Source organism: Neolamprologus brichardi, chromosome 7 (genome assembly GCF_056152115.1).
Source record: "Neolamprologus brichardi isolate AB-2024 chromosome 7, ASM5615211v1, whole genome shotgun sequence".
Classification (NCBI taxonomy): Eukaryota; Metazoa; Chordata; class Actinopteri; order Cichliformes; family Cichlidae; genus Neolamprologus; species Neolamprologus brichardi.
Genome location: NC_142110.1, coordinates 21,927,803 through 22,168,250, shown reverse-complemented (window position 1 = coordinate 22,168,250; position 240,448 = coordinate 21,927,803). Strand labels below are relative to the sequence as shown.

Genomic DNA, 240,448 nt, shown 5'->3' with positions numbered 1-240,448 from the left:
TATCATTGTTAAACAGTTTTATAATATGAGTAGTGTTGCTCTATCCAGTGTTGCACACTAACTCCGCCCTCGTCTGGGGTTGACCGAACGCCACGTACAGTTTGGCTCAACGCATCTTAAGCCAACGGGGGGCGGTTGTTGATACACTATGAGTGACAGGTGTATTGACCAATCGCCTCTCAACGCGACTGTTTTGTGAAAGAAAGTATACTTTCTCAGGCCAATAAGAGAAGCCAGAGGCGGTGCGTTGCCATGGTGAACACAACCTTTTTTTGTAGGTTGTAGCCAAGAGAGGCTTGTATTGGTGGTTAACAGATGACCGCTGTAAACAAGCTCCGGTGAAGCTCAGGCACTTTGAGGAACACTAAACCGTGAAAGCCAGGTGAAGAATAAAAAAGAGGAGAGCAAAATAAGCTCCACGTTACAAGTAAGTATTATTTCACGCGAGGTGACGTTTACTAAGGCTGTTCTCTCTGTCTGCTGAGGCTTAGTTTAGAGCATTTTCTACATCCATGTAGATAATGAATTAGCTGGCATCCTCACTGCATGATCCCTACTGAACAACATGTTCCTTAAACTACACACTCAGTCTGATTTTTTCACTGTGACTAACAGGTTCACAGCGTTCAACTTAGAAATCTCTAAGAAAATATTCTAAAGTAAGCCACCAAACACGTGTGCTGCATGGGCCCTTTCTTATGGGAATTGCTTTTCAGATTAAGAGTTATTTGCATAACCTTATCAGTGTTCTGTCTCTATTTGAAGTGTTGACTTGCACCACTTTTTAAAATTATATATATATAATAAAGATAAGGCAAGTGGTCATTTTGTTCTGACTGCAGAGCTTTCTAAAAGATGCACGATCTTCACCTAACCTGAAACTAAGTCCTATCTTTTTTTCTTATCTATTTTATGTATGCTTTGCCTGACCAGATGGTGAGGAGTAAAGCCTTGGCCCGCTGTGGCCTTGTTCTGCTCAGTCTGTGGCTGTGTATCCAGTCAGTGCCTATCAGTGTGGACAAGACCAAAGAAAAGGCTAAAGAGGAGGAACTGGGTCCACCCGAGAGTGCTGTGAGTCACACGGGCAGTGTGAAATAAAGGGATATCCTATTAAAATGGGGTCTTACAGCTAAGTAGATAAAGCTCAGGGTGATCCAGACATGAAGTCAGCTGTTTCAGACACTTTTCAGAAATGCTTACTGGCTAAAGATTGATTGAAAAACAAACAAGAGCAGTGTCTGTTAAATTAGGTGTAACTGTTCATTAGAAGAATTAATTGACTGGGAAAAAATACCCATAATCGGACTGAATAATGTTATGCATTAACCAGCTAAATGTGGTCTATTTCTCAGGACACTGGGCTGCACTACGACCGCTACCTCAGGGAGGTCATTGAGTATCTTGAGAAGGACCCCCACTTTAGAGAAAAGCTCAAAAATGCCAATATGGATGACATCAAGGTGCACACTTGCAGAAACAGCCCAATATTTTGTAAGCTGGTTGTTGACGTGGACATTTTTTATTGAACTATGGTATGTTGACTGTCTGCTTGCAGCAAGGCAAACTTTCCAAAGAGCTGAACTTTGTTCAGCACAATTTTCGGACCAAGCTGGATGAGCTTAAGAGGGAGGAGATGAACAGGCTGCGAATGCTCATAAAAGCTAAACACGACATCAAGGAAGGAAATGGTAAGTATCTTAAAGAAAGGGAAAAAAATGATGTGTCACTGAGAAACTTGAACTTGAAACTTCATAAGTTTGCACAACAACTTCTGCAGTTTAAGTCAGTCCATTAGTTGTGTCATTGAATGCAGAACTTAACTCTTGAAAGGAAATTATTATCCAAATGTAAATTTTGATCATTAATAGAGTAAGCTGTATAAATGTTCATACAGAATAGATTAACACAAGTGTAGGTAGGGAAAAGAAGTAAAGATAGAAGTCATAGGTCAATTTCTTAAAAAAACAAACAAAAACAAAAATGCGTTGATATTCATGTAATCCTTTGACGCTTTCTAGAATAAATGTATTAAGTTTTGGTACAAAATGTGTTTGTAAATCCCAGCGGAAAAGAATAACCATGACACAACTCCAAAAAAACCAAGTGTCTTTGTTTTACAGTTGAGTAAATCTAATCATTATTCCTTTTCTTGCAGGCCAAACAGTGGACCACCAGGCCCTGCTGAAACAGTTTGAGCACCTGAACCACAAGAATCCACACACTTTCGAGGTGGATGACCTGGACCGTCTCATCAAATCGGTACACATACACCTAGTCATTAGCGCAACTACTTGAAGGTTAATACTGACCCTGTTTCTCTGCACTGGTATGGCACAGTCACATTTATAATGACAGTTGCTCATGCAGAAATATTGCCATACTTAGCATAGCGTATAGGGAATTTCAGTGAGGGATGTTTAACTAGTCTGGCTTTTTTTTTAAATTTTAGATGTAATAAGTTGGAGGCATTCACAAGCTTTGTTCCCTTTGTTGGAGAGTGCTGACTCATTAGAGGTAAATGTGTAAGTTTTGCGAGACCAACATGTTTCCTGTGTGTGAAATGAGTATAAAAGAATATTAATGGGGAGGTCGGTTTAATGAGTTTGCATGCCTCTGTAGTTTTACAACAAAGCTTCCAGTCATGCAGATGTAAATCCTAAAAATATTTTATTTAAGTTTTACTTTTCTGTAGCATTTAGCTTTGCTCTATAATCATTCACCTACTATTTTGCCTTGGCACTGCTTGAGAAATGCAAAGAATGGTGATAAATGAGCATTTGCTTTGTTTTGTATTACCATAGCATTTTCATACACTTTATGCTGAGCAAGTCCTTGCAGGGTTCTAGAATAAAGAGCCACCCAGAGGTTCTAATAAAATCAGGCCAAAATAATAATTTTAAACTCACAGATCCAGATTTTGAACTATGACAACAGTGCATTTATAGTACTCAGCAAAAGGTACAGTCACTATCAGAAATCCATCCATCCCTACATCCATATATCCATACATCCCTTTTCTTCCACTTATTCATGGTTTTGAGGGGCTGAAGCATACCACAGTTGTCATAAGGAGAGCGATAGGGTCCACCTTGAACAGGTTGCCAGTCTGTTGGCTAACACATAGTAAACAAAGAGGTACCGGGAGAACTTCAAACAGAAACACCCTCATGCTGTGAGGTGGCAGTGCTAATGTGGGGCATTGTCTGTTATTAAGCCCTACCAATACAAAGAGCTTTTAGATTCTAGAAACACACACCAGAATACTTTTGCAATCAAACAATTTGTCCAAATTTGTTTTTTTATAAATCAACTTATTGTTACTGCAGCTCTGAGGTTTAGGAGGTCAGAGGTACTGTTTATTCATACCCAGTTAGCACTCACTAGTATTCACTAGTAAGCATGCTAGCACTAAATGGATGAATAAATTTCACCGCATGAGCTGAACACAAAAAGCATGCTATATCTGCCTGGGTTGTCTCTGCATTCAATGCTGAGTGATGCTAAGACTGTGACATGGCTAGTAATTATTCAGCTCAACAGTTTGCTTCATCCTCTATGGAACAACTCTGATCAGGCATCTGGATGTTGAATAGAGTCCATCTGTTTCAACGAGGTGCATAAATCTGCAGAATTAAGAGGTGAATTCCCCTTCCCAACTTTTTGTTTTTACGTCTAGGCGACTAATGACCTGGAGAACTTTGACAAGGACCGCCATGATGAGTTCAAGCAATACGAGATGATGAAAGAGCATGAGCGACGGCAACGCCTGAAGAACTTGAATGAGGAGGATCGCAAGAAGGAAGAGGAACACTACGAGGAAATGAAGAAGAAACACGCCAACCACCCTAAAGTCAACCACCCTGTAAGACGCCAGCTATAAAGCAGTTCATTACGAATGCTAAAATTATAGCCCATGCGGGGGAACAAATGACATTTAAGCTGAATGATATTATTTGGAAAACATGAATGATTTTTTTAAATGATAAGATTAACTAATTTAGTTGGGCCAATTGTATTTAGATTTATATGCAAGCGATAGAATAAAGATGCTAAATAGTGCTAAATACAAAACAAGAAAAAGGAGAAACCTTGTTGTGTACCTCTGTGTGTGCAGGGCAGTGAGGACCAGCTAAAAGAGGTGTGGCAGGAGGCAGATGGTTTAGACCCAGAAGATTTTGATCCAAAAACCTTCTTCAAAATGCACGGTAACCATAGACCATACACTGAAGGTCCTTTAAGAGCAAAGAATGAATATAGCATTCAGATGTTGTCTTATTTGCTAGTGTGCCAAAACTATGGATGGTTAAAATGAGACACAGATTTCCGTTGTTTGTTTTGTGTTGCAGACAGCAACGGAGACGGCTTCTTTGATGAGAGTGAGCTTGAAGCTCTCTTTACTAAAGAGGTATATGTTTTATGTCTAACTCTGGTTCTGCATAGTCTGGGATAATGTAATCTGCAAATGAACAAGTCTCTGAGGTAAACTTTGTGCATTTCATTAAGCTGGAGAAGGTTTACAACCCAGAAAATGAAGAGGATGACATGGTTGAGATGGAGGAAGAGAGACTGCGAATGAGAGAGCATGTTATGAACGAGGTGAGCCACCACAAAACCATAAAATGTACAGATCATTGTCATGTTTATTAGCATTTCTAAAGTATGGATTAGTATGTTATGAAGGCATTTGCTGTTGTCAGAATACAATCATAATGTATAATTCATAACAAACGTGTGGCATTGCTGCCTGAAATCTAATGAATGAATTTAAACATCTGTGTGTGGAGTAGCTATTTTAGCAAGGAGCTAAAGGTCAGGGCCTTTGGGACGTATCTGGTGAGTGATTTATCTCGATGACAGTTGTTGATCAAAATTGCTGTATTGACATTCAGGTGGACACCAATAAAGACAGGCTTGTATCACTGAGCGAGTTCATGGCAGCCACAAAGAAGGAAGAGTTCTATGAAAAAGACGAATGGGAGGTAAGAGCTAGTAAGGTTTGGCTTCCCTCCTGGCATTTTTGTGTACAGAGTAGTATTAAAAATTAATGTGAACCCAATGTTATGTTAGTGTATTAAAATTCAATTCAATTATTCATCAATATGAGCTATGAAACTATGAGCTTAGACTTGCGTAAGTGCAACACAATAAACAGCTGTTTTCAGAAATTGCCTACAAAGGGTGAGACTCCAAATCATTAAACTCCCCAAGAGATTTAACAGCTGATATTATATCATGAAATCAGAAATGTATATGATTTCTTATCACATCATTTATTTATGCGCCCTCTGCAGACTTTAGATCAGAACCCATTGTACACCGAAGAGGAGCTGAGAGAGTTTGAACAGCAACTGGCCAATGAGGAGAATGACATCAACAAGAAGTCAGCTGAGCTGCAGAAACAGAGAGAGGAACTTGAAAGGAAACAGGAAGAACTTGATGGTCAGAAGCTGGGGCTGAAACAGGTGAATTATCTGTCAACTATCCATAGCAGATGAAATACAATCTGAAATTAGGATTTTTCTATACAGTTGCTTGACCCTTTCTACAGATGTAAGAATCTGGCTTACAGTGTGAAACGTGTACGGCCTTGCTGAATTGCACTTAAATCTTGTTTTAGAGACTTGTAGAACTGAAACATGCAGGCAATAGCAAACAAAGTCTTAAACCATTTTTATGGTCTTAACATTTTTTTTGTCCTTCTCTCGCTGCTCAGGCAATGGAAGAAATGGAAAGGGTTAAATCCCAAAGCTTAAATGCTGATGTAAAACGTGAGTATGAAATTTATGATAAATAATGCTGGAAACAACAAATCACATGATGTTAAAGGTCTCTTAATTGCACTCTACTTCCATTTTAACATTTTTTAAAATCAAGTGAAAATTAACCACCCAGTCGAAAGCCTGCATCCAGATCCACAGAACAGTCAAAACAAGTTATTTACTTGTGCATCCCCAATCAAAGTACACTTAAAAAGATGCAGTGAGGGAAAAGCATTGTTATCCTTTTTAATAAGACAAGATTAAAAGCTTTTTATCATATCCTAATAATCATTTAAATACATCTCATGATTGTATGCACATATGAATCTTTGTTACAGAGCCTGCAGCTCCTCTAACTGCAGGTGAACATGCACCAGTTGTACCAGGAAACAGTCAGCCACCTCCGCCTGGTCACCAGCAGCAAGATGTACCCATGCCTGGACATTCTTAGCAGGCCTCGCCACCCTGTGTGCGATATGAGTGAGCATGCAAGTGTGCTTGTGTTTTCATGATTTCAATTTTGGGTTATTGTTTAGAATTTTCAAAACACACAGCAACACATAGGTGGGGAAAAAGATCTCTTAGTGCCAATGATTCCCTTCCTTCTGCTGGTTAAATCAACTGAATGAGCCAGCCTGGAAATGTGGAGCTGCTCCAGTTTTCTGTGTGGACAATCAACCCTTTTGTTTTTGTTTTTTTAATCTTGTATCACAAAAGGACTCTGTTCTCTATTGGAAGTTCTTTGGGGTGAAATGGGGAGGGCAGCTGGCCTGATAACTGAATGTTTAGTTTTGTTCACACTGTAGTTTCACTGCCACTTTTTCCTTAAGGAAATCCTTTCAAAATATTATTTATTTTTATGGTAAATTGTGAATTATTTTGGAAAAAATAAATGCCAGAAAAGTAAGATTAGAGCCGAAATGAAGTTTTATAGAAAAAGTGTTTCCTTCAATGTCTTTTCAAGCTGTTGTGACCTCTGGATCAGATTAGTGCAGAATAAGAGATGAAGTTAAATATATACAATATGTATTTAAATGTTATAATTTTTAATAATTGTGTTTGTGATTGTGGCAATTGTATGAATTATGAAGTGGTTGCCTGGATGTCAGTACTCAGGAGTGTCTGTGAATTTGTGTTTATTTATTCTCGGACCACTGTAAATGAAATGAATGCAGTAGGTTGAAATTTGCCTTGTAAAAATCAGAATTAAACTCCAGAAGGAAGCACAAGGTAAAAAACAAAAACTTATTTTTTTTCACTACAGACTAATAGCAAAGCAAAGATGGACACAAAATACTTTGAAGAGTTGAAGTCAAATACACTGGTTACTTTATTTTCAAACAACAACCTCTCTGCAACCTGGTATATGTGCTGAACAGTTTATGTTTATTTGACTTTTTAAAAAAGTACTTAAATGTCCAACCAATGTCCTGTGAAAAAAAAAATCATGAAAATTATGTACAAGGTTTGAATGTCTAAAATTAAGGTGAATGAGCTTGCAGATACAATGTTTCTGTCTCTTATTTTCATCACAAACCTCAAGTTCAACTCATCTTATGAACACAGTCACAAGTTAACATTCAGTTTTATAATTACTGTAGAATCTGAAGTGACATAATCATACTTCTGACAATAACTCACTGAACATGATTTAAAAAAAAAAAAAAAACTTTCTTAATCAAATGGTCAGAATGGTGAGTTCAAATTTAGCTTCTTCCATATGATTCACTGAATCGCTCAGTGAGATAGGCGCCTGCTGTAACTGGTGGATATTTGTTGGAGCCATCACAGCAGGTGATCAGAGCCTCGTCATCCGGCTGGACAAAGTAAGCCAGAGACTGCCGTGTGCTGGAGTCTCCGACAGGGGGCAGCAAAACCCTGTGGAGCTAAGAAACAACAATCAACACTAAACTATAATCCTAATGCCATGGCATATGCAAAAACTTTTTTGGGAAGCATTTTAACTCTGTTGGCTTCAAAAAAGATCATGGGTCACAAAAACATATCTAGAGTTAAAGTAGGTGAAACCTTTCTTATTTCCTATAAATGACCCAATCTGACATAGGTAGTCGCATTTACTTTTCTATTTACAGTGCATTTTCATAACCTTGTCATAAAACTTTGTGGCGAAAATATCCCCTTCACTCACCACAGAGACGAACTGATCGCTCGTCCAGCGCTGCATCAGGTCAGCGATATTGATGAGGATGGCTCCGGGGATACAGGGAACAGGGATGAATTCACCTGAGCGTGTACGCACCTGACGGTCAAAAAGTGTCAGGAGGATAACAGGATTATTTGATGCTTTGCTTGACTTTAACACATAATGTGTTACTAACTAAGCAAAACACATGACTGACAATTGAAGAAACAGTGATGACAGCTGTTTAAAGTGGCACACCACAGGAATTCCAGCTTAAGTGAGTTTGTAAATTAATCAGACCTTTTTTCAGTATGTTACCAAGCAACTTATGTGCTTGTGTGTCCCAGTGGTACAGGTGGATATAAGGTCTTACCTGCAGACCTTCTGAGCTCTGGAACAGCAGAGTAATGCTTCCATAGTCTGAATGCTCTCCACATCGCAGCTGGCCCTCCTTTGCTTTCTCACAATTCACTGGTGGGTAGTAGAGAGATCGCATCGTAGTGCCATTTTTGTCAGCTAGAGGAGACACAGCAGTGTTGTCAATGCAGTGTATCTCTTGTTTGTTTGTACCAATTTATGGACCAATCTTCCAAAACCGTAATCTGGTTTGCCTTGAGGTTACACTTTACAAAAAAGAAAGATTAGATTTTCAGTCATTTCCCTTGTTTGTTACTCGTATTTACATGTGTCTTGTATTTATATTCATTTTTCTTTTATTTTGTGCTGTACTTTTATGTTATTTTTTAATTTAGGAGAAGAGCTATATAAAGTACTAAGTGAATATAATATATAGTACATAAATTAAGCTAACATGTCTTGGTTGAACATTTTGCCCTTATTATTCTTCCTAATTTTGTAGAATTAGATACTGCCAGTTTGTGTGTGTGTGTGTGTGTGTGAATAAAACCTTCTCACAAGGTTCATACGATCTGGGATCAGTGACCGCCCCTCATGACATGTAGCTTGAACACTTAGTAAAACTGATCCTATGTCACTGTATGCTGGGTACAGTGTATGGGGTAAACATACTTCCTATTAAACGGTGTGCACGCAAGAAGACTTCTGGGTCGAGTCCCAGACTGTGGGCCATCACCCTCAACAACCGAAGACTCAGCTCTTTGCAGCGCAGAAAAAAGGATGTCTGGAACTCCTGAAAACTTTCCAAACTGCCTGACAATGGCCATTTCTACAACAGAAATCAACACAACCACATCAGAGTCTGTCTAATGATAATACTGATATTGATATCTTAAAGTACCCATAGTATGCTCATTGACCTACTTATAGCTTCAGTGGTATAATAGGATAGGTTTATGCTTTAATGTTCAATACATAAAAAAATTTGTTATCCTGTTATCCTGGACTTTACTGAACCAGCTTGTGTTGTTTTGTTATAATGTGTATTTAATGTAGAGAATGAGTCTGTAACCTTGCTGGTACTATTAAAAGTACATAGCAGCTGAAAACGGATTCCAATTCCGATGGCTTGTTTGTATTACTCTCAATGGGGTGTGTTTGTGTCACTATTTTAATGTTTGTTTTGCTGTCAAATAACAAAAAATGAAATATGTAAAAAGAACAAGTTTATCTGGAATTTTGTGATATTAAGATGCAGGACATGTCAGTGACATGATGTGGATTTTGGCTTTTAACTTCAAAATCCAAGAAACAAGAAGAAACAAGGACAGGGAAACAAGGGCCCAGATCCTGTAGCTGCAAAACAAGCCCAATTTATCACCTGTCCACCAGTGTGCTTGAGAGTTAGGATGAGGTATATGTGCTAATATGCTGTTTTTGGTCCCTGATAAACAAGGTGCTGTACACTGTAGCCAAACATCTCCACTTTGCTCACATTTGTCCAAAGAAGAGATTGAGGAGTCTTGGACAGAAGAGTCTTTGTGCTGGCAACCCTTATGAACAAGAAGCCATATTTGTTCAGTCTTTTCCTAACTGGAACTTCATGAACTTTAACATTTAACTTCTAACTGAGGCCTATGGAGATGTAACTTTATTTCACTAAGAACTGCATGCTCTGACCTTGGAGTGAACTTGTAGGAAGTCCATTCCAGGGATGACTGTGTAATTGTGTTAAGATTATGGAATTGCCTCTGGGGAAGGTCTCCTCCAGATCAGCAAACTGCCAAAACCTCTGCTCATATAGTTGGTTACACTTGCTGATTATCAGCTAATTATGTGCATTTGATGCAATCAAGTGTATTCAATAAGCAGCACCCCTGCTGCTACTTGCCCTCTTAATAGGGGTGTACATAGTTTTTCACAGTACTGCGCAGAGTTCAACATTTATTTTCCTGATTCCTCTCCAAACTTAACAGAGCTTTCTCTAAAGTAACAGATACTGAGTAACTTGTACTTTAACCCCCTGACTGATAACCTTGTGGCACCATGCAATTGTTGTGTCTGAGCCCAAACTCTTAAGGTTAATCATAAAATAAATAAAATGATGAAAACAAACAATCAAGGCTTTTGCCTCCGAGTTATTACTATATCAGGATGAAGGGAGGCAGTGTTGAAAGACTCCTTCAGGTCCCCAGGTCGACGTGGATTCAACCTATAAAGAAATTATCCGAATTTAAACTCTCTTCCGTAGATACACATTAAAGTATAAAACGTATGCTTCCTACCTCTCCGTCTCCAATGACACCCAACCGTGGTTAGGGTTGTTCACGAAACTTTTCCTGCTGAAGGGTTGCTTCAGTTCATCTGGCTGCAGGAAGAATTTCTTGGATATGTCCATAACACAGTCCACCTATCCAAACACACCAGAAGAAAAAGACGGATTCCAGTGTAAGTTCCTCGATAATAATTTGATTCTATCTAACTGGCCTCACCTCCTCCTGAGTAATCCCCGTGTTCCTCAGAAATGCAAAACCAACATCTCTAAATGCTGATTTCAACTCTGTGCTTAAACTCTGCAACTGCTCGTCAGCGACATCCTTCTCGCTCAGCCTGTAGGCGCCGAAATCCACAACTGGGATGTTCATTGTAAAAAAACCTAAAGTTTCTTCAGTAAAAACAGCGTCGGGTTAAAAGACAGCCTGAACTGAACGCAAACAGTAAAAATAAATCGCAAATGTCCACCACTAATATATCCTTCGGTCACATGACATTGTCTAGCCAATAGGAAAAATTCTCTTAATATTGCCAAATTGTGCAATAGCGGACTATCTTCTCACCTTTGGATGTCCTCAGGTGTGTTGTTGTAAATGTGGCAGCGGGCAATAACTGAGCTAAAAAAAAATTAGCTTCTGCTGTACATTTTCCTTCTCGTGTTGATCAGAACATTAATTATTTGAAGAAAGAGTGGAGCATCTCCTTTGCAGGATGCGGGTTCATGGGGATTTACTATGTTGGTGCCACCAGTTGTATCCTTGAACGGTTCCCTCGGTTCATAGAAGACGCCTCTAAAATCTATGGAGCCTCTGCAGGGGCTTTGACGGCTGCTGTTCTTACTTTGGGAATACCCCTAGGTGAGTTTTTAGCTTCTTCTATACCTTCACGACCTCCATTTATCTCCTATGTAGACAAAACATAGAATCTATTATCTAATAGGCAGATATAACAATAGTGAAGAAAGAGGCAATGCTGCTATCAGATTAATATATATATATAGTTTTTGCAAAACTGCAGTTAAGTCACAAATTACTTTTTTTTTATGATAAAATGTATTGCTGTTCCGATGGTGGAAAACTGAGCGCAAACAAACATTTGTGGGAAATTACAAAGTATTGCTAGAGCTAAATCAATTGCCTGAATCATAAAAAAAAACAACCTTTGCTGTTTAGTTATAAAAACTAACTACAAAATTTGTGTCCTATGTAAAAGATCCACTGTGATGGAAAAACTGAGATATGCAATGTACTTGTATTTGTCTGATATTATCAAAAAAGAGAAGAATTTATATGCAGATGTTGGCCCTTGAAGAAAAATGACTTTGGCACCCCTAAGTTATTGTTTTAATTCTCACAACGTTTTTCCTCTCTCCCATCTTTGATTGTCTGCACTTTGCCAGAGATGGTTCTAGTCCCCTCTGATGTTGCTGCATCTTATTTGATTTAAAGAAAAACACATACACAGGAAAAGTAAAGTACATTAGCCTAGTGAGCTTACTCAGTATCTCTGATTGTGACAAGGGAAAGGAAAACAACTTTAGTACAGTGACTGAAGAATTGGCTCTCTGAGTCTCTGTAACAGTTATCGGCTATGATTTTTCTAATATCTTGTTCTGTATTTTTTTTAAAAATCGGGTGATGTTTTGAATCTGGTGAGTCTATTTGATATTGGATTCACATCATTAAGACTTATCTAACTGTTCAGTGACCCCTAACACCCTCTGGATAGGGAATTGTCTAGCCAATAGGGTGAGGTCTTTTCCAAGCCTGGAAGACACTGCTCCCAACAAGCTATAAATGTTTAATCACAGGATAAAGGTAATCATTCAGAAAAACTTTGCATTCATTTACAGCAACCCTTATGTCTTAAGGCCCAAGTGGACCCAAGGATCAAGGGTTCAGATTTTTCCTTTAGCTAGATACAGAATCACTCATGTGTTACACAATCATAATAGGTCACTTTATCTCAAATCAGCCAATTCTTAAAATCTTTCCTGCTGGTACAAAGTTTCTTAACTTCACAATGAACCAGGCTCTGCAGTTTGAGACGGACATTAAAATGTGTGATAACTTGCTAGTTAAAATATGAAAAAAGTCCAGTGCTCCTGCAAAGTTCCATATTTGATCGCTCATTAATAAAAAAAATTAAAAAGGCAATTAGTGACAGTTTTTGAATGAATGTAGCTGAATTTTACAATACTGTTTAAAGTGGCACACCACAGGAATTCCAGCTTAAGTGAGTTTGTAAATTAATCAGACCTGTTTTCAGTATGTTACCAAGCAACTTATGTGCTTGTGTGTCCCAGTGGTACAGGTGGATATAAGGTCTTACCTGCAGACCTTCTGAGCTCTGGAACAGCAGAGTAATGCTGCCATAGTCTGAATGCTCTCCACATCGCAGCTGGCCCTCCTTTGCTTTCTCACAATTCACTGGTGGGTAGTAGAGAGATCGCAGTGTAGTGCCATTTTTGTCAGCTAGAGGAGACACAGCAGTGTTGTCAATGCAGTGTATCTCTTGTTTGTTTGTACCAATTTATGGACCAATCCTCCAGAACCTGGTTTGCCTTGAGGTTACACTTCACAAAAAAGAAAAAAAGAATTCTTTCTCAGGATTAATTTTTGTTAGATTTTCAGTCATTTACCTTGTTTGTTACTCGTATTTACATGTGTCTTGTATTTATATTCATTTTTCTTTTATTTTAATTTAGGAGAAGAGCTATATAAAGTACTAAATGAATATAATATATAGTACATAAATTAAGCTAACATGTCTTGGTTGAACATTTTGCCCTTACTAGTATTCTTCCTAATTTTGTAGAATTAGATACTGCCTATGTGTGTGTGTGTGTGTGTGTGTGTGTGTGTGTGTGTGTGTGTGTGTGTGTGTGTGTGTGTGTGTGTGTGTGTCACAGAGTAGTACTAGGAGTGCCTCCTGAAGCGCTGGTTTTACCACCTCCACTCCGTCGTCCTCACTCTGTTCAGCGTGGCTGTGGTTTGGTCCAAGTGCACCTTCTTCACCTTCTTCCGCACGCAGCCCGTCCTCTCGCTGATTGTCATCTTCATCCAGTTGGCTGAGAGAGGCTACAACTACCAGTACATCGAGGTAAGCCTGAGAGGGCAGACGCTAGTTTACACACAAACCGTCAGACACAGAGCTTCATATTTCTATACAGCCTCTAAAAGTGTTTAAAGCTGCTGTGTGACGGAGTGCTGCACAGCTGAGTCTTTGTTGTGTTACAATGAAGGAAACGTGACATGTGACGTGTGTTTCAGTGTTTGGTTGTTGAAACACAATCTCACTTCATTCAGACCGCTGAGCTCCCCTTCTTCAGCTCACTGCCTCGTGATGCTTGCTCTCTCCACCAGATGGCATGCTTCATCACAATCTTTTTCCTTTGCACCTGTATTTACTTAGACTTAGAGTTTTATTAGATATATTTATATATATATGTCATTTTATTGTCATTGTGTGGTTTCTTGCACAGCAAAACTGGGTAGCTGGACCATAAGGTGAAAAAGTAAAGAAGGGAAAACAATATACAATGAGGGGGAAACAAATAAATAAATAAGAAGCAATATATATGTATCCATATATGTGTGAGTGAACTATATACATCGTGTGTGCGTAGCAAACATTGTGTGGTTGTATACAAGGGCAGTTATATAATATAATAAATAATATAAGGGTGGAGGGGCTATGGTCATTTAGGGTGGGGGTGGTGATTCCAATTAGAACAGAATATTGCACATGAGCCAAAAATATTGCACAGAGCATGGAAAGACTGAGATATTGTACATAAGTGATCAATAGCAGCGTCAGAGTGGATGTGTCGGAGAAGTCTTTACACACTCTTTGTTTGCATTAAGAGTTCTGACAGCCCACGGGAAGAAGTTGTTCTTTAGTTTGTTGGTTTTGCACCTGATGGATCTGAACCTTTTTCCAGAGGGCAGGATGTTGAAGAGGTGGTGTTTAGGATGGAGGTGGTCCTTTATAATTGCCCTGGCTCTGGAGAGACATCTTGAGCTGGCAATTAAGTCCAGGGAGGAGAGTGGACAGCCGATCACCTTCTCTGCAGCACTGATGACCCTCTGTAGCCTCTTCTTGCCAGCTGTTGTGCAACCAGCGTACCACACGGGCAGGGCTCTGATGGGCTCTGATGCCTTATTTAAGGTCTGCTCTTGCTCTGCTGTACATGTCCTGGTCCCCAGATTTGTGTGTGGAGTTGCATGCCTTTAACAATGCCTTAACCTTACTTGTCATCCTGGGTTTACGTTTGGGGTAGACCCAGAAATGCTTTTCCGTGGAGACAGTGTCCATGCAGTGCTTAATATAACCTGCGGTTGTGTAAGTCTCTAGGTCATTATGTTCAAAGACACTTCACTGTGAGGGTACTTGAACGGGTGAGGAAATGCAGCCCTGTAAACCAGGAGAAGACACAAGTACACGTGTTTCTTTCGGGAATGTTCCTCCTCATATACAGGGCGAACATTTGTACTGTTTCAAAAGATCTTAAAGTCTCCTCTTTATCTTCTTAAAGCACACAAACTACAGAGAGTTGTGTAGTGAGTCAACGTGTTACTAAACAACATATCATGTGACCCAGAGATAATGGAGGAGTCAACTTGATGGAGGTTTTGTGACTTTGTGGTGTTTTCCTCCTGCAGGCTGTCCTGTCGTCTCACTCCTCCCCTTTTTGATCCACATGGACTCGGCCATCTCCCACCACAACAAGCTGCAGACTGCTCACACCTCTGTAAATACCCACACTGTGTAACACACCTGCTGTTACACCTTTTTGGTGCAACCCTTTAAATTTGGGGTACTCCTTTGGCCTCTCCCCTTTTCTACAATTCCTTGTAGGAGAGGAACTGGAGCGGGCAAGTTAATTACTTGGAGGTCTTTCATTCTTTTTACCTTTCATCGCAGGATTACAATGCAGGAACACAGCGGTTACATATACAGTAGTGTGACAAAGGTTTAGGCAGGTATGCAACAATGCTGTAAACAAAGAATGCGTTCAGAAAAATAAATATGTAAATAAAATTGTATTTATATAGCACCTTTTTAGACAAAGTCATAAAGTGCTTCACATAAGATAACAAGTCATAAAAAGGTAAAACAGACAATATAGAACAGGCAAAAATTAACCAAAAGCAGTTTTAAAAAGGTGAGTTTTGAGTTGTTGTCTTTTTTTTAAAACAACTACTGCATCCACAATTCTTAAGGTTTGGGGGAGAGAGTTCTACAGTCTAGGGGCCACAGTGGCAAAAGCTCTATCACCCTTAGTTCTGATCTTAGTCTGTTTTATGGCAAGTAAGCCCTGATCAGATGACCTGAGGCACCTGCTAGGGACGTAGGATGTAGGCTGGTGCCAACATCTCTGATCTAAAAGTCAAGAGCAGGATCTTAAAATGGACTCTGAATTCAACAGGAAGCCAGTGTAGCTGAGATAGCAACGGTGTCACATGCAGTGTTGGGTAAGTTACTTTAAAATAGTAACTTAGTTACATTACTAGTTACTTCTATCAAAAGTAACTCAGTTACTTCAAGTTACTCGTTACTTTCAAAGTAACTAGTTACTAGGGAAAGTAACTTTGGTTTTACTCAGAATTCTCTTGTTAATGTGTTGCTTCCATAACTTTGCCAGTCTTCTAGCTTGCTTACTTGCCACAAGTGCACTGTGCCACCTACCAATAGAAAGGAAAAGATAATGTGCATATTTCCACGAGACAAATCCCATGCCTGGACCGTCATTGACCGCTGCCATGATTCTAGCCTACGACACAGCGTCATGTGTGCCTTTTACATCCAACACAAAAACTGCAGTCGTGATGCTTTGATTGTACTCAACTTACTGTACTGTAACTCGGAAATTCTGCCTTCTGAATAGGAAGGTGTAGGTAACACCAGACTGCAGATGAGCTGCATACAGGGCTGGACGGAGACAAAAAATCGGCCCGGGTATTTTGACTAGAGACTGGCCCACCATTATAGGAAAAATCATAAAGCCTTTGAATGAAAACAAACGCTGTTGTGACAGTGATGTTCACTGTTTTGATGGTATATATGCATCAATCATTTGTTGTGAGATTGAGATAATTATTTTTTAAAAGCTAGACATTTTAAATGAGAATAAGAAAGAAAAGTATTTCTTTGTGCCCACCTCTCCCTGTTAATGCCCTACCTGGCCCCCCTGGCAAAACTTTGCTAGATCCGCACCTGCACAGTTACCAGCTGTCAACTACCTAAAAAGGATCCTGGGGTTATCTGTCTCTCAGAAACAGTTCATAACTTCCCTTCAACTCATTTATGTCACCTAAAAGGTAAACCTGTATCTCCATCACCTGTTCAGCTCTGATGATTCAGTAAGGACATCTCCTGGTTTCATCTTCATGTTTCCCTCTCACCAGATAACCAAACCGATATCATGACCAGCAGCTTTTTTGCAGCTGTGGCTCCAGCAAACATCAGCTGATACTAGAAATTAATATTAAATCAATTCTAACAACAGCTGATCAAGCTTAAAAGTGCTGCTGTTGTTTAGCGCGACATCGGCTGGTTTCCTATTTCTGGCACAAAGTGGGCGATAAACAAACAAGAGAGCCGATCAGCTGATCATTGATCAGTTTTCATGATTGAAGTAGAAACGGGAGAGGGAGGGGGGAGAATGAAAGAAGAAGAGGCAGCTGTGCAGCGTAAAGACAGAATAACTCCAGCTTTGTGCCTTTTTCATTGTAGCTGAATTACGGGACAAACTGTTCCTTTTCGCCTCAATAAGAAACGCGTAATATTTTCTCTGAATACCAGACGGGACGGTTGGCAACTCTAATAACTTATGAACAAAATAAAGTTCAACATCATTAACTTCATAGCACCCACCCAGCTGTATAGAAACTCCGTCATGCTAGCTAGTACGCAGTACGGAAAAAGTCAGAATAACGAAAATAAACTCCACCTAAACTTGGTTTATATCTGACCCAGATAGACTGCAGGTCACAACTTCTTACCTGAAGTTCAGTTCACACTTGGACCGGCGGCCGCCTCGGGTCTCTTTTCCTTCTGCGTCCCCTTTCCCTCATCCACCTGCTGGCCTCCACCACTTGCCAATGTTACAGAATCTGTGGAAGCTCCGCGATAGCCACCACACGAAGTAACGAGTAACGACCCTATCTAAATCCCAGTAACGACTAACGCGTTCCTGATTTTGGCATAATAACTAGTTACCGTGCTCGTTACCACAAAAATAACGTAGTTACTGTAACGCGTTACTTAATAACGCGTTAGTCCCAACACTGGTCACATGTGAATACAGATTTTGTCAAAACCCTAGCAGCAGCGTTTTGCACAACCTGCAGACGATCCAGAGAACCTTTGCTTAGATAGATCAACAGTGAGTTACAATAGTCCAAGTGTGAGGAAATAAATGTATGTATAGCAATCTCCAGTTCAATTCATTCCATTCAATTCAGTTCAGAATGATTGTTTATTAACCAAATGTATTCTACAGCAGGACAACAACCCCAAACACACAGCCAAAGTCATTAGGAACTATCTTCAGTACTGGAAGAATAAGAAGTAATGGAAGTGATGGTATGGCCCCCACAGAGCTCTGATCTCAACATCATCGAATGTGTCTGGGATTACATGAAGAGACAGAAGGGGTTGAGGAAGCCTATATCCACAGAAGATCTGTGGTTAGTTCTCCAAGATCTTTGGAACAACCGACCAGTTGAGTTCCTTCAAAATGTGACGTGATTTAGATTTCTCTTTTGTTCATTCACTGCATTTTGTTGATTGATGAAACCTTTGCACAGTACTGTATGTAATTCATCCATCCATCCATCCATCTTCATCCGCTTTATCCGAGGCCGGGTCGCAGGGGCAGCAGCCTAAGCAAAGAGGCCCAGAACTCCCTCTCCCCAGCCACCTCCTCCAGCTTATCCGGGGGAACACCAAGGCGTTCCCAGGCCAGCCGAGAGATATAATCTCTCCAGCGTGTCCTGGGTCTGCCCCGGGGCCTCCTCTCGGTGGGACATGCCTGGAACACCTCACCCAGGAGGCGCCCAGGGGGCATCCTTGTCAGATGCCCAAACCACCTCAGCTGGCTCCTTTCGATGTGGAGCAGCAGCGGCTCTACTCTGAGCCCCTCCTGGATGGCCGAACTTCTCACCCTATCTCTAAGGGAGAGGCCAGCCACCCTTCGGAGGAAGCTCATTTCCGCCGCTTGTATCCGCGATCTTGTTCTTTCGGTCACTACCCACAGCTCGTGGCCATAGGTGAGGGTAGGGACGTAGATCGACCGGTAAATTGAGAGCTTCGCTTTTACACTCAGCTCTCTCTTCACCACGACGGACCGGTGCAGCGTCTGCATTACTGCAGCTGCAGCCCCAATCCGTCTGTCGATCTCCGGCTCCCTTCTCCCATCACTCGCGAACAAGACCCCGAGATACTTGAACTCCTCCACTTGGGGCAGGAACTCATCCCCGACCCAGAGTGGGCACTCCACCCTTTTCCGGCTGAGAACCATGGCCTCAGATTTGGAGGTGCTGATCCTCATTCCTGCTGCTTCACACTTGGCTGCGAACCGCTCCAGTGCGAGCTGGAGGCCCTTACCCGATGAAGCCAACAGAACCACATCATCCGCATTAATCAGAGATGAGATTCTGAGGCCACCAAAGCGAAAGCCCTCCGCCACTTGGCTGCGCCTAGAAATCCTGTCCATAAAAATTATGAACAGAACCGGTGACAAAGGGCAGCCCTGGCGGAGCCCATCACCCACCGGGAACAAGTCCGACTTATTGCCGGCAATGCGAACCAAGCTCTTGCAACGGTTGTATAGGGATCGAATGGCCCGTAGCAATGGGCCAGACACCCCATACTCCCGCAACACCTCCCACAGGACACCCCGAGGGACACGGTCGAATGCCTTCTCCAAGTCCACAAAACACATGTAGACTGGTTGGGCAAACTCCCATGCACCCTCAAGTATCCTCGAAAGGATGAAGAGCTGGTCCAGTGTTCCGCGACCAGGACGAAAACCGCATTGTTCCTCCTGTATCCGAGGTTCCACTAGCGGACGAACTCTCCTTTCCAGCACCCTGGCATAGACTTTCCCGGGGAGGCTGAGGAGTGTGATCCCCCTGTAGTTGGAACACACCCTCCGGTCCCCCTTCTTAAAGATGGGGACCACCACCCCGGTCTGCCAGTCCAGGGGTACTGCCCCTGATCTCCAGGCGTGTCAACCAAGACAGCCCTACAACGTCCAGAGCCTTCAGGGACTCGGGGCGGACCTCATCAACACCAGGGGCTCTGCCACCAAGGAGTTGTTTAACTGCCTCAGTGACCTCGCCCCCGGAAATTGGCGGGTCATTCCCCTCATCCCCAGACTCTGCTTCCTCCTCAGAAGACGCGTCAGTGGGATTAAGGAGGTCCTCGAAGTATTCCTTCCACCGCCTGACAATTTTCTCAGTCGACGTCAGCAGCGCTCCGCCAGCACTATACACAGTGCAGGTAGAGCACCGCTTTTCCCTCCTGAGACGCCTGACGGTTTGCCAGAATCTCTTCGAGGCAGTCCGAAAGTCTTTTTCCATGGCCTCTCCGAACTCCTCCCACACCCGAGTTTTTGCTTCAGCCACTGCCCGAGCCGCATTCCGCTTGGCCTGTCGATACCTGTCGGCTGCCTCCGGAGTCCCACAGGCTAACCAAGCCCGATAGGACTCCTTCTTCAGCCTGGTGGCTCCCTTCACCTCTGGTGTCCACCATTTGGTTTGGGGATTACCACCACGGCAGGCACCAACCACCTTGCGGCCGCAGCTCAATGCAGCAGCTTCGGCAATGGCGACGCTGAACATGGTCCATTCGGACTCAATGTCCCCCGCCTCCCTCGGAATGCTGTTGAAGCTCTGCCGGAGGTGTGCGTTGAAGATCTCGCGGACTGGGGCCTCTGCTAGTCGTTCCCAGCACACCCTCACTACGCGTTTAGGTGCCCCAGGTCTGTCCAGCGTCCTCCCCCGCCACCTGATCCAACTCACCACCAGGTGGTGATCAGTTGACAGCTCAGCCCCTCTCTTTACCCGAGTGTCCAGAACATATGGTCGCAGGTCTGGTGATACGATTACAAAATCGATCATCGACCTACGGCCTAGAGCGTCCTGGTGCCACGTGCACTTATGGACACTCTTATGTTCGAACAAGGTGTTCGTTATGGCCAAACTGTGATTAGCACAGAAGTCCAATAACAAAGCACCGCTCGGGGAGGCCGTTCCTCCCAATCACGCCCCTCCAGGTCTCGCTGTCGTTACCCACGTGAGCATTGAAGTCTCCCAGCAGGACAACAGAGTCTCCAGGTGGAGCACCTTCCAGCACCCCCCCTCCCCCCCCCCCAGGGACTCTAAGAAGGCTGGGTACTCCGAACTGCCACTCGGCGCAGGACCTGTTCCCCGACCCTAAGGCGCAGGGAACAAACCCTCTCGTACATCGGGAAAAACCCCAACGTACCGGCAGCAAGCCGAGGGGATATTAGAATACCCACCCCAGCCCGCCGGCTCTCACCAGGGGCAACTCCAGACTGAGACAGAGTCCAGCCCCTCTCCAGGAGACTGGTTCCAGAGCCCAAGCCATGCGTAGAGGTGAGCCCGACTATATCTAGCCGGTACCTCTCAACCTCACGCACTAACTCAGGCTCCTTCCCCACCAGAGAGGTGACATTCCATGTCCCTATTGCCAGTCTTGGCAGCCGGGGGTCAGTCCGCCAGGGCCTCCGCTCCTGGTCGCCACCCGGCACACAATGCACCTGACCCCTATGACGCCTCCTGTGGGTGGTGGGCCTATATATACTCAAGACATATTACAACAAATCAATTTCTCTACTAACACTCTAAAATCAGCTTTATTAAATTATAGGGATTCTCCCCCTTCTTCTCCTGGTCTCTTCCTGTGACCTCAGATTAACCAGGAAGCTATAAATGCAGGAAGTAAAACAATATTTCCTCCTTTTGTTCCTAGAACACAGGTAGGTAAGGTGAGTTCAAACAAAACCAATTAACAGTTAACATGTATTTATTTTAACTTAACAAACTTGTAGGAATTGATTTAAACCAAGATGTTATGTTACATAATCTGTAAAAAAGCAAAACATAAACAAACCTGGGATAGTAGATGTTTGCCTATTGCAGACTGCATATGAAATATGGTTAAATCAAAACAAGAATGTTAACTAAGAATATGGACAAGTGGTGTTCTCACCCACTTTGTCACAATGTTCTCAAGTTTCTAGTCATGAAGAAGAATGTTACATCTTATCTGTCACGAGTAAGCAAAATGAACTCACTGCTTGATTAGTCCAACAGCATGGTTTTTCTTCATTACCTAAAAAGGAGATCCCAGTTTTTGATGGTGATCTACTTCAGTACCTGTCATGGTCTGGGTGTGTGTGTGTGCCAGTGTTTTTCCACAGAGCCGGCAGTTCCACTCTGGGAGGAGCCACAGTGTCCCTGCTCATTGCTCTCACCTGTGGGTAATAAAGCTGTCGAATTATAAGGCCAGCGCTCTCAACTTCTCTTCGCCAGATTCGCAGCTAACCACAGTTAATGCAGGCCACTGTTGTGTTTTGTAAACGTCATAGTAAATTACCTTGACCTTGTACCTGCGTGCCTCAACATCAGGAGTTTCGGATTTCTTACCACTCATCCGGATCACTCTCCCCTCCACGCTGCTGATCCACCTGCGACAAGGAAGCAGTTTACAGGAACTTTCAGAGCCAATATCTGCCAGCATTCTTCTGGGACCATACCTGAATGTGGTTACTCTTGTTGTTTCAGTGACTCTGACCCTTCCCCAGGACCCTGCCATCCAGTCTGACTCTCCCTTTGGCCCCAAAATCGCAGAACTGCAGTTTCCTTAATTGAAATCTCACTTATTGTTTGCTTAGCTCAGATTGCATAAGTGCTCCATAGTTTTGGCTTTGTTCATGGCACAAGTTTAAACTCGCTGCTTAGTTCAGTTGAATAGCCTTGTTGCATTCACTTGTTTTCTAAATAAACTTTGTCACTTAAACGTTCCCTGTGCTCCGTCTGCATCCTGCATTGGACTCCTTTTCTCTCGAGTCGGCTACGACTGTGACACTGCCAGACTTTTATTAAATGATTTGAAGACAACATTGAAAGCAGAAATAAAAACCCTAGAGGTTGTCTTTATTATTTGGAACAATACAAAAAAGGACAACCAAGAGAACCTGTGAGAAGTTGCCTACACATGACTTCAGAAGCAGGATTCAGAAAGACAAAGTCCTTGTTATGGTAGCATTTTGGCAACATCATTGGCTGGAAACAGTTCAAAGTGGCAAAGAAAAGTTTTATATTTATATTTTTAATCTCAAGAAGCAACAGTGAAATCACACAGGAGAAAGATCTGTATGTAAAACATGGGGAGAGTATTAGTTTCCTAGCAGCTGTGCTGGCGTGTCACAAGTGTTATGCATTGTGATGGTTCATTGAAAGAGCACCAGTGTGACGGTACCATAGACTTCAACCAAACTAAGGCACACAATGTGAAAGGCGATAAAGACATGACTCAATATCTTTGTAATCACTGCTGTCAGCTGAGCTTTGTTTGATGGTGGTTCAGGTAAACAGCAGAAGAAGAGGAGAAAAGAGAGTCCTCGTTCTACCACAGAGCAAAAAAGAAGAGGAAGATAATGACGAGGTGATGATGAGGTTTCTCTCTGTGCTCGTAGTTTCCTCTTCAGACTGCACTCAGCTGAAATCTTCTGTTTCCTGTGCACTCTTAAAGTACTGGTTTTCTCCTCAGGGGTTTTAAGGTAATAAGTCACCTGCTGTCACGCTCTCATGGATTGGTTAATGTTAGCAGTAACTTTGTGTTTTCATGCTCTCATGTCTGAACCCGTCATGTGCAGGTGATCTACACCGTGCTGAGACACAACAGGACTCGTGTGCAGTGGTAGATCCTCTTGCAGCACACCATCCACCAGGACAATGTGGCCAAGAAGGAGAACAGCTCCACCAATTCGTTCACAGCTTCTCGTTGTCAGAGCCAGCCGGCTGGCTCAGCAGATACATCTACATCCCGACTGTAGGTGGGTGTAATCAGATTCCTGCTGTGATCACCTGCACAGGTGTCCTGCTACAGTTTTCCTTTGGGTGCTAGTGGCAGTGACATCGAAGAGTAAACACTGCCCTGTGTGTGTGTGTGAGAATAAAACCTTCTCACAACGTCCATGCGATCTGGGATCAGTGACCGCCCCTCATGACATGTAGCTTGAACACTTAGTAAAACTGATTCTATGCCACTGTATGCTGGGTACAGTGTATGGTGTAAACATACTTCCTATTAAACGGTGTGCACGCAAGAAGACTTCTGGGTCGAGTCCCAGACTGTGGGCCATCACCCTCAGCAACCGAAGACTCAGCTCTTTGCAGCGCAGAAAAAAGGATGTCTGGAACTCCTGAAAACTTTTCAAACTGCCTGAACACATCAGAGTCTGTCTAATGATAATACTGATATTGATATCTTAAAGTACCCATAGTATGCTCATTGACCTACTTATAGCTTCAGTGGTATAATAGGATAGGTTTATGCTTTAATGTTCAATACATCAAAATTTTGGTATCCTGTTATCCTGGACTTTACTGAACCAGCTTGTGTTGTTTTGTTATAATGTGTATTTAATGTAGAGAATGAGTCTGTAACCTTGCTGGTACTATTAAAAGTGCATAGCAGCTGAAAACGGATTCCAATTCCGATGGCTTGTTTGTATTACTCTCAATGGGGTGTGTTTGTGTCACTATTTTAATGTTTGTTTTGCTGTCAAATAACAAAAAATGAAATATGTAAAAAGAACAAGTTTATCTGGAATTTTGTGATATTAAGATGCAGGACATGTCAGTGACATGATGTGGATTTTGGCTTTTAACTTCAAAATCCAAGAAACAAGAAGAAACAAGGACACTCCACCCATGTTTCAGCACCTTGTACGACCACCTGTGGTAGCAATATTTAAAATACTGCCTTCTGTGTCACTCTTTCAGATTGTGTTATTGTTCACACTCTTCATTATAATGTTGCTCCAGTTCATCGAGGTGTGTAGTTGTTTTGCTTATGCACAGTTCTGTTAATGTCCCACCACATAATTTCAGACAGGTTGAAGTCTGTACTTTGACCGTGCCGTTGCAACACTCTCATTCTCTTCTTTTTCATTCATTCAGTTGTAGATTACCTGGGATCTTTGTCCTTTTGCATGACCCTATTCTGGTCAACCTAGAGCTGTTGGACAGATGGCCTCACATTTGACTCTAAAATACTTTGGCATGCAGAGGAGTTCATGGCCAACCAGTGACTAAGGGCCCAGATCCTGTAGCTGCAAAACAAGCCCAATTTATCACCTGTCCACCAGTGTGCTTGAGAGTTAGGATGAGGTATATGTGCTAATATGCTGTTTTTGGTCCCTGATAAACAAGGTGCTGTACACTGTAGCCAAACATCTCCACTTTGCTCACATTTGTCCAAAGAAGAGATTGAGGAGTCTTGGACAGAAGAGTCTTTGTGCCGGCAACCCTTATGAACAAGAAGCCATATTTGTTCAGTCTTTTCCTAACTGGAACTTCATGAACATTAACATTTAACTTCCAACTGAGGCCTATGGAGATGTAACTTTATTTCACTAAGAACTGCATGCTCTGACCTTGGAGTGAACTTGTAGGAAGTCCATTCCAGGGATGACTGTGTAATTGTGTTAAGATTATGGAATTGCCTCTGGAGAAGGTCTCCCCCAGATCAGCAAACTGCCAAAACCTCTGCTCATATAGTTGGTTACACTTGCTGATTATCAGCTAATTATGTGCATTTGATGCAATCAAGTGTATTCAATAAGCAGCACCCCTGCTGCTACTTGCTCTCTTAATAGGGGTGTACATAGTTTTTCACAGTACTGCGCAGAGTTCAACATTTATTTTCTTGATTCCTCTCCAAACTTAACAGAGCTTTCTCTAAAGTAACAGATACTGAGTAACTTGTACTTTAACCCCCTGACTGATAACCTTGTGGCACCATGCAGTTGTTGTGTCTGAGCCCAAACTCTTAAGGTTAATCATAAAATAAATAAAATGATGAAAACAAACAATCAAGGCTTTTGCCTCCGAGTTATTACTATATCAGGATGAAGGGAGGCAGTGTTGAAAGACTCCTTCAGGTCCCCAGGTCGACGTGGATTCAACCTATAAAGAAATTATCCGAATTTAAACTCTCTTCCGTAGATACACATTAAAGTATAAAACGTATGCTTCCTACCTCTCCGTCTCCAATGACACCCAACCGTGGTTAGGGTTGTTCACGAAACTTTTCCTGCTGAAGGGTTGCTTCAGTTCATCTGGCTGCAGGAAGAATTTCTTGGATATGTCCATAACACAGTCCACCTATCCAAACACACCAGAAGAAAAAGACGGATTCCAGTGTAAGTTCCTCGATAATAATTTGATTCTATCTAACTGGCCTCACCTCCTCCTGAGTAATCCCCGTGTTCCTCAGAAATGCAAAACCAACATCTCTAAATGCTGATTTCAACTCTGTGCTTAAACTCTGCAACTGCTCGTCAGCGACATCCTTCTCGCTCAGCCTGTAGGCGCCGAAGTCCACAACTGGGATGTTCATTGTAAAAAAAACTAAAGTTTCTTCAGTAAAAACAGCGTCGGGTTAAAAGACAGCCTGAACTGAACGCGAACAGTAAAAATAAATCGCAAATGTCCACCACTAATATTGTCATGGTCCTGGGTCGGTGACCCAGCGCTTTGAGTTTGTTATTAGTATTTTCTAGTTTATTCTGTTTTGTATTGGTGGTTGGGGTTTGGTTGTGTTTATTTTCCCTACCTGCGTCTCCCTCGGTGCTCTGTTCATGTCCCCGTGTTGTTATGTAAAACAGTCTGTGTGTTTCCTGTTTTACTTTGTAGGGTTGTGTCTCGTTATGTCCATTAGTTCCAGCTGTGTCCCCGCCTGTCTGCCATTACCCGATTACCCTGTGTGTGTGTGTGTATATATAGTGGGTGTCGGTCTGTGTTCGTTGTCGGCTCGTCTGTGTTTCATGGTGTCTGTTCCTCGTCTGTGTCTCTCTGCCTCCCACCCCATTTGTATGATCCGGTTTGTTATTTAGCTCACCCAGTTTAGGTTTATGTTCTGTCATGCCCTCAGTTCTGTTATTTGTACACTGTAAATTAAACCCTCACTCTTATCATCATATCGGCTGTCTGCATTTTGGGTCCTCCGTTTCCTCCACACCACACGGCTCACCCCGCCAGCCGTGACAGTACGAGCCGACCACAAGATGGATCCAGCAGCTTTGTCTGGGGAGAGCGACCTCGCACGCATCCAACGCCTGATGGACTGGGTAACCCACACCACCAACGCAAGTGCGAAAGTGGTGTGGTTAAAAGCCATCGAGGCAATTCTGGAAGGGAATTCCTACCTCTGCCAGTTCGAGGGACTTTCGGACTTAATTCGCAACCTGCGTAAAGCCCGGGAGGTGGTGCAAGCTCGGGAATCCACAGACTTTGTCCAGCAGCAGCGGACTACGGCCGCCCCGGAACAGCCACGTCAGCTTCTCCCGCCGGAGGTTTTGCCCGGCCCGCCGGAGGTTTTGCCCGGCCCGCCGGAGGTTTTGCCCGGCCCGCCGGAGTCGTCCGCAGGGAGGAGGCGACGATCGCGCCGTCGGCGCGTCACCCCACAGCTGAATATTAGGACTATAGCACTGCAGGCTGTGAGAGACACACCAAACAATCCTGCAAACGTTCCTCAAGAGCTGACCAGTTCTGAGACTGAGACGCACTCCAGGGCCTCCCCAGAGGCTGGGTTTCAGCCCCCAGCAGACTCTGGACCCCTGGAGGTAAAGAAGCCAGCTGAGGACTGCACCCGGCTGTCGCTGCCTGAGCTGAGTCAATGCTCGGTGCAGCTGCAGTCAGCTTTGTGTTTGCCAGAGGCCACCGTGCCTGCTGGTTCTGATTTGTTCCTGCCAGAGGCCCGTGCGCCTGCTGGTTCTGATCCGTTCCTGCCAGAGGTCCCCGCGCCTGCTGGTTCTGATCCATCCCTGCCAGAGGTCCCCGCGCCTGCTGGTTCTGATCCATCCCTGCCAGAGGTCCCCACGCCTGCTGGTTCTGATCCGTCCCTGCCAGAGGTCCCCACGCCTGCTGGTTCTGATCCATCCCTGCCAGAGGTCTCCACGCCTGCTGGTTCTGTTCTGTGTGTGCCAGGGGCTCCAGTGCCCACTGGTTCTGAGACTGTTTTCGCTGGGGGGCCCGGGGAGCCCGTCCAGCCTCCTGTCTCGTCCGCTGGAGGGCCCGAGGAGCCCGTCCAGCCTTCTGTCTCGTCCGCTGGAGGGCCCGAGGAGCCCGTCCAGCCTCCTGTCTCGTCCGCTGGAGGGCCCGAGGAGCCCGTCCAGCCCCAAGACTCGTCAGCTGGAGGTTCAGGAGAACCCAGCCAGCTTCCTGCCTCGTCAGCTGGAGGGCCCGAGGAGCCCGTCCAGCCCCAAGACTCGTCCGCTGGAGGGCCCGAGGAGCCCGTCCAGCCCCAAGACTCGTCAGCTGGAGGTTCAGGAGAACCCAGCCAGCTTCCTGCCTCGTCAGCTGGAGGGCCCGAGGAGCCCGTCCAGCCGCCAGCTGCAGCCTCATCATCCTCGCCGGCTGCCGCTTCATCCACACCGCCAGCTGCAGCAGCAGCGGCTTCATCCTCGCCAGCTGCAGCAGCAGCGGCTTCACCCTCGCCAGCTGCAGCCTCCGTGTCTTCACCCTCGCCAGCTGCAGCCTCCGTGTCTTCACCCTCGCCAGCTGCAGCCTCCGTGTCTTCACCCTCATCGTCGCCTGGTCCAGCTCCGGCTTCAGCCTCGCCTGGTCCAGCCTCTGCATCAGCCTCGCCTGGTCCAGCCTCTGCATCCGCTTCGCCTGGTCCAGCCTCTGCATCCGCTTCGCCTGGTCCAGCCTCTGCATCAGCCTCGCCTGGTCCAGCCTCGTCTGGTGCTGCAGGGGCCACGCCACCTTCAGGTCCCAAACTGCCGCCTCGACGTCGGCGGTCATCTGCCAGGCCACTTGTTGGGCGTCATCGTCGATATGGACGACCTCCCACAGGCCGCCGCTACCTTCCGCGCGGCCGGCCTCCGGACTTGTGTCGTCGCCGCCGTTGCCGTCCGCACGGTCGGCCGCCTGAACTGTTTCCCCGTCGTCGCCGCTGCCGTGTGCATGGCCGGCCTCCTGACCTGTTTCCCCGTCGTCGCCGCTGCCGTGTGCATGGCCGGCCTCCTGAACTATGTTTTGGGACCCTGTTTGGGAACTCCAGTCTGTGTTGTGTTTTGGACAATCTGTTTGGCCCACTGGAGCTTGTTTTTTGTTTGGTTGTGGTCCCTCCGTCCTGGACCCCCCGCCGCCCGCCCTGGGTTGGTCGTCTGTTTTTGTTTTGGGCTGTCTGGAGCCAGCCCTTGGAGGGGGGGTACTGTCATGGTCCTGGGTCGGTGACCCAGCGCTTTGAGTTTGTTATTAGTATTTTCTAGTTTATTCTGTTTTGTATTGGTGGTTGGGGTTTGGTTGTGTTTATTTTCCCTACCTGCGTCTCCCTCGGTGCTCTGTTCATGTCCCCGTGTTGTTATGTAAAACAGTCTGTGTGTTTCCTGTTTTACTTTGTAGGGTTGTGTCTCGTTATGTCCATTAGTTCCAGCTGTGTCCCCGCCTGTCTGCCATTACCCGATTACCCTGTGTGTGTGTGTGTGTATATATAGTGGGTGTCGGTCTGTGTTCGTTGTCGGCTCGTCTGTGTTTCATGGTGTCTGTTCCTCGTCTGTGTCTCTCTGCCTCCCACCCCATTTGTATGATCCGGTTTGTTATTTAGCTCACCCAGTTTAGGTTTATGTTCTGTCATGCCCTCAGTTCTGTTATTTGTACACTGTAAATTAAACCCTCACTCTTATCATCATATCGGCTGTCTGCATTTTGGGTCCTCCGTTTCCTCCACACCACACGGCTCACCCCGCCAGCCGTGACAAATATATCCTATCTAGTATCTAGGCTTTCGGTCACATGACATTGTCTAGCCAATAGGAAAAATTCTCTTAATAATACCAAATTGTGCAATAGCGGACTATCTTCTCACCTTTGGATGTCCTCAGGTGTGTTGTTGTAAATGTGGCAGCGGGCAATAACTGAGCTAAAAAAGAAAGAAAGAAAGAAAAGAAAACAGCTTCTCCCGTAATTTTTCCTTCTCGTGTTGATCAGAACATTAATATCTCAAATGTTTGATTTGAAGAAAGAGTGGAGCATCTCCTTTGCAGGATGCGGGTTCATGGGGATTTACTATGTTGGTGCCACCAGTTGTATCCTTGAACGGTTCCCTCGGTTCATAGAAGACGCCTCTAAAATCTATGGAGCCTCTGCAGGGGCTTTGACGGCTGCTGTTCTTACTTTGGGAATACCCCTAGGTGAGTTTTTAGCTTCTTCTATACCTTCACGACCTCCATTTATCTTCTATGTAGACAAAACATAGAATCTATTATCTAATAGGCAGATATAACAATAGTGAAGAAAGAGGCAATGCCGCTATCAGCATAATATATATATAGTTTTTGCAAAACTGCAGTTAAGTCATAAATCACTTTTTTATGATAAAATGTATTGCTGTTCCGATGGTGGAAAACTGAGCGCAAACAAACATTTGTGGGAAATTACAAAGTATTGCTAGAGCTAAATCAATTGCCTGAATCATAAAAAAAAACAACCTTTGCTGTTTAGTTATAAAAACTAACTAAAAGATTTGTGTCCTATGTAAAAGATCCACTGTGATGGAAAAACTGAGATATGCAATGTACTTGTATTTGTCTGATATTATCAAAAAAGAGAAGAATTTATATGCAGATGTTGGCCCTTGAACAAAAATGACTTTGGCACCCCTAAGTTATTGTTTTAATTCTCACAACGTTTTTCCTCTCTCCCATCTTTGATTGTCTGCACTTTGCCAGAGATGGTTCTAGTCCCCTCTGATGTTGCTGCATCTTATTTGATTTAAAGAAAAACACATACACAGGAAAAGTAAAGTACATTGGCCTAGTGAGCTTACTCAGTATCTCTGATTGTGACAAGGGAAAGGAAAACAACTTTAGTACAGTGACTGAAGAATTGGCTCTCTGAGTCTCTGTAACAGTTATCGGCTATGATTTTTCTAATATCTTGTTCTGTATTTTTTTTTTTTTTTTTTAAATCTGGTGATGTTTTGAATCTGGTGAGTCTATTTGATATTGGATTCACATCATTAAGACTTATCTAACTGTTCAGTGACCCCTAACACCCTCTGGATAGGGAATTGTCTAGCCAATAGGGTGAGGTCTTTTCCAAGCCTGGAAGACACTGCTCCCAACAAGCTATAAATGTTTAATCACAGGATAAAGGTAATCATTCAGAAAAACTTTGCATTCATTTACAGCAACCCTTATGTCTTAAGGCCCAAGTGGACCCAAGGATCAAGGGTTCAGATTTTTTCTTTAGCTAGATACAGAATCACTCATGTGTTACACAATCATAATAGGTCACTTTATCTCAAATCAGCCAATTCTTAAAATCTTTCCTGCTGGTACAAAGTTTCTTAACTTCACAATGAACCAGGCTCTGCAGTTTGAGACGGACATTAAAATGTGTGATAACTTGCTAGTTAAAATATGAAAAAAGTCCAGTGCTCCTGCAAAGTTCCATATTTGATCGCTCATTAATAAAAAAAAATTAAAAAGGCAATTAGTGACAGTTTTTGAATGAATGTAGCTGAATTTTACAATACTGCAAAATAAAGTATGAAGACTTCTTTTTTGCCTGAGACTCTTAGCCACAATTATGAAAAAAAAAAACCCTTTTTATTCAGCTTTCATGCTGGATTGACCAAATGTGACAAGGTGTACCACAAAAAGAAAAATATCAGAAGATAGTTTCATCCAATTCAAACAAAAATCTGGAGTTTTCAGATAGTACTTTAATTTATTTTATTTTCAAGATTTTAAGTTACCCAATTGTAGAATATTTACTGTTAAACCTTCCCCAATTTGTATAAAAATGTTATCATTTATAGTGTGGATGTAGAAAGAAAAAAGTAAACTAAAAAAAAAGCAAATTATACAATACAATACAACTTTATTTATAGAGCACATTTAAAAACCAACGGTATGCCGAAGTGCTTCACATAAAAGACAGAAAATAAGACAAAAATATTATAAAAATTAAATATTATTAAATATTATAGGACCATAACCAAGTACCAATTATGCTAACAGGTCAGTGTCACTAATACACAGGAATAGCATAAAATGCTAAAAAATGTTAAAATGACAAAGCCATTAAAAATATGTATAAAAGGTAAAATAGACGAAGTCCAGGGATTAGATACAGGCATTAACTAGCAGGAAAGGCAAGGTTAAATAAATAGGTTTTTAACCGTGATTTAATGATTGGATAGAATCAGACGCGCGGATAGCAATAGGAAGGTTATTCCATAAATCTGGGGCAGCAAAGGCAATTGCACGGTCACCTCTAGACTTCAGACAAGATTTTGGCTGCACCAGGAGTAACCGAGTAGATGATCTCAGTGCTCGAGCGGGAATGTACAAACTAAGGAGCTTGATAAGGTAGCTCGGGGCTGCCTTGTTGACAATTTTAAAAATAAGCAGCAGTAGTTTAAATTGGATGCGGTATTTAATGGGTAGCCAGTGCAGGTCAGCTAGAACAGGGGTAATAGAGGTATACCTCCCAGTTCCCGTCAGAAGGCGTGCTGACACATTTTGAACAGTTTACAGTCTATGAAGAAGGGCAGAATGAAAACCGAAATAAAGGGAGTTGCAGTAATCCAGCCTAGAGGTCACAAAGGCGTGAATAAGCTTTTCCAGGTCTTTATAGAGAACATAATGCCTAGCCTTGGAAATGACACGCAGTTGGTAGAAACTAGATCTAACTACAGCGGACACTTGTTTATCAAATTTAAAAGAGCTATCCAGCAACACGCCCAAATTGCTAACAGTGTCAGAGAGGGAGTTGGCAAGGGAACCAAAGGCATCACGAAATTGTCTGTGAAGAATATTGCTATCAAATACCATGATTTCAGTTTTCTTATCATTTAAGATAAGAGAGTTTCCTAAGAGCCACTCTTTGACCTCACACATGCACTCTTGAAAGCAGTGCAGAGACGGAGCAGGATCATTAGCAAGTTCAAAGTAGATCTGTCAGCATAACAATGATAAGCGATATTGTATTTCTCAAAGATTGCGCCTATAGGGAGCATATACAGCGAGAATAGAATAGGGCCCAGCACAGATCCTTGAGGCACGCCACAGTAGACAGGTGCAGCGGAGGAAGAGCAGGTGCCCAGGTTGACCGAGAAGGACCTATTGAAGAAGTATGATTTAAACCAATCAAGGGCAACACCTCTAATGCCTACAGTATGCTCAAGCCTCGCTAACAAGATGCTGTGATCCACCATGTCAAAAGCCGAGGATAAATCCAATAGAATTAGGACCGCAGAGCGTCCAGTATCAGCAATTAGAAGAAGATCATTTAGGACTCTAAGCAAAGCTGTTTCAGTGCTGTGACGTGGTTTAAAGGCAGGCTGGAATTTATCAATAATATCATTTGCATCCAAATACGACTGGAGTTGTGAAAGAACTATCCTCTCGAGAATTTTAGACAGGAACAGGAGCTTAGAGATCGGTCTGTAATTAGCATAATCATTATAATCAAGGTTTCTTTTTTTTAAGACTGCGGCTGGACTACAGCATGTTTAAGAGCTGACAGGACACAGCCAGAGAGTAAAGAAGAATTCATTAAAGATAAAATACTGGATCCAATTACGTCGAAGCAGTCCTTGACTAAGGAGTGACACGGGCTCAAACTGATGGAAGGTTGATGAACAACCAGGAGTAGAAACAGGGCTCGACACTAAAGGAAGCGAGGACTTAAGAGAAGAAACTTTATCTAAGAAGTGAATTAAAAATTGTTCACAAAGAGCCGGAGAGCACACCAGCGGCATATCAGGACGGGGATTGACCACAGAATTACAAATTTTAAATAGCGTTCAAAGGTTGTGACCATGAGCCAGGATAATTTTTGATAAGAAAGCCACTTTGGCCATTTTAGCAGCAGTTTGAAATTTCGAGCGGCTGGCACGTAGGATTTCATAGGATACCTGGAGTTTATCTTTTTTCCACCTCCTCTCATCACGGCGGCAGACATTTAACCAGTATTGGGAAAAGGTTCTAGGGTGCTTCAATTTAATAGGTGCAACAACGTCAAAGATAGAGGAGCATATGGATACCTGTCACTCAGGTTCCAATATGGATCCGGGCGATGCGAGTAAGAGAATCGGAGATTTAGAAGTGTTTGTCTGTCGTAGGTTATTAGTGCACAACCACCTGCTGAGCATAAAACCAAAAAAAAATAAGGAGTACTATACCAAGGTCCAGTAAGAGGGGTAGGGAAGGTAAAAAGCAAAGGCACAGATGCCGACGAGGACGGCTTGCCATACACACTGGCGCCATCTTTGAAAAAGAAGTCCTGAGAGATTAATTAAACAAAAAACACCTTTTTTTTTAACAAATAACCATTCCAGTGCATGTGATATTGAGTTACTTTTGTTTATGCAGAGAAGTGCTGTGCCGACTTGATGTCAATAGCCAAAGAGGCTAGGAAGCACAAACTGGGACCCTTGCATCCATCTTTCAAACTGCTTCAGAGAGTGCAGGACACTCTGCTGAAGCATCTACCAGAAGATGCCCATGTTCGAGCCTCTGGGAAGCTCAGTGTGTCCCTGACCAGAGTGTCTGATGTGAAGAACGTACTAGTGTCAGAGTTTGACAGCAGAGAAGAACTCATTCAGGTATATTTTACAGCTTGGAGCCATTTTCATCCAGCAAAACTCTTCAAGGTTCAAGATACAATTTATTGTCAGGATTCCCAGCTTTATAAGTATACATAAAAAGGATCAGATATGATTATTGATTATACAGCTATCACTGTTTTCCTCATTGCTAAAATGGATTTAAAGGTACAGTGTGTAAAATCTCAACACTAGACGTCAGTAGATAGCAGTCACTCGAACTCTGTTTTATTACTCCTTTCCTGAATTTCTGTTTTCTATTTACACTGCAGGAAGCTATAAAACTTTGTTACAGAAGTCAGCTTGCTGCTGTTAGCTGCTGTTAATGAAACTTTCTTTAAAGTGGATCTAACATAGTTGGACTTGAACAATGAATAAACTCTCATATGATGTGAGAATGTAATCAAACTGTTTATTAGACGGAAAGTGTGATTTTTAGGATACTCGAAACTCACATTAGTTGGCATAATGTCAGCTTACAACCAGCTATTGTTGTTGTTTGGCCAACTCATTGTCAGCTGTGCACAGACAGGAGGGTCACATATTTAATCTTCTGACAATAAGTAACTGCAACTAGGAATAAATAAGCATGTTTATACATGTTTTCATGTGATAGAAACTTGACTTCAGTTCAGGAGATGAGGCCTGAGGTGAGAAGAAAGAGGCTGAGGTAGAAATGAGGGAGGAGAGAGCAGTGGTGGAGGAGGAGAAAGACATGATGGCAATATACATACTCATAAGGTATATATGTGCTTGATCTCTAGCTGCATCTATTAGGTGGATCAGTGACGTCCGTCTCAGCCACTGTATTCAAGATGGGAGAGCAACATGGCTCTTATTTATTTTTAAAGGATTTTAAAGGATAAATTCAAGTTCAAGAACGCATCAATTTGCTGGAAGATGTATTTACACAATAATTAATTTCTGTTTATGAGTACATTTTCTTCTGTTAAATAACCTAAAAAAAGTACCTACTGTACTGTTAAAGGCTGACCAGAAAGACAAGAGACAAGACAGGACAAGTAGAAGAGAATTTTTGAGAAACTAGGTAGAGGAATAATTCTGTTGCATGGATGAGTTTGTGTTTCTACATCCAACGTGACATAATATCTGACCTTTTCTAGGCCCTCATATGCAGCTGCTTCGTCCCTTTTTACTGTGGTGTCATTCCACCCAGATACCGTGGAGTGGTAAGTATATTAGAAAGGTTGAAATGACAACCCAGTTGACATTACAGCACATAAACAGAGTTACACTTAGTTGTGTAACAGTATTCTGGTTTCTATCTGTGCAGCTGGCAGCATATGGAGACATCTCAAAGCTCTGCTTGTGTCTTATCCTGATTTGTAAAACCAAGTTGAATTAAGGTTAAAGTAAATGTTATCTGGATGACATATATGCTAAAAGTGATTGAGCCTTCATCAGAAACGGTGTACAGTTTTTTCGGTGTTAAATAATCTGAATATCTGGTTCTATGTGGTTGTGACATGGACCAAGATTATACCTAATGACAAGCAGCTTACTTTTCCACTCAGCACTATGTGGACGGTGCCGTCACTGACAACCTGCCTGGTTGTCAACTGAAACAGACAATCACTTTCTCACCATATGCTGGCACGAGTGATATCTGCCCCCAGGCAAGCACACTAAACCTCCCTGAGGTACGCTTCAACAATGTCAGCATCCAGGTCAACTCAGAGAACCTCTACAGAGTGACCAGCACCTTCTTCCCTCCAGAGCCTGAGGTGTGTTACAGATTTGTGTAGATTTGTGTAGATTTGTGTAGATTTCTGTTATTTTCATCAGTTTGAATTTTTACAGGCAATGGCTGAAATTTGTCACAATGGCTACAGGGATGCTTTTCGTTTCCTACAAGTGAACAGTAAGGACGTTGATATTCATGAGAATAAACTGGCTCCAAAAGATTCAACTCAAAATAAAACAAAAGATACAAAATAGACCATTCCATAGAAGCGTTTGTCAGATTTGTTTTTCTTTACTCCTTATCACATTGGACTTCTTTGCTTATCACAGATCTGATCAGCAGTGAGTGTCCCATAAGAAATCTGGCGATCGATTCATTTAAATATGTCTGCTGTGAAGTGGTGAATGAGTCCAGCGTGAAGGCACAGCAGGATGGATTGAACACACTTCGGGAAGATCACTGGTGGTTGGATCCACACCTCGTAGAAAATCTCCCGATTGAAATTCAAAGGGGTAAGGACAGTTCGCCTGTGATGGTTTCAGCAGGGAAAATACAGCAGACAGATAATATACCATTGAGCCAGTGCAATCCTTTTTTTAATGCAGTCAAAGTAAATATGTTTTTTATTGTATTTGTGTCAGTGCTATGCGTGGCCTGCAGAGAGACACGTACTGCTGATGGTCTGTTCTCCTACATGACTGGGTACCTGCCAAAGAAAGTGACTTCTTACATACAGATCCCCTATTTTCTGCCTGTTGAGTTGGTCAGCTCTCTATCCCAGAGGTACTTACTTACTAGGGGTGCATCGATACACAAAATTCACGGTTCGGTTCGGTTCGGTTTGATACTTTGGTGTCACTTTTCGATATTTTTTCGATACAAAAAAAATGTTCATGCCTTTAATTTGTCATTTATTAAAATTATAAATATATATTTTAACTCAAACGTACAGCTTTTAAATGTAATGTTGCTGAAACAACAAAGTAATAAAATAATAAATCTGATTGAGGAATCACTCATCTTTGGAAAAGAGAGTTTATTACAGAGAAATGGCTCTTTCTAAAATAAAAGCTATACTATACGCTTCTTCTGGGCTATATTCTCAGCAGCATATTAAACATATCAGGTCCCCATAACAGGGCTCGCAAAATCGCTAGCCCGACGTCCCGGGGCTAGCGATTTTTCCAGTCGGGCTACCAAAATCTAACTCAGCCCTGCCCGTCGGGCTATCGTAGGAAGGAAAATATATGTCTATGCTTTTGCATTCTTTCGCCAATGTAGCTGAGTAATTATGTCATTGGCATCGATGAGCCACTGTCAATATGTGACATATTGAAATCGCGTTTGAATTTGCGCTTGTTTTTTGCTTTCACTTTCATTTTGCGATCGCGCGAACGGTGTGTAGAGAGCAGCAGCACTGATTGGTGAGTGACGATTAATTGCGCACCAATTCCTCTGACATCGTCTTATCACTCATTAGCTTACTATTCAAACGCGACAAGTGAAATCTCTCGCTGCAAGCTTAGACATGTGAGAGGTTGAGTGCGCAAAGAATCGCTGACCGTTCTGTAAGTGCCTGTGTTAAAGCAGCAGGATTTACGCTGGTATTTTAGTTCTGCTCAGCCAAATAAGACAGGTCAGGGTGAAGAAGGGGCAGCCAAAGAAAAGCCTACCACAAAACGGAAAAGTTATGACAAATCAGACTATGAGGCAAAAAGAAAGCGCAGGTTTTTTGGTTTCATGGACAAAAGAATTTCTGTGGCTGGAATATGACAAGCTAAATAACATGATGTTCTGCCAGGTGTGTTGTGAGTTTCATTTGATTTCTGAGTCGACAAGCACCTTTGTTACTGGGACCAGTAATTTTAAGAAAGACCCCATCAGAACCCATGAGAAATGCAAGAAATGCATTATTGCCCAGTCTGCAGCATCTTTCCCAGAACAAACAGCAATTGCAAAAAAACATACTAAAAATAAACCAAGCACAACAAGAACTCCTGAAAAAGCTGTTTAGAACAGCGTGCTATAAGAGTGAACTATATTGGCAAAATTTAGCAGTCTTTGCAAACTTCAAAAAGCAAATGGCCTAGATCTTGGTTCCACTTACCTCTTACCCGTGACTTCAGTGGAAATTTCAGATTTAGGATCTGACACAGACTGATTCTGTCCTACACAGTTCTTTCAGTTCATAGAAATTTCTGTTCAATTTGAACCAAGTATTTGAGTTGATGGTTGTAATTTTTATACAGTTGTTGTGATTTGTATTTTAACAATTTTTTTTGATAAATTTTTGTTTCCGTTACAATATTATACTTTAATGTATAATATTGTAAAGGAAACAAAACATTAAAAAATAGCTTTCTTTTTTATTCGGGCTACTTAAATTTATTTTGGGCTACCAAAAACTGAAGAATGCCTGCCCGAAGGGCTACCAGAGATTTTGAAATTTTGCGAGCCTTGCATAAGGAGAATCATGTGCTAACGGCTGTCTAAATGACTCGGGTAAAGTTTGTAGCATGCTGCTTGTTGTTTTTGTCTGTTTCCACTTGTCTTTGCACTAGGATGATGTCGGCGTAAATGTGCAGTCATATCCGCTGTGTTCCCACTAGTGCTGTCAGCTCTAATCTGAAATGACGTTAACGCCACAACACTGCAAATCTCCGTTAATGAGCTACCGCGGATTGCTCCATGCGTGGGGCTGGACAGCGTCAACACGTTAACGAGCTAACTGCGCTAACGCAGTAGTTCCCACCAATGTAATTGAGCATTGCTGTGCACATCCGACATACTGTTTTACTTTAGTCCATGACACGCTTACCTTCAGGGTCATACGTCACATGAAAACCAAAATAGTTCCAAACGCCAGATCTAAATTAAGGTGGGGGAGGTTCAATTTGCCATGTTGCAACGAGCTTAGCTTCTGTCTCGCTAGCTTGCGCTGTGCTCAGTGGATCTGCGCTCGACAGTGCAGCCTAGGTGGAGTAGTCGAGCGCAGATCCACTGAGCGCTCAACACAGACAGCATCGTCAGAAGAAAAGTTGATAAAATAAATTAAAAATTTTGTATTGTTCGATACACACGATACACGTACCGAACCGAAAGCACTGTATCGAACGGTTCAATATCGATACGAGTATCGTTGCACCCCTATTACTTACTATTCTTTATGTTGGATCCACCACATTCAAATGATTTATGCTTACACTGAGCGCTTTTCTTCCCTGTGATCTTAAAATCAAAAACTGTTCTTTTGTTGTTGATGCCAAAAATGTATTTTTCATTCTCAACTACTAAACCGGGCGAACATTATTTAGTTTTTACTGTCAGTTATTTTTGTCAGAAGTAAAAATTTAAAAGGGATTTTCATTCTGGACCAATATTTCGGTCTAACCTTTAATGTAGGATTTTATACAGTTTATTTCCCCTTTAGTGATAATGCCGATTTTACATCAAAGTGCCAAGTGCTTTGACCTTTCACAGCTATTATGGATTAATGTGTTTCTATTTCTTTGATTGCTTCTTTCAGATTAGTTTACTGGATTCCAGATCTACAGAGGGACATGAGCTGTCTTTATAGCATGGTTGGAGACATATACAAACAAGCATTGAAGGACAACAAGGAGGAGAGTGATAGGTAGGCAGTGAAATGATAAACTCTTGATAAATGAGCAGGTTGTAATGTGATTTCACTGGTGCAGACATGATATCATATCTCAAAGTACAAATGAGATAAATGTAGTCCTTAGTTTTATAGATGTCCTGAACCAAAGATTTGGATAACATGATTAAAATCTGGATAAGATAATTGTTGAAAAATCTATCATTAGATTTATTTCTTGGAACAATGGTCATGAGATGTTCTGACAGTGGATTCAGAAGATTTTCCACACACATATTAATTTCAATGTTTGTTTTTCCAGTGAACCACCTCTGCGCAGATCTAAAAGCCTGCCGTTAGGCCTGAACCTGTGCAGTGAAGGAGATATAAACAATTCCTCAGTGACCCCAGAAGCCACTTCTGCCTCTAGCCGTACCTTTACGTGCAACACACACAGTACATTGGCTCACATGCTTCTGATACCACCCACTGGCAGTGACACGTCTGGGTTTAATGAAACCACCCTAAAACCAAGTGCAGGTAGAGGCTGGGGTTTGGGCAGAGTTACGGGATGGCTGGGAAATTCAACCAAACAAACTTGAAATCTCAAGAAAAAAACCCCCATTAACAAGCAAAAACAACTGTGATTGTGTGTAGCCCAGTCTGAGAAACTGCAAGACATATTATCTTTTTGGCAGCAGCTGGCAACATCAGCTAATCAAAGAAAACAAATAAATAAACAAATAATGACTTACAATAATCTTTTTTGCTACTGTAATAGGATATAATGAAAAAGAAAATAATTTATTTGTGTCATCATGCCTAGATTACTTCAATGCCCTGTTTACAAACTTAGATAAATCATCTCTTTCTTGCCTACAAACTATGCAAAATGGCATGGCCGGATTACCATGTTCTAGTAAGCAAGCTCACATTGCTCATTTTTTAAATTTAAAAGTATTGTATTTACACTAAATAGAGAGGCTGTAGTATATTTACCCCATCTTCTCCTTAAACACACTGCTATTGGCTGTCTTTGATCACAGGCTCAGTCAGTTGTTCCTCACACATCACTGAACACTAAGGGTGGACAGAGCCCTTCAGACACTGGCACTAAGGGCTTGAGATGGTCTCCTACTACAACTATACATACCTGACTCTGTGGACTCCTTTAAAATGCATTTGCAAACTTGTCTTTCATATGTATATATTCCTGCTATTTTTTATTGTGATTCTTCCAAGTTTTATTTTGTTTATTCTGTAAACTTGTATGGCTCTTTGTGACTACATAGCTGTATAAGTGTTTTATCAATAAACTCCTAATATTTTACTTACATATGAGTATTTAATGTTTACTTGGCTTTCATTTGGATCCATTCTTCTCACACACAGCCATAATGCCCAAATTGGAGCTTTTGAGCATTAACAAAGAAATGCACAAACCAGTTTGATGTAAGGTTCAAGTGTCAAGTAAATAAATAGAAAGGTGTGTGTGTGTGAGCTGGGGTGTATTACTGGAGCTGTAAAAGTAAATATGTATCTCGTGGTATTTTTGGTTTTGATTTTGATGTTTTGTTTTTTAAATATCTATTATAGCTCTTGTAACCACATAAATATTTTTCAGATATAAACAATACAAATAAGCCAAATATTTGATTTGAACAAAGTCACACATTTAAGTTCAACATTGGGGCAAATAAATAGAATCATTTTGTTTATTTATTTTACCTAATACAATGCTCATTTGCTAATATGATATAACACACACGTGTTTCTTGGGTTTTTTGTATCTCATAAATTATAGCCCTTCACAAACACCTTACCAGTCAGAATGGTCATGGCGTTTTCCCACTTGTGCCTCCCATATTTTTGTACACAGTGCAGAGTTGTCTAACTAATGAAAACTGTATCACATGTCATACAGCGGGCCAAATTACAGTTAGTGAGCAACTCCAGCTTGTTTTCTATTTTGAAACGTTTGAGCCTAGTAAGTTGTGCAATACCACACCATAGCCAGCTAAAACACTCCCCGTTTACATCTGACTGTAGTGCAGATAACACAGGTCAATTCAACCCTGGGAGGCTCCTAAATGCACCAGCTGAACTCTGAGACACGACTGACAAAATGACAATATTATAGATATCGTTCTGAGTTTTAATTAATCTTACAGTCAATGGAGAAACCAGGTAAGATGTTTAACTGGGTCGAGGAGTGGAACATCTCTTTTGCAGGCTGTGGATTCAGGAGCATTTACTACGTGGGAGCTTTGAGCTGTATCCTGGAGCGGGCTCCACAGCTGGTTCATGGTGCTTCTAAAATTTGTGGATCTTCCTCTGGGTGTCTCGTGGCTGCCGCTCTCACTGTTGGCATTCCCATTGGTGAGTCACATTTAATGTACACTGCAGATTACAGTTTGTCCAGCTCTTCAACAGTTTGTTTCTTAAAGAGAAATTAAAGAGGAATTCATAAATAAAATGTAACTCTTGGCATCATTCTCATATATAACACAAAATTGACCAATAAAAATATGCAAGTTTATTCTATTTCTACATGCCTTGTTGAATATATGAAAATATTTTGTGTGATATAATTCATGTTTATTGCAATGCGTTGTATTTTTGTATGAATCTTTTGTCTTTTTTCATTTGCACTTAAAGTACCTGTCCATTCATGAAGTTCAGGCATATCTCAAAACACATGGTGTTGTATCTGACACTAGGTGGTGTATTTCATAAGTTCCTGACACACAAACAGCTGATACAACAGTGAGAGCAAATTCCAAAGGTCGCACAGAATTCAAGGTCAAGTGAGGGGACTGTAGGGAAAACAACTGCTGCACAATAAAAAAACAGACATGTGGATAATGCAATGATACATCATAATGTCACTGGTTCTCTACATCAGCCTGAACATTTGGTTCTTCTGCATTTTCTCCCTCAGAACAGTTGTGTGCTGATATTTTAACCACAGCAAAGGAGGCAAGAAAACACACCCTTGGAGTTTTCCACCCGACCTTCAGCCTGCTCCGGACAGTCAGGGACTCCCTGCTGGAAAAGCTTCCAGAAGATGCCCACCTCCGGGCTTCTGGAAGGCTCTGCGTGTCTCTCACCCGAATAGCTGATGGGAAAAATGTTTTGGTGTCCGAGTTTGCCAGCAGAGAGGAGCTCATTCAGGTTGATCAGATTGGTGACTTTACAGAAAAATTGTTGGGATCTTTTAGGCTTCTCTGGTCTAGTGATCTAACCTCTTTACCTTTGCAGGTTCTCATGTGCAGCTGTTTTTTCCCTGTTTACTGTGGTTTCATTCCACCTTCATACCATGGCATGGTCAGTCGAGCTTAACTTTTTTTTGTATGCTTTCTTTGCTTTTACTGGTCTTATTATTGAAATAAATGAGTAGAGATTTCTGTGCCATAGACCATAGAGAATGGGAAAGAAAAAAATATCTGTCCGCTTCAAAGCTACAGGAGCATTTTATTGCCAGATTTCAGAGGCAGGTAAATTTGGGAATCATAGAAGTGGAACGGGATATCATTCATATATCATATCAAATCCTTTCTCATCACGCCCTGTTGCAGTTGAGCAAAGACAACCATCTCAGCAGTCTCAGCAAGTTTCATAACATAACCTTACTAATCGGTCTGTGATGTTATGGTGGGCATGGCCATCTTATACAGTCCATGGCTTTCTTGGCTAAAAGACGCAATATCTGGAGGCTTTGTTACAGCCAAAGCTTTAAATTTTTTCTCTGCTCACACTTTAATTTACTACTACTACTAACTCGCTCTACCAAGCGTGTTCACATTACTCCCATCTTATATTCTTTACATTGGCTCCCGATAGAGTTTAGAATTCGCTTTAAAATTCTTGTTTTAACATACAGAGCACTAAATGGCCAGGCTCCAGATTACTTATCCAAGCTTCTTATAAAATACACTGCTGCTCGTCATCTCCGCTCACAGACTCAGAGTCTCTTAGTTGTTCCCCGTACACGACTGAAGACAAAAGGGGACAGAGCCTTTCAGTCTGTTGCACCAAGGCTGTGGAACAGTTTACCACTACAATTACGTTTGCTTGACTCTGTGGATTCTTTTAAAAAAACAGTTAAAAACTCTTCTGTTCAAACAAGCCTTTTGTTGATCTACATATTTTATATTTTTTACATTATTTACATTTGATCTTTTACATTGTATATAATGTTTATTGATTTTATTGTTTATTTTAATATTTGTGTACAGCGCTTTGTGTTGTCTGTCTGTGAAAAGCACTTAATAAATAAAGTTTACTTACTTTACTTACTTAATTTTAAACTTATTCAAGGTTTACATAAGGTAAGTGGCATAGAGCACACAGGTAAAGAGGCAAGCACACTGAAAATTATGATTGAGCATACAAACAGCACACGGCATACATGTGATCTTTATTTGAGAGTCATAATCCACCTTTACTTTATAAATGCTATGGCTGCTTTGTATATGAGGACAGTTCGCGACATGTTTTTGTCACACTAGATCTACTTCGTCATCTCAGCTTGCCATCAATTTTGATCAGTTTTTCTTTCTTCTAAGCGCTACGTGGATGGAGCACTGAGCAACATGATGCCGTTGTCCGAGCAGAGAAACACCATCACCATGGCCCCGTTCTCGGGAGAGAATGACATTTGCCCCAGAGAAGGGTCATATAATTTCTTTGAAGTCCACTACGGAAACATCAGCATTCAGGTCAACACAGGGAATGTATATCGAGTCTGTACATCCTTCCTCCCCCCCAGACTTGAGGTGGGTTCATGTTCAGAGCTCACGACTTTAAAGCAGTAGAGTGTACAGTAATGTTTAACTGTTTTTTTTTTTTTTGTGAGGCAGAAGCTGGCTGAGATATGCCACAACGGCTACATGGATGCTCTTTGTTTCCTGAGAGAGAAAGGTGAGATTTTTCCACCTTCATTTTCTTTAGCATTTCTGGTTTACACCATAAAGTTACATCAAAACATGTTATCAACCAACTGTCTCAGATCTGCTTACAGCACAAAATATTCACAGCAGTGCAGTGGTAGGAGCCAAATCTCCTTGCTGTGAGCAGACGAAGGAAGTGGGTCGAGCAGAAGAGAGGATGATGAAGTGTCACAAGGAAAACCATCTGGACCACAGAGTCATTGAGAACCTCCCAGTGGCTATCAAGAAAGGTAAGGAGGTCAAGTGAGACGAGCTGATCATCAGATGTACAGAAGTTTTTCAAAAGAGTTGTTGTAAGACTTTATTTTAATTGAAAAAAAATTGTCCTTGTAAGAGTGCTGGTTCAAATGGTAAAGAGGACACGGAAATGGAAGAGTGTAATGATTTGGCATGAACATAAAACAAAACAATCATCTTTATGTTCGACTTTCATGGCCATTGGTCCTGGATAAACCCCAGTAAAGGTGGTTGCATTGACTCACAAAACATCAGTTGTGGTGTACAAACCTAAACAAGGGGTCCTGAAAGCCTTTTCAAAGATTAACTTCGGACAGTTAATGACATTTAGATAGTTAAATCGATTATATGTTAATGCTAACAAATTGAAAAAGTATTACATTAGGAGGGCATTACTTGCATCCACCATCTTGATACTGCTGCATTCTTCAAGGTAAGAAGATAGAGGAATCTAATGTAGCTCATATTTAAATAATCATAAAATATTTCTTTACATTAACTGTTAATCAGATAAATAATCTAAAGATTAAAGATCAACTTTCAACTTACAAAATCCTCTGCTTTCAGTAAAATGGTAGGCTGTAACAGTCTTTCTGATCTATTCGGTGGATTTATATAGACTGCCAGGTCTGTCCACTGAGCAGCAGAATATGATGTAATCTTAAGATTTTAAACTAGTGATTTAAATTTCCCATTTTATGTAAAATGTATTAAATTGAAGTTTAAATGAATGAACAGTGTCATTTATACCACACACTAGGTCTCTCACAGGTAGCATGACACATAATTTTATGTAATTTCCACCCTTTGTGTGTCTGTGTTAGTGCTATGTGAGGCATGCAGGGATTGTCATGACAGTAGCAGCTGGAGGCCGCATTACAGGGACTTCCTGACAATGAATTTGTTTACCTATCTACTTACCTTCCTCATCTTACCTGTTGAGCTGACCATCTTTTTTACCAAAAGGTAAAGTGTGAACTGTTTGATCTGAGAGTTCCCTAATATCCCATTCTCTACTGGGCTTTGGAATGAACTTGAGTTAATAACAGCAATTAGTACTTCAATTTCTTTCTTTTTTCTGTGTTTTACTGTGACAGCATGGTGTCATTCAGCTGTACAGCACTTTGCAGGTTGTTACTGTGGTCTGCAGATTTCTACAGGCAGAAATGGAGTATTAGCAATGATAGCATCAACAGGTATGTGTAGATGAAAATTCACAATTTTACCTCTTTAAAAAAACTGATTTAACCTTAGGATTATTAACCCTTAAGGACCCACAGTGACACTGGTGTCACTGCCTCTTTACACTTAGAGACTTGGTTATATATGATTCATTTGATATAAGACCCCCGTAATTTTCATGAAAGTAGAAATAGGTCTGGGCTCTTAAGGGTTAAATCTCATTTTTGTCTTTCTTTACATATGCCGTGTCTTTGTCACTCCAACAAACTGTATCTGTTGCTAATATTATAAGGAGGTAACATTAATGAAAAGCTCATCTTTTGTGTGACGGTAATTTTTAGTTTTTTCCTCTTCATATTCTTCAGCGCATCTCAAGAGAATAACTGCATCTGCAGGTCATCTGGTTCAGACAGCAGGAATCAAAGAGGACGAGACATAAATACACAAACTCTGAAATCAAAGATGACCTCAAATTCTAAAATGAATCTCTGCTGGGACACCAATGGCAATATGGACCTTATTCCCCCTGTCTCAACTAGAACTGCATCTGGCCAGGTGATGTTAAACACACCAGGAAAGGGACGTGTAATCAACCATAAAGAAAGTGGAAAAAAGATTGATTAAAGGAAACCAACAAAGGAAAACAAAAAAAAAAATAAAAAAACTTCAGCATTTGCTGAACATGTTGACATCTTATCAACACCATGAGTCTAATTGTAATGTACAACAGGAAAATAAAAAGAACGCCTTTTTCTTCGCAAAGATTGAACAATAGTTACCATGTGATATTGAAACAAAGGTAAAACAAAAGTATAGAAAAAGCATCATCAGTAAATTTTAATGGACAAATGAGTCATTCCGTGTGACCGATATAATCATAAACATAACATAATTCTACAATTCCCAAAGCAAAATAAAAATAAAATAAAACCCATTATATGTTTCGTAACACATTTAAAGGCTGGTGAGATGATGCCTCTGCAGGACCTCTGACATCGAGTCATCACTTTGCATCTCATCAGTTCATAGCACCATGAATGTAACATTTTAATGCTAACCAAGTCCTCCCTGCAAACAGAGGATCACACAAGCTCACACTGATCAGTCAAGTTTATAAAATAAAATTTCTGGAACTTATCTGCTGTTTAAACAGCAGATGTGAAAGTTCTCATTTACTGCATTGCAGTGCAGTACAGTACAGTACAGTAAAAAGGCAAAACAAAGGTTTAAATGATGTGTGACTGTCTTTGAAAAGACAGTCACACATCATTAGCCACTTTCAGACAAGTATTAATTTGTATTCATCTTACAGCATCTTATCAATGGGCACTCCCGGTCATTCTGTTCTAAAAGTCAGAAGGGCAATCTTATTGGGCCAAACCTAGTAATATTTACGAATCACTTTAAGAAACAGACAGTATAAAAACTGGTGCTGAAGCGCCTTAAACCAAAGGCCAGCATAATGATTCATGTGGTTGTCAAAAAAAAAAATTCTCTGGAATGATGGTATGTGTGAAAAAAGCTCTGAGGAACATTACCATGACTTATGTCAGGACAGAGCACCATCGATGTTGAACGCACCATGTCTGAAAGAGGCTACTGTCAAGTCCCTGATTTCACATATTTAAAAAGACTGCAGTGAAGACGATCATGCTGTATATGTTTACAAGATCACAAAGAATTAAAAAGGTGCAGAAAATATATTCTGCAAATTTTCTAAAAAGTCCACTATGTTTTTTTTAAATATTCCACTCAGACACTAATTAAAAAGGAATTCTAAAACCTGACAAAAAAAGAGGTAAGAGCTAAGTTTGCTCAAGTCTCTGTGTGTAGCACCGGCAAGCCCTTTTCCTCATATGCTACCATCTTTTGGTCCGCTGCCTATGTCTGGAATCTGATCTGCAAAGGACTGGGTCATCCACTGTCCATCTGGGAGCTGGCCATCAGCTGTTTGTGATACAGTCGCCTCCTGTGCTCCTTCTGGGGGTGGAGAACACAGAAACAGAAGCATTTTTCTATGTAAGATGTGAACGAATGATGTCTGTAGCAAAGTTCATGCTCATGGTTACTCCAGCTCCTGGCCAGGATTGTGCCATCACTTTAAGACAAATTACACATGTCTGTGCAATTACATAACGCTACATTCACATCTGAGTAACAGACGGACTTATAAAAACTCAAATTTATACAAACTACACAGATTTACGCAAATTATACATACTCAAGTGTCTCAACAGGTGGAGAATACAACTACCTGAAACTAGGAACCATAAGCGCCGAGGACTGTAGATGAATGTTGGGTGCATCCGAGCTCGCCCTCAGGCTCACCTATCTGAATGACTTACCTGTATTTTCAGCAGATGAAAACGTGCAGTGACCGTTGCTCTGGCTTTCAGCTTGGCTTCCTTCAGGTCCTCTCTCGACATATGCTCCGCCATAGGCATCTTCATAACCAGGGTCGTATTGTTCTTCCTTTATTGCCAGCCTCTTGGCATCCTCTGTTGATATAAAAGGGAAAGAAATAACAAAATGCTTTAAAAAATTAATAAAATGGACAGGATATTAAATTAATGACTTCACTAATTTTAGTGGCTTTGAGGCATTTCTACAATATTAAAAGTAGGGAAAGTATCTATGGTAAATAATAGCGTAGTAGTTTTACTTTTTAAAAATTGAATTTTAATTAAAATTTCTAATTAAAGCCGCTGTAAAGGTACTTAGTGATGAAATTCAGGTTAGACAGCCAAGTTACACATTTTTTTAAAGAAAAAAACAAAACAAAACCCAAACACGCATACGCATGCACACACCCACCCACCCAGCCCTGGTCATGCTTACCCTTGGCCAGCTGAAGGTCAAACATGTAGTTGACCTCTTGGATCTCTGTGCTTCTTTGGACACCCTTCAGTTGGTCTCTGAGTTCTCTCAGTTTGATGTAGAAGTGGACTTTGTCCTGAGCACGAGGGAATTGGGCGCAACGAGCACTGGATGAAGGCATCAGAAACAAAGCCTGCAAAGAAGAAATAAACTCTTAAGTCAAGTCTTCAGAATGAAGTATCAGTTACTTTTAAGTATCACACTTGCAGTTTTTATTTTAAATTTCTTGCAGTTCTTAATTTTCTAGTTGTCTATATTGATTTCCTTTGATATCAATATGTTAATGATATCACTTCTATCACAAAATATAAAGACTTGCACATTCAATTTCGGGTCAGTTCCTATAATTACAAATTTAAGCCTTTATGAACAAAATACTAGAAAAATCCTACATTTTTGACATTTTATTCTTAATATTATTTTCACACTTTGAACATTGTCTATTAAATTTATTGAATAAATACAAATAACAGCTGAAAATATTTCTTAAATATTCTTGAAGAACAGTATGTATCTGTATCATTTCCACCAATATCTGAAGAAACCTTTAAAAACCTGACTGAAAACTGAGTTCTCACCACGTCACAGTCAGGGATCTTGTGTGGCTGCAAACCAAATTCGAGTTTTTGTGGTTTTTTACCAAACAGTTCTCTGCAGAACATTTCATAGATGCCTGTGGACAAAAGAAGATAACTATTAGCTTAAGCAAACTGTTTTATGGCAACTATTGCTCTTTGTTAGTAGGTGGGCTTACATTTTCCATTGAACACAGCAATAAGCGGCTTGTATTTTTTCAGCTTCTCCACAAGAATTTTGCCTCCTTCACGCAACTCTTTACTGGTGAGATGAAATGAAAGAAAAAGGTTTATGAAACCTATAAAATATTTTTTTTCTAATATGCTGACTGAAATCTTTTACAGTCATATACCTTGTAAGATCTTTGCTCCCTGGTGTTGCCCTGGCCACCATGTTGGTGAAGCCCATTTTATACTTAACAGGTAGGACGGTGTCATGCATGTGGTTGAGCTGCTCATCAGTAAATCCAGACAGAAACAAACACTTCCCTGAAATCAAAAAGTGACCAGGTGATTCAGCACCAAAGGCTAATAAATACCCAGAAGAATTCCATACAGGAAGAGAATTTACAAACTTCACAGAGAAAGGACCAGGACATGCTTTATTCTGTAAGGTAAAAATCTGCACCACTGTGTCAGCAAATCAATAACCTTTCTGAAGCCTAAGATCCATGTTTATGTTACCACAAGACAACTCAAAAATAATTACAGTATCATAACTTACAGAAATGATTTCCAGGACCTGGAAACCATCTTCCAATGAAAGCTGCCATCAGACCTGGATTGATACCAATCTGAAAGCAAACCGGTGAGGTTAGCCAAGCTTATGTTCACATTATGGTCTAGCAGTGAACTAGACATAATATATAATTATCCAACTAAAAAGTGAATCTTACAATGACATAGTCTAGGTTGTAGTCCAGCAGGTCTGGTAGAGTCTTTTTCATGACCTCCTCCTCTGACATGCCCTTGAAGCGGTCTACTTTCCTCTTTACCTTCTTGAAAGTTTCATCAATCTTCTCCTGTTTCCCATCAGCCTGAGCTGCCTTTTTGGGCTTTGGACCTGGTTTTGCTTTAGGTGCATTTGGGTCTTTTGGTGGCTTTCGTGCCTTTGGGACTTTTGGTGGTGTGGGTGCCCCTGGTTCCTTGGGTTGAGCTGGTCTGCCTCTCTTTTTAGCTGGAGCTATAAGAATTGAGAAAACAAAAATAAAAAAAGATAAGAGACCATGATGTAAGTACTGTTGGAAGTCATTTGCTCTTGTGTGGTGTTAAACTGCAGTTTTGGCAGACTATTTCTATATATCATCATGCCCTAATATACAGCAAATAAATGATATTAAAAAAACACCATATATAATGGTAGGACCTGTCACACTAAACTAACATTAGATGGCAGTAGATTTTTCTTTGTTAACAGGCTGCGGTCAGCTGCCCTAGCAAAGCTTCCTCCTTCCTCCAACTCATCAAAACATACTTTACACAACTGAGTTACTGACTACACAATATTCATGCTTTGGTTAATAAACTTACTTCCCTTGTCACTGTCTATGAGCAAAAGGAACTCTGAGCGACTGTAGGAAGGAGGAAGCCTTTAAAGCTGAGCACATCATGCTTAGGTGTAGCTCCAGCCAATTTACCTGCTCCTGCTAAACATCATGCAGCAGAAAACAAAACATAAAGGCCTAGTGCCCAGATAGGCAATTTAACTCATAATGTTTTGATGACCCCTATCAGACTAAATTACAGATTAACTGAACAAATATCATTCCAGCCCATTTTAAACCCTGATCCTAACTTATAACTAGGTGTTAACACAATAACTATATCAAAGTACGTTTTGTCAAGTTGGTGGGTTCCAGCTGATCCATCATGGGTTCCGGATTAACCATGTTTGCCATAGCTGGCTCTCCAGCTTGATGCTCTGTATAGTGAAACTGATGTTCAGGAATGACGTCTGAATATTGAGCCTGGAGAGCTTGAAACTGCTGGGCAGACCGAACCCTGAGGTGGAGGGAATTTAGAAAAACAAAACAAAAGCACAAAATGGGTAAGTATTTTTACAACAATCAAGTTGGCTGTGTGAGATGCACTGTGGAGTTAAAACAGATGTTAGCTGGATTACATAAACTATGTGCTTTTTGTTTAGGTCTTTTCGTATTTAGCTGAGTGGTGATAAAAGAGCAAACACATTGATTTTAATCATCTAATTACTAGAGATGGCACGATACCACTTTTTTATGTCTGATACCGATATCATAAATTTGGATATCTGCCGATACCGATATGAATCCGATATAGTGTGTTTTTAATCAATAAAACTATTTTTTTAATATATTGCTGCATTTTGTATAAGTTCATACTCAAGTTTAAATAAACAACAACACTAAAGCTATTCTGTTATACCTGTGTGTAAAAAATACACTGCACCCAAAAAATTTCATAGTTTAGCAACACTGATCAATCTAATAAACTTAAACCTACTCCATCCTCCCTATTCTGGTATTTTAAAGAGTACTTAGCAGAAATATTAAGCAACCTAACTAATAGGGTTGCAAACTCCCAGCAAAAAAAAAAAAAAATAGGGAACCACCCCCCACCCTCCACCTCATGATGCTTAATCGACATAATCAACTTTAATTTGATGCAGTGTGGAAAAAAAATGCACAGAAATAAATTATTTTTCAAGAATAATTAAATAGATTCAACATCTTTCTTCAACAGAATTGCAGACTGCACAGATGGTATCTTCCCAAAGGAAAAAGTACTATAGCTTACTAGGGTATATTAGACTTATCAGTTACTATATACAGTAATGGACTTCTATATATTTTACATAAGATTAAAACTTTGGGTGTAAGATTCAGATAATTATTTATTAAAAGCTAGACATTTTAAATGAGAATAAGAAAGAAAAGTATGTCTTTGTGCCCCCTTTTCCCTGTTCATGCCCTATCGGCCCCCCTGGCTAAACTTTGCTAGATCCGCCCCTGCACAGTTACCAGTCGTCAGCTATGTAGAAAAGGATCGTGGTCTAGAAAGTAATATTAAATAAATTCTAACAACATCTTATCAAGCTTAAACGTGCTGCTGTTGTTCAGCCGCTGGTTTCCTCTTTCTGGTGCGAAGTGGGACAAAAATAAACAAGAGAGACAGACTCGCGACAGAAAAGCCGATCAGCTGATCATTAAGCAGTTTCATGATTGAAGTAGCATCAGGAGAGGGAGGGAGAGAGAAGAGGCAGTCGCTCCATATATCGGTTGTTAAGCTTAACGTGGGAATGCTTTACAAACATTCAGAGATGAACTTACACACTTGCTATACTTCTCTCTGGGATAACTTCATCGGAGATGAAATGCCGGTTTGGTAGTGAGGCTACAAATACACACAGCCGCTCTATCACGTGATGCATACTGCTCCGACGTGCTACGGTTACGAGCCAAGTTACACCGTGTCGCAAGTTTTGTGAGGAGCTTTTTTTGATATTTAATGGATCGATTACATTTTTTATTTCTCTCCGATATCCAATCCAGTAATTTACATCAGTATTGGACCGATACCGATACGTAATATCAGATTGGTCCATCTCTACTAATTACAAGATCCCACATGTTTAATTTCAAGCATTTCTGACAGTAGTGCAACTTCATAAACTATTTAGTATAACACAAACAGATTAAATCTAATTAAAACTAAAGAAAAACATCAACAGCCTTAGTGGTTCTGCTATAAAGCAGGTTTACTGTGAATTAAATTACTTCTAAATATAGTAGGTAGAGCAGAAAAACTGGCACCTGACTCTATACTCTTTTCAAAACATTTAATATATATGTACGATTCAACTGAGCTTATGGTTTTTGCTTAAACTCCCCCCCCCAAAAAAACCTCTTGATTCTTGTGCCTGAAGAAAAGCAACAGCTTGAATATTAAAAAATCCTGTAAATGAACTGAAATTAGTTTGACATCTCTGGGTTAGCAAATCAAACACAACAACATTTTTTCCCCCAATTGTGTTCCACGTATCAGATCACATCATAAGAACACTGAGCTCTGATTAAACAAAATATACACCTTTATAACAATTGTTCATGATCCCAAATGGCATATTATTAAAATAATGATGTAAAAAACAAAACAAAATGTCAAACAGGCAACTATGTGCACATGCTTTCATTTCATAGTATCACACTTTGCCAGTTAGAGGGCTGCTGACATAATCTGGGTCCAGTCTGGCCACACTGTGGTGAGGAGGAAGACTCACCACTGTTGAAGGTACTCCGGAGATACAACAGGCAGTGATCCATTCAGCTTTTCTTCCATCTTTTGGGTGGTTTGACTTTATTAAATAAATCAATACGGATGTTGAAGAAACACAGCTAGGTGATGTACATGTGGTTTAACATATAAGAGTTTGGCAGTACATGAAATTGAACGCATGTGACAGCATACTTTAGTCAGGCTGTGGAGTTGTACAAGACATAAACCAAAACACAAACACCAACAAAAGATAACTTAAATGGCCGTGATACATTAAAGTAAAGTCAAATTACTAATAGCCGAATCAATTTAGTATTTATAAGAGTGGATATTTTAAATAGAGCATACAGTATACACCTGCTAAAATGTTTACCCTTTTCTTCCATGGCTATGCTAACTAACAAGCTAACATGAATTAAAACGGTTATACATTTCCTGTTTTAAAACAGGTTTAGAATACGATGCAATGAGGTAAAAGTTCGCGTTTGTGGCTATCAATTCAGATAATGATGACTATTTGTGGTAATATAAATGCTAAGATTTAATGCTATTCAGTAGCCGTGCCACAAGTACAGCTAATGTTAGCCAACAGCTAGCCGGGCAGTTAACTTAGCATGGATGAATGGCTTCGCTTCCACTAAGACTTCTCCCCATGAAATTGTAAACAATTTCTTAATATTATTACACGTAAAACATACCTGTTGAGGGCACTGATGAAACACTTCTTTTAAGGTAAGATGATTATTATTTTTCCATATATTCACACACTTCTATTCATAACATTTGAGGTGGAACAGATGCAACAAAGACATGACAATCCTGCTACTCAACTTTGACACCGGAACATCTTAAGGCTAAGATGTAGGGATGAATAGGAAAACTGTTCGTTATTGTAATAGGGAAAAAATAGCCCTATTGAATATTTTTGCATCATAAAATATTTTTGATATGTTATTTTTATAAGCATATCGGAGAATAGTGTTTTTAATGCAAATTCGACGGTATAAATCGTTAGAAATGAAAACGACACGCCCCTATTTTCGGATTGGTATGAGCTGCTCGGTTTAAACTCCGTGAGGTTGCTGTCTATTGGTTGACATCAGTCCCTAATTTTGCAAGTAGGTGCAGCATTTCTGTATTTAAATATTTTATTTACAACTAACATTACCACAGCTATGACAAAACAAGGAAAAATAAGAGGACAGTTTCATTGTTTTTACAGAATTAATTAGAAATGATAAGATGATTCATAACAATAAAGTAGTAACAGCTCAGCTACCACTATTGCAGCATCTTATTACATCTTACAGGCTTAAGGACTACATTGAGATACATTTCTTGTTTATTATTAGTTATTAATTATCTCCATTATTAAATTCATGCTGGATGCAAAAGTTATGCAAAAATCAGTAAATCTAGCCTGCTAAGACCTTGTTTTTAGGAGACTTGTATGCAAATTAACAGCGACTATCCCGCTTTTTAAAATGAGATTCATTATTCCCTTTAGAAGCCTAAACATTTTCACACTCAAGTATTTTTAAAGACCAGTGCAAAATAAAATGCACAATTCTCACAAAATCATGAATCAGGTATTTTGATGCAAGTATTTCATTCAAGGCTTTCAATAAGCATGAGAGAAACTCTAAATAATGAAATGCTCCTGTTCTCATCAAGCTTTGAAAATGTGTTTTAACTCAAAAATAAGCATTATTCAGTCTTTATGAATGCTTGACTGTGTTTCTTTTCTTATAGGTTATAACACATTTATAGCTTCTCATGATAACTCAAACAATCAGAGAATAGAAACACGCCAGCGTTAATTTACAGATTTAATAACTCTGCACTTACACATTAGAAATTCCAGAGTATACAGTCAATAAATCAAAAAAATACGAGTCTATGAAAATACAAAATAAGTCACTGGAAACATGTTTAATAAAAATTCAATAAATAGTATTTAAAAAACAATAACACCAAAAACATGCACATGTCTGAGTGCTGTGGGGGCTTTTCTGTTTTGTGCGTGACACTATGATGTCTGGGGAACAGAGGTCTTCTTCTCTCACAGTGTTACTTCTCATCCTTGGTGAGGCTACTAGGTCAGCTGGTATTTGGTATTTGTTGAGCAAATGTCCCGAGGTGTTACACATCATTATAAGCTGATGAGCATATAATGTGGATGGGCCTTTATGTGTGGGGTTTACATGTTTTCGCCATGCTCGCAATGGGTTCTCTTATGGTACTCCAGCTTCCTTTCACAGTCCAAACACAGACAAGGGTTAGGTTAAAAAAAAAACTCTTATTTGGCCCTAGGTGGGAATTTGAGCATGAAAGTTTGTCTGTCTCTAGCCCTGTGATTTACTGGCGACCTGTCCGAGGTGTACCCCGCCTTTTTCGCTGTGACTGGGATAGACTCCAGCCCCCTTCCAACCCTAAATTGGATAAGCAGAAAAAAAACAAAACAACCGATGGATGGATGGACACGTAAGCTACTTTTGATTGAATAAACACACAAATTAAACAATCTCAAGTTGTCAAGTTTCATGTGTTTTATGTCATTTTCTCCAAACTGTTTAATCCAGTGGTTCTCAAGCTGTGGGGCAGACCCCACTGATGGAGCACAGAGCTACTGCAGGTATGATGTGGTTCCAGAGTAAAACCGTGAAGGGAAACTACACTGTCATGAGTATTATTCTCTTTAGGTAAAAGAAACAAACAAAAGTTCACTAATGCTAATGTGCCAACCTTTATTTTACTAAAATTCACACTTGGATTTTTTTCTTTTTCTGAAAGGAAGTGCCAGAAGTAGTACATAAAAATCTCCTTAGATTTTTGTATAAAAGTTGTTTAGTTGTCCCATTTCATCAACTTCCGACTACATGATAACTACACTACCTGAGTGCTCCAGTAGGCAGGCTTGTTTTTTTCTCCTCCCCTGAATCTCTTTTAGTTCGAGGAGTTGTTGCTGTGCCTGGTTTCTTCATGCAGCACACTACAGCTTTCATACTCTGGATCCAGCTGCTCCTCTTTGATTGCAATCCTTTTAGCATCCTCTGCAGAACAAAAACATCAGCGGCGAGTTAATGATTTATTTAAGACAAATAAATCTGTGAAAATTGAAAAGACGCACATCTTTTTAAGCAGGTACCTTTCTGAATTTGACTGAGATAAAGACGGAATAGCAATCGAATGCCTCATGTTTCAGCTGTACTGTGCAGCTGTGATATTTACCTTTAGCTAGCTGCAGGTCAAAAGAGTACTCTGTCTCTTCCACCTCATGGCTCGGTGCCAGGCCTTTCATCTGGTCTCTCAGTTCCTTCAGCTTGATGTAAAAATGCACCTTATCTTGTGCACGAGGAAACTGAGCACAGCGGGGGCTCGATGACGGCATCAAGTAGCACACCTGAAAAGAACGTCAAATGCTATGAAGACTGTTGTTTGTATAGCTGAGCAGATTTATGTTGAAATCATTTCCTGTTTCCACCTACCGTTTCAGTTTCAGGAATTTTGTACGGCTGTAGTCCAAACTCAAGGTTCTTGGCCTTCACACCAAAGGTTTCTTTGCAGAAGATTTCATAAATGCCTGTAAAATGTACACAAAAATACCTTCAAAAAATAAACTAAATCAGCTAGTGCTAGTATCAAAACACTTCAACAAAAATGGAAAAAATAAAATTGTTTGCATCATTTTACCTTTTCCATTAAATGCTGCTATTAATGGCTTGTATTTTTGTAGCTTCTCAAGTAACTGTCGGCCTCCTTCACGGATCTCCTTACTAGGACCAAAAAAAAAAAAAAAAAAAAAAAAAGAGGACAAATTTTATTTTAAGTTACAAACTGTCTGTTTTGCATTTAGTTGTAGTCGCTTTAGTTAACTTTACCTGGAGAGATCCTTGCTGCCAGGTGTGGTCCTTTCTACCATGTTGGTGAAGCCGATGCTGTATTTCTCTGGCAGGCTCTGGTCATGCATGTAGTTAAGTTGCTGGTCAGTTAGACCCGACAGAAACAGACATTTCCCTGGACAGAAAAGAGGAGCTGAGTATAAAATCAACCAAGTGGCCATCTAGCACAACACTGGACTCAAACCAGCTTTTTTCCTCCTGATTAATCATGTTTTCCAGTTGTAGAAGCTCTAAATTTACAGAACTGTTATCAGCAGACATTGCTACTTTTTTTGTTTTTGTTTGTTTGTTTGTTTTTTTATACCATATGATCATAGCTGATCAACACTACTTTGTAAAGCAATAAGCCTGCAGAACAAGCATGGAGCTACTTCAGGTGAGATGCTGTTCCAGAGTAAAATATATTTATTTTAAAGCAATGATCCATGTTGATATTTTACATCCTAAAGTTGAAATAAGCAACAGAAAATTTTATAGCTAATATTTCTAAGTAACTACATCTAAATACGTCTTGATGCACGCTCAATCATCCAGGTAAATAAATCGCCAAAAGTTGATTCTGTTCATCTGGACGTAGCGTTTTCAGTTGGAGAAAGTGCATCCCAGTCACGGAAGCGTTGGATATAGTCTGTAAGAGATTACAGGATGCCCCCAGCCTCAGCAACAAAACCACTCTCGGCATCGATCAAGTGTGTTTGCTATTGGAACTTTGTCTTAATTCCACCTATTTTACATACAAGGGTCAGTTCTACTGGCAGAAACATGGATGTGCCATGGGCTCCCCAGTTACACCCATCGTGGCCAATTTGTACATGGAAGAAGAGGAAAAGAGGGCTTTGCTATCCTACCCTGGAACACCACCAAGTCATTGGTTCAGATATGTGGATGACACCTGGGTGAAAATCAAATCTCAGGACGTACCACAATTCACGGATCACATTAATTCAGTGGACCAACACATCAAATTCACCAGGGAGGATATGAAAAGTGGCAATTTTCTTCTTAGACTGTGAGACTGCATTTCGTTGCCTTGTACTTGTGACGTGTGCAATGAGAATAAAGTTGAATTCTATTCTATTCTATTTCCATCAGTAATGGGGGACATCTAAAAGCTGATGTGTACTGTAAACCTACGCACATGGATCAGTATTTAAGGTTTGACTCTCATCATCCACTGAAGCATAAACTGGGTGTCATCAGGACATTGCAACATAGAGCAAACACCATCCCCACTGACACAGCGGCCAGGGAAGCAGAAGAACATCACATCAAGAAGGCCCTGAGTAAATGTGGTTGTCCCAGCTGAACATTTGTCAAAGCTGAGAAGGCACCTAGAAAAAGCTCCAGTCGATCTAGGAGAGAAGGACAACCGCTGCCTAAGTGAAAACCTGTAGTGATCTCGTATGTGTCAGGAGTATCGGAACAGCTGAGACGCATTTTTTCTAAACACCACGTCTCTGTGGCTTTTAACCCCAAAACATGCTGCGCCAAAAATTGGTCCACCCCAAGGATCGGGTCCTCCGACACAAACAGAGTAACATAGTGTACGCTGTTAAGTGCCAGGAGGATTGCCAGGATTTATACATCAGGGAAACCAAACAACCTCTGGCGAAGTGGATAGCACAGCACAGAAGAGCTAACAGTTGTCAGGCCAGGACTCTGTAGTCTATTTACACCTACAGGCCAGTGGACGCTCTTTCAATGATGAGGATGCACACATTCTGAACAGGGAGGAACGCTGGTTTGAGCGCGGAGTCAAGGAGGCCATTTACGTGAAAGGGGAAAGACCCTCTCTGAATTGAGGAGGGGGCCTAAGGGTACATCTTTCGCCAATTTACAATGCTGTGATTGCAGCCATTCCCCAACTCTCTGTGAATGGTACTCATGACCATTGATCAGTGGGCTTTGATCACTGAGCTTTGATCAATGGTTGTTGATCAGTGGTCATGAGAATTTGCATATTAATGATCAAGGAACCAACCTCCCAGCTCATTGTTCATTCAGTGGTGCTAGTTTCAGTCATTATGCAAATGTACTTTTTATAAGATTGTGGAAACCTGCAGTCAGCTGAGACTGAAGAAGTCACCTAGATGAGTGGTAAAACGTCTCTTCCACTGAAAACGCAACATCCAGATGAATGTCCAGAATCAACTTTTGGGGATACAAAAAAACTTCAAGGACACTCCCTTATTCTGAAAAACCTACCTAGCAAATCCTCATACTCTATGGGGGATAAATCAGAAATAGTGTTGCATAAATGTTTTGCTGACTCTTTAAACATCAATATTCACCTTTTAAAAGCTCTTTAAAATTTGATGTATTCTGTTGCCTGCATTCAAACCTGACAAGTTACAACATTCAGCTGCATTTCATCATCATATTGGCATCTTGGCCACCTTTAAGGTCTCTTAGAACAAGTCTTAGCTATAAAACAATAGTGACAATGCACCCAGAGTGGGTCAAACAGGGTAGAACTGAAAATGAACACTGGCTCATATTTATTAGAGTCGGTAATGAAACTGAATTTAAACGTACAGAAATGGTTCCCTGGGTTTGGGTAATGATGTCCTTTGTAAGCTGACAATAGGCCTGGATTAATTCCAATCTGAGGAGAGACACAAAATAATTAAAGACCTAAAGACTGCAAGTTGGCCATGTCACAAACCTAAATCACAATTAGAACAAAAAACAAAAACACAGAGAACAAAACTGGACATACAAAATAACTCACTATCAAAATGTCGAGATTGTAGGTAATCACATCTGGCAGTGTTTTAGCCATAACTTCAGCCACTGACATGCCGTTGAAGCGGTTGAGAGCCCTCTTGGCTTTTTTGGCAGCCTCAACCTCGTCATCCTCCTCACGTGTCTCACCATCCTCCGCTTGCTGTTTCGGAGGTCGACCTCTCTTCTTCTTCACTGGTGTCACGTCTAAGAAAGAAGAGGAATTTATTGAGTACTGAATCAAAAACAAACAAATAAAAAAGACAATTAAAATACAGGCGACAGGATCTCAGAGAATGCATATTGAACAACCTATTGAGGAATTTTGATTTGTATTTTATGATGTCTTTTGTCTGGTTCATATGCAGCTCATTCCTTTAAACTGTAGTTAAATGTCTCCAAATTATTCTATGGGAAACAGAAGGCAAAAGTCGTTTTTTGTACAAATGGCAGCACACATATTTAAAATACATCAGATCTGAAACTTCTTGGGAAGAACTACTGTGATTGTAGCTTCTTCCATTACCTTTAGGTGGACCTGAAGGCTGGTGCTGAATACTTGGCCCGTGCTGCTGTGTATGCTGTGTGTGTTGAGCATGCTGTATGTGTTGTGTATGTTGATGCCGTGGGTGGTGCAGGAGTGCAAGATCTGGGTGCTGCTGGTGCTCTCTGATGTTCTGCTGAGACACCTGCTCCGGGTAATGATTTGGGGCTGGAAGGTAGCTCGGGTAAAAAGGTTCCTGATAAAAATTTGGATCCCGGTGGACAGATAGCTCGGCCATGACAGGCTCATCCACGGGACCTTCGGTGTAATGGTCCATGCTGGGATAGGGTGCCACATGCTGTACCTCAGGGTACTGCTGGCTGGACTGGTACCTAGTAGAGATGAGGGCGTGAAGAAGTTAAGCAAAAAAAGAAAAGAAAAAAAGAGGACATGAAACAGGATCCAGGTACATCAGGAAAATGTGGTGTGTGGAGAAGTGGGTGAATAAAACTTAAACACAGGACACAATACTTGCAAAAACACATGCGCTGACATCCACTAGTTCATATTTTCTGCATTTCATTTACTGTTTTTTTATGTAAATCAGGCACCCCAATTATTGTTCATTGCTTTTATCTAGTTTACTGATCATTTCTGATGATGCAACCTACAAAACTAACCTTTTTGCACCTCTAATTGTGTATTTTTACAATAATCACAAGGTTGACCAGAATGGAATGAAGATACTTTTGCAGAATATGACGATACAAAGACAAACAGAGGCCAAATATGTAAACTGTTCATTTTAACCTTGCGTGGACTGACGTGACTCTCTACAGGTGACAAAGTTTACAAGTGCAGTTAAAAAAAAGGCCTGTAGCAAACAAAGGTGTAATAAATGCTGGATAATGCACTGGCATGTTAAAAATGTATGAAACAATATTTAAAATTAGTCAGACAAACATAACAGAATATATCAATATATTCAAATTGTACAAGTATTGTTTTTCTTTTGCATGCCTAAATTTAAACCCAGAGTATTTCTGTTTCATATTATTCCTACATAATTACCCCTACTTCCCTTTAATCAGGAATCATGGATTACGGTAGTCAATTATCCTTCACAATTACACTTATCAGTTGCTACAATCCTAAATATAAAGTATACAAATGTGTAGGCTATGATGTCGAGTGTCAAATGACATTTATTTTCCTCCATCATGCATGAAAATGAAAACGAGTCGAGGAGATAACATGACAAGTTTCCCCAGACCTCCTGCCACCTCCAACACCAACTCACCACTGCTGAAAATAATCCGAGGGAACCGTCAGTGAAGTAAACTGGTTTTCTTCCATCTTAACTGTTGACTTATTTGAATACATTAACATTTATTCTGCTGCCAAACTCATGGATAAACATGAGAAATGTAAGCGGTAAAGCGCACACAGTAGCTTGTTGGCACAAAGGCAGATGCTACAGGAAGGTTTAGCTAACAGCAAACTGACGAGATTTCGAAGTTCTACAGTTGTTTTAAAAACGCAATTTAATATTAACAAACATAAATGTAAATGGGTAAAGTAACATACCTGTCATACATTTCTTTAGCTTTCAAATAAGGAAATAGGGACTGGGAGTCTTCCCAAAACAAAGACCATTTAAACGCTCAACATTTCGATTTGATCCGGTTGGCTGAAATGCTTACCGCCGCCTTGTGGTCACTGTGCGTACTGCAGGGATCGAATTTCGACGAGCATTTTAAACGCATCGGTGACGTCATATGATCGATAGAAAACTAAGAAGAACATTGCAGATCATTTAGAACTGTATTCGTGAAATCTGACACATAACACTTATTATAGAGCCTTGTACTAAAACTTTGCGAGATAACGCAAGCTACCGCTAAGCGGCGACAGACGGCACTTATCGCCGTGTATCAATATGAGTTTATGCTGTAGAAGAGTACTGCAACCGAAGATGGTTTATTTACGGAAAGTTCATTACTTCTCCATAAAATCAGAGGCGGATTCATCGTACAATTGAGAGGAAATAAGTCCATGGAAAAAAAAGACAGAGTGAGGACTCTTTATCAAAGAATTTCCAGTAGTTAGCTAAACGTCACGATCTGCTTCTGGTCCTCAATGACAGACACTTGACTTTAAGCTAGTAAGAATGAGCTTTAGACTGTGGACATTTACTTATTTGTGACGGGAACAATTAAAGTGTAGTTCTGTGTTAACAGTCTCCGTGTTTGGATGTTTTTAAACAGCGTGTTTTATGGCTAATCAGTAGCATCCTGTGAATGGATAGCGGCTGTGGATGTGTGAATTATTCATATACAGTGCATCTGTACAATATGTGCAGTCTGCCATACATTTGTAATATGAAAAGTACTTTGACAGTGCTGCATGCACAGCGTCCCGGTGTTGTATTGAGTTTTTAAACATGTTCAACTAAATGGCAGTGGTGCTAATTTTAGTAGACAGCTATAGTTTTATTTAAGAAGAAAAGGGGAAGCTTATATTTTTAGCACCAGATTGAAAAGGAGAGCTGAAAATGTATTGTTTATCTATACTAATTTCTATCTCTTCTTATATTGTGTGCTGTTTTTGACCTGTGTTTTGAACCTGGTCACTTATCTTTTCCTCCAGGTTGAGTCGGATCAGTTTGTGAAGATGCCAGCTGGGGTGTCTTGGGCTCGGTACATCCGGATGTTAGGAGCCAGTGTTTTGGCCATGTTTGCAGGAGCACAGGCTGTCCATCAATACTACCTGCCTGATCTGGTGAGGGACAAATTTAAGCCTTAGGTATCAACAAAAGTAAACAAAGGCCAAAACTGGAAGCTTCTATTTGCCAAATCGACCCAGGATTGTACTATACTGTCTAGTATGGGAAAACATTGTCAAACATTGGCCTGGTCGAACAAAGACTTCAGTCTATCCTATGCAGAGACCTTCATCAAGGATACCAAGATTTAAGTTTTCTGGTCACCAGAAAAGTGAAGCCAAAATTCCGGGAGTTGTTTTCTTTGGTCCTGAAATCCCTGAACTGGTGCATGACAATGAGTTCAAAAAGAAAGTGAGTAAGCAGCATTTGTGCAGGCTAACAGAGTTTTTTACATTCTCATCTCTCCTTTTTATCTGGAAATCTTGATGATGTCAGCAATGAACACGGGAAATGATTTTGTACAAATATTAAAGAAAACCAATAGCAGTGAAAATTTAATCTGAGCATAAACTGCTTGTTCTTGCAGAGAGAGACGGGTGTGCGGTCCAATCGTATAAGCAAGTGCCTTAAACCTTTTTGGAGCACACCGACTTCTTTTTATTTGGAATTTAATTAAAAGAAATTAACAGAAATAATCTTTAAAACAATTTTGGTGGGACATTCTTTAAATTCCAGACGTTTTATTATTATATTACACTGATATTGAAAAGTTTCAGAATGTCAGTGACGTGTATCTCAGAAATCTGATCAGTAAGCTTATATCGGATCGATAAAGGTCTGACGTTCTGAAGTTCTAAGTAGCAAACAAAAAATATTTTTTGTAGAGCAGTGTTATGGCCAGTTTTACAGCCTCCTTACTGACAAAGACATTACCATTGGCCCACCATACTATATGAAAGTACATCTTTATTGTTTCCTTTAATTTCAGACTGCAGCCTTTCTTTGTATTGATGTTGCCTTAATGTGGGAAAAAAAGATAATGTTGAAATAGCACTTATTTTTAAATGCATCTCAGTATGCTCATCTACAGTGGTTTATTAAATGTGAATATTTTTAAAATGTATTTAAACATGTTCAAAATGAAGTGGAACAATTTGGCAGTAATCTAGTTTTAGTGGTCCAGCCCACATAAGATCATATTTGTCTTTTATGCGGTCCACAAACCAAAATGAGTTTGGCACCAGTGATGTAGTGTTGCTGTGTACAGTCGAATATGTTTTTGTGTAGCTGACGTTTACATGCGCTATAGTGATGCCGCATTGTGGTTGTATTTCCAATTCAATTCAATTTTATTTATACAGCGCCAAATCACAACAGTCGCCTCAAGGCGCTTTATATTGTACAGTAGATCGTACAATAATAGATACAGAGAAAAACCCAACAATCACATGACCCCCTATGAGCAAGCACTTTGGCGACAGTGGGAAGGAAAAACTCCCTTTTAACAGGAAGAAACCTCTGGCAGAACCAGGCTCAGGGAGGGGCGGCCGTCTGCTGTGACCGGTTGGGGTGAGAGAAGTTTGTGTTTACTACCTGTTGTAGTGGTCACTCAAAATCCATTAACTCGGCCATTCTGCTGAGCATCACATCAAAAATGGCATCACTGCCAACCCAGACACCTCAAGCTGCTGTCACTGTTTTTCAGTTGGAAGTATGTTGATGTCCGATTCTTTGGTCAGAGTTGACATATTATGCAGGGAAATTGTGGTTGGAATTTGTGAGCAGTTTAATTACAGATGCATCCAACCAGCGAGCTTTCACCTGTCAGGCTGAGTTAAACGTGCTTGCTGTTCTCTTTCAGAGTATACCAGATGTCCCACCAAAGCCTGGTGAGCTTCGAACGGAGCTGCAGGGCTACAAAGTCAGAGAAGAAGCCTTAAAGAAGGTTAAATCTGAACAAGATACCGGCTGATGTGGATCTACATCCTCTGTGTGACAGACACTGAAAGAAGCAGATAGCACTAGCCCCACTATGTCATGTGTGGGATGTCTGCACATAAATATTTTCTGTGTTTTCTTCTAATGGGACAAACAGGAGAAGAATAAAGTACCATACCATTGGCTATCAGGGATCTTAAGGATCTTATCCAGATTATCTCCCCCCTGCTGTTATTGCATTTCTCCTTCCTTCTTGAATGTGTTTGCATTGTTGAAGTGCAAAATACTCTGAGGTTTTAATCATGAAAACATATAACGGGAGTTGGAGTCATGAAAGAGTTTATGGCCTCCACCATGGAGATAAAAATATGTTTTAAATTAAAAAAAGACATCAAACAAGAATTTTGGCAGCACTTTGTGGTACATGACAGTGATTTAAACTGAAATGCATACAATTTCCTTTTTTTGGAACAAAAAAATTTAATAGATATTTTTTTGGGCGGGGGAGTTGTTCCACTCATTGGATGACAACATGAGACTTATGATTTTTAATGTTGACTGTAATTGGCTAGGGAGGGGGATATGAAGTGTTCTTAGTATAGTGTGGCATGCAATGCATTAATTTGATCACATTTTTTGTTGTATTCAAGCTTGAAGTGCTTTTCATCAAAATAGCTTTTGACAGTCCTTTTTTTTAAAGATCACAAGTCTAAACTTCTACATGTTGGCAGGCGTAAGGTTTAAGTTAAGGTTAAATAACAATGGAAATAATGCCTTTGAAGTGATAAGTGCTACAGAGAAATGTAAAAGTAGAGTGTCAAATTATTTTTTACGAAGAGTACATGAGTAAAGTAATAAGACCCCAACACTGATTGTTTGAGGGAGCTCCTGTCTATCAATACAAACTGACATTATAACTGAGAAAGTTACACATAAGCCAAGATGGTGTTATAATTTCCAGAGGAGAATGTTTTTTTAAAAACTTTAATTTGGGCCTAGCTTTTACACATTTATTAATCGTGTTCAGTTGATAGTTATATAAATGCTGTTTAAATGGCTTTACCATGCAAGTATTGTAGATAATGCTTCAGGCAGCATATTTGATGGGAAGACTGGCTTCCCATCAAATATTATTGCCTTGCTCCTCTTCTGACCAGTTAATAAGCAAGTAAGGTTTATTTATGTAGCACTTTCCAAGAACAAACTCCACAATAAAGTACTTTACAAAGTGGTAAAAACCTGGTGGTCACAACAAAAGCACAGTCACCAGTACTTACATTGCTCAGCACTGTTGGATAAGAATATGGCTAAGACAGAAGGAATGTAACTTAGTACGTTTACTCAAGTACTTTACTGAAAAACAGTACTTCATTTACGTATTTCTGTGCTGTGCTACGTTCTGCCTCTGCTCCGCTATATGGATGCAGATGTCGTGCTTTGTACTCCATGCCGTACATTTTTAAATTGTAGATTCGATAGTTTATAGACAGATCATTTCTTCCCTGTTCATGGTTTCGGTGTGCCAACCCAGTGAAAACATCTTGGACACAGCCCTGACCCCGACCTGTGTATCATAGCAACAGGTTCAAACAAAAGGGGAAAAGATGGCGGCGCGGAGGGAAGAAGACGCAGCTGTTTATCTGGAGAAACACAAACTCATCGAGCTTATGGACAACCTGACTAGCATGCTCTTCTTTTACAGACCCGGTTAGAGCTTATTTGGTCTTTTCTTATACAAACACTGCATCCGGTTGTGCTAAAAACAAAAAACTACTGCAAAAGCTGGAAAGTTAGCTCGTATGTACTTACTGGGAAACTAAAGGACTAAAACACCTTTTTGTTTACCCAGAACAGTTTTTGAGCAGGGGATTATAATGAACTGAAATCCAGCTGTAAAATATCGGAGATATATTTACATATTTAGCCTTTGTTGCACTACAGACTTATTTTGTGCCAGATAAAATATTCATTGGTTAACTTCTCTTTCTCTTGAGAGAAATGTCTGTTTTGTGTTACTCTAACATGTTACTAACATTTTGCTTTTAATTTTCATCACCATATGTCCACCATGATTGTTTTGTTTTACATTGTTTCTTGTGTATTTTTCAGAGAAACCCAGAGAGTTTCTTATTGAAAAACTGGAGCAGCTAAAGCTGTCTCAACAGAGTGGTGTGATTGGGCCAAATCTGTTCGATGACTCTAACCTGGATGTAGTCTTTAGGATTATGGACCCTGATAATAAACAATACATCACTTTTGTCCAGTACAAACAAGGTGAGTGCTGAACTACAGGGACAGGAAGAGACACCTTAAATACTTGGGATGGAGCTGAATGAGACGTAAAATGAAGGAATCAACAATGAAGCACTGTTGCTTTACAACCTAAAGATACTGGGTTCAAATCTAGTCTGGGGCCTTTCTGTGACGAGTTTGAACGTCCTCCCCTTATTGTTTCTCTTCACAGACCTCAAAATTATGTAGCAAATGTATTCATTCTTTATATAGCAAAATGTTATTGTAATAATAATAACCATTCATCCCCACAGCTTTGACAATGATGGGCATAAAAGACATCAATGAATGTCCCGATGGTGTAAATGAAGATCGGATATCCCATGAGACGTTCAAAACAGAAGCGTGAGTAGAGCTTAGCAGTGGCACAAACACAGTGTTTACCAGAATTTTAATACTCAGCGTTTTGCGAGGGCGATTGTTAACTTATTTTTCTGTTACAGGACACAAGGTCTGGAGAGGTGCTCAGCAACTTATGTACAGCTGTGAAGTGTTGAAGCTACTGCCCAGCCCAGCTTTGAACTGTTTAGTTTGAAATGTTAAAATGTGTATCTTTATCTACCAATAAATTCAAACCAAAAAAGGCACAGCATTAATGGTTTGTTTTTGCCTTTGTTTGTATAGTCAATACAGCCTGTTGAAATGACCTCTGTCTGTCATTATCCACATCTATGTTCATGTTTAACATTATATTCACGATTGTTAGTACTTCTGCTAGCACTAGAACCGCAGTAAAACAGTATTTGTGGAATAACGACTGTATTTATTGCAGTTTGACTGCTTTCCCTTTATCCATCGTGGTTGTCTTGAACGCGCACCGGTAGAAGGCGTGGTCAGGAAGTGACATGTCCGCGTCCTTATACGGAGGACCCTCGCCTTTCTTCGGTGACTTGTAGGTTAAATTAGTTTATCTTTTTCGTCTCAAAGTTTCGTCAGTTTTTGCTGGGACAGCGCCCTGCGGAGCTCAGCATGGGTACCGTCCATGCCAGGGTAAGCAAAACTCCGCTAAACGTGCGAGCTGGGACTTTGACCTCCGTGTCTGTGTTTAAGTGAGTTATTTGACAGAGCGGCTGCTGGAGTGAGAGGCCCTCTGCACTGTAATTGAACACTATACAAACAAGGCTCAGGCATTCAGCTCACTGTACAGAGACTGGATTAATTCAGGCCACAAGTTGTAGTTTTTTATTAACCACGGTAAAATGCTAAGAAGCTATTCCAACTGTGTGTTTTAGACTCATAGCATGCTAGTGGTGTCTTTTCTTTTGCTGCAGTTTGAAAGGCTTTGGTGTGCTTAATGAACTTAAGTGAGGGTTGTTTTTTTTCCACTGCTGTACTTATTATGTTTATGTATTTATCTAGTACAGGGCTGTGGGTATGGGTTTATTAATAAATGGGTCATATGTGAATAGGATAACGAAGTGTCCCAGTTTGTGTGGGACTGCACAACAAAATTTTATCCCTTGTCACCCACATATTCAGGCCGTGTCTCACATGTTTTATCGATGATACCATATCTTTAAAACTGAGACTTCTTGTCAGCATTGGTAATGTGCCCCACACAAACATGCTGTTGTAAATTCTTTGCATTAACTATTTAAACTACTTATATCCAGTTTGGTTGTAAGTAGTTTAAATAGTTGTTTTGATTTTTTTCATCTGAATTTTGGAAATGATGGAGAACGTAAGTAAATTATTGTAACTCCCGTTATGAGACCTTAACCTTTTAGAAGTATTTCCACAGACCTGACCTCAATGTCCCCAACAGTATATAGAGCCCCAAGCCTGAATCACCCTGTAAAAATAAAATAGATTTTATGCACATATTCACATATATGCACAATTAATTTCACAGTCCTTTTTGTTTGTTCAGTAAAACACTCTGTGAAGTAATTATATATCCAATTATCCAATATATCCATTTTACTATGTCCTGCAGAGCCTAGACCCTCTGCCCATGCATGGGCCAGAGTTAGGAGTTCAAGCTGACGACATTGATGTTCCGGAGATGGACGAAGAGCCGAAACAAGAAGTTCTTGAAAATAAAGATGTAAGATTTATTCTTTGCCAGATTGTAAATGGGACGTACTCTGATTACCACTGTCACATTGCAATACCTATCTTTACACTATAATTACACTCTGCTTGATAACTCTTAAAAAAGGTGTTTTCTTGACAATATTGTTGTTTTAATATTATTTAGTATTATTTATATATATTTTAAAATTAGCCAATTTATCTAAATAATAACATTTATGTAAATACAAATATATAAATAAATGTATATTTTTTTCTCTTTGGGATCTTTACCATTTTTTTGTGCTTCTGTCTTCTCTGTTTTTCAGGTTGTGGTTCAACAAGTGCATATAGACGGGCTTGGAAGAACCAAAGAGGACCTGCTGACTTATGAAATCTCAGATATTTTCCAGGCAAAGAACTTGATTGATGTAGGTACATATTAATATGTGTGAAATAATTGTTTCCTGTTCAGCTTATGGTTGTGAGTAGTTGTAACACATGGTTCAAACTGTTGTGCAGGTTATGCGAAAGTCCCATGAAGCGCGACAGAAGCTTCTGCGTCTCGGGATCTTCAGAAAAGTTGAAGTTGTTATCGACACCTCACGAGGTACTGGCAGTCACCGTGTGGTCTTCAAAAATGACTTTGTTATGATTACATATCAGACATATTACAATTAAGTCTTTATCTCAAACGTATAAGAAGAAATGAAAGAAAGCCAACCTATTCACGTGATGAAAAATGTTGACCATGTCCTGCTTAAAAAGACATAGGAGGAAGCAAATGCTTGTTCATTCATACTTCTATTTAACTCATCATATTTCTTTTTGTTATAGAGTGTAATATATACATGCACACAAGCTTTAAATGTTAATAGTTATGACACTAAATTTTGACCATTGCAATCAAAATGTAGAGTTTAAGTATTTAACACCCTGTCTCATCTAAACTTCTACTTCTTTGTAAGTGTTTTTAATATATTCTTTCAATTGCAGGCTTATTCATGTGAGATATAGTGGCAAGAAAAAGTAACTGAACCTTTTTGAAATGTTGTATTTATGAATACAGTTGTCTTAAAATATGGCCAGCCAATTTTCTGAGTCACAGTAATGTATAAACACAAGTTAGTTTTGACTAATAGCCGACAATTGATCTTATTGTTCATACTGAATACATTATTCAAACTCACTTTTAGGTCATGGGCCATATACATGCCAATTTGCTCTCAAGTGGGCTGGAGAAATAAAACCAATGCATAATAACTACATAATTACAATGTTTTTCCTTCAGTTTTCACCTTTCTGTAAATGCAAAATAAGTTTATTCTTAGGACAGATAATCTCATCATATTTAAAGCAAAGTTAAAGACAGCTTAGTCCCCAAAATCTGTGCATTAGAGCTCTGTTTTTGTATGTTCATTTTCTGCTGTTACTAGATATACACACGAATTTACAGATCATATTGGAAAAGGCACAACTAACTTGTATGGAACTAGAAATACTTTTAATTCTACATACATTTTCATGTTTGTGTAGTAACAAACATGAAAACAGTGTTTTACCACCCTGCCACTTTCACAGTTTACATCCAGTGGCCCAAAGTTGACCTTGTCGCTTGTCTGGATTCAGAATAGGAATACCAAGACTACTGACATTTAAAGTGGAAACTAGAGTTAGCAAACCTTTAGTCCATGAAGTGAAACAACATTGATCTCAGGTTCAGGTCTCTAGATTCAGCTAAAGGTTTAAATGAGTTATAAGAGCTGGTTAATGTGCCAATGCGTGTCTCTACCATATGCAGGTTACCATGTTGACACACAACAGAAAAAGCTGTTTAAAAAAATTGTTGCACTTCTGCAGTTTGCTCACACACACTCCACATCAGTTTATACAAGTTTATAAACAAACCCGGGTAACTGGAAAGAACTCTACTACTTCCTGGTACTGCATTGATGTATTTGCTTCTGAGTAAATATATAGCAGTTACATATTTTGATTTTTTTTCTCTTCAGGGGAGGATGCTCTTCCTAATGGCCTTGATGTGACCTTTGAAGTCACAGAGCTGAGACGTATGACTGGCAGCTACAACACAATGGTTGGAAACAATGAAGGCAGTATGGTTAGTGCCAAAAAGAGCTTATGTCGTCTTCCACTCTCTGAAAGTAATGCAGTGTTGTACATTTTTCTCTGTGTGTGTTTATGCAGCTGTTTAGTTCAGTGTATTTTGAATATTATAAATATTAGGGAAATGCTGATCAGTTTCTTGATTCTCCTTCATTTCAGGTACTAGGCTTAAAATTACCCAATGTATTGGGTCGGGCAGAAAAACTGACATTCCAGTTCTCCTATGGTACCAAAGAGACATCATACGGTCTGTCTTTCTTCAAACCCCAACCAGGAAACTTTGAACGCAAGTAAGACATGAAAATGATGTGCACATAGGCATTACCTGTATTGAGTCACCCAATATCAATGTAGAAACAAGTTAAACAGTAGAATTTACATTTTTTCAGTCTAGAAAATTAAATATTTTAAAATGTATTAAATCATAATGTTATACGTGTTTCTCTACTTGCTGTAAGTACCCTCACTATGCTGTTGTTGACATTGAGGATTAAGTAGGTAAATGTTTGTGCACTCTTTGCCGTAACTTTCAGTGGGTGTATTTTGTAATTGCAAAGCATTATTGTACTGATGTTTTCCTCTTTTCATATCATTTTCAGTATCACTTTGAATGTCTACAAAGTCACAGGTCAGTTTCCATGGAGTTCACTGCGGGAGACGGATCGAGGCATATCTGCAGAACTGAGCGTAAATACCTGCCTATTTCTGTTTTGTATAACTAAACCTATTTAAACTGGAACATTTTTGAACATGGTTTTGATGAATTAACACATTTGAGTAATATTTTAAATTAGATGAGTTTAAGAAAAATACCAGAAAGTATAAGAATGTTTTAAGAGCTATAAAGTTCATTTCTGAGTTGCAATATTGCTCCAAAGACATAGTTTGGACTTTTCTTGCATAATCTAAAATAAATATGTATATATCTTGGATAATATGTTGTCTCTAGCATTTCATAGGCCTTTATTTAATCATTATTCTTTATTACTTGTAAGGAAACTGCTATATTATAAATGTAGACATATATAAAAAATAGTGCTGTCAAAATTAACGCGTTAACGTAGATTAAGCCGCCATCACGATTAACACGATAAAAAAATTTTTAACGCTATTAACGCATCTGGAGTATGGAGTGCAGAATGACTCAAAATCCCTGAAATATTTCTGTCCACACATTTCTAGCAGTTTGTCCAAGTAGTTAAGTTCGCACACGCGCAAATGGGCAGTAGATCTGGTAGTGACGGGCAGCTGAACCAATCACATTGTGCAAGAAGGAATTTTCTTTTCACCGAAGCACTTGCAGCTTAAAATATCACATTGACGCGAAGCATACGCTAGTCGGGGATGCTGCTAGGACTTTGGCTAACACGTCATCCAGCTTGCGACAAACCACTCACGGAGCATCGGGGGCTCAGTAAGTCTACCCCGGACATAATTGCAATTAATCACAATTAATTACAGAAAATTGTGAGATTAATTAGTTAATTTTTTAATCTATTGACAGCACTAATAAAAAATGAATGTAGCTTCTGGAAACTCTGGAAAGTCAAGCTAATTTTGAAGAGCCATAAACCTGATCACCAGTAGCAGGCGCCTCCTCTGCTTGCCAAAAGAAGTTTGATTGTGTAGAAGTGGAAAAAGGGCCATTTAGCTCACTCGGTAAACAATTTCCTGATAAATTCAAAGGCTCAGTCACATGTTTGAAGTCTTTATTTTAAACAACAAAACTTTCATTTTGTAAATTACAGCCCCTATTAACTGCTTTAGGGTGTGTCTCAGTCATCGCGTGATCGACAGTCGTTACCGTTTCAGACGTCATTGTTCTTTTGTTTCTCAATCAGATCCACCCATCGTTCATTTCATCCAGTTCCTAAACAATCAGGAATCAACACTGAAAATGCTTTCACAATGGGTTTTCATTAATCCATCGCTGATATCAAATTGGCCATCTTTTATGTATAGACTGTGGTTATACAGAATTGAATTCTATACAAACAACAGTTATTAAATGACATCTGATTATCAATACCCATAGTTTCCTGTGTGGAAGACCAGCCAAACTCTGAAGTGGGAAGGAGTATGGAGAGAGCTTGGCTGTCTGGCCCGCACTGCCTCTTTTCCTATACGGGAGGAGAGTGGCCATTCTCTGAAGTCCTCACTCTCGGTATTTGTCTGTTTGTTTTTTGTTTTTAAATTAAAATTTATTTGTTTTACAGTGAGGTTACAGTGAAGTTAAATGCTTATTTTGAAAAGTGGAAAAAGCCTGAATTTTCTCAAAGACTCCGTGGAAATAAACCTGCAAATATGATGTTTTGAATTGCAGCATGCTATGGTGATTGACACCAGAAACTCCTCCATCCTTCCCAGGAAGGGTGGTCTGTTGAAGATCCATCAGGTTTGTTGTTCACCACTAAATTAGATCAATTTTAAATGCTATGTAGAAAGTTAGTGACTATTATCATACACAAGTTTGACATTTTGTTTGGTGGTTGTGTAGGAACTTGCTGGTTACACTGGGGGAGATGCCAGTTTCTTAAAGGAAGACTTTGAGATTCAGCTCAACAAAACACTCTTCTGGGATTCAGTGAGATTTTTCATTTTACATTTCAGTCAGTTGCCACAAAATCTTCCCTAAAATTAGCCTGTTAAAAAGGCTGTTATGCTGATTAGATAGCTTTACTAGCCAATTCATTGACTATATATGGTTAATGATTATTGATGTGCAATAATAAAGTAATGAAAAAATGGCCTGTTAACAGCTGGCCTCTTTTTGCTGATTCAGCTTGACTAAACACTGAATTTTTCCCTCAGGTCCTTTCTGCCTCATTGTGGGGTGGTTTGCTTCTACCCATTGGTGATAAGCCGACAAGTATAGCAGACAGGTACAAACTCACAGCACACTGGCATTACTAACCAGAGGTTTGATGGTCCTAGAGCTTTGTAAATTAGGCTGTTGAAAGCGATGTTGCTGTCGAACATCTATAATGGTTAGCATTTAAATCTTTAAAAGACCACTTTTTATAATGGGAAACTTGGGCGGTGTCTAGTTACAAATAGGATCTTTTTCTACTAATTCAAAGCAGATTTATCTGCCTCCCTTAATGACTGTCTGACTCCGGTGTGGCTCAAAAATTTAAACGGTCTAGTCTTATCCCTAAAACCATCCATCAATCGTTTTCTTCCACTTATCCAGTTCAGGGTTGCGGGTGGGCTGGAGCCTGTTCCAATTGCTGTAGCAAAAGACATATAAAGTTCAGTTTTATTTAAATTTGTTGTGTGTTTTGTACTTTGTTGATATTCTAGGTTCTATCTTGGCGGCCCCACCAGTATCAGGGGTTTCAGTATGTACAGTATGGGCCCACAGAGTGAAGGTGAGGCATTACCTCAGATAAGCTGCTTGGTAACCAGAATGAAGTTTGATGATTAATTGAAAGGTTATGTACTGGCTTTACTGGTATGGCAGGTGACTACCTGGGGGGAGAAGCCTACTGGGCTGGAGGACTCCACCTCTACACCCCTCTACCCTTCAGACCAGGCATGGGAGGCTTTGGTGACCTCTTCCGAACCCACTTCTTCCTCAATGCCGGGAACCTTTGTAACCTCAACTATGGTGAGCTTTTAAAACAGATGAGCACATGCTAGGGCTTGGTCAGACCTTGAGATTTGTGACTGAACTTGTGAATTCAGTTTGACTCACTTTGAACTTGGTTAATGTGCAATAACACTATGTATAATTTTTCTTCTGACAACGTAGTGTTTTATTCTATTGTATATAGTATCTTATTCTTATTATCCTATCCTATTCCATTGTTTTTCTTAATTTTTGCTACTGTAACTTTGCACTGCCCACTTTCTGCAACAAATTTCCCACGTGTGGGACTAATAAAGGTTTATCTTACCTTATCTCTCTCTTATACTTATTTTTACCAAGAACGGATTAGGATTTTATGTTGTTAGGACAAGTATTGCTCAGATTATGAATACATGCATTTGCCTATATGGTTGGGTTCATATGTACATTTTTGGTCAGGTGAGGGGCCACAAGCACATTTGAAGAAACTGGCTGAATGTATACGTTGGTCATATGGACTGGGCATTGTGCTGCGCTTGGGGAACATTGCCAGGCTTGAGCTGAATTACTGCATTCCCATGGGAGTCCAAAGTGGAGACAGGTAATGCTAATTTTATCTGCTAGTCTAAGCTAAGCTAATTGGGACTTATTTACGGTTTCTTTAAATAAATATTAGGCCAATAGAATCACTGTAAATAGATGATGAATGATGAATTTTAGTCTGAAAAGAACAACACATTCTAACTGACCGCAATCAAATTAAGTATAGAGGTGGTTTCTTTAACGTCACTAATTAATTTACTGTACATTACAGATCTGTTTAAATGTGACACTAAAGAACTTATTACTCTAAGTTTGGCAAGTATGAAACAGTGTCAGAACATTGCTATGGGAAAATTAAGAAATGGATTACTTAAAAAAATCTGTATTACATTGCAGTTGTAATGATGTGCAACAGAAATAAGGTAATAATTGTCTTTCAATTACATTTCAATGACTCTTTTTTGTCTTTGCAGGATATGTGACGGGGTCCAGTTTGGAGCAGGAATCAGATTCTTATGAAACTGCATTTCTTTCCTGCCAGATAATTGCTTGTACAGAATTGTTGCAACCAGTTTAGTTCAATAAAACTATTTGCACTGACTTTCTGTTGTGATCTGTATTTTCTTATCATTACATTAGTGAGAGCTAAAACAACTGGTCAACAGACCTGACCTTGAGTATGCCACAAAACTAGCTACGGATGGACAAAGAAAGCTCCATGAATCTAGGTCTTTATTTCCAAAGACTAAATTAAGACCTGTAACTTTGCCATGTGGGAATATACAAATACATGCTACAAACCGATGGGCATTCAGCCTTAAACCACTGCCTCCTTCCTTTTGTGCAACTAGAACTTTTGTGTGGCTGATTAGAAATATATTTTTTAAAAGAAAGATAAACGTGTTTACACTGCCTATACAAGCAGTGTAAAACAAAAAATATGTATATATAAGGGGCATTATACCAATAAAAATAGTATAACTTTACCCGTACTTGTTAGTTAATGTATTATCTGTTTACGCTTAGTTTAGGGCCACAGACCACAACTTCTTCACATGAGTACTTTAACTGCGCATCGATTTGGCGCACACTCGTGTCACGTGCTTGCTGACGCTATGCGATTGGCCAAACCCGCGCATGCGCTGCACTCGGTATTCCGTAGCTTTTTTAGCCAGCACGCCAGAGAGTAGCGCGAAGAAGACAGGCAGTAGGGGGTATTCATTCACGGGCTTCTCGAAATTTCATCTTTCCGTCCCGTTTCCTGACAAGGTAGCTGTCCACATTACGGCGTTGTTTGTTTCGCAGTAGTCCGGCGCGGAGCAAAAGCAACCTGCGACGGGTTTTACTTTGTGGATTTTTCAGAGGTCTTATCTGTGAGTAGCAGTCACTTGAAATCACGCTGATGGCGGTCACAATTGAGGATCTCTATCGTAGCTACGGGATCCTTGCTGATGCCAAGGACAACCTCAGTCAGGTAAATAAACATCACCTTGTACGTTTTAAACTGAACATATTCATGTTGCCTTGCAGCAGTGTATTCTTTTACTTTCAACGTTGATAACTTTTCTGGTTTACATAACATTTGTTTGTGTGTGCTAAGCTAACCGTAGCTAGTTATAGTAATGACCGGGCTAATGTTAATAGCTTCGCCGTGGCGATCCATAAGCCAAACCAAGTTTACTACTACATTCATTATTTTCAAGATTAAGTTTTAAACTTGTCCACTCGCAAAACACTTTTTTCACTTAGGCCACAAATAAGAAGCGGCGATAGTTTTATTCAAATTTCACCGCGATCTATCTCTTTTAGGATGTTATCCTATGCGTGGACATTTTGGTCATATACAGCAACCACGATAAAGCTCAGGTTTTAGAAATTACAAAAGTGAAATGAAAGCGTTATTAAACATTTTGACAAAAAAAATACGTTGGATATTTCTGGGGTGCATATGTTCATTGTGACTGTGAGCTAGATTTCTTACAAAGTGATTTCATTGTAATAACTATTCATATAATAAGCTGCAATAATTACCGAACGTGAGGTAAACTTAAAAAATAAACAAACCCATTTTGCAAATAAACTGAAAACTACAAAACTGTAATCACTTTTTGTGATTTTTTTTTTCTTCCAGACCCATCATTAGATTGACTTTTGAAAATCAGTTAACCGATTTTTGTTGGTAGAACAACAAAGAAAGTGACATAAAATTGTTACTAACTAGTATTCTGTGCTCCTTCAACATGTATGCCATTTTTATTTCTTTATTTCTTACCTTTAGTTTTTCTCGAATCCCCATGTCCGCAGAGTTTAACTCTATCTATACTTAACCTTGGGGTATATTTATTGTCCCAAGTAACGACTTTGATGTGCCATCATTCTGCAGCACAAAGATGCCTACCAGGTAATAGTGGATGGTGTGAAGGGTGGCCCCAAGGAGAAGCGTCTGGCAGCACAGTTTATTCCCAAGTTCTTCAGCAGCTTTCCCGAACTTGCAGATGCAGCTATTAATGCCCAACTAGATCTCTGTGAAGATGAGGATGTTTCGGTGAGTATTAACTAACATATGTAGCCATGAATCTAAATACCTCCAACAGTAGCTGCAAGTTTTGATTTGTCTGTTTCCAGATTGATATTGGGGCGCTTTCAGTTCCCGATATTAATATTTATTTTTCTGTGTACTTTTCATTGACCAGATCCGACGTCAGGCCATCAAAGAGCTCCCGCACTTTGCAACTGGTGACAACATCCCCAGAGTTGCAGATATTCTCACTCAGCTTCTTCAGACAGGTAACAATTATTCAGATTTCACAAAGCTACTCAGACCCCACCAGTATTGTTTATCTCTGCTAATGTTTATTGATGTTTTTGTGCTTTCAGATGATACGGCTGAGTTTAACCAAGTGAATGCAGCACTTATTTCTATCTTCAAAATGGATGCCAGGGGTGAGTTTCTCTTTCCCCTGGGGGAAAACTGAAATGCAGCTAGGCCTGTTTTAATTATTAAAATGGACGTTGTTCACCCTGCCAGCTTTTTTCTGCTTATAACCCTGGGATATTGGAGTGCAAACATTTACCTGAGAATATATTTACTTGTGCGTAATATCATGCTGTAACACATGTATTAGATGTTTATTCAGAAAGGGCACTCCATATATATCACAACATTTTTTTAAATTTCTTTCTTTGTTTTTTGTCATTTAGGAACCCTTGGGGGACTCTTCTCTCAGATCCTGCAGGGAGAGGATATAGTGCGAGAAAGGGCCATCAAGTTTCTGTCAACTAAACTGAAGACCCTGCCAGAGGATGTCATGACAAAGGAGGTGGAGGAGTACGTCTTTGCAGAAACAAAGAAGGTTTGTAGATAGTGTAGAACTGATTAACGAGTGCTCGTTTAGGTGTAAGTTGCTCTGTGCCTGAATGTAACAAGGGTAATTTGCATGAGAAGACACATGGCTGTCCAGACTAGGGGTGTGTATAGAGTGCTGATTGTTTTGGGTGTGCCTGATGATCTTGTCTTTGTTTTGTTAATTACTGACATCGACTATCCTGTGACGATGTGAATCCCTCAACCCTTGTTTAATCCATTTAAGTGGAGTTGTTTTGGGTATGACCTTAAAAAGCAGAGGTGAGTCTCTCTCACTTGCCTATTGGCTACTTTCATCGCAACTGAGCTATCCTTAGTGGTCCTTCGTAGAGAAGGGCGAGTAAACACGTAAACAAGCAGCTGTTTTTTTTTTTTTTTATGTGCATTAACGTTATATAAAAATTTAACAGTGCAAATGCAAATTCCTTGCTGACAAAACTTAAAAAGAAGTTATACACACACAATACAGTAATATTATCTTGAAGCACAGTACGTATCACTCCGCAAGGCTTCTGCCTACGATAGCCGTAATGCTCCGACAATCCATCGAGCGGTGCGGTTTCTTTGCTTAGCAAAGTTGTACTAAAACATTTGACAGATTTTCGAGCGCCGTGTACGACATAAAATCGTTTCGAGGTCAGTAAACACAACCAGAATACATAAGGCACACGGGATTATAAGGGGCGCTGTCGATTTTCAGAAAAATCAAAGGATTGATTTTAAGTGTCGTGTATTTTCCAAAAAACACGGTAATAACGACGGCCCGCTAGCATGCTCTACCAAAAAGTGCTTTGTCGTGTATCTGACAAACAAAAGCAAACCCAGTTCCAAACCACTGAAGTTGAACCATTTTTACAAGCGAATTCTGGTTCATCCGTTTCATTCAACGATCCACTTTCGCCCTTCTCATTCTCCGTCGCCGCCATGCTTTTTCCGCCATGTGCGTATGGAAACAAAGGCACCGTGCATGCGCGTTTTACCCATATTCTATCGCAATATTTCATTTTCTTATCGTTGCCCAACATTATATCGGTATTACAGTGAATGGTATAGCTGTCCAGTAGGTATTGGACCATAAATTTAGCATTGCAAAAAAATCTTTTTTGACCAAATTTTGGTTGGCTGTAGGAACAAAAATTGACAAGTTGCAATAAGTCACAAATGAACATTTTTGCATAACAAGACAAGAACACATTCTGAGCAGTTGTTTCTCCTCTCTGCAGGTGATGGAGGATGTGACAGGAGAGGAGTTTGTGCTGTTGATGCGTGTAGTGTCGGGTCTACGGGTACTGCAGACTGTAAATGGGAGGCAGCAGCTGGTGGAGCTGGTGGTAGAGCAAGCTTTCCTGGAGCAGGCCCTCAACCCAGCTGACCCTGACACTGTGGACCGCCTTCTGCAGTGCACACGCCAGGCCCTACCACTGTTCTCTGTAAGTACAACTTATGCACTTTAAAGCAGAGGTGTTAAAATCAAATCATCTCGTATAAGAAGCTTTTGTTTTACTGGTCTATTCAATTAAATTGTTCTTTTACTTTGAGTTATGTTACTTTATATAATTAGTCATGGTTTTTTTTTTTTTGTCTCCTGTAGAAAAATGTCCATTCCACACGTTTTGTAACCTACTTCTGTGAACACGTCCTGCCAAACCTCAGCGCCCTGACAAGTCCTGTGGCTGAGTTGGACATTCAGTTGGAAGTGAGTACCTTTAACTGTAAATGAGTGATCCTGAAGTGAGTTTAAAATGTAATACTGGTTAGTGTATCACGCTCACTCTTATGTAGTTGTATGTGGATGTTGTGAAATTAGTTTAATATTAATACAGTTGTTTATTGTCAGTATTTATAACTTGTAAGAGGAAATCAACCTGCTTGGTGTCCCTCTCTCAGTGATCTCTAAAGATGACAGAGCACCTATCAAGCGCAAATTGATATCACTTATGTTGAGTACAACAAATTTCCTCAACCACATTCAGATCACACCCTCTCAAACTTTTTTGGTGGAAAACCTGTAATTCTAACCCCAAAATTCTGCTGGTCAGCAGCGGTGCACACAAAGTATAGTTTTCTAGGTTGGATTTAGTCAGCTCAGCCCAGCAATGACTGGCATGACAAATATGGTGACTGGTGTGAGGTCAAGATTCATAACTTTTGACATTTGGTGAGTGGTTGTAGTAGTAAACAAAGGCAGCATGACAGCCACCTGTTAGGGGTGTTAGCCAAATGCATGTTGCTAATGGGTCATTAGTCTGCACCATGTAACAATGCTTCTCATTAGCGATGCATATTACACTGAGATCTGCTAAGCTCTCTCTATCTCTGTCTCTGTGTAGGTGCTAAAGCTGTTGGCTGAGATGAGTCCGTTCTGTGGAGATATGGAAAAGCTGGAGGCCAACCTCAACATGCTGTTTACCAAGCTGCTGGTAAGAAAGACTTGTCCTGTTTTACTTGGACTGAATAAGGAATACATGGAAATGCACCAGAATCATCCAAATCCACCAGTAGTTTCTCTCAGATTCTGAAACATTGTTCTTATTTTTTTATTTATTTTTATTTTTGTTTTATGTTAACATTTATGCAGGCTGGTCAGTCAGTTTTTGCTCTTTCCTTTTCCATAATTACATTGTTCCATATCCTCCTGATAATCAGCCTATTCAGTTATGTCCTCTGGACATTTGCTTTTGGTCTGTATCTTTTGACTCATTTGAGCTACCCTGCTTAGTCCTGATGTACTAAATAGAGGACATCCTGGGTTTTCCATTGATATTGTATGTGTTTGGGTGGCCTCTTTAAGCTCCAAAGAGGAAGGAAATCACAAAAAAGTGGGAAAATTATTTTTTTTTTCTCCTTGGTTCTCTGTTTTAGTGATGTCACGATTCCAAAAATGTAGTCGTCCGTACCAATATCAATAGAATTAAACCATTCTCAATACCCAGTTTAATATAAAAAAGGAATGATCTTCCCATGTACTTAAATAACAATAAAAATAAACTCCTTTTATTAAAAAGTTGTCTGAAAACACTGACATGCTGGCAAATCATTTGTTTGAAATGTTAGTGTTAGATTTTGTTCACTAAAATGTTTGGATGTTTGCCAAACTAATGTTGCATTCCCATTATGTTAGCATGTGTCATAATTTCCACCACTGCTTCAATACAGTGTTTGCTTTTTTCCTAAAATTCTCACTTATCTTAGACTGAGTAACATTTCTGAATTTCACCACTGTATAAATCTCAGCTGCAACAATGGATACATACATATGCATCATTAGTTGTTGTTTTAACATATGTTTCCAGTGTCTGAATGGGGAACAGTCTAATATTGTATTCATTTATTTCAAGTCACCATGAAAGTTTGAGCTTTCTCAGACAAATGCTGCGCTAATCCAAATAATATTTTCATTATTTTTCATACTTTTTTTTTTTTGTTTATTTAGGAGTTTATGCCGCTGCCTCCAGAAGAAGTGGAGAATGGTGAGAATTCGGCAAGCGAGGAACCCAAACTACAGTTCAGCTATGTAGAGTGTCTCCTGTACAGCTTCCACCAGCTGGGCAAGAAGCTGCCAGACTTCCTTCTTGACAAAGTGGACGCTGAGCGCCTTAAAGACTTCAAGATCAGGTGAGGAATCAACTCAGTTTGTTGATAAAATCAAATGGTTTACACAAAGTGTGAATTTTAGCAAGACTGTTGTGTTTGACATAGATCATCAGCACACTTTTGACTAAATTAATAGAGTCACTATTAATTTAAATGTACTTTCTGTTTAACAGGTTACAATATTTTGCCAGAGGCCTGCAAGTTTACATCAGACAGCTGCGAGTTGCACTGCAAGGAAAGACGGGAGATGCTCTAAAGACAGAAGAGGTAACATCTGTCAGCTGACATGTAATTGTTTAATATACTAGGAACTAGTTAACTAAGCAATCAATGACAGATCAGAAAAGGGTAATTTTGTTCTTTCAACAGCCCTGCTGTAAAGTATCATTGACTAAGTTGTGTTTATGTAATCAGAACAAGATCAAAGTGGTGGCCCTCAAGATCACAAACAACATCAACGTCCTCATCAAGGTAAGGCGTGAGCCTGTCTAATTTAATAAACCACACTAGGTTGCTTATATCTTGTGGTCAGTTAATAAACCAGATGAATAAAATGTAATTTGCTGATTGCTGTGTTCTGTCTTCTAATTGGTTGGGTTTGTTTTCTTTTTTTTTTCTCCATTGCAGGATCTCTTCCACAACCCTCCATCATACAAGAGCACAGTCACTCTGTCCTGGAAACCTGTACAGAAGGCAGAGGCTGTAGCGTAAGTCGGCTCCTCCTTCTTGTTAATGTTACTTCTAGTCAAGAGATGTTAGAAATACTTGTAATGTAGCAGTGAGGCTTGATGTGTGGAATCTGAATTGGAGCTTCATATACCTTTTCTTCTTGTTTTTAGGCCTAAGCGTCCATCAACTGAGGAGATGGGATCAGGAGGCAGCACAAAAAAACAGATCTCTCCTCAGTCCCGGAGGGATGCACGACAGATCTACAATCCTCCCAGTGGCAAGTACAGCGCCTCCATTGGAAACTTTAACTATGGTGAGTGTTTGGTGGCACTTTGGGGTTTTTACACTGTGTCACATGTTGACATTATTTATTTTATGTCAGACAGCTATAGTAGAGGAAACAAATAGAGTTTCCTTTCTGTATCTGGAATCTACAGTATAACTTTGGATAACTGCCCATATCTTCACTTCATGGTTGATTACACTAACTTGACTTTGGGTTAATCTTGGAACCCTTAACTTGAGTGGAATTCACATGTGGGTCATTTTGTGGACATCATTGGCTAGTGAAGAATTACTAGTATGCAACTTACCCAGACACTCCTCCAAAACAAAACTGTGTGTAGCCCCATGATATTGATTGTACACTACCACTCGGAGAAAGTATACAGTTAAAAGATATACTGCGTCTGAACTTCATGTAGCCAAAGACTGCTCAATGACAGTGCTTAGTACTGCTCTGACTACAGTCTAATGTAAGCCAGAACATTTCCACCACCAAATATCCTGCCCTTTGTCTACAGATACCTACACTACTGTAAAAATAAGTTCATAGTACATTGACACATAAATATCAGTTTACGTATCAATGTTGGGCAACAGGATCTCATTTAGGTAAAAGGATGGCTTACTGGAGAAAAACTGCACATTTTAAATGTGTTTGTGACACACAACTCCCCATCAGATCATTGTAAAAATGTCTTAATATGAGTGTGGCAATGTGATTGAAGTCCAATATGACACTAACCTGCTTGTTTTCGACATTTTTCACTCTAGAGCAGCGTGGTGGCTTCAGAGGAGGCCGAGGAAGAGGTTTCGGAGGCAGAGGCAACAGGAGCCGAGGCCGGATCTACTGAGGCGGACACACAAACGCAGAGTACATATTGCTCATAGAACTGCATCACATCAGGATTTTTTTTCCCACACCACCACGGACTATTTTTCATCTACTTAACTTTTTTTTTTTTTTTTTACTTTCACTTGTACGGAGGATTTTTATTTGCTTTGTTTTGGGAGGGGAGGGGAATTCTGCCTTCAGAACATCAGAAAACAGACTTTTCTACTTGCCACTTCAGCATTTACTTCCTGTATTCTTCTCATGTGTGGTCATAAAAAAAATGTAAATGTGTTTTTTGCCCCTCGAGTTTTAAACATTATTCTGTGTATTTTTGTGGAACAAAAGACTGCCAAGTTGTAACCGATAAATATTTTTGTCAGATTGTAGTAGAAAAAGATGATGATCCTCTTGTTAATGACATACATTACATGTTAATGAATGCTTTTTGTTTCTACCGTTTTATTTAATCTTGGTTTTCTTTTTTTATTTGAGTTTAATTTCAATTGGCTGATTGTGCTACTTTGTATGAATCAATGAAGTAGTTTCATTGGATTTTTATGATAAACTTGTATGGAAGTATGAACTATAAGGTTTTGTTGTATTTGTTGTCAGATTGCAAATTTGGTATTGCATCAGGATAACACAAAACGCCTCCACCCTAAATCTTCAGATTTTTATCAGAGCACAACTTGAATCAAAGTTTGAAACCTTTTCCAAGCTTGTTGAATTCTCCTCCTTCCATTCTTTCTGCCCCACCACATTTTCACTCACAAACCTGTTCATCGCATTTGGCATTTCTACCCTCCTGTCTTTCCTTTTCCCTTTTTCTGTTTGCTCTCACGTAAATCTGTACCAAACCAGAGTGAAGACGGGATAAATTTAGCCCACGATTTCTGGCATCTACAAATAGAATACACACGAGTGCCTTCTCCCCTGTCTATATGACTGCATCAGTCTTCCCCTCCCCAATCTGGTAAGTGTGTGTGTGTCTCAGAGCTTTGAAGAGGAAAAGGGTAGAATTTGGCTCTCAGTAATAGAAAGGAATATAAATAGTTGCTGCCTTGTTTAAACAGACTATTTAAACACCCAGGTGGTGGAGGATGTGCTTCTTTTAGGTACATTGAGACATGCATTTTTAGCTTTATATTTTTAGTCTCATGATCAACTACAGTAACTTTGGTTTACAGTTCAACATAACTTATAAGCCTTTACTGGTGCTTGATATAGCCCCAGTTCATCTGTGTGTTTGTCCTTGAAGCCCAGAGTTGTAATTTGGCTTTTGCCTAAATACTTCACCTTATAATGTGGAACTGTGGTCACCATTGATATGACTGCCTTTCCTGCACAACCTGTACTTGTGATAAGATTAAGGAATATTATTCCTTGAATATAATTGAAACTGGTGTTTTAGTACATGTTATTTTTTTTAACACACATCTTAACCATCTCCCTCTAGTCAGTTGTTTGGATTCACAGCTCAGTGACTGAATTTTTGAGGATAAAGGGTTTTGTACGTTGTTTTACTTGTAATTGAAGCAACACACGAAGCAAGCTGTACTGGATGACCTCAGTCCACCTCTAAAGCAAACCTAACTTGGTGCATGGCTGTCGTGATTTCTAATCTTAAATAGATTTTACCATGTATTTATTTGTTTAATCTTGCTTCTTGAAGTTTAATAGTAACTTTAAAGCAAGTCCTAAAATGTGTTCGGGAAAAAACCCGTTCAAAACTTGTTCTAATAAAGATTCAAGACAAACACATGCACACGGAGTAAGCTCTCAGTGGGCGCTACAGGTCCTCATGTGAAAACACGTGTGCTGTGTGTGTAGGTGGATGTTTTGAAGCAGTGGGGGCGCTCAAACTCTCCATTTTTCTGAATCGTCTGTGGCAGCTTTTTACAGTGAGAAAATCAAATCGTCCGAACGGTTAAAAACAAGAAAATATAAGCCTACAGGTTAAGAGAGGAGCGCAACACAACATTCAGGTTGTCTCACTGCTTGAAATGCGATCCAAGTATAAGGTGGAGGAACATTTAAATTACACTGAAAGAATGATCCGGCATTCAAAAGTGATCGTTATATAAATGTGGCATCTTTTAATATGCTCTTTCTGGTTGCTTTACTGCAGCACAGCTGCTGCAGGAACAAATAAGTGTTGTATTTTCTTACTCAGTTGTATATAGCATTTGTATTCTATTTTATTCTATTGTATATAGTATTTTATTTTATTGCATTCCAGTGTTTTCTAATTTCTGCTACATAACTTTGCACTTTTGCTGTAACGAAACAAATTTCCCACCTGTGGGACTAATAAAAATCATCTTATCTTATCTTAAATAGAAACCAGACCTGTCCACAGGTTGTCTCTTGTCTTTGCAGAGTTTCCCCTCTAGAGGGCGACCCAGGCCAGGGTTTTCCTCCCAAACGTTGCCAGATCTATTTTTATTCCACCGAACGAGTCACTTAAACCTTCCACGGTGTCTTTTTTGTCTCTCTTTGTATTGCTGCTCGTGTTCAGGCGCATGGAGGAACACTGAGATCCGGGCAAAGAAAGTAATAATATTCCTAAATCACTTACCACCACCCTGCTACCCCCATAAGCTTCGCCCCCTTTGTCATGACTGAAGGTGAATTATTTACCACCCGGTCTGTTTGTGTCGGTCACTGCTTGCCATGTAGAGTGCTGGTGTACTCTAGAAAACTGCTAATGGTCCACGATTACCAACTGCTTGACATATGTGCAAAATAACCGACATAAATGTCTGTGATATAATGGCTAGCACAATTTCGTGGTAATGTACGTTTTCTCCCTTTCTTTATTTCATTATTTTTCTTTTCTTGAAAAAATATATTTACACTAAATAGAGTCTGATCATTTCTGTTTGCTCTTACTGCACCGTTTTTGTCTTTATGTAGCGTTTATGGTCTAAGTTTATGTTTATGGTAAGCCGTTGGGGCAGAGTTTGGTTGGGGACAGTAGGGGGCGCTATTAGACCAAGAAAAACCCTCCCTTCATTGATCGTGACCAGGTATTTCCCAAACCAGCCTGCCAGCCGCCAGCCAGCAAATGCCTGGCACATGCGTTTTGTGTGGCACGCACGCACACACACGCACGCACACAGACACCAATGACGGAGCTGAAAATAATCAAGTGGTGGAGGAGGAGTGGGCGGCAGCAGCGGGAGAAGAAGCGAAGACGACCCTCAGAGAGAAAGAGAGAGGGAAGGAGCGACTGTACGAACCCATGTGAGAGTAGAAGTAAAGGTAAATCAACAGTCTTGAAGCTCTCGGTGGAACTCGATGGGTTTCCTCACTTTATTAACAACCTTTGAGAGGGGGTGTTGTTGGTGGGGTGATCAAGTAAGGCCTTCATACCTCAACGGAGCTGAGACCAAATCTACACCTGTCATAAATGGGTGTGTGTTGGTAAACATACTGCAGTTAAGCTTCTTCCGTGTATTTTATTGTTTACTGCTATGAGCATATATGACTTTGTGTATTGTGCACATTTAATTGTTGCAGTTCTGACAAATGTACAAGGTTGTGTCGTGGCACCTTGTATCATGACTTCTAACATGCTCCTTGTTTGTCCTCCAAGCTCCACTTTTGTACACTATACAATGCAGAATTGTGATTGGCTGCAGTGGATTTTTGTTTGTGATTATTTTTTCAGAAGTGTATGCATGAAAAAAGAGAATTTAAAGTTTGAGTATAAACTGCAGCAGCTGCCTCTGAAGTTAAGGAACAGACATGAGGGAGAGCAGTAGACAGCAACAGGAAGACTGCTTCTTGGAAGTAAAGCAGTTTATCAGGTTTTTTCCTCTATCTATTCTAATATTCAAGTGTCCTCTCTATACCCAACAGGATGAAAAGCCTCACGTGAACTCTAAATTTAATTTATAGGGGTGCTGTTTAAATACAGAAGCTAGAATGGGAATAAGAGTGATGGGGATTTTTGCGGGGGGTAAGAACATTAAGACATTGAGAATGACCAACCAAAGGTATCTATGAGAAATCCCCTGAAGTAATAAACTTAAGTGCTCCACAATTTTGGCATCAAGCATCATTAGGTTAACTCTTTAATGTAAAGAAATGTCCACCACAGACGACCGTTCCTGGATTTTCACCCTTCCTTGCCCTCATGAATGTCTGTGTGTTTTAAGAGCCTAACGAGAGCTGTCCAAGGTGCTGAAGCTCTCTGGGCGTAGATGGAGCCTGAAGAAGTTGTCTTCGATGCTGAAAACACAATGTGTAAGATTTACCTCAAACTGCACCTAAAAGAAGCTTTGCTTGCAGCAACTTTTTTTATTTATTCAATTATTTTTGCTCTGTGACAGCAGATTTTGACTAAATTGTCGTGGAACTGCTCGAATTTAGAGGACAAAATTATGTGTCTTTTCAAAGTGTAGAAGGTGTGAGTTTAACAACAGTGTGCTCATCCAGAATAAAAGTGTAGTTTGATTCTTTCAGCTGTCACCTGCAGACTACACTTTCTTTGCTGTTGCCTTTTTTTTTCAATCACACATAATATTTTTCTTCTTAAATCTTAAATCTTTTATCTCATCGCCCTTTATTATTGGAATCGTGACAGCCCTAACTGCAGCGTCCCTGAATTAATAAGGTGTCAGTGGCAGAAAGCACGCCGGAATGTGCGTGCAAAAATAAATCACTTGTGAGAAGGGAACTTTTTCTTCCCTTTAGAAAAAAAGCCCGCACCGTCCGCCCCCTCATGTACAATGCTGGGAATAGTAACAGCACTGTGAGGCTGGGCTAAATATAGCAGCCAGTGAGTGTTAACATGTCAACTTCAGCAGGAGTGCAGAGAAGCGGCTGCTGCACGTGTGACCGCTGTGGATGTACACAGTTTCGCTATAAATACTAATTCGCCGTTCTCTCCGCTGCCGTGTTTTAGACACACGCCAAGCCCGGGGAGGGTTTACATGTGTGTGTACGCGAAAGCACGCTTTAATCCAGTAGGTCGCAAAAGACAAACGCAAATGGCCAAACAGGCAAGGATGGCTTGCCTTTTTTGGGCAATAAAGAGAACCTTTAGACCCTATAAGCACTATAACCAAGAAGCACGCATGAAATATTTGTAGACAAGGGAATGGCTTATACGCCTCACAACAGAACCAAAGTCGTGCTTTAGGATGTATAAGAGGGGCATATATCGATTTCTATGTTTCTCGCTTTTGGGCCCTTAGACCCCCCCCCCCCCCCAAAAAAAAAAGAAAAACAAAACAAAAAAAACAACAGCAACAATGAGTTCTTCTCAATCGAAGAGACTTGTGCAGCAAACCGTGTATTTATTTGTGATGGAAGGAGATTTAACTCCCCCCCCCCCCCCCAAACCCACCACCACCCAACTACGTTACGTAATCTAGCATGTGAATGTCAAGAGACAGCGGCTCGAGTAGAGACCGAGACAGAGAGAAAGGAAGAGAGAGAGAGAGAGTATTGGTCTATGCGTACAGCTCCCAAAACCCATACCGAGGGAACACTATGTGCTCTGTAGTCCCGTGAGACTTAATATGTAAGACACCCCTCGACCCCCGACCCCATCCCCTCACACGCGCACGGTCATGCGTGTCCACGTGGACACGACCTGGAGATTCCAACGGCACGGAAAGTATACCAACTAGAAATGACAGCAGCTGCACAGGTTTCTTCAGCGTTAAACTCATTTGTCTGTCCATTCACAGACTCCGCGGGAAGGAAAGAATTCTGTGAATGAGTGAGCGGGAATGGGATGAATGAATGAAATGAGTGAATGAAGAGCAGCGACAAAGAAGAAGAATAAGAACTAGGGGGCGCGCTTAGCTTATGTCCCTTTTAATGGCTTCTCTCTCTCTCTCTCTCTCTCTCTCTCTCTCTTTCTCGCCCCCCTCTCCTTTTCCTCCTGCAGAGGGAAGTGCGCCTGCACGGACCATAACCAAGCATGGAAAACAAACACATACAGTACACACACGACTGATGCTGAGGATGCCTAGCGTTATGTGTGTGTGTTTGTGGTGGTGGTGGTGTGTGTGTGACAGAGAGAGTGAGAGTGTGGGAGGGGGGTGTTCTATAAATAGCACTATAACTCTGCTTCCATTGACATCATTTAGGCAGGAGAGATGGAAAAATAAATAGGTGGCAGGGAAGGGAGGGGAGCAGAGGGTGCAGGGTTCCTTAATCTGGGCTTGAAATTCAAACAAAACCTGGCCAGCCATCCCTGTGTACACACTCTCAACAAAAAATGGTTCTACACAGTAAACATGGAAATGCATCTTCTGGTCTAGACTCTCCTTTGATTTTGGGCTTCATTAAGTTTTTGAACGAATCATTAGAACCAGAAACTTGAACTGCCGTCACCCAAATGTTACATGGATTATATGCTACCAATCATCTGCTTGGACCTGGCATAATAAATAAATAAATTGCGATATATATATTTTTTTAGATCCTCATTTATATCTTAATTTCACTTCAAATTCATACTCTTTTATACATTGTCGTCATTGTTTATTTATGTTTCGGGCATTTTTTTTAGACAGACCTATATCAAGCCGTCTTTCTATATTTGTGATGGTTGCAGTGCCTAAAGCATTGCAACCATCTTGCTAAGAATCTTTTGCAGCCCTCTTTTTTTCCATGTGCATGCTTGCTTTCATCTCTAGGGCACAATAGTAAACATCAGATCAAAACACCGACTGTTTCCTAGAGAGACTGCAGCCCCCAAGTTGAAATGGAAAGCCACGAGGCGATTGGGAGGCGACATCAAACAAATTAAAAGGACCTGTGTGTATACAATGGATACACAGCCATATACACACATAAGATCCAAGTGGAAAAGATGTGGGGCCATCACACACCCAAAGCTGATGTTTTTGGAAGGTATTATTGTTGACATGCCCTAAAAGGGGACAAGGCAGAGGGTTGAAGCTTTATAGGCTACAGTGAGAGAGTGGTCTTTTTATTTTGCTCAAGACTAACATTTCCTCTCAAACAGCCCGAGTCGTGTGTTTATGTTATTATGGAGGAGGAAAGGACAGCACACCGTTTTTTCCATGATTGGAGTGTCTTAGTCACACCCAGGATCACTCTCTGTCTTTCTATCACTGTCGTCAGCCTTGGCACTGACCCCTGAGTGCTGCGTGACTTCCACTGGTGCTGATGACGTCTTCTGTGATACATTTCTCCCCATGTGGGTTCCTCAACATGTCCTGTGATTACACATATCTGAGCCCCACATCCTGTACCTGTGACAATACTTCTTTCCATGTTGTTTCATTTTGGATTTCTTATTGGATGATGAAAGGAAACATTTCATGCGCACAGAGGTTGAAGGTTAGGTGCAGCTACAGAACCTCCAGAGCAAAGATTCCTAACCTCCTAAGACCCGAGCTCTTCCATTGCATACATTTGTAATTTATCTTTGATATTTGGGCATATTGGGACCCAATGAATGTAAAAACAAAGAATTACCAGATTTTTGTTTTTAAGAAAAATGAGAGCCACATATGAGGATATTTGTTTAACATTTTGATAGAACAGTGGCAGTATAATGTCCTCGTAAGTGGATATCAGGCCCTTCCAAAATTTTGTATTTTGGTCTAGACAACCCAAAATGTCATGTCCACATATGTGGAGGCCAGGTCCTAGGAGGTTAAGGACACTTAAGATGACCTATGTTTACTTGATAAACCATTAATCTGCCATTTCTTTTTGGTAGTAACTTAAGCTGCTTAATGACACATTCACAAATTTAGGTGAAGATATAAAATCTTTCTTCCCTGTTGAAGATCACATACTTCACCTTCCTCCTCCCAAATAGCACTTACACCTTTTTTTTTTTTTTTTTAGAATATTTGGCACACAGTTCTTACAAGATAAACCTAAGAATTGTAGTGTTAAATGGTTACAGTGTTTGAATTGTGTGCTTCTCAGTTCAAGATGATAAATCATAAGGTCTAATTCAGTTGTGATATTTTAGCCATGGTCTCTTGGTTTGCCTCTTTTTCTACCTCTTGTCATCACATTTGCCCTCGTTCATTTTTTCCTTCTCTTTCATGCTGACTTACTGAAGGCTGCGTGAATGGCAGAACAACCTTTCAGAGGAGACATGAGTCTAAAAATTCTTAAACATCATCTGTTTGCATTTGTGTGCTTTTTAGCCATGCATGTGTCATTGACGCAAAAGTTGGCCATTACTTTTGATATCCTTAATGTTGTATAATGACAACAAAGATAGCAGCTTGTTGTCAAAACTTACTGGAATTTCTACTGATGCTTAATGGAAATGTTGTTTTTGCCCTCTGTGCTGGTTAAAATGTCCCACTGAAAACAGGACAGTACCCTTTAGAGATCCAGCATCTTAAAGGATCTGTTAAGTGCTGACATTAACAACTGTCCTGTGGTTGCAGGCATACATTAAGAATTTAAGCCAAAGTTAAAACAGAGAAAACAATCAGTCTTATTTTAAAAGGAGTTGCCTAATTACATTGCTAAGCATCCTAACAGGCTGTAAAATTATTGTTAGTGAGACCCGTTTGTCTCTCTCTCCATCTGTCTTTCTGCATGGTGTTCCATCCTTGGACCTCGAGAGCTGCAGGTTAAATGGGGAAAAGGTTGTCAACATAGTCAGCTTGAGGCTGGAGGATATATTTAGACTGGAAAGACCAGAGGAAGGCAGGGAGAGACAGACAGGCAACAAGGAGGGAGAAATTCATTTTGACCCACTTTCTGAAGCTGTTACTACCTGTATATCTTCTGAATCATTTGTATTTGAATCAGTGTTCTGCTTATTTGTGCTCTAATTTATCCATGCCTATTTGTGTATTTGCGGTGACAGTGGCTAATAAGGGTATATGAAATTCAGTTTGAATTAGAGTTTATTTTTTGTGTCTCTCCCTCCCCTCTGTTTAGCACTCAGACATGAGGTGCCGGGTCTAGCGCTCAGCCCCAGTCATGGTGGTGAATGGGGGTAAAAATCTTCTAATAAAACATGCTGGCACATCTCATCCACACCTACCCACCAACCCCCCACCCCAAACGCCCCAACCCCAAACACTCATAAGCCCCACCCCTCTCTTCTTGCCAGCTGAATTAATCTGATACTATTTTTGAAAGACAGTGTTTCTAAGGGATACCTAATGACGCAATGACGTCAATGCAGGTCAATAGCACACTGCTGGAGAAGAGGACCAGGGAGGAGGAGAGAGAGCGAGAGAGAGCGAGAGAGGGAGAGAGAGAGAGAGAGAAGCACAGAGAAATGGAGAGGGAGAGAGAGAAAGGAGTGGAAGAGAGGTGCTTTCAGATCTCGTTGTCGAAACACCCAAGACAGTTCCCAGTGTTTTTACACTGATTGTTTCTCTCCTCCTGAATCATTTATTCATTTTTTATATACTTTTTTTTTTTTTTTTTGAAATTCCAATAACAGCACGAGCTTTCAGTCGGGCTTACCCTGCACCATTCATGCTTTCCGTCCCTGTCTGGAAGTAATTCACACACACGCAGACCAACGCACGCCTACGCATAGACAGTAAGAAAAAAAAGAGTCTTTGGCGTGAGGTGAATCGTGTGGCGCGCTTCCCCGAATGCGTGAAGTCCCCCTGATTTGGCGGGCTATTTCTATAATCAGGCGCACATTTGTAACTCTGTGCTCTTCCCCTCCTGTCCGGCTACCACCACCACCTTTATATTTCCAAACCCCTCACCCCTCCCCGAGACCATCCATCCAAACCCACCGTTCTTTTGAGCAGGGTCCTTGAATCCTGAATGCAAACACCAAATATTTTACCCTCCGACAACAACAGGGAGAGGACGCGCAACGGACTGACTTTCTCCATCCTGGCGAAGGAGGAGAGACTGTAGGCTGCCCTGTCCCCCTTTCTGCTCAAATCATGTATTCAAACAGAGTTTATAAAGACACAGAAAGCAAGAAATATTGCAGGTAAGTTTTTTTCTGTTATTTGTTGCGCGAAACCCAATTCGTGGGCAGCTAGTTAGGGAAGTTTGCAGCCTGACCGTGCTTGGATATTTTGGGACTTAGTCCCCCCCATCATAACCGGTTGATCTGAAGACGAAGGTAACAGCATTCTCACGAGACGTTCTGTAGTGGCAGGGAACGCCATCCAAAGTGAGGTTCGCCTTCACTCGGACTCAAAAAAAGACCGCAATGTTAAGTGGGTATGCAGATCATTTAAGAGGACGTATTCATTGTTGCCTATCCGTTTACATTCTGCTTGTAGTCGTGAATGTTTGCCCGCTAAAGCTTAACCTCACCACTGCTTGTCTTTATTCCCTGCAAAGGGGATACTCAGCGCGACTTTTTTAAGGGTCATTGCAGGGGATGCCGTTGGGTGTCTGCGCACTGATAACTTTGGGAACGTTCAGAATAGGGTATTAAAAATAGCAGTGAGACGGGGTTTTTTTTTGGTTGTGTCTGTGTGTGCATACTGGCAGCAGATGGGATTTTGCAAACACTCAAAGAGAGCGGGCTGCGGTAATGCGTAGGAGTATTCACGTGTTGGGGATCCTCTGCTTCAGGCTGCCTGATCTACTGAGATGCCTAGTAACTACTAAGAGATAGAAAGAGAAGGAAACTTTGGGAAAAATCACTTTTTTCCCAAGGCCGTGTTTACATCATCTGTATATATTTATAGATTTTTCTTTTACGGCCTCAACAACGGCGCTCTCCCCCGTCGTGACAAAGAAGTAGAACTGCATGGTAGATGCTCATTCATGAGTATTCGTTATAAACTTATAGGTTAGGCGTCCTTAGTCCTCCCCTTGTAAACAACTTTCTGCAGCGGACTTGCGTCAGCCCACACGTGTCGCCAGCTGCCTCGGAGGTACATGCTGTCTTCTTTTCTTTCATGGCCGCGATATAACCGCATTTGTTAGTCCCGTGAGTCTCAAAATGCTACTTGCATTCGCCGGAGCAACATAAGGTGGCGTCGTTATAAAACTCAAGTCTGGGAGGGAAGTTAGAAGATTCAGCAGAACAGGCAGGTTGAGCTGCCCTCACATGGCTCAAACAGCGACTGAGCTGTTCAGCACCACGGAGAGCTCCCTGTTCGTTTACACACTCACATCCTAAGGTAAATTAGAAACTGTGCTGCGGTGGTCCAAAATGTTTAATGACGTGAAAATAAACGTATAAGGCTGTTTTATTTTCTATAGTTTGTTATTACTTCTTTGATGCTGTGAAAACGAATATTTTAAAGTTGTGCCAGTGCGGAGAGGTTGTTACAGGTTGATGATAAGTTTACCTCGTACAAAAAGCGGTAATCGGAAACTGAATCAGTAAGTATTTTGTGTAACATTTGGCTTCAAGTCAGCACCACTTCACCTACGTTCATTTGTGTACACATTTTGAGTATCCTTGACAAAAACTTGCCACAGTTACTCTGTGGTTTCAAACTGTCATAGATCACAGTTCTCTGGATGCCACACCATCGGTGCCAGGACTTTTATTTCTTCTGGTTGCCGAAGATAGTTCTTTATATTCTTGACTTTATAGTTGAACTCGTTGGCATGCGGGGGAAAAATGACTCGACGAAAACTGCTTAGAAGCAGCTAATCGCCTCGAGTGGCTAAAACCGCTGCACAGTACTGTTCTTTTGCCTTAAAGGTAGTTTAAAAGTGAATCTTTTGTACTTTGTGCTGGTGTGGCCGGTAAAATTGAGAAATCCGTTTGACAGACTTGGTGTACAAAGATCTTTGTGTGGTTTTTGCAGAAGACACACCTCCTGCCTGTGTCGGAGTAGTTGTGATAGTGAAAGGAACAGAAGGATGTGCAGTACCTTCTCGTTGTGATGTGAACTCGGACAAAACGTGTGCTGTGTCTTGGTTTTCGATGGAGTCAGGAGTGCCGGTTTTTTTTAAATTTTATTTTATTTTTTAATTTTTTTGGAAGGGTGGAGGTGGTGGGGGGTAGACAAAGTTTAGGTTAAAATTAAAGGAGGCTCTTTGGTTGGGTTTGTCGACACCACGCGGTGATCACCGTGCACTGCGCTGGCAAACCTTGGCTTCATCTCCCACTGACACTGCTTATTCCTTGATTGAATGATTGCAGACCACTGTATGTGCACATACGTGCTTGCATGTAGTGTAGCCAATGTTTGTTTTGCGTGAGCTAAATCAGATATTTACTTGCTGTGTCATGTTTTATGCTCATACATTTGTGATAAGAGCCAAAGAGACTACAAAATACGCAAAGAATAAAACTCCTTTTCTTATTTTTTGATTACTCGGGGTGCATTTTTGTCATCTTGGTATTCAGGATATCCTAAATCCCTTCTCTGAGCGTGTCCCTATACATGCATTCGCCAGCAGTCACGGACATACAGTTGGCCTACAGGCAGGGATAAAAATAGCACAAACCGATGCGACGGGCGCAGCCCTTTTCTCTTTCAGAGCCGACTTTTCTAGGTAGCTGCCACTCAGTTGGTACTCACTGCCTTCATTTCTAAAACCCTAGCACCATCCACCATAGGCCAGCCCGCCCCATCGGATAAAGTCTCGTGAATGTCCACGCGGCATGAGTGCAGATGGACAGCCTGGTGCGCGTAAAGAGGGTCTTACAGTAAAGATGTTATAGATACAGAAGAGGGCTGGGAGAGAGACTGAGCATACTGTGGAGGGAGGTTTGTTTGTACGCCTTTGCACCGACAAGTGTGCACTCCCGGGGGTTTATTCCGTGGGTGAGCGGGGTCTGGTGTGTGGGCACGACCGGTGGAAAACAGGAGATTAAGGTTGTGTTTTCCTCTCCTTTGCCGTAGAGATACGGGTGTTTTGCCCGCCAAATGCACTGGATGCTGCGATATAAATTCTCCAAGACCAAAACAGCACCGACACTTGGTGTGTGGGGAGGGGGGAGACATGGGTGGGAGGAGGGTGGCTGGAAAGCCAGATGCTTAGAGGAGGGTTTTCACCAAGAGATAACCTACTCTAAAGCTGCAGTTTCCACGAGTCCATACCATATTACCCACCAGTATACCAGTAGTACCAGTGTTTTATCACTCATATTTTTCCTTCCACATGGCAAATTTTCGAAGAGAGCTGATGACAGAAAGGCAGCCTTTAATCAGACTCTCCGGGCTGTAAAGTGAGAGAATCTGAACGTGACGTCAATGCCTAGTAACTGACGCAGCCCTTCAAAAAAAGAAAAGAAAAAAAGGCTTTTTATTTATTATTTTTCGTCTTCTCGTCAGCAAAGCTTAATTATTAAATATAAGACTGCTATGTCGTATGTCGACTAAAAGAAAAAATAAAATCCTTCAGGGACCGCCGGGCAGTCCGTGCTGATCAGCATTTGGACCTATTTAGCGTTCATGAGTTTCAGCTGCTGAAGTGACACTGGGACGAGAAGATTCTGAAGAGGGCGACAAGACATCAAATATTGTCGATGGTAATGGCAGCGTCGACGAGTTCCAGATTTTAGTTGTTAGGTGGTGAAAGTGGCGTGTTTTAAGGAAGAGACGGACGTGGCGGTGCTGTTGAAGGCACGCTGGGTTGAGAGGGGGGAAAAAAGAAAAAAAAATCACTGCAATGATGCAACGGAGGGGACTCGGGGATCTTTGCAGAGTTGGAGAAGCAAAATTAATTTCCATTACATGCTCTTCACGTAAAGATCCCAAGCAGTGCCTTTTTTTGTGGGTGTTTTTTTTCTTCTCCTTCCTCGTACTGTGACCTAAAAATAGCATCATAGTTTTGATCGTGCGCCAGAAATAGACAGACGGGTATCACTTGTATAAAAAGGAGGCGATCCTGAGCAAACTTGGACGTGCCACTGTAAGCCTACATAACAACAAATGGAGGACTTAATCTGTTGCATTTCTACCAGACTCTTGTTGCGGCTTCTTCTTTTTTTCCCCCTCCCTTTACTAAAATCTCAGTTCTTGTCTTTCTCTTTCTGCAGTGTCGAACAAGGACGTGACTGCAAACTGGTGAGTGAGACGTTTGCACACACACTTATTTAATTCCGTGTACTTTTTGTTGTGTGGTAATTGCTTGTGCATGCTGCCGAGTGTCTGTGCGGTCTATATTCCTCCAATTTTGCCTTACACTATGGCTCATGCACAAAAAATAAAACTTACAAAAAAAAAACAAAACACCTTAACTTACGGTCCTACGCATGGATTTTGCTGGCATGCTTTACTAGCCATGTTTGATTGTAGAGCCGAAGCAACCCTTCCTGCAGAGTAGGAATCACCCCTTTTAGTAAATAAGCTAGTGCAAAAACTCCCTTTGTCTATTGGCGCTGTTGAGTCTCTATCACATATTTATTTTATTCCCTCCCATCTCTATGCTTAACCGCGAAAGCGAGGGGAACCCTTCTCTGATGAGCGCTTAAGGACGCCTTTCCCCCGTCTTCTCCCCCCCCCCCCCCCTCTTTTTTTTTTTTTTTTTAAAGAGGAATCTTACTGACAGAAAAGCGACGCTGGAAGAGGAGGGAGTGATGAGAAGGAGCTGTTGCTGCAGCAGAGACCAGGCACACCGCATGGGGAAACCCGGGAGCTGTCCAGCAGCAATGGTGCTGAAACCACACCAAGTGGCAGTAGTGGGCTGTTGCTGGTGTGCTTCACTGTATGTGCGTTTGTATGGATGCGTGTGTATGTTAAGGGGGCTTGTTGGTGTTGATCCCGGCAGCCAGAAGCTTTGTTTACTCCTGTTTGGAAACCAGGAGTTCGTATACTGAGCGAATCCTCTTTCCTGGAAAGGGGAAGTATTGAAGCACCCCACCTTATCTAAGTTGCCCGAATCTGCTAATGAGGGACACTCGCGCCCCCCCCCCCCCCCCCCCAAAAAAAAAAAAAAAAAAAGATGGTTCTAATATAGTTCTTCCCGCCTGTATAGTTTGAACTGCCTCGACGGATGCCATGGGCAGAGAGAAGGAGAGAAAGAGGTACAGCCGGACTGACTTGGATCAGCTCTTCTCCTGCTGGCGTCAGCCTCGTGATTTCCTGGCGTGCCAGTCAAAATCATAAAGGATATATTCTCGCATCTCGCATCCCTACCAATCCAGCGGTTTGAACTGAAAGAGTTTACAGTGCTCTTAAGAGCAGTTGCGAAATAGCTGAGGGTTTTCTGTGGGGTTTTTTTCCTTTCTTTTTTTGAGAGCTCTTCTCACGATAACTTTTCATCCCGGCGAGGGCTTCTATTAGAGTCATCTACTCCACGACAAACTGTGAAGGAATCAGTCCGTTTCGTTTAAGGTAGCTGTGTTAAATTAGCGAACGGAAAGATCACAACAAGGCTACAGGCGTCTGCACAGCTCTGCAGCCCGACTGGGGACTCGACGAGCGCGCTCACCCCGAGTCTGTGCACGACTTTGGCCAATTTCCTCAGTACATTTGCATTCTGGCTAAAGAGCTACAGTGGATTAAAACGAGCAAACAAACAAAAAATAACAAAACAGATAAAAATCAACCAGCCACCGGTATTTGTCATACAAAAATCCCGTTCACCTGCGATACACTGCTCCACCTCTCCAAACCCCCCAAAAAGAAATTCTCATCAATTCTGTCGTTCTTCTTCGGCCAAAACCCGCAAATACGCACTCGAGGGACCATATTTTGCTCAATAATTCAACGCCAAGAGTGTAATTTCGGTGAAAAAAACACGGATTCCCGAGTCGTGACTGCTAAAGTGAGTAATGTGCGCGTTGGCTGCGTCAAGAGAGGCAGTCACTGTGCAGTGCAGACGGTGGGGGAGAATCGTGACTGACTGGGTTGCAAATGAAAAGACCACCCAATAAAAAAATATCTACACCGGGAGGAGGGGAGGGTGGGGGTAGGGGTGGGGTAGAGGGCGCTTGGCGAGAGGGAAGAGGATAGGAGTCTGGGGTTGGATTTGCACTAACCATTGCCCCCCCCCCCGAAATTCCAAATACCTCCTTTCTCCATAAGCGTGTGATTAGTGTGTGCTTGCTGGGATGCTGGGAGCCAAGTTGAATACAGACCAGTGTCATCAGTGATAGTGGGGCGGTGAAGATATGGGGGGGGGGGGGGGGGGGGGGGGGGGTATACAGTAACTTCCAGGTGCATGGAGTTGAGGGGGTTATGTAGAAAGGGGGGTGGGAAGGGGGTGCACTGCAGCTGCATCTGAGAAAAAAAACAAATTAAACATGGAACTTTTCCAGGGAAAAGAGGTAAGTTGTTCTTTTCATTTTATTTGTCCTTCCTCTAAAACGAAGATCATTAAAGATTCTTTCAACTTTTTGTATGTGTGAGGACGAGTGGTTTACGGTCGTGATTAACTCTTTGACTCCTGACGCCATGCTCAGCAACGTGTTGTTGTTTTTGTTAAGTGAAACATTTGTTGCTGTGTGAGTTGTGAACTACTGCAGTGAATCGCATGCCATGTGGTTATTGTCATGTTCGCTTCCCACCTGTAAATGACTGAAGGATCGTAGGGACTGAATTTGTTACACGGAGCCCCCCGTGTCGGTTTTTGCAGTGGTACCCTCCGGTGAACTCTGTAGGTGACCATGAGTCGCCTCAGATGCTACTTGCTAAGATGTGACGCGATGTAGAGGGCTGTACAAAGCTTGTTCGCACTTGTCCGAAGTCCGGTTGCTATTATTATTAGCTTTGTTTCTGTACCATATTTTCGTTTGTGTGCATTCCCTCATTATTTTGTATACAGCTTGTAGCTGGCGCGTAAGGAAAGTCCAGGATGCCTTTACTTCTAATGAGGTGAAAATAGCTCATTTTTGTTGTCACGTGTCATGTTTATTATTATCGTCAGCGTTTGATACGTTTGTTATTTATCACACTATAAAACGCGTGGAGCGACGGTTGTTTTCGCAGTCTCGTTAGAGGCTCTGCAAACGCAAAAAGGCTGAAAAATAGAAACTGCTAACACTGACATAGTCGCATCGGAGTCGTAGATCCTAATATAAATGCATATATCCAAAGTATAAACTCTGCCATAGACCACAATTTGGTTAGCCATCTTTTTTTTTCTTTTCTTTTTTTTTTTTTTTTCAAAAAGGGGGGTCCCTATGTGAGCGAGACGCCGATTGGCTGATGACGAGGTTTAGTTTGCTCCAATAAGATCCCTCCCTGCTCTCTATTTATTGCCAGCAGTTTACAGCCTTGCTCCCTCCTCACCAAGCGCTCTGGAGCGGCTGCAGAGCGCCAGCGCTTCACTATAGGGAGACACACCACGGACCAGGGAATATAATACAGAGCACACTGACAACAAAACGCATCGATGCACAGCTCCCGTGGATCACACGGGCTTTGCACATCCGAGCGTTTGGATAAAAAAAATTATAGCAAATAGGAGAAAATATGAAAGAAACAGTAAGAGGGGAAGGGGAGAGGAGAAAGGATTGGTTGAGAGACGAGAAGGGAGATAGAGGAGGATTTAAACTGGAGGAGTGGGGAATCAGAGCGAAAGGACCTTGGACAGCTCTCAGTTGCAGCAACCGCCTTGGCATCCGGAGACCCCCCTCTTTCCACTGTCTTTCTTTCTTTCATCCTTTCTCTTCCTAATGTGTGTGTGCGTGTGTCTCTGCGTGTGTGTGTGTATGTTGGAAGGATACACTCGCCTCGGGTTTCCGAAGGCTGGAGATATAATCAACCGAGTCGGGATGGGAGATAAATTCACGGAAGCAGAGAGCAGAGGTGTCACGGAGTCTCCGTAGGACGGCAGCAGCAGTAGCAGCAGCAGATAATGTCCTTCACGAATCTTTTTGCGGTCTGGGCTTGCTGTTCATAACTATTAATCTGGGAAGCCCTTACCCCAAAAAGCATTTGCGGAGGGCGCAATCGCCGCGCCGAGACACCGACATCAGAAGACAGCACTCTGGAATTTTACAATCTTTCCTTTTAAGGGACTTCTTTTATTTTTTCTACTCAGATTTTCCTTTTGGTTCATATTTGTCTTTATTTACTCTTATCGTTTTTATCATTGCCACGGCTGTGGGGGTTTTGTTCTGTTTGTTTTTTCAGCTCTAAGTGTGTCTTTTTTTCGTAGTCAACAGTTTTCTTCTTTGTTAGAAATTGTGTCGAAGCTCTGCAGCCACGTCGCACCCAAGTTTTCTTCAAACTCTTGCGTGCCTTTGTGCTCATAAAACAAAATAAATAATACAATTTTGGTAACAAACATTTCGGCGGACCCCAAACTTCGAGCAGTGTAACATCAAGTCATTATTTCAGCCAAACACACCCAAACCCAACCCCGTCGGCCACGCTGAACAAGTGACAGCGGGCCCAGCAGTGCAAAGTGTAAACACGGGGAGACCCTTGCAAGTTGCACGTGGAGGTGTGTGTGTGTGTGTGTGTGTGTGTGTGTTTTGGAGGGTGTGGTGCTTGGACGTCACTGAACCCCTAACTCCCTTCAAAAAAGAAACTGTGGGAAACATTCAAACACACACACACACACACACACACACACACACACACACACACACACACACACACACACACACACACACACACACACACACCTGTAAGCAAAGTGCATATGCAAGGGATTCCCCAACAAGACCATCCAAACTGGCAGATGGAGAGGAATAAGGAACAGCTGCATCCCTGTCTCATACACGTAGTTACTCTGTGTGTGTAGCGTCCGTGAACATTCAAACAGCCTTCTCTTTAACACACACACACACGCACACACACACACACACACTGAAAATGCACGTGTCTCCCTCACAGTTTTGTGAATAGTAGTTAATCCACCTCAAGCATCGCCCACCACTGTTCCCCTGTCAACGTTCCCCACAAAGAGCACACAGAGAGCCGGCCACGAACACGTCCTTCCAGTACGAACCAACAGATTACAAACAAAAAATAAAAAGATGAAAAATATCAACTTTAGTCTCGTCAGCTTAGCGACTGGGTCATTATACTGCCAACTTCAGTAGCACGAAACTATGGCTCATGAAGCTTCGTGTGAATGCAGTGAGTGATTTCTGCAGCAAAAGTAGTCATGGCGATGAAAATAAAAGCAAGACATGAGCACCAGCTCTTTCAGAAGACACAGTAAAAAGAACGAAAGTAGATTCAATTCATTTTAGGGCGGAGAAGAAAAAAACACATGCGACTTTGTGCCCTGTTTCCTCTCTGCTGTCCCATCACAGGTAAAGGGAATGAAAAGTGTGAATGATCAAAATCAAGTGTACTAATGATCCTAATAAATAAACATTTCCGCGTATTTGCAGTACAGATCCACAGAGCAGCAAGTGTAACCCTAGAATGGAAAAAACGGTTGGCTAAATGTGCTGAGTCCCACTTACGCTGACAGGAAAATATAGTTTCAAAAAACGGGGAAAAAAGTGTAGATCAGGGAACAAAAACGACGTAATCACAAAGCGCTCAGATGCGGCCCCCGTGTCTTTTGGCTAAAAACGCAGAGTTCCCAGAAAAATGAACTGAGATGGGGGTGGGGGGGAGGAAAAAAGTTCGTGACGTACTAGATAACCCACCGTGTAAAAATACATTTCCCAGAACATGTTTCTAATTTCGAGAGTGACGTGTGACCCAACTCTTGAGCAACGCAGAGATCTCAACGAGGCACTCTTTAGATAATCCAAATTATCTAAAGAGTGTAAAACATAGAGCAGGGATTAATGAACTGGCAATAAAGTGTAAGAAAGCATAAACACGTATTGAAACGACCACAGAGATTACGTAAAACAAAAAAAGCGTGACCTCTGACCCTCGGACTCGCCTTCCGTTTTTCTGCCTTAATAGCCATAATGATAAAAAGCCACACCTGTCTACAAGAATACAGGGCACTGGCTTGTCTCCTGCTTTCTGGGTGGGGATGTGAATGAAAACTTATCTTGGCACCTTTCAAAGGTGGCTTAATTACTGAATATTTACTGCGAGGATTCGCGTCATTTCAGCGCGTAAAAGCAGTTTTCTCAATGGTTTGTGGTGGTGCGTCTGATGATAAGTTGCCTCCCCTCCCCCAGTCCCCAAATCCCCCGTTCACATTATGTCTTCCGTCTGTCCCTTTAGGCCTGCGAACTTTTAGACGATTAAGTCTCATAATGTGAGCTTTGTCCATTTGTCTTGCAGGAGAGAACAATGACAACATGAGTGAAGATGGAAACGGGGTGACTTAGGAGCTCAGGTGGACTTGACTGCTGCTGCTGGAGCCTTCAGCTGGGCGCCGGTGAGAAAAGGTGACCTACGATTTGGATGTATGCACCGAGGATCGACTGAAAGAGGGACCGACCGATCGACCTTCCTTCCTCCCTCTTTCCTCTGTTCTCCCTCACCTTCTCTCTCTCTCTTCTCCATCTTGAGACAGGTAATTGCACGGGCTGAAATGTGTTTGAGGATGACGTCAAACACAAATCACCCTTCAAATTGTGTTTCGCGTAAGGCTCGTAATGACAGCTCGGTGCATGTGAGCAAGAGTTGTGTTTGTGTAGGGTCTCGTGCTTCTAGATTTCTATCATTTATATGTTAAAGTTATCATGGAGCTTTAAGTCAAATGGAAAATAATTGCCGTGATCTTGTAATTTATTGAGAAGCTGGAAGTAGCACACTGTAAATTTGCACTATACATCTGCATTGTACTTTGTGTATTAGTGAGTTAGTGGTTTTTCGTGTTTTAGTTTTTGCTTTTTTTCTGTTTAATCTGTCACACGGGTCCGTCGTGCTTTTTAGTTATATCACCTCTATATGTGCAATAGTATGAAAGAAGCCCATGCGCAAGTTTTAGCTGTCAGTCTGATGTTGTAATTGTAGAGTTCACGTGGTTTCAAGAGAACCGATTAGATACTCAGTGGTATTTGTGGTATGGGTTTCACAGTTGGATGTCAAAGTATATGATGAGCATTTGCTTGTTTGTAATGTCTTTTATTTTTTTCTATCATAATCTATATTGGAGTTGGTGTGAGCGTGGGTGTGCTTTAATCCTGTCTATAACTTGCACTGTATCTAGCTCATACTGTATGTTTTTGGCACCAGAAGATGTAAATTCTTACCTGCTATGTCACCTCTCATTGTGAGTCATCATATCGTACACAGTTCAGGCAACACCTTGGCATCATGTTAGATTTACTTGCCTTTGTAATAACTCTGTAAAGAGAGGGGCAAAAAGGTGTCATCCAGCTTCTGAAAATTCATTGTTATTGTTGAAGTTATTATAAGTTATTATATGTTACCACTGTAAACTGAAAAATGAGATCAAGTTAAATGTTATGGAGAATACAATCATGTCTATCATGTGTAATGACTGGTGTTTGCCCTCTGGGTAAATTAGTTCTTCCTATGGAAAGCTTTATTTTTTCATCTCTGTTATATAACAGATGGTGTACTCAGGTGTTCCACAACTTTTTAGACAGGAAGTGGTAGTTCAAGATTGAGAAATATTGAGAAATATGCTGTCACTGTCAAAATAATATGGCTGTTTATCAGGTGTAAGTGTGTGTGTGTGTGTGTGTGTGTGTGAGGATAAAAACCTGAAAATATGATTTTAAATTACACACAACCTAAAGTAGCACAACAATTAGTTTCACAGCGCATTGCAAATTTGAATTTCTTACAGCTGTTTCTTTAGCCTGATATTAGTACAAAATTGTCACAATTTCTTCGTGTTCAGTAAATGATCATGACTCTGAAAGTTAGGGAATTTCATGTGGGATACGTGTGTGTCTGTTTAGTCAGAAAGACATCTTGGTTTTTATTTGAACATATTTTGAAATTTCCATCTCCAGTACTTTTGCCTCCATACAGCAAACCTGTATGAAATAATTTATCATAATAATCTGCAAAACACACTATTTCTTTGGTGGAAAAATGTTAACACACAACACCAAGTCTAGTAAGTTGCTGTTGCAATTTTCTAATGCTGTGACCACAGCAGAACTCCACTTACCAGTAGTTTCCATTTGGGCGGTGTCAGAAATCTCACAGAAAAATCTCAAAAGCAAATACACATGTGGTGATGATCAGACAGATTTGTGGGAAAATATCTCTATTTGAAATTTAGGCAAACAAACCAGTTAACTGATAACTTACGGCCTCAGAGTTCTCATCACACCAAATTAGAATAAGGGAACGTCTGAAAAATATAAGCATCATTTTCTCTGAAAATTGGCATGTTCTTTTTTCTTATTTTTAATCACACCACAAAACCATTTGATGTCTTAGCTCAGTGTCGTATGATGCTGTTGGGACTGTAGCCGTATCAAACTGTATGCTTCCCCCCTCTTGTGCACAGAGAATCAGAATAATGTTTCAAACAGTAAATCACTACGATGGAAAAGTAAATTGGTAGGGGTAACAACTGGCAATGAAAAAATGTGATTGTGTTCATGCTGTGGAGTGTAACATAATTTGTCATGTGATTGCCACTGAATGTGTCCATTGTTTTAAAAAAACACAAGCCAAAAATCTTATCGCATTTTAAAAACTGTATACATATCAACTACAGGTCAAAATACACACTCTGCTATGATTATATACTCATAATTTAATAGTCTACTCACCTTCATAAGAGTCACGTGATATATTTTACCTGAAATGAGTGGTGAGCATTTTTTCCCTGACATCATCCCACCTGTGTATGACAAATCACAGCATGTTCCTAAATTTCCTCTTGTAATCTTTTCTGTTGTTAGCTACCAGTGCGAAGCTATATTTAGGGGGATGACGTCATGGTTAAAAGTGAGACCAAAGGGCTTTGAAGACATGTGCTACAAAAAAGAGGGAGTTATGTTAAACTCCGGATGCTAATAACACATCGGGTGTGTGCTTCATTATAGCTCCTCATCAAAAACAGATAATAAGCATTTATCCTTGAGGATTATCCCATGGACAGCAGCATCCATTTGGTTTCAGCAGTCTTGAAAACCACATGTGGATGCACTCAAAATTTATGTGGATTGACTCAATTGGCTAAGCTATCTTTCAGGGCTTTATCACAGGCTGCATTTTATTTTTAGTGTAACCTCAATATTTGCCGTCAATCAACTATTTGAAATACAAACACTAAAGGTAGCCATGTAACAGAACTAAACAACAACAAATGGGATTTTTTTTCATGACTTTTGTTTTTATCCTTCTATCTTTTTTTGCAGGGGGATTCATTCATAATTTTCATCATTCGTTTCGCAAGCAGGAAAAATAATCACGTCCGTTTCATATATCTATCAAATCTGTTTTATTCACAAGCACTGTAAATGGCAGCACATTTGTTCTGTCTACCTTATGCTGGACTGAAGCTATATCAATCTCACCCTTGAACATAGATGAGTTGTCTCTGTTTATTTGTGTTTCTGTGGTTAAAGATTGTAGCTTCTCTGAACAAGGCTTGTGCAGCTCCACATTTTCCTTGATGGGAATGTTCATAGTGGAAAGACCAAAATCCCCAAATGACATTAATTGATGCTAATAAGGAGTGTATGCCAAAGCCTTCCACTGTATATTTTCTATCACTGTCTCATAGTTTCTTAGAAAATGGTAAAAACCCAATGAGTGACATGTTTGAACTAAGCGACACACTCCTTCAGGATGAGGAACGTGGCTACTGTAGTAAAGTTTGAGTCAGTCCTGCAAAGGCATCCCCTATGCGAGGAATATTGCATTTAGCAAAACGGTTTGTGTTTCAGTCTTGAAATGGAAATAGTCACCAAATATATTATTTGCTATTCTCTGCCAATTAATATTTGTTTTGGAGAATGAGAATAGAGGGTTTACATTGAGTGCTTTTGTCTAGGCTACAGAAGCTTAGTGCTTCTGATACCTTTGATAGCTATTGTTGATGTTTATCATGGTTATAATAATAAGCATGGATAAAGTTCGAGGGCAATTGTGGCAACACAAAAAGGAACTTTTAATATGAAACAGAAAATGAAATTTGCATCCATTAGTGAAAAAAAAGGTTTTATAAGAATTTTTTTTATGCTTTCTTAAAAATGACAGGTGTATGTAGTCTTAAAACATGCACATATGTTTTTACCATGTAACATCCTACAGTTACGTTCCCCACTCAGGAGGTGTAATAGTGCAAGAGACTGCCACGGACATCACTGAACTATCACCATTATGCTACATTAGTGGAAAAACCTCAGATCCTCCTTTAGATACTATTCTAATGGCATTTGGAATTTGAATTAAAAACAGAGCTCCTTAGTTAATACCTTCAAAATCAAATTAAACTTCATTCATTCTAATGCTTATTCATATATTTTTGTGCGGGGCATATGGAGTCTTTTTTGTGTGTGTCACACAGATGATTGTGTTGTGTTGTAGTGGTATTAGACGCAAGTCTTCCACAGCATTAAAACACTGAGAGCTGACGTGATGAACACTGATCACGTCTTTAAAATACAGTGTGCAGCTGGGGCCTTGGCATATATGTGCATATTACTTTGACATGCATTAAGTGCCATATTCATAAACAGTGACCAAGCACACACCACACGAGAGAGCGTCCTCCCCCAGCAGGGCTGTTCTACCAGCCACACAACTCAGGAATGGCTGAGAAAAGCTCAGGGGATTACTTGACCTTCAAACTCCCTAGATCCCAGTCCAGTTGAACAAATGATCGACCCAAAATGACCACAGGACACCCTAAGAACTCTTGTGTTTCTGCCCTGATAAGTCTATTTTGAGTCATCCCATATGTAGAGTATGTTAACATATGTCAGTTACATGAGATTACTGTTGTTGTTGCTGTGACCAAGTCAGTTTTTCTCATAAATAATCACAAATTAATCAAGGTATCTCCTTCTGTTCTTTGTCAGTCTACTAATATTAATGTAATTCAAAAGTTGTACTTGGCAGGTGTATTTGTGCAGATCCAGGTGACCGCAAAACTCAAAATCTGAAATCTCTCATTGACAAAACTATTCCAGACCATAGTTGTGGTGTGCCAGATTATGTCTAGTCGTATCTAGTTATCTAGTTGTATCCTAGGCATCTAAAACTTTATAGGTAACAAAGACTCACACCCGTGTATGTATAAGGTCCCACAATTCACATGACAAGGTAAAAACTAGGTCACAAAGTCCAAGAAACTCAATGTAGACATCTATGATAAAACTGTGAAAGGCATTCAGTCGTGAAAAAAGTGCATGCCGAGGAAATTACATTTATTCCATCCAGTCATTTTCTTAATCACTTATCCAGCTTAAGAGTTAACAGGGTGCTGGAATTTATCCCAGCTGTCAAAGGCGAAAGGCAAGGTACACTCTGTACAAAAGATATTTTTAATCTCAATGAGACTTTTTAACTTGATAAATAAAGAATATGTATATAGAACAGGGTGTCAAAACGGATTGACAATCACATACTTTTTCATCCACACCTATTGCCATTTTGGAATAACCAGTTATCCCGACACCCATGTCTTTAAACTGTGGCAGGAAGGCAAAGTAGCTGGAAGTACGTCACACAGAACCACATAGAAAGGCAAATTCAACAAGTACAGTGAAATAAGAACCATGCTGTGAGGCGACAGTATAAACCACTGCGCCACTGAGTCCCAACCAGTTGTGCTGTCAAATCTGCTGCTGGTATCTTTTTTTGTTTTTCTTTGAACTATTACTTACAGATAAAATTGGTGTATTTCAGCAAATCCAAAAGGGAGAATTAGCTGTTGTAATAATTAACTCAACAAGAAAATCACAAAAGCACAACTCATCAGAAGCTCGTATTGGCCCTTTGGTGGAAATAACTTCTTATATGGTTACCATTCTCTTAATTCAGCTTTCTAAAATTTTTGACCACTCTTCCAAAATCCCTTCAGTTGCAAGATGTTTCTTTGAAAGTATTGCTCATTTCAGCAAGATTGAACAAAGAACATAATTGTTTTTTTTAACCTTTTCTATTTTTCCTTTGATGGATGCTTTTGTGTGTTTAGGATCATTATCTCAGTAAAAGCCTCACTTTTGCTTCAACTTTGCTTCAACTTCAACTTTCAGACATCAAGTGGTCTGTGTATTTTGTATGATACAGAATTCATAGATGAGTCAGTGACTGCAAGCTGCTCAGGGACAATGAAAGAAATTCAAAGGCATGACTCTGTTGTGTAAAAACCCATATTGACTTCCTTTGTTTAGCTAGAGCACATTAATCCAAAAGTAATGGTCTTTGTCTAAATGTTCATGAGAAAACTAGTTTTATCTGATACACTTTGACACAAACAGTTGCCAAAGATTTAAGTGTAGATCCTGTGATTGAAACTATGGGGCTCTAAGAAAGTCTGCTCTTGAGCTGCATGTGCAGGAGTGGCCGGTCATGAACAAAGTGACAGTCACTGCAGCGTTAGCACAGAATTAAATACTATGCTGATGTTGGCCAGTCAGCGTTGAGTGTTGAAATTCATTCAGTTTTACTAATTAAATTCAGGTTGTAACTGAACAGTTTATAGCTGCCAGAAGAAGAAAACATTTTTTTTGTAGATCAATCTTATATCAATATGTTGGCTAAAATTCTCTACAAAATCCATTTTCCCATATAGCCAACTGGTGACTTTTTTTTCTCTTTTTTGTTGAGAAAAAAGAAAAAAATCCCTGCTTGTCATGCAAAACTAAAAAACAAACAAACAAACAAACAAACAAACAAGCAAACAAACAACGAGTCCACCCATGGTGATGGTGATGAACCTTGGCATACTGACAAGTATCTATCTAAGAAAACATGCATAACAAAGTGATAATAGTTCTCCCTTCAAGTGAAATTTCCCTACAGGGCTTAACTTTTTTTTTCATGGGTCCACAATTATAGTGTGTTTGATTGTTTGTCCCATTTCATTAATTTTTGCGATGTGTTATCCATTTTTTAGGTAACTATTCATATTAATAAAATGTAAAAATAAATCTAAACTTCAATATTATAAACCTTAAATAGAAGTAGCGTGGTGAGTTTAACGGGGACCTTTCAAGGGACAACACAGAAATGAGCGCTTTCTGCATAATTGATGCTTTTGTGTATTTTGTTTGTTTTCTAATAATGGCTGAATATTTTTGTCTGGCTCGCTGCAGTGTGTGTTTCACTGTGTCGAGCAAAGTCTTTTGGTGCTTCTGGAGATCTTGGTGTGATGATCCTGAGAACCGGATGGTTCAGCATTTGAATGTGTGATTTTGGCTCTGTGTGTGTGTGTGTGTGTGTGTGTGTGTAATGGGGGGAGTGTATCGTCACCACCACTGCTGGCCGTGACTCACAGCGCACAATGCTTTTCGCTTCTCTCTCGAGCCCTTTATTTATTTTTAGCTGAGCAACGTTTTATACGCCCGAGCTGTAGGCCTGCACACAAGATGAAACACACATGTGATGCAGAACATACATTAATTTATCCACACCAAGATACCACAGTGTGTGTGCATTTTGTACTTTTTTTTTTTTGCATTGATATCTGAGCCTGATGAGCTTTGCTGTTAATCACATTACTTGTATGATAATTATTTCAGCCTGTGAACAGACACTGGAGTATGGCTACAATGGATTATCTTGAATATGAAATGAATTCTTCAGATTATAATTGCAGATTGAGTGTATGCATTGATTTGGAAATCTTCAGGTTAACAGTCTTCTCAATTTCTTACAAACACCAGCCTATATTTAGTTAAAAAGTTTAAGTAGTTGCATTCTGGTTCTCATTAAATTATAGACATTAAATGGCTGTTGTAGCAGAACCCTAAATATGTTGAAGTCTTCAACCTGCACATTACTACATTAGTTGTATGTGGCTGCACACTGGGTTAATGTGTGTGTCTCAATTAAAATGTTACCATTATGTACAGATTAAGTATCTATCCTTAGTAATGTATAAATGTGTGTCAGCATGGAAAGATCATACACAAACCTCAAATTTGTACCTCCGTGCTATTTAAGTAAATACAGTCAAGTACTCACATATCTGGACATAATAATAATAAAAAAAACTTCTGGTCCTTAAATTTAGGCAATTAAACTGGTTCTTAAATAGCGCTCTTCTACTCCACTTGAGCACTCAAAGTACTTTATACAACATGTCTCATTCACCCGTTCACACACGCATTCATAAAAACACTGTTTTTCTACAAGAGCTTTCTAACCTTAACACACATTCACACTCCGATGAACGCATTAGGGAGCAACTCAGGGCTTAGTATCTTGCCCAAGGATACTTTGGCATACAGAGTGGTGCAGCCACCAACAACCAGCCTTCCGATTTGTAGATGATCTGCTGTACCTCCTGAGCGGCAGCCACTGCATCGACAAACTGTCTCATCTGAGTTGACCAACACATGACATACCACATTATTTCATGTAATTGGCAAAAAAATTAAGAGAAAAGGCGCATCCTTACCACTACCATCGGAATTAAGACAGTAAGGAGAAGCTTGTAGTGATCTTAGAAGGACTGGAAATACATCAGCAATGAAGGATATTAGAGGAGCAATTGTTGCTTTCTCTCAATCTGGGAGGATTTATCTGGTCATTTTCAAATTATCTGATGTCCATCATTCTGCAGTGAAAAAGATTATTCACAAGTAGGAAACATTCAGACAGTTGCCAATCTTGCCAAGAGTGTACATCCCAACAAATTCAAGGTCCCAAGGTCAGACTGTGAAATGCTCAGAGAGACTACAAAAAAGCAAGAGCAAAATCTCAGTTAGCATTTTAAACGATAAAGTCATGATGGTATACTAAAAAAAGTGAACAAGTATGCCTTGTTTGGATCTTTTCTCTCTAAAAAAGTGGCTTAGGTTTGCAAAGCAGAATCTAAATAAACCACAAGACTAGAACAATGTCCCTAGGACAGAAGAGACTAAGTGGAGCTGTTTGGCCATAGTACCCAATTAAAACTTAATATATATTTGGCAAAAACCAAATCAACACAAACACCTCACATCAACTGTCACGCAGGATGAATGGTTTGGGCTTGGAGTGAGGCCATCTGTCCGATACTAAAGTTTAACCAAAACTGGGCCATGCAACAGGACAATGATTCCAAGCACATCAGGTACAACAGAATAGCTGAGAAAAAGAGTATAAAATACTGCAATGGCCCAGTCAAAGGACAGACCGTAATCCTCGAGCTAGTTGTCGGACACAGAAGTTGACAGTTCCCTCTGTGTATTTTTGAAGTCCACAACGAAACTGCAAATGCCCTCATGAAAGTGGTCAGAAAGAGAGTTCAGGATAATATTCTAAAGGCATAGGAAACAATACCTTCAGCCTCTGGCTCTACTGAGGAATTTCAGAGATGCATAAGGAGGCAACCTTGAAGTGGACTTTAGCCAAATTTAGAACAAGTAAATATTGCTAAAGATGGGCAGTGTAGAGGAACCTCTTAATCACAATGATGTATGTGTTCATTTTTCACCACTATATATAAATTCACATATTTTATGATTCTATGTATCTTACAGCAGTACATTATCACAGAACAGCAGAGCACAGTAAAACTGGTCACTTTTCTGAGGAGGTAGAGGTATCCAGCTTGCCTCCTGCAGTGCATTATTTAAGAGCTCACTATAGCTACTCCTTCTAGTTATAGTACTGCCTTAAAAAAGTGCATAAGCTTATGAAAAATACCATATTTTGGTAGGCAAAACAAAAAATATGTTACAGTCCTATTTGGCTCTACAAACCTTCATATTGCTTTAGTTCCTTATTCCTTATTATGTTGCAGAGGTAGGAATTAATTAGATTATGTCAAATTAAAAGCAAAGTAAATTACAAAACAATTCAAAATAAAAATGACAGCTTTTATGTGGTGTAAGAAGTGTCAGTTTTGGATTAGATAAGTTGCTCTGGATAAGCTATATCTCATCATTATTGGTCAATTCTCATATGTGCAGGTAATCAGAATACAGGACAGGTGTGGAAGACCAGTGAATGACATATAAAAGGTTTGAGGGACATTAGAAGAAGACAGCTCATCTCATCTGGTAGCTACACCGATGTTACCTGTAACTGTCATCTAGTCCATCCCGTCCCTTATCACCATCCTTTCTACTTTGATCTGATTTACAGTTTCATACTGCTTTCCTTTCTTTTCCTTTTTTTCTCCATGTTTTCAAGTTTTTGCCTGTATCCCTCATCTCTTCTGCTCCTGTTTCCAAGTTTCCGTCTCACTTGTGATTCCCCTCTCTCCCCCTTCCCTCTCATCTGTCTCTGTCTCTCCCTCTCTTTATCCTTCTCTCTCATTCACTCCATCTCTCTCAGGGGCCTGAAGTGAGGATTGACAGAGGGGAAATCCTGACTGACTGAAACCCAGCAGATTAGTTCTTCTCTTCTTTCTTTTCTTTTACCTCCCACCCCTTCGCTTTCCATTTCTCCACCCTGAATGCCTGCTACTTTGTCTCTCTCGTCTCCTTCACACCCGTGTCCTTCATCTCCTCACCCTGTGTGGCTAATTGTTCCTGATCCAGCCTTGGCTTCTTGGATTAAGGTACATACATACTCCCCCTAAAAACAAAAAACAAAAAACAAAAAAAGAACATGTTTTTAGTTGTAAGGTCAACGCTGTCATCCTGTTAATCAAAATCAAACATTTTTGTATCATCACCAGTGTCACCAGTGTCTCAAACAAAGTAACAAACAGACACTAGAAAAAGGAGAGATATTAGGGAATGGACTACATTGACAAATCACACCTTCTTTTTTTGAAAACATTAAAATTATACTCCGTGCTAATTTTTACTAGGTACAACTGTACAACCTAAAGCAATCCAATGCCATAACCTATTTTACAGAGCTCATTGTTCAGTTAGCAGTGGGGCATTGTTGACTGCCAAGTTTAAACGTGTAATCTAGTGAAACACGATCATTTTGCCTTTCCATTTATATGTGATTAGAAACTTGTTGTATGTGTGTTTGATGTACATGACCTTTGTCCTGAAACACTTCTGTATCAGTAAAAACAAATTACAGGCATCTGAACATCGAGGCATGTTTTAAAAAACTGGCCACAAGCTGTATGTTACGATATTTAAGACAGTGCATAAGATAGGGATTATCATTATGAAAAAACCTCAGATGTCCATCTCATTGGACTTTTACACTTGCTCTGGCCTTCCTTTGTTCAGTAACTTTTATACCTTGACAATACTTTCATAAGAAATATCCATTATTTTAATCCTTTTAATCCTGTTTTGAAGCTAAACAATTTGTTAAGTTGCTTTTGTTCCTAAACTGAAACAAAATAAGGTGAAAAATATCTATCTCCTGTTTTCTGGTTGGATAACTTTTTGAGGTTGACTTCCAGTTGGAAGTTGACTTGTTTTCTGTATTGAAGTGTCTATGCCAAAGGTCTTCGGTTTTGTACTCTACAATTCAGTGACTAGAAATAAACTATGGTCTTCAAATAGTAGACTGAAATGTGTCATTTAACCAGACACTGAATGAACGCTTTTAGCACACTTTTGATATTTTTGTTTAGCAAAACAAACAAGCTTTATTATTTGTCAAGTATAGTATCATGCAGAGTACAATGTGTAGTGAAATGCTCTTGCGTCCGTGCTGCAGACAGGCTACAGATGTAGCTGTGCCATTCCAGGGCTTTCTGGTTAGCATGAGGGGTCTAGCCAGGGTACTGGGTGGGAATCAAACTTGCGTCTCCCGCTCCAAAGATGTGTAGTCTTACCACTACACTATCTAGCATGCATAACTGTAAACTGAATGCATTTTAGTTTTGCACTGTCTGACATATGAACTAATTTTATATGCCACTTATATGTCAGTTTATATGTGCATTGATGATGCTATATTTTCTTAAAGAGCTTTAAGAAAAGTCAGACCCACTCTCTCTCTCTCTCAAACAGCACGTTTGCTGTCACATTTTATTTGTAGTGTGAACAACCAGACAAAAAAAATCAGATTTGATCAAAAAATCAGAATTGAGCATTAAGACCTGCAGCGTGAATGTAGCCTTAGTTTAGCAAGTTTGTACTATGAGAGAGATTGTATTTGAATCTCACAAATTTCTTGCATATGTATATTTCTATTTAATGTTTTTTTTTCCTTTTTTTCGTAGGTGTATCTTATTAGCTCAACTTACAATACCATGGGAGGATAGGCTAGCAATTTTAAACCAGCAAAACAAAACAAAGTACCTGGACTTGATAGGTGAAACTGTCATCAAAGGGTGCCATGCAAACATTTTTCCCATTGAAATGGGCTGCTGAGGTCCTATGCAACATCCATACTTTCTGCAAAAGCTCACCTTGCAACTGAAGCACTTAAAGAAAGTCATTTAGGGAAATAGCGTAACCGCCTTTTGAAGAGTACAGGTTAAGGAGTGAAATGCTATGAACCTGAGATACCTGCTGATGATGCAGAAGGGTCCGTAGCATACAGGAAGCTCGAACAATCCTCCCACCAAGTGACATCAAGGAAATCTTGCTACGCTCTAGCTCCACCATATTTTTGTAGCTACAAAGACGTCAGCTTGTAGCAATGCATCGTCAATGTTTATCTCACTTGCATTCTTGTGACCACGGGGAAAAGCCCACTGGCAGTGGGGGAAGACCCACAGACATCTGTGAAAAAACAGAAAACAGCTCAGAAAGGCAGCAGGCAATAGTGTTAGAGTTAGCACTCTGCATGAGTAAACTACAAGTACTAAAGAAAGAGAATAAAGCTAGGCAGATTGGGGGTATTACTCTGCCAGAATGGACAGATCATATAGCCAAAAATCCGGAAAGCAGCATAAGAACTACAAAACTAAACTGGGCAAAAGAGGTACGTGAGGTAAAACAAAGTTGCTCCAGCTATGGCAGAATATTTAAGCATCATACTTCACCAACTGCAGCAATGCAAAGGACCCAGAGGGCAATCTCTGAGTATATGAGTTATGCTTGTCAGTCGGTGGAGGACCTGAGCCAGGAGGCACACCACAGTGCTCTGGCCCTCTGGCAACTCATGTTGCTCAAACAAGGAATGTGAATGGAGAGAGTGTAGTGGTAACACATAGTGACCTCTTCAGAAACATTCCACTGGTGGAATATCCTTACCAGTTACCAAGGCTAAAGCCACACATCCAGTTTAACATGGCAGGATTTACTATGGACAAAGTGAGACCAGTTGTGAAAAAAGCCCAAGCAGGGTTCACCCCTGGACCATCAGGGACCTCATATAAGATCTATCCTCAGCTGAAAAGTTTATACAAACCCTTACAAACACTCTGGAAAAAGAGGAAAGAGCTCAACCTCTGGACACTTGCTGAGGGCTGCTTTGTACCTAAAGGGCAGATGTCAGTTGGGATTGAAGAGTTTTAAGAGAATTCACTACTGGATGGTGAGGGGAAAATATTCTGGTCCACTGTTGCTAAAAGACTGACATCTTATTTGTTCAATAATGAATACATTGATCTTAGTGCCCAGAAAGCAGGAGTTAGGGTATTCTAGTTGTCTGGAGCATACATCAGTGATTGGCTAGATTAATAAGAAAGCAAAGAGTAACAACACCAAACTCTCTAATGTATGGCTGGATCCAGTGAAAACATTACCTGAATGTAACCCATCAGCTGGTTCAACCTGCATTAGAGAGCTATCTAATACCACCAGAGATAGTGCAGCTTGTAATGTTATACATGATGTTTGCAATGACTCTACTGCTAGAGGCAGGTGGATGAGGTATAGAGTTCCTAAATCAGAGGACAGCACAAGACATCCTGCCTGCCAAGTGTTCTTAGACAATCTAACTGTGATGACTTCATCATTCCAGGGCAACACAGTGGATCCTGAGTGCACTGGAGAAGATGGCAACATCGACATGGGTGGAATTTAAACTGGAGAAATCCAGAAGCATCCTTAAAGGAAAATGTGCAAGAAACACTTTCAGTAACCTTCAGAGATTCCAACAACTCAAGAACAAGGGATCCAATGTCTTGGAAAGAATTATGATATCTCCCTGAAGGACACAGGCAATCCCAGGGATGCCAAATCTCAGTTAAGTACTTTTCTCAAATCAATTAACAACAGCCTGCTGCTTGACAGTTCAAGGTTTGGTGCTTTCAGTATGACATCATACCCAGACTACAATGGCTATTCCTACTGTATGCCTTCCCCATGTCACAATTGGAAGCAATGGAAAGGCTGTGCAGCAAATTTCTGAGAAAATGGTTGGGCATTCTCACTCCCTTTAGCTTGGTAAACCTGTAAAGCACTTACAAGCCATTACCAGTTTCATCACTGGTGGAAGAATTCAAAGCCACCAAGGCAAGAGCAGTGGGTACACTCCTCCCATCAAAAGATGAGAATGTCCAACAGGCCAACAAATCTATTGGATGCAGCAGGAAGTGGAAGTCACGAAGCAGTATTGGAGCCAGAAGCATACTGGAAGCCCACAGAGATCATCAGTGTGGTCTGTGAAGGTCACTTGGGAGCAGAGGCAGCAGAAGATGACTGCCGGGTGAAGGCGATGGGGCTTGCATCCCCAGGCTTTTGGATGCAGTGGGACCAAGCACTTGCTGGACTAATGTCCTGGAAAGAACTTCTTACCATGTACCATGGCTGATCTACCAACTCCAAGCAATTTAAAGATCTGGGGGAAGGAGGAAAGCTCATCATGCCTGCAATGTGGCGCAGTACTGTGCACACTGAGCCACATCTTGGGAGGATGTCCAAAAGCACTGGGAGAGGGGACATGACAAGGTTCCAACAGAAATCACCAAATAGGTGGGCTTCCAGAAAGCTAGCCAACAAGAACCAGGTACCTCCTTGTGTAGCCATTCATTTTCACCTTCAAGGCAACCAGGCTCCCAGGACAAATACAACAGCCATAAAGAGGGGGAAAAGCTAGTGAACCTGAGATACCTGCTGATGATGCAGAAAGGTTCTCAACAAAGAGGAAACTCAAACTATCCTCCCACCAAGGGACACCAAGGAAATCTTCCAATATAACTCCACCACATTTTTGGAGCTCCTACAATATCAGCTTGTACCAATGCATCTTTGATTTTTATCCAACTTATGTTTCCCCATAGACATGGGGCAACAACAAGCCTTAGAACTCTGGGTCTGTGGACCAGATTGTGTTCTGAGAAGGATGAAATGTATATATAGTATGAAACCAACAGTACAGAACTAGAAAAAATCTGAATAAAAATGTTCTTGGTCTCGCCTTTTTTAATCTAAAAATAATAATTTTGCCAAACAAATTAAAATATTCAATTCTTTCTGGTTGTATCCAACTATTCAAAAACAGACATTAATCTATTAAAATGTGAGATGAGGTGCTGGTTCTGTGACTATTCTGTAATCTTCTTCTTTTTTTTTTTTTTAATAAATACCATAATGTTAATCACAACAATCATCTTTTACAATTTATTTATTTATTTATTTATTTATTTTTATAAAATACTAATTACTATTTCAATTATGTGACATGGTGAGTCAGGAAGCTCAAATCATCATACAATTTGCAAGCTTTAAATACAGATTAACACTGGCGGTTGCAGAGGTTATGGCCAGTGTACCGTCCATGTGTATGGATGATGTTAATTTCCAACACCCATCCCTTGATAGGCATTAACTCGTGTAACAGTCTGAAATGTATTTTCTATAATACTAGATTAAAGCAAGTACCTACAAAAGAAAAAATAAAACACAGCACAAAAACAGAAAGAGTTTTCTATATGAAAGAGTTCGTATAGCTAGCTTTTAGCTGGGACTTCACTGTTATACAGAAAGTTTTAAGAAGCTGCTTTGAACTGGCAGGTAGCCAGTAGGAAATGCACTTTGTATAAATGAAGTGTCTAACGCTACACTTTCTCCATCACGTATATTTTAGGTGTTGATGACAGTTTACATAAGTCATAAAAGCATTAAATTGTCAGCACTATGTATTTTATGTACATAAGTTAAGTAAGTAATAAGTAAGATTCAACTTAGAGTAATTAAAAGAAAATTCATAACTGAAAATCTTAAGTCACAGAACATGCTATTAGATACACCTTTCTAGTACTTGGTTGGACCCTTTTTACCTTCAAAAATCCTTAATCCTTCATGACATAGACTCAACAAAGTGCTGGAAACATTTCTCAGAAATTTAGTTACATATTGACACGGTGGCATCGCACAGCTGCTGCAGATTTTTCAGGTACACATAGATATGTGACCCTCCTGTTCCTCGACATCACAAAGGTGCTCCATTAGACTGAGATCTGATGATTGTAGAGGTCATTTGAGTACAGTGAACTCACCATCATGGTCAGGAAAGGCACTTGTTGGGGTTTTCTGCTTCTGCTATTGTAGTCAATCTGCTTTGTGGTTTGAAATATTGCATGCTCAGAGATGCTCCTCTGCATATGTTGATCATCACGAGTGATCAATTTAGTTACTGTCAGTTTGAAACACTCTGGCCACTCTCCTCCGATCTCTGACATCAACAAGGCATTTTCTGTTTGTCAGTCTGAAATATTGAGATTGAGAGTCCATCTGGCACCAGCAACCATGCCATTTCATTTTTAAAGTCACTTAAATTACCTTTGTTCACCATTTTGATGCCATGTATTTGGCTGATTAGATAATCGACTTAATGTACAGGTGAACATATTTACCTAACAAAGTGGCTAGTGAGTGTATGTGCAGTGATGAAATCTAAATTCTACCTTGGCCAGGCCTTTGATAGCCTGATTATTGAGCGCTGTGACTGCTTTAATTACATATGGTCATGCTTGGGACCAAGAGGGTATACAGCATGAACTATTAGGAACAGTTGCATGAATGAAAGCTGCATGAAATTATATGCAGTGTCTTGCAAACAAGTTTGGAGACTTGCCCTAACAATTCTACTTAGCTGTTTTCAGGTAAACCATCCTTATTAGGGAGACCAAAATACCAATAATTCATATCTTTAATTATCACCTTTAATGTGAACGTGTCATGTTATAACTTCCATCTAAACTGTGCAGATTAGTTTCTAAGAAAGCTCAATGATCAATGTGAACTACCATTACCTTATACAAAGCTGAACCATTTATATAATATAAATAGTTACAATTATCAGATATTAGCTATAAGTTAACTGTTTTTTATATCGAGTCTCCTCAACAACAAAAAAGTCACAATAAAAAACATTCATATTTAGCTGATGTGTCACTTAACTGGCCTTGTGATCACTTCTGTCTGTCAGGCAATTAATATCTTGTTGTTAAAATATTTTCTCTTTCTTCTTACATATCATAAAAAGATAATGGGCTTCAAAGTGTGTTGCAAGAGACGACTGTTCATTTCTCACACCCTGCCAGCAGTTATTTTTTTTAACCATGACTGTTCTTTATTTGTATGGCTGACGATATTCTGATTTTGAGTTATTGGTAGATCTGTTAGAATATGTTCAAAATGTACAAAAAACCCAAGAGCTATTCATAATAAATATAATACATTTTTATATCTCTATAAATATTCAGTTATTCTGTGATATTTTATCTCTTTGTGAGCTGATGACACTGATTCTGTTTTATTACTGTAAACTATTTTACAGATTAAGTAACATCACTTAAGGATATCATTCCACTGTGTGCATCTCCCGAAGTCTGCACTTGCCTATTAATATTGTTGTGTTTTTTAGAAACTGTATATAAAAGATGGACATAGTACTGTGCCATCACCCATTGGTTTTTGGACCCTACAGTTTTAAGACTTTGTTTTATTGTAGCCAGAACTTACCCTTCTGAAACACTGGTTGGAGTGAGATCAGCAAGGTTCAATAGCAATGCATTCATTGAAAATATGAGTTTAATGCAGAGGCACACAAGTCTGCCAATTAGTGCAAAGTAACAATGTAGCAAAATGCAAGTGTTTCATTCAATAAAAGTGAAGCTTAAACTTCTTGTACAGGCTTTACTACTACTACTATTTTTTTAAGAAAGTTTCCATTAAAAATCCTCTAAAGGGTCCCATCACAAACATCACAGAGGTCCAGTTCAATGACCCATGGACCTACAGCTGTGTGTTAGCAACTTATCAATTAAAGGAGGTACACCCATAAATTTGAGTCCTAATTGAAACCAAATGGAAGTGCAAGAAAAAAAACCCCCCTGCTATGCAGTTGTTATAAAAGAGGAAACTTCACAGAGACTAAAGTCATCTGTGCTACTATGCTATAAACAGACTTTTTTTCCATGGGAGTCTGTGAGGACTGACTTGAATTGGAAGGCAGCTTCAAGTGAAGACAACTGCAGATTTTGGCGCTTTTCTGTTGGCCTCACCTTTTTGTGCCACAGGTTGCTATTTTGTCTTAAGTGAGGATGATGATGAAATTCTGGGACTGTAATCTGTAAATGTCAAAAGTTACACATGCTCCAGTATTAGAGGTGTTCTCTTTGCTCTGATATGTTTGTGGCTTTGGTGCTGAAGTTGTTTTCTTTTTTTTAAAAAACATTTTTATTCCCTTCATGTTAGAATGCTAAAATAGTTTTTAAATTACTCATGGATCTAAAATATTACATTGAATAAAAATATTTGCCTTCTTTAACCTTTGTTGACTTACAAAAATAGAGGTAATCAGTTGTGTTATTGTTTTGAGTTCTGTGGTTGAACTTTTGGTTTGAGCTGTCTATATTTTACTGTTCCATCAAAGCATTATGAGTAAATCCACAAAGTGTTTGGTTTTCTAAATTTGTCAATCGTATGCAGTACTTTGGATGCTATGGCAACCATCCAGCTGTTTCAGCTTCCCTACTGATGTCATCCACACTTTTACATGGTTATGCCACTTGAGCCTTGAAAGACAAGACAAGCTTTTACACTTACAAATATTACATTATCATTATTTTGCGACTCTACTGAGACTTTTCCTCCCCTTGTCATAAGCTTTTTCATTATGTATTGAGTCTGGAGTAGTAAGATTTCATTTGTTATATGGTTTAATATGAGTTGAAATGAGAAGTCCAAACACGCTGTCATGTTTTTATCTCTTTAACACGATTTCTAATTACTGTAAATGCGCTTCATGCTGATTCACTTTTCAAGTATTGTTTCATAGAGTTATATGACATTGTAAGAGTTCTCAGGTTATTTTCCCGGGCTATGTGAGGGTATCGATACTATCTTCTTCAGCTGAGGTGTGTAAATCTCCTGTCATCTGACTCACAGGTGGAACTATTAAGGGACTAATAGTGGGACTGTTTTATATGTAATTCCAGGAAGTTGATTCTCTTCACCCGGACGCAGCATTTTCGGTTGCAGAAACGTTTTGCCAAGTGACCTCTTCAGCCTCAGCTGACTGCAGGTTTTCCCAACCTGACCAACAGTATATTTGCAAAATGACTGAAACTAGCAGACTGACTAACAATGGGCCATGAGCTCAGCGAAACTGAAACTGTCATGATATCCAAAACATCATGACCACTGATCAATGGCCATGAATGCCATTCACAGAGAGTTGGGGAATGGCTGTAGTTCCAGCATTGTAAGACGGTGAACTTCAACTGAACTCTTTCAGGAATGGTCTCTTTTCACGTTTTACCATCTTACAATGCTGCATACCCATTCCCTAATTACCCCCCTTCATGACATTTTGTATATTAACGATCATGAAACAGAACTCACAGCCCATTATTAGGCAATGGTGTTAGTTTTGGTCATTATGCCAATATACTTTTTATAAGGCTGGAGAAACCTGCAGTCAGCTGCAACTGAAGAAGCCTCTTGGATGAGTGACGAAATGGTTTTGCCACTGAAACTGCTGCGTCCAGATGAGCAGAATCAATTTTCTGTGATTTCCTTACCTGGATGATTGAGTGTGCATCAAGACCTTGGCTGTAATATTGTGTCTTTAGTTTAGGCTATAACCTTCAAGCCCCTTCTCACACATGTACGATACCTGCGTATGCAAACACCTCACATGATCATGTAAAGTTATGCCAGGTACTTGTTTCAGTAAGCATAAGAGGTACCCAAGATATGTGTTTGATTAGTCTATGTTAATGTATGTCTCAGTTAGAGTACATAAATAACATGCTCCTCATATGAAGCAGCTCTCTTGCTCAAATCCTTGATCATCATGACACAGTCTCTTGGTCAGCATTTGCTTTCTTACAGCTAACAAGCAAAAGAAAAACAACTCCTTTTTTTGGATTAGGCTCATCTAAAAAAATGTGGAAAATACTCTTGTTATTTTTTTTACAGCTGATTATTTTGATAAAAGAAGGGCAATTTGAGCCTTTGTTACCTTTGAGAACCATGATGAAACTATTAATTTGACAGTAATGTCTATTAAATTTAAGGTTGTTTGGTATAAAGTTGGCATATTTTTAAAAAGATGTGTGGCTCTGTGTAGACATTTATCCATGTGATAGTAAAGGACAAAAAGGCACAGTTTAGATCACCTTGCCTGCATGTCCTGTAGCCGCCTTTCCACCACCCTGTTCCACCCTTCTGTCTGTTTATGGGAGCACTGAGCAACACTTTTACTGACAATGTATTTGACTTTGAATCTGAGGCTTTTATCTGTTGTCTAGCCTTACCTAACCAACACAGATCTGCTTTTTTTGTCAAGTGAGTCAAAAAAATTGCTTGTCCAAATAGGTGGTCATGAAAAGTGATTCAGCAAAGTAGGAAGGAGGGAGGAACACACGCACTTAGACAAAAACACACACACACACACCAGTGCATGTCCGGACGTCAACAGCACTCTGAGGGTTCGCTGTCTCTGTGGCTTCATAGACAGAGATGAATAAAGCATCACAGCATACAATCCATTTAATTCTCACACAGACGCACGCAAATGCACAAATATAAATAGACAAAATTTCACATCCGAGCCTTTCTTCCTCTAACCAAAGCAAACACTTACGTCAGCGGGTTAAATTATTCCTTGAAATATTTCACTGATGCTGTCCCATCAATGGGCATACATGCACACATGCACATGCATATGTACAGACAGGAGCTATTAATAGTTTTCCTGTTTTGCAACTGTTACTTTGAGGACTGAACTGTTGATGAGACAAAACAACTTTTAATAGAGTTACTTTACTTTACTTTTTAATTTAGTCAGTTCAAACTATAAAGTTAAACTATAGCTTAGTCTCATACCTCAACTTTATTTAAATAAATATTTCTTTTCTCTTTTTTTCTTTTTTCCAAAACAGGAGATGTTCACGAACAAGTTGAATCAGACGTGATAACAAACTGTTCCTCACTTTGTCTTCACAGTTAATGGATGACGGTAAACACACACACACACACACACACACACACACACACACACACACACACACTACTCTCTCGCAAGTGTTTGCATATGTCACGAATACACAATTTCACAAGTAAATTCTCACTCGTATACTGATGCTTTTGTACAGTTACTGACTCACTCTCACACTCTCTCTTCTACTTGATCTCTCGTCATCATCCCTCTCACTGCACACACACACACACACACACACACACACACACACACACACACACACACACACACACACACATATTAATAAATCTGCTGAAGTACTATCTTGTTTATTTTTTCCCAACATGTTTTTATCATTCATTCATGAACACAGGTATGCACAAATAAACATGTTTAAAAAAACAAAATATTATCATTTGCTTTTAATCATAAATAATTAAATATCTTATTTTAATTAAATCACACTGTCATATTATTTCAGTCAGTATTTATTTAGTTTTGTAACAAGGGGCGATGCAATTATTTTTTTTATTGATTATCATATAATAAATAAATAAATAAAAAATAAACCCTTTTCTAACTACTAAATAACATTATTTTGGAATTTGCGGAAAAAGCAATTTAGGTCTGATGCAACTTAGAGAAGCAGCATGTGAGTGTGAAGAGAAACACTAATCAGAGAGTTTTACAATAATGCAGATGTTAAACCATTTTGTGAAAGTGGTGATCCCTTATAGCTTACAGCTTTGAAAAATTCAAAGATTTAATTTTTATGAAATTAAAAGTTAAATAAAAGTGTTAGAGGTAAGGATAAGAAAAAAGATTAAGCAGTGTGTGTGTGTGTGTGTGTGTGTGGCTGAAGGTGGGGAGTGGATCATTTTAAACCACATAAAGCCAAATAAATACACTTTTTAAAATGTATGCTTGTATTTTCTCATAACTATAACTTCTCTTCTTCCAAACAAGAAAGCACAGATGCAGACAAACATGACAAAATATGTAGCTGCTGTTTTATTGTTTAATCTTTCTATTAATAACAACTCATCCAGAAACTACATTCATCAACTGTTTCTGCTCAATCCATTGTATTGTAATTCATGTGTTGTCTGATGTATTTAACATTTTGAATGTGAGTTTACTTATATACTGAGTCCACATGAGGCCTTTTCCTTCAGAGACTACAAAATTATATTTGCCTCAAAAAACACTATCAGTAGCTACAGCAACACACAGAATATTTCATTAAAACTCCCTCAATGACACTTGCAACAAAAATTAGAGGCTCCTGACTGAGTTTTCTTCTGGGTACATTTTATCTCAAAACTTAAAGGACTAATGCATAAAAACAACATATGACTTTTTCTTATAGTTATAATGGTTCTAAAAAATATTTGGGAAGAGAGAAAAAAACAGAACTAGAAATTGCTGCAATTTTTTTAACATTTAAGACATTTTGAACTTTGCCTTTTCATGGGTTTTACCACGTGTGCACCACGTATCAAAATGTATAATTAGTCAAGGTAAACCTAGAAGAAAATATAGAACTTTAAGGTGAATTTATTAGCAGCAAATCTTAATCTTTGATTTTAAGTTTTGTTTGGGCAGAATAATTTCTGCTCTTGTAGCAGGTTATGTCCTCGATTACTGTAAATGTTGCTTTGTGGGACACATTATTTTTTCAGTAGTGGGCCCAAGAGCAGACAACAGAGACAGTTAATATACATTCAAGATTTAGTGGAAATTCACTTACCTGCCACTGCACAGATGTAACCAGTATTATTTGTTCTGGAGGTGTAAGTTCAGCTGGAACAATGTGAAAGATTTTAAAAGCCATTAGTGTCATATCAGGAAACAAAGGCCACAGGCCTTAGCCAAACAAATTTAGGATCAATTCTTGTAAAATTTTTATAAATAATATGTCTGAACGACATAAAAATATTATTCTCTGAAACATTCAATTTGAAATAATTCACAGTCTAACTTTAAATGAGGCCTCGACTAAAGTTCAATCAAAGCCTAAAAATTATGTGCATTGAAATCCTATGGAGCTAAAGAATGAGGCACCACAAGGCTCACTGATCACTAACTCTCAAAATGTTCCTGTTTTGAGCCTCTTAAGGAACGTGTTAACATATGAGAGGTACAGGTTAATGTTACTAGAAGCAGCAAACTAAATATATGGGAAAAATAATTTTGAGAAAAGTATTGTTTTAAGGAGGACTTGACCTACCTTGATCACTTTTCACTCAGATAATAACACAAGACCTCACTGCAATACGATGATTTCAGTATATTTAAATGTTTTCTTTATTCTAAACATTTACAGTTAATACAGATTGGTTTGTGTTTAATGTAGAAGACTATAATTTCAATCTAGAAGAAGACTCACCGTTAGACTGAAGGAATTTAGAGGATTTAGAGAAAAGGGTAACTGTGCACACACTGTGGGGTGAATATATCGAGACATACACCTAGAAGGACAATTCATAGACTCACTATGAAATGTAACATCTTCAAGGTCACTTGTATAAAGTCGCAGTTAAAACCAAAAATATATTTTTCTCACTTATATCTAGGAGTCTTAATCTTCCTTAATCAGTTTTACAATAGTTTTATTGAAATTACTTACATTTTTAATAAACTTTGAGAATGACCGATAGCATAGTGGCAAATACATATACAGGCACACACACACACACACACACACACACACACACACACACGCACACACACACACACACACACACACACACACACACACATAAATCAGTTTATAAACTTTGTTAATAAATTTATTTAGTAAGTACAAGTAGTAACTAGTAACAGAAATGAAGGTTTAGATGAGCATGATGTGAGTTTTGTTCAGAAACAAAGTAAATACTTTTGCAGTTCATGAAGGTTCTCACTAAATTTAGACTCACCCACTGATTGGAAAATTGTATTATTCAATTACTGCGTGCATCTAAACGGTAGACAGAAAAGTGGTCAACAGGAGACCAAATAAGAGTAGTCATAGCAGCAAATTATATGTGAACCTAACTCCAGGTTCCTGCGTACATTTGACAGATTTGCCCATTAAAGACAGCCGTTTTTACAGGAAAATCTGAAAAACAAACTGTTTTTTTTATTATTATTTTTGCTCTGAAACAGCATGCTATTTGAAGTTTATGCAGTCAACTTTTGAAAGAGTTTTATAACCACAGAGGTCAACAAGGATTCTCAGTTCAAAACCAGCAGTAAACATTAAAACATGGTTGTGTTGTCCACAGGGAAAAGTAAAACTTAAATCTACACGATGTAGTTCTTCTCAAAGCCAGGTATGCATACACTCATTACAGCTTGAAAGAGAAAGAAATACAAAAATATTATCACATTTTACACCAAGTTTTTTTGATTAAATTATTTTTTGCACAGAATGTTACAATTACCTCATTAATAGACATTTATTTGTGTATAAAAACAACATAACTTTGATTGAAAATCATTAAAAAAAAGCTCGAGCTGACAAACTGCATCACAGTTTCACTAAGCCTAGAGCAAACAAGCAGTGAGTCAGCATAGGAAATAATGGTGTAAGTAATATAAATTAAAATATATTTTTTTAAAAAAACCCAACTCTTTTCAGCTTATCGGATCTTTATAACATATGAGGATCATAGTACGAGCAGTGTGACTTGAATTGTCCAGACATGTACAGTATTCTTAATCTGCTGTCTTAATTTGCCATTAGGATGTGAGTCAGACAATATCAGGAAGATTTACTTACTTCAGGAAAAAGGGCTGGGAATTTGATCTTCAAGATCATCATTACTCATTTTATTCATTTTGGCTAAAATGCACAACTAAAATAAGTATAATTTTATTTAGTCTAAGTTGTAAGGAAATTAATGGATCAAATCTATTTTTTTTCCACAGTCTGCTCTCATACCTATACTGTTGATGGTCTGCAATAGCAATTTAACATATATTTGGAATTTGATTATTGGATGGGGCTAAGGTGCACACAAGCAAAGAAGAAATCAACAGTGTCACCAAAAAAAACTCATTAAAATCTTTACAGATTCCTACAAAAGTTCAGCTTACAGATCATAGTAATGAGACAAGAACATAAAAAGAACTGCACGTACTTCTACACTATGAAAGAAAATGCAGAAATCATTCTGTAAGTATACAGATGATCTTTTCTCAGCCTGAGATGACTCAGACAAAACTAAATAACTTTTTGCTTTCTCTCTGTAACAAGCCTGTACAATCTTAAACTGTGTCCACATACTATGTGGGGATGCCTCTGATCTGGAGCTGCCTGTTTTTTGTTTGTTTTTCTTATTGTTCTTTTAAGAGGAAGCTACTTGTGGATGTTGTGGGCACATATTTCCTTTGATTTCACTCACGAGTTCATATTGTGTTAAACTGTACAAAGATGTGCTTCTTGGGTATTTGTCACATTGTCAGGACACTTTAATTGATAAAAAGTCAAAATGGTGCATTTAAAATAGCGCAAACATCTTGGTGGCCATGTTTACTATTTCCTCTAGTTTAAGATAAAAATCTATTAGTAAAACATATAATTTCTTTTAGTTGGTTAACAACAGTGCTGACCCTAATCCAACAATCCACACTGGCTGCTATATTGTTTATGGGATGTGTTAGAAATTTAACTTTATACTTTAAATTTGAAGCTCGGACAGGATTAAGGTGAAAGCAGGCAAGAAGGAAAACGACAATGGAACAAAGTTATACTTGCAAAGCCTAAAAATGTTTTGAGATTCTAATAAAAAGTTCATGTCACAGATCAAAACAAGAGAAAATGTATATGCTGGACAATGTATTTTTTTAAATAAACGAGTACAAATGCAAACAGTTAAGTACAAATAATCTTACAAATAATTCTACTCTTAGAAAAGGCAATTTTCCTTCACTTCTATAGCTTCATCACTTTTGTGGAAAGTACAATTATGTTCATCTGCTCCGCTTTTCCTGTTATTTTCATTTCAAGAGGTCGGAGCTAAGCTTGTAAACTGACGAGTTTTAATTTGACCCTTGTGTGCTTAGAGACTTCTGAGTGGTTTTGTCTGCTTACTTGGAAAAAGATTTCTTTGCTTTTATTGACAGGTAACATTCAGTCGTTCAGTGAACTTGTAAACAAACTTCTTCTCATCACACTATCAGGAAACTCTTTAATTTGTAGAAAGTCAAAAAATAAAATATAAAATAAAATATAACATTTATAGATAAAATGGAACAACTATGATTGCCTTTAGCTGGAAGTAAATTTTAGAAAATTAATCGATCAGATTCCCAGTCTTCCCCAGCACGTTTGCTCCACTATGCTCTCTCCACAGGACAGAGCAGATGTCCATTTACACTAAACGTCCACTCACGTGGCATGTCGTAATGTAAATAGTATAGAAAGGGTAATTTTAGGGTCACCAAATGTGTAGTTACCAAAGCTTTATACCTGTAGACCTTCTCACAGGTGTGAACACTGAGTTGCTGGGACACAAAAGCTAATTTACACATTATAATGATGATACAGGAACAAGAGAATTTGAAGATACTTGCACAATGAATTTATTTAAACAAAAGAGTACAAAAAATGTAAACCTGACCTGATTCAAAAAATACAAGGGTACATTTTAAAAAGTGCATTTACTTTGGCTACGTGTGGTTTAAAATGACCCTCCACACACACACACGCACTCACACCAAATGCTGCCTTTCCATTTTCCATTTATCACTCATAAAATCTCAAACGTCATATGTGGAAATGTCCCTGCCCTGCAGCTGCTCTTTGTTTGTTCTTGTTCTTGTTGTTTTTCTTTTCTTTTCTTGTTTTTCATACATTTCCTTCCTTTGGATGTTTTTAGCACTACTTTACTTTTAGTAAACAAGGTAATTTACTCAGGGCATAAATGTGAGTTCTTATGTACTGAGGGTTTGACACTGGTTGCCTCAAGCCCACCTGATTATGATGAGTTATGAACTTTTTTGAGTGTCAAAAAGAAAAAAGATTTTTCAAATAACTTAAATATTCTGTCTGTCAAACTAAGACATATATTTATTTTTCTGTCTAATTTAGCTTCTACTTTTCCTTAATTCAGTTTAATGTAGAGCTTGGACAGGAGAGAGAAAACCAAAAAAACAAAACTGAGTAACCAACCTGTTTTTAGAACCATTGGTTTTAGTTTCATGTAGTCATTCGGTGTAGTTATTGGTTGTAGTCTGAACACAGCAGCAGTGATAGACAGGGTGCATAAATGATGACGTATATACATTATTTTAGCTCATTTATTTTTCTTGTGTAAATGCAGTTTTTCCTGTTTTGATGACGATGTTTTGATGCATTTAGTCTTTTTTGTACTGTCTCCCTGACATGAAAATTCAAGTACAGTGTAGCTCTAGAAAAATAAACAGGATCAGCTGATCATCACAGATCACCCAAGAGCCTCCCCACAAGGTTTTAGAATATTAATGTGCAGGTTTAATTTTATGACTAACCTGGTTAGATTCTTCCAGCCATACTCCCTCCATACTTTGAGCTAAATGATCCAGAAAGATGTGCTCTAAGTTGTGATACTAAACAGTGCATAAACGGGGGAAAACTGGACAGGAGATTAAAATAAGAAGGATTCAGGGTTTGTGTTTCCTTGACTAAAAGCTGTGTTACACAGATACACTGATTACAATTAAAGAAAACCACTAAAAAAGCATGTTAAAAGCAGTATAATACAACTGTCAGCTCAATTTATGACACGCATGAAAAAAGAGTAAAAAAAAACAGAAACTAAGCTTTGACTGTGTGTTTCAACAAATCCAGTCACATATAATGTGATAAATTATACTGGAAACAATTGAATTAAAAGATTAAGACATGTGGCTAAATACTTTGACCGTATAGTGTACATGACATTGTCAGGATACTTATTTTAAAAAAAAGCATAGAATTGAAATAGTCCTCTCATTTACTACTTTCATTAATTCTAGATTTAAAAAAATGCAATAAAACAAAACAAATTAGATTCAAATTATTTAGAGATCACTTTTGGAAAACCATCCCATCAAATCCACTGTCTTTTCCCAGTATGCCACTCCACTACAGTCTTTCCACAGAATCAGAGCAGTGCTAAACTCATATGTGTCTTACTTAGTGGTATTCATCAGTAATTCAACATTATAATTTAAATTTGCAGCGTGTAACCAAACTGACAAATTGCAAAGCCTGTGCTTTATTATTTTAGATTTTAACATAACTTATTAAAACAAAGGAGTAAACATAAATACAAACAATCTTCAAAGTATTTTTTCTTCCTTGCATGTGTACTTCACCTTTGCATAAAGTATACTTGTGTGACTATCTTCAAGTGCTCATCTTGTCTTATTATTTTCATTTTCAAGAGACTGAAGCTAAATTTGCAAACTAAAGAGTTTTAATGGAGTCTTGTGTACTTAGAGACTTCTGAATTGTTATGTGCAGATTTTTGACTTTGCTTTTCCCAACAGATGACATTCAATGAACTTGTAAACAAAGCTCCTCACCTGTTGGGCACTCAAATGTATAAATAAAAGAAAAATAATTACATTTAGGCGAAACTGGAATGTGGAAAATGAACAGATTAAATCCACTGTCTTTTCCCAGCATATTCACTACACTAGTTTTTCCACAGCACTAAACAGTACTGCATTTAATCCAACAGTCCAGACTTACAGCTTGTTTAGTGTTGATTGTTTATGGCATCTTTTTAACTTTAAATTTACAGTTTGGAAAAGAGAAGAAAACAAAAGTTTAAACAAACTTTGAAAGCAAACCTGCTTAAAGGTTCATCTCACATATGATAATGTTTAGATAAAAACGGAGAAAAAATTTAGTTAATTTATTAAATACAAATGAATACAAAGAATCTTAGAGATAATTCTGTTCTCAGAAGCTCCAATTTTCCTTCACTTCCACGTCCTTTTCACTTATGTGAAAAGTGTAATTGTGGGAAACTCTTCAGCTGTTTCGCTTGTCCTGTTATTTTCTTTCCAATAAGGCTGGAGCTAAATTTGTAAACTAAAGAGTTTTAATGGATCCTTCTGTACCTGAATGGGTCTCAATGGTTTTGTTTGCTGACTTGGAAATTGTTTTCTTTGCTTTTATCTATAAGTAACATTAAGTCACTCAGCAAACTTGTAAACAGAGCTCTTCTTTTTTTGGACACTCATCACACACAAGTACAAATAAAACAATGCAGGCATCATCACGTGTGCAACCTCCAGTAGTTTAAGATCTAATTTATACATAAAATAAAACAAATGTGATTATGTTTAGCTGTAGCTGGAGTAAAATGTAAGCAGCCAAAGACAACATGTATTTCTACATGTATTCTGCTTACAGGGAGGGCCTCAGCTTTCCATCTATCACTATCACATGATTTCAGATTGAATAACAATGAATGTCCTTGGTCTGCAGCTGCTCTTTGCTCTCTCTTTATCCTGGTTCTTGTTTTTAGAGGTGGCACCAAAACTGTTGAGCAAATGTTTTTAATTGGTTTTGAACAGCAAAGTTTTTGAATGTTGGACCTGTTATTGTGCAGATATGGACAGATGTGCTCTGTGCTGTTAATGACAGGTCAACATTTGCTCAACATTCAGTGCTGATCAAATGTTTTGCTACTGGACGTACATCACATTGTCATGACATACTTTAGTTTGTTGAGTCAAAAGGTTTTTCATCTGTCTCACAGCTCCATAGAGCTGATGAATCCCATTTTTAGGCAATAATATTTTCATATTTTCATAATTTCCTCCTTTTTATATGTATTTTAGATGCTATGAAAAGTCACAAATACTCACACCACCTTTACTAAAAGGGGCATTTTGCTATTTTATATGTGAATTCACAGCATACTAACTGTTTGACATAACTTTAAGCTCATCTGATTGTAGGAAAACTGTTGGACGTAATAACGAATATGGGATTTTTAAACAACTTTATATTTAGTCTCTAATGTAGTTAAGTGTCTCTAACTCTCATTAATTGCTGACTTGGGTATAAGTCAGAAAAAAATAAAAAAAAACAACAGCAGCTATCCAAACTTAGGAAAAGCAAAACCTCTTGTGTCCTAATCATCTTGATAGGACACAAAATCTTGATACATCTTATTGAATGTACTGGAATACAGCAGCAGTGACACATAAAGTATAACCTGAGAGGTTTATACACATACAGATTCTCTTAATATTGTTTTTATTTTTTGTTGTTGTTGTTCTTTTGTGGATATATAATTGTCTTCATGCTCGATAACTCTATCTTCTTTAAATTACCAAGGTTGGCACACAATTGTCAAAGTTATTTGGGATCTTTGGCAAAGTATGTCCTGTGATGTCTTAACCTTTTGCGTTTACATTAATTAAGAATGTTTGTAATAGGCTCCGGAAAACATGAGATGGTCACTGTAGAGCCTCCTGTACTGTTTCAGCATAATTAGTCATTTGCGTTCATGAATAACCTGTTTAGATCATTTTATATAGCTGTGATTTAAGATTGTTACACTTCACTGTGCAAATTTCATGCTGTTTTAATCTAAAACTTCATATGCTTACTTACCTACTTCGGAATACCGAGTTTCATCATGTCTCCTTTATGGATTAATTGAAGGCTGACATGATGATTTGAGTTACACCATTCAAAGCCATGTTGAGGACAATTTTTAAATCTTTTTTTATACAATAACATCTTCTTTTTTTTTTTACCTGCTATGGTACATATTTCAGTATTTTTCTTTGTCAATTTTTTTAAATGTTTTCAGTTTCTTACTTAACTATGAAACCATATGCAACACAGCTTAATACGTTTTCTTCATTGTGTATATTTTCCTAACTGTGATTCTCTGTCGAGGCTTATGCATTCTACACATGTAGCTAAATACATAACTGTTTTAATGGATGAGTATGTATGTGAATCTTTTATTATTTTATTTTGTTTTGGGGTTTTTCTCTCTCTCTCTCATACACTCACACACACACACACACACACACACACACACACACACACACAGAAAAAAAGAACGTAGATATCAACTTTAAAGTAATTTCATGCAGCTAGTCATTGGTTGGCTATAGCTTAGCATGCAGACTTATTCATCCGCTATCTGGAAGGTTGATGGTTCAATCCCCTGCTCAGTCTACAAGATGCTGGTCCCCAGAAAACTGCACATTGATATATCTTCAGTGTGTATGACGGAAAAATATGAAATAAGTTCTGAGTGCTGTTTGTAGTTTATAAAGTTTTTTGGGGGTAGATTAAATGTCTAGAAAGGACCTTGCAAGAAATTGCAATCAACTTTCCATGTCCACACTACCATGGGGTTAAAGACCACACAATATTTATTTGGTTTTACAAAAGAGGTAAGAGTTACTTCAGCTGTACCCTGTGCTGGCTCTTTCAAGCAAGTTAATTTAATACTGGTGCATGACTGTGGGACTGTTAACAATCATCAGGAGTGCAGAAACTTTTCTGTCATGAATACAAAGATTCAGTGCTTAATGTGCTGAGATCAAACAGGGAGGAGTCTTATTTCCTTTAAGATCTTATATGCTCTTACTTGTTTGTGGAGATTTTTATAATTTAAAGGATTAGAAACAAAGGAACAGATGTACGTCAGTGTTGCGGCTTCAAACTTCAAGTCAAATTGTAATACCTGATTTTCTACAGGAAGTTTGTCTCAGTGTGGATGGAGAAAGAAACACCATAATTTCACACCTCATTCAGCTAAAAGGTTGTTTTAAATGTTCTGTGAGTCTCTTGTTTGATTTTATCCTTTTTAATCTGCCTACTGAAAACAATTTCTGGTTTTCTGAATTCAGTCATATCACATGTGATACTGTAAGATTAACAACGACTATTAAATTAAAAACACCAGAAGAGCAGAAACTCTAATGTCATAGAGACAAAATTAGAGTCCTTGCTTTTTTATTTGACCTCTATTGAGACCCGATGCTCGGCAGCCATTTTGCTGCAAACACTCTATGGCTTGGTAGTCAGGCTTATGAGAGCTCGGAGGATAAAAACCTCCTCTTGTGTCATTATTGTGGTTGTTTTCCATATCAGTTTGTATCTTGTTTCCATATCTAGATGTAAGAAGGGGATTTTTTCCCGAGCAAAATTGGCTATAAAAGCCTGTCATAAGCAGTGTAGCCTCCTCTAGTCTGACAGAAAATGGCTGACTGTACAGCTGAAAGCTCAGAGCTTCTGAGAAGCAGAGCAGTACTCCTGCATCTCTGCTTTTAAGGCAAGGATGTTCCAAAAAAGGTTGACATCAAACACTCAGAAAAGAGAAATGATGGCATTTTAGATAAAGGATGTTATGAAAGAGGAAAATTTGTGGTCATCTTTTTGAAAAGTACTATAAATAGTAAATAAATATAACTAGTAGTTATATTTATATTGGTTTTTCATTACAATACACAGAACATCAAGTAACATGCACATGCAGTGAGTGTGTGTCTGTCATAAAAGAGACAATAAAACTATGAGGATCTATACACACAGACGCGCACACACTCACACACATCCTTTAAGGTTCACCCTGAGACCTTAAAAATTAAATGGAGACGCTCATTTTAAAGAAAATATTAATTGTAGTAAACGTAAAAAAACAAACAAAAAAACATTATCAGTCTTAATCCACAGATACAAGCTAGGATTATATTTTATTATTATTTTTTTGCTGTTCTAGGTTTCAGAAAAAACATGAATAAAATTTATATATATGTTTATATATATCAAAAACAAGAAAAAAACACAAAAGATCTGTATATGGTTGATATAGTTATATAGTTATAGTTATAGTTGATACTATGAAATCTTCAGATGCACAAAGCCACACTGAGTTTCGTGTGATGGGGTTCAACTACGGCGTGTACACATGCAAACAGAAGCAATGTCAGCAGGTGAGAGGTGTGCAATCATCAGCTTGGAGTAAAAAACAAAAGCAATATCCACGTGATGTGCTTTAAATATTTGTAGTGATCACTGGCTATGGTCTGTGAATTACACAGCGCTTATTATAATTCATCATTGTTGTGTGTGTGCATCTGTATTTCCTTGCTGAAACTAATAAAAATCATCACATAGACTGACTGTGCATGTCAGTTGGTGTGTGTCTGCTCCCTGCAATTGTATTCATCTGCTACTAAATTACTATTTTGTGTAACTCACATACTATATAAAGTTACTGTCACATTTACTCAATACTTAATGTGTGTGTGTGTCACTATAACATAGCAGCAGATGCAAAATAAGTCCTGCTTAGAAGGCGAACTGTGAGCGGTCTGTCCTGTAGGCTGGAGGGCTTGAAAAAAGCAGGACACCCACTATTTGTGTCCCACACCAACAAAGAGTCCCAGCCCTGTTACCCGGGCTGACTGTTTTACCATTAATTACAGTCCCAACATCGAGCACTGATTAAATATGAAAGCTATACTTCTTTTTTTTTTTTTGCATGTTTATTTTCCACTGCTTGATATATGTTTATGGTATCTTAGCTGTAGCCTGGTCATTTGCTGCACATAATTTTGTGTGGATGTCTCCAACAGTGTGTGCACGAGATTTATCTTTAATCTTTGTGTGTATTTTTAGGTCAAAAGAAAGAAAATGGAAACTAACACGACCAATGAGAGAAAAGAAGAAAAGGTTAGAAAACAAAAGCTCTTGGATCCAGCAGGGTGGGAGCAGCAGCTGAACGGGCAGCACTCAGATCAAGCAACACTTTTGTTTCCATCAGCACCGCCTGAAAATCCAGAAAGTCAAACAGGTTTAAGTGAGACACATCCACACCCCCTGCACTCAGAACCAGTCAGAGTGGCCTAATCCTGGGGCAAAGTAAACAGGGTGTGACCTGTGATTGCTCAAGTATGAATGAAATCTTTTCTTATTGAATGTGAAGTTATCATTTTTGAAGAAAACTACATTTCTCAAAATCTAAAGTCATTTCTTTCCACCACAAACTCAGAAAACAATTATCTCAGTTTCAAAAATTAGAAAATCAAGGTAAACCCTAAATACATTTGGCAAGTTTGCACAGGTACAGGTGGAAAACAAATTGCAAAAACAAGCAAAAAAGGTGGAGCAAGGAAAGGAAAAAAGCCCAGTCAAGTTCCAACAAGCACAGCAGGAATAATCTCAGTTAAAAAAAAAAACATCTATAGCAATGAACCAACCAGTTTATGTCAGTAAATGCAGGGAAATTATGCTTCCGCTTAAGTACACCTCCAAGAACCAGTTTTAAACCACCTTTTAGACTGCGTCAGCATATTTGAGACTCTTTAAAGCTGCAGAAAGAGTGAGTGTGAGTCATGATTAAACAATGCAGGTAGATAAATTGTATTCCAGCTCTTAAGTAGCTTCTGGAACATAAGGCGAAAAAACACTACCCCGGCCTAATGTGACCTAAGGTGACATCGCTGATTATGGAGTTTGTTTGTTTGTTTGTTTTATTTCTTGTTAGTAAAACTTTTTTATTTTAAGACATTCTATCAGCTATTGATAGAGTAAAACTGGGTTAAATCTCATACTAATTCTCTGATTATCAAACCAATTCTTTAGGGACCCCATAAATGAACTTTGGATCCTGAATTAGGGAAGAGTTTTGAATTCCAGAATACCAAATCTGAGTTCTTTATCTTTCAACCACAAAAAAATAAAAACCTTGTATGTCTCCAGAATTTTAAAATCTATATTGAAGACTTAGGACATGAAAAACAATGGGAAGACCACTTAAAAAAAACAGAGAAGTTCAGCTTTCTTGGAAAAACAGCACTAAATCCCCTTTAACATTGAAAACATGCGCTGGGTAGATCTCTGCCCTACAGGATTAAGTATTTTCTACAAAATTTGTAAAAATGTCTTGACAAGAAATGATCCGAAGGGTTTTTTTTGAGTCTGTACCGATGCTTCTGTGTCTGGATTTAAGGTTAATGATTGCTTACACAGTCAACCACCAGTTTATAAGGTACAGCGAGGAAACACTAACACACTCTGATGCAGTTCGAATTCATTTCCCAAAAATATCTTATGAGGACTGTAAAAACTTTGATATTTGTAATAAAAATTGTTAAATGGAAAAAAGTGATATTGTGCTATACTGATGGATGGTTCTGTTTATTGATGTCCATAGGGTGGACACAATAATGGAAACATATTTCAGTATAATGCAACACAATACAGGATAAAGCTGAATCTAAACCTCTCTAAAACCAATCTTTCATTTTAAACCATTTTAAACCTTCAGTCACTTTTTGTTGTACTGATTTTATTTACTGATTTATTGTAGGACTGTTGTATCATAATACCAAGGATTATTAATTAATTTTAATTTTGAAGGTTAGTGGCAAGGTTTGCAGAGAGACACCTTTAGAAACTGGCTGAATAAAAAAATATGTCTAAATCTTCATCATACTTGATGTTAACCAGATCCTACCCAGTATTCTTTTAAAGGCAAATATTAGACAATCTGGGAGCCTAAATTAACTTATATATGTACTTACTGGAGACCTCACATATGAACTATTTAGAAATTCTACTGCAGGGTCAGCACCTAACTCAGAGGTTGTTGTGCCTTGGCGCACACTTGGTGCCAGGTGGCTTGCTGTCCTGTGCGTCATTTTGAAAATTCCTCACAGCAGATACAGTAAGAGCTGGTGAAGTGGCAAAATGGCATTTTGAGATATCGTACTGATGTTGTAAATGTCTGAAATGTCAAGCAGCAGATTAAATGTAAAAAGTTGTGTAATTTGAATGTAAATTTGAAACTGCTTTTAATGCAGATGTAAAACTGCTAATGCCAAACTTAAAAAAATACATTTTATTTTAACTCCTTTAAATTATGCTCACATGGTGGTATTGCTTTCTAATTTACTAGATTCTGTGTGTGTGTGTGTGTGTGTGTGTGTGTGTGTGTGTGTGTGTGTGTGTGTGTGTGTGTGTGTGTGTGTGTGTGTGTGTGTGTGTACAAAAATTCTGTTTCTGATCACTTTCATATATAGCTACTAAATGTAAAATTGTGCACAGTGTGTGTAAGAATGACTTCATGCACATGAATGTCAATGCCTTCAAAAACATGAGTGTCAATAGTTGTCCGTGTGTGTGTAGGAAATTGTGTTTGTCTAAATGTCTTTCTGAGCACCTACGTAGATATATTCCAAGTGTGTGCAACATAATACACATTAACCCACTCGTTCCCACAGATATGGACATGAAAAAGTAACACTTCTAATAAAAATGTTAATGTAGAATTGCAGGAAGATACCTAGACATACACACACATGCACACACACTTCTAACAGATGGAAATGGTGTGTGTGGAAATGAAGTGGTGTGTGTGTGTGTGTGTGTGAAATAGACAAAGCTGAGAGAGACAAATATTTAAACATATAACAGTAATAAATATATAATATTATATTAATTAAACACTAACTTTACCTGTGTGTGGGACTATGAGGCGTTCATTTATGAACAAAACTGTGACATGTATGACACATAAATGTGAAGCTTATTTTAAGGTTATGGTAAAAACTAGTTTGTGGTGCCATAGTGTCAAGGTGGACGGTGGTTTTAGGGTGTAAGTGGGTAAAATGTGATCAGCTTAGCCTCTGAAAATATGTCAGAATGAGCGTGTAGCTGTGTGGTGAGGAGAGACTGGCTGAAAGTTAAACATGAGCAATGCTTTGTGGTTTGGATTTTTTTAAAGGCAAAATTGAAACTGTAAACATGCAGAAAGATCCCCAGACATAGACACACGCATGCCTAACGGCTCAAGTCTGTGTGCGTGTGTGTGTGTGCGTGTGTGTGTGTGTGTGTAACCACAGCAGAAAAACCTTAGATAGGCAAATATTCAAACTTACAACGTTATATTTAATAATCCTTGGGTACAACTTTACAATTTAGAAAACACTAGTTTTAGCTGTGTGTTGCACTACGAGGCATTTCTGAACATTGCTGAACAAAACTGAGACGTGTGATGCATAAATGTGAAGCTTATTTTAAGGTGGTTTGTGGTGCTGTAGTGTCAAAGTGACTGTAGTTTTGGGGTGTGCATAAGTAAAATCTGGTAAAAATGTGTGAGAAAGAGTGTGTGACATGTGTGAATGTGTAGCTTATTTTTCCTCTTTTTTGATATCTGAGAGAAAACTATTTTATGACAAACACTTTTTACAGAGCTTTGGGTAGAAATTAGCTGCTGTTCAGTTCATTTTAATGTGTTTGTAATGAAGGAGAGTCATTATTATCCGGGGTGATTTTTGCATGCGTGCGTGTGTGTGTGTGTGTGTGTGTGTGTGTGTGTGTGTGTGTGTGTGTGTGTGTGTGTGTGTGGTAAATTAGCAGTATATATGTTCAGGGATGCTTTTTGTAGTTTAAAAGCTATATGTTTCAGGAGGTGCAGAGTGTGATGCTGTGAGTGTGTGTGTGTGTGTGCATATGTGAGAGTGGGAGTGCAGACACTGTACGTCTATGTGTCTCCATGTTGTGGACATGCAGGATTCAGAGTTGTGTGTGTTTCTGTGTTCAGTTTCAAAATGGACATTTTTTTCTTTTCTTTTGGCTGTAATAGTAAGACTTTGATTCGATGGTACAGACAGGAATGAATATTAAATGTGGAATGTTTGGATTCCTTCTTATAAATATGTTTGCTTGCCCATGCGATTGTGTGTGTGTGTGTGTGTGTGTGTGTGTGTGTGTGTGTGTGTGCACGCGCGCGTGTGTGCCATTGTTTAATGTGTGTGCTTGAGCATGTTTCACTTAGAAAAAAAAGACTCCACTGTATGTACAGTGACAGTAAATGTAATAGTTTGTAATATGATGTCTTTTCTTGCAGAACAATGAGATACACACGTGGACAGGAGGCTGAACATACTCATGGGTGGCTCTTCAGCTGGACACACACGTGGCAGGTGATTATGTGTTGTATATGTTATCTTATAAAAACAGGAGTAAATATATGTACTGTCAAACTACATGCATTTTAAAATAATCTATCCATAAGCCTGTCCTTAGAAACGGTTTATTAGCTAACAGAGGGAAACTGTAAATACTATAATTTCATTAGAAACAGCTGATTTTACCTTTTTTAAAATGTTGGGGCACAAGCAAAAGCAAATGTCTCTACTCTCAAGACTGTTAAAATATACTGTGAAGTATGGTTTTATAGTTTAGTGTGTATATTATGCTAAAATTGCTTAAATTGTAAATGCAAAAAAACAACCCAGATGAGTCATATTTGCTGTGATGTTTCAGTCGTCAGTCATTTATAAAATATATGAAAATACGAGTTGCTTAAGATTGTTAGACTGCTTTGTTATGTTTGATGAAAATAAAATTTGACTCTCTCTCTCTCTCCCTCTGTGTGTGTGTGTGTGTGTGTGTGTGTGTGTGTGTGTGTGTGTGTGTGTGCCTGTATATGTATTTGCCACTATGCTATCGGTCATTCTCAAAGATCCTGTGACCTTGTTACCGCCGTCGGACCGCAGGTATGTAAGAAATCAAAACATGTAAAACTTAATTATAATAGTTGGTAATAATATTGTACAGAAGTTGCACTGAATTTGTGTCTCTTGTCATATATTTTTAAGGCTTTGAATATGACTCTCGGGGCAGATATTTGTGAAGGGAGTGATCAGATTTTAGAGACAGTTTGCGTCTTCTATAAGTCCTGAGTGTTGCCACTTTCACGGAAAACATTGGGGGCATGTAAAGAGAGAATTACGCCGCATTTTGCTGTGCTGTGTTGCTGGGAGGCTTGTGATAAAAGTTGTGTTTCGGGCTGAAATAAACGTGCTGCTTTACAGACGTTATATTGTCAGGTAAAGAGGCACAAATGGGACAGGAAGTAGTCGCTGTGGGGTGGACAGCTGTGCGTAAATGGCATCCTAGGACTTGTCTGGTCGCATGATCCTGGTAAATGTATGTCTGATGACAGACGTGGATCGACCTGTTTAGAGCAGAGGTCAGTTGTTTACTTTTATGAAGCTTTGTTCCCGTTGAAGGACCCTCTCTGTGCGTCTTGGGCTGTGCGCATTTCAGCACCACGGAGGTGGACAGCAACGCACAAAGGGCTCCGAATTAAAGGAAACCTCGACACATTGTTTGAGTCTCTTCTAAATTCTGGTCAGTGCTATTTAAATATAAAGTGAAATACTGCTAGAAGAAATATTTCATATTTTAAATGTTACTTATATTCATGTTAAAATATGAAATGAAAGGCTCCCAGCTTCAGCAGCGACCGTCGATGTCTCTTTTAATACTTTGTCAACGTCACTCGTTACTCTGAACTTTGTGTCGTTATGGATTTATAACGACACAATATATATATATATATATATATATATATATATATATATATATATATATATATATATATATATATATATATATATATATATATATATATATATACACCTCTTAATTTCTAGCAATTGTTACTACCCTTATAATTCATGTTTCATAATCAATTTAGGACTATTGCAGATTACATCTGGACAAACTAATGCTGAAGGGAAGGGAAGAAAATATAGTGAGAGTAAAAACGGATTTGTGGTGCTGTGAAGCCAAAGTGCACTGTGGCTTTAGGGTGTGTGGGGGTAAAATGTGGTTAGCATAGGCTCTGATCATGTGTGCGAAAGACTGTGTGCCAGTGTGGTGAGAGGAGCGGGGCAGAAACTTAAACATGGGCAGTGCTTTGTGTTGTGCGACTTAGGTGAGAGGTGCTAAGGGTTATCGATACTGGGTGGGGTGGGTACAATTTTCATGTACACAAAATAAAACCCTTGAAATAGGAACAAGCCGAAGCTGTGGTTATATTTGTGATTACGTGACAAGCTGGTAGAAACATACAAATAAAAACATGCGTGTACCTTTTGGTATATTTAATATTAAACGTGCCAAAATAATCCAACATCGTGCACGTGAAGAGTCGGTGGGGAAACTGATATGCAAAAGTGTGTGTGTGTGGTGCAGTTTCTCTGCGTGTTTAAAGTCTTACAGATACAGACACGTGTGAACATTTTCACGGGGAAATTGTGCACGTCTAAATCCTAACTTTTTTCCTCTTTTTAGCTATTGGACTGCGAGGACGTGGCCGTGACGTGACTGTGGACTCTCAAAACATCTGATAGACCGTGTGCATGTGTATGTGTGTGTGTGTGTCATTAGTAAAAATAAATAAAATTATATATATTTTTGAAATCCATTTAAAGACAATGTGATGCTACTATCTTTCTTACATAAATTGTGCCAGGGAAATGTAATTTCCCTGGCACAATTCCCTGGTCTATTCCCTGGTCTATTGTTTTAATGTTAAGAAATTGCCTGCATATATTTGTTTGCCTTATGTCAGAGCCTGTGTGTTGATAATTATGTATTATTATTTAATTCAGCTATGTGATATTGGCTGTGTTGAGGTTGCAGGATGTAAATCGGTATTAAAAAATATTTTAAACATGTGTTTTTTAAAGATTACTTTGTAAAAGATGACAATTTAACTCGACATTTGTAAATGTATTTTATGTCTGCTGTATGTAAGGGTGATTGAGAGACAGCCAGTCACTAATACTCTTAATTTTACCCTGTTTGAAGCTGTTACACAACTTGCTGCTCCTTCTCGTCAGTGTCACGTTGACTTCGATCTCATCTCTTCTGTCAAAGAATACAAGCAGCTGCATTATGTCTACAAGCAAACAATCTTATTCTTATACTTTTGCCCCTCTGCTGAGTACATGACAGCCCTCGTTTTGTCTCGCAGACCTTTTATTTGTCACAATTTTACGTTTAATTTGCGTGTGTGTGAGAGAGAGGAAGCATGGCGGCAGATGGGTGTGCTGGAGACTCCAAAAGCTGCTGCAAATAGCCTTTCGGGGTCGGAGTTGGGGAAACAGAGCACATACTGCCGAGCTTAAAATCATGGCAGTCTGTTCTTGTGAAACATCTGGACTCTGTAAGCATGATTGGCTCATTTGTATGTATGAAAATGTAGACAAAACAATAAAATAAAGCGACGGAACATTCACACGACTATCTCAATGTTTATGTAACGCGCGCACACACATCTCATCCTTGCTCAATGTTTTGGATGATGGGGAACTTACTACGATCGGGCAATCTCGCGAGAGTGTGGCTAACAAGAGTGTGGTTGGGCATTGTAGTCTTCCCTTTTGGGGAGCACATTTTTGCATGTTGCGACAGAAATGTCTGTGACGGAGTTATCTGGAACAAAGAATTTAATCGGGGCGCCAAAAAACCCCTCGCCGCACTTATCTCTGCATATTTAGTAGTTATCAGCAGTGTGATGCAAACAGAATACCTAAAATAGATGACTAACTCAGATCTAGCTAGGAACAGGCTGACCTCACTGATTGGCAATCACTTCAGCCAATAAAGCATGTCCAAATGCTCTCCATTGGGCGGGAGGACGCGCACATTTTTCACCAATGAGAGCATCCTTTCATTCATAAAGTGGTGTGGGCAGTTTTTTTTCGCAGGCGTGGGTTTGGAGGGTTTCATAATCCTGACTGAAACCGTCAAACCTGTTCTGGTGAGAGCCAATACCTGACTCAGGATGGGAGCTGCCGTAATGTTTGTCCAATCACTCCTCATCCCGGTCTCCCTTTGACCCACCCCATTTCATACAGAAAATCGAATGAATGGGGGAAGCTCTGCTTTTGACTGACGCGCAAAGGAGCCTATAGAGGGGCTGGATCGGTCGACGGGCACCTACTGCAGCCAGTGAGGAACGGGGAAGGGCGGTGCAGAGTAGGAGGTGGGTGGTGCACTTTAAATCAGGCTAGACAAGTGTTGGGGGAGTGTGTGTGATGCTACAACCTCCTTATAAAGGGACTCTCTCACGTTGTGGCTCGGAAATTAGAGCACATTGCCTAAAATTGAGGTCTCCACATACACACTCACACACACGCAGAGCCACCGAGAGCCGCTGCCGTGAACTGGATGAACATTGAGGAAATGATCAGCTGGGCCGAAACGCCTCTCTTCTGGGTCGGTGCATTCACTGTGGCCTCCCTGACGCTGTGGTTGCTCTACAGGCTGCTCACAGGCTTTAGGATCTGGGTTTTGGGAAATGGACAGCTGCTGTCTCCGAAGCTAGGCAAATGGGCAGGTGAGTAGGGTCACATCAATTTCCAAGCCACCTACAACACATTCACGGTCATGAAGAGGGCAGCTCAGAAGTAGGCAGGTGGACTCGGCTCGAGCACCAGAATGAGGTTATTGAGCGCAAACTTGACTTTGGCACACAAAAAACTGCGTTCTGCGTTTTTTCTTTTTTGCGTGTGGATTCATTCAAGGGGAAGTTGGTGTTGCGTAACAGACGCAGGTAAGCAGCTGATTGACTGAGAAGATAATGGTCCTTATTACCTCCAATTGTTTTCATTTGTTCTCACGTCAGACACAGCACACAGTCTCCTGCCAGGGGCTCCAGTCAGCGTTTTCAAAGCACATTTGGAACGGTGCGGGGATGCCCCACATTGGTGAGCCAGGAGCCAAATTGCGCAGGCTATGCGCACTTTTCACAGAGCTGTTTTATGTGGGTGAGCTCTTAGCCGGAGCACTACTGAACCACATTAACCCATCCGCATGATGTAGGACAAACCCATATGCTTAATTAAAACGTGACCTACATCTAGATCATCTTGCATGTCATTTTCAGTGGTTTACCCGTAATTCTTGAAACGTGCCTGAAAAATGTGTTCCCCTTCCACAGCATATTTATACTGGCGGCATTTTTTGTATTTCTCATGTCGCCGGTTTCTCACTGATCAGGTCCTCTTGTCCTGTCCTTCGGTTTGCCTTGCAAATCTTTCTCATAAGATTAATGTGTCATTATTGGATTTGACTGTATAATTTACACTAAAAAAACGTTTTTGTCAAAACGGAAGTGACTTCGGAGCCATACCTAAGAGCGTTATGGTTTGATAGAGACTTGTCTCATAGGAATCGCCCTGCCATGGCTTGACCCACTTCTCTAGTCGCTGTTTGGAGAAGACTGCTGCGTCTGGAGCGTCTTGCTGCGCAGTTTGGCAGGCGCTCTCTTTCGCGTCGGGATAGGTCGATATTCTACCCCCTTCCTCTCCAAAAGCCAGGCGGATAATATAAATGCTTGTTGTTTTCCTTTTTCTTTCAGTCACACAGATGTTTATCTGTACATTGTGGCGCACTTCTTGACGAAACCGTCAGTTTTGTAAAATGTATGTTTAATTGAGGCCCTTTGCGCCATTAGAGGGGCTGAAATGTATGACGCAAAGGTAGGGCGGTAGGATGCCTTTAAGAACGACTAATGCACGTTTTTAAGTGATTCTGATGGAATATGCGGAGGAATGTCGGTGCACACCGATGAGTCATGCGCTTGTTCATCGCTTCGTCATCCTTTGGCCATATAGGAATGCCACCTTCACGTCATCCCACCCACCCACAGTATGTTATCAAGTGCAGCACTTAACTTCGCATTAATATTTTTCCTGCATTTTTATTTACCTCGAATGTTTCATTATACAGTTTTATTCTAGCACAGCCCATTTTGTGTGCGTTTCAAATAAATGTGATCTTCGTTATTTGTAAAGCTCCTGAGTTAGGAGCTTAAAGGATGCCCTAAACTAGAAGATTACATGGATATTTTTTTTCTGGAAAGGATTCTTACGGAACTTTTCCACTTCGTCACATTTGTTCTTCTCTTACGCTTTACGTAAGATGTGAACATGCCACTCCCTGAAACCAATTGGTGCCACCAGTCTGACAAGTCTGGCGTACGTTTCCAATCACAACGGTCGGAGATGGCAGGACGAAAACAGGTGTGCGCGTTTGGAGAGGTGGGGGCATGTGTGATCGGGATGAGGCGTGCGCCTCTGCCGGTTACACCAGATGTGCAGGTTTGGCCAGTTTAGGCAGTGGTCTGATTTCTTTAACGCATGCATGATACATCGTTTTACTACCGGTCCCCACCTTTCAGAGATCCTTGTTGCAACAAGTCCTCCTTCTTCCAGCTATTGGATAGTGTGGGAAATCACTATTTATTTATTTATTTATTTATTTATTTATTTATACCCTTTACAGTTGGGCAGCATGAATTTAATCTGTAGTGCTGTTCAGTTTTAGTTTCCTACAAGAATAATATGTCCTCTGAATTTATAACTTTTATCATTTTAGAAAATTTAGAGTTTCTATTTACTAATGACAGTGAATATTCCGTCTGTCATATACAGTTTCTTTGTCTAAGAACACATTTGAAACTGAACTGAAGTCTTTGATCAGAAATGCAATTTAAACGTATAGCTTCTTAAACGTATGTGTAGTTGTATTTGGTGTGTGTGTGTGGGGGGGGGGGGGTCATTGTACTTTATTTTAGATGCATATTTCTAGAACGGGCTTGCTTTCTAGAAAAATCTCAGAGGAGGCGACTAGTATTTCCTGCTGAAACGAGTTTGAAGGTTTGAAGGTAGTTTCTGAAGAACTTGCTTGCTTCGCTTTCTGTTCAGATATAAGTTTGTAAGGTTTTGTTTCCTCGTAATCACTGTACACGCTGTCTGTGTTGGACTAAAACTCTGCAGCTCTCATATGCAGAGCAGAGCAGGGATTTCTCAGGAGTTCCTCTGCCAGTGGTCTTCCCCTTAGTGGATGGGACTCCTAGTGGCTGAACAGCAGCGCTGCAGTATGAGTCAAGGCGGCTTCCCCAGCCTCTCTATTGCTTGTTTTCACATACTCACCCTCCCCATCCCCTGCCATTCTAAACCATCTCCACAGCTCAGTTCTGTTAAAGATATTCAGCAAATGAATGGCAGCTCTCTAAAAGACATTGGAAATTTACATTTAATTGCCCTTTTATTTATTTTTATTTAGCAGCTTTTTAAGATTATTTATGGATTCATTGGGGGGGGGGGGGATATTGCACTAATCTGCCTTTCAGGCATTTGATAACAGTTTAAAGGATTTAATATTTGGTGGTATAATGTTATCAAATTGTTTAGCATTTAGCATTGCTTTTAGTTCCAGTAGGGAAGCTTCCCAGTCTAACATGCAGCAGCCCTCGGTTTTCTGTTTTTTCTGCTCTGTGCTCCCTCCTCCAGTCTTAGCCCCCAGCATCCTGTATTATGTAAGGGAGCCTGTGTCGGTCCTGTTGCATGTGTGTAGATACAGGGAAATAAACTGAACCAAAGACATCCCCCCCCCCCTTTCCTTTTTTTGTTAAAGCAAAGGTGGGGGGCATAGTGATGTTACATGTGCCCTGGAATCCACCCCTCCAGCCCTGTTCCCCCAATTCCCTTGACAGCAGAGTTTATTGAGGAAAACGGTCCCATTATATAAGAAGGATGCAGCCATTCATCAGCTTAGCACATGAGTGACAAAGGCTTGGGTCAGCACTTATGCAAGAATTTTGCTCAGTTCGGCTCAGAGAATAAACCAGGGATTGCGAGTTTATCAACAGACCCAGCAGGCAAACCAGAGTTTTAGGGCAGTGCTGATTATTATGGGAGAGTAATCTTCAGTGCATTTTTTGTGAATAGACATAAGGCTTCATTCATGTTAAAAAAATCCACATGTGTGAATGAAAGCCAGCTTTGTGTGTGTGCGCGTTTCAACTGAGGCAGGGTCTCCACTATATCCTTGTGAATGTGCCTTCCCTTACTGCTTTGTGTGAGTGTGGGCGGAGAGAAGGAGAACACTGCTGTTCATGTGATGAACACGCTCTGTGACACGTGCCTGAGCCAGGGATGTTGAGTTTAAAAAAAAAAAAGGGGGGGGGGGGGGGGCAGAGAAAAATCCTCTGCATCTCCCTCATCTCAACCCCCCACCTCACTTCATTTCACCCAGCTCCCCATACAGCAAGTGGGTCTGTTTATAGCTACAGTATATTCCTCCATATTCCTCTGAGTATGTTGGCTTCAGTTTTATTTTTGTTTCTCAATTCTGCATCACTTGAAAATTAATGTATTGGTGTTTCAATAACTGAGGCTCATAAAAGAGCAGTTAAACATGTGATACTTTCTTTGTATATTATCTGTATTTTGGATCCATTTGCGAGTAAATTCTGACAGTTGTATTCTTGCGTGATTGTTTGGCGTCTCTAGAACTTAGACAACTTTACTACACTAAACATTTCTGCTTTCAAACTGCCACTTAAAGCCCTTAAGCTTTAAAAAACTAGCAGAAATCCCTCCAAATGTTAAAATATGAATGAATTACATTTATTTGGCTGCAGTGTTTCTAGCTGAAGCTCCAGCACCTTCCAGATTACTGACATTTTAAGACATGCACATGTAACCAAGATGTAGAGATTGTGAAGTTCAGCAACTATTATCTACTCAGATATGTTATCTGAATGCACCGTACTGGACCAGCAACATATTTCTTGTTGCTGGTTTTACTGCCTTGTGTCAGGATACATCAGTAATTTGGTTGCAAGCCAACATGCCAGCGAGGCAGTTTGTTCAGTTTTGAGTGTCTGTTGAAATGAACTGCTAACATTTTGGGTGTCATTCTTTCTGGGTTGTACCTATGCACAATAATGTACTGTATCAAGATGGGTACATCAACTAACTGCTACATTTACACTTGTTTTAAAGATGTAATCAAGCATACAAGTGGTTGAAAGTTATCATTTTTCTTTTTTTAGTAAGTAATAGAACCACGCGTGTAATTCACTTTAGTTATGTACAGCATGCTATTTCATTGTCCTTGTACCAATGGACTAATACCATTAAACACATGCTTTAGGCTTTGTCTGAAAGGTGAAAAAAATCTCCTTACTGCACATTCCATTCTTGCCTTAGCAGCACACAGTCAAAGAGCAAAGTTTTTCCTGCTCAGAAATCGCCTAGTCTCAAACCAAGTACTTGTGTGAAAAGAAATTTTAAACAAGGCATGTGACTGAAGGTAGGAGAGGGGGACAGGACTATTTTTTGCTCTGTACCCAAATATAGATGCTGCTTCTATCTTTGGCAGCTCTGAAGTACACATTCTCTTCTCTCTGTCTCACACCCACCCTCCCCTCATCTCTTCTCCCTGATCAAGCTTATTTTATATTAACCATGTGACTTGCCTCCCCTGCTATTTAAAAGCTGTGTGGGTGGGGTGGGGGGGGGGGGGGGATGGAGAATGGGGGTATTTTGGTTAAGGGATGTAGACTTTGGAGGAAGGGGCGGGTTTGTCTTTGGCTCTTCTGCTGCATCCCTCCCTCCGTCCCCCTTTTTTTTTTTTTTTTTGAGACATAGGAGGGGCTGCTCGTTGATAGGCAAGTTTGGGGTGCGACAGATTACATAACAGTACATAACAGGAGTGGGGCATACAAGGACCGCAGTCTCTCCTCACTGAGAATCTTAATTGGGGGTTTGGTGTTGGTGGCGGGGAGGGTTCTGGGGAGTTTATGGAATTATTGTAGTTTTGCCCTCCTGTAAGTTCATTTTTCTGAGATGAAATAAGACCACACATCATGTGGGTAAACACCCCTAAAAACTAGATTATTTTACTCTCATTGTACCAGTGAATAATCGGTATATTAATAAAGATTGGATGTTGTGTCTTTGTCCTTTAACAGCTGCTTACCCTCTCATATAACAGCTCATGCAGTGCAGGTTAGTCTAAACCAAAGATCCTTTAAATATCATGAGATGAAGACATTGTGCTCTTTGTCTGCCGCTCACCATATCCTCTTTGTTTTATTTATTTTTCCCCTAGCCTGCAGTGCTTTAGTTGGTGTTGGGCCTTCAGTTGGAGAGCTCGGGATGCAGCAGCAGCCTGGCTGTTGTGACAATGGTTGTGGGGGATCTTGTTGGTATTCAGGTGTTGCGGCAGGCAAGCAGGCAGCTCCCAGACAAGGCAGTGCAGGCGCTGCTATTTTTACTCCTCCTGCTGCTTTTTTTAGACCCTTGAAATAGTGAGCAGGCAGTGGCAGGGCTGCTCCACTGCTGAAGAGGGAGGGAGGGAGGGAGACAGAAAAGGCTGGGGGATGTCAATACCTCAGGACATGTTGTGCAGCACTAAGCACAGCAGAGCTGCAGTGCAAACGCGCCCCCGTCAGGGCGCCTCAAAGCCTACATGATGGACCAGTTTTTTCTGAGGTGTTGAAATGGGGTGGGGTGGGGTGGGGGGAGACACACTGGGGGGACTGGGTTCAGAGCTGAATGAGAAGCAGTGGTGCACACACAATGGTGCCAGCGTGTGGCGTCAGTGTTACGGTCACTCACGTGCTTGCTTGCGTAGAACCTTCCTTGCGAAATTGTATCTTTGTGTCACTTTTGTTCACGTAAGAGCGATTCTCTCCTGCTGGGGGGCCACTGGCACATGGGTGTCTCTGACTGAACTGTGTCTTTTGAACATTGTGTTCTCCGTACATAATTCCATACTTGTAAGTTTCAGGTTATGCAGCTTAGCTCCACTTATGATGGCTCAAACACAAAATCTCTTAAAACCAGAAGAACAGTGTCGTCATCCCACTGTACTAGCTTCCCCATTCTTCACACGGGTGAAGATGCACACATACACACATTTGACTGTCACTCAGTCCCTAGGAAATGCTTATTGAGAAAATGGTCCTATTATATAATGGGTGGGAGGAGTATAGTCATTCATAAGTGCAGCACGAGGACTTGGAGAGTGCAGTGAGGGGGCATAAAGCCTGGGGAAAGTGTGCAGGGTGGACTTGGTTGTCTGATGCACTGTGGAAAATCACAATTCACAGTATGGTGACTTTAAAGAGTTCTGAGTATTTTTCTCTTTCATTGTTGACTTTAGTATAAAACAGTTTTTTTTCTTCTTTTTTTCTTTCCACTTTCCTGTACAGCAAACAAATCACATCACCATTATAAACTTTAGTTTTCCACTCTCTAATTGTCACTCCAGAATCATTGCTCATCAAAGGGCAGATAGGCCAAATGGGTTTTATGGGCAGGAAAAAAAATGTTAAAGATTTTTGTATTCTTAAAATGCTTGATATTCATAACATGAACGCATGTATCTAAGCGATAGATCAGATGAGTAATGTCATGTTGCAAAAGATGTATTATGTATTATTATAAGATGTAAATGTATTCTTGCACAGGATCTTCTTTCAGGTTAAAGTTCAAGCAGCGCTGATGCGTACGCATTTCTGCTGCATTTTTGATGCATTCCTGCATACAAGTGTAATCTGCATCTGCAGGTTAGTCATGCAAGCAAATGATATTCGCGTCCCAGCTGCCCATCTGTGGGGTAAATTTTCCCCAGTGTACATGAGATGGGAATATGGGTGGTACACTGAAACTCAACTGTTTGATCTAGTACTTTGACAGAATGACAGCTGAAACCATTCTTGGTTTCATAGCTTATCAGTTTGTCGTCTTTTTTCCCCCTTTTGAGTCAGGGCTTTTCCTCAAATGTTGATGCAAGGTGTTTCAGAAAAAGCTTTCTCTCTCCATTACCTCCAGCAACCTTGTAACTCCAGCTGTGCTCATTTCTGTCATCTAAAATAGTTTCACACTCCTCATCTTTGTTTGAGTTCATTATACTTGAACAGTTGAGAGCTAAGATCAAAACTCACATGAAGGTCATCAGGAAAGAGGCTGCTGATCCAGTTCTCGCTAAGCACGTCTCATGGAAGGATGATGTTTTCACTTATTGTTATATTGTGCGTTTATGGCTTTATTTAAAAGAATAAGGCCTGTAGCTCATAGGAAATAAACCCCATCTGTTTCAGAATGTACCACGAAAGATATTTTTATAGACATTTTTACCTTGCAGTGGCTGTCTTGTTGCCTTTTTAAGCTGCCACCTGCATCTGCATCAAGAGCCTGATTTGGTACATCCCATGCCCATTGAAGCTTTTCTGCTAGGGAGCATTTCATTCGTAACATAGGGGGGACATTTAAAAATAACCAGGGATCCTGCTCTCTTTTTCACTTCCGACTTTGTGCTACTCTCTCTCACTCCTTTCACTCCCCTTTATCCCCTCCACCCTCCCCATCTCCCTCTCCTCCACCGCAATCCCTATTCCGTGTCTTTCTCCTTCACTCAGTCGCTCTCTTGCTTCGCTCCTGTTCTATTTTTAGCCACCCCTAGGATCCCTCCTCTCCCTCCCCACCACTGCCACTCTCCCTACCCCACTTCCCCCTCCTCTTTCTCCTGCTCCATGTTCGTCATCGCTCCCTCCTCTCTGCGTCCCCTCTCTCATCTTGTCTTTTTTTTCCAGCTCTTTGCCAGAGAATGTCCTCTGCCTCCATTAATCTTTCATCACGCCTTGCTATTATATTAATGATTCACAACTATGTGCTTGTATATTTGTAAGTACCCCTCACACCCTCACAGCCCTTTTTTTTTTTTTTTTCCTTCTTTTTTTCCCTTCTCCCCACAATCCTCTATCAGTCAAGCAGAGGCTGGGGTTGATGGGCAGTGAAGGTTTAAAAATAACTGTTTGCTTGGCAAGGTGAGGGAAAACTCACTCTGAACATCAGCCTCAATCTCTGCATTGTGGTCTCCTTTTGTTTTTTGCATTTCTTCATTAATAATTTTTTTTTTTTTTGTCTTGTATTTTTTTTTTTGTTGTTGATCCTCTCTGCTGTTGCCAAACCATTTTATTTTTGCTGCTTTCACCTCCAATTTGCAATATAAGCACCCCTTGTGCATATACTCTTAATTTGAAAATCGGTGAGCATTTAAGCCAAAATGGACTTGACTTATCGGAAAAGCTGTCATCATAGAACTTAAAGCAAGGCCTCCCTAAACGGCAGATGAATAGTATTGTAGGGCGTGCCTGCCACATAGATCAGACTTATGTACAATGTTGTTCAGAGATTGACATGCAGAGATGATGTCCGATAAGATGGTGACAGACTGACGTTTTGCAGTCGCCTGCTGCTTCTGATGATGTAATGTGGCTCATTCCATTTAGTTTACCTAGATTGGGGAAACTAGTTATTCCAGTCCTGAAGTCTTCCTCATTATTTGAATACAATTCGACTTGACCCCGGCCTTGCTCTGTGTCACTGTCTCAAGAGAATCTGTACTGACTCCTGGCTCTGTTTCTCTACAGTTGTGACAGGAGCCACAGATGGAATCGGGAAATCCTATGCGGAGGAGGTGAGGCTCCCGAACCTTTATTTATTTCATTTCTTTCACTGAAAATCTATGACTCATGCACATGTGTATATACACATACACCATGTACACTCATAGGAGAGAGCTCTTAGAGGCCTATCAACATGTAAAAGTCCTCTCACTCACACACACACACTTCTTATTGGTGCTTGTACAAGGTAACAGCCACACGTTGAATAGGGGCTACCCTGCCACGTGTCTTCGCACATAACAGAGTGGGAGATCCGGCTGTATCATGGTCATGTAGAGCCTTTGACTCATACTGTTAGGGCTACAGTGTGTCTTGTTGTTTGTCATGCAGTGATGGGCAGCATTTTAAATGTTTAGGTATATTGGTAATTGTGCACAAGCACAAATGCTACTTTATTTGTGTATCGGTTCAAAATAATGAGATGCACACCGGATTCATTCAAAGGGCTCAACCTGTGCTATAGAAGCAACAAACAACATAAGTGGTCAACAGGACAAAGATCTGAATTGTCACAATCGCTGGTCTAAAGCCTTTTTAGTTGGAAGGATTTTCACAACTGTGTGGTACACAGTTGTAGTCACAGCAGTCCAAATTACTGCTGTTTAAAGGCTGTTCCGACCTGATTTGTTATCTGAACTCTTGGAAACTCTGTGGGTTCTTCAGCTGAAAACTTTTTGCTCATGGTTGAAGTTCTGATCACCAGCAACAATCCTCCACCTTAAATTTATTTAAAGCAAGGTTGTGTACTCTGCACATGTTTGAAGTGTGCCAAGAAATCACCGTGTGCAGTGAAAGTGGTTTTACAAACAGATTTTCCGTAGAGTGACGTTAAAAAGTTGCTGTGGAAGCAATGATGACAGGTTTGAGAAGATGATCTTGAATGGAAGAATATAATAGACTAACAAAATCTGTTGCATTCATCTGCAATGCTACCGAACAAACATTTACAGCTAATGGCTTGTTACCTACTGTGACATTGTCCTCTGTGTGTTGAAAGTATGGTTGAACTTGTGTCACTAACTGGTTTTTGTGCTCTAGTTGGCTCGTCGAGGATTTGCCATGATGTTGATCAGTCGTTCTCAGGAGAAGCTGGATGATGTGGCCAGGTCAATTGGTAAGTGTGCATAAAAGTGTGTGCATGTGTATTTGTCTCCTCAACCTGTTCAGGGTTGAGAGCACAGCGAGTGGGATGATGAGGATGCGTGTAAGAGCCGACAGCGCAGTGCTGCCTAACGGGCCGTCAGCTACAGGATTTCCTTTCCTCAAGTGGTTAGATATTGAAAATGAGGAGTTGGACTTTAGCCAGAAAGTTTACTTATCTGAAATGTTTCAGTTTCTTGGGGAAGGTACTAGTGCATATTCAAAAGAATTTTACTGTAGCATTGTTGAGAGCAGTTTCACTATTTAGATTTGTTCTCCAAATCCCGCTATTTCACGCTTTGTGCACCCTGCTAACTCAAGGTTTACTCTGCTACAACACTGACCAACTTGTAAGCCAACAGAGCAGGGTGTGTTTTATTTCCTTGTGTGGATTAAGACTGACGGGTCAAATATCTGGCCTGATTGAGGAAACTCTCAAACGTATTCCTGTTGCAATATGTTTCACACAGATGAGGTTTCCCCATATTTGAGTCCATGATGAATGGCACATGAGTGTCCGTATGATTTTTGGGTGTGGGTGGATAAAAACTTTTGTCCTCTCCTATTTTGTCCAGTTGCCAGATCTAAACAGAGACCCCCACCCCCTTTGCTGTTTAATGGTGTCCTCTCTGCAACTCTCTCTTTCCATGTCTCTGCCGTCTCCCACAGCGCAATTTCCCCTGTCGTGCTTCAAGTCCACAGAGGGGGCTGATGGGTAGTCACGAGCAGGGTGCAGCGTGCCAAACTCTGGCACTCCTCCCTCACGATTAATCTGACAAAAATGTCCCTCCTTAACATGTAACCAAGACAACCCACCCTGTCCCACCTATCGTCATGGGGTTTTTTTCTTCTTCCTCTCCTCACTGCAGTCATTTCATTTGACTCTCGATGGCACTCATCAACCACGTCAAATTACTTATCCTGTTCAGCAATCAGTGATTTAATATTTGTGCTTCATCACCACATCACCAGCCGCGTTTAGCAATCTCACTGACAGTAGCTATGATGGCTAATGATAATCTGAAGTCGATAAACATTTTTCAGAGAGGCCCTCTGCTTCTTTTTTTTTTCTTCCCCCTGTAAATCTCGTCTCAAGTCTGACTGCGCACACACTGACACACTACTGGTTTTGGCCAAGGCACATCAGAGGAATTTTCCTCTTGTAACTCCCTTGGCCGCCTATCAGCTAAACGAGTCTTTGGACAAAATTCTAATTGCAGCAGGCACGTCAAACATGACGAAGGAATGGAGGGGAGGGTGCATGACGGAGGGGGAGACCAGCAGGCTGGTTTGTTGGTGCACAGTGCCCTCTGCAGTTGATCTGTCACAGAGTGGTTTCATGCTGCTATCTACGTTCATTTGAAGGTTTTGAGACACAGGGCTGCACTGTTGTTGAGACGTGTAATGAGCTTTTAAACAAAGTCCTGGATCATTTGTGAGACATAATATGAATATTTGACATGAAGGCATCACCCACTTGCATGAATGCTTTTAAACAAAACCTAAGTCATGCATCCTCCTTGCCTTTTTTTTTTTTTTTTTTTTTTTAAACTTGTCACACAATTTGTTCAATACAACTTGTTTTCTTTTTTATATTTTTGGGGGGTTATGCTTCCATTCCTAAATATCACTAACTATGAATAACTGAAACTTGTGTCTGCTTCACAGAGGAGCAGTTTAAAGTGGAGACCAGGACTATTGCTGTTGACTTTGGCAAGACTGACATCTACCCAAAGATTGAGGAAGGTCTGGCTGGTCTGGAGATTGGAGTTCTTGGTAAGGGCTGACTGCAGCTTTTCTTCTTCTTTACCTTTTGACGAGGACAGCATTAAGAGGCTTCCTTGATCTTCACTTTACTGTAGACAACTTTACACGGCTTCTCTTTAGATGTCGACAAAAAAATGGACATTCCCTTATCATATACATTCAGTCATCATAAATTGCTTCCTTAGCATGTGAGTGCGATGTTTATCAAGCCGTGCTTATTATAGAATTTGAACTTGATATTGAAGATTTTGGTGAAGGCAGATTCTTTGTTTCATACTTGCGTTCTGCATGTGCGATTAAAATAAAAATTAAGTTAGTCTGAACTCAATTCTTCTGAAGAGCAGGTTTAGGCACTTTTTTTAGTTTAACATTAAGGGCAAAGCTGGCGACTTGTACTTGCTTTTCAGTCATGTTTAGCGGTGTTGGGTCCTCTTCAGCATAGTTTCATAATAATTTAGTCAAGGACTCGTTTCCACCTTTCTTTTGTTTGTCCTGAGATTAATCTTCACATGTTTCACAAAACAAAAGTGTTTTTAAACTGACATCTCAAGGCATGTTACATATTTATAGATGCACTCTTGGTTCAGTGGTTGCTTTTTTTTTTTTTTTTCTTTATTGCTTAGGCTCCAGAATTCACACTGTCATTTTCAGCTTTACATTTAAGGAACCCTTTGTTCTTTTTATGATACCAGTTGTGCTCTACTGGTTACAAGGTGTGGCTGTTTTGAATGCCCGTTTCTACCTTTTTTGCTTTTGCTGCCACCTAGTGGTGAATAATTGAGACGGTTCCAGTTCTCCAGCTATATGTAATTGAATTAAAATAGCAGAATAATTGATGATTGCTCCCCTTTTGTCATTAACAGTTAACAATGTTGGTGTGTCTTACCCCTACCCGGAGTACTACCTCCACATTCCTGATCTGGAAAATGTGAGTAATCTTTACTTAAAGATGGGAACTTTCAGTTATTGCATGTTTTCTGTGATTGCAAGTGTAAAGTCCCAATATTTTTAGTCTTCCCTGCTCGTCTAAGACATACTAAGTATTTGTTTCTACAGCTAAGAGCAGGCAATCAACACAAATGGTGCTTTCTTTTCTTTTTTTTTTCTTTTTTTTTTTTTTTTAGTTCATCACAAATATGATCAACGTCAACATGACCTCAGTATGCCAGGTAAGTGTGTTTCTGTCTGAAAAAATTTCCCGAATGGATTAAGCCCAGTGATTGCAAACTACATACACTTATGCATGTACTTGGTGTTTTGGGGTTTGTTTGTTTTGGCTTGGATTAGTTTTTGTATGGCTCAGGTTTTATTTCCCCCTGTTGTCATTGTTCTCTTCATTTTCATTTTCCTCTTCTGCTGTTCCTACCATGGTACCTGCAGTGTCTCAGTTGTTCCCAAAGCAACGGTGAACTACACCAACGCTGTCTGTGCTCACCACCCACGCATCTCTCTCTCTATTTCTCTCTCCCTACTTTTAGTATTTCTTTTTAAATAAAAGTCTATCCTCTGTTTTGCCCCCCCCCCCCCCCCCCCCCTTCTAAGTTATCATTGTCTTTGATTTTTCACTGAACTTGTGTTATTATTTTTAGATGACCCGTCTTGTGCTACCAAGAATGTGTGAGAGGTGAGTTATATGATGGGGCTTCCATGTTTTGCGACATTACTGCAGTCAAAATATTCCTGTAGTAAATGATGGATGGTGGCACAGAGCTACTCAGGGAATCTTTATATTTAACAACACCCCTCCACCCTTTTCTTTAAGAACAGTATTTAGGAGATGACTGTAACAAAATATGGCTCTTTTTTTTGGGAGGGGGGGGACAAGAAATCTTCACCTAGCATTTTCCATGACTGCATCTCTTTCCCTCTCCTCCTTTGTTCGCAATGCTGACAAGCTTTCAATTCACACAAAGTGCTCTTCCCACCCGATTGGCTGTTGTGTTCCCATGTGATTCCCACCAGCCAATGGTAGTGCAGGCACATTTGGTGCCGTGTGAGGCTGGAGCGTCTCCACTACATCACTGCAGCAACCGGCTGCCATGGCAACGCAAACAGCCACTACCACACTGTTTTAGTGTGTGTGTGCAGTATCACTTTGTAATTGTCGGTGCAATAAGCATGCATAGACACAGGGCTTCCACGGGTAAAAATCTTATTCTGTGGATTTGATGGTTAAAAATAAGGTCTTAAAGTGTAGCCATTGATCAATGTTTCAGGAAAGCTTTGTAATGTAGGATTGTAATGATACTGAAATTCCAGATTTGACTTAGGCTTTGTTTGCTTGTTTGTTTTGATGTGGCAAATATGCAAGTAAAAATCAACCCTGTAATGTGTAATTTTAAGTGACGATTGTTCCTGGAACTTGATGATCTGTCTGTGCTGTAGCCCAAAAAGAGCCATCTTCATTTCACATACAAAATAAGTTCAACATCTACCTTCCTGTGTTTTCCTCAGGTCCAAAGGTGTTATCCTAAACATCTCCTCTGCCAGTGGCATGTACCCACTGCCTCTGCTCACTATCTACTCTGCAACCAAGGTATGTACAGTGTGTTTGGCACTTCTAAAGAGGCAAGACTTCTTCTCTAGGAAATGAGAAGATGACCACAAAACCTTTTTTTTTTTTTTTTTTTTTTTTTTTTTTTTATATTGGACTGTCTTAGTAATTTTGACGATCTTTCATTCGTGCAGGCGTTTGTGGATTTCTTCTCTCGTGGCCTTCAGGAGGAGTACAGACGTCAGGGTATCATCATCCAGGTATGTCGAGTCTGAGAAACATGACAATCATTGAAGCCTGAATATGAGTCTATGATCTATGAGAGACTAACTAGGAGCTTTCATTATTTGTCAGCATGTGTGCACATTAACTTTTAAAAATGTTGTACAAAATCATGTAAAGGTCATTAAAAGCTTTTCTGAACTTCACTCTTTTGGACACAAAGTAAAGACTGGAGTGGCTGTTTGACCAAAGTCAGTCAGCCCTATTCTTGAAACAGAATCTTGCAAGTTTTGGAAATCCTAATACACTTAAGTTTTTAATAACAAAGTTAAACATTTTTTTCCAAAGAGTCTCCATTGAAAACGGAATGAAATGAACACACAGAAGTGTTCTGCTTTTAATGAGAAGCTTTTTTTTTTTAAACCTGATGTTCCACATAAAGCTGGTTTGTTCTGTTTTTAGAACTCTGTAGTCTTCACTCATGTGCCACCTTGTGGTTGGACCACGTATAGGAGTTTAAGTATAACACAAAGTTCAGGGTCTGCCTTTTGTTTTTTCCTTGCATTCCAAATCATCACTTTACAGCAAAGATTTTGTCTTTTGGGTTAAAGAGCATGTTACATATTAAATATGGCTTACCCGAAGTTAGTTTAGCTTTCATGATTTTAAACAGTCTGCAGGGAGTGCTTTGCATATTTTCTAAGCTTGCTTCTTTTTTTTCTTTTTTTCTTGCTCTTGCAGAGCGTGCTCCCCTTCTTTGTGGTCACTAAAATGACTCGTATCAGGAAACCCACCTTGGACAAGCCCACCCCAGAGCGCTATGTAGCAGCTGAGCTCGCCACTGTGGGTCTGCAAAGCCAGACCAATGGCTACTTCCCTCATGCTGTTATGGTAAGAGATGGCAACCTCAACAAAATTAGTAATGTTGATAGATGTGCAAAATGTTGGGGCCCAAATGAATAATTCTTATTTGAAAGCTTGAATGCTGAACACATTTTAAAGTTGCAGTTTAAATTCATTTTAATTGTGAATGCAGGGCTGGGTGACCACCAGGCTGGTTCCAAGCAGCATTGTTATCTTCCTGGGAGCCAGAATGAACCGCCTGCAGCGTACGGGATACCTGCAGAGGAGGAAACTGCGAGAGCAGAAGAACGGACAGAGTTTGAAAACTGAATAGGACGGTGGCTGATGACGCTGCCAGCAGCCACATTGTTGTGACCCACTGCAGCATTTAAGGAAGAGGGGAATGTATATGATTTATCCGCCAGGGTTGCCTGAGATTTCACCTTTTGTGCCTACAGTAAATTTGCACATCAGGGCACGCGTGGCTCTGACTAAAACTGCAACCTTCTATCCTGATACTTATCTGGGCAGACATGACCAAAGAAGCTTGGAAGTGAAATGAGGATAAAATGCTGCTTTTGGAAAAGGACATTGATATTAGTCACTGACACTGATGGTGGAAATGATACAGCCAAAAACAGAGGGATTTGTTAACCCTGCTGTTGTAAGCAGTGGAAAATGGTGGTGGGCATCTTTTTATATACATATATAGGCTACACCAATCAGCCACAACATTAAAACGACTTGCTGAACATTGATTAGGTATATCTTGTGCTGTTAAAACTGCTCCAGACTGTCTGCATGGACATGGGACCACTGAATTGTTTGCAGCAGATTATTTGGTGCTGTGGGTTGAGGACTGGTGCATCTGTGTCAGTCTTTCTGGCATAAACCATGAATGCTCATTCAGATAAGGATCTGGGGAATTTGAAGGCTGAGTCTATATCCTGGACTCTGCTGTATTCCTTGAACTTTTCCTGAGCAGGTTTATGTATTATGGCAGGACGCACAGTCTTGCTTTAGGGGCCTTAGGGGTATGCTCGGTCTGCATAAATGTTTAAAATTTATATTGTGGAAAAATAATCAAATTTATTCACCTTACTTGGTGGTTTAAATGTTGTGGCTGAACGGTATTTATGATCTATTTATTTTATATTTGTATGAACACAGAAGCCAAACTCTGACTTTAAAAAAACAACAAATTTTTAACTTAGTTCTATTTACAAATCATTGAGCTGTTAAATGATGGCAGTGCCTGCTTTGTGTTGTGCCAGTTATTTGCACCACTGAGCTCATCTTATGTTGCCTCCTTTTCTTTCTTTTTTTTCTGATTGAATGTTTAAAATGACACTTTGTGGTGGGTTTTTAATTGCATCAGTGTAATATTTGTGGTAAGCCAAAGCATCTGATGGTTAAGTGCCTTTCTTCTGGCATTAATGATGGAAATGGTCTGATTTTGTGAACAGGTGCTTAAAGGTTCCATTTATTATGAAAGGATGTTAACTGGTGCTACGTCCAAAGGAACTACTAAATTGTTCTTTTTCTTACTACTCTAATCACAGTTTTTGGTTGTTTTTGTTTTGTTTTGTTTTTTCCACTTTTTTTTTTTTTTTTTTTAAATCTGATTATGTTGGTTAGCTCATTCATTGTGTGGCAAATTTACATCCAGTTAGAGTTGAAATGACAAAGTGGAACATTTTTACATGAAGACTGGTTCACATGACACCAAATGTTGGCTGTGAAAATGGGGGAACTGTTTCTCTTTATTTCTCAAATCAGTCCCCCATATGACCCGAGCTGTACCTCAACTAAGTGGCTTTTCTAGCGCCATTTATTTCTTAGAGATTCAAACTGGAATATTTACATCAAAATGCACTGTTTACATTTATCCTGCCAATTGCAACTTGTCTTTTCTACTGTTTGTTAATAAAAGCTTTAGCAGATAGCACAGTGCCTTGCCTGGTGTTTGGTCTTGCAGATTTTTAACGACTTTAAAAGTCGTTAAAAATCTGTGATAAGAAATTACAATATAAAAGTCTTTATTTCTTGATGTATCAAATTTAATTGCCAGACTTGGGGAAATTCAGTTTAATTATATAGCACCAAATAACAAGTTATTAGCAATTGTTAAATAATATTACAAAGAGAAACCCTACAATCATATTACCAAATATGTGCTCCCTATGAGCAAATTCTTAATATGATTAGAGGAAAGAATGGACCCTGGAAAAAATCATGTGCCAGTAACTTAAGTTCAGGAACACGATCTCTTGGAGGCATGCAACGGGAATCCCTGTAAGGCAGGGGTGTCAAACTCCAGGACTCGAGGGCCGGTGTCCTGCAGATTTTAGATCTCACCCTGGGTCAACACACCTGAATCAAGTGATCAGTTCATTACCAGGCCTCTGGAGAACTTCAAGACATGTTGAGGAGGTAATTTAGCCATTTAAATCAGCTGTGTTGGATCAAGGACACATCTAAAACCTGCAGGACACCGGCCCTCGAGGCCTGGAGTCTGACACCTGTGCTGTAAGGAGAATGAAAAGTGGACCGGCTCAGAATATCCTGGAAGGTCTAATGCCTAAAGCATTGTTCAGAGTCCCCCAATCAAGCCTTATCTTAAAAACATTTTGAAGCCCAATCTTATTAAGCTTGAAAAGGGAAGCTTATTAGTTGACAACTGTCTTGCCTTCACCTGCACCATTTGGATATTCTAATGAATGATGGTCACTAATTAAAATGATTTATTTAAATAGTTAATTCTCACTGTCTAGAAACGTCCTTTGTGCCCATGTGCTAATATACGCTCACTTTTTATGTGGTGTTCTACAAAAAGGTATTATTAGTTTTATTCGTGACATAGTTCACATTAAATTGTGCTAAAATATATTTTTTTTTTAAAAGAGAGGGAGAGGAGAGCTAGAGACGGAACTATAGTTTCACATCTCGGTTCCAGGTAGGATTTATTTTCCCCGTTACACTCTTGCCATGGCTGACAGCGCTACAGCTTAAATAAAAAACTCTTCTCTATTAGTTCTGTAGATATGCTTTAGCGACCACTTGGGTAAGTCATTCAAGTTTTTTTTCCAACATTATTTAGTCCTGGTATTTTCTTACGAAGTATGACATTTAAAAAGTGTTATTTAAAGTAACTTTATGTTACGTATACTGAGCACCAGGCTAATCAAGTATTTCAGTTAAGAATAGCCAGTTTACTATCGAAATTATCCTTTAACTAAAAGGGACAGAAATTATTTCGTTTAACTATCGAACAATTTATTAAAAGCTGCTTTGTTCAATTTGATGCTTGCATATTTTATTCTCAGAGAAACTTTAAGATTCTACGATAAATCCAACAAATCGTGCTTTTCATTAGGCACAGAGGGAAAAGAACGTAGTACAAGTACCACTCGAACAAAATATATAACTCAAAACATCTCATTACGCATCACAAAGGACTGCAGATCTGAGCAGCACTCCACACACACACACACACATAAAGGAAAAAAACTGCATGCAGGGGTAGACATTGATAAGACATTAGTAGGAGTGCCATTCTCCGTTCGACTACACTTAGAGTAGTATTTGGATAGTGGCAGAGTGGATTTTAAATAAAATTATGAAGACGTGATTGAAATTTAGATTTTTTGAATTGTGGTAACTATACATAAATTACAGCCATTTTTTATACAAAGTTTCTCAGAGGTTAAAAGGTAATTGGACAAATGGAGGATAAGCAGTTTCAGGGCCAGGTGAAGTCTGTTCTCTTGGTATCTCATGATGGACTAAGAAGATAACATTTCTGGAGTTGTTTCCTTGCTTGCATGTGATGCCTTTATTCTCAATATGTGGCGTGAAAGAGAGAGTGATGCAAGTGTAGAAAATTCTCACAGAGGTAGGTCTATGGATCTCAGTCAACGGTGTACTTAGAGTCTACAGTCAAGAGTCACCTTCATGAATGTAAATTTACAACAAGGTGTAAATCACTGGTTACACGTAAAAACAAGATCAGGCTTTGTCCGAAAACATCTAAAACAGCTTTCAAACTTCAGCTAAAAAAATTCTGTGAACACATGAAAGCCATCTTAACCAGAATGACGGGAACAGAAGAGTGTGCAGAAGAAGAGAAATGACTCACGATTATAAGCATAACACATTATCTGTAAAACATTGTGGAGATAATGTTTTGTGTGGGCACGTATGGTTGCCACTGTAACCGGGTCACTAGTGTTTATTGTTAATGTGACTGCTGGTACATATAGCAAGATGAATTGTGAAGTGTACAGGACTATACTCTCTGCTCATGTTAAGCCAAATGTGGCAAAACTGGTCAGGACTTGCAAATGGATGATGAGCCAGCTCTTCAGAATTGAAGATGCTTCTCGGATGAGAGGTGAAACGTCTTCAAGCAACTTAAAGAAGTCCAGACGCTTTTCTTTGCAAGCTCCTTTGACTACGATGACCTGGATGACTGAGAACCTTCACAGATATAGAGCCAAAATAACCCGCAAAAGCAACCCAAGAGTTTTTCACGGCAAAGAAATTAAATATTCTTCAAAAGCTGAGTTAGTCAGTCACCTGACACTTAGAGGACACTTTAAGTTACTGATGACAAAGGTGAAGACTGGGAGACCCACAACCAAGCAGCAACTGAAGGTGGCTCTCAAAGGCTGTGGGTTCTAGACTTAAGACAGTCATTAACTATAAAGCAGTATTAAAAACAGTCCTTATGTTTACAATTGTATTAATTTATCCAATTAATTGGATAAATTAATTAATTTATCCAATTAATTGGGCTATATATTGGGCTATATATACGAAAAACATTTAAAAAGCTATAACTCCTAAATTTTTAATGCTGTATTTTTGTTAAGCCCCTTAAATTAAAGAAGGAAATCTTGATAGATGAACTGAACTCCAGTGTGGTGTTGTACAGGTGGGAGAATATTGTCCAAATACTTCTGGGTGTAAAAGATCTTTATCAGTTCTGATATTGACTCTTCATGATTTGTTTTTGTCTCATTATCTCACAGTGTGAGATAATGCTGAACATGCCAGCATTGATTAAAAAGCTTGATAAGCTTGAGATTTGAGCTTGAGAGTCAGGTAGCTAAGATAATCTAGAACTGGTTCTTAGTTAGGAACTGTTCTCGATTCTTCCCTAATGTCAGTTTGTGTGAATTCCTTTTTACGATATGGTGTGTACAGAGCCAGTTTCTGTGTTCAAATAAAGAAATCCTATAGGTATGAATGAATCTGTTTCTCTTCTTTCTCACATCATAGACTTGATGTGATGTCAGATAAGCGTCAGCGTGCCAGAGTTCAGGGCTGCTGGGCGAAACAACTGCCAAAACACTCAGGTCCAACAGGTAAATCAAAGTGTTGTGTGTACTGTGAAATGCAAGATTTGCATGCTTTTGCCAGCTCAGGTCATTCATAGAGATAGATAAAAAATATAAGGAATTTTCTTCCTCTCTTATCAAATACAGTTATGTGTTTAAATAAGTGTGACAAATTGGGCTGACATTTACGTAGGAAACAAGATTCTTATTCTGTTTTTTTAAATAGGTGCAGGCCCAAATTGCAATGAATCCAAAAATGCCAACGTGGCCTCTGGTTCTTGGGGTTTTGGGCCTCAGAAAACAACTAAAACCTTTGAATTTCTCCAGCCCTCCCAGGTAGACTGTCCACGTGAAGAAGTCAAAATGAGTCTTTGCTGCCAATAAAAATGAATGTGAGGATACTACTTTTTCTTTTTTTTCTTTATTGCAGCCAATTAGAGATGTGCCACCAGAGAAGGTGATAGAGTAAGTTACTAATTTATATCTTTACTATCACAGCTTTGTTTTTATGACAGATAACGTTTTTAATCACACAATTTTTAAGGTGGCTTAGTGAGTCCTCTACTACATACTTTTAACGTGATTAATTTGATTTGATTGATTGATTTTCAGACAGGCAGGTGATTTTGAGATCAGCCATGGACCATCAGGGGTGTCCAGGTGTGTAAAGTTTAAAAAAAACAATTAAATGGAAAATAGCTGAATGTGTGTTTATTGAACATTGCACAAATCAGTGACTGAGTTTTAAATCCACTAGGTGGCAGTGGTCGCATAATAAATATGCTTTTTCTTAATAAAAGTCATGCTTTTTACTTTATGGTCCCCAGTAAAACACATAAAATGAGCTTTGTTTTTAATAATTAAGAATATTTCATAACTTGTGCTTTATTATATAGTGGAAGGTACAATCAGGCTATTTTTACATAGATTTTTAGCATGTCAATTTTGATTTTATTGTTATTAGAAAAATCTGATTTACAGAGAGACAATGTTATTGTAGTCTGTATTTTGCTATTGAGGTTCAGTTTGAATTTTAGCAGGTCATTTTGTGAGCTTAACAGAATGGTTGTAGTGGATAATAAACCAAAAGTAACTGTCAGTCATTTGATTTTACTAGTTGATCTGGATGTTGAAAAATGTTACTATTTTGCACAAGAGTCTTTTCCCTGTGTATTTCTCTTTCTGTTAAAAAAAAGAAAGAAAAAGGTTACACGTTTATATTGTTAAGGAGGAATTTTATGCCTTACAGAAATAATTGGAATGCCCAGACTTTAAACTCTTAGAAAACCAGGGTAAAGTACATACTTTATACTCTTACTTTATGTTTATGGGGATTTAGTCTGTGTCTATTTGTCTTTCATCTGTCGAGGCTGCGGCTGCTGCCTGGATTTCTCTCCCTAGAAGAGGCCGACTGGATGTTCAGTAAGCTGCTTGCAGAGCTTCCATGGTCCCAAAAGACCAACTACAGACAAGGTGAGCACTGGGTTCTTAACAGTGTAAACTAGGTGAAATGTGAGTATGTGGTTTGTAGAGAGGAGCGTGAAGAAGGATTGCTGAACTGCTTGTACTTAAAGATCTCTAAATAATAACAGAATACTTTTTGTTGGCAATAGATTTGGGTAATTGTTTAATATACTCTCTTTTTTTAAAGTTATAACTTTTTAATGCAAAGTTTTCCAAATCCAACTAGGTGCCTTGCTCATGTGGTAATTTGTGTATGAACTTTATTTTGAAAAAAAGCTGACACTGAGAACACTCGCATTGTATTCCATATACGGCAACAGACGATATACAGGGGAATGTGCTGAGATGAAGCCAGACTTTGCCTCACAATCGTCCTTTTCTCTCAGCTGGCTCTTGTTCATCTTTTGTGCAATTCTGCAGTAGCTACACAGCAAACAAACAGAATGATGAAGACAAGTGGTCATGATTTCCAAACACTCACCACAGACACAGGGTGTGAAATCATCAATGTTTGGGTTAAGGAAGAGTGGAAAAATACGTGGTGGCTGGCTCTTTAATGTATCACCACTCCTTCATTTATCCTGCCCTGCTTTAAAACAACCTTTAAATGCACTGACTCAGTTTTTCCGATCATTTGGTCTCACAACTTTGAAATGGATACTTTGAATGGGTTTGGCCTTTGCTTATCTTTCTGGCATTTGAGAGTTGATAAATGGTATGTATGTAATAATTCAGCACCATAAAAAGCAATGGCTGCTCAACCAGTTTGTTTTGGTTTCACCATATTCTAATACCAGACGGCTGGCCAAAATACACTGAAGGCAAAAAATTGTTTCTTGGAAGAGAACTATTGGTTTCCCGAGAAAGTGAGGTACACTCAGACCCACAGAGGAAGACAGAGAAATTGGATTTAGATGTTTACGTGACCCCTGTTAGAAAACCAGTGACAAAGAAGACAATTATTGTACATGTTTGTTAGACACTGAAAGAAAATCCAGTAAGAACAAATTTGTCAGTTTTCTGCCCTGACTGAATTGCCTTCATCAAATTACTGACGCAATATAGAGATTGATTTGATGGTTTACTCTATGAAACTGTCCACAGGCAGAGGTCTGGATTGGGGTTTGAGTGGTTGAGTGTTTTATACTTAAAAGACCAATCCATCCATTTCTGCACTTTATCTGGGTCTGGGTTGTTGTGGACATCAGTCTAAACAGAAACACCCAGACCTCCCTCTTTCTGTCCACATCCTACAGCTCTTTAGGGAGAGTACCAAGATGTTCCCAAGCCAGCCAAGAGATGTAATCTCTCCAGTGTCTCCTGGGTCTGCCTTCTCCCTCACCTATAAGGTACCCATAAGGCATCCTGGTCAGATGCCCATCTCAAATGGCTCCTTTAGATGTGGAGGATCAGCAGCTCTACTCCTAGACACTCTTGAAGGGCCGAGCACCCCACTCTATCCCTAGAGCTGAGCAAAGCCACGCTATGGAAGCTTGTTTCTACAAGTGTACCCACCCCTGCCTCTCACTAAGGTGCAACTCCAGAGTGAAACAGAATCCATCCCCTCTCCAGGAGACTGGTTGTAATTGTGTGTTCAGGCAAGCCTTACCATATCTAGCCAGTATCTCTCCACCTGAAGTAGCTTAGACTCCTTCGTGTTCATGGGAGGTGGCGTTCCATATACCCAAAGCCCGTTTCAGCAAGTTTGAATCAGACCGGCAAATCCCCCGCTTTTGACTGCCACCTGATTGCCTCCACAAATCACCACATCATTGTGGCGGAGGGGTTTGTGTACTCTGGTGATCCTAGGTCCCATATTGTTAGGGCATTTTGTCCCTGGTAGGGTCTCCCAAGGCAAATTGGTTCTAGATGAAGGGACAGACGAAGTGTGATTCACAAGACCTTTATGTAGGAAAAACCAGTGGGCCAGTGTACCACACTCAGATTAGGGTTAACGGAGCCAGACCTAAGGGTGGGCCTTGTCAATGAGCATCTGATGGTTGGGAATTAGCCTGCAGTGCTGGTCAGGCTCAGCTCAAAAGAGCCACATGGACACATTTCCTGTGGACCAACCACGTGCAGGAGGGGCCGTAGGGGCCCGGTACAGTGTGCATCAGATAAAATTTCTGTTATTAACCCGGAAATACTAGCACAGCTCTTTTATTTAAGCTTTCAAATAACCACGTTATTTTTTGTGTGTGTGTGCACTAAGACTGGGTATCAAATATCAGCAGATTTTAAATATTCACAGAAATGTGTCCCCCACTGTGCAATACCAAAAAAAACTTTTGTCTCTTGTTTAATCTGGGCAATTTCCTGATCTGTTTGGATGTGTGCGTGTTTTCTGGTCCAGGTGAAGCATACGAGGAACCCAGGCTGACCTGCTGGTATGGAGAGCTCCCATATACCTATGCTCGCTCCACAATGGCTGCAAACATGCAGGTTTGACAACTGTAACAAAAATGTGACAGAATTTTTTTTTCGCACAATCTCTGGCAAAGTCTTTGATTTGTAGTCTAATTGTAGGGAGAATAAAGATTGATCTAAACAGAGTGAAATATTTGCTTTTGTTATATTATTTTAACATTGAGTCTTTCATTTTCCTCATTCATCATTCTGTTTTTCTATCCTTTTGTCATACATTCATTTGCTGAACTCTGCATATTGTTCTTGCTTTTTCCTCAAAGTGGCATCCATTGCTGGTAAACCTTTGCAAGGCAGTGGAGCATGCGACTGGATGCAGCTTCAACTCCCTGTTGTGTAACTTGTATCGGGATGGCCATGACAGCATTGGCTGGCACAGCGACGACGAAGCCTCATTGGGTCAAAAGCCAACTATTGCTTCTCTTAGTCTGGGCGACACCAGAGTCTTCAGTCTCCGCAAGCAGCCTCCACCGGTGAGTTAGCTCACCAGGGTTCATTCTTAACTATAATAAAAACAAGATGAAAGTATTCTGGTAAGATGAGATCGTCTCACAACTAACTTAACTTGTGAAGAAAGGCAAGACGAGTTGGGAAGTGATCCAATCAGAAGTAATCTCCTTGTGCATTAAAGTTAGATGGACACATTTGATCTGCCTCAGGAAACAGTACAACTTGGGAGGAAGAGTGAAGCAGATTAATGGACACATTTCACATTTGATGCCAAAAAAAGAGATGCTTTGCAAACTGTGTGAAGCAAAGCATCAGCATTAGGTGTTTGCATATACACTGAAGATTAACCTTTGGACTGCACTGTGTGTTTTTGTCCTGTAGGAGGAGAAGGGTGACTACACTTACATGGAGCGGATTCGGATTCCTCTGAGTCATGGCACACTTCTGCTGATGGAAGGAGCCACACAGGATGATTGGCAGGTAGGCTTCACCAGGCAGGCAATAAAGTTAAGCCTTGATTACGCTCTCCAAGCCCGCTAAGGTTTGCTTAGGGCTGAGTGATGTAAACTTTGTCATCAAAAAGTGAGTGTGAGTATAATAGTAATCGCTACTAAGCTGCTGGGTCTTCAGCTGTCTGTGTCCACAGCAGAGTATAACCAAAGCTTTATTCAAAGAAAGTCCAGCTACAGGATAGATTCAGGCAGAAATTACAAATTCTTTTTATTCAAAAATGTCTCCCTTTCAGGTGCCGGGTCTTTCGCACTACACCAGGGGTGTCCAACTCCATGTCTCAGGGGCCAGTTTCCTGCAGGTTTTAGATATGTCCTTGATCCAAAACAGCTGATTTAAATGGTTAAGCATGTCAAAATGAACAACATACATATTCAGATAACAAAAGAACACTGATAGTTTGTTTTTAAGGATCTTTTCAGCCTGTTTTACATAGATAGTTTTGTACTGTGATGCTTTTGTAAATTATCTTTCTTGCACAAACTAAGTTATTATTAAAACAGCAACCTTGAAAAAACACTTCTAATGAAACACTGGACATTCACACTGAATAGTCTCCTCGCTGTTGTGCGATAGAGGAGTGTTAGTGCTTCTGACTCACCATGTGAGCATATAGATGTGTGGTGAAGGCAGTCAGGTTCCTCTCGCCTGGCCAACCAGTAACAAGGATGAATGGAGAGGCCTGGAGAGAAGAGTAAGGCTTCAACCTAATGAGAGCCTTCTTTCTATTCTTTTCTTTTCTTTTCTTTTCTTTACGATCAAAGTCAGACCCAACCAGATTTACATGAGTGCAAGGCTCTTGTGTATGTAACAGAGAGAGTAGCTGGGTTCTGTTGAAAATAACTGGGTCACACTCAGGTATGAGAATGAGTTATTACAGCATATTTCATTATGGCCAAATCTATTTGCAGAGCAGGTAAAATGGGCCATGATGTTTAGGTATATCTTTTTAAACTTTGTTCAAGGATGCATAGCAAAACATAGACGCTTAGAGAGATGCTCACACTTGGCTCTGAATTCTTATGAAAGCAATAAGGACACTTTCACTGGACTATACAGAGTTGTGTGGGGGGAAAAAAAAATTTCCACCTGACTGTACATATATAAAACGGTTTAAACAAGTTTAAACAAGTGTTGTCCACCGCTAGAGGAATTCAATGATCAAAACAATACCACTGATATAAATCAGGACGGGCCCCAAATGGAGCTATCCTCAACTTTCCACTACACAATGTTCACTTACTAAAAACTAAGTGATGTGAGAGAGTGAGAGATACAAGTTGAGGCAAGGAGATGAAAGAGGTTTGAGCTGAAAGAAGGAGAGGATAAGGTCATAGGTGTTTTATGACGACACCCCCCTGAGTAACTTAACAGGGGCTTCATTACTCTCTTTCAAGAAAAAGATCACTTCAGACATTAATTTTATCTCCATTATTGCAGTCATGGTTGGCCTAACAAAACCATCTGGTTCACTGAGCAAGTTTTAGAAGTGGTGGCTAAATATTTAACTAAACCCATCAGTCCTGCTAAAGTACTTCACGTGTTTGAAAATGGATACAGGAATCATTCTGTGTTTACGTAGCTCTTTTTTTTTTCTTTTCACACTGTGTATAAGCAAACCTTGCACCTCCTTCTCAGATTTTGATGGAGGTGTAGTGGTGTTTCTGCACTTGTGTGTGTCGTTGAGTCCACAAGCTGCACAAAATGTATGAAGGCCATTATTTTCTTGTGCAAAAGGTAGTAGTGTTGGCTTTGCACAGGTGAATAAATGAGACTTTTCCATGTCTGATGGTGTTTCTCTGGACTGTATACATGTGTTGTTGTTTGTTTTTTTTCTCAGATTTGTCTATTATCACTTTACACTCTTTTTTTCTACATAGAACAAAATATAGCTGGCTTAGCTCATGGCTATTCATACATTTCTTTCTTTTGATTCTAGTGGAAAATTTGTAGATGTTGCCCATTAATAGAAACTTAATAGAGCAATACTTGCCCAAGATTGTTAATTGCTCACTTACACTACATTTTTAAGAAAGAATAACTTTTAAATATGTTGCTTATGAGTCTCTCTGTTCCCACCAGCATCAAGTGGCTAAAGAGTACCATGACAGGGGCCCACGCATCAACTTGACCTTCAGAACTATCTACCCGGAGCCAGAGGGCCAGAGGGCAGGTACCAAAATGCGATTCACAGCCAAGTGACTGTAAGTCTTCCTCAGTTGGGTACTTGAAGCTGAAGAAACTCTGATTCTACATTTCAAACCGAGTGCGAGATCTGAGGTGTGAACAGCTCTGCTTGAATTTCCAGACTGTGTAAGTGATTATTAATATCAGTGTTGTGAGCAGTCAAGATTATCTGATATTAGTATTATATCTGAAGAGCCAAATGGCCCCTTTTACAACAATAACAGCCACACCAGCCCTGTGAATGAGAACAAGTTCCAACAACATCCATCTTTGGTCTGAATATTGCTTTGGTGAGTTACATACGTGTATTTGATTTAACTTGACCTTTTGTTAAATTTTCATTTGAGCCACATTTTTTCGGCTGAGTTTTAGTTTGAAGCCAAAATGTGTGATGTCAATAGTACCATGTTATTGAAAAGTCTGTCCCAAAGCAAGATCTGAGTACTCACTGTAAGGAAATGTCCTTTAAGTAAATTTACTTAAAGCTTTCTATCTTTGGAGCTTTTTATAAAGAGCTACCACAAAAAGAGAAGAATGAAGTAAAGTGGCCACAACCACTGAAATGCATTTTATTTTTCTTTTGAATAAAAGTTAATGAGTCCCTTAAAGAGCGAGTTCATTTTGCATTGTTGCTGAAACATGTTCAAAGTTAAGGGAACACTACAATGTTAGATTCTGGAATTTATTTATTCAAATGAATGTATATTTGGTAATAAATCACTGGGGATTGCTGGAAACCTAAACTGTTCCTTTCTCTGTTGTATGTTGTGGTTCAGCTTGTTTGGTTAAAAACTCTGAGTTTGTTCACATAGAGATGACGGAAACTTTTCCATTTCAGAAAAAAAGACACAGATCTGGTCAAAATAAAATCTGTACATTCTCCTTCTTTATAGGACTGACTGCACTGACATTAAGGCAGCTGTCAGGTTGTCAGCAGTTCCTCCACAATGAATCATTTACCCTGCATTAGTGTAGCAGTCATATATCTGTAGGAAACTTTAGACATATAAGACACTGAGCAGTGATCAGTCTTTTTTTCATTTGGAGTTTATTGAAATAACTGATCGGTTAAAGTTTGGGAACCAAAACTTGTTTCCCATCTCAGAGTTAATCAGGTCAAGAGTTTACAGGTGGACCCAAAGTTTGTTAAAATGTATGTGCATGTGTGCTATTCGTTGATGGTTCTCATATCAGCACCTGCTCCTGCTTTTGAATGAACATAAGTTCTAAAACCTGCAAACTACACTTCTTCTTTGGTAAATAAAAAAAACTTACAGGCCCTTTTTTGTTGTTTGTTTTGTTTTCTGTCTATCAGGTTCTGTCCTGGTTAATTTTACGGTCTCTCAGTATTCACATCTCTGGAAACCTGGTTCGGATTAGGTTCACTTCTACCCTTGTACCATCTACCATCCGTTGCACTTGTCAAAAGCCAATAATGCATATACTTTTCACAGTCATAAAACCACTATGATGGAGCGTGTCTATTCTACCTAAAATATATATTTTTTAGACTCAGCATCTGTAACATTTCTGTTCATTTTTTCAGATACATGAATGCTACCTTGATGAGGAATTGCTTTTGTGTCTTTGTATTCGATGAAAGCATCCAAAAAAAATGCAAATGATACAGGTATCTCAAATGCATTACACAAAGCAGATTCACATAGCCAAGGATGCACCAAGCAGCACACAGAGAAATGGTATGCTGCCATCCATGTCCTAAAGCTAAAAGTTTTACCCTGTATGGTTACAGCTCTTACTGAGCTTTCTGTATACTTAAGCCATCTTCCTGATTTAGTTTGAACTACTATAATAATAAATTAGGGATACATTCTGTATATTAACATTTTACTAGTAACTTTTTATGGAAGGATTGTTGTCATGTTGTTGAATGAGAAGGCCTAAACACAGGACGCAGAAGCAGGTTGAACATAAACTGATAATAGTGAGCCTTTTTTGGCCGACTCAATGAATCCACAAGTGTAGCCCAAGAATCGTAAGAAAAAAGGAGATGACAAAGCAGATTCTCACAAAGGGAAAGAGTTTGTACATCCTCATTTCCTCTCCACACATCTTAGTGTGGCCCACCAGACATGCAGGTATGCAAGCAGTGGAGGTGAAGGAGAATTATCCTTTATCCCTTTACAGCCAAATATCTCCCCCATATACATACATGCACACATAAAAATGAAGACCAAGGGAACCAAGGTGGAAAAAATTAAGAGAAATTAAGAAAAGCCTTGTTGATATATAAAGTTGTATTTATACAATGAAACACTGACAGAAACAGGCCACAGGTAGAAACAAAGAAGACAGACTGCTGACAGAGAAGATACAAGGCCGCGGTGAAAAGAAAGGGGGGTTAAAGTTCTGGTAACACATAAGGAGAAGCGATTTCCGAAGAAGCACAAGAAGTGAACATTAGAAAGACAAATGCAGACTAGAAAGATAAAAACCTTAGAAACACAGAATATCGACAGAATCAAAACAGCAACCAAACCTCCACGAACAGTAAGAGAAACACACGTGGACAACTGTCACACATGGACGATCATAATTTTATTTAGGCAGACTCAAAGTCCTGAGCTGTAATGAAAAGTTTGTCATGTAAATATTCTGGAATCTGAGCATGGTGTTTGCAAAATACAGTGAACAAGAAAGATGGTGCTCCAGGGCTGAGAAATTATGTAACCAGTGTTTTCATTATATCTAAAAAAAAAAAAATGTGATAAATGTATTTAATGGAAAATTCTTAATCAGTTTATTGTGTGGCTGTAATACAATCATGTGCTACGGTGTACAGACAATGCTTCAGGGCAGTTTTTGGTGTGTTGCTTTGTTTTTTGTCCATTTAGGTCAAACTCAATAGATGGAAAGAGCAAAGAGCTTCAGTTAAACTGGCTTTCTTCTTAAAGGTTATTTGACTGTGTATACATCCACAGAGAGGAGTGTCTCTGCAGTCAGAGTCGTTCAGGTTGATAGTCCACATTCTTTAATTGATCAAGCTTAAAAATAAACCTACAACTAAGGATCTATTTGAACAGTTGTAACCGAGTCTCTGGGTGATTCCTAGTGAAATATAATACGTGTGTGTAAATTTAGATATTAGGTTATCTAGATATTAACAGCCAAGATAGCTGCAAAGAAAAAATCCAAGAAAGATAGATAAAATAAAATGGATTCAAGATCTATGATTGATGATAAACCAATCAATATGTAATCAGCTGGCTACATACAAAGTAAGGTATCTACTACTCAGCAGAGCTGGTTCAGTCTTGACAAAGCTTCATGTTTTAAAGTACAAGTTAGTGAGATACATTTTGATTAATGTAAATATCTAATCAGCTAATCACAGGGAAGTTACTCAACGCATTTAGGCATGTAGTCAAGATCAAAACAACCTTAGTATCAGAATGGGTAAGAAAGATGACTTTAAGAGACTTAACATCCTGTTGTTATTGGTGAATATTTCTGCTGATATGTTGCGATTCCCACACAGTCAACTCTTGGGTTTACAGAGAATGGTCTTAAGAAGGGAAAATATCCAGTGAGTGGCAGTCTATGGGTGAAAATACTTTGCTAATGCCAGAGGTCAGAGGAGAATGGCTAAACTGAGTTAATAGGAAGGTAACATTAACTCAAATAACCACTCTTTGCAAGCAAGGCATGCAAAAGAGCAAACGCATACTGCTATCAAGTCAATATAAATGATTCCAGCTCCTTGTTGATCTGTGTCATAAAGAATTAAAGTAGCTCTGAAAAGTAAAAACACAGTATTGGCGAGGTGTAACTAACAAAGTGGCAATTGAGTGTGTTATATCACTTAGGATTATTAAAAACCTTTGTGAGCTGAATTTTATCATACCAGTTCCAGTTTATTAAGATGCTGCTGTTTTGTTTAGTCCTGATTTATTTGATAAAAATCTTTAATTTATGCATTTATTGTTCCCTTCACAAATTTTATATGACTAACACAATGGCATCTCTACAAGAACAATTTAGTTCAAAGGTAGATTCTGATTTACCTTTTTAAAAAAAACATCTTTAAGATTTTAATATTTACCTTCACATATGCTGCATGTATGAAAGTTATTTTAACAACTTAATACACTTTAAACACTACTTGGCATTGCTAAATTGCTGCAAAGACTCATGGTAAACATGTCTCTCTTTTTTTACCCACAAACAGGTGCTCACCTTCACTAATAAGTATTTGGTGCAGCTAAGTGGATGAGGGATGTGAATGGTAGGGAAGATGGACACTAAAAAAATTGAATCTGTCAACCACCAGAAGAGTTCACAAGGATGCAATATTTGATTTTCTGTTTCAGATTGGGCCGTATTCAAGCACATTTAGCATTTACTACATTAAAAAAAAGAAAAAGATTAGATTTCAGGTTTTGAACAGCCCTGTGGGATATAGTCACTGACACTGTAAACTCCCTGCAGCGCTCGCTTAACTCAATTTTCCATGTACCTTTGCATCAGTACAGCACCTACTGTAACCATGACAACTTCCTTGATGGTCTAAACTGTCTGTAATGTCTCTCTGGAAGACTGAAGATTTTGAGAGAGTTAATGAGGGAGACCCTCACTTGTAACAGAGTGAATGTTGTATAATGGGTCCTAGGAAATGTAGCATGCTGTGCCCAAATTTCAGTGCCTGCTTAAAGTTGGGACTAAAGAGGCACAGAACATTTTGTATGTGACAGAAACATCACATTGTTAGAAGGTTTGGGCTGAACACTGTTTGGTAATGTTCCAGATCACATTTCCTGTAGCAAATCCTGCACCTGCTTCCCAAATTCTGGCTGCCTTCTAATTGCTCTGAAGATTTACATCTGTAATAATCAGAATCAAGAAATTAAGTAGAAGAATTTTTTTATATGAACATTGTTGCTAATATTGTATAACAGCATTTTTCAATGTTTTATTAAAACCTAAATAAATCATAATGCACTGATTTTTAGATGATTAAACACTGAAAACTTTGTATGGTGTTTCCATGTTCTCCCTGGGCCTGTTTGAAATCCCTCCAGGTACCCCAACTTCCTCCCGCAATCCTGACATACATTCATGTTAACTGACTATTCTAAACTGGCTGAAGGTGTAAATGTGTGCATCAATGACTGTCTGTCTCTCTTGGCTCTGTAACAGGTTGGTGATCTGTCTACCTTTGACTTTATGATACCTGGGATAAACTCCAGTCCATGTGAGATCCTTAAATGTAAAAGCATTTAAGAAAGTGGATGGATGGAGCATAAAATACTAAAAGGCATCAAATTCAAATGTTCAGCTCTTGAAATATGCACTAAATTCTGAATTTGATACAAACAAATATGTGCAAATCTTTGAAACAAGGATGACAATAGCCTGGGAAAGTTCTGTAATGCTAAAAAAAAAAAAAAAAACACACACACACACACCTGGAAAATCGCAATGTTCATTAGCTTAATTACAGGAGAAAGTTTAATATTAATTAAAATTTGATTTTAAAAAGTCTTTTGGGAAAAGCTAAATACATAATCCCAATGTTAAACACACAGTTGGCGATATCATCACCTACATTACTTTACAATATAAGTAAAGATTGAGAGTATGATAAAAACATGTCTGTATGATAAATGCAAATCTACACCAAAAAAAAAAAAAAAAAATATGGGGCATTAGCTGGACTGGAAAAAACATATCTTCCCACTTTAAAAAAAATCAACAGCTTACACACTGCAGAAGCCCAACTTTACCTACATCTTGGTGCAATGTTTCAATCCCACCCCCTCGTCATCAGACATTAATACACAGGCCATCAGTGGTAAATCATGTTGGCAGTCATGTAATCACATCACATGGACATGATAACCAATCAAAGTCATTTCTCATTAGTATCAAAGAGTTGACAGATAAATAATCATTATAAACCTCTGTGGCGACAGTCTGAAAGTTCATCAGGCTGTACACCTGAAGCATCATCCATTAAAAAAGAAAAAAACATTAACATTATTTTGTGTATTTTTTATATCGTACTCAGACATTTTTCTTTTTATATCCAATTAAATAATGATAAATGAAACTTAATTACATATAAGCAAGACTCATGTGGTTCCCTGTGAAGTAATGGGTTGACTCGGGTAGCTCTTTTGGTCTAAACCTGGTCAAGTGCTAAGACAAAGGCCTCCTAAATAAGAGCCAACAACCCACTCACCCTTGTCTGAATTCAGTGTGCTTCTCCAGGATCCATATCTTGGTTGAGGCATCTTGGTTTTTGTTTCATATGAGTCTTTACACTTAGATCGCTTACTCACAAAAAGGTGTTGATTCATGATAGGCTGCTCTGTCTATGCTCCTGACTCTACCTATGGCCACACACTGTGAACAGACACAAGTGTCAAATAATAAACTTCTTCCAAACACTGTCACAGATAAAATGAGGTGTTCAGTCAATCAAGGGGATCTCAAAGTACAGCCGTTTCTCCTCTGGATTGAAAAGATTCATCTGGGATCATCTGGGAGTCTGTCTAGGTCTTATAACCCCTGATAACCTCCCAGGTGAGATGCTCAAGGTGCTGTTAATCTGAAAATTCTGAGGCAGACTCAGGACCTATTTATGTTAGCTGATTTAGGAGTACCTCTACATCTCCCCCAAGCTGAGAAGATCTGTAGGAAGTGAGGAAGGGAAGACATATCACGCCTGCCCCCAGTGACCCAGACCCAGATTAGTGGTGGAAAACTGACAGATGGATGGATAATGTACCTAATTAACAAAATTCTAATTAAAACTTATCATATCCCTATATCTTCCTGTAACAGCAACACTCTAAATCTGCCTTGTAACAATTGGCATTTTCCAGGTTGCTTGGAAAGGAAACTGGAATGTAACACAATAGCTAAGGACAAAGCTGCCTGGCATTCCTGTTAGCCACTGTTTGCTTGTTCCAGATCCTGACACCTGTTGTGCAGAGCTGGAAACATTTGGATTTACAGGAGTTGCATCAGAACCACTGTTCCTGTTAAATCCTTTTATCTCTCCATGTAGCCACTGGAGCCACTGTGTGGATCACACTCAATTAGGCCATACTCCAAAGATGTTCATGTTCATGATGTTTACTGCTGCTGGTGCAGCCACCAGCCTCACATCAGCAGGCAGTTGTTAAATCTTCTCTAATTGCAAAGCTTTGAATAGGCTGTGTGACTTATAAGCCTCTGACAGGAAATCCACTGGGGAATATATATCCATGTAAACTAAGTACAGATGCAGTGTTACATAATGTTATAATTAAGTTACTAAGCAGCTTCCATAATGAATCTTAGGTAACGCCACTGTGCCCAAGTAAAGCTTCACTGAGGGCTGTACATTATGAACACCAGTTACAGTCAATACTACAATTTAGCATGAATTCCCCACCCCACCATGACTTTTGATGCCCTTTAATGTGTTCTCTGTAAGAAGGGGCAGAAATTACTCAATTCTGCAATGATTGTTTTATTACAGAGTTTGGTATCTGTATTCAAATCCATCTCTATAAAATTGAGGGGTAAAGAGTAACTATACACCCCCATAGGTTACTGTTGCAGCACAGGGTTAAATAGGACAGCAACAACACCGACATATACAAGCTTGAGATGGGAAATTTTACAGCCAAAAATGACTGTCCAGTTGTGCAGTTGTGTTGTGTTGGAATATGAGTTGAAGAAAGTGAGAGATGTTATGTTTTTATAACATAAGGCAACTAATTGCCTGGCTTAACTAGCTTACACTTTTCATTCCTTATAACTACAGTCAGTAACTACATTTGTAGTCTCATAAAGAACCAAAACATTAGTGTTTTTGTTTGAGTGTGCTGCTGCTAACTTTAATAAGAGAATCAGTTACATGGAAAAAGAATAGGGTAAGTACCAGCAGTGACCAACCTGTTATGTCTATTACATATTACATGTTTGATCAGTATAAACCCTAAACCTTGAGTTAAACACAATGCCATGGAGATATATAGAGTCAATTTAAAAGAGAATACTCCAAGAGCTTCTGTGAATGCCAGTGACAACTCAGCACAGGAGACCAGGTTATTATTGGTTTCCCAGACACTGGACACTCACCGAGTCCTTTCTCACAGGGGACTCCTGGGTTGTTGCAGGGCCTTTACCTTACACTACAAATTCCCTTAAGAGGGTCACTGCAGTGAATTGCAGGAGGTGAAACTTTTAACATTAAGTATCTCTTTTTCAAAAGTCTACTGGGCCGACATAGTAAGAAGTAATATAGCTTGAGAAACCCAAGCAGAGGGAGAAGATGTACACTCAACAAAAGATTTGAACGCAGGACCCACTTACTGTGAGGCAATAGTTCCAACCACTGAATCACCACGCTGGTTTATTTGGGTTAAAAAGCTTTCCACAGACCATCCTCGTGGACTGTATTGTTGGCTTAATATAAAATGTTGCACTGTGTGAGGAGATGAATTAACCTTGCTCTTGACCTTTGTTCTTTCTCTAACATGATAAACACAAAGGACAACCCCAGAAAAACTGGGGCTTTCCATCATTTTTTTTAAAAACAGCGAAACATTTCACATGTCAGTTCTTCATGTTTTCATTTCAGTGGCTTGTGCCAGATTTGGAATGGTGGAAAACATGACCTCATCTTGTACTAATTTGTCTCTCCCTCTGTTTTCAGTATCCGCCCCCTGGCCCGTGAAGTCACGTCTTTCCTGTGTGAGTTTTAGAAGCAGGCGCTAATGTCTCATGTTAACAGATGCATCGTCAGTGGCATCTTATAACTGATTGTAATGCATCACCAACGTGCTAACACTGCACAGACTTCACAGTGGTGTATACAGTCCATCCATAACAAGTGATCATACACATGAATCCACTGACAGTAGCTTATTATCAACAGATCCAGAGTACACTGGACACAAATCAAGTAGGTGCACCTTAACTCGGGAATCAGAAGGATGGAAAGCAGGACATAACCTCTGAACAGCTATAGGAGGAAAATTCTTGAAAAGCCCCCAAGGTGGACGTACCAAGAATGAAGCCAGGGGTCTTCGCTGTATTTGACCTTTATGTGTCCTTGATGAAGCTGTTTTGATTTGTACCACTAGCTCGCTGTCAGAAAGTGCATGAGTGAACCAGTAGGGCAATTGATATTCAGATGTTTAACTTCCACTATTAAAAAAGACTCACTCTTTTTAGCGAAAGCTTAAAGTGGTTTGATTTAAACTTTGCAAATGTAACCTGGAATGCATCTCTTCCTCTAATAAAAGTGCAAACACAAGAATACAACAAAAACTATCTTTTACCTGCAAGACTTACAGCTTAATGTGTCTGTGGGTGCACGTGACTGCAGCATAAACAGACACGGTGTTCCTGCATGCGAATTCTTCCCAGTCTCAAGTCTCAGTTTATAAATAACCGTGTTGTCCCTATGAAGTCTTACGGAGTTGGTCTCCAGAGAGGGAGGGAAAGGGGACCAGTCCAAGTGCTAGAAAAAGAGTGGCTTGATTTTTACTAGCAGTTTTTGTAAACAGTACTAAACCCACGTCTCTTTATAAGACTACACTGGGGGTTACAGGGGGAGTCCTCTACCACATATACCACATATTGCACTTATTTTAAATGTGTAAATATTAAAAGCGAACAGTAGCCTTTGCTGGGATGGTTAACCTTGCTTATCTTAAACAGGGAAATAGTTACCCTAGCTCTTTCCAAATGTTAGCAATATACCTTGGAGCAACTGGAATAGTAACTTGTTTATATATACTGTATACAGGCAGGCACACTATGTGCTGTTACGTTAGTGTTTTGTTTCATGTAGTAGTTAAAGCATAATGTCTTCTTAATAATAAAGATATTTTAAATGTGCATGGTTATTGTTCTTTGTGAAGAACAAGAGAAGAAGTCAAGTATTTGAGTTTTGCAGCTTGACTTTTGCTTCCCTCCTTTCTCCAGTTCACTGACATTTTGTGGTGGGTACAGGAGCATTTGCATGTTCAGGAATGTGGCCTGTGGAGTGTACCTCACCTTTTGAACTTGTATTTCTGGGTAATGGGTTTCACGCTCTCTCTCTCTCTCTCTCTTTAAATTCTGTTAAAGTATGCTAGATTGCAATGGCTCATTTTTATTAGTGAAATATTTAACATATTTAATTAATAGCTCACCTTAAAATCATATTGTTGCATTTGTCTTTTGGCCAATAGAATTTTTAAAAATGTATTTAGTGTTGGACGTAGAGATTTCTACAACAGAGTATTAGGGCAACAAGACAAAACATATTCTTGATCATTTTGAGAATAAAGACAAAAATCTATTTTCAGAAAAAAGGCAAAATGTGGAGTTTACCATTGTTGTTTTAAGACAAACTGCCACATTTGCTATACCCTCTACAAAATGTCTTGGTTAGATGAGTTAGTAAAACAAATTGATCAGCTGTCTTGTGATGCAACATACATCCTTTTTATTATAAGAGGCTGTAACCATTGATAAACCATAACGATCATATGTATCTACATCTGTATGTATATTATCTTCTCCTTAACAGGTGGGCCAGTCTGAATGTGAAACTTAATGCTAACATTATCACATATACAGCAATTACTAACAATTACATGATTTTTTTTTTTTTTTTAAATCTATAAAAGATGCCAGTTTGTATCCTTGACAGAATTTTGTTTGACTCATTGCTAAATATAGAATAAAGAATTTGAAAAAGCTCTGCGGGCCTGAATATTATGGAACTAAATGGCAAGCACCAAAAATACAAAGAAAAAAAAAAGTAAAATCTCTTTTAATCTCTTTAAAATCTACAGATCTTGTATCTATGTGTTTCATGCAGATAGTATTTCCTTTTTACTTTACTAAACCCATCAACCAAAAGAAGCACTGCACTGCAGAGCTCACTGATGGACACAACAGTAATATTTACATTGCCACACTACAAGTGGAAAATGAGACATTCATAACAGGTCAAGGGTGAAACAGCTGGTGAGTGCAGTTTGTTACAACAAGGCAAAAATAAATAAACTTTTAATTATATTTATGTTGATTTATTATAATGTTCTCTTTTCTGAGCTTTAATGTGTTTCCTTTGCTTTTGTGCACTTCTATTTTCTCTCTTAATAATAATAATAATACATTTTATTTAAGAAAGGGCCTTTCAAAACACTCAAGGACAATGTACACAAGCAATAACAGCAACAAACATAACAATTTACAAAATAATAAGGATAAAACGTTGAGCAAATACATAAAATAAAGTAGCAGGATGGAAAATTTATGTGGAATAGGCTAATGTGAACTGATCTATCCCTGACATTTGAACACATTTGCAATTCTTGTTACCAGTGTACACATATAAACACACCTTTTGTCAGTCTGTCTCTTGTGACCCTGCAGACAGAACTCGTGCAAAGGGATGTAGGGCAGTATGTCCTAAAATATCTGACAGACTATTTTAAATTGCCTATACACCACTGAAAAAATGCAAACTAAAATAAATAAGGTTAAGAGGTGCTACGCCACCAATGCTGTGAAGTTGTGCATAAGCAAATGAATTATCTAGCTTGATGCTAACGCTAGCCTCCTAACAATAACATTGTACAAACTAGCTATTTGGCACATAAGAAAATTGTATGATGAGAACACCAGCTCACTGAAGTGTAGTGGGTTAATTCACTAGGGAATGCAAATATCTGTACAAATTTTCACAACAATTAATGTGTAGTTTGTAATTTTTTTCTACAAGAACCAAAGACAGTCCAAAATTTAATATCCTACCAGCCTGGTTAATAACAATGTCGCCTCCAAAGTATAAGTTAGTGGCCTTTATTTGTCCGTGCAACTGCTTCTTGTCTGGGTTGAATCAAAAATGTAAACATTGTTCATGCCTGGGTGTTTCTGGCAGCTGTTTGTGCTTAATAACGCAAATATATTTTTTGTTTCAGGTTACGTCTGTAGTTGTATATCCGATAGTTATACATTCGATATATTAGATTGCCATAGTGTGCCATACACTTATGTGTATAATAATCATACTATTAGTGACTTAAACCTTTATATTTGTGTGCCTTACATTAAGCTTTGTAATTCTAACCAACACATATTCATAACACACATGTAGACTCACACATTCCCTTCACACTACTAATGTATCATGTGATGGAAGTTAAACTATGTTTCCTAACAGGACTCTGATATTTATACACACATTGCATCACAGATTTAATACTATTTAATAGTAACCAAATACCAGTTACTATAGAGGTTATAGAGGTTACTATTTGTTGTTAACAAGCACTTCAGAAAAGGCACTGCCGATCTTACAGATTTTCATTAATATGCAATCTACTACTTGTTAAGGTCTGTTTAGCAACAAAAAAACATTCTTTACTTCCTAGTCAACTGTGATGTTGGAAAAAGGGCTAGAAAGCTACACACTAGAAGACCTGTAAATAATTGCACTGTAAAAACAAATAGGTGAGTTAAATATAACCTAAAATTATTGAATGGCTTCAATATTGAGCAATAATTCTTTCTATATAAATAATTGCAAAGTCATATGACACTGAAATAATATTTTAAAGAAGTGTTTCTAAATGTTTTCATTTTCAAGCTATAAAGGGATAAATGGAGAAAATCAGATAATATTCTAGCCAAAACATTGGCCTTACTCTTATCTCTTCTATTCAGTTTAAACTCTTTAATTAACAGATTTTTTAAAAAAAGTCCAGGAGAAAAAGGTTTTCATACCATTGTTTTTGCCAAACTCTGTCCTTGTGTACAGCATGTGCAGCACTGTCTGGGTCTTTTAGAAAAAACATATAATCCCCAAGGACATACAAACCAGCTCTTGGCCTACTTGGTTCATGCTGAGTACACTTGTCATTCCCTGCAAACGTGTCATAAAACACGTACGCTAAAGCAAATGAAAAATCAACTGTGCAGCATATGTTTATGCATCAACTACCCCATATCACAAACATTTACCTCTTAACGGTCCTCTAATGTCATTTGACAAAAGTGGTTTGATGCTGGTGTGCCTTAGATATACTCAAAACAGAGAAAACAGGTGTTTGCACATTCACATATGCATCTGACACACATATGCACTCTTCAAGATTATGACTCCAAAGTGTAAGCGTGAGAAATAGGATGACCTCGTTGCCCACACACTCCCCTGAAGTGTCATTGAAGGAATGCATGACGAAATGAGGGGGGCTGTTTTAAGCTGTACTGTCACTCCTGGAAACTCCACAAGGATGGCAAAGGAAAGCCCATGAGGTCAGCCCTTGAAATGCAAAGAACTTGTCACCTCAGTGAGGCTGATACTATGATGCATAATGTGCAATATGCTGTGGGTGATACTAAATACTAAGTAATAATAAGTAAAGGACATTTAGCTTTAACCATAAGTTTTATGGTGTTTTTGTGTTGCTTTGCCCACTGTAATGCATTTGAAAAACTAATTTTGGGTTTTATAAATAACCTTAATCACAATCCCAGATTCATTATGTTCAAGAGCCATACATTGAATATAGCGACTATTTACCAAATGCCAAAATATTTTTGGCATCCCTGAAGAAACAGCACAATAACTGAGCAGACACACCTCACAAATAATCACAGAAGTAGATAGAAAAAAAACATTATATCAAACACATCTAAACCCATATGACTATTGATATCTATTTTAAGTAATTTGTCTGTTCTGACTAAGCTGAAGTGCACTGTCTTTTTTAATCCTCTGTCTTCCACATGAGGTCATTGAACCACACATTGGCTATAGGAACATCTATATGGATGACGATGTGACAAATGCCTGCTGCTGTCTTTTCCTTTCTTTTTCTGATGTGAGAAATTCTGTCAATGATTTATTCAGAATAGTCAGAAATAGAGTGGATGACTAAGTCTGTGATTTTCATTTTTCGCAGGAGAAATTGAGAACACGACTCTACATAGGTACACGTATTTCTGTTTGATCAGGTGACATCTGACCTGTGTCACATGTGGAAGAAAAATATTTGTCAGCTACAGTGTGACCACGGGCAGTCTCCACCAACCCTGGCCTGCCAGCGTCAGCACTGACACTGATGTATTTAGTCATTACAGTTACATTCAAGATGACGTAATTGGGATGATGCTGGGGCTGCTGATCAGTCTGTGCTGTTTTATGTTTGTGTTTGTTTACTAATCGACAGTGACGTTTACTACATGTCATGCTGAGAAAACTGTATCCATTTTTCTGGATCCAAAATTTATACTCCCTGAACTTAAAAGCCTACACCCACTGAATATGTTTCATTTACAGCACACTCGTAGTAATCTTAGTCAAAATCTAAAATGCAGTTTTAACCTTAAATCAGCAGCTGTAATTTTAGTTGTTGGAGTCATTGCCAAACTTGAAATTGGAGCAGGTGCATTCACTGACTAACCTCCCCATTTTCTCCCAGTGCAGTAATAGCTGATACCACAAATATAAAACAGTACTTAAAAAGATCAATATAAGGAACTTTCAGTGACATCTTGCTCTCAAAGTGCAATTTTATGTATATACCACATAATAGTCTGTATAGACTTTTGAGGCAGACACATCTGCATTTGCAACTAAAACATCATTTTGGAACAATATTTTGAACAATATCAATAAGTTTGATTTGTGTTGTTGCAAATTATTTATTTATTGAATATTTTTACTATGTCCATCCATCCGCTTATCCTTTTCAGGGTCGCGGGGGGCGCTGGAGCCTATCTCAGCTGTCATAGGGCAAGAGGCGGGGTACATCCTGCACAGGTCGCCAGTCTGTCCCAGGGCCAACAAACAGGGACAGACAACCATTCGCACTCTCATTCACTCGCACATTCACACCTAGTGGCAATTTGGATTATCCAATTAACCTATCCCCACAAGCTGCATGTCTTTGGACGGTGGGAGGAAGCCGGAGTACCCGGAGGGAACCCACGCAAACACGGGGAGAACATGCAAACTCCACACAGAAAGACCCCGGCCTGATGTTGGAATTGAACTCAGGACCTTCTTGCTGTGCGGCAACAGTGCTAACCACCGTGCCACCGTGCTGCCTACTATGTATTAATATTATAAAAATTAAAACAATTGTACATTCATAACAAAAATTAGGGGCTTTAGATATTTTAATGTGAAATTCTTGGTCGATTTTGAATCATGTAATACTGCACTGCATTTTTGTTCTGTATGTTATTGTATTAAAATTCAAATAAACATAATTTATTATTAGCCTTCACTGCATGCAGAAAAATTCACAGACACACACAGTGCCACAACATGCCAAGATCTTTGAGGTTGCCCAAAATGCCAAGATGCCAAATGTCTCATGGGAGTGCTGTCTAATACCAACAGTGATTCCAGTAATCTTTGAAAGTTTTTAGATTAAATTAATCTGGAGCAAATTGTTGTTTTATTTTGTGCCATAAAGTAAAATCCAAAGTTGCTCTTCCTTGTGGCTCATAACACCAAAAGCTGCTTATTTCAGGTTTACCTGCTCCATGCTTTGGCCATTTGTTGCAAGTCTTCTCAAATTGAATTTGAGTTCCCTCAGGGTGCTTCTGTTTTCTTCACACACAATGCATGTGGCCCAGATAAGTTTTTCTGCTTGTTGTTGTACATGTAGACTGTTTTATGCATTTGCAGATGCCACTGGGTAATAAATGAGATGGTTGTGCCAACACAGGGACTGTTATAAGTCACACTATTTGCCTCTCCTACAGTCATGTTTACACATGAACCCTGCAAGCGTCGCTGCCAGATGTGTTTCTGCTCAGATGGGTCAGATGAAGGGCAGCTGAACCCCTTTGTTAAGCACAAACTATTACATAATATGTTGTGATGGTGTATAGAGGCATTTATCAAACACAATAAAATGAGTCTGTTACATTTCAGATGTCAGTTGTTTTTATTAAATGGGAATAATGTGCAGAAAAATAAAGCCTCATTTTTATTTAATCACAATTTTAGTTTTTAGTGCCATCTTGTCTTTAAAGATATTCTAATTTTAGTTGTTCAGTTTTTCCTGCAATCTTATTTACTAAGTTTATTATTTGTTTTATCTCTTTTTGATTTTTCTAATAATTTTCTGTGGGGTTTCTTTTTTTTTATTCAGTTGCATCTTCTGTTTTTACCTGTTGTAAACAAGGCCTCGGCTTCAGTGCATCTCTGAGTTTAGATTATTACCGTGTGTCTTTTTATTGTTTATTTAATGCTGACCTAGGAAACAAATTTCATTCTTTTATGTTTTTAACACCATGAAGGACAATAAATGAATACTGAGATAGATATTTACTGAATGAATGTGTGAATCTGGTAAATAAATAGAAGCTTCTTTGGCCAGGTATAATCTAACTCTGGTATCTTGTGGCATTCCCTTAAATACAGGAGACTGAAATAGATTTCCAGCTAAAAACAAAAACAACAGCCTGAGCCACTGTGGCAAATCTTATGGCTTCTGAGTCTCCTACTCTCAACCTTTGGTTTGGTTTCTTTCAAATGACTCTTTGTCTGTATCAAGTATCTTTCTCATCTTCTCTGTGTCTATGAACCCCACTTACAAAACCTTAAAAGCCCCCTACACAGAGATTCACTTCTCACATGTTTATTTTGAGGGACTGACTGCTACAGAAACTGGAAACATGACTGGAGGAAAGGAGGGGAGTAGGAGGAACCTGGCAAATAGAGAGTAGGGAGGGAAGGAGAGAGAGAGGCTGAGTGGGTAGTGAGGAGCTATAAAAGAGAATGCTGGAGCTGTCTGTGGCATTAACCTCAGCAGACTCAGAGTCTCACACACACACAAAACAAGGAAGAGTGGAATCAACGGGCATCAGCAGAGTTGAAACACACTGTGTGCTGAAGAGCAGAAGCTGACCAGAGTAGTTTCAAAGCAGCTGTATCTTCAAGAATACTACAGTGTACTTGGACTTGAAGCTTTCTGGAGTGTTTGTTTGGCTGAACTTTGGACTGACTACTGCTTTGTTGCTCCTGAGAAAGAGTCTCTTCGTTTAAACTGGAAACAGCACAGAGACAAACTGTCCGCAGAGAAGTATTCAAGCTTTCACTTATAGAGCCTTCAGTTTCACTGGACTCCTGTTCTACCATGGCTGCTCAAATGGTACGTCAAATGGTTATGGAGGCCTCTGGCTTCCATGTCCTGCCAGCTCACCTTATGGCATCAGCTATGGAGGAGTTTCCCCAGCAGTTGCCCGTCCCAAAGGGCCCAGCAAAGGGCAAGAGCCGCTCCCGTCGACCTCGCGAGGCTCGCTTCAAAACACAGCCCGTCACCTTCGCTGAGATCCAAGAGGTAGAAGAAGAAGGCTCCTCGCCCCTGGAGGAGGAAAGGGCACGACGCTCCTTCTTGCAGTCACTGGAAAACCTGCGGCGGAGCACACAGACCCTCCACTGCCCACCTGCTGCCCATCACAGCTGCACCCCTACACCCACACAGGCCAGCCTGGACTCCAGCGACTCCGACTCCACCCAGTGAGGGCAGAGACGTGACCTTCTCCCGGCTCCCACGTTCTTCGCTTTGCCTTGACCCCGCTTTGAACTGAGGTCAACTGAACTGAACCAAAGTGGCCTGTTTGCCAGGCTGCCTGTGTATAAGCTGCTGCTCTTCATTCAAAAGCCTGCCTTTTAAAAAATACTAACATGCCAACACAAAGTATAGAGCTTAAAGATGCACTTACAGCATATCTGTAATGAGTCTACCACAGGCTGGTTACACTGTTCCACAGATATGACGAGTGTAAAAGTAGCAGTGTTGAGCGCATCACTCTTCATACGTATTCCTTTTCTACTGTAGTCTGATAAAAACTTGAAGGATGAAAGATAGATGGTATTTTCCCATTTTAAAGCTGTATAGGTATTTTTTTTGTTTGAATCCATATTTTTCTACTTGAGTCACCATAGAAAGAACTCTTAAAAGGTTTTAGTATTATGACTTACAAGGCAGTAAATACTTTGACTAAGCAACATGCCCAGCATCGAAAGTGACCTGGCTGTCACTGGAGTAGTAGAGTACCATTGACAAAGCTTTGTCAAGAGTTTGAGCTCTTGTTTTCCAGCTTCGGTTCATGTGCAAAAACATACTTTCTGCATACATGCCTTTATTTATTCCCTTTATTTTGTTCATAACCAAGTGGAGCTATAGATGTAATATTATTTTATTGTTCTTTCTGACTTCTAAAGTCACCTCAACTTTCAACGAAAAATATAACCTTCATACTTGTTTTTTGTTTGTTTTACTTTATACATATATGTTTGTCGTATGTACCTATAAATAAATATTTTCAAATATTTTGAACCATTTTCTGTTTTCCTTTCTTTGTATATTCCTGTTTGTGAAGGATTATCATAGAAAAAAAAAAAAAGAACTTCAGAAGTTAACAGTTATAACTTTTGATACGATTAGGACTACAGCAAACTCATAGCCTACATAGATTTAACTGGTTTTCCATTACCAGTGTTATTGTTAAGATAAACTTTTGCCTGACTCGCTTGTAAACACACTTGTCAACACATGACCAATGGCTTTAAAGGTGACGCAGTTTCAGTAATGTTGGGTAATGTTGGGTTTCTAACAGCAACGCACAGAGAGCCACTGCAGCCAGTTGTGTCATGGAGTGACACGGACTAGAGATGAGACAGTAAGTGGGTGGCAGTTACATGATAGTGTAGGATTTACTCACTAATTTTATTGTTATGAGTGAAAACACAAAAACACTTTCCTTACCCTGCCAGTAGTATTCATGCTGCCTAGTAGCCACCAACTGTCTTTTCTATTGGATTTCTGTACTTGGATTTGGCTCACAAAATAAATTTAATCTCCCATGTTTATCCTAGTGAAGTAACATGTCAGCAAGTGCAAAAATATGTCCTATTAACATGCTTTTAATTGTTGCTGTACAATTAAACGATCTTTGTTTCTCACACTTGGTATTGGTAGATTGTTGGAAAAGTAACAAATACTGCAATACAGATTTTGTATATTTTACAATAACACCTACACTCTCATCTTTTAGTTCAAGACTCAGAGAAAGAGCACTTGCTACAGCAGGCCAAAAAAGCATCTTGAACTTACAAGCCGTAACATCCCTGACCCTGTTGCTGCTTCTGACGTAAAGCAAAGCACAACTGCGCTTTTCTTTACAAAAAACAACAAACAGCCAGTTCCAGTTATCCAGCCAAAGTGGACATGGATAAAGACCAGCCGGTAGCACATGAAAGGTCTCCAGAGCTCTTTCCCCATCCTTTACCCAAACACACTCATTAGTCATTGTTTTTCAAGTGCTTGTGGAGCTGTTGTAGTTAACCACACACACAGCACACTGTTTGACGACGCAGCTCTGGAAACAGCTGAGTCACGGAGATATTGTCTGGTTTGAAAAATAGAGAGAGAGATGGAGAGAGAAGAAAATCACATTTGTCATCTAATGCCGGAGTGACAGATTGATTCAGTCCATGCCTCCTCTTCCTGCCCTCTTTCTTCAGCAACCCAGTTTTTATTTTGCAGAGGAGCTGAGGTAGTGTTCAAGAGCATCACTGAAACAAAACCTTGCATGTGAAATCTTCTTTTAGTAATTAGCTTCACTGTCTGACTGCAAGACAGATTGCTCTGTGCTTTAAAGGAAGACGGATTATAACGGTTTGGCCCGGATGACTGATTTTTACAGTTGTGAAGTGTCTGACAAATGTCCAGGGACCAGCAGTCCACTTTTTGCCTCAAAATGAAAAGTTTTAAAGGGCGCTTGAACAATGAAGGGTTGCCATTCTTGGTCTGGGCACTGCACTCAAATCCATCAAGGGAGAACTCTTCCCCCTTTTAAAGATCTGGACTAAAGAGCAAACCTAGCACTGAAAGCAGTCAGTTAAGCATGAAAAACAACATGAAACCACTGTTAAAGAGTCCAAACTGGGGTAGTGTGACCCTGTGAAGTGCATGATGTCTTTGTAAACAACTTGATAGCAGCTAAAATAGCATAAAAGAAGGGCAATCATCTGATAAATGAATATGTAGAACATGGAACAAACTGTATAGATGCTCTGTTTTGTCAGTTAACGAACTAGATAGCCTGTAAGGAATAAAAAAAAACTGGGAGGAAGCTGAAAAGCTATAATCTTGTTCAGTGTCATTTTCCTGTTAATGTTGGTGGAATACCAAGCTCCTTGAAAGGCGACATCACTGTTTAAAATACACCACTGTCTGGAGCTGCTGTTTTCATTCTTCTGCTGCTTTGCTGACACTTACATTTATTCAAATGCAAAGGAGCTTGTATACATGCGTACAAAAAAAAAGTACATGCATGCCTGGACTATTCCAAAATAAGAAAGAAATGTGCTGTATTGTAAGCTAAAAGTAGATTCGGTGTTTTAATCTAAATATTCTGCTCCTTAAGTAAAATATGCACCTTGTACCTATTTTTCATAAGTTTGTTTAGAGTTCTGGTTTTAAACATTTTATTACTGTAAAATCTGAAGTGTATGCACAATATTCTGAAGGACAGAGGACTGAAAATTAAATCTTTTAACATGGACAACTGTACTTCATGTGATCATTTTTTAAGTTTTAAGGTAAAATTATTCAAGTAATTAGTAAATCAAGTGGTATAAAAACTGATTACTACATCTGATTCTAGCCTCTCGCTGTACTTGAGAGTGAGTCAGTCGGTACTTTAGGGGTTTTCAAAGTAAATGAAGGACAGATATGATTCTTCACCCAGGTGTTAAAACAAAAATAAGGTTTTAAACCATAAAGTGATGTGAGTAACGGATCATTAGAGCGCTGAATAATGGAAACAACTAATCCACTGCTTTTATGTTACCCAGCAAAATAAACCTTTTGAAAAATTGCTCACTTTTAGGTGAAAAGTCACTCTAGATATTGCATTACAACCAGCTATGTTATCTGTTTTTTATTATTCCTTTTGGTTTGCACATAATTATCTAAACATGTGAAAGCCTTTATATTATGAAATATGTCCTTTTATTTATTTGAGATATGTCTTAATTAGGCGTATAGTAATATATCTGGGGAAACCGTCTGAAGGCCACATTATTATATTTAGGTTTGTGGCAATTTTATTTGTGTACAATTCCAGCAGAGGATTTCAGTCAGGTTGAAATTCAGACTTTGATCTTGTTTCTGTTCTTTTTCAGCCATTCTGTTATAGATTGCTGGTGTGCCTGGGATATTAGTGCTGTTGAACGTCCCAGTTTCGACAATCTGCATGACCCATTTTTTGGACAGATGGCCTTGAACTCTAAAATGTTTTAGCATACAGAGGAATTCCTGGTTGACTCACTGACCACAAGGTATCCAAGTCCTGTGGCTACAAAATAAGCTAAAATCATCACCCCTCCACCACCGACTTGACATTCTGTATGAGGTGATATGCTGATATGTTGTGTTTGGTTTTCCCCATATATAGTGCTGTGCTTAATGGCCAAAAAGCTCCACTGTGGTCTGGTATGTGCAAAGGACATCGTTCCAAAAGTTTTGTGGTTTGTTCGGATGCAACTTCGTAAACTGTGCTGTCATGTTCTTTTCAGAAATAACAGGGTTTTATCCTGGAAACCCTTCCACACAAGACGTACTGTACTTGTTCAGTCTTTTTATAATTGTGCTGTCATGAATTTTAACATTTTACGTTTTAACTGAAGCTTGTAGAGTCTGAGCTGGTGCTGTAGCTTGAAATTTTAACACTTTATTTTTGAGCACAGCACGGACCTTGGGACCTGAGAGATGCATCTGGATCTTAGGTGGTCCATCTACCATTCACTGAAGCCTCATCAGAAATCACCGTCGGGTCACATCATTGTCAGAAAACCATTCTTAAAGAATGGAAATGTAGAGAAAGGGGTAAGGTATGCTAAATTGCACAAAACTGTAATCAGTAGCGGTTTTAGATACGGGCGACACGGGCGGTTGCCCAGGGCGGCATCTCGGTGGGGGGGCGGCATCACGGGTATCGGCAAAAAAAAATAAAAAATGCTCGTACTCATGTTGCCCCGACGTCATGCCAGCGCATATTGGGAATGTCACAGGCACCGATCGGTTTTCTATCGCCCATTTGATGGGAGTAAGGGCGTTTGCGAGGTGCGCCTGCTGCTTGTGGCGCAGAGAGGAGAGGGCGGGGCGGCGGGGGATTCTCTGACCGGCTGGAGCAGCATCTAATAACCAACTCGCAAAGTAAAACAAAATAAAAACAAACCAATAAACACGAAAACACCAGACATTATGATACAGACTTATAATTTGCACCGATGTTTTTTCGAAATTCTATACACGAAAAGTGAGCGCGAGAGCCCTCGGTGCGCCTGCTCGCTGCTGAAGTTAAAGTAAACTTTGTCATCTCCGCTACAGTCCAGTATATAGAGAGACGAGACGACGAGGCTCCAGTTAAGCAGTGCAAATAAACAAACAATAAATATAAGAAGAGTAAGAAAATAAATATACACTTTAGGACTCGGGGTAAAGGGATCAATAACAATTTAAAATTTACAGTTTGATGATTTAAAGTCTCACACACAACCCGTCAAAAGCAGGAGGCCCCTGCTGCTTCCAAATAGAGCACATTTCATTCATAATGTTGTAAATCCAAGCCCAATATGTATTCATGATTTGAATCCTGGGTTGTTTGAAATCCCAGAAATAAACCCTAGACAAAGTGAATCTGTGAACTAAGGTGTAGGTCTGTTAGGTTATGTTGTGGTGATCCTCGAGTTGGGGGATGGATGTTCATACTGGAGTGCAAAATTAAAACCAATGGAAGATGGACAAGAAAAGTTCAAAGCCATCATGTCTTCAGTTTAGAAAAAAGAGAAAAGAAGAGGAGGAGAAACAAGCAGAAGATGCAGATAAGCAGATGTGTGATTGGATAATGGCAGGTCATCCTGAAACAATCAGAATCAGAATACTTTATTAATCCCTAAGGAAATTATGTGGGTTACAGTTGCTCCAAGAAGAAATGGTAAAAATAGCAACAGTAACAGACTAAACTCCAAACAATACATTATGTTACAGATTTTAATATTAATTAGTCATTGTCAGTAGTTGATTTGTCCTGTTCTCATTGTATGACGAATTATGATGGCTGTTTGGTAGCCGTTTGCATACCATGCCTACTCTCTCTCTCTTCATATGTGTATATGTGTGTGTACAACAGTTTTATGTTAATGTACAATCCTTAATATGTTTTGTGTGTGTGTGTGTGTGTGGGGGGGGGGGGGGGGGGGGGGGCGCCAGAGGGAGTGTTCGCCCAGGGCGCCAAACAGGCTAGGACCGCCACTGACTGTAATGAAAATCAATGGCAGCAGGTCTACAGCCGCCTGTCTTGATTTGGAAGTGTGTTTCAGGCAGCTGGGGTGTTAGTGATCTTGTCAACACTGATTGAATTTTGAAAATAGAAAAGTACAGATTTTGATTGATCATGCAGTAGTGTCAGGGCTCTGTGTGCGGGCAGGTGGAGGTGAGGATCCAAACGCAGGACTCGTGAAGCCAAATTTCAACAGAAAACCACAGCTTCATTGCTGGCAATGAACAAAACATGAATAGAACAATGAATACTGGAACCAGCAACACACAGGCAGAATCTGAGAGTACAACGTGACAAGGAGCAAGGACAAACACAGGGCTAATATACACAGGGACGTAATCAGGGAATGGAAAACAGGAGGGAGACACAGCTGGAAGAAATTAGACCAACGAGACAGGGAGCAGTAAAACTGAACACACTGACAACAGATTGGGACTATCAAAATAAAACAGGAAACATAAAACAGATCACAAAGACGCAGACTTAACACTAAACTAAATCTGCAACAATATCAATAATCAAAACAGTCTCACTAAATAATCAGAACACAAATCATAATTCAGAAAAAACATCAAAACCTAAGAAACAGAAAGAGCTGGGTCAAACTGATCCAGAACCGTGACAAGTAGCATCTGGAAAGCATCTAATTTACAACTTAAAAAAGTTTTGAAGAATAAAGATGGTAATACAAAATATTTACTCACATTCAAGAAATCTCCCCAGCTATTTGCCACTTTCAGTACACGCAAAATATAGAGAAATGGGGGCTCAAGACTTTTACACAGTTTTGCACCTAAAAAAAAACAGAAGTCATTGTGTCAAAATGCCATGTTCAGAATGATATACATTTTACTGGCATTTGAGGATTTATAAATGTATTCAAGATTTTAATGTTACAGTTGGAGTTTTCATTAACTTACACACCTGTAGGTAGCTTTATAAAATGTACATAGCAGAATATTTATATATAATATTTACATCCAAAATGTAAAGGAATAGAAGCAGGGCACCACATGTCGCTTCTGGACTTGCATTTTATTAAAGCAGCTGCATTCATCTTGTCTCATGACTTAGGAAGGAGGCAGTCACAGAAAAGGTACAAAGAAAGCAGGGTCCAAGGCATTATTCTCCCTCTATTTCAAAGCTTCATTTCTAAGCTCTTCATCTCCCCCTCCTGCTGAAAAGAGCTGATTACTGATGCAACGCAGAAGGTGACCCACATATCACTTCACCCAGTGTCCTTTTCCCTTAAATCTGTTGTCTGAAAAACAAAGACGCATAGAACATAGATAGATAGATAGATAGATAGATAGATAGACAGACAGACAGATAGATAGCATAACCAGGCCAACTCTTGCTCCCTTTTTCCTTAAAAAGGAAAAAGAAGTGCAATTTTAGCACATCTCTTAAATTACAAGAAATAAATGTGTAAAATCGCAGAAAAAGTGCATCTTGCCTAATTACTCTGCTGTGTATTACATTTGGTATCTTTGCATCTACTGATTACTTTGTAGTAGTGGCTGATTCAGTTTACAATATAAGCAACACTGGTTACCATGACATTCTGATTTCCTGCCATAGTCCTGTTACATTGTAATTATAATCCAGAATACAATGGAATTTAGCATTTGAAAAATGAACTGACAGTTTTAAATAAATTATTTGTAATGAAGAAATTTAAAATTCTATTCTTGGGAATTCTTCTCAAAAACTTTTTTAAAACCTTCTATTACGTCCAACATGTAGGAAAGGATTGCATTATTTTTGTTTTAGTTGTTCATATTAAGAGCATTCAATCTATTAGGCTAACTGTAAATGTCAATATGAAGAGTCCTGGAGTCCTTTTTGGCAATATATGAATTAAGTTTGATTGTATGATCGTAATGATCATAATGCAAATACGATCATAATGATAATGATAATGGGTTATTTTGATTAACTTTTCTTGATTTGTTCTTGTTGTAGATATGATGGGTTGTAACAGTCATATGTGGATGGGTTTTATGTGATTATTCATGTGATTATTATTAGTAGTAGTAGATGTATGTGTATGAAAGCACATGGTAAATGGCCTGTATTTCTATAGTGCTTTACTAGTCCCTAGGACCCCAAAGCGCTTTACACATTCAGTCATCCACCCATTCACGCACCCATTCACACACTGGCAAGCTACATTGTTGGTATGCTTCAGTTGAACTTTGTTTCTGTATACAACAGTTTTGCTAAAAAGACAGAGCTGTTAACGTTTGCACTGTGCCTGTGTTTATAGAGAGCCAGTTCAAGTATTGAAGTTCCCTGATGCATCCTTGGAAATTTGTGACGCGTTAGCAGGAGCAGGTTTAAAAGTTAAATACAAGCGTCGCCTGTCAATCATTTATTCCTGCCTTTTCTTGCGTCACACTTCATGAAGTACAGTTCAGATGTGAGTGATGGAAAATATTGACCAATGAATAGTTAAATGAGACTTTTGACGCGTTTTAAGCTTCACTTTGGACCAATGACAATTGTGTTGTCGTAGGCTTAACCAATCAAAATTAAGGGGAGGGATTTCATTCAAGGAGCGCGAACGGTTAAGGGGCTACGAGAAAATGGCGAATATGGAGTTTGGGTTTGCGGGTTACATTATATTGATACTTTAAGCACTTTTAAAAACATGTAAATACGATAAGTGTGTTGCTTTTATGCCTTATCCGAGCGATAAACTTGTATGGCATACTGAAGCTGATTTTTACTTAACATTAATGTGAGTCGTTTCAGCAAGCGTTATCATAGTTAGCTAGCGGAATGAGGTTAGCACAGAAACATAATGTTAGTTAACGTCAACTTCCTTTAGTTAAGGTCGTTGACGTCTGCATTGATTACGATATTGCCTATCGCTGAATTTGGGGATCTGTGGGCACTCTGCGTCTGCAGTTCACGGTATGGCTTTACATAATTTGGTTTTTGTTATCGATGTGGATTATGGAGATCACGATTCGGGCGATCAAATGGATGTCAGGAGTCATTTCGTTAAACGAGGAATATTAAACATTCTCTTACATTTCGGCTACAAATATGGATTTGAGAAAGTGCGATGGGGTTACAAGTTCTTTGACTCCAAGACTGGCCGCAACGCCAGTCTCATATCAAGAGTATCTGATTTCAAGGAGCTTCGGCACAAAATATTTGAGGACTTTGAGCAAGAGTTTGAAGCCAAATTTGATGTGAAGGAGAAAGCGTACCCATCTCAACAAAAACAACGATCAAATCACTCGGTTTCGGTTCAAAATGCACTTAAAGAAACCCTATTGGACTTCCAGTGGGACAGACCAGACATCACCTCTCCTACTAAACTGTCCTTAAGGCCCAGGAAGTCGAGTCGTGGAGGAAGACCCAGTGTGTCTCATGAAGATGACATTTTAACTAACGAGAGGAATGTGGTGTTTATTGTCTCGCAGTGTCCACTTTCAAGGGCGCAGCTCGTGGACTACCTGTCTTTGAGAGACAATAGCCTTCCTACAGATGTGACAGACCACGTTATAGCCAAAGGACTTCAGGATATGCTGGTTCAGAGACAAGTTGTCCTCCACTGGATTGACTGTAGATCACACGTCCAGGTGAGTACAGTAGTGTTCAAAAGAGCATAACCAAACCACTGTCCAGTATCCGCATCTGACAATAGTTGCCACAGTTAATACACTGCTACCAGCAAAGGGACAATGTTTTGAGTATACAGATGTCACAGTTATACCTCAAGTTTAATAACAATAATGTAAATGTTATTATCTACAAGTTAGACATACTAACAATAAATTTCAGGGCTCATAGTGCAGACTATATGATTTTATGTTCGTAGTACTTTTGAGACCAGAAAACAATCTACTTGATAATAATTCTACAAAAAGATCCCTTGCAAACAATTTATGTTGTAGAAAATGCAATTTTACGAAGTATTTTGAACTACAGAATACTATATAATCAATTAATCGACATACATAAAGCTAGCATAAATGTTCAATTATCTTAACTATCATCGACCTAAATTTAAACTGATGATTAATACCATGGATCTAACCTAGTAGTGTCTGCTCTTCACCAGTCTAATGTAGTACATTACTGTAAAGTGTAGCACAGTACTGCAAACCGACTGGTTCAGCATGTACTAAAGTCCCTAGAATTTTCATAAAAAAATTATACCCACACAAGGATATTCACAACACCAATTCACTCACTTACATAATTTTGCACACCTCCAATGTCTCATTTAACAAAACAACTATTTGAGTTATAACATAGCCCATGAGATTTACATTTTCAGCTGATCAAATATTACTTGGTTAGCAGTTCTTCTATTTTAAAATAATGTCTCATCTTCCTCTTCTGTCTTTTCTCTTTTTACATATATATCTTTTTCTGAGTGAACTTATCATACATAGACATTTTTTTCCATCATGGAAAATGCCATCACTGCACCTTTAGACTGATTGTGATCCAAACTCCACAGAAACAGCTTTGTTTGTTGTGATGTTACTGGTTTTGAGATTAGTTATTCTGTTTCTGCTCACTCCTATTCTGTAAAGTTAGTCTGATGCTTAAGTGCTGTGACCACAACTTCATTGACTAATGCATATGAGCACATGACATGGATGGGAATGAAAAAAGCTTATGCTGAGAATGCAGTGTTAGTATTAAATTGTTTATCGAGGTTAATTATTCATTAATTGAACATCTGCTTTTGACACACTGCAGGTTATGAGGTGTGAGGACTATTTTGGCTGTGACAAGCTGTCTGAGGTCCTAGCTCAGATGGATGGCAGAATAATCCCTGTGGTTGCACTGCTGAACCTTTGTAGCGCTCAACAGCCCAACTCGGGATTCATGAGGGAGTCTTTTGCATTCAAGTCCAGCATTGGATACCTGTTGTCTTCTGAACAACACTACCGCCTGGCTTTTCCTGTTATAGGAGGTGTCCTGCAGTGGCAGCAAGGTTAGTAGCCAGAGGAGATCTCTTCAACAAACTAAAAGCATTCATGATTATTACCAAATATCCCTCTGTGCAGAAGCACAATGTTTTTGTGCTTGAATTAAACACTGGGTATAAGCATATCTACATCCAGATGATGGAAAAGTAGTTGCAATTCTTACGGCAAAACAAGCAATTAATTATTTTAAAGGCGTCTTAACATGCAGCAAATAATGTGGCAACTGATGTGAGCTAAAAGGGGTTTATCTTTAACATGCTTAATTTCAAAGCTGAGAATAGCCTGCAAAAATTCACTTGTGATGTTTTTCACTAAACCAGGTGAAGTGACACAGAGCTGTGGTGTCATGATGGAGCCAGTGACTCGAAGACAGAAGCTTCTCCCAGAATCTGTCAAAATGTCCTTAAAAGAAGTTCTGAAAGGCTGGGATGCTTCATCACTGATGCAGACCTCCACAGAGTCGTGGGTGATTCATGGTTCCAGTAGTGGTGACCAGGGAGCTGCTGCCTTCCAGCATCTCTTAATGGATCTATCTACTCATGCTCTGCACGTGGTGAGACTCGAAACACAATAGTTCTGTTTTACACAATTTGTACATTTTTTTTTCTCAGGGTTTTTTTTTTTTTTTTTTTTTTGCCATGCTGATTCTGATTTTGTAAAGTTGTGCAGATGAAAACACCAACACTATAATCCAGATTCAGCCTTTCAGAGCTTTTGAGTAAAGGTTGGTTTAGATGGATAGGTTTGGACTGTCATTTTTGCATTGCAAAATCTGTGGTTTTCACAGAATGAGATTGTATTTGTGGCTGTAGCAAGACTTTGCATGCTGACCTGCTTGTGAACACATGTATGTGTATGAAAGGACCCGTACCTATGCTTTGTTTAATGAATTAATACAAAAAATATGTACTTGGTCACAATAAATAACCAGGCAATATTAAGCTGCCAATAAGTTCCCTTAAGATCTACTGTTGCCCACTGCATTTCACTATGCAGGTAGAATGTGTCTGATTTCCAAAAGACATATGTTTTTCATTGAGGTTGCCACATGATAAACCTGACCAGAAGCTGATCAGAAAGCTTAGAATTGTTGTTATTGAAAATGTTGTCCATGTGCAATTGTAAAAAGCTGAAACTTCATCTTGTACTGTCTTATACTCTATACTGTACTGTATGCATTTATTGATCTGCTTATTTTCTTCTTCTTTTTGTTTTTCTCTCTGTCTTCTTGTTACCCCAGCTTGCTGAGGTGAATGACAATGGGCTTCTGTGCTCGGCTGTACTCTCTCCACTATCATACTCTACAGCTCTGCTCTCCATTCTCCAGCCTGTAATTGCGCAGTCTAACCAGCGACTGACCACTGAAGTCATTACCCCTGCCTTGTGTGATACCTCTGCTGACCTTCCAGACATTGTGAACAGTGTTCTGGGAGTAGTGTATGACATCATGAAGCAGGATGGTGATAGTGTTAATGGTAGGAATAGGATCAAGGCTGTTTGATATCATGTCCACTCATTTATTTGGTGTTTTTTCAAGAGAGTATTACATGATGTTTTAACTGTAAAATATCTTTTAAATACATATTTTTTGAAACTGTTTGTAAATGTATTAATAAATTCAAAAAGAAAGTAAATCCACAATCCATTACTTTCATCATTATGGGTTAATGGGTGTACAATTGACAATCTTAATACCTTTAAACTAATAATATTTTTAAGAAAAGATCAATATCAAGTTCTATATCAATCTAATTTTAATCTTGTTTATCTTATCTGTCAAATATTGGAAATGTTATTTTCAGTATCTGCATTTTTAGGTTGTTGACATTGTTGTGATTGTTTATTTCTAAGACCAGTTAAAGGAGAATCCCATTCCTGAGTGGGCTCAGCAGGAATTCAGCCACAGTCCACCAGCAACAAACATGTTGGAGACTTGGTTCTCTCAGTCGGACTATTCCGGAGTGAGCTCTCATTTAATGGAGTCCATGAGGTACAAGAACTCAAAAATCCCATATTTTCTGTTACTAACAATAGCGCTTTTGAAGAGCTTATCTATGTATCAAGTTATTAAATAGTGTAGCTTTTGTATAATATTTCAACATAGAATAATAAAAAGCCTATAAGCCTTTGGTTATAATGTCCTCCTCACACTGTTGAACAGGTTGCTACATGCAGTACCGGAGGAGAGAGAAGATGAGAACTTACCTGCACTGCAGCAGGAACTCCTTAGTGGTCTGGCTGAAATATACCAATCATCCCAGGACTCAGAAAAGAGGGGAAAGAAATGTAAGCGAATATCTTAATTTTTTTTCCTTTTTTTGTGAAGATCACAAACTGTGGATAATCATAAAACTCAAATTTTAAGATTATCCAAAACACTAATATCATTTTAATGTTTTTCTCATACATAAATAATTTCTTGTCGATATCTATAGGTGGCGCCCACCGCACACCAGTGAAACAGAAGATGAAGACCATGAGTCGTTCCTTGCAGATGCTAAATGTGGCACGCTTGAATGTAAAAGCCCAAAAGAACCAGGCTGAGTCTGAGCAGCTTGGAACTGAGGGTAGGGAAGCAGACAGAACAGGGAAGAGACGGTCAAGTGACAGGATCAAACCTGGAGTAGCAAATGTGATCAGTACGTGCACCTTTTCTGTTAAACCTTACTATACTCTTCGACTCCAATGTTCACTTTTATTGACTTTGTTGTATGAAATTGTCTCTGCAAGAAAGCAAATGTATACATTTCCCAAAATGTCAGTTGAACTACTTACTTTACTACCTACTTGCTTGTGTTACAAAGCTTTGTGCAGCCTGTTATGAAAATACTGTTTCTCTTTTATTTTTAAGATAAAACCTAAGCTAGCATTATTTTCCGGGTGATGCGATAATATTTTTTATTGAGACTATTAGATCTCAGTAGTTTTTTAAACTGTAGGTCACTGTATATTGGAGATCTCTGAGACAAAACGTTTTAGTGAGTGTTTCTTAATTATGTCTGATCACTGGTTTTCCTCATCCAAGGCCCAATACTGCTTGTAGTATTTGCTTCATTTCAGGAAAATAAGTAATCTTATAAAAAGTATCTTTAAATGTCCTTGAGGGAGACACTGAATCCCACTTTGCTCTTAGTGCAGCAATAGATTAAATATGCACAAATGAAAAGTTCTTATATCTTTACCAGATGAAGAGATTGTGCTTTTGAGATTGGAGTTCCTAAATTTTTTAACTCCCTCCGTAATGACTTAAGAACTGATTTTTGGCTTTTAATTTGGACCGATTTTTCATTTTTCTTTTTAGTCTTATTATGAAACACTTTATGAGGATTTTTTCTTACTTTGAATAGTCAAGTAATGTATCTTCTCCCTTCTCCTAGGTTTTAAAAGTGAGTCAGAACTGCTGTCCCATCTGAAGTCCAGTTATGAGAAGTTTATGGCAGAGAGAGAGGAGTCTGTCTTTATGGGTGTTCAGCAGCTTGTTTCTTCTGTAAAGGCCTTCCTTGCAGCAGAATCAGATTGGGAGGTGAGACAGATGATGCTTCTAAATGAATAATAGATACAGAAAAACTTACATTTTGATTTCAGTAAAATAAATGCTATATTTTGGTTAAATCACCTGATGAAAACTTCATTACAATATGCAAGATGTTCACTTTAGGTCGAAGAATGCAAAATGCTGATAGAAAATGGAAGAATCTTTGAAATATCATGGAAATATAATGCATAAACTAGGCCAGTACGGGATCTGAACTGTGATTATTAAGTTCTATGTTTTCTTTTTAGGCAAAGACCTCCTTGCTTGTTCAACAGCATCTCCTCAAGACCAGCAAGTCAATCAGACAACTCTATGGAATGGCTGCTGATGTTGATAGTAAAGTCAGGGAGTGAGTGGTTTCCAAGTTTTACCTTGGGGACAACCTGTGTCTCCATCTGTCTGGATAATAAAGTTTCCGTTCAAGTCATTAATATTTAGCTCTCAGTAACACAGGCTGTTTATTCTAGGTGCCAGCTGCAAGTGGTGCTAAGGCTGGAGCTGTGCAGACTTTTCTCCGCAGAGCAGTCAGACTCACTGGATGTTGATCAGATGGCAGAGGAGGTAAGATGATCATGGCTTAGACTTTTATGCAGTGAGGTCTCCTTTGTAATTAATACAAACATGGAAAAGGCTGTGACTACAATGTATATGATTTTCTTTCAAGCAGAGCAATACCTTCTACCATCATGATGATTTAAAAAAAAGCTCTTTATTTAATGGTGACTATTGTTCGAGCTGTTGGACTAACACAGTATGTGCCATTAATTGTGGCAGTAATCTGAATATAAAACAGTATTTCCAGTTATATTGAAATGTTCTGTATTTTGATACACTTTTTGTCAGTCACTTCAAATTGAGTGAAATTTAACTTTAATTTGTGTAAAATACAATCCGTGTGCTTCAGGTGGCTGAAATGCTTCGAATAATCTCCCTGACCAGAGACCCAGTTTTCCTAACCAGGTTCCTTCAAGATGAGGTCATGCCAGGGTAAGGCTTCAGAAATAATTTTTTATTGTATTTTCAAAAGAAAATAAGAATAAGCAATACAACTATTTTTCCTGCTGAAAGACAAAGCAGCATTAATAACTTTTGTTCAAGTCAAGAATAAAGTCTTAAATAAAAGTGCCTCAGATGAATTGAATTTCCGTAATTTTGTAGGCATATTTAATGATTATACTTTTACGCAAAAACAGCTAAGCCAAGGTCTGCTTACTGCATCACACAAAACATGTTTTGTTTTGGGGTTTGTTTGTTTTTGTTTTTTTGTATCATTTCAAATGAGCCAGTTTCTCACTTGCAGTTGTAAGAATCTAACAATAGTGTTTTTGGATTGTGGCAGGTTCCTGACTGCAATCCCCAGAGTGCTTGCAGAAATCTACCACAGTCTGGGCACACAGCTCCCTGAAGTTTTGCTGGCAGCCTTGCCTCCAGACTTCTTCAGTGATGACTCGGTAGCCAAGGACAGCATTTCTCCTTCAGCCTCTTCACTTCCCCTGTCTGCACAGTGCCTGGTTTCAGATGACAAAGATGGACTACAGGACCTGCGGAACCGCTCAGGCAACAAAAAGAGGTGAGGAGGACGTGTAAAAGACTCTTCTATTATAGACAATCTGGGAGGACTTTAAATTACAAATAATCTTAGATGCTACGATGCTACAAAGTGGCATTTGAGTGAAATATTTTGTTTTCATTTCACTGGACTGGAATCATAATCAAGTATTTTTAAAGTGCCCAGAAGTATGCACAGAATGTAATGGGGGTTTTGTTTTTGTTTGTTTGTAGGAGTGGGATGCTGACTCGCCATCGCAGCATGACAGAATCATCACAGAGTCTTCGGCAAATAGAGATCCCCAAAAAGGCTACAAGAGCTGTAAGATAAACACTTCTGCTGTCTCTACTTAATTTAAAACCTTGATCAACTTTCTGAACCAACTGTCTGAACCTCTCTAATTGCAGAGTTGGCCTGTCTGAAATAGAAAAAAATCCCAATAATTTTTTGATTCATTTTAATCCATGCCTTTGTGGAAACATGCTTTTCATGCAGTTAGCAGTGTGTGCTACTCTGCTTCTTTGTTGGACTTTAAATAGCCAAAATTAAAAAAAAATTCACACTGCTGAATTAATCTGAGCCTTTTTTTGAACAAAGTCCTCATCTTTGGAGCATGAGGCTATGTCCTTTTGGGTGTCATAGTCGCTCATGGTCGAGTTTTCATTAGGGGTTTTTGTTGTCAGTTATTCTTTTATCTCGCTCACACTCCTAATGTACAGCTGTTTTTAGCTGCTGTACCCCAAGCACATGTGCTGCTGTTTCCACCTATGCTTTGTCCACCAACCCGACATGATTAATTGCATTCTAGCCACATGAATGGTTTGGCGCACTGCTGTTTAAGTCACTGGATTGTCTCTCCACTTTATATTGACCACGTCTTGTATTTCAATTGAGGAAAACTATCTTTATCATTTTATCACCCAGCCTTATGGCCATTGAGAGAAATGTTGTAGATGTTACTTGGTCTGTCTGATTTGTTAAACTGTATTTTTGGTGAAGATAGCCATCCACTATAAACAATGAAACAATGGTGGTGTAATTTCTTTATCTCATCCACCTGATTTCTGCTTTTTTTAGTCGAAATCAAAGGGTCGTGTAACTTTGGATAAACCGGTTGAGGAACCACATCCCGCAAAACAAGAAACGCAAGGTATGTCCTTTGTTACATCTTTCTTGATCACGTATAACTTGCCTATTCCACCCTCAAAACTATTTCCAGATCACATGTTAACCAACCAACCTCACATTGAGTACAGACACAATATGGTGCTAAACATGTTCTAAAAACTTTAACTTTATGCACTTATTTCTTAAATCCAGCTCCACAGACAGTGTTAAATCTAGATCAGGTTTTGAGAGCAGGGCTCCTTGGTGTAAATTAGCCTGGTTACATGTATTGTTTCATGCACACTCTAATACCTCTTGACATTAAAAAAAAAAGAGATGAGTGTTAAACACCTAGATTGTGCTAATTCTCAGAGGTGACCAAGGTTAGAAGAAACCTCTTCAACCAAGAGATTGTTTCCCCTTCAAAGAAAGCCAAGCTACAAAGGAGCCGCTCTGTGTCTGCTGTGGAAGGAGTGAAACGCAAGCGATCCCATGAACCTGAAGGTAGAAGAATGCACTGTTATAGATTAACTTAAATACGTAATGTAATAATTGTCCATTACTTTCTGTCACAGTTATTCCTATTTTTAAACTACTTTAATGTTTTACAAATATTTTTTTTGTGTTCAGAGAGGCACAGGCTTCTTACCAAAAAAGTGTGTGAGACTCCCCTCCACAAGCAAGTGTCTAGTCGTCTACTACACAAGCAGAAAATTGGAAGGTATGTTTCTGTTAATGCAATTAATATTTTTATTTGCCATACCTTTATTTTAAATTTACTCAGACCTGAAGTACGTAGTAACTCAGGTTATTTATGTTTTTGTGAAGAAAACCTGTCCTAACTGAGGAGTGCATTGTGGAAGAATCACCAGTGAAACCTTCAGAAGGTATTTTGCTAATACCAAGTTGTTGTTGTTTTGTTTTTCTACTTAAATAACATTTACACAAATGCATGATTTATAATTGTATATGTATGGAAATTAAGTCAGTTTTATATATACAATTTCACCTTGTGCTTTTTCTTTATACCTGGTTCTTTTTCTGATTAAAGACAGCAGGAATTCTGAGTAAAAAATATTTACATATATATTTGAATATTTCATTTAACAGAAATAACTTCAAAGATGCACAATAATTTTGTGTGTATCAATTAGACAGTCTGTTTTGTATTGTTTTGCTGCTTTGGATATTTTCATAAGATTGTAATTTTACACAACTCACACTTTCCATATATACCATGAACTCAATACATCTTTGTCCTTTGGTTCTGTGTTAGATCTAAGAAGGAGCCCAAGAATAAAGAAGTTCGCTCGAAGACACTCAAGCACTTTCTATTCAAGTTCTCAGCCTCGTTCCCGCAACCTGGACCAGGCTCTCTCTGCATCCCAGCTTAGTCTGAGTGATGGCAAAATATGTGGGGTTAATGTAAAAACAGTTCGGTCTCCCATGCGTCTTCTTTTTGGAGCTGCTGAGTCTCCCAGTCATTCTAACCAGTCAGGTGCAACCAGGCCCAGCAGGTCACGGTTATCCACAGACTCAAGCGTCTTTGAGGTAACTTCTCAATTTAATAATCAGTATGTCATCCTAATGTGCTGCAATTTGAGATGATTACTAAAGATCAGCTTTTTTCAAGTGTGTTCATGTGATCTGAGAGCAAATTCTAAAACGTATTTTTTTTATCTTTTTAGACTCCAGACAAAACCATAAAATCACCCAACAAACGAGGAAGGGCAAGTATTACAAACACGACTCCAAAAACACCTAGGACTCCTCAGACCCCTAAATCCCCCAAGACCCCACCTTCAACCAGGACGCATGTTTTGTCACTTGCAGAGAGTCCTGAGGTAGCTAGCACTAGTGGACTTGGTATGTCTCTGAGGGGCACTCCTTTCAGATCTCCAGCCAAAAAGCCTTTTGTTCCAGAGACACCTACAAAGCAAAACCCCATAAGGAGCCCTCTGAAGGGTATTCTCAGGACTCCAGTCAAGGCTTTGATCGAAGGATGCACCTCTACTAATTTACATCTGATCCACAGCCCAATTTCCAGGACTCCCAGGAAGAGTGTCACGTGGTCTCCCTCTCCACAGAAATGTAGGATAGTGGAGAAGAGTGCTAATTTTAAAGTTCCACAGTCGCCGAGTATTACATCTCACAGTTCTCTGAGACTGATGTCATCCAGTAAGTTCAGCAGTCCTGTCAAAAGCACAAACACTAAAAGAGACATTTTCAAGACCCCAGAAAAGACGTGTCAGGTACACCTAGTAAGAGTATCAGAAAATGTGCATAGTAGCTGTTTGACTCCAGAACAAAATCGAGGGTCTTCTGTAAAACCTCACTCCAGTTTTAAAACACCAGGAAAAGGTGATGCTGTTCTGGTTGAACCTCAAGCTAAAACCACACCCCCACCAGAACACCACTTTTCCACTCACCCGGACACTACAAGTCAAAATAAAACGCCTAGTCCATCTCACCAAATGGTTACTCGTTCTGGGCGAACTCCAGGCAAAAGTTCAAACACTGCTTCCCCATATAATCCTGAAGTTTCACCACTTTTAGATGCCACTCTTTCAGATAGCTCAGATGCCTCAGCAAAGTCTCCACCAAAGTTCTTAACAAAAAGAAAGTCTGGTCAAGGGGGTAAAACAACTACACGTGTGTTAAGGTCCCAGTCTAATGAGAGTTTGCAGTCAGACCCAAAGGAAGAGGCGCAGACTAAGGCCTCGCAGTCCACTGCAAGTGACGCTAGTTCTCATACCGATTCTCAGCAATTTGAATCTTCTCATGGTACCTCTGGAACCACAGATGATGATAGCATTGACATAGTTGATGCAGCCATTGTAAAAACAGAGTTTAGCGGAGGTCTCAAGATGAACATTAGCTTTACACGGAAGCCTTCACTGTCAAGTGCAGACTTTGTGTCAAACACTGTCTCTGCTAAACCACGTGTCCCATCCCATAACACACCAAGCCGGAGTTACGGCTTCCGTCAGACACCTGATCGCCAGCAGAGGGAGGCTGCTGCTCGTTTAGGATACGGAAATGATTCACCTCGATTTTCAACCCCTAGAGGCTCAGCAAGACATGGCCGCCAAAAGGGCACAGGTACGCCAAATCCTCTTACCTACCAAGTAGAACTGGAAATGCAAAAATCAGGACTTCCCAAGCTAAAAATTAAACGCACAGATTCCATGAATGCGGGAGAGTTTGTCTCAGATGGAAGTCCTCAATCAGGAGCGCAAAGCCCTGTAGTAGGTGTGAAACCTCAGTTTGAAAGCCCCTTGGCCTTATTTTCTAAATACCGAGATCCCGGATGCATGTCACCATCTGTCTGTGCTCATGTAACCCCAGCCAAGGGCACACCTGGGAAAGGTGGAAGCGTCCAGACTTACATCTGCCAGTCTTACACACCTACGCACCATCCTGCCTTGTCACCAGTAACTGCAGAGACTGTCCCCCTGACTCCTTCACCTCAAAGTGCTGGTAAAGTGACCTCAGAAAACCTCAACAGCTGGCCTCGCAGGAAAAGAGCTCAGATTAGTGTGTTAGGAGGCAAAGATCGTGGCCTAAAGGGGGAGCCTCAGCTTGAGGAGCTCCTGGAGGAGGCTGAACTTGGAGTTAGTAGGTTGCGGGACATTGAGGATACTGATGAGCCTTTGGACAACAAAGCTAAATCATTAGCTCTGACTTCCAAACAATCCCCTCCTGTTGGATCAGATGTGTCTCCTCTTTCTCCAATGGAAGAGTTGTACTGGATGGAAAAGCTGTCTGAGTGCACTGACTCTCACAGGGCTGAAAACAAAACCGGCTGGGCATCTCAAAATGAAGATGGCATATCAAGTAAGCGATGGTTTATACAGTTTTGTATTGTATGTTTTAAATATATAAGTTTTGTGTTCTAAGTTTTTGAGATTATGCATGGAGAGTTGAAACTGATTTATAGTTTAATTTAATGATTTATTTAGTGAGTAATTTAATGGTTTTATTGGATAAACAAATTTCAGCGATTTAAAAGGTCTTTCATTTGATTTATGAGCCTGAGCTTCAGTATTTCAATTAGAATATTTACTCTTTTCATTGCTTATTTATTACAGAGAATTTTGTGAGCACACTGTTTTGTTTTTTAAATGATTGCATGAAGTCATATGAATGAAATTCATCACAGAGTGTCTGATTTTGCCATTTTCTGCAGCAGTGACTCCTCCCAGCTCAAAGGTGCGAAAGCCAGTGTCTGCCAGTGGTATTTTGGCCCTTACCCAGTCCCCATTGTTGTTCAAGGGCAAAACAGGTTCTGCCAGTAAGAGAACACCTAATTTTAGAGGTAAGTTGTACATTGTTATAAAACTTTTTTTGTATTTATTGTTCAAGGCACCATCTATTTTCATTACTCTCACATATTCAATATCTGTTGTCTTTTCAGTAGGATTTTATCAGCTCATTCTTTTCAAGGATTTTAGTTCATGAGCCACAGGCAACCTAATTTGATTTAAAGTGGGATTGACCAGAAAAGCATTGTGTCATAACTCATAAAACATCTCTTTTCCTAAAATATTTTTCAAAAATATAAAAATCAATAGAAATCCATTTACCAAAGATTTTACACAGCCTTAGATAACTCAATATAAATAAGTGCAGTTTTAAACCATGTATGTTTTGTTTTTTTTTCCACATGTATAGCGTCTGTTTTCATTACACATATATTAGAATTTACAGATCATATTGAAAGGCACAAAATATTCACCCGTATTTTAGATCTTTTTGGTTCAGATAAGTTCTCTAGGTCTAGAAATATTTTAAACTTTCCAAGCATTATCAGTCCTGAGTAGTAAACACGGTGTCACCACAAAGGGATTTACAATCGTTTTTATTGAAACAACTGGCAAATTAAAGACGTCACTGCCATTTTCATTGTTTGCAAAGCCATCCACGGATGGCATGGGATCCTTTTGTGGTATGATTATGGGATCGAGGCCACAAGTTTGACATCCTTCAAGCTAATTCTCTGAAGTTAGGTTCCAAAATTTTCCCCAGTACAATTAATAGAGCTTTAATATCATTAAACCTGCTTAATAACCGAAACTACACATCCTCCTGTATAGATGAAGTAAACTTTGCATTTCCCATCCTTCGAATTTCCTGGCAAACCGTATTCTGTCCATAATGTTTTCAGAAGAAGCTGCATCAGAGAGGACAGAAATTGATGGAGTGGACCTGTCTCCCTTCAGCCAACCAAAGAAGCGCTCAAACACAGGCAAGACCTACAGCAGGAAGAGACTAATTCACTGAGTTACAAAGGAAAGTGGCCAACAAAGCAGAAAGTTTGTCCATTCTATGCTGAACTCTGAAGCTGAGCCTTTTGATGACAGATCTGAAACATGTCTTTAAAGCACCACTTGAAAATGTTTTTTTACATGAAACAATGTTCCATTCAATCAGCTCTCTCGACACTTTTGATCTGGACATTTTCTCTTCCAGCCCGTGGGATAGGTTAAGACTTTGGTTTCAAACCGAGCTGAAAGTTATGCCATTTTGACAAGACTTTAAAACTTGCCTTTTCTGTTCCTTTAGTCATTTTAAAATACCCACTTGGGTGTTTCTGAAGCTAAAACCTAGAAAACAGGTTTGCATTGCATATCATTGTTCAACATGTGTAATTAATTATTTTATAATCAATTCAGAGCTTTTAATTTGCTGTTGTAAATATGTTCTTGTGTATTTATTAGTTGTATACTTTTTTTTTAAATAAAAGGAACAATTTTAACAGTTTGTAAATAAGTTGCTAAAGTCTTGTAAATAAATATAAATTTCTTAATGATTTGGAAGCTACATATGTATTTTGTGTCTTGTACCTTCTTATCATTTGAGTATTTGCAGGACATAGTCAACCTATTCAGTAAGACAAACTAAAACCTTACCGAACTTTACTCTGCAGGCTTCATTGTCTTTGACTATCACCACAATAAATGATTTTATCAGCTGCCAGCAAATAAAAGCAAACCTGGTGTTATCTCTTAAGTTTCAAAGGTCACTGCTCTAAAACCATAAAACTGAGTGCATTCAGTAGGGGGTACAAAAAGTAAGGAAAAATGTTCTAATAAATCTATATAATTGACTTCATTTTGTAATCATTATCTTCTCAGGAGTATATGTTGGTGTGAATGTTATTTATTTTTTTAACCCTCTGTTAATTGAAATGCTTCGTTAGCTCCTGCAAAGCCCCATAAATGGCACACTTCTTAGTTGTCCTGTGTTTGTAGCAGTTCAGATAGCTACCACAAAGTACACTCCGCTAGCTTGATCAGCTGTGGCTCAGGGTCCTAGTGCATGTTAAAGTAATTGTGTGCAAAATACTGCCCCTGATGCATCTAACAGATTGGTATTTGTGTGCATGTGTTAGCTGTTAAGGCATGGAACAAAGAGCTGTATGAACGTGTGTGAAAGGACAAATGTGGTCTGTGTAGCAGACTGTTTACTATTTATTTGCTCCTGAAACATTTCCCGTGTTGGCACGTTGAGTGTTACAAAAGAAAAAAAAATCTATTTCTTGTCTTGGCTGTGGTTTTGAAAGCTGGACCCTTTATCACTAGTAAAATGCTGAGTATTACTATAACGAATGAGGTCAGAATTCCCTTTGACTGTTTCAGTTTTATGGCCCTTGCTCTGTCACACGTCTGACTTAGCGGTTTATTGTTAATAAGTAACAATTTACTTCTCCTATTACGTCAAGACAGTATGTGTTGTGTAACCAGGCTTTTCTTTAATGCTGAAAGTGAAGCGTCATGTGTATATCAATGTGTTTTGCTCACTGTAACAGGGCGGCCCTTAGCGGCTGGAAAACAGTGAGATGGACCAAGGCAAGTGTAGTGGAACAAAAAGTATTTATTTGCTATACAGCTTTCCTTACAACAATTTACTCGTCGAGCTTCTTCACAGCACAATATCAACCCTCCAATGACAACCGGCAGCCTTAAATATGTTCAGCTGTCACAGACTAACCCATTCTTCCACTCTCAGGTAAATTCTCAAATCCCAGCCTTCCACCACAGTATACAATATCTCAATTAGAATAAATAAATAAATACATTTCACATTTTTATATTAATAAACATTTCACACTTACACCAAACCCAATATTATTTTTAAAAAAAACAAACCCCAAGAACAATAAGATTCTGAGAACTGAAGAAGCTTCTCGGATGAGAAGTGAAACGTCTTCAAGCAATTTAAAGAAGTCCAGATGATTTTCTTTGAAAGCTCCTTTGATTCACCACTCTCTCTTTACCAATGGTCTCTCCCGGAACCCTTAAATGGTGTCTGGACCCCCGGGGAAACATTTGCCCAAACACCTTGAAGAGGACACAGGCAAGGAAAGTGAGTAATCACATCTTACAAACACTTATTTGCACCACTTTTATTCCTAGATTTCACACACACATTTGCATTAGTTTTCCTTACTGGTAAACCTTAATCTCAATAACCATTCTTTTCTCCTCACAGACAACCACCACATTCCTTGACGAGGAGCAGCTGTGCAAGATCTGAAACAAGGCTACCAACTGATTTTAAAATTCCCAATAAATAGTCAATAAATAATTAAACTTCTTGTGTGCAAATGTTTTACTGTGCAAATCCATGCTTACAGTGCAATGCTAAATAAAGTGCTTGATAAGGTGATTTTAATAAAGTGAAAGGTGTGCTCTAAAGTGCTATACAGATAATATAATATAAATAAATGTAGTGAGGGAGTCCTCTTCCTTACACTCACACAACGTTAAGTCAGTAGTTGTGTCTCTCAGCTGTGCAGAGCTGAGCAAAGGTTGGTATTCCTTCACATAGCAGCCACATGCGTTCTTTGATGTAGCTTTCGGGGCCATGACTGCAGCTTTCTGCTCGTGCCAGAAATGGTGGATTGTTTTGAGCTCTGTACTCTAGCCAGATTTCTCCACAGCATGAACATTTTTGCACTGTGTCTTGGTGCATTCATGTTAACCACTACTTGCAGAAGACTCATTTCTCCCTCTCTCCCACACACAGCTGCTGCCACATGCTTTTTTATGTGAATGGGATAGGCCTCGTCGACTTTCCATGGAAGAAAGTCAGTTTCGGAGGGAAGGACTGCTTGAGGCACCTTTTGTCTTAAGTAGTCGTTTTTTTTTTTTTTTATCTTAGATTAGGATTAGATTTTGTCTTCTTTCTTTTTTCTTTTTTTTTAAATCCGAATAATTATGTGAAGTTTTGTGGGCTTATGTGTTGATGTAAAAAGTCTGTTACTTTCATTCTGTTTCAGTCTTAGCAATAAACTCCATGTCAGGTGAATAGGCTTATATGCAATCAATCTACCACTGTAGTTTTTTGTTTTGTTGTTTTTTGAATTAGATTTTTTTTCCCCCCTTTTTAATCCTGGAGGTAGTTCAATTCAACACAGAAGTACTGCCAGCTTTGTTCCTCTCTAATGGAGTTGTTCTAAATACATCATGGTGCTGTAAACAAATCAATGATCCCGTAAGGAAGCTATGTGAACTTTGGTCCCAGTACAGTATGACCACTATTTCGTCTATAATCCAGAGATTACTGAATTATCTTGAGTAAATAGCTCAGAGTGAATGTAAAACAGGCCTGCCTCTTTCTGACTGTAGCATGAATAGTGTGTGGCATAGATCTGATTTCCATTTCCAAATATTCAAAGACTCACTTTTTTTTTTTAAATTTATATACAAAAATACCACTAGTTGACAGTTTTGTTTTGGGGGCAAAATGTATATAGTTTGCTTCCAAGGAGCTAAACTTTCTTGCAGTTGCAGTTAAGCCAAAGTTTTCCAGGCTTTCTAAAGGCCTTTCAGTTTTGTTGTTTTTTTTAATATTGGCTGCTTTATTTATTCATTATCAGTCCAGTCTTTGTACTTGACTATTTTCAGAAGAATTGTTGCTGTTGTTGTTCTTATTCTTCTCCTTTATTAAGCCAGTTACCATCCAAGCATAAAAACGCACCTAATTCAAGGGATAAATCAGTATTGTGTCTACACATACCACACAGCCAAATTTAGATTTTGTCATTTGACATTTTGTCACTAACAACCAGGTCACAAAACATTTTGTTCCCATTTATTTGCTTGAATATATGAAAATTAGCACAAATTACTCAGTTTGACAGGCAGAAAAAATATTTGTGTGCTAACACAATGAAATCCAAACAGTTATTAGCTAAAAACCTGGCATATCTCACCATAGTGTGCACTGTGCCCTTAAAAAACTCGAGGTAACTGGACAAGTGGAGCACAAAAGAACATGTGATCGGCCTTAACGAAACAATCTACAGCAGATGAACTGTATCTGAAAGTCATGTCCTTATAGAAATAGGGGGGAAATCCAACAAAAACATGGCACAGGACCTGAGAGATGCATCTGGCTCTTCAGTTGATTTATCTTTTGTTGAAGCCTCATAAGAAATGACCTCAGTTGAAGGTTAGCTGTCAACAAGCCAATGTTAAGGGAAGGAAACATGGAAAAAATGCTGAGGCATGGCAAATTGCACACAAACTCGTACAGTGGTGGAAATTAGTGGCAACATTCTTATGGAATGATCCACGTTTCATCTAAACTGGATGATTAGTTTGGAAAGAGTAGCCATCTAAAAATCAACAGCACCTACCTCCAAATGGGGCCATTTTGCAGAAAATCAGTGATCACAATGCATTTTTAGTCATATCTGGTTTCAGAAGTGACCCAGGAGACAATGGGGGGGAAAGGGGGAAAAAAACAGTCAATAGCACTTTTTAAGCATCAGTTACAGTTTTATTTTAACCACTTTTTCTAAAGAATGTTGGCTGTAGACTGATCTTGGTAATAAAATGTCTGTGGGAAGTTGCTCATAGTGTGTATACACACAGATATGTGACTATGTCAGATCGCTTAGCAGTGAAGAAATGGAAACTGAGCTGAGGTCTGGGATTTTAAGGTCAGTGTTGCCATTTTTTTCCCATTCATACTTCCACCAGACGAATTCATCTCAGATTCCACGTGAAGAAAAACTGAACATTTTCCCTGTAAGTCATTCCAGACAAAGGCGTTCTGGCTGCTTGTTCTCCTCCGGGTTAAATGAAGAGCGGAGGGAGCGCATCGTGTGTTTGTGTGTGTATGTGTTTGGGGGTTGTGGAGTAGTACTTGGGGTGATGTGAGTGTTAGGAGGTGGTGGGTAGGTGTATTGTTGTTCTTGGGTTTTGTTTCCCTTCTTGGCACAGGTAAGCGGGGCGGGGCTTGATGGCATTCCGGCACACCTGCGGCGCATCGGACGTCATCAGTGAACGCTTTTATGGAGCTGAATCTCGGACGTCTGGTGTCGGAGTATTGTTGTTTTCATAAGTGGTAACGTGTTGGTGCAAGCTGAATCTGTTGATTCCACGCGATTGAGCTGCATGTTTAGGATCCATCACCTGCCTGCTTCTCCTTTGTTCTAGCCCAGGGGTGTCAAACTCAAATACACAGTGGGCCAAAATTCAAAACTGGAACAAAGTCGCGGGCTAACGTTAATATTTATTGAAATATATTTATTCCTCCAGATATGAGAATGAATCCTTTCTTATGGACTCAAAACACGTTTTGCTGAAAAACTGGATATGGAACAAGCAAAGCTTAATACTAAACAATATATATATTAGCTGTATATTACCAGTAGGCCAGCTCTGATAGTAATTTGGTATGGCTTCGTGGGCCAAATGTAATTAGGCTGCGGGCCAAATTTGGCCCGCGGGCCAGAGTTTGACACCTATGTTCTAGCCTGTCCCGCTGCCTGCTCGCCTCTGTGTGCTGGTGCTTCTTTGGATCCGTGACGGAGAGTTACTTCGTACCAGGCTGTGACCACCGCTACAGCTGTATTTCTGTGTTGCAAGTAAGCTCTCCAACTCTCCTCGTCCACTTTTAGTTTAACTCTCGGCTATCGACGTACTCTGTAACTTTGTTTGTCCCTCGTTTTCAGGTAATTCCGGTGCGTCATCGGTCCGCCCGCATACGTCCGTCTCCGTCTCATCCTTTTAGCGCTGCTCTCCGTGCACATTTTTACCTGTCACTGTATATAGCCCCTTCCCTTGTAAATATTGCCCCATCATTGCATATAAATCTGCATCACTACTATCCTGTGCTCGTGTGTGTTTCTGCCACTAAATCCATCCGGGTAAAGTCCCCCTAACAGTGAGGCGTTTTAGTGCTGCAGCCCTATTCACCGATGTCCTTCAGTATTCACACCACGCACCGCTCCAACACTGTCAAGTTAGCCCATATAAGCGTGTGTGACTTCCTGCACAGAACAGATTCCGCCCTTATGGAGAGCTTGTTTTTTGTTTTTTCTCGCGACATTCGGGCATGCAAGTGAAAATGACATGGGAATAAATATATGCACGGTGTTTTAGTTTTACATCTGCATTCTGTCAGGCCCATAGCTGCAATTAAACTGCACAAGACGAGGCAAAAATACCGTCCAAATTCTGATTTGGCGTGCACTGTGACTTGAGGTTCGCTATAATTTTACCTGCTGATGCTTCCTTCATCACGATGTTGGATTTGGTCGTTAAATAAAATAATTGGTCGTTAAATAGCTGCTGTCTGCACAGCACACAGTCGGTTGTAATCACATTTCTTATGACACCCATGATCCTGATTTCAGTTATATTTGAAAGGTTTTCACAAAATAATTTGAGTGTAGTGCGATATACTGTATTTGACTTTTGTAAAACACTAAAACAAATCTAGTTGGGAGTAATATATTTCATAGGCACTGTTTGTTTCCAATTGAACTCTTTCACAAGAGTGACTAGTAACAGTGTACAACCAGAGGCATTCAGATGGACTTTGATATTGCCTGTGGTTCATTATTAAGGTATACACTGCCAGGGTAAAATATAAAAAGCAGTAAACTGAAATCATCATCGTTGCTCCTTGAAAAAAAAAAGTATAATTACTATACACTTGATAAAAATACGAGTAAATTAGGCTAGAGTAAATTAAATATACTGTGAAAAAATGATAAAGTCACATTTGGGGGTGAAGGTTATGTGTCCTCATTTGCAGGAAGAACATTAGGCGTTTTAATCTTGTGCTTTTATTTTGAAGATGCAGCTGAATTTCCGCTCTCGTGGTGTATTCCTCCATCTTGACGTCGCTGCTTCTCAATCGCACTCCTTTCCATTCCATCGGGGCACTTCATCACCGACACTCCCGTTCACCTGACCCTCCTTCCCCGTGGCCGTGAAAAAAAGACCTTTCTCATTTTTTTAAAAAAAAAAAAAACCCAAATACAAGGAGGATACAAAATGGCAAGCAGTTTCTCGAGAATCCTTTCCTCCAAACGACACATCGGGATCCTGACTTTGGTGGGAGGCTCGGTAACGGCTGGATTTCTCCTCTACCGGGAACATGTTAGCGCCGGAGTGCCTGTTCGCAGGAGGTACCCCGCGAGGTAACGTTTTTTTTAAATACTACAACAACTACACACAAATGTAGCCGTTATTTTTAGAAGCATTTAGCATAACTTTATCACATATTTTGTGATGTAATGCACAGATTATTAGTTATTAGTAAACCAGTGCGAATGCTATGTTTTATTTATTTATTTTTTTAGTTTTTTGTGAAATAATATGTTATAATATCATTGTTTTCATCAACATAATTAAAATTAATCGTGCAAGAGGCAGCATATAGGGATCACGCACAATCCTAACGTCCTTGCAAAAATACTTGGTTCAGTGATGCTTTTTATGTGAAGTAAAATTAGATTTAATATTGCTCATAACCATCGCAAGTATGCAACCTTATGTCTCAAATCTCTGCTTCCTTCAGCTATAATTGTGCTCCTTGCATCAGCCTGCAGAGCAGACGGTTTAGCGCCATAAATATAGGTTACATGCATGCACCCATTGTTATACATGGATACTGGCGGGATCAAAAGACTCGGAGAGGCCAAGGCGGTGTGCGTACGTGTCCCAGTGCACGCCTGCATGCATTAAAAATGCACCACATACACTATATATAGGTTAGTAAATGATTACTGGTATTCTGATATAAAACCCTGCCCACTGTTATACAAGTGGTCACACCTAAAGAGCTCCTGCAGCAGGGGCGTTAACAAGATTGGTTCAGTGGGGTGGCCCGCATGAAAGGGGAATATTTAATTAATTTAAATAGAATGTGGAAAATCATCTGGACTATATCATTTACTAATATTTCGACCCATTTTTTTAAAAGTAAAAATCATAATCCTTTTTAAGTGATGGTACAAAAGTTTTCAAATTAGAAGTAGCTAGTGATTATGGTTGAAACCTTGCAGTAATGGTGCAGTAGGTGGTCGTGGTGTGTTGGCAAAAACTGTAGACAGACGTTGGCATTGCTTCCACATACAATAGGGCTCTAGCCAGATCATCCCTTACAAAGGAATAAATATCTGTCAGATTATTGCAATAAAGAAAACATGCTTGTCTTTGTTTTTTAATCCAAGGACATTTGATTGACAAATAATTTTTCTAGTAAATGGTTCTGAACATACAGTTACACATCTACTCCACAGACACAGACTACTATTACAGAACCTGGTTTTTGTCTAATAAAAATGATGTAAAAAATGGTTTAACAATAAATTTAGAAAACATTTGCCTGTTTTATTTTTGCGCTATGCCATAAAAATATATATATATATATATATATATATACATACATAAAACAATTCTGGAACATAAAGTTGAATTTGCTGGAAAGTATTCAAGTATTGAAAGGATTGTCTATGATAAAGATGACTTTGTGAACGTTTTTTATTTTTGATGTCTTAGCCCTATGCTTTGAGACAAAGTGTAACAAAAACACATACGTGCTTCTACGGCAGTGCTAATCTTTCAGACTTCTTGGCAACAAGTATTTTTGCTGGTCTTTCACAGCATTTTCTTTTTTCCCATTAGCGTCTGTGAAAGCCTAAATGCTCATTTGAAAAGCTTGTAGTGTCTAATCTAATTCTGCATCCTCTATCATCATGAAATAAATGGCACTTTTACCATCTCATGAATAGTTGAACATTAACCAAAGAATGCACATTAATGGTGCTGCTGTGCCATGTTTTATAGGACAATGCTCGTGTCCTTCTGTGTCTTACATTAGTGGTGTTTTGTTAGCCGGCAGGGTGTTGTATTAGCAGAAAGTCACAGGTTGACACACCAGTCACTTGCGTACGTGCAATGAAAAACAGTTCCTTGAGTGAGTCACTCATTGTGCCCCTGCTCCAAGGGCAAAAAGTAAACCATTGCCTACACTCCTGTCATTTTTCTCTCTCTCCAATAGCAGCACATTCACATGTAATCTTTCATTTGTGTTTGTGCAGTGCGGAGTTCCCAGACCTGCGCAAACACAACAACTGCATGGCCAGTAACCTCACACCTGCAATCTATGCTAAGCTGTGTGATAGGGCCACTCCCAATGGTTTCACACTGGACGAGGCCATCCAGACGGGCGTGGACAACCCTGGGCACCCCTTCATCAAGACCGTTGGCATGGTGGCAGGAGACGAGGAGTCTTATGAGGTCAGACGTCATAGTAACCTTTTGACATACAGGCTTCCTTCTGCATACAAAAACAGGGTTTTGGGTCTAATAGGTTTTAGAAAGAATCACAAAGTAACAGAGAATCCTTCCTTATGCGGAAGAAGACTCATTATGTACTTGCATATGCAGCTGTCATCGGGACGTATGTCCTCGGGTCTTCACTACCCTGTTAGTGTTCCCACCCTCATTATCAAGTATGTTTTGTGACATTCACACATGCATACACAGAGTATTACAGTGTCACTGAGGCAGGGTTTTTAGCTGGGACATGTCTTTTGGGATGTCTCAATATCTAAAATGAGGATACTTCAGTACATTTTCATTTTAATTGCCTACTTCATTTAGAAGCTACAGAAATATCTTGGAACTGCTGACAGCAGTGTGTGTGTCTTTGAATGTGATATTAACTATGGATCAGGAGAATAATGAGTGTTTAATCTGTAATGTTGAAGGTTGCAGGTCAACCATTAGACATTTCTGTTACTTGTGATTGTGTAAGCATTTTCCTTAAACAATATGAATGCATACCTTAGTATTTGCAATGTATCATATACTCCCAGCTTTTGATATGTGTGGGAGTTTCTTTTGAACACTTCAGGGTATGGTGTTACTGTAACACAACAGAATGTCAGTGACTTCTGGTAAAGTAGTTACTCAATGTTCAGAGACAGTCTTTTTATGATATTTCAGACCCTTCCACTTTTTTCAGTCATAAAATGTTGGCTAGAAGATTGCACTGCAAAAATATGCACACCTTCCTAGTACTGTGTTGGATCCCTTTTTGCCTTCAGAATTGTCCTAGTTCTTTGTGACACAGATTAAACAAGGTGCTGAAAACATTTCTCAAAGCTTGGTCCATATTGATATGATGGGATCACAGAGTTGCAGTAGATGATGATGATGATGATAATAATAATAATGGATTGCATTTATATAGCACTTTTCGGGACCCCTCAAAGCACTTTACAATTCCACTATTCATTCACTCTCACATTCATACACTGGTAGAGGCAAGCTACAGTTGTAGCCACAGCTGCCCTGGGGCAGACTGACAGAAGCGAGGCCATATGGCGCCATCGGCCCCTCTGGTAGGTGAAGTGTCTTGCCCAAGGACACAACGACCGAGACTGTCCAAGCCGGGGCTCGAACCAGCAACCTTTCGATTACAAGACGAACACCCAACTCTTGAGCCACGATCGCGTAGATTTGTTGCTACGCATCCATATTGTGCAACTCCCATTTCATCACACCGCACAAGTGCTCTATCTGGTTATTAAGTGATGACGTGTAAACCCTGCTTCCAGGTCCAAACTCCTACTGATACTGTTGTATCGTTAACGTGTTGCAGGGCTTTGTATCTTGTTCTGTTTAATCTTAACAAACCCCTAAAAATGAGAGATCACTGTTGGGCTCTGTGGGTTTTTATTACAGTGAGGTCAATAAGTATTTGATCACCCTGTCATTTTGCAAGTTCTCTTACTTAGTCTTGGTCTACAATTTTCAGCATAGAGACAGAGAGACTGTGAGAGACAGAATCTGGAAATCACATTATATGATTTTTTTTTTTTTTTAACAATTTATTTGTGAACAAATACTTATTGACCTCACTGTAGTACTATTCATCTGCTGCAGTTTAAAACCTTACAATGGAACTACAGCCCATCAGCTAACTATTTGGCAGTTTTCTATCTTCATTTAATGTGAAGTGATAGCAGAGCTGTTTGTTTTAGTTTTTCCAAAATTCCTCATTCAGAACATGGTGTATAATGTTTAGATGGAAACCAGTGATCTAACATCTTGCTACCTTCTAACTCTGTTGAATTTCAGAAATTCTATTTTTCATGGATGGTTGGATGTTAAACTTTCTTGTAACACCTGGGAGCACACTAATCATTTTATTAACCGTAAAAGAATTTAGACAGTTTGGACCCGGAAATGGTTTATGACTTCGGACTTAAGAGACTGATAGGATTGGGATCTGGTAACTGTGGAGGCCATTTGAGTTCAGGTTCGAAATGATCTGCGGTTTGTGATGTAGCATGTTATCCAGCTGAAATGATCCATCATAAGATGGATCATAAAGAGATGAACATGGTCACCATTAATACTAAAGTAGCCTGTGGTGTTTAAATGATCATCAGTTGGTACTCAGGGGCCCAAAGTGTGTCAAAGAAAATATCTCCAGTTTGGTGAGCCTGTGTGAGTCATAGCCTGAATTTCCTTTTCTTATCTGAAGGAAGTAGCACCTGGGTTGATCTTGTGCTGCTGTGGCCCATCTGCTTCAAAGGTGTGATCGTGGCTCAAGAGTTGGCAGTTCGCCTTGTAATCGGAAGGTTGCCGGTTCGAGCCCCGGCTCCGACAGTCTCAGTCGTTGTGTCCTTGGGCAAGACACTTCACCCATTGCCAACTGGTGGTGGTCAGAGGTCCCGGTGGCGATGGTTGGGGGGGGGGAACATCCTAGTAGTTCCTGAAATACTCAGCCCATATTGCATCAATGTTCAAAGTCACTGAAATCATCTTTTCTCCCCATTTACAGCAGATATAGTTTTAAGTGTAACAATCTTTCACACATGCACATATGCAGTGTGTCCAGTTTTTCCTTCCAGATCTTTTTAAGCCTTGTCATCAGCTTTGAGCCACCGTTGGTACTCTTCAAAGATTTGGGGGGGGGGTTAAAGTCTGAGTTTAGGCTGGGTCTCTCAAGGACAGTCAGAGACTTGTCTTGAAACCAATCCAGCATTCTCTTGGCTGTTGTTGTGAAAATTGATCCATTGTTGGTCTCAGGTTGCATGCACTCTGGATTAGATTTTCTTTAAAAGCTTCTGTGCATTTGGCTCCATTCCTCCTAGCATCTTCTCTGAGTTCTCTCCCCACTCTCACCTTCAAAGGGTGATGCTGCCTCTACCATGCCTCACTACTGAAGTACAGATTAGATTTATTCTCATAGAGGAAATCCCCTCTTCCACCAGTTGAGTGATGTTAGGTATCAAAGTGTATTATATATTTTTCTTTATCAAATGGTCAGAAATAACGCAGCAATTCAAATATTTTACTGATCGTGCTGTAAATGGACCGATCACACTTAAAGGCATATCAGGTGCTGTAAAAATTTGCTTAAGTTACTGTTTAGAGCTTGTTTTATGGTAATTAATGATAGTGAACATAAACTGATTCGAACAAGCTAATCAACCGCAACATGCATTTTGGAAAATGTATTACCTGCTTTATCAACAAATGACAACAAAATAACAATGATTATATTACTTTAACTTTATCGACTCAGTAATTCATGTGACTCAATTTCACTAATAAATGACCCTCATTGTTCGCTCTACTTGGCTTATCAATCACTCCAGACTAGGCATAAGAAAAATCCTTTTAATTATTCGTTTTCAATATTGCTTATTTTAAATAAGCAATAATAAATATTTAAAGGAGGAAAAAATAGACTTTTAAAATGAACTCATTAGTAAACCTTATACATGCAATGTCTGAGTATTCTTTATTCCTTTTTCTGGTTTAGGTATTTGCAGAGCTTTTGGACCCTGTGATCAAGGAAAGGCACAATGGCTATGACCCCCGCGTCATGAAGCACCCCACTGATCTGGATTCTAGCAAGGTATTACTAACACTGACAGTGCCTGAAGTATTATTTTACTCCGTAGGCTGGGTATTTGAAAGCAACATTTGCAAAAAGCATCAAAAAATTAAGAACTTAAGAATTGTGCCTAGTTAGATTTCTAGCTCTCTTTATATACTACAATAACCAGTCTAGAGAAGTTCAAAATTCTTCCTCCTCCTAACCCCGTATTTCTTTCTTTCTTTTTTTTTTTTTTTTTTTTTTAATTTTTTTTTTTAAATACATCATATGATCTGATTTACCTGCACAGGTAGCCTAAACCTCCCCCATCTTTGTTTCAGATCCAGTCAGGTCAGTTCGATGAGCGATATGTGTTGTCGTCCAGGGTGAGGACAGGCCGCAGCATCCGCGGCCTGAGCCTGCCACCCGCCTGCACCAGAGCAGAGCGCAGGGAGGTGGAGAGAGTGGTGGTGGATGCCCTGTCTGGCCTGAAGGGTGACCTAACGGGGAAGTACTACAGTCTCACCCAAATGACAGAAAAGGAGCAGCAACAGCTCATTGATGTGAGTGACGATGTCGTGCTTTTGACTCATTTGGAATTTGCATTTGGAAAAAGTCAAGTTTTAGCTACTTCTGCTCTCATTTAATTATTTGTATATTTGTCTTAGAAAAAAAATCCTGTATTTTGTAACTTAATGTATACAGTTTCACATTGGAAACCAAAGTTATACTAAAGCATTATATTTTATTTACTACATTTGACAGGTGTTCTATAAGGAAAGATACATTTTCAGTGCCATTGTCTGTTTGCTTGTCTTTTAGCAAGTGTACTTACCAATAGAATTGTATCAAACTTGGCAGAAAGACGAAGTAAAAGAATAACCCATTTCATTTTGGTGCAGATCCAGACTAAAATTGCAAAACTGATACTTGGCCTTGGCAGACGATGCATTCTCTCATTTTTGTACTTCATATAGTTAGCCTGAAAGAAACGATCTGTCAGTTGATCACATATTTATAAGCTGGAATTTTTTAGCACACTTAATCAGAAAACTCTGGGCCATCAGCTTTATGTTTCTTTGTTATGTTTAGCCTGCTGTTGATGTGATTACAATTCCAGTACGTGACCTACCAGAAGAAAAAATAAAGAGAATTTTATCACATATAATCAGGAGTGGGTGTGTTGTGGTTGACACAGCATTTTTCTCCTCACAATGAGAAAAGATCAGAGTATTGAATTCTCAGGTCTACCTCATTGTTAATGCCACCCAGCATGCATTTTAGTGATGGAAATAGCAGCAAGAACACTTGATTGAATGTTGGGTTAAGGTTATTGGGTTGATTGAAGATATTATTTCTAATGTTGTTTATATTTGTAATTAGTTCTAATTTCTTGATCCCATTTTGTTTTCTTAACAACAAGCACTCTGGACTTATCTGAGTATAAATCATCCTTTTTCTTCTGTATTTCCAACAGGACCACTTCTTGTTTGACAAGCCGGTGTCCCCCCTCCTCACGTGTGCAGGGATGGCTCGTGACTGGCCAGATGCCCGTGGTATTTGGTAAGTGGATAAGAAATGTTTCTGGCTGGTAAACAAAACTTCATCTGTTAATTCCAGAAATAAAGAGATCCTAAATACCTTGGTAAAGGTTCATGTAGGTCAGAGAGGTCAAACCTGTTTTATATTATGGGCCAAATAACATGTCCCACTTTGACCTGAGGTGGACCAGAACAGTGAAACTCCCCTTTCTGTCAGAATAAAGAAGTTTAACTACATATTTAATCTCTGAGCTATCATAATACACCAAAAAAGAAGTGCAACAACAGTATCTCACTTTTTCTACATGATAAAGAAATGCTGCTGTAGTAAATGAAAGACATCTGCCAGCAGGACTCTATGGGCTTAAACTGAAATAAAAAGTAAATGTGTTAAATAATAGTGAAAGTTTTGTTATCTCATTGCCCAGAATGCCGTCTAATTACAAAACAGAAAGTTTTTGTTAATTCACAGAGAATACCCCCTTTTTTTTCCCCCTCCACTGTAAAAAAACCAGAAATTTGTATAGGAGATACACAGAACAGAATTTTTCTGCCATTAGATTTTTTTTTTTTTTTTGTCTAATCTTTAATTACTTTGGTCTTCATCAGGCAGAAAAGCTGCAAAATGTATTGAAATACAGTTGTTTCAAAAAAGATTGCCCTATTTCACATTTTCCAGAGGGGTCTAGTGGGCCGGATGGCGTCTTTGCCGCAGCGATTCTGGCCTGTGGTCCTTGTGTTTTTTAGCCCTGATTTAGATCATTGCTGTGTACTGGATTTACACAAGGTGCTGCTGATGGTTGACTAATCTTGTATTTATATTTAAGAATAACATTTTCTTCTTTTCTGAGGGATGACAGTGACAAAGTGTTTGGAGGTGACCCACTATGATATTTAATTAACATTTTTCTTTACTGCTACAAACTGGAAGTGGGTCATACAAACAGTTATGTAACGTGTTTCTCTCAAGTGAGGCCACTCTTTTAGTCCTTAATGATTAGTTTTCATATTTAACAGTTTTCTAAATAAAGAAGGGCCCTTTTTTGTCTTTGTTTTTGGCGTTTCTCCAATACTGATCCTTGATGGAGGTGTATTAGCAATGCGGAAAATGCTCCCTCAGCACTGAGTTTCAGCATGTACTCAGGAATAACCCAGTGCAACGTGTCAGCCAGCCAAAATCAATCACCAGCCTCCCTCCTCTCTCCCTCTGCCAGCTGTATCAGCCAACCTGTCCTCAGCTCTCCTTAATAATTCACCTTCACGTCATTCCTTCATCATCTCTTCTTTCAGGAGCTCAGCTTTCTGTTTTTCTGGCTCTCTGATCTTTTCTTTTTTTCACTAACCTTATCTTCAGCTCGGCTGTGAATCGTTTTGCTTATTTTTTTTAATCCTTTTTGCTTCTGTTCCGTGTTCTTTTTCTTTTTTATTGCATCACTGTATTCTCCTTCTCTCTATCTCTCTCCCTACCCTCTTTAAATGTCTGCCACCATTAAGGAAATATGCACAGAGAAAAGACTACCTCACAGTAGTCTTATGCGTTGACTTAAAATTTTATAACATTATGCATGAAAAGTTGGCACTTCTAATGACTCATACTGTGTGTGCCTTTCTATGAGGGAGTCTTTTCTTGAAGTGACGTGTACAGTAGGTCATGTATAGTTGGTACTGAACATTAGTATATAGAATATATATTCTCCGGAGTACAATCAGTGTGCACTTTGTAATAGCTTTTGACAGTCTTCAGTCTGGAATAGGAACATGCATCTGTGCAGTCGTGCTTATATCTTCAGAAGTATAAATATTAATGTGAATAAACACTTGTTTGTATCACTGACAGGCTTGACTCTTTATCAGGTAGATTTTACTTTCTTTTATCTATGTGTAATAACATGTCTGCTTTCTTTAGCGTTTCATTGAAACCTTGACAAAGCGGTAGTAAAGGACTTAGGGGTGGGGGTTCAGATAATTAGATAATCATAATAATGGTCAGATAATTCTCCAATTTGAAACATGGCATGTCAAAGCTTTACAAAATAGACTCAATATTTTATTCAGTCTGATTAATAAGAGTGAATGAGCCCATAAACTCGTCAGGAAAGTGTTTAAAGAGGTCAAGACTGAAGGCTGTTTTCCTATAAACGTCTATAGGACCAAAGGTCTTCTTTACAACCATAGCTATCATAGTTTGGAGGCCTTCAGGTAGAATGCAGGGTTAAGGCACCTCTGGATCGGCTTTATTTTCCAGCCCATAACCATCTGTTTTTTTGGTTTTTTTTTTTACTGTCTATAGTCTGTCCACTTCTGTTTTATATGCTAGTGCAAATACAGAAACTGGGCAACCATCAACCACAAACATGAATACTGTATAATCTACGTCCTTAATCTATGCGCAGGCACAACATTGAGAAGACATTCCTGATTTGGGTCAATGAGGAGGATCACACAAGAGTCATCTCTATGGAGAAGGGAGGAAACATGAAGAGAGTCTTTGAGAGGTTCTGCAGAGGCCTGAAGGAGGTAAGACTGTGTTTGTGTATGCAAGGGGATAATTTGAAACGGCTTAAAGAGATAAAACTAAATAGAGAATTTTGGGGGTTGAGCAGGCATGGTGTTTTTCTCCGTTGTGATCTCTGTGCAAATGTGATCCTGGACCATAAGAAATTACTGCCAGCAAATCTGACACACTGCAAGATGTTGGCTGTGTGTGATTTAATAAAAGTATTGGATATTAAATTTGATAATGGTAAACTGTGGGTCTGCTGCAGTTTGATGGCTTTATGGATTTAATAAACCTGGCAAGATAATTAATACAGTCTAAAAGCATCACTGTAGAGAATGCTTACAGAGTGGAAAAAACTGCTTACACTAGACTTTGACTTCACATGTAAACAGATGCCCAAAAATGGTTGGGCAAACATAAACTGTTTATGTCCTGATGCCTACTCATTCACCCAGGTAAGGAAAGAGGATGTACATGTCACCCTGTCCAGGAAGTATATGTTCCCATAATGAGGGTTTACACATCCTGAACAGGGAGGAACACTGAGTGGGGAGATTTACGTGAAAAGGGAAAGACCATCTCTGAATGAAGCAGGGGGGCCTAAGGGTACTTATTTCACCATCTTACAATGCTGTGATTGCAGCCATTCCTCAACTCTTTGAATGGTACTCATGGCCATTGATCAGTGGTTGTTGATCATGACAATTTCCATATTAATTATCAAGAAACTGATCTCACAGCATGTTGTTTGCCAGTGGTGCTAGTTTCAGTCCGTCTGCAGAGGTACTTTTTATAAGGTTGGAGAAACCTGCAGTCAGCTGAGACTGAAGAAGTCAGACAGCGAGCTGAAACAAAACGTTTCCCCCACTGAAAACGCCATGTCCAGATAAATACAATCAACTTTTTGGGTTAAACTGTTTATCCAAAAGCAGGCCAAATTCCCCTTTTGAGAAAGCACTAAAGACAATCAATACAACATCTGGGGCTTTTATGTACTAAATGTGTGAGGGCCCTGAACAGCACTCCTTGGCTTTACATTAGCACTGGGTTATCTGTCATTCCACTCCCACCAGAGTTCATTGAACAGTTATAGAAGTTGAGCAACTCCCTATTCTTTTCTTGTCAGCCACAAAATATGAAAACTCAAAGATGTGGCATTTATTGCAGTCTGGGAGTGAAACACACTCACTGTCTTGTTTGACTCAATGTTCCTCTGTTAGGTGGAGCGTCTGATCCAGGAGAGAGGCTGGGAATTTATGTGGAACGAGAGGCTTGGTTACGTCCTTACCTGCCCCTCAAACCTGGGCACAGGACTGAGGGCCGGTGTCCACGTCAAGCTGCCCCTGCTGAGCAAGGTGAGTTTAATATTTGTAAAGAAACTCCGTACATGTGTTTTATTGGATTTTGGGGTCACATTTAAAACACAAGATTTGCACATGTATGGCTTTTTAAAATTAAGCTAATAAGGATTTCCCAAGTTCCGTTAAACAGACTCAGGACATTTTAGCACATCTTCATTATGTTACATTATTAATTCACAAAAAACAAACTATCAAAAATTATTAACTTGTTGTCTGATGTGTACCTTTTTTTGCTCAATAACAGCCTACACTTTTTGTTGTAGTTTTCAACAAGTCTCACATGTCTCCTGAGCAATCCCAAACAACTGTTCTTTGATGAATCTCTCAAGCTCCTCCAGATTTGATGGTCTTCTTCCACTGATCTTGGTCTTCAGTTCATTACAGATTTTTAATGGGAATAAAGTCAGGGCTTTGAGCAAGCCAGTCAATACCCTTCACTTTGGTCTTCTGGAGGTAGTTCTTCAGCAGGAGCGACATGTTCTGGGTCGTTGTCAAGTTGGAAGACAACGCAACGATCCTCAAGCAATTACTACTTGAAGTTTTCTTGCAAAATCTTCTTTCTTCATGTTTCCTTCCACCTTGACAAGATTCCCACTTCCCACAGCATAATACTCCCATCTGTGTGTTTCACTGTGGGGATGGTGTTCTCTTCTCCAGAATTAAGTTTTTATTGGTCTGCAACCTTGAAGTCCATTCCTGTGCATGGTTCTAGCAATTGTCTTCTTTGAGACTACAGTTCCTGACTTGGCTAAGTCATTCATTCATGTCTTGGGAGTTGTTCTGGGGTTTTTAGACACATCTCTCTTGTTCTTGTTCTTCTTTCCAGAGTCTTTGAAATCTTTCACTTCCTACCTCTGCAAGGCTTGTTCTGCGCTGTGTTGCTCTCTGTGAATTTGTTGATGATACTTCACTCTTCTTGACACTTTAAAACACCTTTGATAACTTTGGATATCCACCGTCTGCTTTGTGAACATCATCAATTCTTTTCTCAAGTCTACAAAAGGAATCTTTAGATTAATTCACCCTTAAAAATATTGTGGTTGGTGATTTGAAATGGCGTGAAATAACTCCTCTCTGCTTCATCCCAGGATCCTCGCTTCAGTAAGATCCTGGACAACCTGCGTCTGCAGAAGCGAGGGACAGGTGGTGTGGATACTGCAGCTGTGGGTGGTGTGTTTGACATCTCCAACCTAGACCGCCTGGGACAGTCTGAGGTAGGGTAAATGAAGTGTGTGGCTACATCCCTAACCTTTAAGTACACCGCAGATATTACCTGTCAAGCCGTTTTTCCAGGTGTTGTTCATTAACCACAAATACCTCTATAAATTATCCCGGAATAAGCAAAGACAATGCTTTCTCAGTGAGGCTAAAAAAAAGCTAACCATCTTAACCATGTTACCTAGAAAATATGAGCACAGGGTAAACTGTTGCTAAACAAATATTTTGTGAGTTGGATTATTTAGAGTACAGTTTAATTGGTTTTTCAGACAAAGTATAGCTGGAGCTATTTTTCACAACTGCAAAAGCATAAGAGGAGCTTCTTGTTTGGCCTGTACATGTAATCCGTCTCCGTTATGTCCTTGGCCTCAGCGTCACATGGGTACAGTACAATAGAGGAGCTCTCTATTGTGGTGAGTGCATGGTTGTGTGTTTTATTCTGATGACATCAGAGGAGGCGGGGGCTCTTTGTTGTTTCTGGGTGAAGTGCAGTGTACAAATTAGCCTTCAGTTTGGTACAGATTAGGAATCACTCATCTAATTTTCTTTCTTTAAAATATTGTCTGATTATTGAAAGGCTTGGGAGCTGACCTCTAAGGGTGGAGTCAGTGAGTTAAGGAAAGAAAATCTGAATGAGGATGGAGGAATGAAGAATTGTGAGTAGTTGGGGAAAAGTGCAGGAGGACTACAAGGAGGTGTTCCTCTTTAAGCCTGTGTTAACAAATACAGATTTCAGTCTGATATGTTGGTGCCTTTTAAAACACCTTATAACGCAAATAAAATAAACATTAAAATCACAAACCTGTGCAGAAGTTTGAGGAAGTAAAATTAACTCGATGCTTTTTACCCCTCAGTGATAAAAGGCTGATGGAGAATTAGACGCAAGTTCATTAGTGTGATAACACAAAAACAAGGCCACATAGGAGTTTGAAGTTCATACCATGGGTGCTTCGACTGAGCCTTGGACAAGTTTAAATCTCAGTGACCTTGACCTCAAGGTCAAAGGTCAGGTTTTCAGAAAATCTTATGAATGAGATAACATGAGACCAAGGCGACGTACGATTTTGATACTGATACCATAGATGTGTCTACTAAGTGTTGTTGTTGAATTAATATGATATATATAATACAGAATTTAGAAATACTAAATAAAATAAATATTTAGTAATCCTCATTTTAATAAAAAAAAACAAAAAACAGTTCTGCGGGTACTTGAAAGTTTCTTGTTAGTTTTTAGGCCCTCAGCAGGTTGTAATTTGACACAGACATGACACCACTGTGAGGACACTGCTGTGTGACACAACAGAATATAAACTATCTATCAGGACAGGCTGAAGCTATCACAGCTGCATAGGGTGAGAACACAGAGACCAACAAATTCATGCTCACGGCCACTTTGGAACCACACTAACATAATGTCTTTGGACTATGGGAAGAAGCCTGAATACCTAGAGAGAAGCAACACAGACACAGTATTCAAACCTAGGTCCTTCTTGATGCGAGATGACCGTTCTAACCACTGTTGCATCGTCCTGCTGTGAAAATATATAGATATTTCTGGGTTGTGTGTTATAGATCAGCCCCTGTGACATTTGAGAAGTGCCTGTTTTTGAGGTGGGCTGTACTTACATAGCACTAGAGGAGGCACACATTCTGCGTCTTAACTTGTATTTATATCTGCTCATCCCTATTTGGTGGTTTGCACTTTGGTTGTGAAGGGTTTGTTTATAGCTGCAGACTGTTTTGTATCTTCAGCCACTGACAGCATTCAAAGAAAAAGCTGCTAGAAGTACCCTGTATTAGGCTTTCACTATTTTATTTGTTTTAAGATAGAAAAGTTTTCGGGTCATGTTAATAATTTCTGTCTTGTGTGGCTTACCAAACACAAATGTGACTTGGCTTTGACCTTGATAAAATTACTCTTCCTTATTGCAAAAATAGTGTCTACTTTTTATGTTCTGTGGACTTTCCTGTTCACTTTTGTTACTAAAATGTGGCATGTCCATCCTCTCAGGTCCAGCTGGTGCAGACAGTGGTTGATGGCGTCAACTACCTAATTGAGTGTGAGAAGAGGCTGGAGAGAGGACAGGACATCAAGGTGCCCCCACCCATCAAGCTGTCCAAGTAGACACTGATCCCTCACCTCCCCACACAGACCTCTGGGCACACACACATGCACAAATTCCTCTCGCTCTCTGTGCCCATAGATATTACAAATATCTATGTCATTGCCTCATTTATTACTACTAATTACACCATCCCACCCCACAGCATACCTCTCTAGAATATAATCTCCTTATATTAGACGTAGCTTCAGGGTCCCAGAACTGCTTTGGGCCTAAGTGAGTGAAGCCTATTGCAGTAAATTCAAAGTTTGATTTAAGCTTAAATCTAAATCCTGCTCTAAGATAGCAGTGGATATGAATAAGGATGCACAAATTATGGGGCTGTTATAAGATGCCCTTTTCTGCATGGCCCAACATCTCTGGCTCTCCTATTAAAGCACTCCTCAGCCTGCCCAAACCTAGCTTACTCCCTTCCTGTCGCATGTCCTGTACACACATCCCCTTTCCTCTCATCTCTGTAGTTTCACTGTTCATGCCTATTAGCTAGTGCTTGTGTAGTTCATCCATCTGTGCTCACCGTGGAGGGTGGATTGTGTGTACATAGTTTACTTTAACTGTTCTGAAGTGGTTTGAATGTAGACCAACAAGCTGAAGACAGAAGACTCTTGTGTTCTCCAGATGAGTCGGTTGTTTGGTGACATGCTGGTGTCAGATTATAATTCACACTGGTCCAGTTAAGTTCTGTACTGTATGCTACTGAAGCAATATCATTTGAGTTTATAACTGAATGTCACGCTCTAATGTCTTTTATTAAAGAAATCATCTATTTAACAGTATTTGCTCCACTGTCTGTCTCTTATTTTTTTCATGTTTTTTGGGTCCTATGTGAGCTAAATGCAATTACTTTGGTGTTTTCTACCAATATGAAGCCAGAGCTTTGAGTAACCATGGTAACCAAGCTTGTTGGCATGATTTCTATCAGTGTGGTTGCATAGTGTCATGTGACAATGTTTAGTTGGAAGCCTAACAAAACTGTATTATGTTTAAGAGGTCAGTACACGGGGTTCCTATTCTCACATGGAGCCCAGACCTGGAAAACAACAATATGTTGAGTGATTAAATATTTTAGCTCACCTGCAGGAACTTTGATTTCAAAGAGATGGTATAATGGGGACAAAAGACCAGTCATAGGTAGCCCATGGTGGCCTACTTGAAATCAGAAAATCGCATTAAGTAAAATTCAAGTTACATTAATATGAACTGTAAGACCCGCTCGATAAATGTGTGTCAGGAAAATATGGCTGCCCGTTAACAATTTGGCATTTTGAGTCTGGTAATAACCCTAAATATGTTTTGTTCTACTCAGTGGTGGAAATAAAGAACTACACATAACATATCCTTTGTTTTTAATTCACCTCGGCATAGTAAAGGAAAATGGTGAATGGGACACATTGGGCCAACCCTTTTTTTTTTGTACTAAATCTTGAAAATGTTTTGTCTGGAAACTCTAATGAGCACAAAAGTGCTGTATACCATGTGTATGTTATTAATTGTATTATCACACTATATTTGTTACTGTGCTTTTCTGAGGACATCACTTTTCTTCCAAGGAAAAAAAAAAGGGATCCAGACCAAGTGGAGACTGAATTACCAAAAACTGTATTTACTCCTGTGGCCACTTGAGGCTCGCTCCAAAAGCAAGTCAGTCTCTGTAGACTTCAGTGTAAAGTCAACCAACCTTACAGCATTAAAATCGTACCGGTCCGAGGCCCGGGGGTTGGGGACCGCTGAGATAACAGATAAGGCTGGTATGTTAGCGAATTAACACCCAAACTAACAACTATGGGGCAGTCAATAGCGCTGCTGTAGGGAATTATTTTTGAAAGAAGCTTGTGAAGATGTCAGTGTTTTCTCTGCAGTGAAGGAAGTCTCTAACAAGTTCTTTGTCCCCTTGTGAATAAATAGCATTTTATTGTTTCCAGCAGTGGAATAAGCAACAATTTTTCCTGTGTTTTGGTCTGGGGAGCTGACGGGACAACAAGGCGTTCAGTGTTCTGTGGAGACCCGGCTGAGATGTCAAGTGTGGGTGTTTTGAAACGGGAAGACTTGATTTCTCTCCCCTCCTGCATTTGAAGGAAGGTTCTGATGTACTGAATACACTTCCTCCCTCCTCCTTCTCCCTTGAACTGCGTCTCTCACAGTAGTCAGAGCATGTCACTGGCATAATGCTGCAGACGTTCCCTCTCCTTGCTCCAGATATGACTGAGGAGCAAGCAGATTGTCATGGCAACAACTTCACAGAGGGAAGAGGGGCTCTGATGGGGGGAGGAAGAGGCTTTGTGGGTAGAAGACAGCAAATATGTACAGCACAGATGAGAGCCAGGAATTGCAAAAGTAAATGCAGGATTTCAAAATAAAATAATGTTTAATACTGAGACTGAGTTAAGTGTGATCACATATTGATTAGATATATATATTACCGTAGACCTCTACCTGCTCACAAAAAGCCTTCACTCTTCTCAGGATGCTGTAACCTCATTTGATCCCTGTATTTCTCCTGTCTTAACTCTGATGGCTGTGATGGAAATCACAATTTACAGTAAACAGATGAAAGAAAAGCAGCTCCCCAGTCTGAGCCACAGCAATAACAGTCTTCCTGAGGTCTGTTTAAGAAGCAAAGTTTACAAGAAAAAAGAGGAATATGCCTATGTTCACATTTTTGTTGGTGGTGTTTTAAATCATTAAATCTAGCAGTGCAGTACATTACAATACACTGTGTATTGTAATGACTTAATAATATTATTTGGGCAAATATTTCATTGCTATAGATTTCCTGTTAAAAGGCAGTTTTTCCCTCCATCATCACAAAGTTCTTGCCAGTAGGATGTATGATTGTTTGGTTTTCTGGTGAATACTGTGGGGTCTTTACCTTACAGTATAAACTGGGAACTGTGATATGCAAATCCCTACTCCTGTTGTAAGCCTACTGCTTGAGGCTTGAAACTGAGCCCTGCATGACATGTTCTGTCAATGCAGCATCTCATGAAAGCAAGCTGTGACAAACCTGTGACAGTATATATGTGGGAGGGCAACACGGCTGGGAAGGGTCTAAAGAAGGAAGGAACTTAGTCAAAGGTTTTTAATGATGAATGTATGAGGAAATCCAGTGTGAACAGGTTTTTCAACCATCCTGCTTTTCTCCAGAAGTTCTTTTTTTAAAAAAAAAAAAAAAATCTCAAAAGCTGACTCTACAAGTGACCAGTCAGAGAAATGTTAACACCTTGGCTCCGGGATTTTTGACCTGACAGTTGCTGGCATCAAATTCAAAATGAGCTTACTATTTTTCATGAAATAGTAAAAAGTCTCATTTTAAGCATTTAAACATCATTTATGACAGCTGCCACAAAGTTTCTGGTAGAATAATAAACTAATCTAAACAATTTAGAGCATCTTCATTTACAGTGCCACATTATATCCTATTTAAAGATACGTGAATTATTTTTATATAATTTGAGCCTTGACAGAGTTTTTAATATATAAACTTTCATTACATCAGCTAGTCTCTTTCCCCTAAGGCTGCATTTTGACTGAAAAAAAAGTCCAAAAGAAACATTGCTAAAAGGAACTGCAGTTATTTGAATTTCTTAAGATTTAAGCCTTTTGAGATTTCATGCTGGGCACCCGCAATATACAAAGTATAGAAAGTAAGATAGAAAACATAGAAATATAGAAAGTAAATAAGTAATGTATTGAGAAAAAACACGGGGAAACAATAAAGGGTTAATTGTTATACCAATGTCCCTTTGCAGTAAAAGAGCGCCCTCTGGTGACTGAGAACCTTCACAGACCTCTGGTGGAGAGTTTATATAGCGGCAGACAAATTAGGAAAAGGTTTGGTTTACATCTGAAACAGGATTTCTGCACTAATACACACAAAAATACTTCACTGTGTATATTATTATTATTATTGTATTATCACATTACGTTGTGTAATCTGAAGTTTCTTTTTGTCTGTGTGTATTCGATAATAAAAACGCCTTATAATGAAATAGATGTTGCTGGATAATGGCACTGTTCAAATATATAGCATTCAGCATGAAATTATCCATATAACGTGGTGGGTGTGCATGTGACCAGGACTGGAAGGTGTTATAGTTTTTATTATTGCTTTCAATTCATTTCAACACAAACTATCAGACAATCCCCTGTCAGCAAGCACTTGGTGACAATGGGAAGGAAAAACTCCCTTTAAACAGGAAGAAAACTCAGGCCTAACCAGGCTCAGGGAGGTGAGGTCATCTGTCCTGACTGGTTGGGGGTGATTGGAGGGAGACAGGACAAAAGACACTCTGTGGAAGAGAGCCGGAGATTAAAAAT

General features: G+C 39.5%; 17 protein-coding genes and 1 long non-coding RNA gene across 43 annotated transcripts; 13 read left to right on the top strand and 5 right to left on the bottom strand.

The window, feature by feature from the left end:
* The first annotated feature begins 263 nt into the window (after nucleotides 1-263).
* Nucleotides 264-7,267, top strand: LOC102781512 (nucleobindin-2-like). The gene is made up of 13 exons (XM_006782388.3): nucleotides 264-427; nucleotides 934-1,071; nucleotides 1,353-1,460; nucleotides 1,556-1,688; nucleotides 2,156-2,259; nucleotides 3,677-3,862; nucleotides 4,115-4,205; nucleotides 4,347-4,405; nucleotides 4,504-4,596; nucleotides 4,890-4,979; nucleotides 5,292-5,462; nucleotides 5,714-5,768; nucleotides 6,098-7,267. The coding sequence occupies exons 2-13, from the start codon at nucleotides 934-936 to the stop codon at nucleotides 6,208-6,210; spliced, it is 1,341 nt and encodes a 446-aa protein (XP_006782451.2). The 5' UTR covers nucleotides 264-427; the 3' UTR covers nucleotides 6,211-7,267.
* On the bottom strand, nucleotides 7,071-11,001 carry si:dkey-10o6.2 (uncharacterized). Its single transcript, XM_006782390.3, has 7 exons — nucleotides 10,752-11,001; nucleotides 10,545-10,669; nucleotides 10,405-10,471; nucleotides 8,932-9,088; nucleotides 8,276-8,418; nucleotides 7,909-8,019; nucleotides 7,071-7,645 (listed from the first exon to the last, which is right to left on the bottom strand). The coding sequence occupies exons 1-7, from the start codon at nucleotides 10,902-10,904 to the stop codon at nucleotides 7,466-7,468; spliced, it is 936 nt and encodes a 311-aa protein (XP_006782453.1). The 5' UTR covers nucleotides 10,905-11,001; the 3' UTR covers nucleotides 7,071-7,465.
* A 330-nt stretch (nucleotides 11,002-11,331) lies between these two features.
* LOC148102018 (uncharacterized) lies at nucleotides 11,332-26,255 on the bottom strand. The gene is made up of 7 exons (XM_087844612.1): nucleotides 26,044-26,255; nucleotides 25,837-25,961; nucleotides 25,683-25,763; nucleotides 23,875-24,011; nucleotides 20,228-20,230; nucleotides 12,865-13,007; nucleotides 11,332-11,436 (listed from the first exon to the last, which is right to left on the bottom strand). The coding sequence occupies exons 1-7, from the start codon at nucleotides 26,194-26,196 to the stop codon at nucleotides 11,332-11,334; spliced, it is 747 nt and encodes a 248-aa protein (XP_087700738.1). The 5' UTR covers nucleotides 26,197-26,255.
* A 1,023-nt stretch (nucleotides 26,256-27,278) lies between these two features.
* On the bottom strand, nucleotides 27,279-28,604 carry LOC148102017 (uncharacterized). The gene is made up of 3 exons (XM_087844611.1): nucleotides 28,188-28,604; nucleotides 27,759-27,851; nucleotides 27,279-27,680 (listed from the first exon to the last, which is right to left on the bottom strand). The coding sequence occupies exons 1-3, from the start codon at nucleotides 28,602-28,604 to the stop codon at nucleotides 27,279-27,281; spliced, it is 912 nt and encodes a 303-aa protein (XP_087700737.1).
* A 1,079-nt stretch (nucleotides 28,605-29,683) lies between these two features.
* Nucleotides 29,684-40,949, top strand: LOC148102016 (patatin-like phospholipase domain-containing protein 2). 2 transcript variants are annotated; one of them, XM_087844400.1, is made up of 9 exons: nucleotides 29,684-29,995; nucleotides 34,187-34,419; nucleotides 35,544-35,609; nucleotides 35,955-36,164; nucleotides 36,241-36,301; nucleotides 36,454-36,636; nucleotides 36,766-36,826; nucleotides 39,651-39,758; nucleotides 40,045-40,949. In XM_087844400.1, exons 1-9 carry the CDS (start codon nucleotides 29,809-29,811, stop codon nucleotides 40,322-40,324), a joined length of 1,389 nt encoding a protein of 462 aa, XP_087700526.1. In that variant the 5' UTR covers nucleotides 29,684-29,808; the 3' UTR covers nucleotides 40,325-40,949. The 2 variants fall into 2 exon arrangements, with proteins under 2 accessions (XP_087700526.1, XP_087700525.1); XM_087844399.1 differs by having other exon boundaries at nucleotides 36,766-36,907.
* An 837-nt stretch (nucleotides 40,950-41,786) lies between these two features.
* On the top strand, nucleotides 41,787-47,761 carry LOC102782388 (patatin-like phospholipase domain-containing protein 2). 4 transcript variants are annotated; one of them, XM_006782391.3, is made up of 9 exons: nucleotides 41,787-42,101; nucleotides 42,664-42,896; nucleotides 42,984-43,049; nucleotides 44,291-44,500; nucleotides 44,585-44,645; nucleotides 44,734-44,904; nucleotides 45,736-45,877; nucleotides 46,009-46,107; nucleotides 46,459-47,761. In XM_006782391.3, the coding sequence occupies exons 1-9, from the start codon at nucleotides 41,897-41,899 to the stop codon at nucleotides 46,715-46,717; spliced, it is 1,446 nt and encodes a 481-aa protein (XP_006782454.1). In that variant the 5' UTR covers nucleotides 41,787-41,896; the 3' UTR covers nucleotides 46,718-47,761. The 4 variants fall into 4 exon arrangements, with proteins under 4 accessions (XP_006782454.1, XP_035771077.1, XP_035771074.1 ...); XM_035915184.2 differs by lacking the exon at nucleotides 42,984-43,049; XM_035915181.2 differs by having other exon boundaries at nucleotides 42,664-43,049; nucleotides 44,746-44,904.
* Nucleotides 46,905-54,656, bottom strand: LOC102782685 (G/T mismatch-specific thymine DNA glycosylase-like). 2 transcript variants are annotated; one of them, XM_006782393.3, is made up of 11 exons: nucleotides 54,498-54,656; nucleotides 53,804-53,878; nucleotides 51,380-51,546; nucleotides 50,442-50,728; nucleotides 50,270-50,339; nucleotides 49,899-50,034; nucleotides 49,725-49,807; nucleotides 49,549-49,643; nucleotides 48,932-49,103; nucleotides 48,439-48,591; nucleotides 46,905-48,073 (listed from the first exon to the last, which is right to left on the bottom strand). In XM_006782393.3, exons 2-11 carry the CDS (start codon nucleotides 53,860-53,862, stop codon nucleotides 47,946-47,948), a joined length of 1,350 nt encoding a protein of 449 aa, XP_006782456.1. In that variant the 5' UTR covers nucleotides 53,863-53,878; nucleotides 54,498-54,656; the 3' UTR covers nucleotides 46,905-47,945. The 2 variants fall into 2 exon arrangements, with proteins under 2 accessions (XP_006782456.1, XP_006782457.1); XM_006782394.3 differs by lacking the exon at nucleotides 53,804-53,878 and having other exon boundaries at nucleotides 54,498-54,654.
* Nucleotides 54,657-55,614: 958 nt separating this feature from the next.
* On the bottom strand, nucleotides 55,615-62,647 carry tdg.2 (thymine DNA glycosylase, tandem duplicate 2). Of its 4 annotated transcripts, none has more exons than XR_015719267.1 (10): nucleotides 62,210-62,465; nucleotides 60,952-61,301; nucleotides 60,433-60,632; nucleotides 60,237-60,306; nucleotides 57,681-57,816; nucleotides 57,493-57,575; nucleotides 57,288-57,382; nucleotides 57,031-57,202; nucleotides 56,695-56,852; nucleotides 55,615-56,231 (listed from the first exon to the last, which is right to left on the bottom strand). XR_015719267.1 is itself a non-coding variant. In XM_006782396.3 (10 exons), the coding sequence occupies exons 2-10, from the start codon at nucleotides 62,263-62,265 to the stop codon at nucleotides 56,746-56,748; spliced, it is 1,269 nt and encodes a 422-aa protein (XP_006782459.2). In that variant the 5' UTR covers nucleotides 62,266-62,277; nucleotides 62,497-62,647; the 3' UTR covers nucleotides 55,615-56,745. The 4 variants fall into 4 exon arrangements, 3 of the variants coding, with proteins under 3 accessions (XP_006782459.2, XP_006782460.2, XP_087699439.1); XM_006782396.3 differs by adding an exon at nucleotides 62,497-62,647 and having other exon boundaries at nucleotides 55,615-56,852; nucleotides 62,210-62,277; XM_006782397.3 differs by lacking the exon at nucleotides 62,210-62,465 and adding an exon at nucleotides 62,497-62,647 and having other exon boundaries at nucleotides 55,615-56,852.
* Nucleotides 62,648-62,875: 228 nt separating this feature from the next.
* uqcc6 (ubiquinol-cytochrome c reductase complex assembly factor 6) lies at nucleotides 62,876-65,914 on the top strand. 2 transcript variants are annotated; one of them, XM_006782400.3, is made up of 3 exons: nucleotides 62,876-63,073; nucleotides 63,559-63,690; nucleotides 65,436-65,914. In XM_006782400.3, the coding sequence occupies exons 2-3, from the start codon at nucleotides 63,583-63,585 to the stop codon at nucleotides 65,544-65,546; spliced, it is 219 nt and encodes a 72-aa protein (XP_006782463.1). In that variant the 5' UTR covers nucleotides 62,876-63,073; nucleotides 63,559-63,582; the 3' UTR covers nucleotides 65,547-65,914. The 2 variants fall into 2 exon arrangements, with proteins under 2 accessions (XP_006782463.1, XP_087699440.1); XM_087843314.1 differs by having other exon boundaries at nucleotides 62,885-63,129.
* A 107-nt stretch (nucleotides 65,915-66,021) lies between these two features.
* On the top strand, nucleotides 66,022-68,431 carry efcab10 (EF-hand calcium binding domain 10). Its single transcript, XM_006782401.3, has 4 exons — nucleotides 66,022-67,219; nucleotides 67,622-67,786; nucleotides 68,059-68,149; nucleotides 68,248-68,431. Exons 1-4 carry the CDS (start codon nucleotides 67,117-67,119, stop codon nucleotides 68,291-68,293), a joined length of 405 nt encoding a protein of 134 aa, XP_006782464.1. The 5' UTR covers nucleotides 66,022-67,116; the 3' UTR covers nucleotides 68,294-68,431.
* Nucleotides 68,432-68,633: 202 nt separating this feature from the next.
* samm50 (SAMM50 sorting and assembly machinery component) lies at nucleotides 68,634-76,658 on the top strand. Of its 2 annotated transcripts, none has more exons than XM_006782402.3 (15): nucleotides 68,634-68,794; nucleotides 69,741-69,851; nucleotides 70,147-70,248; nucleotides 70,340-70,427; nucleotides 71,830-71,936; nucleotides 72,101-72,231; nucleotides 72,541-72,628; nucleotides 73,977-74,105; nucleotides 74,265-74,336; nucleotides 74,439-74,525; nucleotides 74,753-74,823; nucleotides 75,245-75,312; nucleotides 75,405-75,551; nucleotides 75,972-76,113; nucleotides 76,529-76,658. In XM_006782402.3, exons 1-15 carry the CDS (start codon nucleotides 68,774-68,776, stop codon nucleotides 76,572-76,574), a joined length of 1,410 nt encoding a protein of 469 aa, XP_006782465.1. In that variant the 5' UTR covers nucleotides 68,634-68,773; the 3' UTR covers nucleotides 76,575-76,658. The 2 variants fall into 2 exon arrangements, with proteins under 2 accessions (XP_006782465.1, XP_087699438.1); XM_087843312.1 differs by having other exon boundaries at nucleotides 75,245-75,314; nucleotides 75,398-75,551.
* A 556-nt stretch (nucleotides 76,659-77,214) lies between these two features.
* On the top strand, nucleotides 77,215-85,382 carry api5 (apoptosis inhibitor 5). The gene is made up of 14 exons (XM_006782403.3): nucleotides 77,215-77,529; nucleotides 78,439-78,600; nucleotides 78,749-78,842; nucleotides 78,933-78,998; nucleotides 79,257-79,408; nucleotides 80,643-80,849; nucleotides 81,011-81,115; nucleotides 81,750-81,839; nucleotides 82,853-83,034; nucleotides 83,187-83,280; nucleotides 83,428-83,484; nucleotides 83,641-83,720; nucleotides 83,853-83,995; nucleotides 84,739-85,382. The coding sequence occupies exons 1-14, from the start codon at nucleotides 77,458-77,460 to the stop codon at nucleotides 84,816-84,818; spliced, it is 1,584 nt and encodes a 527-aa protein (XP_006782466.1). The 5' UTR covers nucleotides 77,215-77,457; the 3' UTR covers nucleotides 84,819-85,382.
* Nucleotides 85,383-94,364: 8,982 nt separating this feature from the next.
* LOC102785644 (uncharacterized) lies at nucleotides 94,365-145,860 on the top strand. Of its 12 annotated transcripts, none has more exons than XR_015719257.1 (9): nucleotides 94,365-94,733; nucleotides 98,706-98,733; nucleotides 99,201-99,377; nucleotides 104,824-105,058; nucleotides 125,795-125,871; nucleotides 138,452-138,505; nucleotides 142,686-142,761; nucleotides 143,304-143,337; nucleotides 144,923-145,860. It is a non-coding gene; the product is annotated as an uncharacterized LOC102785644 (long non-coding RNA). The 12 variants fall into 12 exon arrangements; XR_015719256.1 differs by having other exon boundaries at nucleotides 138,452-138,626; XR_015719258.1 differs by having other exon boundaries at nucleotides 99,201-99,320; nucleotides 138,452-142,761.
* Nucleotides 145,861-146,678: 818 nt separating this feature from the next.
* On the top strand, nucleotides 146,679-164,300 carry hsd17b12a (hydroxysteroid (17-beta) dehydrogenase 12a). Its single transcript, XM_087844398.1, has 11 exons — nucleotides 146,679-146,975; nucleotides 155,871-155,917; nucleotides 156,945-157,020; nucleotides 158,715-158,822; nucleotides 159,677-159,741; nucleotides 159,938-159,982; nucleotides 160,403-160,437; nucleotides 161,268-161,349; nucleotides 161,502-161,567; nucleotides 162,271-162,420; nucleotides 162,566-164,300. Exons 1-11 carry the CDS (start codon nucleotides 146,807-146,809, stop codon nucleotides 162,704-162,706), a joined length of 984 nt encoding a protein of 327 aa, XP_087700524.1. The 5' UTR covers nucleotides 146,679-146,806; the 3' UTR covers nucleotides 162,707-164,300.
* A 1,034-nt stretch (nucleotides 164,301-165,334) lies between these two features.
* alkbh3 (alkB homolog 3, alpha-ketoglutarate dependent dioxygenase) lies at nucleotides 165,335-176,027 on the top strand. Of its 2 annotated transcripts, XM_087843311.1 has the most exons (11): nucleotides 165,335-165,436; nucleotides 167,656-167,741; nucleotides 167,941-168,050; nucleotides 168,145-168,179; nucleotides 168,327-168,374; nucleotides 169,084-169,187; nucleotides 171,532-171,620; nucleotides 171,866-172,075; nucleotides 172,434-172,532; nucleotides 172,798-172,863; nucleotides 174,645-176,027. In XM_087843311.1, the coding sequence occupies exons 2-11, from the start codon at nucleotides 167,666-167,668 to the stop codon at nucleotides 174,762-174,764; spliced, it is 957 nt and encodes a 318-aa protein (XP_087699437.1). In that variant the 5' UTR covers nucleotides 165,335-165,436; nucleotides 167,656-167,665; the 3' UTR covers nucleotides 174,765-176,027. The 2 variants fall into 2 exon arrangements, with proteins under 2 accessions (XP_087699437.1, XP_006782468.2); XM_006782405.3 differs by lacking the exon at nucleotides 172,798-172,863.
* Nucleotides 176,028-191,544: 15,517 nt separating this feature from the next.
* Nucleotides 191,545-193,072, top strand: c7h11orf96 (chromosome 7 C11orf96 homolog). The gene has a single exon (XM_006782406.3). The coding sequence runs from the start codon at nucleotides 191,867-191,869 to the stop codon at nucleotides 192,251-192,253; it is 387 nt and encodes a 128-aa protein (XP_006782469.1). The 5' UTR covers nucleotides 191,545-191,866; the 3' UTR covers nucleotides 192,254-193,072.
* A 7,577-nt stretch (nucleotides 193,073-200,649) lies between these two features.
* On the top strand, nucleotides 200,650-215,242 carry ticrr (TopBP1-interacting, checkpoint, and replication regulator). Of its 4 annotated transcripts, XM_006782409.2 has the most exons (22): nucleotides 200,650-201,002; nucleotides 201,521-201,679; nucleotides 202,812-203,049; nucleotides 203,365-203,597; nucleotides 204,285-204,519; nucleotides 204,896-205,034; nucleotides 205,206-205,330; nucleotides 205,480-205,683; nucleotides 206,422-206,567; nucleotides 206,828-206,928; nucleotides 207,047-207,140; nucleotides 207,484-207,566; nucleotides 207,919-208,149; nucleotides 208,362-208,449; nucleotides 209,206-209,278; nucleotides 209,608-209,739; nucleotides 209,866-209,956; nucleotides 210,064-210,122; nucleotides 210,512-210,786; nucleotides 210,924-213,072; nucleotides 213,425-213,553; nucleotides 214,403-215,242. In XM_006782409.2, exons 2-22 carry the CDS (start codon nucleotides 201,623-201,625, stop codon nucleotides 214,516-214,518), a joined length of 4,998 nt encoding a protein of 1,665 aa, XP_006782472.2. In that variant the 5' UTR covers nucleotides 200,650-201,002; nucleotides 201,521-201,622; the 3' UTR covers nucleotides 214,519-215,242. The 4 variants fall into 4 exon arrangements, with proteins under 4 accessions (XP_006782472.2, XP_035771991.2, XP_006782471.2 ...); XM_035916098.2 differs by having other exon boundaries at nucleotides 200,650-201,679; nucleotides 213,428-213,553; XM_006782408.2 differs by having other exon boundaries at nucleotides 200,650-201,679; nucleotides 214,406-215,242.
* A 4,795-nt stretch (nucleotides 215,243-220,037) lies between these two features.
* Nucleotides 220,038-236,907, top strand: LOC102788200 (creatine kinase U-type, mitochondrial). Its single transcript, XM_006782411.3, has 10 exons — nucleotides 220,038-220,117; nucleotides 221,335-221,680; nucleotides 223,586-223,784; nucleotides 227,329-227,424; nucleotides 227,727-227,948; nucleotides 228,863-228,948; nucleotides 231,320-231,443; nucleotides 232,647-232,781; nucleotides 233,876-234,001; nucleotides 236,020-236,907. The coding sequence occupies exons 2-10, from the start codon at nucleotides 221,535-221,537 to the stop codon at nucleotides 236,131-236,133; spliced, it is 1,248 nt and encodes a 415-aa protein (XP_006782474.2). The 5' UTR covers nucleotides 220,038-220,117; nucleotides 221,335-221,534; the 3' UTR covers nucleotides 236,134-236,907.
* Nucleotides 236,908-240,448: the final 3,541 nt, after the last annotated feature.

Excerpts from the sequence above, each read along its gene's own strand:
- LOC148102017 (XM_087844611.1), bottom strand. The coding sequence starts at position 28,604 with ATGACCGCCGACGTCGAGGCGGCAGTTTGGGACCTGAAGGTGGCGTGG. Across the intron at positions 27,852-28,187 it reads GGATGATGAGGCTGCAGCTG|GAGGCTGGACGGGCTCCCCG; the intron begins GCGGCTGGACGG and ends CGGACGAGACAG. Across the intron at positions 27,681-27,758 it reads ACACAGAACAGAACCAGCAG|GCGTGGGGACCTCTGGCAGG; the intron begins GCGTGGAGACCT and ends CAGAACCAGCAG.
- LOC102782685 (XM_006782393.3), bottom strand. The coding sequence starts at position 53,862 with ATGGAAGAAAAGCTGAATGGATCACTGCCTGTTGTATCTCCGGAGTAC. Across the intron at positions 51,547-53,803 it reads CCGGAGTACCTTCAACAGTG|GGTTCGGTCTGCCCAGCAGT; the intron begins GTGAGTCTTCCT and ends CCTCCACCTCAG. Across the intron at positions 48,074-48,438 it reads TTCATCTGCTGAAAATACAG|AAGGAGCACAGGAGGCGACT; the intron begins GTAAGTCATTCA and ends CTCCACCCCCAG.
- tdg.2 (XM_087843313.1), bottom strand. The coding sequence starts at position 62,298 with ATGTTAATGTATTCAAATAAGTCAACAGTTAAGATGGAAGAAAACCAG. Across the intron at positions 61,302-62,209 it reads TCGGATTATTTTCAGCAGTG|GTACCAGTCCAGCCAGCAGT; the intron begins GTGAGTTGGTGT and ends CATCTCTACTAG. Across the intron at positions 60,307-60,432 it reads ACAATCTCGACATTTTGATA|ATTGGAATTAATCCAGGCCT; the intron begins GTGAGTTATTTT and ends GTCTCTCCTCAG.
- LOC102781512 (XM_006782388.3), top strand. The coding sequence starts at position 934 with ATGGTGAGGAGTAAAGCCTTGGCCCGCTGTGGCCTTGTTCTGCTCAGT. Across the intron at positions 3,863-4,114 it reads ACCCTAAAGTCAACCACCCT|GGCAGTGAGGACCAGCTAAA; the intron begins GTAAGACGCCAG and ends CTGTGTGTGCAG. Across the intron at positions 4,406-4,503 it reads AAGCTCTCTTTACTAAAGAG|CTGGAGAAGGTTTACAACCC; the intron begins GTATATGTTTTA and ends CATTTCATTAAG.
- si:dkey-10o6.2 (XM_006782390.3), bottom strand. The coding sequence starts at position 10,904 with ATGAACATCCCAGTTGTGGATTTCGGCGCCTACAGGCTGAGCGAGAAG. Across the intron at positions 10,472-10,544 it reads GTGTCATTGGAGACGGAGAG|GTTGAATCCACGTCGACCTG; the intron begins GTAGGAAGCATA and ends ATTTCTTTATAG. Across the intron at positions 8,419-8,931 it reads TGCACACCGTTTAATAGGAA|CTGACAAAAATGGCACTACG; the intron begins GTATGTTTACCC and ends TGTCTCCTCTAG.
- LOC102788200 (XM_006782411.3), top strand. The coding sequence starts at position 221,535 with ATGGCAAGCAGTTTCTCGAGAATCCTTTCCTCCAAACGACACATCGGG. Across the intron at positions 221,681-223,585 it reads CGCAGGAGGTACCCCGCGAG|TGCGGAGTTCCCAGACCTGC; the intron begins GTAACGTTTTTT and ends GTGTTTGTGCAG. Across the intron at positions 234,002-236,019 it reads ACCGCCTGGGACAGTCTGAG|GTCCAGCTGGTGCAGACAGT; the intron begins GTAGGGTAAATG and ends CCATCCTCTCAG.
- alkbh3 (XM_087843311.1), top strand. The coding sequence starts at position 167,666 with ATGTCAGATAAGCGTCAGCGTGCCAGAGTTCAGGGCTGCTGGGCGAAA. Across the intron at positions 168,180-168,326 it reads CCACCAGAGAAGGTGATAGA|ACAGGCAGGTGATTTTGAGA; the intron begins GTAAGTTACTAA and ends ATTGATTTTCAG. Across the intron at positions 168,375-169,083 it reads GGACCATCAGGGGTGTCCAG|GCTGCGGCTGCTGCCTGGAT; the intron begins GTGTGTAAAGTT and ends TCATCTGTCGAG.
- LOC102782388 (XM_035915177.2), top strand. The coding sequence starts at position 41,897 with ATGGAGAAACCAGGTAAGATGTTTAACTGGGTCGAGGAGTGGAACATC. Across the intron at positions 44,905-45,735 it reads CCCAGTGGCTATCAAGAAAG|TGCTATGTGAGGCATGCAGG; the intron begins GTAAGGAGGTCA and ends TGTCTGTGTTAG. Across the intron at positions 46,108-46,458 it reads AGCAATGATAGCATCAACAG|CGCATCTCAAGAGAATAACT; the intron begins GTATGTGTAGAT and ends CATATTCTTCAG.
- hsd17b12a (XM_087844398.1), top strand. The coding sequence starts at position 146,807 with ATGAACATTGAGGAAATGATCAGCTGGGCCGAAACGCCTCTCTTCTGG. Across the intron at positions 159,742-159,937 it reads ACATTCCTGATCTGGAAAAT|TTCATCACAAATATGATCAA; the intron begins GTGAGTAATCTT and ends TTTTTTTTTTAG. Across the intron at positions 159,983-160,402 it reads ACATGACCTCAGTATGCCAG|ATGACCCGTCTTGTGCTACC; the intron begins GTAAGTGTGTTT and ends TATTATTTTTAG.
- uqcc6 (XM_006782400.3), top strand. The coding sequence starts at position 63,583 with ATGCCAGCTGGGGTGTCTTGGGCTCGGTACATCCGGATGTTAGGAGCC. Across the intron at positions 63,691-65,435 it reads AATACTACCTGCCTGATCTG|AGTATACCAGATGTCCCACC; the intron begins GTGAGGGACAAA and ends GTTCTCTTTCAG.
- efcab10 (XM_006782401.3), top strand. The coding sequence starts at position 67,117 with ATGGCGGCGCGGAGGGAAGAAGACGCAGCTGTTTATCTGGAGAAACAC. Across the intron at positions 67,220-67,621 it reads GCTCTTCTTTTACAGACCCG|AGAAACCCAGAGAGTTTCTT; the intron begins GTTAGAGCTTAT and ends TGTATTTTTCAG. Across the intron at positions 67,787-68,058 it reads TTTTGTCCAGTACAAACAAG|CTTTGACAATGATGGGCATA; the intron begins GTGAGTGCTGAA and ends TCATCCCCACAG.
- samm50 (XM_087843312.1), top strand. The coding sequence starts at position 68,774 with ATGGGTACCGTCCATGCCAGG. Across the intron at positions 70,249-70,339 it reads AGGCAAAGAACTTGATTGAT|GTTATGCGAAAGTCCCATGA; the intron begins GTAGGTACATAT and ends ACTGTTGTGCAG. Across the intron at positions 70,428-71,829 it reads TGTTATCGACACCTCACGAG|GGGAGGATGCTCTTCCTAAT; the intron begins GTACTGGCAGTC and ends TTTTCTCTTCAG.
- LOC148102018 (XM_087844612.1), bottom strand. The coding sequence starts at position 26,196 with ATGAACATCCCAGTTGTGGACTTCGGCGCCTACAGGCTGAGCGAGAAG. Across the intron at positions 25,962-26,043 it reads CGGGGATTACTCAGGAGGAG|GTGGACTGTGTTATGGACAT; the intron begins GTGAGGCCAGTT and ends GTGTTTGGATAG. Across the intron at positions 11,437-12,864 it reads AGAGCTCAGAAGGTCTGCAG|GAGATAAATGGAGGTCGTGA; the intron begins GTAAGACCTTAT and ends TTGTCTACATAG.
- api5 (XM_006782403.3), top strand. The coding sequence starts at position 77,458 with ATGGCGGTCACAATTGAGGATCTCTATCGTAGCTACGGGATCCTTGCT. Across the intron at positions 77,530-78,438 it reads CCAAGGACAACCTCAGTCAG|CACAAAGATGCCTACCAGGT; the intron begins GTAAATAAACAT and ends ATCATTCTGCAG. Across the intron at positions 83,996-84,738 it reads CATTGGAAACTTTAACTATG|AGCAGCGTGGTGGCTTCAGA; the intron begins GTGAGTGTTTGG and ends TTTTCACTCTAG.
- c7h11orf96 (XM_006782406.3), top strand. The coding sequence starts at position 191,867 with ATGGCTGCTCAAATGGTACGTCAAATGGTTATGGAGGCCTCTGGCTTC.
- LOC148102016 (XM_087844399.1), top strand. The coding sequence starts at position 29,809 with ATGTTTGATTTGAAGAAAGAGTGGAGCATCTCCTTTGCAGGATGCGGG. Across the intron at positions 36,165-36,240 it reads TCTTCCCTCCAGAGCCTGAG|GCAATGGCTGAAATTTGTCA; the intron begins GTGTGTTACAGA and ends GAATTTTTACAG. Across the intron at positions 36,302-36,453 it reads TCGTTTCCTACAAGTGAACA|ATCTGATCAGCAGTGAGTGT; the intron begins GTAAGGACGTTG and ends TGCTTATCACAG.
- ticrr (XM_006782407.2), top strand. The coding sequence starts at position 201,005 with ATGGCTTTACATAATTTGGTTTTTGTTATCGATGTGGATTATGGAGAT. Across the intron at positions 206,929-207,046 it reads GTTGATAGTAAAGTCAGGGA|GTGCCAGCTGCAAGTGGTGC; the intron begins GTGAGTGGTTTC and ends TGTTTATTCTAG. Across the intron at positions 208,150-208,361 it reads CGCTCAGGCAACAAAAAGAG|GAGTGGGATGCTGACTCGCC; the intron begins GTGAGGAGGACG and ends GTTTGTTTGTAG.